The sequence below is a fragment of the Schistocerca cancellata genome, chromosome 1 (genome assembly GCF_023864275.1).
Source record: "Schistocerca cancellata isolate TAMUIC-IGC-003103 chromosome 1, iqSchCanc2.1, whole genome shotgun sequence".
In the NCBI taxonomy this organism is placed as follows: Eukaryota; Metazoa; Arthropoda; class Insecta; order Orthoptera; family Acrididae; genus Schistocerca; species Schistocerca cancellata.
This window is the reverse complement of record NC_064626.1, coordinates 574847841-575136198: the sequence shown is the minus strand read 5'-3', so window position 1 is coordinate 575136198 and position 288358 is coordinate 574847841. Positions and strand designations below refer to the sequence as shown.

General features: G+C 40.2%; 1 protein-coding gene and 1 pseudogene across 2 annotated transcripts; one reads left to right on the top strand and one right to left on the bottom strand.

Annotated features, from left to right (window-relative positions):
* Positions 1 to 89301: 89301 nt before the first annotated feature.
* LOC126181890 (serine/threonine-protein kinase 10) lies at positions 89302 to 264694 on the top strand. Of its 2 annotated transcripts, none has more exons than XM_049924808.1 (24): positions 89302 to 89474; positions 92223 to 92644; positions 125782 to 125946; positions 135353 to 135551; positions 135717 to 135847; positions 141854 to 142072; positions 144640 to 144744; positions 184966 to 185050; positions 185381 to 185568; positions 187298 to 187817; positions 194171 to 194686; positions 196023 to 196207; positions 196387 to 196532; positions 201227 to 201365; positions 203226 to 203401; positions 203493 to 203589; positions 206026 to 206181; positions 206499 to 206642; positions 208472 to 208591; positions 217790 to 217903; positions 223076 to 223291; positions 226658 to 226793; positions 252398 to 252501; positions 262977 to 264694. In XM_049924808.1, exons 2-24 carry the CDS (start codon positions 92483 to 92485, stop codon positions 263115 to 263117), a joined length of 4164 nt encoding a protein of 1387 aa, XP_049780765.1. In that variant the 5' UTR covers positions 89302 to 89474; positions 92223 to 92482; the 3' UTR covers positions 263118 to 264694. The 2 variants fall into 2 exon arrangements, with proteins under 2 accessions (XP_049780765.1, XP_049780764.1); XM_049924807.1 differs by lacking the exon at positions 262977 to 264694 and adding an exon at positions 256702 to 257115.
* LOC126181916 (protein GVQW3-like) lies at positions 126831 to 127917 on the bottom strand (annotated as a pseudogene).
* Positions 264695 to 288358: the final 23664 nt, after the last annotated feature.

The following is a 288358-nucleotide window of genomic DNA, read 5'->3' as shown; positions in this document are numbered from 1 at the left end:
AAGAAAGGTCCATAAACTTTCCGCAGGGATATTTCTCGGGGCTAAGCGTGAAAGACTCTAGCTCATTCAACATGTTTTTCAGTCACTCATTGTCATTCAATATTCTTCCTGTTGTGCACAGATATACAAACAAAACTGTTTGAGTTGCTCTTTCATTTGCTATATTATTTACAATTTAAAGTTGAACATAATAAATGCTACAATGCCTTAAAACTGGTATGTTCATTTTGAAACACCCTGTATAGCCCAATAAGAGAGGTGCGTACATCAGTATACGCATCACCATGGACAAATTCACATGCATGTTTAGCTCTGAACCTGAGAGAATGGGTGTACATAGACAGAACATTCGCTTGCACATGTATGCTAAAATTCAGGCTATCATGCATGAAGTTGGAGGTATGTGCAAAGAGCTAGAGATGTATTATCATACAGAATATAACTTCTGTTGACCTGGAACAAAGCTTCAAAAACGCTTTACACAAGATAAGGTAGCTAGTCTGCTCAAAGAAGCATGTATGGTACACGACACTGCATACACTGCAAACAAATATCTCCCAAGTTATCACATTACAGGTAGAATTTTAGCTGATAGGGCTAAGGCTATACACAGAAGGAAGGATATTGGAATAGATCAATGCATTGCAGCATTTGCAGTTGATAAAACCATCAGTGGAAAAATTAAGTTGGGTTTAGGAGTGATGAATTTCGTGTGAGTTATGAAGGCTGCACGTTGTGCACTAAACAAGAAGAATAAGGGTGCAAAGCAGAGGTGTTTGAAGAACTGTATACTGACAGCAATGTATGCAGCTAAAAACACCCTGAAGCAGAATGGCGCGGAAAGAAGAAGAGGTTAAAGCACTTTGAGTTCTACCAATATCCAAACGTCTTGTGGTTTTCGTCCATTTCTCATCCCAATCCCATCCGCTTTCTTGGTGGTAGTCCCCTCACTGGTGTGCTGCATCTAAAACTCCCAAGCAACATTAGAATAAGGAAGAAGACATAATCACATGATGGAAGCCGCAGCCATCGGAAAAGTGCCATACTTGAAACCATACAGAAATTTTAAAAAAGTCTATTAGCAGTTCTACCAGATCGGCTACTCGCAAATACTGAACTTCTTAAGATTTTTAGAAAAAAAATAAACATTTCAAGATCCATGGTGTGTTCATGTGGGATACATTAACAAAGACTGAGGAAAACTGGTGATTGTGGTATTGTGAATTCAGATGTTGCTGGAGGTCTCAGCACCGACTGGGTATCATATGGTACGAAAAATGCAGACACCATCTGCTATTTAGATCCATTTGGTGACCTGCAACCGCCAGAAGAATTACAATCACACTTCACTCACAGAAGACGTGTGTTCTACATTTTCAGTGCTATCAGGTCTTTAATACAAACGTCTGCAGACATCCATGCATCAGGTTGGCCTTGACATTTACAAACACGAAGAAGCAGAATATATAAGGAAGAACTTTAAACATTCCTTCATTAGTTGAGGTTCAGATACAATGCCATACACTTTCTGCAAACTGATTTGAACATTGGTGAATGGAGTATTGCACTGAACGGGTTGGAGGCGTACAACAGCATACCAAATATCACCGAGACTAACAATAAACTGCATCTGGATATTAACGGTGAAAAAGATATTGTGGAAATAAAAGCTGGTGAGTGCAATATTGACAATTTAAATGAAGTGTTAAAACGGTCTGGAAAAGGTATTCAGCTACGTGCAATCATCAATACACTTGAATCTGAAATAAGGACTGTGAGTGCAGTGACTGACTTTAATCAGAAAGGTTCAATAGGGCGTCTACTGAGTTTCACGAAAGGACAGGTTCTGAAGAAGGATCCTAGCAAAATTCTGCAAGTCAGGTCAGACTGTGGACATACTGCCCATCAGCACAGTCTGAGTTCAGTGAAACATTGCAGTGAACTCCTCTCTCAACGACAGTCAGATTCATATTATTTATGCATATTTCCCCTCAGTTGCAATAGGTTATAAGATTGTTGAGACTCCTACCAATGCTATATCTTCCAATAACAGTTCAGACATTGTACTATTTGGAGTTGCATATTGTGGACCAGAATAATCAACTTATCGACTTTCGTGGTGAGGAAGTCACTGCACATCTAAGGCAGGATTGGCGTACGGTATAAAACCAGTGCACGCGGTTCACAGCATGTCATTTTGTTGGCGAACCGCAAAGTGATAACATGTGCGAACTACAAATTTCTTAAATCAGTTGGCTAGAAATCTCGCAGTGACGTCCTCACTCAGTATAATCAGTCCAATAGAGTATGGTGAGGAATACTTCTCACATAAACCTTATGCTTCAACCACATTTAAGAAGAATGATGAAATTCGGATTGTCATACAGCACCACGATGCACTGATGCTTCCATGCAAGAGTTTCTTGGTATATTTGGAAGGATCATTCAAGAAACCTGACAGCAGTGCTAGAGTGGCATCCTAGCTTACATGTAACACTTTAGTATACCTGTCTCAAGAGCTTTGCTATAAACTCAGTGAGTTTGAGATCAACTTTACATGCATCACCCACAGATTTGAATGGCTTAGAAAATGTGGGGTGGTTCATAGATGATCAGATTAACAGAACTGTTGAAGAGTACAAACGATTTACTGCATGCATACTTTTAAAAATACTTATGGGCTAATTTGAGGATATGAGGCATATTATGAATGCTAAACAGGAACTCATTCTGGAACTGAGTGCAATGGATAATAATGTATACATTCAAGGAGCTCAAGATGAGAATATGATCAAGCAAGATAATATGGAAAATGCCTCAGACAACGAGCGTTTGAAGTTTTTAAAAGTTCTGAATTCCAGTACATATCGATCGCTAGCAATCCACTCTTCGGAGGTTGAGTACCCAGTGCTACTGACTGCAAGCAGACAAAAATGGGCTATTAAAACCTCTTTGCAGCCAGAGATGCCTACATTCATCATACTTGCTTTTCAGACATAGAAGAGGGAATGTAGCAAATGATTCCACTGTATTCGACAACTGTAAGTTAAATAATACCAGTCTACCTGAATTCAGAATTCTACCCATATGACAATTTACACTGGCAGTGGGATGAAAATGTACACAGTCTAAAATCTGACATTTATGCGAGGTTTTGTGCTTCTTGCTATGAAAGTGCTGGAGAAGGAGGAGGAGGGTGTCTACTCATTCCACAGAAATTCAAGCAGATATCACTGATCATCGTAATAGACTTTCAAAACAGAATGGGATAATTAAGTCTGGACCCATAGATGTATGAACTGAATTTGAATCTTCAGCAAATTTCCCAGAACACACTACAGCATATGCTTTAGCTCTAAATGACTGTGTGGTAAACTACTTCCCGCCCACCAGAATTGTGCAATGAGCTGTATAAATGAACAGGTGCTGCACCACACAGAGAACATTCCACAATGGCATCTCAGGGTGTGAACATCATTGCAGACACTCAAGGTTTCTATGATGACGAGTGTAGACAGCTCATATTTAAAGACACATTTATAGCATACACAGAAGACACTGGAGTAATAGAGAATATCTCTATTACTATCACATTTCTACCATGGAATTCGCTAGGATGATCGTGGCATGCCCAATGAAGATATGGTGATGTCACTTTATTTGACCACATGGATACCATCCTCTATGTGAAGGGGAGAAGATCTTATGCATGTGTAGAATCTTCAAGTTTGATGCTGTTCAAGGCCTGTAATTCTACTGGTGTCCTATCCATCGACTCCAGAAGATGATGTGTGAAAATAGTGCTGCTGTGTCTGCTTATGAAAATGTAAAATTACTTCTGATTGGATGAGAAATAAATGAATTTTTACCTCATAATATGTGTGTGATTTCTCTTCGCCCTGTTCTTGCTTTTACAGTGTACAATTTTACCCAGATACTATGTCTGTAGTTATCTTCAAGCACAGGAGATATAATCAAACAATGGAAAATCCAGGATGGAATGTAACAGTATTGTGAAAAGGAAAGTTGCTACTCATGATACAGCAGAGATGCTGAGTCACAGATAGGCACAACAAAAGGACTATCACACATATAGCTTTCAGCCAGTAAGGCCTTTATCAAAATTACACAACAAACACAAACATACACACTCATGCAAATGCAACTCACACACACATGACTGTAGTCTCGGGCATCTGAGGCCACACTGCAAGCACCACTCCATGATTACATATCTGCAACTCAGCATCTCCTCCGTATGGTGAGTAGCAACTTTCCTTTTCACAATATTGTTACAGGAGATATAATTTTAGTTATGTTTGCTATATGTCTTTGGAAGCGGATGTAGTCACTTGCCTCCGGCTCCCATAATCTAATTCGTGCTGCACAGTAGGCATAATTCCATGCAACCATTCCATACATATATTGTTTTTCTCGATCTTAAACTTCGTCTCCTTAATAGCACTCATCTTTAGAAAAACTAAGGTCATTTATGACCCATACACCCTTTACATACACTGTGATCAAAATTATCCGGACACCCCCAAAAACATACGTTTTTCGTGTTAGGTGCATTGTGCTGTCACCTACTGCCAGGTACTCCATATTAGCGCACTCAGTAGTCATTAGACATCATGAGAGAACAGAATGGGGCCCTCGGCGTAACTCACGGACGTCGAATGTGGTCAGGTGATTGGGTGTCACTTGGGTCGTAGGCCTGTATGCGATTTTTCCACACTCTTAAACATCCATAGGTCCATTGTTTCCAATGTGATAGTGAAGTGGAAACGTGAAGGGGCACATACAGCACTAAAGCGTACATGCCAACCTCATCTGTTGACTGACAGAGACAGCCGACAGTTGAGGAGGGTCGTAATGTGTGATAGGCAGACATCTATCCAGACCATTACACAGGAATTCCAAACTGCGTCAGGGTCCACTGCAAGTACTATGACAGTTAGGCGGGAGGTAAGAAAACTTGAATTTCATGGTCGAGCAGTTGCTCATAATCCATGCATCACTCTGGTAAATGCCAAACGACGCCTCGCTTGGTGTAAGTAGCATAGACCTTGGACGATTGAACAGTGGAAAACATTGTTTGGAGTGACGAATCATAGTACACAATGCAGTGATCCGATGGCAGGCTGTGGGTGTGGCGAATGACCAGTGAGCATAATCTGTCAGTGTGTGTAGTACCAACAGTAAAATTTTGGAGGCGGTGGTGTTATGGTGTAGTAGTGTTTTTCATGGAAGGGCCTTGCACCCCTTGTTGTTTTGCATGGCACTTTCACAGCACAGGCCTACATAGGTGTTTTAAGCACCTTCTTGCTTCCCATTGTTGGAGGGCAATTCGGTGATGGCGACTGCATCTTCCAACATGATTGAGCACCTGTTCATAATGCACTGCCTGTGGCGGAGAGGTTACACAACAATACCATCCCTGTAATGGACGCCTGCACAGAGTCCTGACCTGAATCCTATAGTACAACTTTGGGATGTTTTGGAACGCCAACTTCGTGCCAGGTCTCACTGACCGACATCAATATCTCTCCTCAGTGCAGCCCTCCATGAAGAATGGGCTGCCATTCCCCAAGTAACCTTCAAGCATTTGATTGAATGTATTCCTGCGAGAGTGGAAGCTGTCATCAAGGCTAAGGGTGGGCCAACACCATATTGAATTCCAGCATTACCGATAGGGGGTGTTATGAACTTGTAAGTTATTTTTAGCCAGGTGTCCAAATACTTTTGATCAGATAGTGTATATATATACATAATCCAATAGGGGATAGGTTTTTTTTGTAAATACCTACAAAGATGTATGGTAATGAACTATTTTAGGTTTATTTAGATCAAATAAATACAATTCAGTTCTTGAGATAACAGTTCAGTTCTTGAGATTACTATATAGTTCTCGAGGTATAATTTGACTCTGTTATTCCAATGCGGAGATATTTTTAACTTACTTACTACAACAGTAACACTGCTTGAAACTGTTTTACATTTTTCTCAGTAGCACTCTATGAGAATGTTTACAGTTTTTCCAGATATATAAATCTAGGCAAAAACTAATGTGGAGATAATTGTTATTTTTACTACTACAACTAAACTCCACAGTCCCAGTAGCATGGCTTGTACAATAATTCTGATGGACTGTGCACTCTTCAAATCTCATTTCAACAGCCCCAATAGCAAAGATTTTTACAATAAAAATAATTCTGATGGACTGTGAGCTGTATAGATATATATATATACACTTAAAAACTAATCTGACTTGGATGGTTAGCAGCAGGTGAAGAACTAAAATCTGTTCTATTTACAAGACTCACATGGTGTGTAGATATATATTTACAGGGCACACATACATTACATATGAATAAATAAACATACAAATACCTTTTTCTGTTTATGATTTTTTAATAAATATAAATATATTTGTTGTTCATGCTTTTTAACTTTTTTAAAACTTTTTTCCTTTCACACATGTGATGTGAATATATATACATATTTTAATAATTTTTTTCCACACACAGTCTATGTATGTGTATATACTCATGTACATAGTGAACATAATATTTACAGCCCCCCCCCCCTCCCACACACACAACAGACAGACACAGATACAAAAGTGTGTTGTGATCTTGTATTAGGGTCTGTGTTCGAGTGTGGTCACATACACTGTAAAATTGAAGCAAATTATGGTGAAGCAATATTTCTGAAAGTGTATTTAGAAACATATTCAGTTGCATTTAGTACCTCGTGAAGCATCCCATGGTCAACAAAGGAGTATTTCCCACAAAAGCATGCAAAGTGTCTCAGGGGTGGTTTCACAAATGTGTCATGCTCTTTTTCTGGAGTCCATGTTCAAGTGTGGTGATGGCATTCCTCAGAATAAAATGTGAAACTGTTTAAATATTACTCTCTCTCTCTCTCTCTCTCTCTCTCTCTGTGCAGTTGTACATTTAATTCCTGTGACATTTTCAAGGTATGTATACGACAAATTCCACACATTGCGTAAACAACAGCTGTAATAGCTCCCGAAGCAACTCGTATTCAATGACAAAGGGTAACCATGCACCGGGAATGGGAATGAGGAAGGCAGGGGTCTTCCCAATGTGACAGGAAGTATGCGACCACACCTGTGGCTACCGCGTGGCCGTGCCGTAAGTCGGCATGTGGCCTCTCTTCCAGCAGAGCGTGCACACAAGAGCGAATGTCTTGATTTGGAAGACTGACTGGACTGTTATCGAATGATCTACAGTTACAGCACATATATTCATCATCATGAGCTGCAAAGTGTAACTTAGCCCCATCCTGCTGAATCTTCATTATTTCATGAAGCATATTTATCTTCAACAAATATAATTGCTATCCTCAGATTCATGATTACAGCTAATATACCTGATAAACTCCTTCACCAGCACAGGCATTTCATCCATTGAACACAGTAAACATTCTGCCCATCCTCCCAGTCCAGCAGCTAGACACAGACTGAGTCCTTTTCCTGCCCTTCTTCCCCACACTGCCATCTTGGATTAGATCAGGGGAGGGGAGAGGGAGAGGGCCGAGAGCACCCTCTGGTGGCGGTGTTGTGAACTAGGTCAGTTGGACTCCAGACCTCATGGTGAACACAATGGGTAGAGCTACTGCGTATCACAACTCAAATTGTTTAAATGAACAATGCATACAAAATAAGGACTTATGTCCATCCTACCCGGCAGCCCAGCGCAGACTGAGTTCTTTTGCCGCCAATTTACAGATAGGGGAGGAGAGGGGAGAGGGTTAGGCTAGTGGAGGTACCCCAATTGACCTGTTTTCCCAACAAAATTTGAACTTCCCGCCATGAAATCTCTGCGACGTTGCCACATCTATGGCCGCCATCTTGGATCCACCTTCTTGAATAAATTTAGCAACAATGCAGAATTGGGACACAGCTCTATTGCCCTACGACTACTGTTCCATTACATATTTCTACAAATTGTAACACCCTGGTATTTGTATGAATTGACTGATTACAATTGTGAACCACTGATATTTTATCACAGGGTAGCAGGTTTTTTGTTTGGGAACTGCACTATGTAGGAACGCAATGTAAGGTGCAACAGGCAGAAAACGTGCTTTGTTGGTACTGCACATCTTTCCTATTTTGATTGAGAAATTCATCCTGCTGCTTTCTTCTTCGGCATGCCTGTATAATTTGGCACAGAAACAGCTGAGTAAAAAATCCTTGCAATTCAAGCATTTATTTACACATAAAAGTCGAGTCTGGACTTTTACAAGCAACTTAAACTGGAAAGAATATGTGGCGACGTCATTTATCCACTGCGCCAAAAACAGCAGGTGAAAGCTGCAGCTGATAGATATTTATCTTTGCCGTAGTCGGCTTGGTTACGAGTTGTTTATTCTTGTTAGTTTTTGATCTGTGCTTGAAAAATAAAAATGTTTTCTCATCTCATGAAAAAGCTGTTACTTCATAAAATATAAAGGCTCCCATAGTGGTGACCCCGAAAAATCGTAGCAGAAGCATAAAGAAAATATATATACCGACGAGAATAATGAATTCAGAGACAAAAGCATGGGGCAGTGGAATCAAGATTGAAGACTACAGTCTGTTCGACCAAGGATCGCGGTCCACGCCCTTTGATTCGCCACAAAACGGAACGACAGATGTTAACGCAAAAGATGGGAGTACCTACGCGCGACACGGAAATGTTAAGCTTTCCGCGTTTTGGCCGACGCGCCCCCAGCTTTGGTTTACGCAGGCTGAATGCATATTTCGGCAGCGTGGGGTGTCTAACAACATTGATAAATTTAATATAGTGGTTTCACATCTAAATTTAGAAGTGATAGAGCAAGTAGAAGAAACCTTGTCGCAACAAAATTACTTTGTGCTAAAGGAAGCTCTCATACAGCATTATACGTTGTCACCAGATTTGCGACAACAAAAAATTTTCGCATACGAAGATTTGGGCGACAAGACTCCGTCACAAGTACTCAAAGCCTTACGTACATTAGCCGGCCCGGGACTCCTACCTGAAGAGTCTTTAGTCTAATATGGCTTCGTAAACTTCCTGCCAACATTCGTGCCGTCATTGCAGCAGAAACAGACTTACCATTGCAAGTCTTAGCAAAAAATGCGGACACAATCGCAAACACCTTAACCGAAGTTTCTGCGTGTTCCGAATTCAACTACAGCCAGGATAGTGGCCCAAGAACGTGTAGTGTGATGGAATCTGACGTCAGTGAGCCAGAAACATGCAATAATACTTCCCAACAGCAGTGCTCATCGACCGAACCCACCATACAGCAACTGGCAGTACAAGTGGCAAAACTCAACGTGCAAGTAACTTCACACCACCACCAGCTACGAAGTTGCCGTTGGAAAAGACGAAGAAATGCTATCGAACAGGATTTGACAGATCAATGGTGCTGGTACCACAGACGCTTCGGTAACACTGCCCGTCAATGTATTCAACCCTGCAGCTACCCAAACTTAAGAGGCGGGCGTTAAAGGGCGCTAACGTTCGTCAACAACAACACAGGCGCCCGAGTCATAGCGTGATTCAAAGAGGTGAAAACGACACGGTATCTGCAGGCAACCAATCACACCTATTGTTCGTGTTGGACTTCTCTCCAGGTGAGAAGTTTCTGATTGACACAGGTTGAGAAGTCAGTGTTTATCCAAGAAAGAGAGGTGATATACTCCCGACAACAACGCAACATGTGCTGACTGCGGCAAACAATTCCAGAATATCTACCTATGGTGAGAAACAGTTGGCATTACATCTGAATTCCAACTTCCATCCAAAATGGACTTTTGTGGTTGCTGATGTGCCGAGTCCTATAATTGGAGCGGACTTTTTACGGAACTACCGACTTATACCCGACCTGGTTAACCGTCGTTTGGTGACAGTTCCCACAGAAGGGATATTGCCTACTGCGTCCTCCGCGTCGGTTCAAGTGCAGTGCGATGTGCCCGCGTCTTTCCGCACGAAGATTTCCGGTTCCTCTACCGCGTCATCCGCATCGGGATATTGTGATACGATTTCGTACCCGCAACTAAGCGGGACGCACACGTGTGCGTCACGCAAGAAGACACCCGACAGTCGTAGGCAATATCACAGCACTTTTGGAGGAATCACTTTTTCGTAAACTGCTTCAAGACTTTCCAGCACTTACCGAACCCGTCAACGCAACCAGGAAATGCAGACACAATACTCAACACCACATCAGTACGACACAAGGTCAACCCGTTGCCTTCCGCCCGCGGCGTCTGCCTCCAGAGAAGCTTCTCGCGGCGCGAGCTGAGTTCGACAGACTTCTAAAAACATGTATTGTAAGTAGGTCCGATAGTTCATGGGCATCTCCAATTCACATGGTCCGTAAAAAAGACAATTCATGGAGAGTATGTGGAGACTACAGGAAGCTCAATGCCCGCACAATTCCCGACCGCTACCCAGTACCCAATGTGACTGATTTTAACAGTACGATTAGCAATGCCAAAATATTTAGTGTGATTGATTGCGCCAAAGCATTTTCACAGATTCCCATGGCTCCATCTGACATTAAAAAAACAGCAGTTATCACACCATTCGGTTTGTTTGAGTACAATTTTATGCCATTTGGCCTCAGAAACGCTGCCCAAACATGGCAAAGATTCATGCATGAGGTGCTTCGAGAATTACCATTCGTATTTTGTTATATGGACGACATTTTAGTATTCTCTGGTTCTGTATATCAGCATGTCGAACATCTGCGGCAGCTTTTCCGCCGTCTGACAGAGTATGGCGTAATTATTAACGAAACAAAGTGCACGTTTGGAAAACGCGAGGTTAAGTTCCTGGGATATTTGGTTTCAGCAGCAGGCCTGTCACCTTTGCCTGAGCGGGTTGAAGCAGTACAACAGATGCCCCTTCCCACAACTTACAAAGGACTTCGCAGATTTTTAGGCATGCTCAACTATTACACACGTCACATACCTAAATTAGCTGCCGCCCAAGAGCCACTCACAACGTTACTTGCAGGTAAAAATACAACAGGAAATCGTAAAATTCCATGGAGTCCATGACTTAAAGAAATGTGTTTCTCGGGCAACACTACTGGGACATCCAAGATTGAGCGCTCCTTTAGCGTTCATGGTTGATGCGAGCCAAACAGCAGTGGGTGCAGCGCTACAGCAAGAAGTTGATGGCAGATGGCATCCGCTCGCATTTTTCTCTAAAAACCTGACTCGACAGCAGCAAAAATGGAGTGCTATTGACCGTGAGTTGCTTGCTATTTACTTAGCCATAAAGCATTTTCGCACGTCTGTCGAAGGGAGGCACTTCGCAATTTTTACCGATCACAAGCCGTTAGTAGCTATATTTCAACGAGACACAGAGCTCAATGCACCACGTCAGTGCAGGCAAGTCGAGTACATTGCACAGTTCACAACTGACGTGCGTCACATTTCAGGAAAAGACAACCTGGACGCAGATTGCCTGTCTAGGAATTGTGCCAGTTTAAATTCAATTCGTTGGACCGAGTTAGCGTCTAAACAACGAGAAGATCCTTTCTTGCGCCGTCTAATAGATGAACAGAGAACTGCGCTGCAGCTCAGACGTGTGTCTGTCCCAAATGTTCCAGACGGAATTTGGTGTGATGTAGCAAAAGGAAAGGAGCGACCTTACATACCAGAACAATATCGTCGCGAGATTTATAGTGCACTACATAACCTATCACATCCAGGAGTACGAGCTACAGCTAAGTTAGTTTCCTCCAAAGTAGTGTGGCCTGGAATACAAAAAGATTGTCGTGCATGGGCGCGTGCATGCCTAACATGCCAGCGTAATAAAATCAGCAGACATGTCTTTGCACCTATTGCTGACTTTCCGACGCCATCTGCAAGATTTTCACATATACATGTGGACACTGTGGGCCCGCTATAATGCTCTTCAGAACAACGCTATTTGCTCACAATCATTGATCGTTTTATCAGGTGGTCAGAAGTAGTTGTAATACAAGACATTTCTGCGGAGTCGGTTGCAAAAGCACTGTTGCATTCATGGTTCTCCAGGTTTGGCGTTCCGCAAAACATAACAACAGATCGCGGAAGGCAGTTTGAAAGCCAACTTTTCAATGAACTTTTACTACTGTGCGGGTGCAACCACCTACGCACCACAAGCTATCATCCATCTAGTAATGGAATGGTGGAACGACTACACCGCATGCTCAACGCTGCATTAATGTGTAGTTCCACTTCATGGCCTGAAGCACTACCGCTGGTCCTACTCGGATTGAGAACGGCTCTTCCCCAGAATTGGTTTATGGCGAGCAATTGAGGGTTCCTGGAGAATATCGTTCCAGCATCTACACAGCCGTTCGCCCCTGAGCTATGCACGCAATTCGCCAGACAACTCAGCGTTAGAATGAGAAACATCAAACCCACTAACCCTGTCAGACATGGAGACCGGAGAGTGTTTGTACATAAAGACCTGCAAGCAAAGTCCCACGTGTGGCTTAGGGATGATGCGGTGCGCCCGCCGCTTGTTTCGCCTTACTCTGGACCATACAGGGTAATCACAAGTGGAAGCCACAGCTTCAAAATCGATAAGGATGATAAAGAAGAGACAGTCTCAATTGAGCGGCTTACACCGATGAGGGTACACTCCTTCCTCGGTCTGCAAAATCACCCTCAAACGTGGAGGCCAAAGAAACAGCAGATAGTCTCGCCGAGCCCTCGGTTTCAGAAGAGGACAACGAAGCAGCAAGTGCAGAACAGGAGCAGCCATTGCCTGCACAAGATGTTTTCACGAGAGCTGGTAGAAAAATCAAGTGCAAGTTTCCCCACATACCTGGTGCACCCGGTTTCAAAAGGAGGGGGGCTGATGTGGCGACGTCATTTATCCACTGCGCCAAAAACAGAGGGTGAAAGCTGCAGCTGATAGATGTTTATCTTTGCCGTAGTCGGCTTGGTTACGAGTTGTTTATTCTTGTCAGTTTTTGATCTGTGCTTGGAAAATAAAAATGTTTTCTCATCTCATGAAAAAGCTGTTACTTCATAAAATATAAAGGCTCCCATAAATACATAGAAAATGCTGTGGGGAAGGCAAGTCGAAGACTGCGTCTTACTGACACAACAGATAGAAGATGCAATAGGTCTACTAAAGAGACTGCCTACACTCTACTCTGTCCTCTTATGGAGAACTGCTGTGTGGTGTGGGATCCATATCAGATAGGATTAAGGGGAGCTGGAACGATGAAAATGACAGAATTAACATTTTTTGTTTTTTTTCTTTGTACAATTATTTGGAGTTTTCTGAATAAAACAAATCAAGTTTCACCCTTCTCAGTGAATTCTAAGTGTGTTTTTTATTTCTGCAAAGTTGATGCGCCGCGTAAACGATTGTAGCGACTTTGTGTGTCACCTCTGACAGCATCGCTCGCTGGCTGCAAGCAGCGTATCTTTATAATAGTGGTTTTTTTTTTTTTTCTTCAACGTTGTGTGGCTTTATCTCTGTGACAAGTGACTATTCATATCAGTAAACATAAACGCTATACCGAGTCTGTTGACTTATGGAGTTCGCTTTGTGTTGTTTAGCTGTTCAATTTTACGCATTTGACGAATTTTGCTCGTAGCTTTTTTACGTATTTGTTTTGTGGCTATCACTATGCCCCCTTTCAGCAACCGAGTGTTTAAGAAAAGGCACAATGAGTGGAAGAAGAAATCTTTTGTTGTTTCAAAGGGAGATGCCGCTCAGACTGCTTCACCGACTACTCCAAATGAATGTGACAGAACTTCTTCCAGCAAGAAACTTTGTGACAGCAAGGAAAAATTTGAAAACTATGAAAGTGACAGTAATGATGTGAATGAAATAATTAACATTCTTTGCTCTTTAATATTTTGAAACATAATGTATTATTCCAAGTTTGCAAAGAAAGAGGACTGGAATTGAAAGTAACATCACACATTGGTTTGGCATGTAAAATGTTATTAAAGTGTAACAAATGTGCCGCAGAAGTTCCATTTTCTAATTCTAACAGTATTCCTCGTAGTGGTGATAGTGGAAAGAGGGTGTATGATATAAATGTTGGGCTAGTGTATGGCTTGCGTTGCATTGGCAAGGGCAGTGCTGCAGGGACAATGTTATGTGGTATTATGAACCTTTCCAAAACCACCAACCAAGTTTGGATTTTAAAATGAATTGGTGGAATCTTCTGCTGAAGATATTGCTCAAGCAACAATGAAGAAAGCAGTTGAAGAAGCTGTGACAGATAATGGGAATTGTAGAGATTTAACTATTGCTTTAGATGGATCATGGCAACGTAGAGGTCATAAATCTCTAAATGGAGTTGTGACAGTTACCAGTGGAGACAGTTGCAAAGTAATTGATGTTGCTATTCTCTGAAAACATTGTAGATATAAGGGCAATACCAAGGATGAACATAGTGAAAGTTGTGAAGCAAGTTTTCACGGCACAAGTGGAGCGATGGAACTAGAGGGAGTGAAAGCAATTTTTTCCAGATCACGGGAGTGGTATAATGCACGATACACTAACTATCTAGGAGATGGTGATTCTAAGGGATATAAAGCTGTAGAGGAATTCAAACCTTAGGGCAGTGAAATTCACATTAAAAAACAGGAGTACATTGGACATGTGCAGAAGTGCATGGGGGCTCGCTTGTGCAAACTAAAGCAGACATCAGGATCCCAGAAGCTTAGTGATGGTAAGACCCTTGGAGGAAGAGGAAAATTGACAGATGAAGCAATTGATAGATTGCAGAGGTATTGTGGGGGTGCAATTAGGCAAAATACAAGAAGCATTGAGCATATGAGGAGAGCAGTATGGGCATTATTTTTTCATACTGCATCAACAAATGAGCACCCATAGCATGCACTGTGCCCCACAGGTGATTACTCATGATGTAAGTACCAATCAGGAAAGGAATATGCCCATAAAAACAGTTTTCCAAATGCTGTAATTGATGTAATTAAGTCCATATTCAGAGATTTATCACAGCCAAGTTTATTGGAAAAGTATTTACATGGGAAAACACAAAATCCAAATGAAAGTGTAAATAATTTAATTTGGATTAGGATTCCCAAAAGAGTGTTTGTACAGAGAAAAACATTGCATTTTGGAGTGTATGATGCAGTGACAACATACAATGAAGGAAACATTATCAAATGTGATGTGCTGAAACGATTAGGTTTCCTTTGATTTTATCCATACTGAATGAGAGGTTGTGGTTGTGAATGTCAATCTTAAAAAATATATCGGCTCATCCATTTGCTTATAGTGTAAAACACTAAGCTTGACGCGTTTCGGAAGTCAAGCTTCCATCATGGGAATAATAACAGTAAAAGAATCTGTTAAAACTCGCTAAAATGGAACATGCACCAGGCACAATAAAATTGATAGCAAAATTAAAACATTGTGGCTACGTCCCTTGTTGCAGCCGTGGCTTCCAAGGTGCATCTCCACATAGTCGTCAAAATATAAAAAACTCTAAAATGGTGTCGCCTATGGTGTTCAACATCTAACCACATGGCTGTCTCCTCTATCGTCGTAAACCGCCCGTGCGTCTTCGTTGATACCACACACCACGTAGCCAAACACGACACAAACGCGAGTGAGCTCACGCGCAAGTAAACAAGGAAGTCACAGAGATGTCTATACAAGCAGATAACGTATACATGTACCAAGGACCTCATGAAATGATGGTTTTCTGCCAATTGCTAAAAATGTATTTACTAAAAGAAACCAGTGAAATGTTTGAAAAAGTTATTTGTATCACCAGTTAGCTGTTCATTCAGTGTGTTCTGATTATCCACGCTATATATCGTAACTTCCAGCTGTTCTAGTAGATCCAGCTTTTTGCCTTTGTCCTGTCTATGTAAAATAACGAGATCCTGATCTGTTCCCAACATGGCGTGTCCCGTTTCCCAAATATGCGTGGCTACAGCTGACTTTTCGAAATTATTAGGCCAGAAAGCATCGCTAGGCTCTTTCTAACGTACTTTAAAGGACCTACCAGTTTGGCCTACATAGCTTGCCTTGCACGTGTTACACTGAATTTTATAGACCCCAGCTCTCTCATATTTATCGCTTTCCTGCTGCAAATCATTTCTTAGTTTAAACCGCAGCGTATTATTGGTCTGAAGAGCGGTATCAACTTTAAAAGGTTTGAAAATGTTAGCCACTTTTTGCGAAATATCACCGAAGTATGGTATAGTGACTCTCGTAATATTATCTGCGGTATTCTTCCTTGCATTCGCGCACTGTTTCTGTCGTATTAATTTATTGACAACGTTTTGGTGATATCCGTTAGCTCGGGCTAGTTGTTTCACGATGTTCAGCTCAGTCATTCTGTCTTCTTCATTCATAGGGACTCTAAAGGCTCTATCTATCAAAGATCTAAAAGCAGAAAGTTTCTGGCTATTAGGATGGCAGGAATTATTTTGTATCAACACATCAGTTGTGGTTGGTTTCCTAAATATTTTAAAAACATGCCTACCATTTTGTTTCCTAATACTTATGTCGAGAAATTGCAATTCACCAGAATTGCTGATCTTAGGGTTGGTGTGTATTCAGACTTGACAAGATTCTGAAAGTACCTACCAACCTAAAAGGTGATTTATAGGTAGCTAAAAATGAAAAAGTAGAATGAAAATCAAATTAGTATATTTTACTTAAAGTTTACAGACAGTAAGACAGTTATCATGTCTCATCATAATCATCCATTGTTCCGTCGTCGTCCTCCTCCTCCTCCTCCTCATCATCATCATGAATCATTGTTTCTTCGTCACCATTATCTTCAAGCATTTTCACAACAGGTTCTTCTAACATTAACAGTACCTTCTTAAGAAAGGGTTTTCCTTTTTTAATGTGCTCCCTCCTCTTGGACGCAACGATAGGATCTGAAGCTATCAGTATCCAGTGGACAATATCCCTATTGGTATGTATTCTTGAAGTTTTCCTTGCATGGAAAAGTCTTAAGCCTTTATATTCTTTCTGACTAGATTCCAAGACATCTTCTGATAAAAAGACCCACAGGCAAAGGTAGTTCCTTTATTATGTCTGCACCACGTATTAGCAGCTTGTGCACACATGCACTCATTTTGTACCACTTGTACGTTTCTAAACAGATTTTTGCTGTTTCGAGGCAATAATTTTTAAAATTACTGTAATTTACATTAAACCCACAAGACAAAACGCTTAGGATGTTTGCAAATCTTTGTATAATTTCGGGCTCTAGACCTTTTATAGTCGCAGATTTCGTGGGCTCTACAAAAAACTTTCTCGTAGTATTCCCATCATTGGAGTTACCTGCTCCTTGCATGGGCTGGTCTACCACTAATCCCATTTCACGATAGAATTTAGTGGTTTTTTCTTCTTTCTTCTTTTTATATTTTCTTTGGCTTCTTTACCTCTTGCTTGCCACTGCTTCAGTTTCAATTTATATCATATATGTAACAAGTACTCGTAACATCTAAGGTATGAGTGTAAAACAGATATCCCAAACTTAAATGAACTAGTCGTAGAATATTGTTTTTGCAAAAGTAAGTCAAAGTTGTTGAGTTCTTTTGGTGTTGCCTTGCACACATTACACGCTTATGTTGACGAAGTGTCTGTGAGCACATTACAATTTTTTCCGTCCATCATTGTACATACAGCACGATGTTTAAATGTGTAAGATTTATCCCCAACGGTCACCTCAGTAGGCTGCAAACTTGATATTTGTTCCTCAATTGCTTCGTAATGTTGTTTTACTGATGCCTTTGTCTCCTTTTCAATCTGCAGGCGAATGATGCGATTATATCTCGACGGAGAAGGACTCGGGTTTCGCCAGATAATCTGTTTACCATTCGTTGTGACCTCTGACATTTGCAATGGAACTATAGTACATAGAATTATGTTGGTATCTCCATACAGTGAGTTGTTGGCAACACATTGTTTGTAAATGGAATGTCCACCACTACCATCAAGGCCCCACTTGTAGATGACTTCAATCGCTGAGTTTGCAGTGTGATCGTGGAGTAACAGAAGTACATCCTGCTGTGCATGAGCAAGTCTGTTGATTGTGTGGTCCAAAATATCTTGAACTGCAAGTTGCACTTCGGTCTCCGTGACTGTTATACTCGGGTAACATTGCTTCTTTGTTTGTGCTATGACATTATAAGGTGGATAGATGTTCGCGCCTCGAGATTCCGCCCCTTTTTGCCAATGAATATAATCTTCTTTTCCCATGTCAGAGTCAATAATGAGCGCTAAGGCTTCTTCGGGTGAGTAAGGCTTCATAACCGAATATGATAGCTTTTCGTGAATATGTTTCATGCGTTTGTATCTGGGAGGGCTTGTGGTTAGGGCTATGTTTACTACTTGTGCAGCTGTTCTTTTTCCACTCTTCTTAAGGCTGCTTTGAGTAGCAGTACACAAAAGCTCTGGGAGTGACTCAGCAATAATTGGTTGCACTATTCTTCGTTTTGATCGTTGAGAGCTGTCTTCAAAAGATTTTGCAGGTCTTCCTCTGGGTTTTTTCACGTGTAAATCTTCGTTTGTGGTTGTAGTGCTTAGAGCTGGCAAGACCAAGTCGTTTTTTAACCATTCTGGATTGGATTTGGTAAATCTTTCCATATTCCAATTGGATTTTTTTCACTTTTGTAGCAATTTTGAGACAAACACTTTTAAAATTGACTTAATTTTACATACACTGTCTTTTGACTATTTATATTCACTAAATTTATCCAATATGTGAGTCGTTAATCGTTCTATACACTTAGACTGTGATTGTAAAAGTTCTCCTTTTTTAACACTAAAACTAGATCGATTTTCCTCATATTTAATTCCGAGTGACTTGGTCCACTCCGACTACCTGTAAAGAAAAGCGTCTGATGTCACAATGCGTTAGTTTGAGTTCCTAGAATTTACAATACTAATAGTCAACAAATGCACAAGTGTAAATATTTAGAACAGAAAACGGTACTAATTGGAACTTTTTTTGAAAGTCTAAGGAAAAATATTTTTTATAAATTGTCATTTACTATTAACAAGGGTAAAAAAAATTAATCGTAACGTTGTCTACTTAATGAACACACCCGTGGCTTCCACCTCCATGATAAATACTGAGATTTTCGCATGAGAGGATCAAAAAATTCACGTTATAATACTTTCGAGTTTCGAATGCAACTTGCCTGTCAGACTCTCACACGCCTTTATTATCAACATGACTAAGGATATTTTACGGCAGTGCGATGGACCAGTTACCTGAGGTGAAGAATACAAGGACGTTTAGACCTAATCTATGAGTGTGAAAATCGATTTTTGGCCGCCTAAAGTGGTCATTTTGCCGTGTGTGCGCCGACCTACATAGGGTGAAACAACCATCATAATAAAATAAGGGAAATTGGAGCTCACACGGAAAGATATATGTGCTCGTCTTTTCCGTGCGCTGTTCAAGTGTGGAGCAATAGAGATTTGTCACGAGGTGTAGCTGTTTTAATAATGGCATGGCAGAGTCGCAGGACCTAACTCATTTACACTGCGGTCAAAGTGGTGGTCCAAATGTGATGTGGCCTGTCTGCGCGTATGTAACACCACTACAGAATGAATGAGAATCAAGTGGCTGCTAACATGGCAGAATATAGACTAGCCGTGACGCTACTGCTGTTCTGGCCACAAAATCCAGCATTGTGGTTTCTCCAGGTAGAGAAAAAATTTTATTTATTCAGGCGTTGCTGGAGTTTCATCTAAATTTGCATTGGTGATGAACCAATTGGAGCAGCATTTTGCGGCAGAAGTGCAAGATATTATCATCGCACCACCTGAAGGAAGTGCATACAAATGGTTGAAGACAGAACTGATCTGTCATGTATCTGCATCACAAGAAAAGCACATCCGCCAGGTACTAATTCAAGAAGATATTGGAGACCAAAGATCGTCACAGTATCTGCAGCTTCTTAGAAGTAAAATTGATGCTGGTACCACACCTGATCATCTGCTGCAAACAATCTGGAGTAGTCACTTACCTCCATCTATCAAGGCGATTATAGCGATACAATTGGAAGTTTCATTAGACACCGTGGTAGAATTGGCCAACAAAGTGCTGGATGCCATCTCACCCACACCTATCATGGTATCAGCCACGCAGTGCGCGAGTACAGCCACCACATTAGTGTGAGCTGAGTACGATGCATTAGTGGCGAAGGTCGATCAACTGATTCAACAGATTAGCCAGCTGGTAGTGTCTTGCAGCATCAGCTGAGATCATAGCCAGCCAAGATCCACGAGATGATCCCGGAGCAGGGCCGTCTCCTGTTCACCTGCGCCATCACCTGACACACAGAAAGACGTGCGCTGTTACCACCAGCGTTTCAGGGAATGCGCGTAACACTGCACCAAACCGTGCATGTTCCCATATGCCAACAGCAATTCCACTTCAGCAGCAGTGTAAATGAATTAGGTCCTACGACTGTGCCATGTCCTTAGTAAAACAGCTACATGGGCTGCCAAAATGCCTGCTAGAGTGCTGGTAGCGTTGGTAGTGTAGAGATGCTGCAGACATGAGAGAGACAGTCTACCACGATGTTGTTGATCCCAGAAATGTGTTGAACGTCCGTGGTGTATTGGTCAACGTATAGCAATTGACTGTGTTGCCTCGGCGAGCAGTTCAGATTATTTTGCTAGAAGACGAATTTCAGAGGCTTGTGGTCTGTATATATTGTGAAGGCACAAGCCTCGATGTGAGGACGAAAGTATTCGACAGCCTTGTACATCGCCAGCAGTTTGCAGTCGTACGCACTCTATTTTTTTTTTTTTTTTTTTTTTTTTTTTTTTTTTTTTGCGAGGCGGTCAGCTTTTCAGAGAAGAAAGCTAGCAGCAGCCACGCCTCATCAAAGCATATTTGAAGTCTTGGAGCAGAGGTATCGGGTACGTGTCAGGTATTGTGCAGACATGCAGACATTCAGTGCTCTGTAATGCCCACAAGGCTGCCACACACCACCCTTTTTGGGGCGAGGTGTAACGGTGAATATCAGGGGCTGTCAGACAGATGCATGGTGCCCTCTTTGATCATGTTATCAAACTCGGCCTTGGCTATCTTCAAATAGTCCGGCACCAGTCGTCGAGGTCGACAGGACATCGGCGGCCCCTCAGTTGTCTTGATATAGTTCACATTGTTATGCCTGGCTTCCGTCGGTATGCCCAGTGTCTTTGTTAATGCTGGAAAGTGCTTCAATAGCGCAGCGTACTCATTGTCAATGGCGGTAATCAGCCAGGCAGATTGGGTGGATGTCTGGCGCTGGAAACACGCGGCCGTCTGGCGTACAAGTGTATTGCAATGTGTCCACAACCAATCCATGTCCACACCTGCCTGAGAACTTCCAACAGCAAGCATTCGAATCGCTTCATATTCTCAGCCACCCAGGTACAATAACTACGCTCCTTCTAGTTCTAGATCATTTCATGTGGCTGGTGGCAAAGAAGGATTGTAGATAGTGGATGAAGTATTGTCTCCAGTGCCAACACAGTGAGGTCAGCGTACACGTAAATGTTCATGGTGTCATCATCGGACCACTGCGGTCTTCGAACGGCCAATGCTACCTGCTCACCATCATCGACAGATTCACTTATTGGCTGGAAGCAGTACCAATAGATGATATTTCGGTCGAAACCTTGGCGCATGCCGCACATGCCTTTGTGTCGCATTGGATATCATGCTTTGACTGGCCGCTCCACATCACCACCAACAGAGGCAGACAATACGAGTCCAAATTGTTCACAAAACTGTCAGCACTTTGCAGCATGAACCATCTTCGAACAACCAGCTACCACCCGGCAAGCAGTGGAATGTTGTAACGATGGCGTCGCACCCTAGAAGCAGCCCTGATGTGCCATGTGACTGGGTGGACTGAGGCTTTACCAATGTCCTACTCGGACTCCAAAACACATACAGACCTGACCTGGGTGGTTCGTCAGCCGAGCTAGTAGGGAAATTGCTGAGACAACCTTGTGATTTAGTAGAAGCAGCTCTAACACACAAGAAATGGAACCTCTACGCTCGTTGGGTGTCTCAGAGAGCACATCCAGAAGATACGCCCCCCGTCTACAGCCATCCAGGCATGGCATCGGCCCACTGTTCGTGCACAAGGCACAAGGACCTCAGCTCAAGCTCTCACGTGATGCTACGTACTGACGGCATCAAACCGGCTCTCCGACCGCCCTACACCAATCCTGACCATGTTGTCAGTGGAGGAGACTGCACACTGGACACACTTCCTGGACGGGAAACGTATCACTATCACTATCGACAGAGTCAAGCCAGCCTACGTATTCCACGAGCCGCCCCCAGCGTGCAGTCAACTCTGTAGTTCCGTGCGCGCCGCCAGAGGCACTGGGTTTATTTATTCATGGATCATTTATTCCTTGTTTTTGTTACCTTTTGTATGTTAATTATTCTATGTTTTTTATCTCTCTTTCTCTAGTGTTTGTTCCTTTCATATGTGTTTGGTAACGCTAGCAATGAGGAGTTTACTGACCTCGACTAGACTAGTGCACATTACTAGAGTCGTGAGCTCTGTATTTTATCGTCGCACTCCAAAATAAAGTTCCATCGTTTAGTTTAACGTATTCTGGTGTATCTTATCAACTTGAGTACAAGAAAACTTGTGCAATTCAATGAAGCAGAGTATAATTAATATACAAAAGGTAACAACAACTAGGAATAATTGGTCTGCGCTTCGCGAGAATAAATCCAGCGCCTCTAGCAGCGCACACGGAACTACTGACGCATGCACGAAAATTTGACACTCGCGCTTTTAGAGATTTTACAACAGCAGGCATATCTTAATACAAAATAATCGTTCTAATTTCATTGTACAATTACATAATAAATAAGTTATTTTTGAGAATTTTCGGACACACAAAATTATATTTTCGTAAGTTACCGGTACGAGTGTTTTTGGATAACTTATTCCGTGGTAAACCAGCATTTGTGATTCACAGTTATGGTCAAGGATTAGATCACCCCGAATTACATTGTATATCAACGCAAATAAATGTGCATTTATGAGAGTTTTTGGAAGTTGCCATTGCCGTGTGCATAATCTAATTTGTAGTGAATAGGTGTTAGTGATTTAGTTACTGTAGAAGATATTCTAACATGTTGTGTTACATCTAGTTTTCCCTTAAAGAGGAGTATATATTATCTACACTTATCATAAATTAGCTCTTTTTCGAGTTCGCTAATAACTATAATGAAACTCAAAAAGTTTTAGGAAATTAGTAATTCTTACCACATGTTTTCCTGTTGCCTTAATAGAAATCTCGTTTTGTGTATTTGCTTCAGTCCTTATAGAGAATTAGTAGTTATTTTTAGCTCAAAAAACATAAAAAATAGTAGCAGGCTCAGTTTAAAATTATTTGTTCACTCTCCTGTAATGCATTGTACCAGCCAAAATGCAGCCACACTGTGAATGCTGTTTTCGAACACGCGATGAGTTACCCATACCCATCAGGTGAGGAAGGAAATGCTCCCAGAATAAAGCCTTCACCACTTAGCTTGAAGCAGAAGCCAGAAGAACGTGGACAGAGACTTGGCTGTCGTTCGGAAGCAGCTGGAAATCGCCCTTGGTGTGTGGCAGAGGGTACTTTTTTTTACCACTAACTGAGCCCTCCAACTCTGTTCCACATGCGAATAGCGCGTGGGAAGAATGATTGTCGGTAAGCCTTTGTACTAGCTCCCCGACTCTTCCCAGAAAGTGCTCTCTCTCGAAATCTGAGTAGTAAATCTCTCCGTGCATACTTCGGTAGATCTTCTCTCTCTCTTCTACCAATCCTACCTGTTAGGGATCCCAGACAGATGATCAATACTCAATAATCGGTCGAACAACCGCCTTATAAGCCACTTGCTTCTCGGTGAACTAAATTTCTTTACAGTTCTTCCTATGAATCTGAGTCTGGTGTCTGCTTTTCCAACTATCTGTTTTGTGTGGTTATTCCACTTAAGGACGCTATGGATAGCTACTCTAGATATTCCATGATAGGTACCGTTTCTAGCGGTTTTTCACCGTAGTGTATCAGTGCAGCAGTGAATTTGTTTTTCTATGTATGAACAGTATTACATTTGTTTACATTCATGGCAAACTGGCAGAGATGGCACCATTTATGGATTCTCTGGAGGTCATTCTGCAAATCGTCACTATCTTTTGGTGCTGCTACAACCGCATCATCTGTGAACAGCTTAAACAGCCGACACTTTCTAGCAGATTATTTACATATACTGTAAACAGTAACAGTCCTATCACACTTCCTTGGAGTACTCCAGAAATGACCTTCATATCTGTCGATTTGGTTCCGTTAAGAGCGGAGTGTTGAGTTCAATTTGGAAGGATGTCTTGAATCCAGTCGCAAATCATATTTTCAAATGATAGTCAGCTGCTGGGAATAGGTGTGTTGGAAAAGCTCGCAAGAGTCATGCACCTGTGATACCGGCACCAAAGGTACCTTGTACTATCCGCTCCTGTGGATCCTGACTCCTCTGCAGAGACTACGGAATCTGTCATTATTAGTCCACCTGACTGCGAGTGGCATTTCAGTGATAGATCTAGGCATCCTTACGGTGTTGATGGGGCCCAGGGAGGTCTTAGGGTGTTACACTAACCGCCTCATTAACAAGTTCGAGATGCTGTCTTCCGCTGAAACTGAGCTAGTGGGACTCACATCACCTGTTTTAGGGAACCCTGCTTTGTCTGGCATCAAGAGGAGGAAAACACAAAAGGGTAGGGGTCTATTAATCATCAGCAATTCAAATGTATGGCAAATAATAGTACCCCTTAGGGAAATGACAGCAAGAGACAAGAAAGGACACCAGGTGCACTCAGTGTTTACGTCTGGGGGCCTCATTCAAAATGTTGAAGAGGTTACTGTAACTTTCAGCACAGGGCAGCAGAATGTTTAAGAGCTGTGGCTCAAGTTTAAAAGAATGGGTGATGATGATGATGATGATGATGAGCGTTTGGCGTCATTGGCCGGGAGGCCCCTCGCGGGGCAGGTCCGGCCGCCTTGGCGCAGGTCTTATTACATTCGGCGCCACATTGGGCGACCTGCACGCCGGATGGGGATGAAATGATGATGAACACAACACAACACCCAGTCCCTGAGCGGAGAAAATCTCCGACCCAGCCGGGAATCGAACCCGGGCCCGGAGGACGGCAATCCGTCACGCTGACCACTCAGCTACTGGGGCGGACAAAAGAATAGTTGACCATGTGCTTGATAGATACGTAAAAAGTAGAACAGTTCATAATGTGAGGGACACCCACAGTCACTGGAAAGAAACTTCTAAATGAACAGAGACTACTGCATAATAGGTGTAAAATAAACCATAGCACTACAGATAGAGAGATGCAGAATGAAACATGTTTAGCTGTCATGAGAGCAACGCATGACGCCTCCATGACTACCATAGTAGAGTACTGTCAAGTGATCCTTCACAAAACCCAAAGGCATTCTGGTCATGCAAATGAGACAGGAACTGAAACTGAGGGTAGCAAAGCAAAAGATGAAATGCTTATCTCTGTTTCCAAATGTTTCTCATGCCACTGAGAAAATGACTAAAATCAGTATTTGTGTCAGTGGTGTTCAGAAACAGGTAAAATCTTTAAAATTGAACAAAGCTCCAAGCCCTGATGGAAAGCCTATCAGATTCTATTGGCTGAGTTAGCCCCTCCTCTAACTACAATGTATCATAGATCCCTTGAACAAAAAACCGTGCCCAGTATATGGAACAAACTGCAGGTAACACTGGTCTACAAGAAGGGTAGTAGAAGTGATCCACAAAACTACCACCCAATATCTTTGACATCAATTTGTTGTACAATCTTAGAACATATTCAGAGCTCAAATATAACAATGTACTTTGAATGACCTCCTCCATGCCAACGAGCATGGATTCTGAAGCCATCAACCGTGTGGAACTCAACTCGCACTTTACTCATATGACATACTGAAAGCCTTGGATCAAGATAGTCAGGCAGATGAAGTATTTCTTGATTTCCAAAAAGCTTTTCACTCAGTACTGCATATATGCTTGTTGTCAAAAGTTCGATCATATGGGGTATCAAGTGAAATTAGTGACTAAATTAAGGGAGGATGCAAAATGTTATCTCGGATGAATAATTGTCGCAGATGTAGAAGTAACTTCGGGAAGTGTGTTGGGACTCTTCTTGTTCATGTTGTATATTAATGATCTTGTGGGCAATATTAATAGTAACCTCAGACTTCTTGCAGGTGATGCAGTTATCTATAACTGTCTGAAAGAATCTGCATAAATATTCAGTCAGATCTTGATAGGCTTTCAAAGTGGTGCAAAGATTGGCAACTTGCTTTGAATGTTCATAAATGTAAAAATTTGCGCTTCACAAAATGAAAAAACATAGTAACTTACGCCTATAATATCAATGAGTCACAGCTGGAATTGACCAACTCATACAAATATCTGGGTTCAGCACTTTGTAAGAATATGAAATGGAATGATCATGTAGGTTCTGTTGTAGATACAGCAGATGGTAGACTTCAGTTTATTGGTAGAATCTTGGGGAAGTGCAGTCAGTCCACAAAGGAGGCTGCTTACAAATCACTCATGTGACACATTCTAGAATATTGCTAACGTGTGTAGGACCCATACCAAATAGGACTAACAGGGGATATTGAGCATATCCAGAGAAGGGCAGCATGAATGGTGACAGGTTTATTTGATCCATGGGAGAATGTCACAGAGTTACTCAAGGAATTGAACTGGCAGACTCTTGAAGATAGATGTAAACCATCCCGAGAAAATCTACTAATAAAGTTTCCAGAACCGATCTTAAATGATGACTCTAGGAAATACTACAACCTCCTGCATATCACTAACACAGGGATCATGAGCACAGGATTAAAATAACTACAACACACATTCAGGCACTCAACCAATTATTCTTCCCGCACTCCATATGTGAACGGAACGGGAAGCAAGCCTAATGGCTGGTACAATACGACATACCCTCTGCCATGCACTTCACAGTGGTTTGCAAAGTTTAAATGTAGATGTAGATATTCTGCATTTCTGAACATTTAAAGGAAGTTGCCAATCCTTGCTCCACTTTTAAATGTAACTAAATATTCGAGCAGATTGTTTCAGCTGGTACTTCATTACACACAACTGCATCATCTGCCTCCATACAGGAGGCTATTTTGTTTGAGATACATGATCACAGATATGTTCTGCAGTTCTAGAACAGATATTAGACAGTAGTTTTGTGGATCACTTCTGCTACTCTTCTTGTAGAAATGTAGATGTGTGTGATCTGTCCCATGTTTCAACTACTCGTTGGTTTTTCGATTTGGGAAGTTGGGGGAGGGGGTGTGTGGATGGGACGTTAAGGGACTAGACAGCTAGACAGCAAGGACAAAAATCCCTTGATCCAACAGTCATGCATCCAGAAGCAGAGATGTCCATTGAGAACATGATCTGACCTAGTGGAGAGACTCATAAGAGTAAAGATCAGATGGCTAAAAATGTAATGGACACCTTTTGTACAGTCAATAATAAGAGCAAGATGAAGGAAATAGGGGAGTCAGCAGGTGGTGTGCCTTGGGCTCTGTATGTGACAGGAAATGATCTACCCACAGCTATCCCATCCCTGATCCATTACAGTTGAGAGCGCCCAATATTCAATAGCATGCAACATCTAGGATGCAAAAGTGGGTGCACCAGAAAGGAGGCAAACCAAATCCAAAAGTGATTAAAACAGAGTAAAAGAGAGATGAAAGAGTGGTCAGGCCAAGGAAGTGAAGTCAGTGCTGCTCCAGATCTAGCATACAGTGTGAGAAGCCCCATCCCCAACCAACCTGCCCCTGTTCCAAAGATACATTAAAAATTTATAACTGACAATAAAAACCATTGTCATGGATAAAACTGAGAACCAATCTAACTGTTCATGAATTGTCCAACTAGAAGTCCATACTTAGTTAGCACTGAGGGTGAAAAGGAGTGCGTGTTCCACAAAGATATGAGTTACTACTGTCTGTAAGGCGCCACAACTACAATCTGGGGATAGTTTGTCATATAAAAGAAAACTGTAGGTTAACCTGGTATGTGGAGATAACATAGGACTGTGAATTCCCTCTGGGAGAAGCGGAAGCAAGAGTGACGTGCTGCAGTAATCGCCCTGATTGTGTGGAGTTAATTAGATGGGGCAGTAGCCTACCAGATGGCATTCCATTTCTGAGTGAGCAGAGATCCTATGTGCTTCCGCATATCCACACCTGGGGCCATCAAAGTGAGAGGAGAGTGAGTAAGTGCTCCACTAACTAGTTCATTCCCCAGTATACTCACATGACTTGGCACCCAGAGAAAGACAACTGAGGAGACCGCATGATGAAGGTCTGTGAGAGGGTCATTAATAGCAGAGACAAAAGGGTGACAAAAAGAGGATCGGCCAGTAGCCTGGAGACTGCTCATTGAGTCAGTACATATTAAAGATGATGGTGGGAGGCCCATGTGATAAAATGGTGGGCTCTGCTAACAGCTGTCAGCTCTACCATAAACATACTACATATTCCCAACAGCAAATGGCATTCCATACTGGCAGTAGATGTAAAAGTATATCCCATCTAGTGTGTGGTTCTAGAGCTGTCATTGTAACAGATGGTAGCATCATGGAACTCTTGAAGAACTGGGCATAACACACACTGAAATGTCATGTGGTTGACTGAGACTTTAAGACCTTGGAAGAGATAGGTCCTAATCTGTAGCATGGGCACCATCCAAGGGCGAATGTGCAAGGAAACACAGGGAGAACATTCCAGGGAGGGGAGATGGAGATCTTGGCAGAGGGAAGCAAGGTGATTTCCAATTGGTAATCCCACCAGAGTGCAGGAATCAGGAATATGACACCCTTCATATGCAAAGAGAATGGGATACATGAAATGATCACAGAATTGTTGGATGGCGGTTGCATAAGGGACCAAGAGCTGGTACTGTCAAATCTGAAGAGGGAAGATCCCCACTTTAACAAGGAGATTGTCTACGGGACTAGACCATAATTAACCAGTGGCCAGACACATGTCATGATGACAGACTAGGTCTAACAGTTTCAAAGCTAAAGGAGCCACCAAGACACAATCCCGGCAACCATAGTCCAGTTTAAATGAAACCAGGTCCCAGTAAATGTGGTTAAGAGTAGCATGATCCACACCTCCAAGATCTGTGGGCAAGGACGCAGAGAGCATTAAGCTTCCATATGTAGCTAGTCTTCTGTTGATGAATATGGGGCAGAACTGCTTTTTATCAAATAGGGGGCCCAAGAAACACACTGTGCTACAACATCCAGGTGATGGATACTTAAGTAGAGCTAGGGTCAGGATGGACTGTCGGATAATGACAGAAACGTTTGATCTGTGTTTTTGCAGGAGAGAAATGGGAACCATGGGAAAGAGCCATGTAGAGGCCCACCAGATGGCCTTGGGGTTGGGTTTCTTCAGAGGCTACAAAGTGGAAGCTATACCAAATGAAAAAATTGTCAGCATGGAACACAGAGGTTACCAGTGGCCCAACAGAGGTCACCAGGTCAGGTGATGAGGAAGAGACACTCAACACAGAGCCCTGTGGGACACCATTTTCTTTTACTCTTGGGGAGCTGAGTGAAGTGCTATCTCTAACCCAGACCACCAAGTTGGATGTAAATATAAATATAAAAACATAAAAATATAAAAATAAAAATTGGTAAGAGTCCCACAAGCCCCAGTCATGGAGAGTAAGTAAAATGTGATAAAGCCAAGCAGTGTCATATAAAATAATGCAACAAGGTGTTGGCATTTAGAAAATTCCTGTCAGACTGCTGCTTCCAACATAAACAGAAGGTCAGATGTGGATCATAGCTCTCGCAAATACAATGACAGGGGACAAAAGGCCCCAAGGTTTGAGAACTCAGCATAGTACAGTGTATGTTGGTCAGGCTAATCAGGTGCTAGCTGTAGAGAGGTTTTGGCTTAAAGACTGGGGCAGCTATGCTATCTCGTCATTGCAGGGGGAAGACACCTTGGAGCCAAATATGGTTAAAGACCATAAGTAGATATTGCCTTTACGGAATGTTCAGCTGTTGGATCATCTGACTGTGAACTGAGCCAGCACCTGGAGTTGTGTCATCTAACAAGAGTAGTATTTCCCAGTCAGGAAATGGTTCATTAAAGGATTCAACTTGGTGGGAAGTGAAACAAACAGGAAGCCCTCAACTTACCATTTCTGCAACAGAAAGGTAGCTGGATAGAAGGAGGATGCCGAGTCTGTCACAAATTGGGTTGAAAGGTGTTGTGCAAGAACTGATGAACTCATACAAAAACCATCCTGTAGGGCAAGAACAGGAACAGCTGCTGATCATTGGTGGCCTAGAGGACTATGAAACGTGGCCGACACTGGAGAGGTAGAGGTATACATCCCCATGGAGGAGACACAGCGCTCCCAGAATTCCTTTATACCGCATTTGATTAGATAGCGCTAGCCTTAGCATAAAGTCTCTTAAATGTGATAAGGTTGGTCCGCGGAGGATGTCATCTGAATGGTAGCATGGCTCATCGCTGATCCTGAATAGCTATTCCAATGTCTTTGGTTCATAACAGCAGCAGCTGATGGGGGACATGCAGGGATATCAGTTCGACCAGCATTGATGATTACATTTGAGATAACATTCACAACCTCATCAATACAGTTGGACAGAGAGTTGGTCTACATAACAGTAGAGGCATATGAGGGTAAGTCAATTAATATACAATTTAGTTATATATATTTTGGTAGTACTGTCATTTTACATTGATGCCACATGCTTTGTTTACTTGTTGTTATGTCTTTGCAATTTTCGACCTGCTGGGTTTATTTCGTTATCGCTGTCATGCTGTTAGTCATGGCTGCTCCACTGTCTATTTGCACCAAGAAGAGCATCATTCAGTGATCCGTTTCTTTGTGGTCAGAAGGTATATCAGGGGCCAAAATTCATCAAAGACTTTTGGTACAGTACGGGAAAAGTGTTTTGCCACAACATAGTGTCCACAAATGGATTGAAAATTGCAAAATGGCCGCACAAGTGCTACACATGATGAAGGAGCTGGACGACCATTTACCACCTCAAATAAATTAACCATGGAGCGTTCACATGAAATTATTCTCTTAGACAGATGATCAACTATTGACGAAGTGGCACATTGTCTGCAGATTAGTCACGGTTCTGCCTATGAAATCATCCACAACATACTTGGGTTTCATAAAGTTCGTGCAAGATGGGTTGCAAAATGACTCACACAGTTGCATAAACAAACACACTTGGACATCTGCAAAAAAAATTTGGATCACTATGGTAATGAAGGGGACATCTTCTTAGACAGGATCATTACTGGTGATGAAGCATGAGTCCATCATTACGAGCTGGAGAGTAAACAGCAGAGTATGGAATGGAAACATCCAAATTCACTGTGCAAGAAAAAGTTCAAGACCCAACCGTCTACAGGAAAACTGATGCTTAAGGTTTCTTGGGATGCACAAGATCCAGCACTGGAACATTATGGGGAAAGGGGCACAATAATAAACAGTGTACATTACAGTGACATGCTTACTGCCAGGCTAAAGCATGCAATTCGAATCAAAAGCCGAGGATTGCTGTCAAAAGGCGTTCTGTTGTTGCACGACAATGCCCATCTGCATACTGCTGCCCACACTGCTGAAATGCTCCAGGAACCCAAATTTGAAGTGCTGGATCATCCTCCATGTTGTTCTGACTCTCACTTGTTTGGTCCACTCAAACAGGCATTAAGGGGCCGTCAATTTGCCTTGGACGAAGCAGAGAAAGAAGCGGTGCATTCCTGGCTCGCAGCTCAGCCGATAACCTTCTTTTATGAGGGCATCAGGAAGCTTGTACAACGATGGACCAAGTGAATTGAAATGCAAGGAGACTATGTTGAAAAATGATGTTCTTGTAAGTTTCCTATTTGATTACAATAAAATTTTATAACGACTTTGCGGATAATAATTGACTTACCCTCATACAAAGGCTAGTTGGCTCTTTGAAGTGCCCAGCATGGTAGTCAGTCTGTCTGGCAGTGGTAAGGAAATTACAGAATCATAAGAAAGTATTCCTTGTCACAAAGGTCATCATGTAATGACCATCATTACAAAGCCACAAGATTAGGAAGAGGTAGATCAATAGCTGAAAAGATGCCATGTGTGGCACTGAAATCTGTAGGAGAACCATCATTGAGGAAGCGCAGATTATGATCTGTCAGAAGCTAGTCAATTAGAAGGATCCTACCAGATGAATGGTACTCCCCCACAGCGGTGTTGTCTGTTGATGTCCTCAAGTAGGAGACAAGCAGGTCAGAGTCATTGGATTAAGGTGGTCAGTTCAAAATAAGTAAGTACACTACCTGGATGGAAATAAACACTGCAAATGGTAATTGCTGAGTTCATTTGCACCTGCACTGCTATTGCTTCCAACGTGGTGTGAAGGGGAATCCATTTTCTGATGACATCCGTGGAAACCAATGTACAGCCTCTCCAGAAGCCCTCTCAGATCCAAAAGAAAGCAGTGTTGGAGAATGATATCAGTGTGGTGTATTTCTTGGAGAGCATAGCAAATCACAGAAGAGGGAGTAATGTGGTGCAGTTCCAGCAGTGACAGTAATACCCATTACAATTCCATTGAATGATCATGTCATTGGTGGCCAGGTTAGATATGAAAGGACTAGAATCACTGCTTGTCATTGTGGTGTCACCGCTAGACACCACACTTGCTAGGTGGTAGCTTTAAATCGGCCGCGGTCCATTAGTACATGTCGGACCCGCGTGTCGCCACTGTCAGTACTTGCATACCTAGCGCCACCATATGGCAGGTCTAGAGAGGCGGACTAGCACTCGCCCCAGTTGTACGACGACTTTGCTAGCGGCTACACTGACGAAGCCTTTCGCTCATTAGCCGAGCAGATATTTAGAATAGCCTTCAGCTAAGTCCATGGCTACGACCTAGCAAGGCGCCATTAGCCTTACAGTGATTGTAATTAACCGTATCTGGAGATAGTCTCACTTGTATCGTCAAGAGCGATGTACCCCAAGGATGAATTAAAGTTAAGTATTCAAGGAGCTGCATACTTTTCTTATTAGCATTCAATTACTTATCCTGTTCCAGAACTCACGCCAGCCGGCGTGTGTGTACGTGTGCCTTTCGGCTACCTCCGAGTGGCGTGGCTGTCTTGCTACGCCACAACAGATTGGCGACGAGTCTTAAAAAAGACTTTCGCGTTCGTATTGCTCTGTTTTAATTTGCTTGTGTCATGGCTTCGCTACAATCTCCAGATGTACTGTCCGAATTGTATCGCTTGCAGAATCAGCAGACGCAGGCGTTATTGGATGCCCTTGGACAGCTCGTCCAGGGTCAACGTGCACTGCACACCGATGCGGCCACCGCCGCTTCATCGCTACCGCAGCCACAACACGCAGTAGCACCACAGTTTCGTCCGTTTAACGCAGACGACGAGACATGGACGGAATGGTCACGCCAATTTGGATTCCATCTTGCCGCCTACAGAATTCAAGGTAATGAGCGGCAGCCGTTTTTGCTTTCATGTGTCGGTGTGTCCACCTACCGTGTGATAGTGAAATTGTTTCCCCGACGCGACGTAGCAACTCTGTCCTACGAGGAAATTTTGTCGGCTTTAGATGCCTATTTCAAAGAAACAGTCAATGTAGTTGCAAAAAGGTATACGTTCTTTCGTACAAAACGTACGGCCGGTCAGACTAATAGGGATTGGGTTGCAACTTTGCAAGGCCTTACTAGGGATTGCACTTTTCAATGTGACTGTGGACTCCCTTATTCAGATACTATGGTGCGTGATGCAATTGCACAGAACGTTTCTGATGTTCGCATAAGGGAATAGATTTTAAAACTAGTCAATCCCTCCCTTCAACAAGTGATAGACATACTGGATAGGCAAGACACACTTGACTTTGCTCAGGAATCATTTGCAACTTCGCCAGCTGTGTGTCGCATTAACCGGCCCGCCGGGCGCGCTGATAGGAACTGTAAACAGCCTTCGCGCCCGTCCGCACCACAACGTGTCCCGCGAAAGCGAGCAAATGCAGTGCTGAAATCATGCCCGCGGTGTGCAACTCGACATTCGCGTGAGAATTGCCCGTCCCGCCAAGCTATTTGCTTTTTCTGTAATAAGAAAGGACATGTTCAAAGTGTTTGCCAGAAAAAGCTTAGAGCAGACACTACCAACTATTCCAGGCCCTTTGCTTCGCGCCGGAATCGAACCAAGGACACTCGGGCTCGTGAACCTTCGCCCATGGACATTCATGTAGTTAATGCCACTCCGCCCAGTGTTCCTCTCTCTAATAGTGACTGTGTTCGTCCCACAAAAAGCGTGCGTCGACGTCGACGGCAATCCCGTCACGTCGCAAGTGATTCTGTACCAGTGTCTGTTCAAGTTGCACAAAACAGTCGCTCTTGTCGTCAGCAGGACAATAAACTCTTTGTAGATTTGGACTTTGTCGGACAAGTGATACCATTCCAGCTCGATACCGGAGCTGCAGTTTCATTGCTCAATCACGCCACGTACAAACAACTGGGCGCCCCGCCGTTGCGTGCCGCAAAAGTTCAGCTCACTAGTTATTCAGGACAGCATATCCCTGTGTTAGGACAGCGCAGCCTTCTTGCAACATACAAGGGACAAACAAAACTTGTGTCATTTTACGTTCTTCGTTCTTCTGCTGCAGTGAACTTGTTTGGTTTAGATTTATTTCAGTTGTTTAACTTGTCTATCGTAAATCAGGTCCTATCAGTGAACCAGACTGTGCCTTCCGCCAGTGTTTCTCGTCTATGTGAGGAATTTGCCGACATTTTTGCACCGGGCCTTGGTTGCGCTAAGAACTATGAAGCACATTTGGAACTCAAAGTCAACGCGCAACTGAAATTTTTCAGAGCGCGCAATGTTCCCCACGCATTGCGTGATGAGGTCGCAAGAACATTAAACGATTTAGAATCCCAAGGTGTCATTGAACGTGTGCAGGCTTCTCTCTGGGCCTCACCCTTAGTCATTTTGCAAAAACCTTCCGGACAATTGAGACTTTGCGTGGACTTCAAGGCAACAGTGAATCCACAACTAGTGACTGCTACTTTTCCTTTGCCCCGCCCGGAAGATCTTTTTGACAAACTGTGCCCGGGAAAATATTTTTCAAAGTTGGACCTAGCAGATGCGTACTTGCAAATACCGGTGGACGACGAATCCCAGCGCGTATTGGTGGTTAACACGCATCTTGGATTGTACAGATTCAAAAGACTGCCATTCGGGTGTGCATCCGCCCCTGCATTGTTTCAGCAATATTTACAAACTATTTGTGCGTCAGTCCCTACTGCAGCAAACTATCTGGACGATATAGTGATCTCCGGAAAGACAGAAGCAGAACATTTACAAAATCTCCGAACATTATTTCAGGTCTTGCGACAAAATGGTCTTCGCTTGAGGAAGGACAAATGTGTGTTTTTTGCTCGTGACTTACCATATCTGGGTCATTTAATCAATGCTCAAGGCATACATCAGAGTCCAGAGCACCTCCGTGCCATACAGGACTTGCCTTCGCCGCAGAATTTGAAGCAGCTACAGTGTGTTGGGAAAAATAAATTACTACCATAACTTTATTCCGCAGGCCTCTTCCATTTCAGCTCCGCTTCATCGCTTACGCCGTAAGGGTGTTCCGTTCGTCTGGTCGACGGAATGCGAACGCGCCTTTCGCCAATTGAAATCGGCGTTGCTTTCAAATACTTGCCTTACACCATTCGATCCCCGGAAACCCCTTTTGTTGATGGTAGATGCCTCGGATTTCGGGATCGGTGCTGTGCTTGCGCACAAAGATGGTTCGCATGATCGCCCTATAGCCTTTGCGTCCAAATTGCTCTCGTCAGCGCAAAGAAATTATTCCCAGATAGAGAAAGAAGCTTTGGCTCTCGTGTTTGGTGTTACAAAGTTTCATGATTTTTTGTATGGTCGTCACTTTACCATCATCACAGACCACAAACCTTTGACATCGCTTCTTCATCCGATCAAGCCTGTACCTCCACGTACAGCGCAGAAATTCATTCGCTGGTCTATTTTCCTCTCGCAGTTCCGCTACGATATCTTGTATCGGTCCACTGCTCAGCACGGAAACGCCGATGCGTTGTCCCGTTTGCCTGTTGCTGAGGATAAAGCATTCGATTTTTCCGAACTTGCTTGCATGTTCATTGATGCGGAAACTGATGACGTGGTCGAATCGTTTCCGATTGATTTTCAACGTGTCGCTACAGCCACAGCTGCTGACCCTGTCCTTGCTACCGTTTTGCGTTTTGTTGCTACGCAATGGCCCTTGTCACAGTCACGGATCGCGGATCCGTTGGTTCGCAGATTTTTTGCTCACAAGGAGAGACTTTGTGTACGACGTGGTGTTTTGTTGTTGCGTTCTGATAATGATCAGTCTAGGGTCGTGGTCCCACGTTCGTTACAGTCATCTGTCTTAAAGCTTCTCCACCAAGGACATTGGGGTATAGTGCGTACGAAACAACTTGCTCGTCGGCACTGTACTTGGTTCGGAATCGATGCTGCGATTACGAATATGTGCTCTTCTTGCATGGCGTGTGCCGAACAACAATCCGCACCGCCGCGGAAATTCTTTGCATGGCCAAAAGCCACTTCCCCTTGGCAACGCTTACACATAGATTTTGCTGGTCCATTCTGGAATGCTCGATGGTTGGTTGTCGTCGATTCCTTCAGTAATTTTCCTTTTGTTGTCCGGATGTCTTCCACGACGTCATCTGCCACCATCCAAGCGTTGTCTGCTATCTTTTGCGTGGAAGGTCTTCCACAGACTATTGTTTCCGACAATGGCCCACAATTCACGTCCGCAGAATTTCAGTCATTCTGCAAGGCCAATGGTATTCAACATCTGACGTCCGCGCCGTTTTCGCCTCAGTCAAACGGTGCCGCTGAACGATTGGTCCGGACTTTTAAGTCACAGATGTTGAAATTGAAAGAGTCGCATTCTCGGGGGGACGCGTTGTTGCTCTTTTTGTCTTCGTATCGCTCTCAGCCCCGCGATGGTCGCTCGCCGGCTGAGTTGCTTCACGGTCGTCCTCATCGAACCTTGATGTCTTTGCTGCATCCGCCGCATCAGGTTCCTGTGCAGCGGCAGACTCCTGCTTTTGCTCCAGGCGACGTTGTATTCTATCGCAACTATCGCGGTTCACGGCGTTGGCTCGCAGGGCGCATTCTTCGCTGCCTCGGCCGCGCGATGTATTTGGTTTTGGGGGCCTCTGGTGAGGTGCGTCGGCATCTCAATCAGCTGCGCCTCTGTCGTCGCCTGGGTTCTGCCGCTCCCCGCCTGCTTTCAGCGACGGAGCCGTCCAGTCAGCGCCCTGGGGACCCATCTACTGGCTCGCCTCATCCCCAGGTGTTACCGACGATGCCTTCCATTCTGCCCCATGGCGTCGCGCCGCCGCCGCAGCCGCCGCAGCCGCCGCCGGCGCCGCCCGCAGTGGACGCTTCGCTGCAGCCGCCAACCGCCTCCTTGGGTCACGCGCCGCCGATCGCTTCCCGTGACCGGCTGTCCTCCGCCACGGAACTCTTGCCCTCTCCGGACCCCATGGCGTCATCGCGCGTCGGATACCCCGACGCAATGGAGGTCGACCCTTCGGCCCCTCCTGTCTCTTTACGGGCGCATACGCCGCATGTTGACGTGCACCCTGGAGTAGGTTTCCAGGCGTTTCCTAGCTCCCCTCGGACCGAATGGCCGGGTGCGGGTGGCACAGCCTCGCCTGTTAGGCTCCCCACCTCATCGCACACGTCAACATGGGGCCCTCCCCACGGCGGGCGGAAGCCTTATAACACGACCGTTCGCCGATTTGCGGGGGAGGAATGTGGTGTCACCGCCAGACACCACACTTGCTAGGTGGTAACTTTAAATCGGCCGCGGTCCATTAGTACATGTCGGACCCGCGTGTCGCCACTGTCAGTACTTGCAGACCTAGCGCCACCACATGGCAGGTCTAGAGGCGGACTAGCACTCGCCCCAGTTGTACGACGACTTTGCTAGCGGCTACACTGACGAAGCCTTTCGCTCATTAGCCGAGCAGATAGTTAGAATAGCCTTCAGCTAAGTCCATGGCTACGACCTAGCAAGGCGCCATTAGCCTTACAGTGATTGTAATTAACCGTATCTGGAGATAGTCTCACTTGTATCGTCAAGAGCGATGTACCCCAAGGATGAATTAAAGTTAAGTATTCAAGGAGCTGCATACTTTTCTTATTAGCATTCAATTACTTATCCTGTTCCAGAACTCACGCCAGCCGGCGTGTGTGTACGCGTGCCTTTCGGCTACCTCCGAGTGGCGTGGCTGTCTTGCTACGCCACAACAGTCATCAGTGGGGATGGAACCACATCCACAAACATTGGCTCAGAATTCGACTGCGTGGGGAATCTGATGGCTCCGGGAGCACCGTAGTAGCCTTCTCCTGATTTTGATTCTTCTTCTTCTTCTTCTTCTTCTCCTAGATAATCTCTAGTGGGCAAGGTATGTTCAAGTGGCTATCCACAGTGAGCACAGGGGCAGAAGAAGAGTGGACAACAGCCCTGGGACCCACAGGCTGTGGCTCCTTCAGTCACTGTTTGGCATTGGGCCACTGATCTGGGGTTGCAAGGGAGAAGGGTCACAAGAGGGAGCCCTGTCACAGATATATGATAAAGAAGAATGCTTCTCCAGCTGGGTGTGGGAAGTGATAACACAGAAGAGGACAGTGGTGGGAGACCTGGTTTGGGGTAGGCTTAGTTGGGCAGAGGAGGTGTGATTGTCATAATTTTCGTGTGATTGAATGTCATATTCACAGGATGTAGGTGCTCATATTTCTTACATGCCTCCAGACACGACAGGTGATCAAGAGATTTGGTTTCCAGGAGCTTCTTTTCTTTCTTGAAAACTGGCCAAACGTGAATGCAGAGGATGATGACCCATGTAGCTCACAGACAAAGGTGAATGTTCACAATGACTATCTTCATGGGATGATTGGCCACAGTTCTACATCTACATCTACATTTATACTCCGCAAGCCACCCAACGGTGTGTGGCGGAGGGCACTTTATGTGCCACTGTCATTACCTCCCTTTCCTGTTCCACTTGCATGTGGTTCGCAAGAAGAACGACTGCCGGAAAGCCTCCGTGCGCTCTCCAATCTCTCTGATTTCACATTCGTGATCTCCTCGGGAGGTGTAAGTAGGGGGAAGCAATATATTTGATACCTCATCCAGAAACACACTCTCTCGAAACATGGACAGCAAGTTACACCACCATGCAGAGCGCCTCTCTTGCAGAGTCTGCCACTTGAGTTTGCTAAACGTCTCCGTAACGCTATCATGCTTACCAAATAACCCTGTGACAAAACGCGCCACTCTTCTATGGATCTTCTCTATCTCCTCTGTCAACCCAACCTGGTACGGATCCCACACTGAATGAGCAATACTCAAGTAAAGGCCGAATGAGTGTTTTGTAAGCCACCTCCTTTATTGATGGACTACATTTTCTAAGGACTCGCCAAGTGAATCTCAACCTGGCACCTGCCTTACCAACAATTAATTTTATATGATCATTCCACTTCAAATCATTCCACACACATACTCCCAGATATTTTACAGAAGTAACTGCTACCAGTGTTTGTTCCGCTATCATATCATCATACAATAAAGGATCCTTCTTTCTATGTATTCGCAATACATTACATTTGTCTATGTTAAGGGTCAATTGCCACTCCCTGCAGCAAGTGCCTATCTGCTGCAGATCTTCCTGCATTTCGCTACAATTTTCTAATGCTGCAACTTCTCTGTATACTATCCGCGAAAAGCCACATGGCACTTCCGACACTATCTACTAGGTCATTTATATATATATTGTGAAAAGCAATGGTCCCATAACACTCCCCTGTGGTATTCCAGAGGTTACTTTAACGTCTGTAGACATCTCTCCATTGAGAACAATATGCTGTGTTCTGTTTGCTAAAAACTCGTCAATCCAGCCACACAGCTGGTCTGATATTCCGTAGGCTCTTACTTTATCAGGCGACAGTGCAGAACTGTATCAAACGCCTTCCGGAAATCAAGGAAAATAGCATCCACCTTGGAGCCTGTATCTAATATTTTCTGGGTCTCATGAACAAATAAAGCGAGTTGGGTCTCACACGATCGCTGTTTCCAGAATACATGTTGATTCCTACAGAGTAGATTCTGGGTTTCCAGAAATGACATGATACGCGAGCAAGAAACATGTCTCAAATTCTACAACAGATCGATGTCAGAGATATGTTGTTGTTGTTGTGGTCTTCAGTCCTGAGACTGGTTTGATGCAGCTCTCCATGCTAATCTATCCTGTGCAAGCTCCTTCATCTCCCAGTACCTACTGCAACCTACATCCTTCTGAATCTGCTTAGTGTATTCATCTCTTGGTCTCCCTCTACGATTTTTACCCTCCATGCTGCCCTCCAAAGCTAAATTCTCATATTATACCATCCTGTCATCGGCGAACCTCAGTTTTTATTTCTTCTCCCTGGATTTTAATACCTACTCCAAATTTTTCTTTTGTTTCCTTTACTGCTTGCTCAATATACAGATTGAATAACATTGGGGAGAGGCTACAACCCTGTCTCACTCCCTTCCCAACCACTGCTTCCCTTTCATGCCCCTCGACTCATATAACTGCCATCTGGTTTCTGTACAAATTGTAAATAACATTTTGCTCCCTGTATTTTACCCCTGCCACCTTTAGAATTTGAAAGAGTATTCCAGTCAACATTGTCAAAAGCTTTCTCTAAGTCTACAAATGCTAGAAACATAGGCTTGCCTTTCCTTAATCTTTCTTCTAAGATAAGTCGTAAGGTCAGTATTGCCTCACGTGTTCCAGTATTTCTACGGAATCCAAACTGATCTTCCCCGAGGTCAGCTTCTACTAGTTTTTCCATTCGTCTGTAAAGAATTCGTGTTAGTATTTTGCAGCTGTGGCTTATTAAACTGATTGTTCGGTAATTTTCACATCTGTCAACACCTGCTTTCTTTGGGATTGGAATTATTATATTCTTCTTGAAGTCTGAGCATATTTCGCCTGTCTCATACATCTTGCTCACCAGATGGTAGAGTTTTGTCAGGACTGGCTCTCCCAAGGCCGTCAGTAGTTCCAATGGAATGTTGTCTACTCCGGGGGCCTTGTTTCGACTCAGGTCTTTCAGTGCTCTGTCAAACTCTTCACGCAGTATCGTATCTCCCATTTCATCTTCATCTACCTCCTCTTCCATTTCCATAATATTGTCCTCAAGTACATCGCCCTTGTATAGACCCTCTATATACTCCTTCCACCTTTCTGCTTTCCCCTCTTTGCTTAGAACTGGGTTTCCATCTGAGCTCTTGATATTCATACAAGTGGCTCTCTTTTCTCCAAAGGTCTCTTTAATTTTCCTTTAGGCTGTATCTATCTTACCCCTAGTGAGATAAGCCTCTACATCCTTACATTTGTCCTCTAGCCATGCCTGCTTAGCCATTTTTCAGTTCCTGTCGATCTCATTTTTGAGACGTTTGTATTCCTTTTTGCCTGCTTCATTTACTGCATTTTTATATTTTCTCCTTTCATCAATTAAATTCAATATTTCTTCTGTTACCCAAGGATTTCTACTAGCCCTCGTCTTTTTACCTACTTGATCCTCTGCTGCCTTCACTACTTCATCCCTCAGAGCTACCCATTCTTCTTCTACTGTATTTCTTTCCCCCATTCCTGTCAATTGTTCCCTTATGCTCTCCCTGAAACTCTGTACAACCTCTGGTTCTTTCAATTTATCCAGGTCCCATCTCCTTAAATTCCCACCTTTTTGCAGTTTCTTCAGTTTTAATCTACAGTTCATAACCAATAGATTGTGGTCAGAGTCCACATCTGCCCCTGAAAATGACTTACAATTTAAAATCTGGTTCCTAAATCTCTGTCTTACCATTATATAATCTATCTGAAACCTTCTAGTAGCTCCAGGGTTCTTCCATGTATACAACCTTCTTTCATGATTCTTGAACCAAGTATTAGTTATGATTAAGTTATGCTCTGTGCAAAATTCTACCAGGCGGCTTCCTCTTTCATTTCTTAGCCCCAATCCATATTCACCTACTACGTTTCCTTCTCTTCCTTTTCCTACTGTTGAATTCCAGTCACCCATGACTATTAAATTTTCGTCTCCCTTCACTACCTGAATAATTTCTTTTCTCATCATACATTTCATCAATTTCTTCCTAGCTAGTTGGCATATAAACTTGTACTACTGTATTAGGCATGGGCTTCATGTCTATCTTGGCCACAATAATGCGTTCACTATGCTGTTTGTAGTAGCTTACCCGCACTCCTATTTTTTTATTCATTATTAAACCGACTCCTGCATTACCCCTATTTGATTTTGCATTTATAACCCTGTTTTCACCTGACCAGAAGTCTTGTTCCTGCTGCCACCGAACTTCACTAATTCCCACTATATCTAACTTTAATCTATCCATTTCCCTTTTTAAATTTTCTAACCTACCTGCCCGATTAAGGTATCTGACATTCCACACTCCATCCGTAGAACGCCAGTTTTCTTTCTCCTGCTAACGACGTCCTCTTGAGTAGTCCCCGCCCAGAGATCCCAATGGGGGACTATTTTACCTCCGGAATAATATACCCAAGAGGATGCCACCATCATTTAATCATACAGTAAAGCTGCATGGCCTCGGGAAAAATTAAGGCCGTAGTTTCCCCTTGCTTTCAGCCGTTCGCAGTACCACCACAGCAAGCCCGTTTTGGTTAGTGTTACAAGGCCAGATCAATCAATCATCCTGCAGCTACTGAAAAGGCTGCTGCCCCTCATCAGAAACCACACGTTTGTCTGGCCTTTCAACAGATACCCCTCCGTTGTGGTTGCATCTATGGTATGGCTATCTGTATCGTTGAAGCATGCAAGCCTCCCCACCAATGGCAAGGTCCATGGTTCATGGGGGAGGGTCAGAGATATAGGCCTATAGTTTGGGGCATCTGCTCGACGACCCTTCTTGAAAACTGGGACTACCTGTGCTCTTTTCCAATCATTTGGAACCTTCTGTACCTCTAGACTTGCGGTACACGGCTATTAGAAGGGGGGCAAGTTCTTTCGCGTACTCTGTGTAGAATCGAATTGGTATCCTGTCAGGTCCAGTGGACTTTCCTCTGTTGAGTGATTTCAATTGCTTCTCTATTCCTTGGACACTTATTTCGATGTCAGCCATTTTTTTCGTTTGTGCGAGGATTTAGAGAAGGAACTGCAGTGCGGTCTTCCTCTGTGAAACAGCTTTGAAAAAGGTGTTTAGTATTACAGCTTTATGCGTGTCATCCTCTGTTTCAATGCCGTCAGCATCCCAGAGTGTCTGGATATGCTGTTTCGATCCACTTACTGATTTAATGTAAGACCAGAACTTCCTAGGATTTTCTGTCAAGTTGGTACATAGAATTTTACTTTCGAATTCACTGAATGCTTCACACATAGCCCTCCTTACGCTAACTTTGACATCGTTTAGCTTCTGTTTGTCTGAGAGGTTTTGGCTGCGTTTAAACTTGGAGTGAAGCTCTCTTTGCTTTTGGAGTAGTTTCCTAACTTTGTTGTTGAACCACGGTGGGTTTTTCGCATCCCTCACAGTTTTACTCGGCACATACCTATCTAAAACGCATTTTACGATTGGCTTGAACTTTTTCCATAAACACTCAACATTGTCAGTGTCAGAACAGAAATTTTCGTTTTGATCTGTTAGGTAGTCTGAAATCTGCCTTCTATTACTCTTGCTAAACAGATAAGCCTTCCTCCCTTTTTTTATATTCCTATTTACTTCCATATTCAGGAGGCTGCAACGGCCTTATGATCACTGATTCCCTGTTCTGCACTTACAGAGTCGAATAGTTCAGGTCTGTTTGTTATCAGTAGGTCCAAGATGTTATCTCCACGAGTCGGTTCACTGTTTAATTGCTCGAGGTAATTTGTGAATAGTGCACTCAGTATAATGTCTCTCAATACTCTGTCCCTACCACCTGTCCTAAACATCTGAGTGTCCCAGTCTATATCTGGTAAATTGTAATCTCCACCTAAGACTATAACATGCTGAGGAAATTTATGTGAAACGTATTCCAGATTTTCTCTCAGTTGTTCTGCCACTAAAGCTGCTGAGTCAGGAGGTCGGTAAAAGGAGCCAATTATTAACCTAGCTCAGTTGTTGAGTAAAACCTCCACCCATAATAATTCACAGGAAGTATCCACTTCTATTTCACTACAGGGTAAACTACTACTAACAGCGACAAACATGCCACCACCGGTTGCATGCAATCTATCCTTTCTAAACACCATCTGTGCCTTTTGTAAAAATTTTGGCGGAATTTATCTCTGGCTTCAGCCAGCTTTCCATACCTATAACGATTTCAGCTTTGGTGCTTTCTGTCAGCGCTTGAAGTTCCGGTACTTTACCAACGCAACTTCGACAGTTTACAATTACAATACCGATTGCTGCTTGGTCCCCGCATGTCCTGCCTTTGCCCCACACCCTTTGAGGCTGTTGCCCTTTCTGTACTTGCCTGAGGCTATCTAACCTAAAAAACTGCCCAGTCCACGCCACACTGCCCCTGCTACCCGTGTAGCTGACTGCTGGGTGTAGTGGACTCCTGACCTATCCAGCGGAACCCGAAACCCCACCACCCTATGGCGCAAATCGAGGAATCTGCAGCCCAAACGGTCACAGAACCATCTCAGCCTCTGATTCAGACCCTCCAGTTGCCACATTTTGGGTCTGCTCTGCAGCAGGGTGTCACATGCTCAAAGGTTAAACATCTGAAGCACTTTGTAGGCAATGGGACATACAGTTTCACATCACACCTGTACACCATTACCTTAATTTTCTCCTGGAGGACATTTCCTTCAAAGACTAAGATGAAGGCATGTGTATCCATGTGATATATCCTTGGACATCTATTACAAAGAAAGTCTATATTTCATAAAAATACAGTCTTATAAATACAATTAAGATAAATACATTAAAAATTACATGGGTTCTATTACAGTTTATCTTCACACGAAACCACTTCACACACTGAATGACCTCAGAAGGGCTGCTGTTGAAGAGTGGGACAGGCCTAAAATAGCAGTCTTATGACCTCAATGTAAACAGCATGCCAAGAAGGACCCAAGCTTGTTACAATGCATGAGATAGAGAAATGTGGTATGGAATGCAGTCCAGTGACAGATTTTGATTCTAGAAATGCACAAAGACATTGCCTTTGTTTTCATTATTGTTTTCTTTTAATATTACAGAAAAGTTACTGTTTTACAGTTTCCAAAAATGCATTCCTTTATTCCGTGCTCCCTTTTAAACAAAATCTGACATACAATTGCACATATGCAGGTAATGCATTGCCTTTTTTGAGAAATTTTGTAACTAAGATAATTAACTGAAATTGTGGTGATAAAATGTAAATTTATCTGTTTCATTATGAGAAAATGTGAACTCCCCAGTATCCCACTCTCTTGAGCATTCACTTAAACCTCTTCTTAAGGAATGCAGTTAAAACTTGTATTCATTCAAACCATGACCATGAAGAAAATTTACTTCCTTATATATGTCAGTAGCATAAAAATATGCACTGTCACTTATTCTACTATTTTAAACAATCACTTAAACTGTTTTGGCATAATGCAGGCTTTAATACTGCATGCAAGTAATTGTTGTTGTAAAATAAACCAGTGTCTGTGCAATGTGATATATAAATGTTAATATACTACTGTAATTGCATCAATTGACTTCTCCTATATTACTTGTACACTGGCTGTATAATATGTAATCAACAGGACCAAATAAATAAATAAATAAATAAATTTAAAAAAGCAGCTTTTTGCAAAGCAGCAGAGTAGCAAACAGGCAGAAGCTGCTGTTGTGGAGGCGTGCCTTGTATTTAGTGTAGCACAGTGTAAATTCCCCAGTCCCAGTGTCATATGCCAAAGGGATGAAGAATGGTTTGATATGATGGTCAACAAGCAGCAGTTGATAAAATCTATAATACCACCATGGTGTATTCTTTCCAGCCAATGAGGTAAGAACAGGTGCTCTTAATACATCACCAAAATTTGGTGTACCCTTTGAGGCATGGATGAACATGCACTACATTTTAATGGAAAATATTTTGTATCGTATAGCAAACTGAGAGGCAGCTGACAAGTTCAGCTCAGAAAAATCAATAAGTATTCTGTTGTGGGGTTCTGTATTATAATTTTTTGAAGGTATTGGAGTGAGTCAAATTATAACTGATCTGATTACATGTGTTTTATAGACAGATGTTACTAAGAGATCTTTTTTTTGGGGTCATGTATAGGGTGCCTAAGGGATGCTGCATTCTCACAGTACTATACAACAGTTCAAGCAAATAACATTAGTAGTTTTATTGCAATAAGGCAGAATGACAATATTTAACTTTGAAATAACAATAGTGTCGCAAGCGATGGGCGACATGCAACACAACTCTGAGTCCTTTGCCATGTATAATGGTCATGCAAGTTTGACACACGGTTTGTGGAGCACTAATAACTGCCATTGGAGCACTCTCTGCTAGGACATGCTAATACCATACTCTGCAAATACGGTACACTAATGTCTGGCCGAGGCCGGCAGGAGCAGTGCTTATATTCACTTTGACTGGATGCCGCTCTTATCATGGTGACGTGCTGGTCAGCGCACTATTGGCTGGCATCGTCTCACCGCCTTCTCTGGTCTTGCGTTCTTCCTCTTCATTCTGGCACTTGTGCCTACTCCAGAACAAAGTCCAATGGGAAATATACTTTGAATCACTGACTGATTACAAAGGCAGTTCCAGGTTTGTGTTATCAAGTCAACACAAGTTTTTAATCATCTCAAACCAGAGAAAGCATTGCCACATCAACTGCAACTCTTAGATCATACAAGGTGAGTCACTAACTATTGCTACCAAGAATAGCTCTGAAAGTATGATAGGAATTGAAAAGGCTGTGGGACAAAAGTTGCATGGGACGATGGGGGCCAGAATATGACGCTGGTTTTTTGTTGCTAGGAAGAGTCACTTCAGAGATATGAAGGTCAACTTTTTTTTTTTAATGGGATGCTATACTTTGGTTCTATTTTCTGATATTGGATAGCGAGATGAACCCCATGATGTGTAACAGTAAGGTCTTTGAAAGTCAACGAAGGTCACAAAGGTGGCATGAACGTCCATTTACAGAAGGTGTTCGAAGTGATGACCATTGGTATAAATGCAATGCTGCAATCTTCTTATGGATTGAGAGGTATTCCTCATCATATCGGCACTTATTGAAGCACATGCTACGACAATTCTGTCTCGCGTATCTTCAGGTGTAGTTGGAATATCTTTATAAACAGGGTCTTTCATGGATCGTCATAAGAAAAAATCCAGAGGCGCCAAGTCTGGTGAAAGCCACAACACATTTCCTCCGTGTCCAATCCAACAGTTTGGGAATTGCCTCTACAACTCATTTCTAGCCGTCAGTGAAAACTGCGGCGGACACCCATCATGTTGATACCACATTCTGTTCCTTGTTCCTAAAGGTATTTTTTTCCAATAACAGACCTAATGTTTCTTGCAGGAATGTGGTGTACTTCCTACCATTAAGATTTCCTTCAATGAAATAGGAGCCTATAATTTGGTCCTCCAGAATCCCACACCATACATTCACCAACGACGGTTTTTGGTGCCCAACTTGCCGCAGCCAACAATTCGGTCCTCTAGAATCCCACACCATACATTCACCAACCACGGTTTTTGGTGCCCAACTTGCCACAGCCAACATTGATTTTCAGTTGCCCAGTAATGCATGTTATGCAAAGCAAAATTTCGATGGTTTGTGAATGTGGCCTTGTCAGTAAATAAAATCAAATTAATAAATGTGTCATCCCTCAGAATCTGCTTCTCATTTGTGGAGAATGTCAGCAAAATTATGTGAGAGCTAGAGACTTATACACTGAAAGATATCCTCAACAGACTCACCCTACACATCATATATTTAAATATGTGTATGATAAACTGAGAACAACTGGATCTTTAACTCATCGGAAACTTATCTGGCAAAGGAAAGTTACTAACAAGAAAACGGAAATTGGTACTCTTGCCACTGTGGTTTGAGATCCTTGTGTTAGTTCATGTCAAATCGTGAGGGAATCTGGCATGAGCAAGAGTAGTATTGTTTGTTTTCTGCATCACCATAAATATCATCCTTACCATATCAATCTCCACCAAAAATTAACTGGTACGGATTGTACGCGTCACATTGAATTCTGCCAATGGGCTCAACTTCAGATGTGCAATAGCGCGCACCAAACATTCACCTTTGGGCTGCACGATCTTCTTCGCTGAGGCTACCATCACATCTGCTGTGTATCTGGACATGTTGCAACTGTATGCTGTTCCTCAGCTGCTTCAGAATCACCCTGATGTCTTGTTTCAGCCTCATTGGGGTTTGGACGTCAGTGCCTATCTCGATATGACCTTTCCTGGGCGATGGATTGGTTGTGATGGGCCAACGGTTTGGCATCCACGCTCTCCTGACATAACCCCATTAGACTTCTTTTTATGGGGTTATGTCAAGGACGAGGTCTACCAAACACATGTACCAGATCTTGAAACCCTGCGGCAACGGATAACCACAGTCGTTGAATCGATCCTTCCAGTGATGTTGGCTAATGTGTGGATGGAAATTGAATATCGCCTAGATGTGCTATGTGCTACCAAAGGTGCTCATGTGGAAGTTTACTGATGTGTGGAAAAAGCTTTAATAATTTGTAAACAATTAGACACTGGTTTCATATTTGTATCTTACTTCTAGCCTGAGTTATCAATTTATGTAATCAGGGAAAGGCTTTTCGGACACCCTGTACAGTGTCACCATTGTTTCACACAGTCACAAGGGTAACTAAGTGCTCAGCATCAGTCATTGACCTTATACAAACTGACTTGGAAAAAGAAAAGTGTGATGTTGTTGTAGGTAACTTGGGCCTTTCATACAATTCCAGTAAGCTCTTAAAATTGAAGACATCTGGGAAAAAAAAGAAAAGAAAAGTCACATATAGAAGGGCCTTCTCTAAGCAAAAAAGGGCTGAATTTACCATGCAAATGAACAATGAAATGCCAGAAGAAGCATACATGGAGACTACTACAGATAGGAAGTTTTCAAAGTTTCTATTGAAAATAAAATTCAGAAGTGTTCATAAAAGTACTATGAGCCAATAAACACAAAAGAAAAGCAACTGGGTGACCAGTGAGATAGAGAAATCCTCTATAACCCATAACACCACAGCAGCATAAAAAAAACAACCAAAATGATCTAGCATTTCAGAAATACTACCAAACATACAAAAACATATATACAAAAGATTTAGTAACAGCAAAAAGATCTCAAAATGACAAAATTATAGAAGAGGCAGAAAACAAAATAAAAGCAGCCTGGAATGTCGCCAAACAGGAGACAATAAAAAAAAAAAAGACAAAACAGGTAAACACAACCACAGGGCAATGGTACCAAAATATACGATCGCCAGAAAATTGCAAATGCAATTACATAGGCTTTCCCGGTGTAATAGGTCGTGAAAGTCTCTTCGTGTTTGGTGCTGGATCCTAAAATCAACTTGACTCGATATTTCGGTGATCCAACTGGTCGCCATCTTCAGGAAAATTCTGCTTCTGCTGATGACTCCCGCTGAGAACTGATGCCAGGTTGCAAATTGACGTCCTATATAGGCCACCGTTCAGTACATGGCACATGTGCCGCCCATCACGGTTTCTGCCTTCCTAGACAGGGAGGTGGCGCCGCCCTTAGTGAAACACTGCTGGCAATGATATATCGCAGTCAAGGCCCCACCGAAGAACATTCAGTTTTGATGCGAGACAATACAGGATTCCACGTCTTGCTAAGAGGAAACCCATTGTCTCTGTTGATTAAATTGTCAGCCAACCTAATTTCAATCGCCTCTTGCAAATTGCAAATGTTGCTAAATAAATATTTCAGCAACATAGCTACCAAGCTACAACTCAAACTTGGCAAAATACAGCTGGTACAAATGCTGAACGATGTTCCAAACACAGTGATGCTGTGACCCACCACCTCAGAAGAAATAAGCAATTTTGATCAGAACCTAAAAAATAAAATCTCAGCACATACAGGAGGAAGTGCCTTTTGTGCTTGCTGAAGGACTGTACAAACAGTACCAAGGATCCTTTAGCACACATCATAAACGAATCATTCACCACAGGTTGTTTCCCAGAAGCACTAAAGAATGCAAAGGTCCTGCCCCAACATAAGGAAGGAGATCCCAAAAATACAGAAAATTACAGGACATTCTCTTTATTGTCATCATCCTCAAATGTAATGAAAATTAAACTTATGGGGTACCTAACAAAGTAAAATCTTCTGTGTAAAGAACAGTTTGAGTTCAGGCCTGATAAAAGTACACAATCAGCTATAGCTCATTTTACAAATGGTGTTCTGTAAGCACTAGATAAAGGAGATCACATAATGAGTAACTTCCTTGACTTCAGCAAATCCTTCAATGCCACAGACCACACAATTCTGTTAAATAAACTGGAAGCTCTAGGTGTAATAGGATTAGCAAGTAAGTGGTTTCAATCATACCTAAAGAATAGAGTGCAACGGGTAGAGATCTCTCAAATAAACTCCAACCATACTATAAAACACCTTCCTGAAAGAATACATTAATATTGCAGCCCCAAGGAATCATGCTTCTTCTTGATATATATCAATGATTTTCCCCAGTGTGTCACCACAGTGAAACAATATTGTTTGCTGATGACAAACATTCTAATCAGTGAAGAATCACCAAGGACAAAGCTGAAGAAACAATCATGCATGTATCCAGATAAGTAGGCAACAACAATTTACTTTAAATGTAAAAAAGACCAACAGTTTTAGTTTCCACATATGCAGATAACCTGAAAATAACTTGTTAAAAGTGAAAGATGAACTCATAGAATGTGTATCACAAACAAAATTTCTAGGGATGTATGTTGACACAGGACTAAAATGGACTGAGCATGTTACTGCCCTTGGGAAATGAATAGCTTCAGCATATTTTGCGCTTAGAATAATAAATTCTGTGCATAGTGGTTCATGCACCAGAACAACATACACTCCTGGAAATGGAAAAAAGAACACATTGACACCGGTGTGTCAGACCCACCATACTTGCTCCGGACACTGCGAGAGGGCTGTACAAGCAATGATCACACGCACGGCACAGCGGACACACCAGGAACCGCGGTGTTGGCCGTCGAATGGCGCTAGCTGTGCAGCATTTGTGCACCGCCGCCGTCAGTGTCAGCCAGTTTGCCGTGGCATACGGAGCTCCATCGCAGTCTTTAACACTGGTAGCATGCCGTGACAGCGTGGACGTGAACCGTATGTGCAGTTGACGGACTTTGAGCGAGGGCGTATAGTGGGCATGCGGGAGGCCGGGTGGACGTACCACCGAATTGCTCAACACGTGGGGCGTGAGGTCTCCACAGTACATCTATGTTGTCGCCAGTGGTTGGCGGAAGGTGCACGTGCCCGTCGACCTGGGACCGGACCGCAGCGACGCACGGATGCATGCCAAGACCATAGGATCCTACGCAGTGCCGTAGGGGACCGCACCGCCACTTCCCAGCAAATTAGGGACACTGTTGCTCCTGGGGTATCGGCGAGGACCATTCGCAACCGTCTCCATGAAGCTGGGCTACGGTCCCGCACACTGTTAGGCCGTCTTCCGCTCACGCCCCAACATCGTGCAGCCCGCCTCCAGTGGTGTCGCGACAGGCATGAATGGAGGGACGAATGGAGACGTGTCGTCTTCAGCGATGAGAGTCGCTTCTGCCTTGGTGCCAATGATGGTCGTATGCATGTTTGGCACCGTGCAGGTGAGCGCCATAATCAGGACTGCATACGACCAAAGCACACAGGGCCAACACCCGGCATCATGGTGTGGGGAGCGATCTCCTACACTGGCCGTACACCACTGGTGATCGTCGAGGGGACACTGAATAGTGCACGGTACATCCAAACCGTCATCGAACCCATCGTTCTACCATTCCTAGACCGGCAAGGGAACTTGCTGTTCCAACAGGACAATGCACATCCGCATGTATCCCGTGCCACCCAACGTGCTCTAGAAGGTGTAAGTCAACTACCCTGGCCAGCAAGATCTCCGGATCTGTCCCCCATTGAGCATGTTTGGGACTGGATGAAGCGTCGTCTCACGTGGTCTGCACGTCCAGCACGAACGCTGGTCCAACTGAGGCGCCAGGTGGAAATGGCATGGCAAGCCGTTCCACAGGACTACATCCAGCATCTCTCCGATCGTCTCCATGGGAGAATAGCAGCCTGCATTGCTGCGAAAGGTGGATATACACTGTACTAGTGCCGACATTGTGCATGCTCTGTTGCCTGTGTCTATGTGCCTGTGGTTCTGTCAGTGTGACCATGTGATGTATCTGACCCCAGGAATGTGTCAATAAAGTTTCCCCTTCCTGGGACAATGAATTCACGGTGTTCTTATTTCAATTTCCAGGAGTGTATTTAGTCTACATTCTTTCTGTAAGGTGTTATGGGATAATGTTATGGGAGAGACAAATGAGCAGAACAGACAAACAATCTTTAAGGTACAAAAAAGGACTGTATGAATTATGACAAAGAGTTGCAAGAGAACCCACTGCACTGAGTTGTTTAAATTTATGGGAATCTTGCTGCCCCATGTGAGTACATATTGCAAACAGTGATCCACATTAAAAAAGACCCCAATGAACATGTCTCTACATGAACATGGAGCCAGATCCAGCTCCCACACACATCTCAATGGAACAAAGAAAACAAAAATCCAAAACAGTGTGCTATATAATGGAATTAAACTATACAATAAACTACCACAAGAGATCAAAGACAACAGTGAAATACATGCCATCACAAATATCCTGAAAAATTATGATATGTTTATTTATTAGATGTTCAGCATGTTTACCAAGTAAATGGCTTTATTAAATACATCTTACAAATTTCATATAAGTGAAGTTGTTACTAATTTTTACATTATACATTATGCAAACATATACATACATATTTTTAGTAGTTAGTAATTTGTACATTTTACTCACATCATCATTTTACATATACTTAAATACATATAAACACATAAACTTCTTACTAATCAGACAATTTCAGCAATAATAATTGTACAGTTTACATTCAAGAATTAATTATACAGTTTTACACATTTAGTTAATGATAGTTGCATTATTTCATTGTTTATACACTCCTGGAAATTGAAATAAGAACACCGTGAATTCATTGTCCCAGGAAGGGGAAATTTTATTGACACATTCCTGGGGTCAGATACATCACATGATCACACTGACAGAACCACAGGCACATAGACACAGGCAACAGAGCATGCACAATGTTGGCACTAGTACAGTGCCAAACATGCTCAATGGGGGACAGATCCGGAGATCTTGCTGGCCAGGGTAGTTGACTTACACCTTCTAGAGCACGTTGGGTGGCACGGGATACATGCGGACGTGCATTGTCCTGTTGGAACAGCAAGTTCCCTTGCCGGTCTAGGAATTGTAGAACGATGGGTTCGATGACGGTTTGGATGTACCGTGCACTATTCAGTGTCCCCTCGATGATCACAAGTGGTGTACGGCCAGTGTAGGAGATTGCTCCCCACACCATGATGCCGGGTGTTGGCCCTGTGTGCCTCGGTCGTATGCAGTCCTGATTGTGGCGCTCACCTGCACGGCGCCAAACACGCATACGACCATCATTGGCACCAAGGCAGAAGCGACTCTCATCGCTGAAGACGACACGTCTCCATTCGTCCCTCCATTCACGCCTGTCGCGACACCACTGGAGGCGGGCTGCACGATGTTGGGGCGTGAGCGGAAGACGGCCTAACGGTGTGCAGGACCGTAGCCCAGCTTCATGGAGACGGTTGCGAATGGTCCTCGCCGATACCCCAGGAGCAACAGTGTCCCTAATTTACTGGGAAGTGGCGGTGCGGTCCCCTATGGCACTGCGTAGGATCCTACGGTCTTGGCGTGCATCCGTGCGTCGCTGCGGTCCGGTCCCAGGTCGACGGGCACGTGCACCTTCCGCCGACCACTGGCGACAACATTGATGTACTGTGGAGACCTCACGCCCCACGTGTTGAGCAATTCGGCGGTACGTCCACCCGGCCTCCCGCATGCCCACTATACGCCCTCGCTCAAAGTCCGTCAACTGCACATACGGTTCACGTCCACGCTGTCACGGCATGCTACCAGTGTTAAAGACTGCGATGGAGCTCCGTATGCCACGGCAAACTGGCTGACACTGACAGCGGCGGTGCACAAATGCTGCGCAGCTAGAGCCATTCGACGGCCAACACCACGGTTCCTGGTGTGTCCGCTGTGCCGTGCGTGTGATCATTGCTTGTATAGCCCTCTCGCAGTGTCCGGAGCAAGTATGGTGGGTCTGACACACCGGTGTCAATGTGTTCTTTTTTCCATTTCCAGGACTGTACATTCCTTTCAAATTACTTCCAAGATATTCTTCAATTGAGTAATATGCTTAGAAAAGTTTTTTATACTGTAAAGGCCTACCTAAAATGATGTTTACAATTATGCTAATAATTTATCACAGCAATTAAGAGGCATTCTACAATATGTTCAATAGAACAGTGAAATACAATGTCTAAATGGGTAACTCAGTAAAGCAGGTAATGTATGTATTTTATTTTTTATTTATTTATTTATCCATCCATAGACAACAAATATTGTATGGATGTTGTCCAAAAGTACATGTCAATTTATCGGAAACAATTTATGGAAAAGGAACAGACAAAATTTCACATTAAATAGTGCAAAGAATAATACATACAAAATTGTACAAGAAAATGCACAAGGAATAATACTTTGTCTTATCAGGAGCTGACGATGACGATGGAGGTAATCATCAAAAGCTGGAGATTTTATCCAGAACTGAAGTGGCAAGAATACCGAGAATGTTTTACATATAAGTGCCGATGAGAAAAACTTCATTCCCAGGAAGCCCCTATATTCACCAAAGATTTTACCACACTCAACAGCTGTCCGTAAGGTATACAAAATTAATAGAAACTTTATGGGATGAAAGATAGAGTTTTCAGTTTTGCCTTAAATAAATATTATCAGAATTATTTATTGGTCTAAATAGTCATTTACCAAGTAAAAACATTGTTCAAGTAGAAATTCTTTAAATTCTACTTTAAATCTGTTCTCATCTTCTCACTTTATAATGTTGGCTGGCAGTATGTTTAATAGTTTTGTACTAATATGGCTCACATGCCTTTGTGTGTGTGTTCTTTTTGCTCACTGAGTATGGAGTACTGCACTATTTCAGATATTGTAATTATGCAAGCCAGCATTTGTCTGAAAATCTACAAGATGGGTCCTAACATATAACACACATTTGTGTATATATGTAACAAAGATATTGTTAGAACTTCAAGCTTGCTGAATAAGGGTTTGCATTGTGTTTGTGGATGACTGTTTGTTATTATTCAGATAGCCCTCTTCTGTAACAGAAAGATTTGTTTTAGACAGCAAATAGTGGAACCCCAAAATGTTATTCCGTATGTTGCAAGAGACTGAAAAATAGCCAAAATATGCCATCCTGGCACTCTCTGCAGTACACACATTTGCAGTAATTCTAAGAGCAAAACAGGCTTGGTTAAGTTTCTGCACAAGTTTCATTACATGGTCATTAAAATTAAGATTTTCATATACATGAATCCCCAGCAATTTTGTTGATTCCACTCTGTCTATGGCCTTGTCACTCAACAACAGATCAAGATTTACGTTTTGACATATTTTTGCAAACTGCATATAATTTGTTTTATTTGCATTTAATGTCAACAGGTTTGCATTGAACCAAGTGTGGACATTCTTTATTACTTGATCAGTAGTTGTTTGCAGCATTTGCTTTGGTGCACCTATTAACACACTAATGTCATCTGCAAATAGTGTGGCCTTTGCTGCTAAATCTGAGGTGTTAAAGTCATTTATGTAGACAAGGAACAATAAGGGACATAGAATACTGCCTTGCACCACGCCTATTTCCACTTTTTTTGCACCTGATACTAAATTTATTTTGTGGTTGGAATGATCTGTCATCAGTCACACAATCTGTGTTCTGTTATGTAGGTATGATTCAAACCAGTTTTTCCCTGTCCCATGAATACCTAATGCTTCCAGTTTTTCTAAAAGAATGCCATAATTGACAGTGTCAAATGCTTTGGAGGGGTCTAAATTTATTCCTACTACACAATAGTCTTTTCCTAGACTTTTGATTCTTTGTTCAGTGTAGCACATTAGTGCTGTTCTGTATTTTTACCTGGCTGGAAACCATGCTGATTTCTATTTAGTAACTTTATTTATGTGCATAATTGTGTACTTTTATGTATCTTTGTGTCTGTATTTTATGTATTTATATGCTGACAGCATCCATACAGTTTGCATTGTCTAGGGATGGATTAATAAATAAATAACTAAACAAGCTTTTGTATGGCCTATCAACTTAATAAGATATCTGCTAAGTCAGTGCACCTCTGACATTTTTATTCTATCTCACCAACAATTTGAACATGTTCATATAGACATAGCCACCCTTTTACCACCATATGAAGGCACATCTACTATTTAACTGCCATCAACCAGTTCCCCCATTGGAGTTTTCCCTGTGATTGATGTCACCACTCAGACAGTTGCAAACATGGTTTTTCATGGGTGGACTGCTTGCTTTGGTGTGCCTCTGTGTGTCACCACCGTCAAAGGCAGGCAACTTGAGCCTGTTCAAATCATTCACTGTTTTGTTAGGCATGAAGCATATTTGAACTGCAGCTTATCACCCAGCAGCAAACAGCTTAGTTGGACATTTGCACCACCAATTAAGATTGTTTCTGAGATGCCATGAATTGCCACATCGGACAGAAACTCTTCTAATTGTGCTACTGGGCCTCTGTGCTACCATCAAGAAAGGTGTTAACACCACAGCTGTAGAACTGGTCTATGGTCAACTAGTTCAAATACACAGTGAATTCTTCAGCGATATGCCTAATAACCTTACTATGGCGTCAGACTTTGTTCAAAAGTTATGTTTGCACATTCGCCAATTATGTCCATTTGTATCAAGAGAGTGCATACTTGTTGCCATTTCATTTTTGCTAACATGTATGCCAGGTTTTATACTTGTAACCAGGGTTTTTCTTAAGTATGATACTGTGTGCAAGCCTCTGCAGTCACCATTTACAGTTTTTAGTCAAGATCAGAAGACATTCACAGTTGATGTTAATGGTACCTCAACTATTGCCATCAATCGCCTTAAAGCTGCTTTCTGTGCCTCTTATACTGGTACCTGCAAACTCAATAAGCCACAGGGGATACTGCACAAAATGTCTCATGGAGCTATGACAGACTTGCCGGAATCACCTAACCCTCTGCCATTTGTCACACAATCTGTGCTTACCATGTCCGTTTTAATAGAAAATACTATTAAGAGTGTGGGAGGGAATGCGAAATAGTGATAACGATGCTATGTTATTTTGAGCAGGAACATGTATCACTGAATACTGGTTATTCTTTGATTTTAGTTTTCTTCAATGACTTTTATATATGTTCTATTCTTGTATGTATGGTATAAACATTGTTAATAAAGTATTCATACTAAAATGCAACACATTCATCCACTGTTATAATTTATGTTTATGAAACAATAACTGTTAAAGCATCTAGCTGTGTTGTGTAACTGCCTAAGGCCAATAACAAATAAATAACAACAACAACAACAGTAAAAAAAATAATGGATGGCTTTGAGTTCCTACGGTGCAAAGTTATAGTGGATGAAAACATAAAAATAGTGTTGCTTTGAAACTTGTCTGCTTTGATTCTTGATCCACATCAATAACATCCCAAGAACACTTCCAGACTAGAACTGTAATGTTTCTTTGTGATAGAAGTACCTTAACAAAGAGCCCCTGCTCAACTATAAAGGCCACAGTCAAGACAAACTCAAGCAGATTACAACTGTATCATGGCAGACAATTCAAGCCTTAAACCTTACAAAGCTGATATATTATGCACATTCAAACAAATAAAAATGAATTACATATAGAAGAGGCAGACACCAGCTTGCATTATCTAAATGATACTGCTTCTTCCACCTCTGTTTTTCTCATCTGTTGTCTTACACATTAAAAATGTAGTTATTCTGGAAAGTGAGTGGTTACATTAATGCAAAAAATAAACCTCTTCAAAGATCTATAAACTTCTACATTATTTGTCAATACATAGAAGCCTTTTAGTACCTCACAGGATACTTATCTAATGAGTCAGCTATGTGAGTGATGGAACAGAGTGACTGTGCTATGATCAATCCAAAGTCCATTTAGGGCTATGTTATCTAGAGCAAGCAAAATTTCCAAACACTTCATGAGCCTACACACTACCAAAAACAAAATCTGTATTCATCATAAGCCTGAGAAAAACAATATCATCTAAACCAACAGAAATCTAGGTAAACAGCATGGTTGATGCAGGAAGACTATATTATGCTCCATGACTAAAGGGTCCATAAAGAGTGAACTGATTGAGGTCTGCTGAGATGCCCATGTTTTTGTGCGTGTAGCATGCCATATAAACTGCAGACTAAAGTCATCTAAAAGTGGGAGCCTATAGAACAGGTACACGCCAGCTTGATTGCCTCTCTTCACCAATACAATCTATAAAGGTCATATAATAATCACACTTATAATGTAAATGTTGTGTGACTAGGGCCTCCCATTCTGTAGACCGTTCACCAGGTGCAAGTCTTTCAATTTGATGCCGCTTCAGTGACTTGCACGTCAATGGGGATGAAATGATGATGATTAGGACAACACAACACCCAGTCCCTGAGTGGAGAAAATCTCCGACCCAGCCGGGAATCGAACCCAGGTCCTTAGGATTGACATTCTGTCGTGCTGACCACGCAGCTACTGGGGGCGGACATTCTTATAATAATCACTGACTAATAGAGGTGTGAAAGGTTCCATTTCCCTGTCACCAACCACTGAGGATACCAATTACTTCTACCCCTTACAGGCCCTACAGGTTGGTAATACTCAGGATGTCGCTTGGACCAGTGACACAGAACATACCACAGATGACATCATCTCTGTCTGGGCTCAGGCATCGTGGGATATAATACACTAACAGAGATATCAGACATATTTTTGTGAGGCAACATGGGCAGTTTTGGGAAGCTCTTGGTATGGTAGTGTGCTATGCCTTGCCTTTGATGACAATTGTCCATGACTGCTCACAAGTAGCAGGACTGATGTGACTTGCACTGGTTCACTGCACTCATCCATTCATCATGTTCTACAGATCATACTTGCTGTATCAGTAGAGAGGTTGCCAGTAAATACAAGCAGACAACTACAAAAATGTTACACATTAATACGTTTATTTACACTAGGAACACTTAATAATTGAGTTATTCATAACTCTGAATGCTGTAGGTTCTCCTGTGATGCTGAGATATATACAAGCAGAGTAATGATCTTGACAGCAACAAAATATTCTTGAAAGCTGATTCACATATATAAGCCTCTGAATATCAATAATACTTAGAAGCTTCATGTTATTTTAATGTAATGTTCCTCATTGCAATCTTCCACACTGATGTTCATAAATCTATAGATGCACACAGCTTAGGGATGAGTTCTGAATTATGGCTGCTTAAAAGGATGTGCTGGCCAATCAGTCTCTCAAGCAGTGAGGTCATGTGGATTTATGTCCACTGGTGGTGTGTAAGTGTGGTACCTCTCATTGGAGACAGTGAGTGATGGAAGGGTGGCATAAGTGATTGTGTCCTAGTGGGAGATTTAAAAAGCACCATCTCTCATGTAATTGTGAGCAGCACACCAGGTGCAGTTGATGGGATGCTGTCGATACTGTAACACTAACAAGCAGAATACTCAGGGGTGTGGAATAAGTCAAGGTATACATTATGAAAGTCAAGCAACTTGTAGAAACTTAATCTGTACAATGTCTTAACAATACACTGCCACTATATTTCTGAATGCTGTTTGTGCTTATGCAAGCTAAATTTAACTTAGTAAAAAATTTCTGCTTCCCTTGTTATATTAAACAATTGTTATTTATCTTTTATTGGTAGACCACAAACTATTGTCAAGCTTTACATTGGTCACTGCTTCTTGCCACGCAGCTGTCAGGAATTTTCAGTCCTTGAACCTTCTTAACCAAATAATTTGTAGGAGTGACTAATGAAGCATGGTTCTCATTTCCTTTGGAATTAGTAAGAAGTTTCAATTTCTTTATCTTTTTGAATACTTCTTTATCAAAGCATATAACTTTGAAACAAATTTCTGTTATCAGCAACAAAAACTATTAAGATGTAAATAAACTGATGAGTGATCATGAGTTAAGTCCCATAGTGCACAGAGCCATGTGATCATAAGTATTTCAACATCCTTAAAAAGCCCTCTGAAAGATATGCAGTTATCCACTTTACATGATATCCTTATTACTCACTTCTCCTGAATAAATAATTTATTTACTTTAGCTGCACTGTTCCAGAAGATAATTCCATTGAGTGAAAAAATGCAAAATAGGCCCAGGACTGTTGCTTTAGGCCTGCACAATTAAAACTACTTCTACAAGCAAAACATGCAAAACTTAGTGTCTTGATTAGTTGTAACATATCGTTTCATGGTTGCCCATTTGCCCATGTATGCTAGACCTGTATGTTACCATAGTCACTTCAGCCAGTTTCTAGATTCAGGGGAAAGTGGGTTTATGCGCAGCCTGAAATGATGGGCCAGTGTTCCCCTAATCCTTCTAAATGGCTGACAGTCTCAGCTGACTAGGCTGATTTTGAGGATGATTATGTTCCTCATTATGTCTGGTGTTTTCCATCACTTGTAGCAAGCATTCTGAAAGTTCCTGACAGGAAACGGCACTTTGCAGCTCTATTAGCTGGAGAAGGAAATGACCAAAGAAAATGCCTATATTCTGCCCCAGATTTTGGTTGGCTGAAGGAACAGAAACTTAAAATTGAGTGGTCGAGCTATCTGAGGTGTTCGAGTCAGTGTTTCTCTGAAACAAAGATGCTGATTCAAGAGTATTATTGATTTCAGTGTTCAGAAATTTGGAATCTATGATCATCCTGTGAGGAAAGTAGAAAGAACTGGCAAGGGATGTTCCCCTGCATTCGTGTGAAGTGCTCACCATTTTTACAGTTTTGTTAGGAGAATGTTGCCTTTTAGCAACTGAGCACATGCCCAGTAGCCAGACTCCTCAAACTACATTGTGAAGCCAAGTGGCTAGTTGGGCAATTGGTATTTTTTTACATGAAAAAATTTTCAGAGAAGCCAATAAATTATACCCATTTCTGTGGAAATTTGAATGTGATGTTTTTGTCACTCTTCCCCTCTTGGCTTTGAACTGTATTCAGTTTTTGCTATTGTGCAGATCAATAAAAGTTACTATGAACAACTTGTAGGTTGTGTCTGAATTGTTGGCAGTGTATAAGGAAGTGTCAAATAACAACAAAACACATGGGAAAAGGTAATTACACTGCCTATTATTTCAAAATTAATTGTCAATACATTTATCCCACTGTGACATAAGATAGTCAGTGCCTTCATGGATATATGTTAGTGGTTGCCCATGGAACAATTATTGTATCCAAGCATGCACCTCTTCATCCAAAGCAAATCAACACCCACAAATATCTTTCTTGAAAGCTTGAAAAATATGGAAATCGCTTGGGAAGAGATTGGGACTGATTGGAGGATGTGCAAGGATTTCCCAGAAAAAGTTTTGCAGTTTGCTTGAAACAGCCTTGGCAACCATTTTCTTTGACTGTAATGGCCCCCTGCTCATTGACTTTTTGGAATATGGCACCACAGTTAACACACAGCAGTATGTGGACACTGCAAAAATTGAAGCACACCACCAGGTCCAAACACCCAGGAAAACTGATGGATGGCATCATTCTGTTGCAGGATAATGCCCTTCCACATGTTGCCAGGTTTTTTTAGCTACAGTGAAGAACTTTCACATTCTACATAGAGTCCCGATCCCTTCCACCAAGTGAGGTGGCAGAGTGGTTAGTGCACTGGATTCACATTCAGAAGGACAATGGTTCAAACCCATGTCTGGCCACCCAGATTTAGGTTTTCCTAAAACACTCCAGCAAATGCTGGGATGGTTCCTTTAAAAGGGCATGGCTAATTTTCTTCCCCATACTTGACCCAATCCATGCTTGTGCTGTCTCTAATGACCTCAATGTCAGTGGTACCTTAACCCAATCTTTCTTCCTTCCAATATTGTCCAATGTGATTTCCATATTTCTGGAACCCTGAAGAAAGGCGTTCATGGCAGTCCAATTGTTTCAGATGAAGAGGTGCACGCCTGGGTACAATCATGGTTTCATAGATAACTGCAAACATTTTTCATGAAGATTTTGACCATCTTCCTTCCAGTAGGATAAATGTATTAACAGTTATGGCAATTAATTTTGAAATAATAAACAGTTTAATTACTTTTTTTCCATCTGTCTTGTTTTCATTTGTCTGCCCCTTATATGTATCGCAGCCCAGTGCTCACATTCTAGAATTTCTATGAAAGTATTGGATTGCTACAAGACTTTTAATTATTGATTTGACGAGGGGGGGGGGGAGAAGTTTAACACTATCTTGTGGGTCAAAGCAAGGCTTGCAACCCTTATATGTGACTGAGTTTACAATGCAGTAGGCAGAGAATTTATCTGAGTGCGTAAATAAATGTTGTCAGTTAAATCTGTGGAGCAGTATACCATTTAATTTGTTTCACATGTCCCAGGCTGCTAAAAGTTCTTGTCTTCTGGCCACATCTGCTAGTGGGATATGGTGTGATGCTATGGAAGCTCTGGGGACAAACTAGAAGTCATCTTTCAAAGTTTGTGAGTGCAATTCATTATCCAGCTAGACCCCAAGAAATTTTTAATGGATTGTTCATTTATAATTTAAGAAGGCCTCCTTTGCTTGTTTGCAATTACGTATGAGATTTTGTGAGATCAAGACAAACTTTTATCTGTCAACTGTTTGTAGACCTTCTCAGCTACCATAGAAGTTATGTATGTTAAGTTAGAACTTGGGCCGTTGATTATCTAGCTTACATCATAATCAAATATCGTGATTCTTTAACCACCCATTAAAGACCCTGGAATGTCATTTACATTGGGTACCAGCAAGAGTGGACCCAGTACTGATCTTTATCAAACATAATGTGCTATGTTCTCATATTCTACAGTTATTTTCATTTCTATTAGTCTGTCAATGTGGAATTGTGACTTCTATTATGGAGAAAATGCTCCATCTATGAAAGAGGAGTTTCATTAATGGCACAACACTGTAGTAGAATTTTGTGGTCCACACAATCAAAGGTTTTAGTGTGGATTTCTCCAGACAAAATCTTTCAGAAAAAGTAGTCAGTATCCTATTGTGTCACTTTCTATAAAAATGTTTGAAAAGCTTTAAGAAGTGAGATGGATCTGTAACTGCGGATGGTTTGCTTACCTCCAGTTTTATACATGGGTGGTACTACAACATGTTTAAGTCTGTCTTACCCTGAGTCATCTCAACTGTTGCTGCAGTGATGGTGGATAACACGACAGGGAATCATGTGGCATGGCCAGGGTCAACATACATGGGCTCACTGTCTCTAAATTGTTGCATTGGTATATGGTGGCTGCAAGGATGGAAGTTGTTGCTGCACAACAGTCGAGGCAGAGGCTTTGGCTGGTGGCTCACTTGAGGTCTGTATCAGCAGTACAGTGAGGAATCATGCTGTTGCCACAGTCATAGGTGATTACAATGATTTATCAGCTAATTCTAATCAACAGCTACCTAATATGTCTGATGCTCTCCATTGGCCAAACACAGAATCATGTGTGTATCAAGTCCCCAACATGCAAGCCATTTGATAACACAGGTGCCATGGAATGCTCACTGACTCAGGCACAGGTAACTGAGGGGAGTATGATGCTTGCATTTGTATGCAGCTCCACAGGACCATGACTGTGGGGAGGGGGCCAATATGTTGCAATGAAGATTGCTGGAACTGGAACTTAGGTGGAGATTTCAATTTACCAGATATAGACTGGGACACTCAGATGTTTAGGATGGGTGGTAGGGACAGAGCATCGAGTGACATTATATTGAGTGCACTATCCGAAAATTACCTCAAGCAATTAAACAGAGAACCGACTCGTGGAGATAACATCTTGGACCCACTGATAACAAACAAACCCGAACTTTTCGACTCTGTATGTGCAGAACAGGGAATCAGTGATCATAAGGCCGTTGCAGCATCCCTGAATATGGAATTTAATAGGAATATAAAAAAAGGGAGGAAGGTTTATCTGTTTAGCAAGAGTAATAGAAGGCAGATTTCAGACTACCTAACAGATCAAAACGAAAATTTCTGTTCCGACACTGACAATGTTGAGTGTTTATGGAAAAAGTTCAAGGCAATCGTAAAATGCGTTTTAGACAGGTATGTGCCGAGTAAAACTGTGAGGAATGGGAAAAACCCACCATGGTACAACAACAAAGTTAGGAAACTACTGCGAAAGCAAGGAGAGCTTCACTCCAAGTTTAAACGCAGCCAAAACCTCTCAGACAAACAAAAGCTAAAGGATGTCAAAGTTAGCGTAAGGAGGGCTATGCGTGAAGCGTTCAGTGAATTCGAAAGTAAAATTCTATGTACCGATTTGACAGAAGATCCTAGGAAGTTCTGGTCTTACGTTAAATCAGTAAGTGGCTCGAAACAGCATATCCAGACACTCCAGGACGATGAAGGCATTGAAGCAGAGGATGATACGCGTAAAGCTGAAATACTAAACACCTTTTTCCAAAGCTGTTTCACAGAGGAAGACCGCACTGCAGTTCCTTCCCTAAATCCTCGCACAAACAAAAAATTGGCTGACATCAAAATAAGTGTCCAAGGAATAGAAAAGAACTGGAATCACTCAACAGAGGAAAGTCCACTGGACCTGACGGGATACCAATTCGATTCTACACAGAGTATGCGAAAGAACTTGCCCCCCTTCTAACAGCCGTGTACCGCAAGTCTCTAGAGGAACGGAAGGTTCCAAATGATTGGAAAAGAGCACAGGTAGTCCCAGTCTTCAAGAAGGGTCATCGAGCAGATGCGCAAAACTATAGACCTATATCTCTGATGTCGATCTGTTGTAGAATTTTAGAACATGTTTTTTGCTCGAGTATCATGTCGTTTTTGGAAACCCAGAATCTAGTATGTAGGAATCAACATGGATTCCGGAAACAGCGATCATGTGAGACCCAACTCACTTTATTTGTTCATGAGACCCAGAAAATATTAGATACATGCTCCCAGGTAGATGCTATTTTTCTTGACTTCCGGAGGGCGTTCGATACAGTTCCGCACTGGCACCTGATAAACAAAGTAAGAGCCTACGGAATATCAGACCAGCTGTGTGGCTGGATTGAAGAGTTTGTAGCAAACAGAACACAGCATGTTGTTATCAACAGAGAGACGTCTACAGACGTTAAAGTAACCTCTGGCGTGCCACAGGGGAGTGTTATGGGACCATTGCTTTTCACAATATATATAAATGACCTAGTAGATAGTGTCGGAAGTGCCATGCGGCTTTTCGCAGATGATGCTGTAGTATACGGAGAAGTTGCAGCATTAGAAAATTGTAGCGAAATGCAGGAAGATCTGCAGCGGATAGGCACTTGGTGCAGGGAGTGGCAACTGAGCCTTAATATAGACAAATGTAATGTATTGCGAATACATAGAAAGAAGGATCCTTTATTGTATGATTATATGACAGCGGAACAAACACTGGTAGCAGTTACTTCTAGAAATATCTGGGAGTATGCATGCGGAACGATTTGAAGTGGAAAGAACATATAAAATTAATTGTTGGTAAGGCAGGTACCAGGTTGAGATTCATTGGGAGAGTCCATCAACAAAGGAGGTGGCTTACAAAACACTTGTTCGACCTATGCTTGAGTATTGCTCATCAGTGTGGGATCCGTACCAGATCGGGTTGATGGAGGAGATAGAGAAGATCCAAAGAAGAGCGGTTCATTTCATCACAGGGTTATTTGGTAACCGTGATAGCATTACGGAGATGTTTAACAAACTCAAGTGGCAGACTCTGCTAGAGAGGCGCTCTGCATCGCGGTGTAGCTTGCTTGCCAGGTTTCGAGAGGGTGCGTTTCTGGATGAGGTATCGAATATATTGCTTCCCCCTACTTATACCTTCCGAGGATATCACAAATGTAAAATTAGAGAGATTAGAGCTCGCACGGAGGCTTTCAGACAGTCATTCTTCCCGCGAACCATACGCAACTGGAACAGGAAAGGGAGGTAATGACAGTGGCACGTAAAGTGCCCTCTGCCACACACCGTTGGGTGGCTTGCGGAGTATAAATGTAGATGTAGATGTTTTTGGGTGTCATCAAGAGCAATGACTAGGGAAGAGAAAGCTCAGGAGGGGGTCATACCTTCACCTTCCACTGTTATCTCAGCTCCCTCAGGTTTCACCTTCTTTCCCTAAATTGCATCCATTCTGTAGTTCTAACCAGTTGCTCCACATTAGAACTGACACATATCATCTAAGTCTGAAACCAGTTCGAGGACTGAGACAGTTGTACTTTCCCTCCACAGGGTTGACAGCTCACATTCACACCAGATACAATTAAAGGCCCCACGTATTTGATGTCATTAATCCATGGATGGATGTTGTACCATTTGATAGTAGATTCTATAACGTCTCTATTCTATCATGAGGAAGGGCAAAAGTCCTGAGGTTTTCTCATTCAGTGAAAGGGGCAGTGTATGGTTCCAGATGATGTGGAAGACAGGTTGTTGTCCTTCATCTTCCTTTTGTGAAAACGGAAGGCAGAGGGGTAGTTGGAGATAGATGCTTGAGCAAAATCTGCAGCAAAATGTTGTGCAGTAACAGTAGCATCAGTACAAACAATGCCTTCTAATAAGATACCAGGAAAATTGGTTGCTAGCTGGTGGGTTTAGATAAAACACAACTTGGTCCAAATCTGTGAAGAAGACGCTCGAGTCCCTATGGTAACAACATTTTTTTCCCATCATGCATTTTCTAGTGTTTTATGGGGTAGCTTGACCAGGCACAGAATCTTTTGATGGTGAAAAAGTTTTCCACTGGTGAATGATGCCTATGTCATTGGTGTATCTGTCTACAATCTTTGATGGCAGTTTCCCATGTCCATCAAAGGACTGGTTTCCAATGAGGAGTTCCCAAGGAAATGGAAACTGTTTATTCTGGTATTTTTAGTATTTAAGTAGTTGTATACTGTGGTATGTCAATGGCACTTCCTTATTGGACAGCTTCAGATATTGGGGCAATGTTGAAAGCAGGCCAGTCAGCTTTGTGGATGGCCCACCCTGGGAAGCACTTGGTTTGGTAACAGTGTGCAAGGGACACGACAATTGAGAAATGATCACTCTCATAGAAACTGTTGCGTACTCTTGATCAGATTGAGGGCAGGAAGCTGGAAATACATATCAAGAGTTCTGTGGCCGAATAGATATCTCGCACTACACTAAAATGAGTGTGGGTTCCATTGTTCAATAAACACAGGTGAAGATCTGTGATCCTCTGTTCAATTGGATTATCTTAGTTAAATGTTCTAACACCATTCTCCAATGAGTTATGGCCAGGCAATGAAATTACCCCTTAGCAGAACAGTTGAAAGTAGTGGATGGATCAGGTACAATACATCTCGATATTTCAGCTTGCTCTCTCCGTCTCTCTTCTCTCTGGATGTAGGTGGACGTTACAGAAAGTAAAATGCTTAGCTGTCCACTTGAGAACAGTTGCAACCTCTAATTTTGTATCAAGTGTTACCTGATCACTAAAATTGTTTGCAATAACCAATGCACAGATACTGTCTGATACTTGTACAAATCTAATTCCATTTTTTACATGTGGATAGTAGTTATTTAGGGTAGGGGTATATGTTTTGTTGGACCAAATTTCCTGAAGACCTGTACATACCTCTGGATGAAACAATAGCATGTGTCTGAGTTCCACTAGATGATGAAAATAACCATCACAGTTTTACTGGATGATTGCTGTAGGTGTACCCAGACGTGGTGAGAAGGAATTGAGATGATGAGTTATGTCTCAACCTCTGTCACACCACCTACTGACTATGAACATGCATACTTTCACCACCAGTTGTGGGTGGATCGAGAATTGTTGGATCCACCTTTATCGTCTTATTTCTATCCTTATTTCGATTATGGAGTATCACCTCGGGTTGGGGGGTACCAAAGGGTGTATCTGCAAGAAAAGATAGTGTGAGTCAAATGAAAACCTCAAATTTGTAATAACAAATCAAAATTTCATGCCATTATCCTTTAAGTTGGTAAGCAAGCTACAAACAGCGTGCAGAATGGCCTGCAGGTGGCAGCATAGTGCAGATGCACACATACCGTAGCAGTATCAGTATAAAGATTGCCGCCCAACTTGCGACTTGCACCAGGGAAGAACAGCATTCTGTTATTCGGTTTTTGCATAGTGAATGTGTGAAACCTATTGAAATTCATCGATGAATAAATGTTCAGTATGGTGATGCATGTTTGTCACAGCAGCGAGTCTATGAATGGAGTAGGAAGTTCCCAAATGGTGTGAATTCAGTGGAAGATGCTCCTTGTCCAGGTCAGGCACCATAGAACATAGCAGCAGTTGAAGCCATAGTGAAGGAAAACCACCGAGTGACACTGAATGACATTGCAGCATGTTTACAGATTAGACATGGGTCAGCACACCACATTGTGCATGATGTGCACCAATTTCACAAAGTGTCTGCAAGGTGAGTGACACAGCAGCTGACTCCTGAAATGAGAGAACGACGTGTTGATGCTTGTGAAGAACTTCTTCAGCTCTTTGAACGAGAAGGTGATGGCTTCCTTGCATGAATTGTTACTGGGTCGAAACCTGGGTTCACTTCCACCAACCAGAAACGAAGAGAGCGAGCAAGGAATGGTGCCATTCCTCAACACCAAAACCAAAGAAGTTTCGAACAGAACCATCAGCAGGAAAGGTTATGCTGACTCTCTTTTGGAAAAAAAAAAAAGGCATCATTTTGGAGCATTAAATGCCTAGAGGGACCACTGTCACCAGTGAATCATACACAGATCTCCTAAAAAATCATCTGCAGCCTGCAATCAAATCAAAGCGAGATGGATTGCTCTCAGCATGTGTCCTTTTGCAACATGACAATGCAAGGCCCCACACTGCCCGTACAACAGTTGCAACAATCACAGACCTGCATTCCTCATCCACCATACTCACCAGACCTTGACCCATGTGATTTCCATATGTTTGGACCACTCAAAGATGCAATGGGAGGAAAGAAGTTCCATTCTGATGAAGAGGTACGCCACATGCATGAGTGGTTGTGTGGACTACCAAAAGAATTTTTTTATAAAGGAATTTATGCACTTTGTAATCGCTGGAGGACTGGCATTGAATGTGGGGGAGGTTATGTTGAAAAGTGAAACAGCTTTGTACCACTTCTGCATAATAAATAATACTTTAAAAAAATAGTTAAGGTTTTCATTTGACTCACCCTCGTACATTCAGATGGCCAACAAGGCCCAAAATTAAGGGAGACATTGGCATCTTGCTATAGATGGAGGGTTTAGTCACCATGTTCATAAGTTTGTAGTCATTTGAACTGGATGTAGACATTTATATTCTTTTTTGCTTCAAAATATGAGAGACAATCAAAGGTTTTCGTCATTAAAATGGGCAATTCAAAATTTGTGAGGAACATTGCTCTATACAGTTGACTTATATTGGCTTGGTCACAAGTCTCTGCAGTCACCATAAATTGGGTCCTCTGTGCAGAAAGAAATCATTCACAAAATGCAAACATTTAAAACTCCAAATGGGGGAGGGGATTAGTAAGGGGGGGTGGGGGAGCAGAGAGAACAACTACATGTTGCAGTGGTATACTATTACTCCTACCTTTTCAACTGGAAGTCCCCTTTCAAAGCCAAAACAAAAGTAACAATATCCAGTCTGTTATCTTTTTGCTTCCATTGGCTATGGTGGATGAAGGGGACACCCCACTGCTCCAGGTTTAGTTGTAGTTCTTAGACTGCAATGTCAGAATTTGATGGAAAATTACACCCTGGACCATGTTAAGGACCTTGTGCAGAGTAATGGTGATGGGAATGTCATTAAGCTTGTCACATAAGAGCAATGCATATGACTCAGTAGGGTTCATTGTTTTAATCAGTACAGCGCTACTTTACATTTTCTGATTTATGTTACTTCCTTAAATTTTTCCTCAACATAACAAAAAAAAAAAAAATTTTGCGATCAAAAAGGACTCACTATCAGTTCAGATACAAATTAGATACTGAGGGTAGTATTTCACCCTGTTTCCTTTGAATCCAATTTCCTCCCGTGGTGCAATAAGGGAAGAGAAAGCCCTGGAGGGGGTCAAACCTTCACCTTCCACTGTCAGCCCAACTCCCTCAGGTTTCACCTTTTTTTCCCTATACTATCTACATTCTGTCCTTTTTTTAATTTTTCCCAAATTTTTTTCAAGTATTTTCCTGCATATTTTGAAAGTATTGTACACATTTTAAGTATTTTTATCCTCCACTATGGATCCTTACTCCTTCAATCTGCAACAATACAAAAACATTTCCCTATCCGTAGCACAAACACAGTCCCACATACTGCTTCTGTGTTGTTGGCTAGCTCATAGAATTTCCCCACCCCCAACTGGCCTGGTCAACAAATTACCTATCTCTGGCTGCAAACCTCTCCTTCCAAAATGACACCCATCTGTTCAAATTCCACCACTCCACAGCCCTCCCCAACCCAGTCCTGCAAAACCATGTAAATCAGGACCAAATATACTTGCAATACAGCCTCTCCATCTATAAAATTATCCTGCTCTGGAATCCCAAATTCCTGCATCCCATCTCTCATACTGAAACCTATGACCTCCAGAAACTAGATCAGTATGCGCAATGCCATCTCTAAAATTTCTCCAACCTGTTCACCTCCTACCACCACCTTGGACTACCACTATTCACCACCTCTACTAGATCCTCCAAGCTTTCATATATCCCCTCAAACCTGACAAATCCTGCCTATCAGACCTACTACATTTAGCAAAACCTCAGAAACTCCCTCTCCCCCACCATACAGAATCCATACCTAATCAGATGTGAAACAAAATCATGAACCTTTCGTCCCAGAGCCTTAGTGCTACAGAAATATCAATCCTTTCCAAAGGCCTTACCATTTGCTGCACTCCAAAATTCAATCATGCTGGACTTGTTAAAGACCTTCTCTCTGTCTCCTAGACCCTACAGTGGAAACACTTTTTTGCCACCAAACCTACCAATCAGACTCAAGTAAAGACCCATGTTGAAACCTGCTTGACTCAGTTCACTCCTCCATCCAACCATGATGCACCCCCACTACCTTCAAATCACCTCTTGTTAACATTCCAGAATTTCTTCACCTCAAACCTTGCCACATCATCATTCCGCAAATCCCTCAACATGGAAACCAACTTTGCAACTGCAGAAAGAACCACAATCCATCTCCTAAAAACTGATCATAACCTCAAAATCCTACCTGCTGACAAAGGCTCCTTGGATTTCATGGCAGAGGGACTCTGCTACCTGTCAGATTCATCCATCTACAAACCCTGCCATATTGATCCCATTCCAGGAATCCAACAGGATCTACAGTCCCTCTTCAAATCCTTTGGCCCATCCCAGAACCTCTCCTCTGAGTGTCTCTCTCTTCTCACCCATACAGCTCCCCTCACTCCGACCTTCTACATGCTTGCTAAAGTCCATAAAACCAAACACCCAGGATGCCCCATTGAGACCAGTTACTGTTGGCTGGATGGTACACTGAGAACATTTTCTGACCTTGTAGTGGTTCCACCTGCTTTTTATTTCTTCGTTTGTTGTCCTCGGTGTCGATGTACTGCGTTGCTACACTGGCTGAAAATTGGGGTTTGTAATTTGGACACTGACTATGGTAAATAATGTAACCGACAGGTGGACAGTTGTGTTTCACAATACTTTAATTTCACTTTTCACAACCCCCCTAATAAAACACAGTTATATGGCCAGTGCACTACTGTTATAACTTTTGATAAGCCTCATTAATAGATAGCAGACAATCCTCCACATACTACTACAATAGTTTACTGTTGAACATCTACGAGCAGTAAAAGCCTAACCACGAAGTTTACAGTTCTTGAAGAATAATCATGTACGTATGGAGCAGACACTGTCAGTGTTTTAACACATGGCCTAATTGTTTAACACTTATTCCACAGTTAATTCAAAGCATTGTTGTCGTTCTAACAAACACAGGTTCCTCATCTGAAACTCAGCCGTGGCCTGACTGTCTCTTGACCAAAAATTGGGCCCTTATATTTCATTACAATAATAGGTACTGAAACTACACATTGTTTTAAGTTAAATTTTCAGAAATTACAATTACAACTTAACTCATTCAATTAACTGAATGCATCTAAAGATTGATTCTTTTTAACAGTTTCTTCTATTACAAGGGTTAAGCCGAATTATTTGTTTAAATCATGAAATTAACAAATATAGTTATTCAAACAATACTTTGGACAAAACTGTTAATTACAGTAGAGTGTCGATTATCCGAAGTAATTGGGGGACATGGGTGTTTGGAAAACTGGTTTGTTCGGATAATCAAACTGTACATGATTATTTGCCAAAACGAAGTACTGAACAGTAAATTTATTCATAAAAACAGGCATCTCTTTTAGTATTACAAAGTAACATACAAAGGCAACTTTAGTATGAATATATAGTATGTGGCACAGTTTATTAAACAAAAATATATACATATTACATATGCATTTTGCATGAACAATACACGCAGTATACAAAATTAACATTTTAAAAAATCCTTTATTTTGGGCTGTCTAAGCAAGCCTACACGCTTACGAGCAGCTAAGTCACGTACTTTTTTCATTACGGATATCTGGAACTGGTCACTTTCATCTTGGGCTTCAAACCATCGCAAGGCAGTATCTAAACAAGTGAATGCCTCAGAAACTGTTGGTATACTTTCATCTTAACTTTCTGGAGCACTGATTGATGAGATGTTGGCGGCGTCATCTTTATCAGTGACGACGTTTACAATCTCGCTGTCCTGCATGGTTTGGTGTCCTGGATCTGCATCATCGATATTCATCCATTCATGAACGTCTTCTTCATCACCTTTGTGGCAATCTATTTCTTGGTTTGGGAGTGAGGGGGATGATGGACGGTAGGTGGGAGAGTAACAGGTGTGAGAGAGTACACAGTTCGGTTAAGCGGCCGTTCGGTTAAGTGGCCGTTCGGTTGACCGACGTTCGAATAATTGACGCTCTACTGTACTTTGGAATTAAGGGCTGGCTTTGCTAACATGTTTTCAAATAGAGCCAAATAGATACTTCAAAAATGCTAGTATTTCATCTTCCAAATGTTTATAATTATATAGAACTTGTATTTGTTTATATGTCAACAATAGAATTCAATTTACAAAACAATTACTGATTTTTTCCCTATAACAAAAGATACTAACTAGGAATAGTCTAAATAAATTAGAAAATCAATTACATACCTAAAACTAAGCACAAAACTAGATCTGGTGTTATATTCTTTAAAACTGAGGGACAACTTTTCTCTTTTATGAAAATATAGATTATATTCGCGTATGTTAATGATAATTAGTTCAAAAATGAAAAAACTAATTTAAGTAGGCAGATGGCAAAACAAGCGGGGAATTAAAAATATCCCAGCTAGCTTTGTCACAGTCTAGTTTGGTGATTCATAACATTAAGAATGAGAAAGCTAAAAACGTAATAGGCATCTTTTGTACCATCACTAATAAAAGCAAGATGAAGGAAATAGGGAAGTCAGCAGGTGAGCATCAATGGGGTGGCTCTGCATGCAATAGGAAACACCTCACTCATAGCTGTCTCACTCCTGATCCATTACAATCAACAGATCCACTATTCATCTGCATAACCTAGAACAGAAAATCAAGTGTGGCAGAAGAGAGGCAAATAGAATCTAAAAGCAATAAAAACAGAGTAAAAGTAGGATGAAATAGTAGCCCGGTCAAGGAGGTAGGGTCAGGGAATCACCAGACCTAGCACACAGCAGGAAATGCCCCACGCCCAAATACCATGCCCCTGCTACAGAGGGAGATTAAAACCTTGTAACTGAGAATAAAAACCACTTTCACAGAAGAAACTGAGAACCAGGTCACCCATCCTTGAATCATCCACCAAGATTAGATGCAAAGAGTGTAGAAGCCCATACATAGCATGGAGGGTAAAAGGAGGAGCATTCCACCAAAATATGAGCTGCTGCTCACATACCACAAACCACAATGTTAGGGGGTGATTCATTACATAAAATAAAACTATGGGGTAACTTGGTACAAACAATGTGGAGATAATATAGGACTGTGGATTCCTTCTGGGAGAAGTGGAAGGAAGAGTGTCATGCTGCAGTAGTCTCCCAAACATTGTGGAGTTTATTAGATGGGGCAGTAGCCCACCAGATGTCGTTTCATTTCTGAGCAAACAGAGATCTCATGTGCAATCCAAATCTGAACGGGGAGTGAGTAAGTGCTGCTCCAATCAAACATCCAGTCAGTTCATTCCTCAGGACACCCACATGATTTAGGATCCACAGCATGACAAAGGTCATTGAGAAGCTTATGAATAGCATCAGTCAATAGACTGGAAATTACTCATCGAGTCCCACATATTAAAACATAGTCAAGGGACACCCATTTAATAAAGTGGAGGGCTCTGCAAATGGCTGTCAGCTCTGTTAGAAACACTACATGTTCCCAACAGCGAATGACATTCTGTACTGGCAGGAGATTTAAAAGTGTATCCCATCTGATCCACAGTTTTAGAGCCATCAATGTAAAAGATGGTAGCACCCTGAAACTCTTGAAGTACTGGATGTAACAGACACCAAAAGTAATGCAGGTGACTGAGATTTTAGAAGACAATGGTCCTAAACCATGGCCTGGGCACCATCCTACGGGAAGTGAATGAGAAAACACAAGGAACACAGTACAGGTAGGGGGGATGGAGACCTTGGCAGAGGGACGTGAGATGCATTCCAACTGGTAATCTCACATGAAAGCAAAGAGAATGGGATATGTACGACAATCAGGGAACTGGCAAATGACATTGCACAGGAGACCAACAGCTCTACCATCAAATCTGAAGGGGGAAGATCCCCACTTTGCAAGAAGACTTTCTACAGTACTAGTCTGAATGCAAAGAGAATGGGATGTATAGGATGATCAGGGAATTGGCAAATCATGTTGCATAGGAGACCAAGAGCTCTACCGTTGAATCTGAGGGGGAAGATCCCCGCTTTGCAAAAAGACTTTCTACGATACTATAATTCAATTCTTTTATCTTGGCAGTTCGCGCATGTCCGCCCAGATGCGGAAGATTGCTGTGTTGCCAGTTACACGTGCCAAGCAAACTTACATTTAGGGAGGAGTGCGCAGTTTATGAAGTAAAGCCACCACAGCCGCATTAACCCTTTCGCTGCTACAGAGACGTGCTTCCCGCATTCCACGCTGTGCGCGATTTTGTCATCACTGCACTGCTCGCCTGTGCAGACACATGGTGTTCCAACTGCTTTGACACACTTATCATTCAATTTCACAAAAACTATTTGGCCCAAAAATTTGATTTTTACACATCTTCTTGACTGATACCTTCCCCCCAAAAATGACTTAATTTTGTTTCGATGTTCAACACAGTTATTGTGCAGCATTAAATATAGTAAACCACTGCATGAAATTTTGAAGAGTTTGCAGAGGTAAAAGTCCATAGTGTATACTTTCTGTATGGTTGATTTCAGTTGCCACTAGAAATTTCAAAAAATTACATTCAAACGAATAAAATTCATGAAGTAAGACACTTTGATATTGTTTTTAAAGAAAGAAAATATTAAGCACCAAACAAGGTTTGAACTCAGAACCTTTCACTTAGCAGCCAAACACTTTTAACATTACGCTCACGTGGCTCGTCATTCAATGGACTTCCTGGAGGACTTTAAACTAGGACGCAAAATACCAACAAACACTGTTGGTATGACAATAAATTACTCACGTTTCGCCGAAGTACAATAGGAAATAAACACTTTCCACTGTTCTTTATTGCGAAAAAGCGGTTAGTGAGAATGATACAAACACCTTTCCTTGCTATCGCCTCAATTAGGAGGCTTATTGCTTGTTTGGTTTAATTAATTAATAGAATGTGAAGCAATTTGTATAAAGAATGCTTTTTCCAAACTTTCTATAAAAGAAATTCTGCTATCAAGACATTGCTTTCGTTCAGTTACTTTATTTATGATTGAATGTTTCTAAAACTGAAGACACTTGTCCGTGCTCTGTACTGCAGTCAAGCTCTGGCAACGTCATTCTCTGTTCATTGGCTGACTGTGTTTTGTGACGTCAGATGCGCAGAACGAACCTAAACTCGGCCGCCGTCATAAATGACGCGCACTTTAGTCTGAAAGGCATCAGGGGCCAGATGCACGCCACAACAGTGGACTGGGTCCCTCAGTTTTAAGGCTGAGGGTGCCACCGAACCAAAAACCTGGCAACCATAGTCCAGTCACGACAAAACCAGAGTCTGATGAGAGTAGTGTGACCCACACCACAAAATGTGTGGGCAAGGAAGCAGAGAGCGTTGAGCTTTCGTATGCAGCTAGTCTTCAGATGACGAAAATGGGGCAGCCAGGTCAGCTTTTTATCAGAAAGGAGGCCCAAGAAATGGGACTGTGCTACAACTTCCAGGTGCTGAGTAGAGTTCTGGGTCAGGACCGTGGCATGATGACTGAAATGCATTAGGCCTACCTGCTTTTTTCTAGGAGACATTGGAAACCATGGGAAAGAGCCCATGCAGAGGCCCGCTGGACAGCACTTTGGAGCTGGCGTTCAACAGAGGCTACAAAATGGGCAGCTGTACCAAACACAAAAATCATCAGCATACAACACAGCGGTGATCAGTAGCCAAACAGAGGTCACTAGCACATTGATGGTGATGAGGAAGAGAGTGACACTCAACACACATCCCTGTGGGATGTAGTTCTCTCGGGCCCATAGGCAGCTGAGTGAAGTGCCAGTCTAACTCATAACAACCAGTGGAATAAAAACTAACAAAAAAGCAGTAGGCAGCCTCAAAAGACCCAGTCATGGGGACTAAGTAAAATGAGATGATTCCAAACGGTGTTGTATGCCTTATGCAGTTCAAAATTGAATGTCATAAGGTGTTGGCATTACCTGTCAGATTGCTGCTTCCAACTGAAGCAGATGGTTGGCTGTGGACCACCTCTCCTGTGAACCACACTGATATGGGGACAAAAGGCATGGAGATTGTAAAACCCAGAATAGTCTGTGGGCAACCATCCTTTCAAGCAGCTTATAGAGTATGTTAGTCAGACCAATCAGCTGGTAACTGCCGATAGTATTTCTGTTCTTGCCTGGCTTAAGGATTGGGATAACTATGCTATTTCACTGTTGCAAGGGGAAGGCACCTTGGAGCCAAATACAGTTGAAGACCCTGAGGAGGTACTGCCTTTGGGGAACATTCAGGTTTTGGATCATTTGATTGTGAATTGAATCAGGGCCTGAGGCTGTGTTGATGTCTTCAACCTGTTGCTTCTGCAGCAGAAATGGTAGAATGGGTAGGAAGAACATGCTTATGCTGTCACAAAGTAGGTAACAAGGTGATAGTTGGTGGCCCATAAGGTAATGGACCTTGATGTACACCTGAGATGAAGAGGCATACCAGGTATGTCCCTATGGAGGAGACAGTACTCCCAACATTCCTTCTTACTGTGTTTGATTAAATAGTGAGCCTCTGCTAGGATGTTGTTTTAATCATTGCAGGGCTCGTCAATTATGCTGAATAGCTACTGCAATTGTCTTTGGACCACCACGGCACCAGCCGATGATGGGATGTAGGGGTGGGGCAGGGGGCCTTTAGAAAGGAGGATAAAAGTTCCAGCAGTGTGGATGATCATGTCTGAGACAACTTGCATAACCTCATCAATACGATCTGACAGAAAGGTGGCAAATGTAACAGCAGAGGCATACAAAGGCCAGTTGGCTCTGTGAAGCACCCAATGTGGCAGTCTGCCTGTGTGGCAGTGACAAGGAAATGACAGTATCACTGGAAAGTGGTCACTGTCACAAAATTTGTCATGCAGTAACTAATGTTGCAAAGCCACAAGATTAGGGAGAGAGACCATTAGATTGATAGCTCAAAATGTGGCACTGAATTGGGTAAGAGTACCATCATTGAGGAGGCACAGTTTAGGGTCTGTGACAAACTGATCAATTAGAAGCACCCTACAAGACAAAGTGTTACTCCCTCACAGGGGGTGGTGTGTGTTGATGTCCTCAAGTAGGAGAAAAGGGGGAGGGGGGGGGGGAGTTGTTAGAGTAAGGTGGTCAATTTAAAATATGTAACTTATCTGCCTGGATGTAAGTAGAAATAGCAAATGGTGATTGCTGAGGTCATTTGTACCTGCACCACTATTGTTTCCAATCTGGTATGAAGCGGAAACCATTCACTGACAACATCTGTGCAAACCAACACACACACCCCTCCAGATGCATTCTCCAAACCAGCTTAGTTCTGAATGAATGCATTATAACCACAGAGCATTGTAAGATGGTCATCAGTGAAGTGTGTTCATTGGAGGGCAATGCAAACTGCAGAAGAAGAGGAAATAAAGAGTTGTAGTTCCAGCAGGTGACAGAAGTACCCATTACAATTCCAGTGAACGTGAATGTTTCAAGTGCAAAATCTCTGTGGAAGATGATTCCTTAGACCATGTTCTAGTTTTTGTGTGGGGCAATGGTCACAGTGATGTTATCTAGACAATCACATGCCTGGAGAACTGTAGATTGAGCAACAGAGGAAGTTTTAATTACTAACAAACCAATTGGCATTTTTCCCAGAGACTTCACTTCCCCAAATTTATCTCCAACATGTTCAACAAAAAATAATTATTTTCTGCAACAAGAAGTATCTCCATCAGTCTGATGATAAACCAAGTATCGAGTGAAGTCTTTTACACCCACACATCTGGCTTGTCCCTCTTCCCATAGTGTAACCAGGGAAGGAATTGTCATGGGATTGTATCTACCTGTATTATAATAATCTCTCCCATTTCAAGATATTGCTGTAGCCTTGCGGCCACCAGCAGGAGAAAGTTTAATTCACTTCATGTCCAAATCTTCCGCCATGGTATCACCCACACTGAATGGCGGCTCTCTCCACGGATGCCACCCAGCCACAGCAATGGTTATCTGGCCAGTAAACTGTTACGCAGAGGCCCTGCACCCCAGTCATGATGAGCGCATATTCCCTGGCTTGTGTGGGGTTTCCAGCTCAAGCATCAACATTGTGATTCCTGAATGGTCAGGGTGCTACCATCGTGCAGGTACTTGAAAACCTCCCTACAATGGAATAGCCACTGTGCTGGTCTTTGAATAGTACTTTCAGAAGAAAGAAAGGATACAAAGAGGTAATGGCCCAAAAAGTGGAATATATGATGCACTGGTGACTTTCCCTGCACAATCCACACTTGTGTAAAATTTGGAAAAGGAGTAGTAAGTCAAACCCAACAACGGAACCATATAATTAAGAATAAAAAGTTGTACAATGCTGGGAGGGAAGAAAATGCGTGTCCAAAATCACAAACCAGATCCAAGCACATTGGGCACCAAGATGGTCATCCAATTTAAGGGCAGAGAGGAAGAAAGAATAGTAGAAGAATGGACTTGCAGCACGGAAAGGGAAGTAATGCTCCAAGGGCAGGGCATGGACATACTCAGAAAGAGATGTGAGCCTGAGAGAATCTCTGTTTTTGTGGACCAACACCTTCAGCATGTTACCCATAGCCTACCCTCCTACATAAAAGACACCAACCATTTCCATCACTGACTCTCCACAATTATTGTTTCTTTACTACACAGCACCCTGCTTGTCACTACTGGTGCCACCTTCCTCTACACTAATATCCCCAGTGCCCATTCTTTCGCAATGCCTGACTGACTCCAAACCTACAACCTCCTTCCTGGTTGCAGTTACCAACTACATCCTCTCCAACAATGATTTCTCCTTTGAAGGCATCACCTACAAACAAATCCGTGGTACAGCAATGGGCACCCACATGGCCCCATCTTACACCAACCTATTCATGGGCCATCTAGAGGAATCCTTCCTAACCACCCAGAAACCCAAACCCCTCACCTGGTACAGATTCATTGACGACACCTTTGTGGTCTGAACCAAGGGTGAGAGCACACAATCCACATTCCTCCAGGATCTCAACACATTCTCCCCTATTCTCTTTACCTGATCCTCCTTGATGTTGACCTCCACCTCAGTCCCATCAATTCCGTACCAAGAAGTCCCTTCCAGCCTAGACATTCATAGTTGGCACATTTATAATGATGAACAGTCCCTCCCAAAATATATCAAGGGCCTCACTGAGGCTTTCACAGAATGTAATTACCCTCTCAACCTTGTAGAGGTACAGATCTCCCATGCCTTCTCTCTCCAGTCATCTACCATCTGCTACATATCTACCATACGGCCACAAAGGTGCACCGTCTTTGTGACTCAGTACCACCCAGGAATGGAGTAACTGAATCATATTTTCTGCCAGTGTTTTGACTACCTTTTGTTGTGGCCTGAAATGAAGAATGTCCTCCCCACTAACCTTCCCACCCCTCCCACTGTGCTATTATGCCACCCACTGAACCTAGGTAATATTCTTGGTCATCCCTACTCCACCCCTGCTCCCATCTCCTTGTCTCATGACTCATAACCCTTCGGTAGACCTAGAGGCAAGACTTGCAACATTCGCCCTCCCACCACCACTGACTCCAGTCCGGTCACAGGCATCTCCTGTGTCATCAAAGGCAGGGCTACCTGTGAAAAGCAGTTGTGTGATCTACAGACTAAAATGCAACCACTGTCCTGCTTTCTGTGTAGGACTAGCAAGCTGTCTGTTCACACGAATGGGCAATGAAAAACTGTGATCAGGAGACAACTAAACCATCCAGTTACTGAACATGCTGCTCTCCCCCTCACCACCACCACCAGACCATCTGACTGTAACTAGCAAACCTACCCTGATCCCACCACATCCTGCATGCTCCCCCAAGAAGCATTACACCTTCCCCCACCCCTATTTTGCTATCCCTCGCCCTCTCTATCCCAGCTTCCTCCTTCCGCCACCACCCATACCAAACTGCTTCTCCCACGAAGTGCAGTTGCAGTCCACCATCTAGCCACATCTGCCAGAGATAGTGGTCATGTGTGTGTGTGTGTGTGTGTGTGTGTGTGTGAGTTGTGCTTGTGTGTGGATTTTCTACTTCAGAAGAAGGCCTTTTGGCTGAAAGCTTAATGTATAGCAGTCTTTTCATTGTGCATGTCTGCGATTTGACATCCCCTCTATATGGTGAGTAGCAATCTATCCTTTTCATAATAATGTCACAGAACTAAAATCAATTAATACATACAAACCTCTAGCCATCTCTTGGTGTCTGCATGCCATTCCATTATCACAATGTCCCGCCATATATCTTGGAGATTTTAACCATCACCATACTCAATAGAAGTATGATGAAAATGGCGAAGTTGTTATAAATTGAACAGAAGACAACAACTTATATGTGGTGTTTGGTGCAAAGGATAAAGGAACTTTTGTATCAGTGGCATGGAGACAGTAGTATAATCCTGATCTATGCTTTACAACAACTACTGAGGATAAACTGCATCTTGAAAGTTCCAGGTTTATATTACAAGACTTCCCAACAGCCAACACTGTCCAATTTTGATTGAAATTGGGACAAGTACCCCACTCATATATCCTTTTCAAGACTTAGATAAGAATTCATAAAAGCTAAGTAGAATATATGAGCTAACAATGTGAATAAATGTCTTGGATGGATTTCCCCAAAAGCAAATAAATATGAGATGCTTGTTAGAGGTATAGTAACTGCAGAAAATAAGACAATCCCTGTAATCAAGTCACTATAAGATGATCCATGGCACCTGACAGTGCTGTTACCAGCTTTCAACTACAGTGTGCAATAAGCTCCAGGTGAAAGCAACAGCCATTTATAGAGCTCCAGCAACACTGAGACATTGCCATAGACACAGTTACAAAACTGTGTTACGTGATTGGTTGAAGTAAGTGCACAAGCAACCACATCCAGCCCTCTGCAATTGTCAGGTATCTTCTTACACCAACTTGACTATAGGGGCTATCACAAGCAATATATTCCAAGCTGGAATTGAACTAATGAGCAACAGTATGACGAATTTCTAAAAAGTGGTGACCTATAAATAGCGGATAACCTACTTTATAACACTGATACACAGTCAGACTTATTAGGTGGATAGACACTGTTGAGCCATCCAATTTCCAAACATCAAGAAGAGATGCATCGTCATTATTTAGGAAGTTGGGTGGAAAAAAATAAAAGTAAGGACGACACTCATATATCAACTAATAGGCCTGTGTCACATGTACTGTCTACATCCAGAATACCAAGGGATAAAGCTCCTACAAGACACATCAGATGTAAAACTTCTATTGCTCAAAAAGAATGCTGCTGAACAAACTGCAGTTCTCCAGAACTTTCTCCGTATCTGAAATTTCTGTTGAAAACTTTAAACCCTAGAAATGTACTGGCAAGGATGGACTCCATCTCGAATTTCTTCTGCATGCTGTGAACTATGCAAAAGAAAATGGGTAGTGGTTTTCTTCTCTGACATTATGATGTCTGGTTCAATCCTACAAAAGATGAAGCAATCAATCATAGAAATTAACTCAAAATTGGTGATTCATCAGACTATCCAAAGAACTATTGCCCAGACATTCCATTTTCAAATTTCATGAAAAAATTCTATACAGTCAGACAAGTTGAGTGATCTTTCAGAACCTTCCTTTTGAGCAAGCTGGATTCATACTCGGACAGAGCTGCAGTGTTCAAATCTTATCGTTAATAACAACAATATAGGGAAAGAGAGATTGCTACTTACCGTAAAGAAGACATGTCAGGTTGCAGACAGGCAGAAGTAAAAGACACTTATATAGAGCTTTCGGCCACAGCTTTCCTCAGCAAAAGAGAAAGACACACCATTCATACACACAAGCAAGCACACTTCATGCACACACGACTGCTAACTCCGGCAGCTCGAGCTACCATGGTTAGCAGTCATGTGTGCATGAGGAGTGCCTGCTTGCATGTACAAATGGAATGTGCTTCTCCTTTGCTGAAAGTTTTAAGTAAGTCCTTTTAATTGTACCTGTCTGCAACTCAATGTCTTCTTTACCGACATTGTTGATATTTCTCCCTAGAGTTTCTTTTGTAGGCAACGAAACTAACAACATGAAACTTCCTGGCAAATTAAAACTGTATGCCAGACAAGACTCAAACTCAGGATCAGTTGCCTTTCATGGGTAAATGCTCTAGAGCACTTGCCCGCAAAAGGCAAAGGTCCCGAGTTCAAGTCTCGGTGTGGCACACAGTTTTAATCTTCCAGGAAGTTTTGTATCAGCGCACACTGTGCTGCAGAGAGAAAATTTCATTCTGGAAATATCCCCCAGGCTGTGGCTAAGCCACATCTCCGCAACATCCTTCCTTCCAGGAGTGCTAGTTCTGCAAGGTTTGCAGGAGAGCTTCTGTGAAGTTTGGAAGGTAGGAGATGAGCTACTCGGAAAATTAAAGCTGTGAGGTTGGATCATGAGTGGTGCTTGGGTAGCTCAGTCAGTAGAGCACTTGCCCATGAGAGGTAAAGGTCCTGAGTTTGAGTCTCGGTCCGGCACGCAATTTTAATCTGCCAGGAAGTTTTGTATCAGCGCACGCTCCACGGCAGAGTGAAAATTTCATTCTAATTGACAACATGTTAGCTGGAAAGACATTTCCTGTAACTACAGGAAAAGACCCTAACTGTCAAACAGTGTTGAATAATGACTTACTGCAACAGAGTCTAGAAAGTTTGGCTACGCAGATGACTGGTCAACAGCTACACAACACAAAACTTTCAAAACAATTGAAAAAATCCTAACTAATGATCTACAGACCCAAAATCATTATTGGTATAAATGGAGGTTACAACCTAACTCAAACATAACGGAAGTTGCACATGTTCTACAGTCCGATAGATTGGCACACAGAGTTCATTTTGAGGTAGACAAACTTCACCGTAACATGCATCTAAAATACATTGGGATCATGTTAGACAGGATACTTCTTTTAAGGAGTAATGGACACAAACATCTGCTAAGCTCTAAAGCAGAAATTACATCATTCATATTCCCCGGGGCACTTGTAGGGAACAACACCAAGCACTCTTTGAGTGCTGGCACTTGGATTGGTACACTCAACAGCCACACGCAGTGTCAACAAGTCAATATGATTTATTCCCACACACAGGTTTACTTGAGTCACATTCCACCTCCTGATATCAGATGGAAGAGTACGCTACTATGTGAATACCAGAAGATTGCTGATAACCCCAATCTTCCAATACTGAATGATGCATTCACTGTGGAGCAAAAAATGTGACAAAACTGTATAAAAGATGACTTTGTCTTTCAACTGGTACAAGGTTAAATTAAATTGTTTTATTTAATTTGTGATGATTACTTTGACTCACAACCAACTCGTTTAAGAGGCATTGCCATTCTTGTGTTCCTGTTGAGATGTAATAATATTCTTATGTCTATGTATTTTCTGAGTTTCTTGTCTGGTAATATGTTGTTATTATAATTCATGTAGTTTCTTTTGTATTGGACTTTTAGTGATTTTATGTAGTATGTTTTGACAGTTGCTTGACAGTTTTTGCTCCAGTGCTGTTTATGTCCTGTACCTATTGTCATTTTTACTTTATTATGTTTGAGAGCTCTGTTGAAGTGCTTATATGAAGTAGTTCAGTAATCTTTGAATAAGTATAGCTGCTCTTGTGTTACAAAAGCTCTTAAGTATGTCATACAATGACACTAAAATTTGAAAAACATACAGAGTGTATGACATACACTTTATTTTGTATTTAATTTTATGTGGATATCCTTGTCCTGTTTTAGGGGCTTATAATTGGACTGTTTTAAATCATGAAAGTAATGATGGTAAATAGCACCTTGACAAGATAAGTGTCATTAGTGGTGGAATGCAAATTGAACAAGAGCAGGGAAGGAATTTTTCTGTGATCATTTCAAAGAACCAATCCTAGCATTTGCTTTGACAAATTTCAAGAAACCATTGAAACATTAAATCTAGATGACTGCACGAGGATTTGAAACTCACACACTTGCTGAATGCTAGCCCAGAATGCAAGCAACTGTGGACAATTTTAAGTTAGCTCAAGGGTTTTCAAACTGCATTGTCTCTCATAGGGGCATTGTGTTATTGTTATGGCAACAATGTAAGTTGCAGTCTAGCATTGTGGAAGGAAAAGTTCAATAATAAAGACTTACATTACACATTTCTTTCTCTTCACATGGTTTTACACTGAAGCGCCAAAGAAACTGGTATAGGCGTGCGTATTCAAATACAGATATATGCAAACAGGCAGAACACGGCGCTGCGCTCGGCAACGCATATATAAGACGACAAGTGTATGGCACAATTGTTAGATCAGTTACTGCTGCTACAGTAGCAGGTTATCAAGATTTAAGTGAGTTTGAACTAGGTGTTATTGTCAGCACACGAGATGGCACATAGTATCTCCAAGGCAGCGATGAAGTGGGGATTTTCTTCTATGACCATTTCACAAGTGTACCGTATATACCAGAAATCTGGTTACACATCAAATCTCCAACATAGCTGTGGCTGGAAAAAGATCCTGCAAGAATGAGACAAATGACAACTGAAGAGAATCATTCAATGTGACAGAAGTGCAACCCTTCCACAAATTGCTGTAGATTTCAATGCTGGGTTATCAATAAGTGTCAGTGTGTGAACCATTCAACGAAAGATCATCGATATCGGCTTTTGGAGCCGAAGGCCCATTCGTGTACCCTTGATGACAGCACGACACAAAGCTTTATGCCTCGCCTGGGCGCGTCTAAACCGACATTGGACTGTTGATGACTGGAACATGTTGCCTGGTCAGACGAGTCTCATTTCAAACTGTATAAAGCGGATGGGCATGTATGGGTATGGAGACAACTTCGTAAATACATGGACCCTGCGTGTCAGTGAGTGACTGTTCAAGCTGGTGGAGGCTCTGTAGTGCTGTGGGCTGGACGCAGTTGGAACAATATGGGACTCCTGATATGTCTAGATATGACTTTGACAGGTGACATGTGCGTAAGCATCCTATCTGATCACCTGCATCCATTCATACTCGTTGTGCATTCTGACAGACTTGGAAAATTCCAGAAGGACAATGTGACACACCACACGTCCAGAATTACTCCAGGAACACACTTCTGAGTTTAAACAATTATGCTGGCCACCAAACTCCCCAGGAACTTTATGGAGTATATGTGGGATGCCTTGCATCGTGCTGTTTGTAAGAGATTACCACCAACTCATACCCTTAGGGATTTACAGACAGCCCTGCAGGTTTCATGGTGTCAGTTCTCTCCAGCACTATTTCAGATATTAGTAGAGTCCACACCATGTCATGCTGTGGCACTTCTGCATGCTCACGGAGGCCCTATACTTTATTAGGCAGGTGTATCAATTTCTTTGGCTCTTCTGTGTAGAAGACAATGACTTAGTTCAGTGAAGAATTAAAATGTGTGTTTGTAGACCGTTTAAATGAACTCAATGATTACTTTCTGATGTGTTTTCCAGGAGATTATGTTCAACACAAACGGATCATAGATCCTTTCAGTACCTAACTTACATCCACACTTACCACTGAAGAACAACAGTAATTCATTGATATTTCTTTGGACTCTACACTGAAATCAAAGTTCATTTCATCATTACTGCTTGAGTTTCGGAACTTAATGAAGTAGGAGCTCCTCAGGTAGGTAGCAAAGCCTTAGAAGTTTTGATACATTTTAAAACCACCAACTTATATGAGATAGGTTTTTCAGCATTGGCAGTCAACATGAAATATAGATCTTAAATGAATGTGGAGAAAGAGACTAAAGTCACAATTTCCAGTCTTGTGCCAAGATTTGAAATGATAATAATGGCGATGATGATGATGAAGCAAGTTCATCCCTCCCATTGATTTCACTGCAAGAATAATAAGTAATAACATAAAAGGTTCATTAAAATGTGTTATGCCTCACTTCCAGAAGAAATTATTATCACTATTAATTTTCTTCGAAACATAAGTTTATTTAACTCATGTTTCCACGGGATGTCATGTGTGAAAGGAGCTACAGGTCGTTCTATTCAGGTAAAAGCAGCTGTTGGCCCAAAAATTTTGAAAACCATGGTGTCAGCTGATATAACTGAATTAACTGCAAACCTTGTCTTTGTAGCATCATATCAAATACTTCTTCTGGTTTTTGTCATGTAGAGACGTGTTGATTATCAGCTTCAAGTTACAGCAGTGTACTTTGATTCAGTTTCGTACCCTTTAACACAGCACGGGATAGCTACCCAAGTAACTGCATATGGTAATGTAGTTATACTACTGTGATTTTCTGTTATATTTTATAATACGTGGCATTTGTTGCAATTCATTTAATGATGATATAGTTTCAGTAAGTTTGATTATTACTACTTCTTAAGTGATACCTACAGGTACACTTTGAACTGTCTCTTGGGTGTACGTATCAATGAAGTGTTGAAGATATCAGTTGTGTAACACTGTGAATTTTTTCGAGATGTAGCTATTTAGATCCTGTTCTCATTATTCAAGCGATTTGTTGGTTGCCTGAAAGGCACTCAAGTCAGGTAATGCAATTTCATGACTAAAAAATTTAAAAAAAACATAAATACACCTCTTTTGCCAATATGAGTGATGAATAGATGCATCAGGCCTTTAATTTATGTTCCTGAGAACTCACAAAAACTATACTACATAGGCCTAATACATACGAAGTCTTACACAATATGTGTCAAATTAAAATCTGCGTGCCATCCTTAACACTTATTTGTAACGTGTGTATAAGACTTAACATATTTGAATGATACAGTCTACCAAGCCATCTTCTTGGTTTCCTAGTTTTTTTTGTTAAGTTAGACGACGCTTAAAATCATCAAACAATATACTGATCCAACTACGCTTGTTTTCAAATTGAATACAAAAGTTACGTTCATTTCAATGTTCAATGTGTGTCATCGTTTCAAAACCTAAAATCCTTCGACGCTATGCAACGTAAACTTCTAGTCACGATTCCCGTATATATACATATGAGAGCAGTACTGAGACAACACTTTTAACGCCCCACCGCGAAAAAATGGTCCATGTTTTCAACTATTTCCGCCAATACATTATCTCACAACATATCTCCGCGCAAATAAATCAAAGGAAACGACAGCAAGTGATCTAAACTCCGATTAGAGCTTTACTGAAGCGCAGGAATGTCAGTTTGCCTGTAATAAAATATTTTTTCGTGACAACACAGCTTAGGACAGTTTCTCAAACTATTACTAAAACAAATACGAAAAAATCTGTCGTATTGCACACTCCAATTTCTGATATATTTTTTTTTTTGTATCAGGGGTTTCATACATAAGTACAATTAGAATTGACAGTGTGTGCTAGTTCTATTCGCAAAACACTATCGCGCAACTAGCTCACTGATAACACAAAGGAAATAATCCCAAAATACTAAAATTCTTTTGATTCACGCATAAAAATTAAGACAACTATAATTAAACGAAGGATGAGCTGCGGTGTATCTCCTTAAAATCAGTCACCGTACATCCATAATCTACCATCACAGTTTAAATCCATGATCATCTCTCGTAGTTTCGCCATTTGGTAGTACCGCCGCTTTCTTTGGTGACGTCATTTCCAGGCGTGGTGAAGATGGCTGTGCTATTTCCTCTTTGACTTTTCGTGAGAGATTAAATATATTTGCCGAGATATGGTGCTATCGTAGGTTTATTCAGTTGATATGGCTGATAAAATCTGTGTACATATGCCTGTCAATATGTTTTTCTATGTGACGCTTCACAACACAACTTTACATGAAAGTGAGTAACATGAAAACATAATTAAGGTGAAGGAGCGACGTATGAATAAACATTTGAAAGCAGTGTGTCAGTTTATGCTCCCACGTAAAAAAACATAATCTACCTGCTTTACAGATTTTGCAGTAGTCTAAAAGTATTTTGTTAAATTACGCTATGTTGGAGGCCATTTAGTGCTTACTTCATTATCTATTCAATGCAGATTCCACCATCAGCGTTTAAAGTCAAGAGAGATTCCATGTCTTAAAGAATATAAAAATCTTCTTTAGTTCATTGGGCCTGGCACCCATCTAGCAGTAAAGTGAGATGAAAATTAGATTGACAGTGCGCAATGCCGTACAAGACATGCTCACCATTACGTTTATGTTGCAGTACAGAAGGTGTTTGCATATTTTTTTATCATGGGCTTCTAAATTTATTTTTGTTATGAACGCGATAAATAGTGCAGTCACGTATCAAGTACAGAAAGTACTGCACACGCCCACGCAGTATTAGGGCTGTGGGTACTCATGATTTTTCAAGGGCATTTCATATTAGGGACCAGGCCAATGTTTATTTTCGTTTAGCAAGTGGTTTGCAGTCCCTACTTCTCCACTAGGCTAGTCAGTGTGTCGAAAAAGAAAAGCTCATTTGAAAACTGAATGCAGTTAGTACAGTACATGAAATATGTACAAAGCTACTATAAGATTTTAATTTTGCAATGTCAGCAATGAAGTTTCATCATTCAAAAAATCTTTCAAGTAATATTATGCAAGTTACCTATATATTATTCTTAAGGTATATATGATAATGCCCATTGTAATGCTGAAATAGATTATTGAATTAATTGTATAAGAATTTTTCTTAATAGGCCACCCTAATGCATTACTGGTGCAGATTTAAAAGAATTTGGCAGTGTTCTGATGACGATAGCACATTGAAGATCTAATAAGAATTGTGTAACCAATTATAGAAAAGAAAAAAAATTAAAAGAAACTCGGGAAGATGGCAGTAAACCACAGGATGAATCCACGAATAATCAGTTATTTTACCTACTTAAGTGAGAAGTGCGAGACTTTTCATTGCCTACAAAGTCATGGTCAACTTATGAATAAATAAATAAATAAATACGTGAAGGATGTACGTAGAGGTACATAGTGGTGCCCCCTTTCATTTTTCATAGTACAATATGTGCACATAATATGAAACAAAAAGCTCATATGAGATTTATACAATATGAATATAAACATCAGGCTACCATAACTGTTAAATTCAAACTTGTTGTTTTTGCTGACTTGCAACCAGGTTGTCACCTTCTGTGGAAACATGACATCATATACCACAACTTATCTTCATCAGGGATAAAGCCAGCAAGTGGTAGCCTACTCCAAACTTCAGTTGACACTGGCAAACATCCTTTCTGGAAATTGAGTTTTGTGACATTGTGTCTGTGATCCATTACTGTAGGCTCCTGACCTTCGTTGATGCCAGTGCCCAATAAACCCACCAGCAGTATTTAGTGGCTACCTATAGAATTTGTAAAGAAGTATTGGACCTAGTCTTCTATTGTTTCTTACTGTTTATAAAACAATGTCATAAGATTTGAGGAACTAGGGAACACACAACATTCTATCTTCCATTTAGTCTCAAATGCAATTAGAGATCTGGAACCTGGGTAAATTGGATGTAGAGATCAGTAGTTCACTGCTAAAGACACCTAAATTTTCATTTATACAAGTAGGCCTATCCCAGAAATATGTAAATAGGGATCGAGGTTACAGTAGTGGTTTGGTATGGTCATAAAACAACATAAAAAATTAGGGTTGTGATGAAAAAAGTTTTTTTCCACTTCAAAATTCCTTAAAATGCTGTAAATTGACGTAAAAGTCTTAGCAGTGTTTACCATCATCCAAATTAAAATGTGGCATGCAGTCCCTTTGTGTGTGTGTGTGTGTGTGTGTGTGTGTGTGTGTGTGTGTGTGTGTGTGTGTGTGTGTGTTTTAAACACTGGTTTATGGATTATTTTATGCAGACCTTAAATATTGACTGACTGACAAATTTGAAAATTTATGTTGCACTGTCATATTGGTTAATAATCAAAGTTTTTATAAAGTTGGTATTTTAATATCCTGAATTTCCTGGAACCAGCAAATAGCTTTCCAAATAAACAACCCACTTTTCAGAAACAAGTCTACGAGATAAATATGTGATTCAACCCTACTGCATGTGTAATATAATTTTACAGTGTATACTATGTGAGAATTTTGGAGTAATCTAAACTGCAGTGTTAAAACAATTAATGTATATTGCTAATCATTTTTTAAGCCATTCAGTCATCATTATAGATTTTTTTAGTGAAAAAAAAAGCTGTAATCTCTCGGCTACCACACTATCATTTATCAGTTCATCTTGGTATTTTTATAAGCATTTAAATATTTTATAATAAATTAGTTCCCATCTGTGTTTCCATTTCATGATTTAAATTGTGTATTTGTAAGAACTGGAAGCACCAGAAAAATTGGAAGTTTTCTAGTAAGATCAATAACATGAGTTTTCTCCATCAATTGTCAACAGATCGTTATTAGCCGTTTCTGGATGACATCATATTAGAGTGAACAGAGCTTTTGTATGTTATACAACAAGTAAACACATTTTTTTATATAGTTTGTATGGGTTTGTCGTGAATGGAGTTATATCCTCTAGGGAAGCCATGAAAATGTTGCTGAAGTCTGTCAAGTGCCCGCTCACATTCTCTCTCCTTTCTGTTTGCAGGAGGATGAAACCACCGTGTACATGAATGCAAGAATGGTAGTGATGTGATCAAACAAAAAACTGATTTATTCCTATAAAACAATAAAAACTCATGTAGAGTGAAACAAATGGAGAAAATTCCATTTTTTTGTAGTCTGTGGATAGTTACTAAATCTTTTTTCTTTTATGTGCATACATCTGTGGCGTTTGATCGTGGTGTGTCTTGGACTAGTGTAATTTGGTGCTGCTGAAAATAGTGTGACTTCTAAGACCCTATCACAATGTCGTTTCTAAGTAACTTGAAAAAAGTTCTCCACCTGGGAGGTGGAAATGAGGCAAAGAAGAAGAAAGTATTTAACAACATAAGAATGGATTGCAATCCAGAAGACTTTTGGGAAATGGTTGGAGAGTTGGGAGATGGTGCTTTTGGCAAAGTATATAAGGTCAGTACTCACTTTAACCATGTAATAAGTTTGTTCCATGTTTGTTAGATGTAATTAATTTATTACCGTTACTTCTAAGTTATTGCTACACTTTATTTGTATCTACTTTGTTAATGTGTCACCTTAAAAATTCCTTTGACCAACAGTATTTCCCCTTTGGAAATGCTGTGTACACCTGAGGTGGCCATGGTAGTCTAGTGAGCAGAGCACTAGACTTCAGCTCTGGAGATCCCAGGTTCAGTTCTAGATAGGGGTGGGGATTTGTTCTTGTTCCAGTTTCTGTAGAACGGCCACAACCCGCTATCAGATGAATATCAGAGTTCTTTTTCGGGAGTTAGCTGGGGTGATGGACCTACCACCCTCCCCGTCCTCCTGCCAAGGCAAAGAATGGCTGCACTCTGCATGCAGCCAGGCCAGTAGCCATACATGGGCGTGTGTCGTGAAATTTACTTTTTTTTATGTGTTTTCAAATAACCCCGATGTTAGATCACCTTCCTAGATGGTAAAAAGTTAATGTACATCTGTGATGTAGGCTTTTAGGGCTAGTATCATCAACATTCACAGTTCAATATGGGTTCTGCACTAATTTCTGTATTGTGCACATTTATTCTCACTTGTTATAAAAGAAAGCTTGATGGAAATGGAATGAGTTAGCACCTGATTAGAAGTACAGTTGTTTTGTATAGTACGCAGCTACCCATTAAAATTGCAAGACATGAAGACCACGTGTAACAAACTTCAAATTTCCATGAGCTGTACTACGTGCTTGGATTTGTAAATGACTAGAATTTCATTATAACCATACACAATAGATAGGTGTAACATCATCTACATTCTGTAGATAAGGAAACATTATACAACAGGTCTCTTATTAAGAAACAACATTTGAATGATGTTTGTTTGTGGGAAGATTGTGTTATGGCTCATGTGTGAAAGAGAAACATCTGCCATGGTAGAGACGGCATAAGAAGATTCCTGACGGCTCGCAATGCTATCACCAGCTTTTAAATGCGAAACACTAATGGATGCAGGTGTAAACAGTAGCTGCCTACAGACTGAGGTGTTGCTGTAGAGACAATTTTCAGAATTGTGTCACATACTGGTGCAGGTTGGTCCACGAAGCTGCCGCACCCAGCCCACTGCGACTGTTAGGGATCAACTTTTGCCGACTTAACTGTAGCCCATGTCTCTATTAGACAGTGGCATGATTGTGGCCGATTGAGATTGTGATGTATCTTTCAGCAGTATTTCCACTCCTATTGATTGGGATTCAACGAGTTATGTGAATATGAAATTGCTGAGTTTACGAGAGGTCATACTCAACACTGGACAGGATCTCAATGCCCCTAGTACTAGCACCTGAGAGAATGGTCAGATCATTTGTTTGGACATGCAGAATCATACTGTCATGTCATTTTCCCCCTGATTTAGGAAATAAGCGTGTTTGCTGTAAGTTGAAGATCCACACGAACAGTGCAATGATGTTTGGAGCACAATTGTCAGCACTTCAAGCACTGTAATGTATTCCATTGGCACTGCTGCAGAGGCACACTGACAGTGGTGCACTCAGGTATGACACTAGGCTCAACCACATCTTCTTTACGAACGAGTCCCAGTTCGGCGTATAGCCTCACTGTGTGTGTGTGTGTGTGTGTGTGTGTGTGTGTGTGTGTGTGTGTAAGCTCTGATGAGAATGAACATTGTCAGAATGCATTTATTGTCATAAGGGCTGAGCTCCTGGTGTGATGGTATAGGTACCATTGGATATGCAACAAACCTGTGGTTCGCATGGCTGATAATTTAGACAGCAGGCGTTGCATTTTTGATGCCTTAAGGCTGATGGCTGTGCCTGCCTTTAAGATCTTCTTGGTGTTCTCTTTCAGCAAAACTGCTTTTGTCCATACTGTCCTGACCCACCTTAGTGTGGAAGGATGTTTGTTGCCATAGCCAACATATTCTCCACATCTTTTGTCCATTAAAAACATCTGCCTATTCTTTTGATTTACTCTTTTAATGCTTCAGTGGGGTGCAGGGTGGCATTGTAATGAATATTTAAAAAAATGTAAATGAAGAAAAATTATTCATTAAAGAACTACCAAAGGAGGCAGTGCGGCTGTTAGGACACTGACATATTCAGAAGGATGGAATTGCTCTGTGCAGCCATCCTGATTTGGGTTGTCCTTGGTTTTCCTGGATGCTACAGCCGACCATCTGTCCTGTTCACATAGGCTACACGTCCTACCATCTTAAAGCCCTTACTTGTGCTGCGTGTTATATTTTGGTCCATTGATTGCCACCACAAACACTATACCACTGTAAGATGATCTTTGGAAAAATAAGTAAGCCACTAGCATTAAAATAGAACAAAATTTAAGAGTAAGAGAATTTCTGTTACGTATTTTGTGGAGCTGTGTTGGTGCTCCACACAGTGAAGTGTCATAAGAAAGCAAAGGGTGTTTTAAGAGATGGTTCTTAGTAGCCGATGAAAGAATAACAGACAGATAATGCTTTATGCCAATACCAATATCTCATGTGCTAATTACAGTATGTACAGTCCCAAAGTGATTAAGCTTCAGGATATGCAAAATATTTGAAAGCAGAGCTGTCAGCAACATGTGACACCCTTAGGTCTATTAAACAGACTCACCTTGTTGGTTGGAATTTAAATTAATTGCTCTTTGGATTAATATAAAGTTTCACCACACTGATGTTTTACTCTGCAGATAAGACTGTGGTGCATGTATTCTGACCACCCATTATTGTTTGATACCACTCTTTCAAATATTATTAAACCCTGATGTCTCAACATAACAAATACTTCTGGTTTTGCTTTTCCAACAAATAACTATAAGCAATGAACAAACTTCAAACACTACCAAAAGCTTCTAGTTTTGATGACGCAGCTCTCCTTCCTAGTCTATCTTTCGTGAACCTCTTCATCTCAGCATAACTACTGCAACCTACATTCACTTTAACTTGCTTACTGTATTCAAGTGTTGGTCTCCCTCTACAAGTTTCATCTGTCAATCATTCTTCATTGCCAAATTGTGTACTGCTTAGTGCCTAAACCCACTCACACTCACTCACTCACTCACTGGTCATACCGGACTCAAGAGGTCCATTACCGCAGCAACATATTTTTGCCATCTGTCCCTGTCTTGGGCTGTTTCCTTCCATTCACCTCCAATACCTAGGCTCCTCAAATCAGCCTTCACATTGTCCTCCCATCTACGCCTCAGTCTCCACACAGGATGTTTTCCCTCTAAGTGCCTTACCAGTACTCTGTGCGCTGCCCTGCCCTCATCCATTCGAGCTACCGAGCTACGTGACCCACCCATTGCAGCCTACGTGATTTAATAATACTGATTATGTCAGGGCTTGAATAGAGTTTGTGAACCTCTTCGTTATGCAGTTTTCACCACTCTCCGCTAATGTCATCCCTTTTTGCTCCGAAAATTTTCCTCAAAATTTTGTTTTCAAATACTCAAAACGGCTTTTCATTTTGCACAGTGAGAGACCAAGTCTCACACCCATATAGCATAACTGGTAGAATAATAGTTTTGTATATTCTAATCTTTAAATTCCTAGACAATATCTGTGATGGAAGTAATCTATTCAGTAAGAAGTAGCATGTGTTTCCTGCCCGTAATCTCTTCTTCATCTCAGATTCAATCTCATTTCTCGAAGTGATGTCCACGCCTAGATACTTAAATGTGTTCACTTTTTCAAACAGCATGTCTCCAACTCTTAACATTTCCTGATCTACTGTTATTGGCATTCTAGTAGTAGCCAGGTATTTAGTTTTGTCTTCACTTATCCTTAGACCTACATCTTCACTAGCCTTGATTAACTCATTTGCATTTGCTGTTACATATTCTTTCTTATTGCTAATGATGTTTACATCATCTGCATACCCTAATATCTTAATATTTCCATTTAACTCCATACCCTCTGAATTATCTGCTGCCATTCGTACAATATATTCTAGGACTAAATTAAAAAGTAGCGGAGACAGGACATCTCCCTGCTTAAGTCCATTCTTTATTACAAATTCTTCTGACTCAAATTTCCCCATGTGTACTCTACCTTTTGTGTTTTTCAAACTCGCTTCTATAAGTCTAACATACTTCTTTGGTATTCCAAGTTCCAAAAGAATTTGTACAATTTTGATTGCAATACTGAATCATATGCTTTTGTAAAATCTATGAAAATTTGACGCAGGGTGAATATTTGGTCTATAGTTGATCTGTTCCTCCGAAAGCCAGCTTGGTAATCCCCCACAATTTCATCTGCATATGGTGTAAGCCTGCTTAGCAGAATATTCGAGAAAATTTTGGAACATACTGGTAATAGCGATATCCCTCTATAATTACTACAATCCATTTTGTCGCCCTACTTAAAAATTGGGATCAGAATCGACTCTTGCCACTCTTCAGGTATCATCTCTGAGTTCCATACTTTAGTTATCACTTTGTGAACTACTTCCACCAATTTCTGTCCCCCATTTTAACTAATTCTGCAGTTATGCAATCTGATCCTGATGCTTTATGGTTTTTCAATTTGTTGATTGCATCTCTTACTTCCTTTAACATTGGCTCAGGTATCTGGGGTTCTGCTGTATGTATTTCGTACGCCTGCTCATTTCCTGCTTCCTGGTGTACATTTAATAGATGCTCAAAATACGCCCTCCAGTTACTTAATATAGCATTGGGATCTGTCAGTATTTCCCCGGCATACCCTCGAAGTGCATTTGTCCTAGCTTTGAACCCCTTCCTATACCCATTTATGTCTAGGTAAAGTTCCCTAATGTTTTTTGGTTTACTGCCTAAGCCTAAGCCAAATTAGAAAATTTTAATTATGTGCCCCACCTGTCTAATTGTCCATTCTTCTTTAGTATCACATTTCAGAAGCTACTAATTTATTTGTCTGTGGTACATGTTGTTCACTTCCACAAAGCAACACTAAGGGCAGTATTTTCAGAAAAAAATCTTACTAACATGTAATTTATATTCCTATTTTTCAGACACTCTGCTGTCATTATTTGCACATCTGTGTTTCATATCACAGTTTGGTTTTGCCACCAACAATTATGTTGCTGACCAAGTAACAAACTCCTCTATTACTTCTAGTGTGTAATTTCCTAGTAGCAAAGCCCTTGGCATCACCTGATTTAATTTAGCTTGTTAGATATTATTGTTGAGACATTTTTAAGTAAATATGTACTGCCACTAATACACTGAAATGAAATACACACACACACACACACACACACACACACACACACACACACACACACACACACACAAAGCAGATTAGATAATAAGAGTTCGGAAATCTTTAAGTGAGTATAAATGTCTTTCATTTAACAATTGCTAATTAGTTTTTAAAAATATTTCCACAGAGATGCTCTAGAAAAATTAAAAACCTGTTAAAGAAATGTCTGCCAACTGTGATCAGATAGTTTTTTCTTTTTTTTATTCTACATCTACTCCCAGGGTGTTAACTTTTAGTTGCCAGATCACTCCCTATCCCTTAGTCAATAGAAGTTAGTAGACGTCGGAAGCCTTGTTTCTTTGGCTGCAGCCAGTGTAAGGTAGCTGACCACATCGTATGAAGTAGCCATTGTCATCTGCTTTGTTATTGTTTTGCACTTCACTGTTGGGTCATTCCACAGCAGAGGGACCAATATTAAAAAGTGTCCCCACTCGACCATCTCCAAATCTAATGAAATTTGGTGTGAAGGTCTTTGATGGTTATATACCAAATTTCAGACCATTATTTTCAGTGGTTGAGTTCTTACGGGATTTTAAAGAGCGGCTTCTCACCTCCACCTGATGTACGAAGGTGCAAATGTGCCAACTTTGCTAGGCTTTTTTAAAAGTTCTAGCAAACATTTGGTCATTTGTTTCAATATACATAGACAATTTTTTATGCTGAATCACACCATGGCAAAAATTAGGGATTTAGCCATACCTAAATATAGATACAAGCCTCTAAAGTGACTAAAAAATTCGTCATGCTATTCTTAGAGCCACAGTTTGAACGACCACTGCTACTTTTTTGTATGAGCCAATCATGCGAAAACTTCAGATGGCTATTCCTACCTATGATGTCTATATATTAATCAAATTTAATTAGTACTGGATGCCCAGATGAAAAGATCTACAAAGTTGGCCAAAATTTTCTACTTGCAAATTTTACAGTATTATTGGGGAGCAATATCTCAACTGTGTCTTATTCAATCTTTTTTTTTTTTTTTTTTTTTTTTCTTGCCACAGCTGGATAGAGCAACCTTTAAGCTTTCAGAGCTATATTGTTTAATTTCTGAATTTTGCATATTGATGAGTAAAAATACCTATCAAAAGAAGGGAACTTGGATTACTGATAAATACAAAAATTAATACAATTTGAAGTTGTAAATCAAAAAATGTGTAATTGCAGTGTCTTTTAATAGTATAAGATTTTCCTGTGGTTTAGAGAAAGTAACTATGCTAATAAGTGTTTTTACATTATTTTACAGTGTAGACTATAAATCTAATAAAACCTCAGAAAGTGCCCTGAAGATTATAAAATCTAGATCATCATAATGGAATGCTTTGTTGCTTTAGAAGGTTGTAACCCTACAATGCATTGTCACTCGGTTTCCATTGGTATTTTAAAGCAGCAATAGTTTTTTTTAAGGCTGTATCATCACAGCAATGATATACATTGCTGAATCACCACTTTCAGTTGCTGCTTTCATTATTGGCAGTTTTCACACTTTCAGTCTTTTGTGTGGTGTAATCTTTGAAGTTGCACTGTACAATCTTAGTGTTGAGTACTAAGTGTTACAGTAATCAGTAATTATTACTTTAGCTGAAGGTAAGCAGTAAAACAATATGTTTTGATAGCCTAATTTGTATATTTTATATAAAAACAACACTGAAAATTGTCTGAAGTCATCACCATTCTATCATGACAAGAGGGAACTACAACCAGTTAAGGAAATGTCACCAATTGACAAGGAGCTTCTTCATTGTAGGTGTAGGCTTGGTTTTACCGAAGACGCCCAAATTTGTTCATACCAGAATGCCTCGTTGATGACAAAATTTCAATTCCTGCAGAATTTCTGCAACCCATTTGGTACAGAAAAACATATAGTCTAACCAAGAAGGCTTGAACACCAATAAACACTGCAATGTCTGATAGGTTGAAATTACTGACTAACGAAGTTTTTAAACCATGTCCTAAAATTTGTACCAAATCTAGACATGAAATACCCAAAAATAACTGTCCCGCCAGGATACGCAAGAATCACCATCCACTGGGAAGACATGGGTATTGTTGATGCTTGTTTTACTGCTAACACTTCATTATTATCACTTGGAGAATCACTACTAAAGCTTCAACGGATTAGCGAAAGGGATTCAGTAGGGTACATAAAGTGCAAATGTCTAAAAGCCCAATGCAGCATTACTAAGGTAATTGCCACAGCTGCTGGTGTGAGCCAAGTAGTTATTGCTCAGATACAAATGGAAGAGTGCCATAAATGTAAAGGTATGGGCATCTTAATTGCACAACTTAAAATTAAACCTCAGACTTCAAGAAATAGCAGCAAAGTTCAAATTTTGACCCAGGCCCCAAATAGCTGCACTATTGAAAAAAATGGCAAAATAATTTGCTGTTTCAACTAAGATGGTGAAGAAGGCTAGGAAACTAAAGATAGAAGATGGAACTTTGGCAACACCTGCAAACCGAAAAGGGGAAAAAGCTCGTTGATGAAATAAAACAAAATGTCCTCACTTTCTTTGGAGATTGAGTTTTCTTGTTTATGCCCAGGCAAAATGGATTGTATTGCAGTAAGAATAAATGGGGAAAGATTCAAAAGGAGAAATTCGTGCTCATTTGTAACCTTAAAGAAATGTTCATTGCTTATTGTAAGCAATATGGAAATGAACTAAGCTTCTCAAAATTTTGTGAGCTCAGGCCGAAATGGTGTGTACAGCTGGTGCTTCTGGATCACATTCAGTATATGTATGTGCAATTCATCAAAATGTCAAATTAAAGTTGGCTTCAGCAACATCCATTCAAGATGACTACAAGGATTTGATGGAAAAAAAAAAGAAAAAAAACTATGCAGTTTGGAATCAAAAAAATTGTATGCTCCAATATTGTGTGGAATGTCCAGGAAAAGTGCGACTGGAGGCTTTTCTTGAAAACTCTTTTAAAGACTATGACCCTGAAGAAACAATGGAATACAAGCAATGGGTCCATGCTGGCAGATACACATTGGAGACATGCCAGAGAACTGTTGAAGATTTCATGGAGGCATTGATTTTGAAAATTACCGGTTTAAGAAGCCATCACTTTGTGTCGGAACACCAATGTTTATATCTTAAGCAACTAAAAAGAAATCTTGCAGAAAATGAATTATATATATTGGTAGATTTTACTGAGAATTATTAATTTGTTGTTCAGAATACTGTGCAAGGATTCCATTGGGAGAATAGTCAGGCTACAATTCATCTGTCTGATGTCTTATATCGATGGCAAAGACTGTCAGAGTATTAGCATTCGTATGGTCAGCGATTGTTCTATTACAATACCATTGCTGTCCATGCCTTTCAAATAAAGTTGATAGCATATCTAAAGATAAGGACTGAAAACATTAAGAACATTTACTACTTTAGTGATAATTCAGCTGCTCAATATAAGAATTTCAAGAATTTCATTAATTTATGCCAGCACGAAAAGGATTTTGCTATCACTGCCAAATGGAATTTTTTTTTGGAAGAAGCCAGGGTAAATTGCCTTGTGATGGCATTGAGGGAACAGCAAAAATACTTGCAGCCTGTGCTAGTCTACATAGGGCCTTAAATAACCAAATATTGACTCCATATGATATGTTCAAATTCTGTGGTGGTAGTATTCCAGGCATAAAGCATTTTTATTAACCAAAAGAAGAAATTGAAAAAATATGTGTGTGTGTGTGTGTGTGTTGGGGTTTATGGGCGCTCAACATCGAGGTCATCAGCGCCCTGACACACATTAAAAGGAACGAATGTGGAGAGACCTAAAATTGAAAAAATAGTACCTGGAACAAGAGAAAATCAATTAATTGTAATCAGTTCAATGTAAGCAGAATTTCCAATGGTGCTACAGCATTCACAGTTAACACCTTCGAAGCAGATGAAGAAATTCCAGCAGTCTCAATTCCAAATTTACAACCAGGACAGTATGTTACTTGTATGTATGGCAATTTTTGGTGGATTGGAAACGTGTGAAGTTTTACCTGAACAACAAGAAATCCTCATCAGCTTTATGCACCCACATGGTCATGCTCATTCCTTCCACTGACTGACTGCTAAAGATACTTTCTGGATTCCTGAGCAACATATTTTCATGACGTTAGAAGCCCCATCAACATCACCACCAGGAAGACAGTACAGTTATCCACAATCTGTCATTGACGAAATTGTAGAAGTGCTTAACCAAAAATGAAACTGGCTCTTTAGTATTTTTGTTCTGCAAATTTGCTGTGTTTTGTACTACACTTGTTATTATTATGTCATGTGTCAAATTAATGTTTGAAACTGACTTAGACACTCGAATAAAAATAATTAATTATGGAACTTAATGAGTAAAATATTTACTAACAAAGAGATAGAGGGGCTGGCCAGTACTTACCTCATCTCAGTACAGCCGATCGATACACATAAAACAGAACCGAAAATTTACGTTCCTAGCTTTCGGAACAAATGTTCCTTCATCGGGGAGGAGAGAGGGGAAAGAAAGGGAAGAAGGGAAAGGAGATTCAGTTACTCACAACCCAGGCTATGAAGCAACAGGGAAAGGAAAATAGGGAGGGTAGCAAGGATGGAGGCATGGTTGTCAGAGGGAAGCCAAAGATATTCTACTGTAAGTACTGTGCCAGCTTCAAACCAAAGAGGATGCATACAGAAGTAAAGAGATATATAGTATAAAGATAAACACAACTATGTAGGATGAAAAGATGTGTGAATGGCTAAAGAGGAAAGGGAAAGAGGAGAAGACTGAAGAGTAAATGGGAGTGAGGTTGTTTAACGTAGGTTCAGTCCAGGGGGATGGCGGGATTAAAGGGTGTGTTGGAGTGCAAGTTCCCATCTCCGCAGTTCAGAGGGACTGGTGTTGGGTGGGAGAAGCCAAATGGCACATACGGTGTAGCAGATTCCTAGGTCCCTAGAATTATGCTGGAGGGCATGCTCCGCTACTGGGTATTGGGCATCTCCTAGGCGGACAGTTCGTCTGTGTCCGTTCATGCTCTCAGCCAGTTTAGTTGTTGTCATGCCGATGTAAAAGGCTGTGCAGTGCAGGCATGACAAATTACTCCGCCAGGGATATGACTTTCTCAAGTCAACCCCTGAAATGAGATCATCCCTTGACAAAATTCTCCCCACACCACCCAGAGTTGCCTTACGTCACCCCCCTAACCTCCATAACATCCTTGTTAAACCCTACAATATTCCCAGACTACCTTCTCTACCCAGCGGTTCCTACCCCTGTAACCGACCCCGCTGCAAAACCTGCCCCATGCATCCCCCCACAACCACCTACTCCAGCCCCGCTACTGGTAAAACATACACAATTCAAGGCAGGGCCACTTGTGAAACTACATGTCATTTATCAACTGACATGCCTGCACTGCACAGCCTTTTACATCGGCATGACAACAACTAAACTGGCTGAGCGCATGAACGGACACAGACGAACTGTCCGTCTAGGAGATGCCCAATACCCAGTAACGGAGCATGCCCTCCAGCATAATTCTAGGGACCTAGGAACCTGCTACAACATATGTGCCATTTGGCTTCTCCCACCCAACACCAGTCCCTCTGAACTGCGGAGATGGGAACTTGCACTCCAACACACCCTTTAATCCCGCCATCCCCCTGGACTGAACCTACGTTAAACAACCTCACTCCCATTTACTCTTCAGTCGTCTCCTCTTTCCCTTTCCTCTTTAGTCATTCACGCATCTTTTCATCCTACATAGTTGTGTTTATCTTTATACTATATACTCTTTACTTCTGTATGCATCCTCTTTGGTTTGAAGCTGGCACAGTACTTACAATAGAATATCTTTGGCTTCTCTCTGACAACCATGCCTCCATCCTTGCTACCCTCCCTATTTTCCTTTCCCTGTTGCTTCATAACCTGGGTTGTGAGTAACTGAATCTCCTTTCCCTTCTTCCCTTTCTTTCCCCTCTCTCCTCCCCGATGAAGGAACATTTGTTCTGAAAGCTAGGAACGTAAATTTTCGGTTCTGTTTTATGTGTATCGATCGACTGTACTGAGATGAGGTAAGTACTGGCCAGCCCCTCTATCTCTTTGTTAGTATTTGTTTCACATCTTTATATGAGATTTTCCATTAATCATTGAGTAAAATATTTGACTTTTCAATCTTCTCGAAGTGCTAAGATAATAACTTTTGAAATGTATTCTTACTCATCAAATTGAAAGATCCAGAAATTAAACAACATTTCTTTGAAAGCTTAAAGCATGCCTTTTCCAGCTGTAGCAAGAAAAAGAGGATTGAAGAAGACACAGTTGAGATATTGCTCCCCAAAAATACCCTAAAATTTGCAATTAGAAAATTTTGGTCAACTTTGCAAACGCATATCTTTCAATCTGGGCATCCAATGTTAATTAAATCTGGTCAATATATAGACAACATAGATATGAATAACCCTCTGAAGTTTTGGTGTGATTGGTTCATATGAAAAGTAGCAGTGGTCGGTCAAACCATGGCTCTCAGAATAGCACAACGAATTTTTTAGCCACTTTAGAGGCTTGTATCTATATTTAGGTAAGGCTAAATCCCTCATTTTTTCATGGCCTGATTTGGCATAAAAACTCGTGTGTGTATTGAAGCAAATGACCAAATGTTTGCTAGAACTTCTAAAAATGCCTAGCAAAGTTGACACATTTGCACCATCATATGTGATGCGGAGGTGAATAGCCTCTCTTTATAATCCCCTAAGAATTCAACCACTGAAGATACTGAACTGATACTTGGTATGTGGCCACCGAAGACCCTGTACGACCTCTACACCAAATTTCATTAGATTTGGAGATGGTCGAGTGGGGACCCCTGGTCCCCTTGACGTGGAATGACGCTTTTCTGATGTCTTTATTGTGCAGTATGTTGCCAAAATGAGTGATGAGGCAGTTGCTGCAGTTAGGATCTTCATTAACTACGTAAATTCATTACATTATTTCAGTTTACATTTAAAGCAATTTTTACTTTCATATGTGACCTGTGCTTTCGCGGATGTGCAGTTAGTGGAGCCTACATTGCAGGAGGAAGATGTGCCTTGTTCATCCCAGTGGTTCCTCACCCTTCATTGGTCTAGGGGGGGGGGGGGCAGGTTTTCTTCCTCCACTCCCTGCTCCCCTCCTCAGAACTCTACCATTTAAAAGTTAACACTATGTATATTTATACTTCACAAACCATCAGATGGTGTATGGGGAGGTGTACTTTGTGTCCACTGTGACTTCGCCCATTTTTCTAGTTCCCATTTTTCTAGTTGCGAATGGTGCATGGGAAGAAATTTTGTTGGTAAGCCTAGACTGAGCTCAGTTATCTTTATTTTTTTCCTCATTGTTGTTTCATGAGGTTTATGTAGGGTGACACAGTATATTGGTTGACTTTTGTTGGAATGTACATTCTTGGAATTTTAACAGTAAACTTCAATGCTGTAATAAACGTCACCTGTTTTCTAGTTGGATGAGCATCCCCGGGTAATGTTTGCACTTGCTAAATGAACTATGATGCAGCATGCTGCCATTCTTTGATCTTCTCTACTTCCTCTATCAGTCCTATCAGTAAGGGTCACAAATAGCAGCTTTCTGAGTTTATAGGCCCCCAACAAGAAATGTTATGAACTTCGTTAAGCAGTTAGAGGGGGTATTAATAAGAGTAGAAGTAACTAGGGAGTGATAGATTTTAATATCAATTTCATCTTGGATAATTCTGATCAAGGACACCTAGAGTTAAATATGTCCTGCTTTTGACTGACCCCCCACAGTAACAGTCCCAGCAGGTACAGAATGACAATTGCAATAGTAATTGATAATTTATTTCTGCATCCATCTGCATTTCATGAAAAATTTCTCAGCCTCATAATAAACGTTTTATCTGACCATGATGGTCAAATGGCAGCTATAAAGGTTCCCATTAGAGTGCAAGTAGAGGTGTTGCATTGCACACCATGTACAGTCTGTGACCTGATTGCTTGTGTGTGCCAACTTTACCTTACAAATAATTTGAAGTCACTGTTCTTAAAGTTAATTGCATGAATGAGCCTGCGATTTAGTGCCACTAAACTGTGCCGTGTGACGTCTTCTTTGCAGTTGGGGTGTGTACTGAAAGAGAGCCCAGTTCTATTTAAGCTACTGAAATGACGTAATCAGGTTTGCGATAATTCTTCTGTATTACAACAGCAACATTTCCTTTGTAAAATTACTTTTTCAATTGTAGGTTAAGCAAATTGCTCATAACGTGTTGCTCACAATAGATTGTAACATGTATATATAGCGCTTTGACATCAGAGACCGAATGACAGTTCTCAAGTCTTCATTTGTTTTGGTGTCGATATTTGTGCCCATGGCTTGTTCTCTGTGCCATCAAGCTGTTATGCCAAAGCATTAGCAGGCCTTCGTAGCAGTTGGAGACACACATATTGTCATAGCTTGTCGGTGTCCTGAGCTGATGGCTTTCAACCCCAATCTGCACATATGTTAAGCCAAAGTGCATACATTGGAACGTCCCATACTTAAAACTACACTATGTGATCGAAAGTATCCGGACACCTGGCTGAAAATGACTTAAAAGTTCGTGGCGCCCTCCATTGGTAATTCTGGAATTCAATAAGGTGTTGGCCCACCCTTAGCCTTGATGACAGCTTCCACTCTCGCAGGCATACGTTACGTCAGGTGCTGGAAGGTTTCTTGGGGAATGTCAGCCCATTCTTCTCGGAGTGCTGCACTGAGGAGAGGTATCGATGTCGGTCGGTGAGGCCTGGCACGAAGTCGGCTTTCCAAAACATCCCAAAGGTGTTCTATAGGATTCAGGTTAGGACTCTGTGCAGGCCAGTCCATTACAGGGATGTTGTTGTAGCGTAACCACTCTGCCACAGGCCGTGCTTTGTGAACAGGTGCTTGATCGTGGTGAAAGATGCAGTTGCCATCCCTGAATTGCTCTTCAACAGTGGGAAGCAAGAAGGTGCTTAAAACATCAATGTAAGCCTGTGCTGTGAAAGTGCCAAGCAAAACAACAAGAGATGCAGGCTCCCTCCATGAAAAACACGATCACAGTATAACACCATCACCTCCGAATTTTACTGTTGGCACTACACACGCTGGCAGATGATGTTAACCAGGCATTCGCCATACCCACACCCTGCCATCGGATCGCCACATTGTGTACCATGATTCGTGACTCCACACAATGTTTTTCCAGTATCCAGTCGGCCAATGTTTACACTCCTTACACCAAGCGAAGCGTCGTTTGACATTTAACGGCGTTACGTGTGTCTTATGAGCAGCTACTCGACCGTGAAATCAAAGTTTTCTCACCTCCTGCCTAACTGTCATAATACTTGCTGTGGATTCTGATGCAGTTTGGAATTCCTGTGTGATGGTCTGAATAGATGTCTGCCTATTACACATTACGGCCCTCTTCAACTGTCGGCCGTCTCTGTCAGTCAACAGATGAGGTCGGCCTGTATGCTTTTGTGCTGTACATGTCCGTTCATGTTTCCACTTCACTGTCACATAAGAAAAGGTGGACCTAGGGATGTTTAGGAGTGTGGAAATCTCATGTACAGACGTATGATACAAGTGACACCCAATCACCTGACCATGTTTTAAGTATGTGTGTTACGCAGAGTGCCCCGTCCTGCTCTCTCTCGATGTCTAATGACTACTGAGGTCGCTGATATAGAGTACCTGGCAGTAGGTAGCAGCACAAAGCACCTGATATGAAAAACATATGTTTTTGGGGGTGTCCAGATACTTTTAATCAGATAGTGTACTTAAACATCGTTTTGGGTTTCCATGAGCATGTTTTATTGACTTAATAGAATAAAAGTGGAACATGGTATTCCATTGAAGTGTATGTTACATTGCACTTTGTCATGTTTAATTAAGAAAGGAAAAGGAAAATTTCACAGTATTGTAAATGCTGACTTGGTTACACTCAGTTCAGAGAGAAGTTACGTAGTGGAAAATGGGAAGAAGTTTAAAAAGAATGTATAGAAGACAAGAAATTTAATTCTTTCCCAAAAATTTTCTAAAATCAATATTAGACTTTTCTCTCAAAACTGGTCAATGACATTTACAGGTTTTTTCCCCCTTACTTCTAAAAAATTGTTGATTAACATGTGGCATCAAAATAACTTTTGCAAGGAAGGGAGAGATGTAAAGTAGAGCTTTATTTAATGCCTGTGACTAATAAGGACTTAACAACATAGGGAAAAAAAAGATCACTACTCACTGTGAAGAAGATAAGTTGCAGGCAGACACAATTAAGACACTCACATATAGCTTTCGGCCACAACCTTCATCAGCAAAAGAGAAGCACACACCATTCATACACACAAGCAAGCACGCCTCATGCACATGACTGCCATCTCCAGCAGCTTGGGCTGCTGCTGGAGTTGGTGGTCGTGTGTGCATGAGGTATGCTTGCTTGTGTGTAAGAATGGAGTGTGTTTTTCCTTTGCTGATGAAGGCTGTGGCTGAAAGCTTTATGTAAGTGTATTTTAATTGTGCCTGTCTGCAGCTTAACTTATCTTCTTTACAGCAAGTAGCAATTTGTCTTTTTCCTACATTGTTGATATTCCTGCCTGGAGTTTCCATTGTTTAAATAGGACTTAAAGTGCACTACGTGTAATACTGCAGAATTGTTTATCATATCATCAAAGGGGCAAAACCATGTACATACAGTGCACAAAGAATTCAAACTTCCAGTAACAAGGTAAGGGCAGTTTAAAGCATTATTAGTCATGAAACAAATAAACTGGCAAAACAAATTATATTGAACTCTCAGTGAAAGTAACGGCAAGGTAGATGATGTGAAACTCAAAGCATTGGCCACTAAATTGATATTTCTGCCAAACTACTAAAATCTTGTGTGCTACCCTTAAGTTCCCTTTGTAACAAATCACTGTCTTGAGAAGTATTTCCTGCAAGGCTGAAGTAAGCACTAGTAACACCTATGCACAGAAGTGATGATAAGTGACTAACCTCTAATTATAGACCAATCGCCCATCTTCTTGTGTTCTCAAAAAACTTTTAGGAGAATAGCTTACAATAAATTACTGTACCATCTTTTTGAGAGTAACCATTTGACAGAAGCTTTGTCTCGCTTCCGTAAAGGCTTCTGCACTGAGAATGTAATATATATAATTTCTTAAACTCATTTTTTGTAGAATTAAACACCAAAAATTATCCTGTTGGCATTGGCCTCTGAAGAGATCATAAAACTCTCCTTCGAAAACTAAAATGATATGGCATTAAAGGTCTTCCCCTTTCCTGGAGAGAGTCCTCTGTTAACAACAGATAACAGAGGATCACATTAGCAGGTGATACAACAGCAATCAGATTAAATTCAAAGTGGGTAAACATTAACTATGGTATGGTGCAAGGTTCAGTGCTTGACTTGCTCCCGTTCTTGGTATATATAAATGATTTACTGGGGACATTGGAGGAGTTTTGAAAATTTTTGCTAATGACACAAGTATATTGATAAAGGATCCAAACACATCTATGCCAGACACAACCAGGAGAATAATTTAACAAGCTTACAACTGCCTTATAGCCAACAGCTTAATCCTTAATCTTGTGGAAGTTCATATTATTGAGATCCAAACAAATAAAAATGACATAGAGGCACTAGAAGTAGAGATCAATGAGCATACCCAGTATGAGGCCCCATGTGATGTCCACTGACATTCAGACAGATAATAAACTGAGGTGGCACCAAAAAGCCCAGTTCTGTCTGCTTTTGCACTCAGGAATCTCTTTCACTGTTGTGACCTGGAGACATGATGGCTAGTATACTTTGCATACTTTCAGTCCATTCTATCCTGTAGCACAATCTTTTGGTGCAAGCCAGCTAATTTGAAAAACGTATTTATTCTACAGAAGTGTGCAATAAGACTATTATGTGAAGTTGTCAACTGACTATCTTGCAGAAGTGTCTTCAAGGACTTTGGGACTCTTAAACATACATGGCTATACAAGTACTCCCCAATGGTATGTGTTCTTAATAACAAGAGCGAATTTCTTGTAAAATCAGCAATTCACAACCACATTGCTGGAAGTAGAAATAACTTCCATATAGACTATGCATTCTGTTCTAGACTTCAGAATGAGGTTCTGTATTCTGATGCAGAAGTCTGTAACAATTTACCAGTGGGTATAAGGCAGGAAATTGAAAATCTCCATCTAAATTAAAACAAAGTAAAAGAAAGATATTTAAAAGAATACTTCATTAACTGCTCCTCTTACAATTTTTCAGGCTATTTGTTCCCAAAAGTATAAATTCTGCCAAACTCTAATATTTGTATTAGATAAAGCCTCATTTTGTCAGATTATATACAGTGCATAGAGATTAGTGTAAAATTACATAAATGCTTAGTTTGAAGTATTAGATAATAACAGCATCTGAGTAGTGTTGGAATAGAATCAGTGGGTTTTTCCAAAAATAGTTATTTTTGTGCCAACCTACATATAGAAAATAATCTGGAAGTAATTACCATATTTGTCAGTTTTAATAGATTAGTACTTGTATTAATTTTTGATAGTATACCTCCCTGAAGTATACAGCAGTGGTTGCTTCTGCCTGGGAATGTGTAGTCAAGACTTGGTCCACATCCCTAAAGGCTCCCCTTTTTTACGGGTTTTACAGAACAGTCATGTAAGTGAATGAATGAACTGTGTATCTAGTATCGGTCAAACAATGATTGCGTAAGCTGCCTACTCCATGAGTGGGACTGTGCGCCTCCTGAGGATAGTTATGATGAATCTTAGTCTTTCCTACAGTTAGTTACATGTGGCTGTTCCACTTGAAATTGATCCATACACTTACTTCCATATATTTAAATAGTATGCCTGCTTCAATTGATCATTCAGCAATCATGTAATCATACAATAACAGCTCTTTACACCTACTTATGTGAGGGTGAAATGCCAATCCCTGCGTCAAATGTTATTCACAATTCCTCCGTTCATTATTTTTATTTTTACTTCCTTTACAAACAGTTCTTTGTAGAACATACATGGAGCACACTTTAGTAAATTATGTTGTTGTTGTTGTGGTCTTCAGTCCTGAGACTGGTTTGATGCAGCTCTCCATGCTACTCTATCCTGTGCAAGCTTCTTCATCTCCCAGTACCTACTGCAGCTTACATCCTTCTGAATCTGCTTAGTGTATTCATCTCTTGGTCTCCCTCTACGATTTTTATCCTCCACGCTGCCCTCCAATACTAAATTGGTGATCCCTCGATGTCTCAGGACATGTCCTACCAACCGATCCCTTCTTCTAGTCAAGTTGTGCCACAAGCTCCTCTTCTCCCCAATTCTATTCAATACCTCCTCATTAGTTATGTGATCTACCCATCTAATCTTCAGCAGTCTTCTGTAGCACCACATTTCGAAAGCTTCTATTCTCTTTTTGTCTAAACTATTTATCGTCCATGTTTCACTTCCATACATGGCTACACTCCATACAAATACTTTCAGAAACGACTTCCTCACATTTAAATCTATACTCGATGTTAACAAATTTTTCTTCTTCAGAAACGCTTTCCTTGCCATTGCCAGTTTACATTTTATATCCTCTCTACTTCGACCATCTTCAGTTATTTTGCTCCCTAAATGGCAAAACTCCTTTACTACTTCAAGTGTCTCATTTCCTAATCTAATACCCTCAGCATCACCCGACTTAATTCGACTATATTCCATTATCCTCGTTTTGCTTTTGTTGATGTTCATCTTATACCCTCCTTTCAAGACACTGTCCATTCCGTTCAACTGCTCTTCCAAGTCCTTTACTGTCTCTGACAGAATTACAATGTCATTGGCGAACCTCAAAGTTTTTATTTCTTCTCCATGGATTTTAATATCTGCTCTGAACTTTTCTTTTGTTCCTGTATTGCTTGCTCAATATACAGATTGAATAACATCGGGTATAGGCTACAACCCTGTCTCACTCCTTTCCCAACCACTGCTTCCCTTTCATACCCCTCGACTCTAATAACTGCCATCTGGTTTCTGTACAAATTGTAAATAGCCTTTCGCTCCCTGTATTTTACTCCTGCCACCTTCAGAATTTGAAAGAGAGTATTCCAGTCAACATTGTTAAAAGCTTTCTCTTAGTATACAAATGCTAGGAATGTAGGTTTGCCTTTCCTTAATCTAGCTTCTAAGATAAGTCGTAGGGTCAGTATTGCCTCACGTGTTCCAATATTTCTATAGAATCCAAACTGATCTTCCCCGAGGTCGGCTTCTATCAGTTTTTCCATTCGTCTGTAAAGAATTCACGTTAGTATTTAGCATCCGTGACTTATTAAACTGATAGTTCGGTAATTTTCACATCTGTCAACACCTGCTTTCTTTGGGATTAGAATTATTATATTCTTCTTGAAGTCTGAGGGTATTTCGTCTGTCTCATACATCTTGCTCACCAGATGGTAGAGTTTTGTCAGGACTGGCTCTCCCAAGGCTGTCAGTAGTTCTAATGGAATGTTGTCTACTCCGGGGGTGTTGTTTCTACTTAGGTCCTTCAGTGCTCTGTCAAACTCTTCACGCAGTATCATATCTCCCATTTCATCTTCATCAACATCCTCTTCCATTTCCATAATATTGTCCTCGAGTACATCGCCCTTGTGTAGATCCTCTATATACTCCTTCCACCTTTCTGCTTTCCCTTCTTTGCTTAGAACTGGGTTTTCATCAAAGCTCTTGATATGCATGCAAGTGGTTCTCCTTTCTCCAAAGGTCTCTTTAATTTACCTGTAGGCAGTATCTATCTTACCCCTAGTGAGATAAACCTCTACATCCTTACATTGTTTATTTTCCACAAAGGGAATTAACACTACATGGAATAAAAGTATCTGCACATAATCTACATAAATCTCTGCATTTTTCTACACTGCTTGAGGGGAAATTGATCTGTAGTCATCATGTATGGCAGCTGTAACACTCTTTCTAGAAAGGCAACTTCCTTCACCTTGAGTTTTGCTTGCATTTCATTTTGCAGATAGACTATACCTCCCCAGCATTTCATGTTCAGTTCTCTTATGTGAATAGACAAAATAACTTCACTGAGGTTGCGTTTATATAATGGAGTTATTTTCAGTTTATTAAATAAGTACTTGCACTTGTTAAGTGAATTTTTATGTAAAATCCGTTCCTATAAACAATGACTGAGAAATCTGTAATTTGTAGGTGTGATCGTGAGAAAGTGATTGGATTGGTAAATGTGGCACTTTGCTGTTGTCTGTTGTTGACAGTGTATTGTAAAGCTGTGTAACCATATTGTAGTCACTTGCTGCTGCATTAATGAATGACTAAAGAGTTACTGAACTTCTCTCACCGTTAATTGTGTTATTGATAGACTGCATAAATCTCTTCCATTCAGGAACTGCTGACACTTTTAGAGCGGGCTACACTGAGTGGAACCACTTACCACCATTCACAGTATGCCACCCAAGACTGTTGCGAATATATCTTATGGAACGGGTCTAATGTGTTCAAGTCTAGAACAGCAATGTACTGTAATGCATTGCTTGGCTTATTTTGAAATATCTGAAGTTCCAAAACACCTAGGTGACCTACTTCTGTTGCAGAGGGAGACAGTTTGTCTCTGGGCATCTTCAGATGTTGGGAGAGGCTAGGTTGGGGTGATGGATTTGAGAGTTGTCATGTTGTGAAAAGTGTTCCATCTAGTGATAGTGGAGACAATGAAAGCTACTTTGCCGAACACATAGTAACAGCATGTTACCCTTGGGAAAGGCTCTTCAGTATAGTAGACAGCTGACATATCCAGCTGATAAGCGTTTTTGCAAAACAACTCTCTTAACAACTTATTTAGTGAACTGAAAATATCTCTACTGTATAAACGCGAACTCGGTGAAGTTATTTTGTCTACTCACATAAAAGAACTGGGCAGAAAATGCTGGGAGCTATAGTTTGTCTGCAAAGTCAAGAGGGAGCAGTCTGCAAAATTAAAAGTGAGCAGTGCTCATAGCCAGGGAAGTTTCCTTTCTGGGAGGAATGCTGTAGCTGCTGTACAGGATGACTAAGAATCTATTTCCCCTCTAGCAGTGTAGAATGGAGTAGAGATTTACATATATTCTGTACATATGCATTTCTTGCACTGTATCGTTAGTAACTCATAGCTATATTCTACACATTATTAATGCACTTTGTGGAAATAAGCACCCCCTTTGCATGGCTGCACACTGGATCGTCAGTGTTTCATAAGGTGCTCTGCAGAGGGTCAATATGCTTCTTGTGACGTAGTGGGGTAGATAGAGTGAGGAATCACCCGCTCACTCTTTAGTTTGCAAATCTGTGAAGGAAGGGATTTGATTGACAACAATAGGATGACCTACTTCCTTTGTGCTTCTCTCCATCACTTGTAACCCCTCCTACCTTTTGGACTAGTCCCATAGGCAATCTGCTTGCCGAAGTGGGAACTTCCCCCTTCAGATTCGATGGTAATAACTCTGGATCTCCTATGCAATCACCACTTGACAATTCTCTGATCATCCATCATATCCCATTCTCTGTTACACAGGAGGGGTGTTGTCATCCTGATACCCTTCTTTGGGTGGGACTACCAGTTGGAATGTGCCTCACTTCCCTCTTCTGAGATCTCCATTTCCCCTCCCTGGATTTTTATCCCCATTTTATCTTGTGGACTCAACCTTGGATGGTGCCCAGGTCACGTATTAAAACCACTCTCTTCCAAAGTCCTGAAGCCTCAGCTACCCCCATGACCTTTCAGCATTTGTTATGTCTAGTTCTTCAAGAATTCCAGGGTGCTACTATCTTCTACACTAACTGCTCTAAAACTGTATATGGGATGGGATATGCTTTTGCATCTCCTGCTGGTATGCAAAACCGTTTACTGCCGGAACATATGGATTGTTTATGGCAGGGCTGACGGCCGTTGGCAGAGATCTCCATGTTATTACATGGGCCTCCGGTGACATGTTTTGACATGGACTGATTCAATGAGCAGCCTCCAGATTGTTGATCGATGCTACCGTATTCTTTCCACCTTTTGGGCTCCTTTGTTCATGGCCTTCTCACTGACATTTGTCGCACTGTGTGCTCAGTTGGTGTTCTGTGGATCAGAAGTCATGCAGGTATATTGGGGAATGAACTGGCCGACTGTTTGGGTAGAGGAGCACTTACTAGCTCCCCATTCGCTTTGCTGACTCCAGGTGCAGATTTGTAGGTGCACAAGAGACATCTGCTCGCACGGAAATGGAACAGTATCCGGTGGGCTACTGCCCGATTTAATAAACTCTGCACAACAAAGGAGACCACTGCAGCATGGCACTTGTCCTTCCACTTTTCCGGAAGGAATCCACAGTCCTGTGTCATCTCCGCATTGGTCATACCAGGTTAACCCATGGTCTTCTTTTGTGTAGTGAGTCACACCCACATTGTGGTTTTGGAACCTTGCAGGCCATAGCTTATATCATGGTGGAACGCACCCTCTTTTTGGCCTAGATTCAAAGTATGGACTTCCTCAAAAGACTCACAGATGGTTGAACCAGTTCTCAGTTTTTTCCATGAAAGTGAGTGTTATTCTCAGTTATGAAGTTTTAATCTACCTCCAGAGCAGGGCCAAGGTGGTTGGGTATGGGGCACATCTCACTGTATGCTAGGTCTGGGGGATGCCCAGCCCTACTTTCATGACCAGGCTACTCTTTCATCCCTCTTTTACTCTGTTTTAATTGCTTCTAGATTTGGTTTGCTACCTTTCTGCCACATCCAGTTTTCTGTTCTGGGTGTTGCACTTTGTTGAACAATATTACATATAAGATGTAATGAATCAGAGGTGGGACAGCTGTGAATGAGAAGTTTCCTTTCACATGCAGAGCCCCGGAGATGCCCAGCTGCTGCTTCCGTATTTCCTTCTTCTTGCTTTTATTGTTTACGCTATAAAAGATATCCAATACATTCTCACATTTACCGTTGTGAATCTCCCAACTAGACCAGAAAATGTTCTCAGTGGATGTGTCTACTTCTGGATGCACTACCCTTGGAGCGGGGGACTGATGACATTATTTGGTCTTTCCCCCCTTCCCCATGACTGACCAACCAACCAACCAACCCCTTCCACCATGCTAAGACCACAGAGAATAGTTAATCCCTTAATATGGCTCTACTGCTGTTGGGCGTGGTACACACATTTAATATGAAGTGAATAGGAATCTTTTCTTTAGGAAATTTAATGTAATTTAATTTTGTACTGGGAAACATTTTCATTAGAAGCTGCAGTTTCTGAGTTATTCAAGAAAAATGTAAATAAATGACCCCCCACTCCCCAACACTTACAACCGACCAGTGGAGATTTTTAGTATGTTGTTTATGACACTCCCTCCTACCACTGCACAAAGATTTGTGACTACACAATTTTTCCCCCTATTCTAGCTTCCCAGCTCCCATCCCTCCCCCTCCCCTTCATTGACTGTGCTACATTCTCCCTCTGTAGTCTTGGTTGTGGTGATAGACCAATCTATAATGTAGCTGAAGGTCTAAATTTTGTTGGAAGGCTGCGTGTTCATCTAGCCAACCAATGTGAATTAAAGATTGTGGTAACAGATTGCTCTTCAGTGTGTAGTCACACAATATTTGTCATACATCTCACGGTAAAAACCAAAATTGCATCCTAAAATATGTTATAGACGTATGTATTGCGACTGTTTTTGCCCTTGGGTTATGATGTACTTAGACAGGATGGAGAAAAATTGTGTCACAAAATTTTAACTGTGGATAGCTGATGCCATTAGGAACCAAAATTACTAATGTTTTGTAGGTCGGCAACACACAATTTTTAAACCACGGAAACTTGGCACTGTGTGCTCAGATTGGCTGCGGGATTGTCCTGTTGCCACATGCTCTGAACAATGCATGACCGTGAATGCTTTGCCTGTCTGAGATTGTGATGTATCCACATGCAGTGGTAGCACACCAGCCGTTCACTCTGGGGGCCTGGGGGTGAATCCGGGGTCCCGACACATCCATTGTAGTTTCAAGATAAGACGTACTGGGAACAAACCTGTCAGTAACTGTTAGTTTGCATACAGAAAGTCTTTTACAAATTGTGTTGGTCCTGAAAAGGGCCTCTTTTGTAGCTAAGACATTGTTTACTTAAAGCAGGTGCTCGGACTGGCGACCCTCTGATGTTTCACAAGCTTGGTAACGTCTAACGGTGTTTTGCCGAACTCTTTGAAAGATTCCTGACATTGCCCTGATATGATTGGCGGCGTGTTGAATGTGATCCATTAATTCCTCTTCATTTCTAGGTGGTTCGCGCCTGGGTAGGTAAACTAGAACCTTAAAGTATCCCCACAGGAAAAAGTCTGGTGGCATGAGGTCTGGTGGCATGAGGTCTGGTGGCATGAGGTCTGGTGGCATGAGGTCTGGTGGCATGAGGTCTGGTGGCATGAGGTCTGGTGGCATGAGGTCTGGTGGCATGAGGTCTGGTGGCATGAGGTCTGGTGATCGTAGGGGCCGTGTCCTATGAGCACGTCTGCCAATTACCCGGCCATCGAAGAGTTCATTTAAATATGTGCACACAGCATGACTGCTGTGCCCAGGGGAACTTCTTCCAGCAGGCTGGGTTGAGTTTCTTGCAAAAAGTGAAGGTAATTTGCCCCATTAAGTCAAGGAGGTAGGTGGACCGGCCCAGTCAGATGGTCACCCACAATGCCTGCCCAAGTGTTGAGCGAAAATTGTTGCTGGTGACCGTGGACATACATGACTTGAGGATTTTCCGTTGCCCAGTAATGAACATTTAGAGTGTTGCAAAGGCCAGCCTGATGGAAGGTGCTAGGTACCATTCCTTAAACAACTGTTGAACTTCAAGCGTTGTATATCCTCTCTAATTTTGCCATCATCAATCATTTTGTTCTCCAAAGAGCGGAATTCATCTACTACTTTACAGATAGTCCTTAAACAAAAACCATATCTCGTTCTTCAACGAATACTGTGCCGCCATGCTTACTGTGTGACTAAATCACAGTTGACGTTTGTGTGCTCCGAAGTGAAGCTTAAGTGTGAACACCTCTGACCTGTGGTGGAGACAAACAGCAAGACCTATGTGACACGTGTACGTATCACGTTAGGGCAGTGATGGGGCAAGGGATATTTGTATGTGTGAACTGACAACCGTAGCACTGCCCGTCAACCAACGAATAGCACCAGGGCAATCCCATGGCCAATCGGAACACGTGGCGCTAATTTTCCATAGTTTAAAAATGGTGCATTGTCGACCTACACAACATTAGTAATTTTGGTTCGTACTAGTGTCAGCTGTCCAGGGTTAAAATTTTGTGACAGTTTTTCTCCACCCTGTATATATGAAGTGTGAGGGGGAGGGGGGGGGGGGGGTGTAAACTATGTAAGTCTTGAAAACCTCTCACATACTGTCTTCAGCTAGCTCACCAATTTTCCATTTTCTCTTATTACTATATCACAGTATCTTGCATATCCTCTCTTCCCCCAATTCCTTATTTACTGTATTCCATGATGTTTCAGTAACATTATTTGTAATGGCTGGCTTTAGCAAGATCAGTTTCGGTTTTAAAGAAGTGTAACAACACCCGAGCTAATACTGACCCTAAGATTTATCCTAGAGGATAAGTTAAAGAAGAGCAAACATGCGTTTATGGCATTTGTAGAGTTATAGGAAGCTTTTTGCAGTGTTATTCACAGCTTGTACAGATACAAAACTGCTGTTATAAATAGTCGAGTGGCATGAAAGGGAACCAGTAATTGAGAAGGGGGTGTTACATAATTGTAACCTATTCCTGATGTTATTCAATCTGTACACTGAGCAAGCTGTAAAGGAAACCAAGGAGAAATTTGGAAACAAAATTAAAATTCAAGGAAAATACATAAACACTTTGAGACTTGCTGATAACATTGTAATTGTCAAATATTGCAATAGACTTTGAAGAGCATTGAACAGAATGGATAGCGTCTTGAAAACCGAGCGAGGTGGCGCAGTGGTTAGACACTGGACTCGCATTCGGGAGGACGACGGTTCAATCCCGCGTCCGGCCATCCTGATTTAGGTTTTCCGCGATTTCCCTAAATCGCTCCAGGCAAATGCCGGGATGGTTCCTTTCAAAGGGCACGGCCGACTTCCTTCCCCATCCTTCCCTAATCCGATGAGACCGATGACCTCACTGTCTGGTCTCCTTCCCCGAAACAACCAACCATAGCGTCTTGAAAAGGGATTACAAGATGACCGTCAACAATAGTAAAACATACATAATTGAAATATAGCCAAATTAAATCATGTGATGCTTAGGGGATTAGGTTAGGAAATGAGGCGCTAAAAGTAGTAGATGAGTTTTGCTCTTTGGAGAACAAAATGACTGATGATGGCCAAATTAGAGAGGATATACAACACAGACTTTCAGTTGCAAGAAAAGTATTTCATGTTGACTCTACCAAGACAATTGTAATACAGTCAAAAACGTTCATGATCTGATGTAAAAACAAATTTATTATGTACAGTCAAACATTACATGTGCAGAATGTACAAAAATTTTCTAAACTAGTCACCAATAGAAGTTTTATGGGCCACTCTTGACTTAGTAAGAAAAATGCTAAAGAAGTTAAAAGTGTTATAAAGTCTCTTCTGAAGATACTCGTCTGGAGTGGAGTCTTGGACAGAAGTAAAAAAGGGTGACACAGGTTAGACAATTGAAGAATAGAAGCTTTTGAAATTTGGTTCTACTGAAGAATGTTGAACATTATATGGGTTGAATGAGTACCTTATGAAGAGCTACTGAACTGAAGTGGAGGAACAATGAAATTTAAGTATTAAAACTAATGTCAGTGAAGGTATGTTTCTGTTCTCTACGTTTTCCAGCCACAAAATCCAGCTTTGCGGATAGTTAATTGTTTGATATATTAATGGTTATTTTAACTTTTAAACCCTTAAAATATGTGAATTTTCTGTCTTGTGTCTGCAGGACTTTTTAGATGTTTGAACAGTGACACAGAAGACAGTTAGTTTCCATACTTTTACATTAATCTAAAAATAACATGCTCCTTGCAAGATGCAGTGCATGATATTGGATGATCAATGTAACATTAATGCTGTGTAATTTTACAGTCTTGCATGGCTAGATAATTTTAATTTTTTTGTCAGCCACTCATATTCATTATTAAAATGATTAATATTTTATTTCCAGTATTAACTTATGTCAAACAGATCCCAAAAGATTTTAATTAAATTTTTGGTTGGTTCTAGAATTTTTTAAAAGTATTGTATGGGGATTGTTAAATGTATGTGGAGAAAAATGCTGCGTTGCACTATAGTTTGGTTTTGACTTAAAACTGTCCCCTCCACCCCACCTTCTCCTTAACCGGTTCCATAGATGCTACATGAAGGCAGCAAGGGCATACGATACCAAGTAAGATAATTTTTACTAAAGGCTTCATTACCTTATTTTATACATTCAAATATTTGGAATTTATATGCACCACAGATGTTCTTTTACTTCTTATTGGCATTTACACATTTTTGCCATGTTTCTATTAGGTCGCTTTTTGTCTGCGTCTGTTTGCTACAGATTTTGCAATTGATTTTAAACTAGCTTTCCGATGAGGTAGAGACTTCAAATTTTAAAAATGGCTCCGAAATGAATGGAGATGAAAAATGTTGGTAACACATGACATTTAGGCTTTCCTGCATGACTGAGGTAGTGTGAGTAGTATTAGAATGCATCTCATCATTATAGGTGTGGTCGGAATGACTAAGCAGAGAGGGGAGGAGGAGATAGGCTTTTCCGTAAGTTTAATAAACACAGCATATACACGTAACAGAGACTTCAGTCATCAATAATATATTCTCATTCACTATTTGCAACAGTCTGCCAATGCTGGGGTAACTTTCCCGTTCCGAAACTGTAGAAATCACGTGGTTTTGAGGTGAAGAACTTGTCAAGCCATGTTCGGAGTGCATTTTCACCAAGAAAGAATGTCCCTTGAGGGTTGTTCGATATAAAGTGAAGAAGGTGAAAATCTAAGAGCATAAGGCCAGGTGAATAAGGTGGATGCAGAATAACTTTCCAAACCAACTCTGGTAGTGTTTTTTGTCAATCTAGCAGAATGCTGGCAGATTTTAGTGTGAAGTAGGATCACTTCGCGGAGTTTTCCTGGTTGTTGTTCTTGAATTGTGTCTGCAAGGGGTCTCAGTTGTTCACAGTAAACATCAGAAGTGATGGTCACACCCTGGGGGAAGCAATTCATAATACACCACACCATCAGTTCCACCAGAATCATTGCATTATCTTTTGTGGATCTGCTTATGTCTTTTTACGGGAAGTTGGTGCTTTGTTTAGGCTCAACCTTTGCTTGCTTTCCTTACATTAGCATAAAGACACCATTTCTTGTCACCAGTAATGATACATAGTAGGAATGGTTAACCTTGTTCACGAGCCAGTTGATAACAAACAAGCAGAGATGAACTTGTTGCTACATGTATATTTTTTGTGATTTTGGCTTAGAGCATGCAGTACCCATACACCAGATTTTTTAATTTTCCCCATTGCAGGAAAATGTTGCACAGCGGTGGAATGATCACAGTTCATCACATTTTCCCATTCTTGAGTACACGGATACAATCATTGTGAATTCATCAAACCCTGAAGATCTTCATGAACATGAATAGTAACAATTCTCCAAAAAATCAGAAAACCATTTTCTTGGTGTGCTCTGTGCAGTGGCATTATTCCCATATGTGGCACAAATGTTTCAGGCTGCCTCCAATACTGTCACACCTCTGTTGAACTTGTAACAGAAGAATATGTGGGAAATGTTCCAATTTCTCAGTATTCCATTTTTCTAGCATCCACAGCTCTGCTCACTGTCTCCAAATGACATTATGTGAAGTCAAGTAGCAACAGTGAACTACAATAAAAAATTATAGTCGACACAGAAACCCATAGCAACCAGAATACCAATATACAAAACAAAAATGCGACAACTTATGCTCCAAGCCAATATTTCCTGCATTTTATCTGACATGTGAGGGAACATGTGAACCACACTTACTGTAACCACTAGATTGGTTGTGATAGTGCAATTAACAAGCCACCAAGATCATAAGACCTTACACCATTAGATATTTGTTTATTGGGTCGGATGAAGTCTGTGGCATACAAGTGCAAGGTGACTATGTGAGAAAAACTGCCAAGTCGCATCATGGATAGTACTGCCCTCCTTAGGAAATGAGCAGAGACACTCAGACAAGACAACCTAACATGTTTTCCAAGCAGTGCACAAATGCACTGAAGTTGATGGTGGTTATTCGAACATTTATTGTTAACTGTACAGCAGCTGTAATGTGATTTGTAAGATAATGCTTAGAGGGGAATGTGTTAAAAATATGTATTTTTCAGTTGAGACTTTTGTAATGTCTATTGACTGTTGTACATGTGTAAACCTAACATTGCATTGAATAATACAGAAAATAAGTAGCAGTGTACGATAAACATGTTCTACTTTGGAAACCATTTGGAATAGAGTATAACTCCATACAAAGTAGTTTGCTTCCAACGATCGTTCCTGTATTACCCCTGACTATCATTCATTCCCCCAGGACATCATATATTTTAACCTGTTGATTAGTATTGTATTACCTGGACAAATTCTGTATCATTGAGAGATGATCCTTGGATGATTAAAGATAAATAAAAATAAAATAAAAAGAGTGCCATCCATTATGAACACTATAGTGGTTAAATAATCTCAGAATACTTAAAATAACAAAAATTAACGCTGAATGTTCTTCAGGCACCCTGCACCGTAAGCGCTCGCTACAGAGGGGCATGACAGAATGATGCTATTGGCTTGCCACTATGTATCACCCCACACCTCTTTATGTGCACACCTCTATAGTGATCTGGTACTGATTTTATACCTTTCCTGTTTCTTCCAGTCGCACAATATCCATAAGTATCATCTAGCAACAGAACTTTTCCCTCAACTTTTTTATCCAATAGTTTTGCAATATTTTCAAAGTCTCTGGCATTTTCTGTACATCTGCTGCCTCTTTGCACTGCTCTCCACTTTACTCCCCAACAACTGAAGAAACATGCTTTGTCCTGAAAATATTTATGTTATTTCTACTTTATTTTTAACCAACCATCTTCCCCCCACCCTGTGATCTCCCTCCCTCCCCAAATTGCATGGCATTGAGCTCGTTTCTCTTGAAAATTTGGAGGCAGTGTTATTACTCAGAAATGACAAAATAAACTAACTTAAATTCTTTGTTAAGAAGGCAGTTAAAATTCTTGTAATGTGATTATGCACATTCCTAGACCCTCCCCATTTGTTAATTAAAATGTTAATAAATTTAGCTGTCATTGCTTCATAGAAAAATTTCATATTTCCAGATGAAAAACATGATATTGTGAATATTCCTGTGCCATTTATTAATTTCAGGATCGCCCCAAGTTCTTTAAAGCAGGGAATTTCAAACACGTCGGGGAAATCAGGAAATTTGGAAAAAAATGCTGAAAACATCTAGGTTTTATCTCGTAGATGAAGTGGTTTGTTTACCGAGATGTCACGCATCGCTGCTGGCTTGGCACAGCTTAGTAGGTGCGTCACTTCCCTGTTCCCTCATTCCTACTGCTTCTCCCCTTCCTGCTACTCCCCTCAGCTTGCAGTCAGTGCTGCCACCACTTCTTGCAGCTAACCTATCAGTTGCCAACAAGAGGAAGGAAGGCATGAAGAGTGGTGTGTTTGGATCTGATTCTCAGATACTGTAGATGCAGTGGCCAGAGACAGCAGTTATGTGTACATGAGTTGTGTCTCAGTGATTGTGTGAATGTGTACATGCTCTCATTTTATGACAAAGGCTATGGCCGAAAATTTAGTTGAGGGAGTGGGAATGTCTTGTCTACGTGCCTACCAGCAGCTCGGCGATCATCTTTACAATGAGTTGCTACCTATCCTCATTATTACTGATTCTCAGAGTATTTGCACAAGTTATCTGTTGCATGGATTGATCACCGCAGCCTCATTTCATCAACATGCTGTTTGTGACTCGTGAATCTACACGTGTGGATTTCCGCAATGGGCAAAAACTGCAGGCCATTTCTGCAGGTATCTCTAAAGGGTCAGGCCTGCCAATCTGAAGCCCATCATTTCCCACTAATGTGCAAGCCCTGCCAGTCTGATCTAGTCTCACTGATCTGTCCACAGACTGGGTCTGCCTGTATGTGGTGTAATGTGGCGGATTTTCATGGTTTATCCGTAGATCCAGGACTGCGGTGCTCTTCGACAGCCAGAGACCGTGGGCAATGGATTTCAAGTATTGCAACTGTCACACCACACACATTGTACAGTGCTGTATTTTATTGAGATTTTACTTATTGTAGTACATTTTGGCACTTTGAAAGTATGAACAGTAAGAAGAAGAAAATTGTGGCAGTCACTGGCAGTTTGTACCCTATGCACCCATATATTTCTCGAAAGAAAAATCACACAATACCTGTAGAATAATAGACATGACACTGTGGGTAATAACCAGCAATAACGAACTTAGTAGAACCAACATTTTATTGGCGGTCACCCATAGTGTTAGTGTACACAACTCTTCCCTGCCTTATACACTTCTTTCAAGAGGCCTACTTTTTTCTGAGGTTATTTCTGAAAACATTTAAGGTATTGTAGACCTGTCTTGCGACTCCAAGGAAATGCTTATTTTGGTCACCAAATTTGTTTCGTCATATTGAAATAAAATAACAGAGTGGTCTTAATGAAACACATGCACCATTTGGCTTGCTTTCTCCATCTAAACACAGTTCATTACAAAATATGTTGATGTTAATACTTAAGTTTTTTGCTCACACTTGAGAAAGTCCTTAAATATTTGTGAGACCTCAAAATTTATCAGGGAAAAATGGTAAAACTTGTCTGGAAATCAGGGAATTTCACTTGGAGAAACTTCAGGTAACCCTGAATTTGCTCACTGGCTCTCAGTTTGTGAGGCATTATCTTATGAAGACTGACTGTTATCACCAAAGGTTAAACATTACCATAGAGAAAACACACATTGCTTCTTGATTTTGTCATGTATTTCTTATGTCAAGAGATTGGCACTGCTTGTAGAAAGTAATATCATCTAAAATTTCTTTTTTGAGCATATTGTGTAAATACACGAGAGTGGCAGAATTTTTTGTTAATCTTGTAAACCGTACATGTCTAACTTCTCATTGTCTCTGAAAAGTAGTATTTGTAATCTTAAAGTAGTGCAAAATCATTCAACATAGTTTTCTTTGCTTGTAATATGAACTATTATTTCCTTCCCTGAACTTGGAAAATGCCAATGACTTTGTTCAAAGAAAGAAAAATGTTGGAATCAGCATCATGGTGGCTTTTTTGGAGTGACACTGTAGGTCTTTTGTGTACATTATAAAAAAAATTACCAAAATTTGAATTGGTTAAGATGAGGGTTGTGAAGGTAGTGTTTAAAAGATTTTAAATTGCTATTTTCTTATAAAGTGTAAATAAAATATTTGTAGTTATTGGTCCATCTAATCATTCTTATATAAGTTGTCTCTGTTTTTTCTAAATTGCTTCAGGTGACTATATTGAGAAGGAAAGTTGTTACTCACCATATAGCGGAGATGATGAGTCGCAGATAGGCACAACAAAAACGACTCTCACAATTATAGTTTTTGGCCGTTAAGGCCTTCGCCAACAATAGACAGACATAAGCGCGCACGCACACGCGTGCGCCCACACACACACACACACACACACACACACACACACACACACACACACACCTGCACAGACTGTAAAGTTATGAATGAATTGTTTGAATATTTTGTTTCCAGGCTCACTCACAAGAAAAAAATATCTTTGCTGCTGCTAAAATGTGTGCTCTTGAAGGAGAAGATGATCTGTCGGATTTTATGATTGAAATAGACATTCTATCAGAGTGCAAACACCCTAATATTGTTGATCTGCATGAAGCATTTTTCTATGAAGGAAAGCTGTGGGTGAGTTTTTCACTTAAGTACTTCTTTTTCAGTGACAACCTGTAAGTAATTATGGTATGTATGTATTTTATAATAGTGTTCTTCATATTAGGAAACAGTTTGTGGTAAGAGACAAAAAATATGTTTTGGTTAGGTATGCTTCTATGTATTTATTTAACTGAAATTACCTGTTACTTATGAAACTAAATGAGTAATATCATATGATTCTTGCCATTGATGCAAAACATTTTTTATGCTCTCTCTCTCTCTCTCTCTCTCTCTCTCTCTCTCTCTCTCTCTCTCTCTCTCTCTCTCTCTCACACACACACACACACACACACACACACACACACACACACACAAGGTACAGTACCAATTTTCAATTTCAGTGTGAAATCTAATTGGGCAGCCATATATTGATTACTTTTAGATTGTACACTTAGAATATTATCAGAAACTGCCAGAAGTTGCTTTGGTGTTTTTATCTCATACCTGCAGTGTAAAGAAAATCAGAATTATGCTTAAAATTTTGTATCTGAGCAACCCACTTACAACTCAGTTGTTGCTTTTTGTACTCTCTTTCTCTTTGCTGTTAGGCTTTATGTGTGAGGATTTCATTCATTCAAACGACATTGGAGAATGGTACAGAAAGTTGTTTCTACCATAGTGTACCTCCAGAAAGCTCAATTGAAATATACGAGGTGCTATTGGAAAGTTTTAAGAATGGACTTGTAATTGTACAGTGGTGGTACTTACATGCTACTGTGATGCGTCTCCTTCAAAATAGTCCCCTTCTGACTGAACACGCACCGACTCCAATGGTGTTTCCAGTTTTGGAAACATTCCTGGAAATTTTTTTGCTGCAGTGTGTTAAGGACGCTCTCTGTATTTGCATGGATGCCTTCAATCGAGTCAAATTGCTTCCCTTTCAGTGAAAATTTCAGTTTAGGAAACAGGTAGAAGTCCACAGGGGCCAAATCAAGGGAATATGGCAGTTGTGGAAGCACAGGAATTTGAATTTGGTCAAAAATTCAATGATGGAGAAGGCACAACCAGCTGGAGCATTGTCATGGTGTAGCACTCAACTCCTGTCTTTCCACAATGCAGGCCTTTTCTTCCACACCTTTTCGTGCAAACGCTCAAGGAAACATTTGTAGTATTCCTGGTTAATTGTCTGTCCTCCAGGGGTAAATTAATGATGCGGAATACCAGTAGAATCGAAAAAAGTCATCAACATTGTCTTCACCTTCGATTGACTTTGCCGTGCTTTTTTCGGTCCTGGTGAATTTGGAGTCTTCCACTGTGAAAACTGCACTTTGGATTCAGGATCGTATCCATATACCCATGATTCGTCACCTGTTATTACCCTATTTAACAAATATGGGTCATTTTTAGTCTGATTAATCAGTTCTTGTCACACTTCAAGTCGGTATTGTCTCTGGTCACTTGACAACGCTTTTGGAATGAATTTTGCAGACACTCGATGCGTTTTCAGATCTTCAGTTAAAATTGACTGAACTGCATAGAAACTTAAATTAATTTCATCAGCTATCTCCCTAATTTTAAGTCTACGATCAGAGCGCACTAAGTCGCGAACTTTCACCACATTTTTGTTCATTTTTGAGGTGGAAGGACGGTCGGAATGTGGTTCATCTTCAGATGATTCGCGACCGTTTTTAAATCTATTGAACCAGACAAAAACATTTGACTGACTCATACAATTATCTCCAAAAGCCGTTTTTAATAGTTCATAAGTCTCAGAAGCCGATTTCCCGGTTTTAAAACAAAATTTTACACAAACTCGTTGCTCCGTTTTTACGTTCATTTTCACACAAACTGAATCCAGCAGCAAGCCCTAACAGACTCTCACTCAACCAGCTGCCACAAACAATTGAATAAAGGAAATGCAGTTTCCTGTCAGAGGCTGTTCAAGGAAAAGGCAATGACTCATTCCCCACCCTGCCTGTACCTGCCCGCCAAACCAGTAAGCAATAGAGGATCCATTCTTAAAACTTCTAGAAATTTTGACTTAAAGCAGATTATTAAGACTAGTGGGATATGTTTGCCTCTACCACATACAGAGTTTTTCGTAGTTCCCTGTACAAGTTCCTTACACATGTAAAGGTGCTGGGTAGATATTCGTTTGAATAAAACCAATGTCCAGTAGCTTACTATTTCCTGCTAGTTAGATACATATGTAAAAAAAATTACTCTTCTGCATCTACTCCCCAGAAGAACAATAGTAATTTACTGTTACTCTGGTTATTATTGCATTTGTTGCCTACTTGCTAATGTATTAAAGCTTTCTTGCTATCATTTGCCTTGACAATCCCAGGTGCAGTTTTGTGAGTGTGTGTAATGCGGTTTTGTGAGTACAATAAGACCTGTTCTCACTTGGAGATGGAGCATTATGTGGGCTTCTCCCTCTGTAACAAACTCCACACTACCCAGGAACCTATGGCAGCTTGAGACTCCTCCTTCCTTTCCTGCCCAAAAGAATCCACCATCCTACGTTTTCTCCAAATCGGTCATACCAGCTTAACCCTTGTTGTGGTTGTTGAGCCTTACAGACAGTAGCTCACGTCCTAGTGAAAAGCCCCTGCCTTCTGTCTTTCCACACCAAGCTTGGTCTTCCAGTTTCTTTACCACATTTTACTTTTTTAAGGAGTAGCACTCTGATGAAAACATCCTTGGTGTACTACCTGATGACGAAAGAGTAGTTGAACAGATTTTTATGCTTCTTCTGAGAGTGTATGCTTAATTCCCATCTTTAACACTTTACCTATAATGAATCAGGTATAGGACAGTGGTGAGAGGAATGTCCCCTGTTGCGTGCTGAGTCCCAATGGACACTCAGCTGTGCCCATACACCTACTGACCCGATTGTTTCTCATGCATTATTTTTACTATTATTAGTCCAACTGCTATTCATTACATTTTTAGCCTTCTAACTTTTGCTATTACAGTATTTATTCTGTTACTTTCTCAGCCCTTCATGGGGTTGTTGGGAGTGGGGGATCAGATGTATGTGAAGTTTCTCTTGACACAGGTGAGCCTTGGAGGGCCCTCATCCACTCTGACCTTCATTCCGACCCAGCCCATGTACTTACAGTTCTTTCTTTTTTTCCTCAACTTTGATGTCAATATTGTTTTCAGTTCCTTGATTTTTACCACTCTTTCAAACTGCCATTATTCCATCAAATTTTTGGCCGACATCACTAACTCCAAGTGAAGTAACTCTTGAATGAGGGACAGATGACCTCACTGTTTAGTCCACTATCCCCCCTCTCACTACCCCCTCCCTCTCACTACCCCCTCCCTCTCACTACCCCCTCCCTCTCACTACCCCCTCCCTCTCACTACCCCCTCCCTCTCACTACCCCCTCCCTCTCACTACCCCCTCCCTCTCACTACCCCCTCCCTCTCACTACCCCCTCCCTCTCACTACCCCCTCCCTCTCACCACCCCCTCCCTCTCACCACCCCCTCCCTCTCACCACCCCCTCCCTCTCACCACCCCCTCCCTCTCACCACCCCCTCCCTCTCACCACCCCCTCCCTCTCACCACCCCCTCCCTCTCACCACCCCCTCCCTCTCACCACCCCCTCCCTCTCACCACCCCCTCCCTCTCACCACCCCTTCCCTCTCACCACCCCCTCCCTCTCACCACCCCCTCCCTCTCACCACCCCCTGCCTCTCACTACCCCCTGCCTCTCACTACCCCCTCCCTCTCTCTCCCCAGTTCCCTTGAAAGGGCACGGCCAACTTCCTTCCATAATCTGATGGGATTGATGACCTCGCTGCTTGGTTCCCTCCCCCCCCCCCCCCCCCCCCCAAATCAACCAACTGCCACCCCCCCCTCAAAGCCACCAACATTGGTAAATATGTATTGGATGAATACATTCCCCTAATTTATATGCAGTGTGTTTTATCATATGAGAATTTTGTCTACTTAACAAATTTATCTCTACTTCCCTTTATAGTTTGATTTCCACAACTTTGTTCTGGAAGTTCTGTTCCTCTAACCTTCTGAATTGGATAGTACATTTGATGTCATGTACAGAAATAATATTACAGGAATGAAAAACAGAATTAATAATCAAATTGTTATGTTAAGTGAATCAGGAAATGGAAAATTAGTCCATGTACTGTACATGACTTAGCACCATTTAAATGCAGAAATAGAAATGTGGAGGTTATAAATTAGCAGCTTTCTATTCCACAAGCAACATGGAGGAGGAGGAAGAAGTTCCTTCTATGAGAAACAAATCACAAATTCAGTACTGCATACACAAGTAGTTTTTGCACAGAAAAGCATGTAGAAGGATGGGCATTTGAAGTTTTAAATATTTAACAGTACAATCGTAATTATAGATCCTCACTGTGAAATTTCCAGATTTTGTTTAGAAAACATTGATAACAGTAGTGTGTCACCTGTCATACTGCTTAACAGTACAGTCATAACTATTAAACTTCATAGATCTGGCATGTATTAATTCCATGGAAATCTCTTGATTGCTAAAAACGTTATTTGTAATGTGTTTCAATTTATCGTCATCAGATAATGTAACATCAGGAATGGAAGTAAGTACTAAGTACAAGACCCTACAATATGCTTAGGTAAGCTCATACTAGTGAACAACTCAAGAAAAACATACTCTCATGCACAGTTGCCACTAGGCATATTTGGAAAAAATGTTACTTGGAGACATCACACGCTATGCTTTTCATTGATAATATGACTGGGAGGGGGGGGGGGGAAGTAATATGGTAGGACTATCTGCATTTTTTTGTGTATTATAAAAGCTAAAGATAACCACTCACTGCTAATAGTTGAGACACTGAGTTATTGACAGATACATAAATAAGATTGAAAACATTATGAGCCTCCAGAATGATTTTTTCGCTGTACAGCAGTGTGTACACTGATATGAAACTTCCTGGCAGATTAAAACTGAGTGCCAGACCAAGACTGAAACTCAGGACCTTTGACTTGCTTTCCTGCAAGTTTTGCAGAACGTCTGTGAAGTGTGGAAAGTAGGAGATGAGGTATTGGTGAAGGTAAAGCTGTGAGGCCGGCTCGAAAATCGTGCTTGGGTAGCTCAGTCGGTCGAGCAGTCGCCCATGAAAAGCAAAGGTCCTGAGTTAGTCAGTCTGGCTCACATTTTTAATTTGTCAGGAAGTTTAATTATTGAGCTTTCTGACAGTGCCCCTTTTCTGAGCTAACTAGTATAAAAAACACACACATATGCATGGCTATATTGTCCAAGCTATTGCATATCCTGGAGGGCTCTCAAGGAATGAGATGACCAAATGATCTATGACAGCAGACATGTGGCAAGCTTTTTTAACAATTTCTTTGTACATGTAGCAGAAACTGTGTAGTAAGCTCAGTATAAAAAGCATTTTGGTATATGCTACTGTCAGTATCAAAAGCATACTATGAATTTCGAGTCCACTCCAACTTCTACACGGAAGATTGTGAAAATAAGTCACACTCTTAAAAACAAAGTTTCTTATGGAGTTTATAATAATAAAAAATGTTCTTCTGTTGCAGCAGTCATACTCGGATGTATGAGAGAGTTTTCCAGACAGACTAAAGTGCACCATTGCTAGATAGCACTTCAGGAATGGCATCAGTTTCTCTTAGACCCACAGCTTACAAATTTGTGAATTTTCATCCAAGTTTATTTTCTATACATAGTATTTCAACTAAGCCCCTAGTTGTCTGCATCAGGTGTCGGTCAGTGTTTGGACTCCTACCACACTGTGACTAGGACATTTGAGGCATAGCCCTAGCAGCTGTGTCATAAAACAGAGCCCTTCAAAAAACTTCTTACTTAGCCTAGGTTGTTATCTAACGAGGGGGAGGGGGCAGTGGTGAGAGAGATCAGTTTTTGAAAAAAGATTAGGGTAAAGAAACTGTAAAGTGTTCACATTTTTAAATAAATAATTGTGGAGAAGGGAAATGTTAGACACAAGAACGTAGCATTTTACTCTGTACACCACAATGTTCATTAATATGTGAACCTGTGTCTCATTGAAATAAAAAAAATTAAAAATGAAGTTTGCTGTTATCAAACAGATAACTGTTGTTTTCATAGAGAATCAGTGATCACTTATTCATAATAAGTTTTCTTTGTGTAGGTTTCTAACGATATAATGTAAAAGTACTGCCACTGCTGAAACTTTACCATTTGGTGATCAACTATTGCCAGAATAATTCTCTCTTCAACATAAAATTATTTTATTATATAGGTAAAAAATCTACTCACCTAGTGGCGGCAGAACACTGACATAAAAGACTGTTGTGATTGGCAAGCTTTTGGAACCAGTGGCTCCTTCTTCAGGCAGAAGGGTTGAAAGGGAAGGAAGAAGGGTGAAGGAAAAGGACTAGAGAGGTCTAGGAAAAGGGGTAGATTTTGGGAAAGTCGCCTGGAACTGTGGGTCAGGAAAGATTTACCGTTCTGGATGACTTTCCCAAAATCTGCCCCTTTTCCTAGACCTCTCTAGTCTTTCTCCTTCACCATTCTTCCTTCCCCTTCAACCCTTCTGCCTGAAGGAGGAGTCACTCTATCCAATTAAATAATTTTATCAATAATTGATTGTTCTCTCCAACATAAGTTGTTATGTAAATGCTTGGAACGATTTTTTCAGAAAGGCTGTAATATACAAAAAGAAAGAGCATTAACCAGATCTTCTCATCCAGTGACCAACAATAAAACAACATCAGCAACAAAATGTAACATTTTTTATAATAATTAAAACACAGTAAGACCAACAATAACTTCTTCCACTTCAGATTCTGCTGACAAGCTGTGGAAGAGAAGCAATCATTGGCATTCAGGGTGCATAACTTTTGTAGTTGTCCCCTAATTACAGACATTTAAATGTAATTCATAATGGAGAGAAAAGACAAAAGGTAGATTCAGAGGTGTCATTAAAATATACTCCAAATATCTGCATTTGCATCTCTTAATGAATAAATTTCAGAACTGATTCCACTCAATTTTCTGTCTGACACAGGTGACATACTTTCTTTATTTTGATAGGATGCAAGTCATCTGCAAAAAGCCTTACAAATACCATTAGGAAGCAGAATTCAATGTAAACTACTTACAGTCTTCTTCATGAAGATGACCTCTGTATCTAAGGGTCCATGTTGTGTATGAGGCCTGTTCAAAAAATTCCAGAACAATCATAATTTTGCACCAACGGTGAGTTGGAGTGAAACGCTGTTGGCATCCCTGCACACATGTGTGTTAATGTGTAACTGCCGGAAGTTTCATTGTTGTATGTATCTTAGTTATTGTTCAGTGCTGTATTGAGTAGAACATTGTGTTGCACAGTTTGTGAATTTCGAGATGGCACAGTTAGAGAAACAATGCATCTGCATTAAATTTTGTATGAAACTCAAGAAAAGCTATACATGACACACTAAGTGGTGCAGGAAGCCTACGGTGATGAGTAATTAAGCTGTACTCAGTATTACGAATTGTTCATATGGTATAAAAATGACTGGGCGGAAGTTTAAGACAGCTCTCATTGAGGACGCCCTTCGATGTCTACCAACAATGCTCATGTCAGGAACGTCAACAAAATTGTGCGTACTACACGAAGACTGACTGTCTGAGGGATTGCTGAAGAATGTATCATTTCCATTGGATCATATCATGAAATCCTAACACAACATCGTGGAACACATTGTGTTGCTGCAAAGTTCGCCCCAGTCAAAATCAGACAGTCCTTCACCTCGCAATCTGTGAAGAGCTTTTGGATCGCACAAATGAGAACAAGATGTTCCTTACGGAAATCATAACTGATGGTTAGGTGTGGGTCTGTGGCTATGATGTTGAAACATTGAAAGGACAATGATTTGCAACGATAGACAAAATAAAAGAAAATTTGCAGGCTATGTTTCGTGCGATCCAGCAAGAGGCATATAAAGACTGTTTCCAGAAGTGAAAATGGCATTGGGAGCAGTTTATAAATTGTGGAAGAGAGTATTTCGAAGAAGACCAAGCACAATAAGTGAAAGATAACTGTAGAAAAATTTTGTGGAGAAAGTTCCAGAATTTTTTTGAGCAGACCTTGTATACCACAAATAATACAAAATTGTAATTTACATAGACTTTAGGTGTAGGTATACTGTGGAAGATGAAATACTGTATAAAGCTGTGTTTTTTTATTTGATGTGTTGTTATTTGTCAAACCTAAGAACCGGTGCAATTAAATGTGATTGTAGCATGGAATGTAGAACCACTCATATTTGTTGACCAAACCCCCTGTTATTGTGGCGGCTAATAAATGCTGTGCACCAGTCTCAGCACTGGCAGATATATTCATTTTCACATAATCCATAATGATTCTTCAGTGACCTGATAGTATAGAGATACTGTCTTGCCTTTTGTTGGGCAGTGTGCTGGAGCTATTTACACTTCTGTTTTTGTCCCCCCCCTCCATTGAGTACTATGCTGTCCACGTAGTGTGTCTGGTGTGTAGCATCCCACAAGATGAAATTATCCTTCAAATGCTGTGACTAGTGTGTTGTTTGACTTGAGTCATATTTGATAGATCCCACATTTGATTGAAAGAAGTTTAAAAGGTAGACCATCACATGTCACATCGGAATATTTTCCTCATTGAAGAGTGACAAAATTACTGTGAAATCTGCCAGTAATTACCAAATTCATACCACACTATGTAAAGCAACAATGACTGTTAATGATGGGCACACAGAATATTAGAGGACTGCAATTATGTATGCTTTATCCAGTTTTCATTTCCTCTGGTGCAAAAATTGTCACCTGTGTTGTCATTTGTCAAATATTGCAAGTATATTCCTGTATATTCTTTTGCCTCCAAATGTATATCCTTCTAAGCATAAAATACGAATGAGTGGAAAGCTGTCTTCATGTGATTTCATCCCATTATCATCTTAGCTATTGTAGGTGTGGAATGTTCTGGTAGCTCATCTTATATTCCATAATGGGAATAGTAATTTCATTTGGTTCTGTAGCTCATTGAATGATTGTCAGACATCCATCTTGGGAGTTGTTCTTCAGTTTTTTTAATGAGCCGTAATCACCATGTAGTTCTATCATACTGCTATGTCCCATTATGATGGTTTCTTCTATTTTTCATATGAATTTGAGCCACGATTCCAATTTGTAAACTTCTGTTTTACAGAAGTCCAAACTTTTTATTAATTTTACTGGTTAGGGGCTAATTTTGCTGTATGTCATCTACTCCCTCCCTCCCTCCCTCGTCTCTGTGTGTGTGTGTGTGTGTGTGTGTGTGTGTGTGTGTGTGTGTGTGTGTGCGTGCGTGCGTGCGTGCGTGTGTGTGTGAAAAGATTAATTCAACTATACTTTGTTTTGTAATCAGCCTCAAGAACTAAATTCTGTTGGATCTTTTCTTTATCACAGATGCTTATTGAATATTGTGATGGTGGCGCACTAGATTCAATTATGGTGGAATTAGAGAAACCACTTACAGAACCACAAATAGCTTATGTGTGCCAGCAAATGTGCAAAGGCCTAGACTTTCTGCATGAATCAAAGGTTATTCATCGTGATCTCAAAGCTGGAAATGTTCTGCTAACAATGGCTGGTGGTGTGAAACTAGGTATGTGCTCATTGTATATGACCTTCTGTAACATAACTGATAATGTCATCAAAAGTATACTATCCAGTCAAAGCTTTTATTAAGAACCAGATTCATTTATTCACATTATATTTAATTGTTGTTGTTGCTACAGTATTATATGTAACCCAGTAATTGTTTTTGCAGCGGATTTCGGAGTATCTGCAAAAAATAAATATACATTACAGAAGCACGATACTTTTATTGGAACTCCATATTGGATGGCCCCTGAAGTTGTACTGTGCGAAACGTTTAGAGACAACCCCTATGATTTTAAGGTGAGTTCAGTGTCTGTAATCTTATCAGTCACATCATTGTTCGTCGTATTTAAAAGTAACATCTCATTACTGGAATTGTGCTCTGGGCCCCTATTTTCTGAACTGTGAATGGTGATTGTACTCTTGATTTCCACCATTTCTGCCATCTCTCTCTCTCTCTCTCTCTCTCTCTCTCTCTCTCTCTCTCTCTCTCTCTCTCTCTCTCCCCCTCCCCCTCTCCCTCTCCCTCTCCCTCTCTCTCTCTCCCTCCCTCCCTCCCCCTCTCCCCACTCCCCCCCCCCCCCCCACACACACACACACACACACACACACACACACACACACACACCAGGGGGTCTTACGAACTGCCCTCTTTGGCTTTCTTCTGAGTGAAGGTCCATGGCTTGACATCAATGACGTAAAGTAATACACTGCAAAAAAAAACTTTGTAGAGTCCTGGCCTCTGTTAAGCAAATATTTGTAATTGCAGAGTTGCTAGTTCAATTCTTGTTAGTAGCAACTTTATTTTATTTTTACTGTCATTTGATTTCTGTATTTGCTATGAAATGGAAATGTTAGTTAATGGATATGTGAAGTGACCAGATAAGAACTCGCTATGCAAGCAAAAGATCCCAGGTAAAGAAAAAACGAACACTTTGTTGATAATAACATAAGACACTTCAAATTAAGCCAGAAGGGCTGCAATTTATAAAGTCACAATAACACAGACTACTTGGGTCAGTCAGAAAATTGTCAAATTTTTTAGATAGCTGTATGGTGGATTGATGCATTTGTGGGGCCAGGATTGATCCTGCAGCTGGATTTCCAGCATAGTGCTGCTGAGAATGTTGATGATGCACACTAGTGCCCAGAGGTGCTTGTGCCCCAAAAAGAAAACATTGTCCACACTTCATTGTGAATCTTACAGGAATAATGGCATGGCCTCTGAGAGGGTCATGGGCCACAGTTTTCAGAGCAGAAAGATGAAAGTGCTGAGGGCACCCATGTACACTCTCTTCTTTACTCGCCCGATTCTGTGAGTAGAACAATATTATGCCAAAAGGAGTGTGAGAGCATCAACAACACTGTGGGTAATAAGTAAGTTCACCATTTGAAATTTGAAAGTCATAACAAAGCATTCTGCTCTACCGTTGGATGCTAGACGAAAAGGGGCCATTTGCACAAATTAAATGTTGTTTGAGTTACAAAATTGGTGGAATGCCAGGGACGTAAACTGTGGGCCATTGTCAGCCACAACAGTTTCTGGGAGGACTTTAATAGCAAAGATCCTTGCTTATGTTTGAATGGTTATGGTCATCATTGCTGAATGCATGGGAGAAACGTAAGGGAATTTGCTCGCTGAATTGACTAGTATGATCCAATGAGATGCCAGGAACGGACCTGAAAAGTAAAGAAAGAGCCTGGACCATGGTTTCACTGCTCGAGACTATTGGAAGTATTTGTGTGCTGGAGCTGTATAATTGTGCTGGCACTTTGGCAGGTTGTGATTATATGTTCAGTATCTTTTTCGATACTACTACAGAACATGCCCTCTCAGGCCATCTGATTGGTAATTACTGTACCCCAATGGCCTTGGCATAGCAAGATTAAAATATGGTACTGCTTGACTTTCAGGAGGTGACTCTTGCCTTTACATTTTCATTGTGGAGGACAAGAAACCCATTAAGCAATGACACTTCATGGTGGCAATGCCAGTAGGCAAGCACTTCTGGGTTTCACAAGAGTGTTTTATCTGCTGGCCAACCATGTTGCCCATACAGCATGATGTCGTGGACGGCGACATTTTCTGGCATCAGTTTGGTGATCATTTTGGCATTGATAGGGAATCTTGGAATGTTTGTTTTGATTCACAGTCCATACGGAAGCAAATCTCTAGAATGTTGTCGAAGTCTGGCTCTTGCTCCACTGCAAGTCGAGAGAGTGTGGCCGTATTTGGATTTTGAGTCATGGATCAATACTAAAAATTGTTAAGTGTATTCTGATAGCACATGGCCCAGTGCTAGAGTTGTCTAGCTGTTTGGTACGTATGCCCACGGTTGCATTGAATGAGGGTAGCAGTGGTTTATGATCTGTAAGAACAAAAAAATTAGATTCCTTGCACATAATTGAGTTACTTTTTCCAAGTGAATAAAATGGCCAATGCCTTCTTTTTGATGTGGCTATGTTTGCACTGTGCAGGCATCAATGTTTTTTTTGTGAAAGCATTAGGGCGCTCTCCACCATTTACTTTGCAGGAGAGGACCAACTCGAGGCTGTAACTGATGCATAAGCTGCCATAATTAGTAATTTGGTTGTGTCATAATTATTTGTGACCAAAGTCGGGACTCCCTCACTGTGCAACTATTGAAGTTCCGCTTATAGTTTTTCCCATAAGGCAGAAAGGCATGTTTTGTACTTCACAAAATTTGGGCACTGTTGATGACTTCAATGTGATATGTACCTCATGACTGCTACACAAGTAGATTTTCTGGAAAATATTGGGTCATGCTTTCCCAAGAGGTCCTTGTGATGTGCACTGGGAAGGAGTGGTTGAATTTGCTTGGTAGAACCATGAACCTGTAAACCGAGTGAATTAAAAAGCTCTAAACCTAAAATGTTAGTAGCCCCCTTGATGGCTACAACTAATTTGCAATCCATCAGGGAATATTCCTGATTTTTTAACGTAGAGCAAATCTGTCCCAGCACATCAATGTTATCATTACTGTAGCTCTTCAGTTGCTTTACAAAAGATTGTAGTGTCAGTGAGCCTAGCTCCCTATAAGTGGTCAAGTTAATTGTAGCCATAAAGGATCCTGAATCGATTTGGGGTTGGAGTCCACTGAGACCACTGTTGCAGAGTGTAGCTCATGGAGGACTGCTGGTGGCTCATTGGCAAAGGCATTCAGGATAGTGTGTTGGTTGCACTAAATGGCGTCATTCAGGTGACATCCTAAATAGAGGCATAGTGGAATGATATGGCTTGAACTAATTGCCCAGTTGTGCCCACATAATGTCGCAGGCACAAGTAGGGCCACAATAATCGCACCTCCTAATGATGAAGTGTATGTCGCCTATTGATGAAGCAGGCACCCCTACCCCAGGTTGTAGTGGCAGCTGCCAGAATTTCTCATGACAACAAACTGTTCTTGTTGTCGACTTTTGGAACTATTTGCTTTGACTTGCCAAGGCACCTACTAGGCCACACTTCAGCCACCCATTTCACTGGTCTGTTCTGTTGCTGGACTACAAGTCCTTACTTAGCAATATTGAATCATAAATCTTTTTGCTTTTAAATAGTAATTGCAGGAAAATACAAATATTCACAATTAATTAAAATGCAATACAGAAAAAAGAAATGAATAGAAAATAAAACACCTTTTTATTTCTAGATATTGAACAGCATATCATTTAACAAAATGGTGCTTCACATTTTTGCCTCAAATTTTAATTTAATTTCATGAGATGAATATTTAAAGGTAGACAGATTTTATTTTTATTGAAAATTATGATTCCATACTCGTTATTAACATTTTCATTTTATAATTAATGAATTATTCATGTAAAAAAAAAAAAAAAACACATTGCTACTAGTGAGAACAGAGCTTGAATCTTTGCTATTAAGACCTAAATGCTATGCTCTTGGCTCCCAGTGACTCTATTGGTATGCTCAAAATATTTTGTAGTTAACAGGCCTTAAAAGTTTTCACATTCTGGACATGCATTCAAATCATACTAGTAGGAAGCACATCTAAAAGGACCAGTCTGGAAGGCCCCTTGTTAGTTTAGTATTTCAGAACACAACAGTTTTGTGGAATTCATTCCACTAATTTAGAATGTGTGTGCTATGTACTTTCTAAAGAATAGACTATTATATATTAACTTATTTGCTTTACCAGACATTCACAAGGATGCATTAACACTGCTGAGAAATCAAAATTTCGATCTTGGATGGCTAATTGAAGTGCATTTGCCATTACAAAATTTTATAGCATATAAAAGAAAATGTGTGAAATCTCTCAAGTAAAAGGAGCCACTTCAAATATTGAAGTGGGGAAACACTTAAAACAATAATTGGATATGTTTTCCTTTCTTTTAATTCCTTTGTATCATTAGTTTTGTCATTATATATTGTTCAATTATATGTTATAAAAACAGTCACTTTTATAAAACTTTTTAAAACTGTAATGCTGTTCCTACATGCCATATGCATCTGACTTAGTCAGACAAATTTATTTTGTTAGTAACAGGAGGCAGTAACAACCTGGGGTCTGAGTGACCACTCACTTTATCCCAACCTTCAGACGTATTTCTAAGGAAAGAACAAACAAGTCAGACAATGAAAAATCCAGGACGGAATGTAATAATATTATGAAAAGAATAGTTGCTTCTCACCACATAGCGTAGATGCTGAGTTGCAGATAGGCACACAATAAGACTATTGTGTAGAAAATAGATCACACACACACACACACACACACACACACACACACACGCTCGGCAACTGGGTGTCCAGCTGTTTCCTTGCCACAGTTTGTCGGTGGCCATTCATACAGACAAACAGCTTGTTGGTTGTCATACCCACATATAATGCAGCACAGTGGTTGTAGCTTAACTTGTAAATCCCATAACTGGTTTCACAGATAGCTCAGCCTTTGATGGGATAGATGATGTTTGTGACTGAACTGGAGTAGATGGTGGTGGGAGGATGTATGGGACAGATCTTGCGTCTAGATCTATTACAGGGATATGAGCCATGAGGTAAAGGGTTGGGAGCAGGGGTTGTGTAGGGATGGACGAGGACATTGTGTAAGCGGAATACAACTGTAGGAGGGGTGGGTAGGACAGTGGGTGGGACATTTCTCATTTCAGGGCATGACAAGAGGTAGCTGAAATCCTGGTGGAGAATGTAATTCAGTTGCTCCAGGTCAGGGTGGTTCTGAGTCACGAGGGGAATTCCCCTCTTTGGCCGGACAGTGTGACTTTGGAAGGTGGTGAGAGACTGGAAAGATAAGGCACGGGAAATCTGTTTTTATATTAGTTTGGAAGGGCAATTACAGTCTGTGAAGGCCTCATTGAGACTCTCGATATGTTTTGAGAGTGACTGCTCGTCACTGCAAATGTGACGGCCACGGATTGCTAGGCTGTATGGAAGGAACTTCTTGGTATGTAGCTGTTGAAGTGGAGTTGTTGCTGGTAGTTGGTAGGTTTGATATGGACAGAGGTACTGATGTAGCCATCTTTGAGATGGAGATGAACATTGAGGAATGTGACTTGTTGGGTTGAGTAGGCCCAGGTGAAGCAAATGGGGGAGATGTCAAGGGAGTCCTACTGTCAGATAATCCTTGCAGTTCAAAACAACAGTCAGCAGGTAGGATTATAAGGTCAGGGTCAATTTTTAGGTGGTGGATTGCAATTCTTTCTGCAGATGTAAGGTTAGTTTCCATGGTGAGGGATTTGGGAAATGATGATGAGGCAAGGTTCAAGGTTAAGAAATTTTGCAAATTTAACAGGGAGTGATTAGGGGACAGTGGGGGTGAATCACAGTTGGATGTGGGAGTGAACTGAGTCATGCAGGATTCAACATTGGTCTTTGGTTGAGTCTGATTGGTAGGGTTGGTGGCAGAAAAGTATTTTCAGTATAGGGACCAGGAGAAGGAGAGAAGGTCTTTAAGAACCCCTGCATGATTGAATTTGGGAGTGGGTCAAAAGGTGAGGCCTTTGGAAAGGACTGATACTTCTGTGGGACTAAGACTTTTGGAGGAAATGTTTATGACTGTGTTCTGTGTCTGTTTCGGTTCTGGGTTCTGTGTGGTGGTGGGAGGGAATGTTAACAGTTCCAACAGATAGGACATTGTTTTTACCTTTAATTTATCTCACCTGGTGAAGGTAAGTATACTGGCCATTCATTGTCTCATAATTTTATAGTATTGTAATGTAGTCTTGGCAGTCAGATGATATTAGTCAGGACAGTCAGATGATATTCCCACAGTGTATTTCATTTTATATTCTTGCTTCATTCTTTTGCAGGTGGATATTTGGTCACTTGGAATAACATTAATTGAATTTGCACAAATGGAACCACCAAATCATGAGATGTCACCAATGAGAGTGTTACTGAAAATTCAAAAGTCCGACCCTCCAAAGTTAGACCAACCTTCCAAGTGGTCAAAGGACTTTAATGAATTTATTGCAAGGTGTCTTATTAAGGATCCTACTCAGAGGCCAACAGCTGGTGACCTTATAAAGGTACAACTCATCCTTTCTATTACTTCCTTTTAATCTTTTCTTCTTCCTTCTATTCCAGCTCCTCCTCCTCTTTTCAGACCACAGCATCACTAGATAGTGGTATCACATTACACGCAAGTGAAATTTGTGTAGTGGTCATATGTGCTCACGTCCCCGCCCCAATCCCCACCCACGAGTGCGCGCACTTGGGCCCATTATTTTCTTCTTCTCAAGGTTTAGGCTGTGCGTGTGTGTGCATTATTTTCTTCTTCTCAAGGTTTAGGCTGTGCGTGTGTGTGCATTATTTTCTTCTTCTCAAGGTTTAGGTCAAGCCTGGCATTTTCCAGTTTCACTATTTTGTCTCCAGTCTGCCCTGCTGATCTTCTCCCTGAAGGTTGTTCGTATAAGGCTTGCTTTGGGAACATTTTCTGACATTCGCAGAACTTGTTCCTTTACATCTTTGTGCTCTGTGTAGTTATATCTGTAATACAGGTGTAAGTCAATTATTATCCGCAATTTAGTTATATTTTTGTGTAGCTTGGTAGTACTGTCATTTTACCTTGATGATGCATGCTTTTTTATTTGTTGTTATGTATTTGCAATTTTCAAGCTGCTAGGTTAGTTTCATTATTGCTGCCATGCTGTTAATCATTGCTGCTCTGCTGTCTATTTGCACCAAAGAGCAGCAACGTTCAGTGATCCGTTTTTTGTGATCAGAAGGCGTATCAGGGGCCAAAATTCATCAAAGACTTTCAGTACAGTATGGGAACAGTGTTTTGTCACAAAGAGTGTCTACGAATGGATTGAAAAATTCCGAAATGATCACATACGTGTTATGCACATGAAGGAGCCGGACAACCATTTACCACCACAAATGAAGAAACCATTGAGCTTTCACATGAAATGATTCTCTTAGACTGACGATTAACTATTGATGAAGTGGAACATTATCTGCAAATTAGTCATGGTTCTGCCTACGAAATCATCCGCAACAGACTTGGGTTTCATAAAGTTTGTGCAAGATGCGTCCCAAAACACTCACACAGTTGTATAAACAAACACGCTTGGACATCTGCGAAAAACATTTGGATCGCTGTGGTAATGAAGTTGACAACTTCTTAGACAGGGTCATTACTGGTGACAAAACACGGGTCCATCATTACGAGCTGGAGAGTAAACAGCAGAATATGGAATGGAAACGTCCAAATTTGCCATGCAAGAAAAAGTTCAAGACCCTACAGTCCACAGGAAAACTGAAGCTTACGGTTTTTTGCGACGCACAAGGTCCAGTACTGGAACATTATGGGGAAAGGAGCACAACAATAAACAGTGTATGTTACAGCGAGATGCTACTGCCGGGCTATAGTCTGCAATTCGAAGCAAACGCCGAGGATTCTTGTCAAAAGGTGTTGTGTTGTTACACGACAATGCGCGTATGCATACTGTTGGCCCACACTGCTGAAACGCTCCAGAAACTCAAATTTGAAGTACTGGGTTGCCCTCCATATAGTCCTGACCTTGCCCCTTCTGGTTATCACGTGTTTGGTCCACTCAAACTCGCATTAAGGTGCCGTCGATTTGCCTCGTACGAAGCAATGAAAAAAGCGGTGCATTCCTGGCTCATAGCTCATCCAAGAACCTTCCTTTATGAGGGCATCAGGAAGCTTGTACAACAATGGACCAGATGCGTTGAAACGCAAGTAGATTATGTCGAAAAATGATGTTCTTGTAAGTTTCCTCTTTGATTACAATACAATTTTATAATTGCTTTGCGGATAAAAATTGACTTACCCTCGTATATCTCATGTCTAATTCTTTCCTTGTATATTTGTTTCCTTACTTTGATCCAACCATTATGTTTATGAACCCCACTGTTGTTTTCACGTACTGAATATGTTTAGACAACAAACATAGCAAGGGATTAAATGTATTTTGAAGATGATGGTAGTACACATAACTGCTGTAAATATGTTTACAAAATACTTCATGATATATGATGCACACTATCCTTTCTCAACATTTCTATTCAATGAATATGGAATGTGTAAGTGTAGATTTGCCCCAGAATCATATTCCGTGTGATGTTACTAATTAAATATGCCAATAAAACTAACTTTCTGATTACCAGAATTAACGCTAACACGCAGAGCAAAAGAGCTGAACTTTTGATGTATTATACGGGATTTACATGTGCAGCACAGAAATTTTTAACATAATTTTTACATATTGCCCTTTCACATCAAAATCATGCTCTGCCTTGTACAACACTGTATGAAATATGGTTTTATAAAAGTGAAGTGGTGATCCATTGATAAAGAAGCCATCATTTATTTTACTGATTGCTTCACTGCCCTTATGATTGTGCAACGCTGAAGGACTTAATTGTGATGCTTGCATCATAAGCAAAAATAATTGTTTCTATGTGAACATTGTGAGATGTCAAGTCATTTATATAAATAAGGAATAATAATTCATATATTTAAAATTACATCCCATGCTGCCATTCAGACCCAACCATTTTCTCTAATTATGCAGTGTAAACATACCTTGATTTCAGCTCTATGAATTGACGATATTTCTTTCATTAGCATCCCTTCATCAACTGCACTCTGGACTCAAAGCCTATACGTGATCTGTTGCTGGAGTATAAAGCAGAAGTTGTTGAAGAAGAAGTTATGGATGAAGAACCAGAGGTAAGTGTAGACTAAATTATTCCACAAAATATTTCCCTGGTATCACCTAGGTAGACAAAAATTGTATACATGACACACTGTGCTTTTGTGCTGTAGCAGTTGGTGTTTCTACCATGCTGGACAGCTACATTTAATCCTTCACTCAGCAGCTTCTTTTAATCCTTCTCTCGTCTGCAATGGTCTCCTGCAATAGGAAAGAGATACGAGGATTCTTTTCTTTAGTTTGAGAATGTTCTTCTGTTTTGTGTCCTCGGCACATAGAATTTAGCACCTGACCCATATGTTAATAAGCATCATATCACAGTAAACATAAAAGCAGCAATAATTAAGCCTGAAGATACAGAAGTGGTCCTCTATTTATATATAAATGTGTGAGCAGTAACTGAGGGGAAAAATAAACTTTGTTCCAGAAGAAGTGAACTACAGTTCTCTAGTAAATTTCGAAGGTTCTCTCATAAGGAGGGAGAAAATACTTCAGATAAACATAATTTTACACAGTGAATAGCCAAACAGTGCTCAGGAATCTGCTAGGTTACTGACCTGGATTTTCTGCCCTTGGTAGGTGCTTTTTTGGCATCCCTCTTCCTGCATTTATTTGTTTTATTGACCAGTTTGTTAAAGGATGGTCAAAGCAATGTAGAAGTTAGCTTCAAATCTTTTTACTTTATTGACACCATAAATATTAAGATGATCTTCTTGTATTTATAGATTTATATAGTTCACACATCACAGGCCAGGACCTAAACTCCACTGCAATTGATTTGGCAGTATGGCAACTTACTTACAGCACACTTCCATTGTCGAATTCTGATGAACTAACAACATTGAAATTGATTTTAGTTACTTAGTCATGGCACATATCATATCTTAGTACAAAATACTCAATAAATGATGTTTACTGTTTGCTAGCTAACTGCAGAGTGATTCACAACATAATTGTACAGTTTGTCTGGTAGTGACCTAAAGATGGTATCAAGTTGGCTATGGACACTACACTGAATGAATTTTCACCTTGCATCAGGGTATGCACTGAGTTGAGACCCCCTGACAGATTAAAACTGAGTGCTGGACTGGGACTCAAACCGGAGACCTTTGGAATATCCTTTCTTCCAGGAGTACAAGTCTTGAAATGTGGGCAGGAGAACTTCTGTAAGATTGGAAGGTAGGATAAAGGTTACTGGTGTGGAAGTAAAGCTGTGAGGATGGGTCGTAAGCTGTGCTGGATAGCTCAGTCAGTGTAACACTTGCCTGCAAGAGGCAAAGATCCCAAGTTAGAGTCCCAGTCTGAAACAGTTCTAATCTGCTAGGAAGTTTCAGACTCTGTACTTGTTAACACTAAACTGACTACATGATGATGATGATGATGATGATGATGATGATGATGATGATGATGATGATGATATGAGTGACTACTGTAGACTGCGTAGATCATCTGTACAACTCCTTACTGACATCCGTAAGACTAAAAATCAGAATTTGTTGTTATAATAGAAGGAAACATTCCACGAAGGAAAAATATATCTAAAAACAAAGTAGATGTGACTTACCAAATGAAAGTGCTGGCAGGTCGACAGACACACATACGAACACAAACATACACACAAAATTCAAGCTTTCGCAACAAACTGTTGCCTCATCAGGAAAGAGGGAAGGAGAGGGAAAGACGAAAGGATGTGGGTTTTAAGGGAGAGGGTAAGGAGTCATTCCAGTCCCGGGAGCGGAAAGACTTACCTTAGGGGGAAAAAAGGACGGGTATACACTCGCACACACACACATATCCATCCACACATATACAGACACAAGCAGACATATTTAAAGACAAAGAGTTTGGGCAGAGATGTCAGTCGAGGCAGAAGTGCTGAGGCAAAGACGTTGTTGAATGACAGGTGAGGTATGAGTGGCGGCAACTTGAAATTAGCGGAGATTGAGGCCTGGTGGATAACGGGATGAGAGGATATATTGAAGAGCAAGTTCCCATCTCCGGAGTTCGGATAGGTTGGTGTTAGTAGGAAGTATCCAGATAACCCGGACGGTGTAACACTGCGCCAAGATGTGCTGGTCGTGCACCAAGGCATGTTTAGCCACAGGGTGATCCTCATTACCAACAAACACTGTCAGCAACAAACTGTCCATTCGCATGAATGGACACAGGCAGACAGTGTTTGTTGGTAATGAGGATCACCCTGTGGCTAAACATGCCTTGGTGCACGACCAGCACATCTTGGCGCAGTGTTACACCGTCCGGGTTATCTGGATACTTCCTACTAACACCAACCTATCCGAACTCCGGAGATGGGAACTTGCTCTTCAATATATCCTCTCATCCCGTTATCCACCAGGCCTCAATCTCCGCTAATTTCAAGTTGCCGCCACTCATACCTCACCTGTCATTCAACAATGTCTTTGCCTCAGCACTTCTGCCTCGACTGACATCTCTGCCCAAACTCTTTGTCTTTAAATATGTCTGCTTGTGTCTGTATATGTGTGGATGGATATGTGTGTGTGTGCGAGTGTATACCCGTCCTTTTTTCCCCCTAAGGTAAGTCTTTCCGCTCCCGGGACTGGAATGACTCCTTACCCTCTCCCTTAAAACCCACATCCTTTCGTCTTTCCCTCTCCTTCCCTCTTTCCTGATGAGGCAACAGTTTGTTGCGAAAGCTTGAATTTTGTGTGTATGTTTGTGTTCGTATGTGTGTCTGTCGACCTGCCAGCACTTTCATTTGGTAAGTCACATCTACTTTGTTTTTAGATATAGAATTTGTTGTTATATTTTTAATAGTACCACAGAAGGAAGCAAAGTAAGAGGACATAAAATCATAGTACACCAAACAACACATTCATTTAACTGTAAACTGTTTGTTCAAACAAAAGAGGAAAAATTATAGGAACTATCTTGTGAATATAATTTCTATGTGTGCTGAATTTCACAAAGCCCACCAAAAGTTGCTAAAAAATTAGACTTTCAAAATTGAATAATTGGAAAACAAACCTTTCATAGTGAAAGTACACAATTTGTGGAATAAGAAAAATTTGAGCTGCAAAACTATGATACTCTTTTTGGAAATAATCATTTCTTAAGACTCAAATGTTCTGGAACACTAGAACTTTGGTTACAAATAATTTTTGAAGTAGAACATGTGTGAAGAAAGTAAGCTCTTTGCAGAGAAAAGGAGAATGATTTTCATATGAGTTTATGTCAATTTATAAACATACAACTATTTCTTCACAAAAAAAAATTCAATTCCACATTTTTTTTTTCATAAAACTAGATCAAATAAAGAAAAAAATATTGTAAGGGGCGTTAAAAAAGAAACGAGCCGGAGGCCTAATTACAGAAACCAGTGCCTGTATGTTAGAAGTGTTGACCCTGGCTGTTGAGACACTTGCCCCACTGTGACACAAGGCAGTGAATATAAAATTCCTGGGTCTGCGCTGTTAACCAGTTCCGCGCGTACAGCTGGACTCGTCGTCTGAGGTGAATAATTTGACCCTCAGAGCCTTTTTAATGGGACCAAAAATATCGTAATCACAGGGACAACAGTGAATGCCCAGTGTTACTCACAAACCTCGACCACACTTCGCCAACCAATAAAATCAAAACATCCAGGCAATCACACTCGTGGGGTCATTCTGCTCCATGGCAATGCAAAGCCTTCTACAGCCAACACAGTCGCGGCACTCCTGCAGAAATTCAAATGGGAGGTTCTCGGCCATCCTCCATACAGTCCGGACCTCTCTCCCAGTGATTACACAGTGGGACAAGTATCTCAACAGACAGGGTTAATACTTCTAACGTACAGGTACTGGTTTCTGTAATTATGCCTCCAGCTCGTTTCTTTTTGAACGCCTCTTATATATTGATATCCAGAGTGCAACAAGAACAAGTGGAACAGTTCCATCTTATACCATTACAAACAGGTAACAAGGAAGGGGAAAAAATTCATCACTTATCAAAGAAAACTGTGACAGAGTTAACATTGACTTGTGTACTACTTTCTTTGAAACATCGTTACGACATGTGATTGTAACAAAAGTGTGCAGCATTGTATCACTGCGCAACATATTCTCAGCAGTTGTTCAGTCCACCAAGCTGGAAGAAAGTCAATCAGCATCACATCTGGTGTTGGAACTGACAGCGTAACAGGATCACATCCATCATTGTCTAATCTGGCAAAGTTGTTATTCATCATACTATAATAAACATATCAGAAGGTGGTGTTGGGTAATTTTTCTATATAAAACTTCAGTAGAAAATTTCTCAGTAAAAATCTGAGAGGCTCCTCATGCTGTAACCTTGACATTTATTTTGGTAGTGCCTGTTGTGAGTGATCATGGGAAGTTATAAAAGCAAGACAACTGATTTATGTAGCCAATAATGTAACGATATGCTTTTGTACCGATCATGAGAGAAATCATAATTATTCAACATAACAACCACTTTAACATACCATGTCCCAGCATGCGGTAAGACTAAATTTTTGGATAAAAAGCATTTCATTTACAAGGGTAAAAACATACACACAAATAAATGAAGTAACTTAAAGCTTTAATTTCCTGCTTTTGTCTCATGTTGACATTTCAGTTACTAATACATTTATAGCAGTTTTGCACTTCTTAAATTTAAATAGTTACTAGTGAATTTATTTGAAACACAGAATTTTGGTTGCCAGGACCTACTCATATAAAGTAATTTGTGAAATCTATGGAATTTTGTTACTACCCAGAAACACTTATGAATTGCTTGCATTGTGGAGCACTACACTTCCGCTTTTGCCGCAATCTGTTATTGATACATAGAGCTTTTTCAGAAATTTTATATTCAAATTTTGGTTGTAAGTAAACAAATAAATAAATAAATGTAAAACCCCCAAGACAAAAATCTGTCATTTCTAATATACTGCAGGGTTTTGGACACTAGTAAAGTGAAATAATGGATAATGAAACTGTGAGCTTCCAAGCTAACATAGACCTTTAGCTACACTGCAGATTAGATTCTCACCACAACCTATATTTAGTATTCACATTCATTGGCTTCACCAACTCTCAACCAACTGTGACCTCTTTAGCTAACCTAGACCTCATGCTACACTACAGTTTAGTCTGCTTCTGAGATGTAATCTTTAATAATATTTCTGTGCAGATAGTACAAAACTGTTACATATGTTAATAACAGAATTACCTGTGTGCAGCAAAAGGGGAAACTGAGTGAATGTGCATTGGCACAGTTTACAGTGATGAAGAATGTGGTGGTAAACTTTGTTAAGTATGAATTTCCTTAAAGTGTCTTCCTAAAATTGAACTGATTCATTTTGTGCTGTGTAGGGTACGGTGGCACAATTTTGTCATTTCAGACAAATGCTATTGTAACTGCAAACATATTGAGGAAAGAAATAATTTAAATGACGGTACTTTCTTGGATGTTTGATGAATGTGTAACACAAATATTAAACCATTACAAGTGTTGGTTTAAACACAAGAAGAAGTTACAGAATTGAGTAAAACTGTTTGAAAATGTACCACACTAGGTACAATTGTGTGATCACTTCTTGGTACAATTCTGATCATTGACATCTTCCACATAAAAAGCAGTTTTTTCCTTTGGCACCAACGCAAACTTTGTGGTGTCAAACATTACATTAGTGACAGCAAAGATTTCTCTTGTTGCAGAGGTTTTCCAGGTTTTCATCGGAAGTGAGTCGAACTGATGTCTGTGGTTTCCTTTTCCGAGACAATATTTTTTTCTCTAGAATTGGCAGAATGTCATTGACAGCATCATACTGAGAAATGGTACAGGATGGTGGTGTTATGGATTTGCCATGCTCTTCAGTTACATCCTTCAAAGATATGCATTCTTCGCCCAGAATGCTACTAGTAGCTTGATCGGTAGGTGCTGAAAGAGCACGAGCCTTGGTTAACAGTGAATGTGTACCTTTACAACTAGCTATTCGGGGAGGGGGGGGGGGGGGTTGTTAAGAGGAAAACTGGACTCGTCTGGTTTATATTCCTTGCATATTTCTTCTAAATTCTGCACATATGTCCATATTTTCACTTTATTTAAGCCTTCAGATATGGCTCAAGAAAGGCGCTTGGGTTTTCGAAGGTTAAGGTTAGCATGTCTCTTGATAAATACTCTAAACCAATTGATCCCAGCAAACTTGCTTTCTAAGTTCCATGGATGTTCCAAATTATTTTTCTCGGCCAACCGAAATGCAGCTCTTCTTAACTGGAATAGCAACAGATTCAATCCTCACTGTTCTAGAAATACAGCTATCTGGACCATACCATCCTCCATTTCAGAATTGCGTGTCGTTGGGTGACCAGTTCTGCTTTCTATAATCGCAGCTAATCTGGCGTACATTTTCTTTTTTATTTGTATGTTACCATGCAGAGTGCTGAAAGGAGTGTTGTATAATTCTGATGCAGCTCAAAGGCTCAAATCTCCATCCATTACACACTTTATTGCCTCATATAATGCAGTTGGACTCCATTTATTGTAGGTTTTCTTTTCTGGTCTTTTTGGGGCATCTAAGAGAAAAAATAAGGCTTTAAAAATTAAAGAGAGAAAATATGTTTAAATGTACAGAACTTATTTGTAGTAATTGAGTATAATATGTGTACAGTAACCAGTCTTGATGGACTAAACTAAAGAACTGCATTGATTGAAATTGCACTAGGGTATCAAAATTGTACTTTTTTTCTGATCTAAAATGTACAGTTGGTGAGAGTGAAATCACAAGTAAATAGTACTGAACTGTACCAAGAAATGGCAGCGCATGTCACACAGTCTTTCTGTATAGATTCCTCAGAACACGTGGGAGTGGAAAAAAAAGTCTGTAACCTCCCTAATATAGAATTTACAAGTGCACGGAAACTATACTCCTTTCATCATAAGAATAAACCTCATGTAAACAGTACACTGTGTATTCTCCTGCATTTTCTGGATGAGGATATGTTTTACACTGTGCATTATGCGTTCATCGACTCCGTGATGATACCAACAGCTTTACTGGAACATTTAACTTGGACAGCATTGGCCAGGCAAATGATCAAACTAACATGCAGTGATGGGAACAGTTGCAATAAAGACATAAAAAGGGATGAGCAGAGAACAGTGTAGCTTTGAATATCATTTAATTTTTAAACAGAAGTAAGTTATATATGGCAAAAGCAATATGCTTCTTAGGCGACCTGACAGAAACGTAACATGTCCTCGGTCTTAGCTAACATAGCATTGCGATTAAAAACAAGAGTGATGAAAATTTCTGACATTAACCATAGTAATTTTTCTGCATAAGCTATGGACGGCGTAAAAGCGCACTGCTGCTTTCCCGTGTAGTTAACTATTGAAGCCGCTGAAGGTATTGCAGTCAGTCATCTGGTTATCTCTGAACTCATTCCATATTGGACTCCAAGGAACATGTTTCAGTACTGCTACAGTGATAACAAAGTCATTAGCAACAGAATTCCAAGCCACCAAAAAGTCCACATTTCCTCCACCTCTTTCATGATGTGCTGTTCTGTATTTTACCATCATTCGGCAGTGACGTGTCACAAAGCTTTGTGAATTAGTTCCAGTATGTTTGGCAGCTTGAATGTCTTGTTACTTCTCACGAAAAATTCCTTAACTTTGGTCTAGATTAGTTCTAGTGGGTTCAGATAGCAGTGGTACGGTGACAACTGTAAAAATGCAGTGTTTGTACACTGTGCGCGACGCTGTGAAAATTATTGTTTTCATGTTTCTACGAGGCTTATCACTCTAGCTCATGTGAGGCCATATCTGTCCTACAAACCAGTGGACATATTCATATAAAGAGTATTTGATTTTTCATGTTCCTCCAAAACAAATTGATTGTGTAACGTTTCCTTAACTTCAGCAATCTTTAACAGCTTTTATAAAATATCAATGTTTAATCATTTATATTTGCAGTGAAAACCAAAATTTTGCGTACGATGTGTAATTATAAACTAGAAGACATGCATTTTTCTGGGAAATGATTGTTAAGTATGAGTTAATTAACATATATTGGATTAATTTCATGTTTAAATGGTCTAAGTATTCAAACCGAAAAAATTATATACCACAAAGAGATTCAAACTGCCACTACAAAGGATACATAATTATCATCCTATGACCTACTGATTGTGCCCCGCATATGATTTTGAATTTGATCTCCTAGTTATTACATGTGTTTCTCAATAAAACATCAGAGCTGACTTTTCTGTGTAAGCTTGTGAAAAACAGTAAGAACAACTTGTTTCTTGCCATTAACGGTGATCTGTGCGCGTATTTCACTAAGAAGCAGAAAGCAGTGTCATCCATTTTCACAGTATGTATTAACAGCGAGACAATCGGAGCACAAGTAGCATTTACGGAGACTGTGACTGTGACTGTACATGGCTTTTTAAATAAAAATTACGTAGCTAAAGTATGATTAAGAAAAACATTGATGACTGTTAATTCACAACGTCTCAAAGTTTCATTTACAATGACATTGTAATAAGACATCTAATACATAAGTTTGACCTACTTCTAAGAGCGGAACAACACCAGTGTATAAGAGTTATGGCTGCTGACCAATCATAATGTTGTGTTTGTTTACATCAGGTTTATTCTTATGAGGAATGAAGTATAGTCAGTTTATAAGAGTGCATCAAACATAAGTAACTTCACTTACCTCTCAACAAGGAAAAAAGTTATCTCTCTGTATCACGAACAGGTGTATTCAGGGAAAAGACAGGGAGGAGCTGCAGAAATCTTCCTAACTGCAACGCCGCACAAAGGCAAGTGTTACCAACACTACGAAACAGAAAAATGGTGTGGAACCTTATGTTGATCTGAATTTTACCTATATTGATATTGTACCACCTTACCCTTTCCAAAATCAGTCAGTGAGGAAGTGAATAGAAAATTGAGATTACATTTTAAACTCGTAATCCTGACATATGTAGTACACCTCCATGTACTCGTCTTATGCTAAAATGTATTTTTTGTTAATGCATTGGCACATTCTACATTATCTTTGTGGAATTAAATTCTGGTTGGCTTTTTCTTTTCCCTCTCCATATATAACACTGTCATTGCACATTTTCATCTATCCATTTATGTTTTCTTCTAACATCTCCTTGTGGATGACTCTTTTTAACGCTTTAATTTCTCTCTGTTTTGTTGACAGTACAATATTTGTGGCATATGAAATTTTAGCTACTTGTTTCAAACTAGAAAGAATTTATCATATTGTAGCAGTATACAGATAAAGTACTTATTATGGGAAGCGAACACCATACAGCAAAAGTTCTTAGAACATTGTTATAAATGTAGCCAAGAGACAGTAATAGATTGAATTTTTTATAGTTAGAGACAGGAAATTTTCATAAAAATGATAATGCAAGATTGTTGGTTTTTAAACAAACAGGAAATCAGTAGTTTTTATGAAATACTGTGAAATTTGTGAGAACAGTTTACCAATATTCGAAACTAATATTTGCTGATGGTTGAAATTACATTTTACCTTCCCCCTCCCGCAGCTTTGGTACGTGTATAATCCATGAGCGTTCATGTCCTGTGTAAGCAGTTATGATGTGACACCAAAAATAGCATAAAAAAAAGTGATTGGGGGGAAAAAAGAGGAAAGAAAAAGCTTGGCAAAGAACTCCTAATTTGGCAAAAGAAGTGTTGAATCTCTCAAAAAATTCCTCCGAATTTGGCAAAAGAAGTGTTGAATCTGACCAAAAAATACGAGCAAATTGACAATATGACACTGAATTTGACAAAAATAACACAATCTGGCATAAAAAGTAAGACCAAATCTTGCAAAAAGTGACACCAAATTTGGCCATAAAATAAAATGAGTTTTTCCTGTCCCTAGTTGGAGTTTCTGAGGAATTACTAAATAGTAATAAAATCAGCCAAATTAATTACATCCAGAGAGCTTACATGCCAAATAACTTGAGCAAATAATTACAGAAAATGCCTCACTAGGGGACAAATAAATGAAATAGGTGTTTCTACCAGAGGATGAAGACATTCTAGTTTTCAAGATGATTCCAAACAAATTTTTGTTGTTCAGTGACAGAACCCCATGGTGTGCTCGCATTTACTGTTTTACGAGCTCAAGAATCATTATTTTAAAAAACTGATTGTCCAGTTACATGTATCAAAGCAAAGCAGAAAGAAACAGATAATAGTTTTTACTGTAGATGGAGGGAGAAAAAGTAAAATTGGGCATTTTCTTATTTGGACGTAGGGTCATTGTGCTCAGTTAGAAATTGGTACATATGTTGTTGTGGTCTTCAGTCCAGAGGCTGGTTTGATGCAGCTCTCCATGTTACTCTATCCTGTGCAAGGTTTTTCATCTCCCAGTACCTACTGCAATGTACATCCTTCTGAATCTGCTTAATGTATTCATCTCTTGTTCTCCTTCTACGGTTTTTACCCTCCATGCTGCCCTCCAATACTAAATTGATCATCCCTTGATGCCTCAAAACGTGTCCTACCAACCAATCCTCTCTTCTAGACAAGTTTTACCACAAATTCTTCTTCTCCCCAATTCTGTTCAGTACCTCCTCATTAGTTAGGTGATCTACCCATCTAATCTTCAGCATTCTTCTGTAGTACCACATTTTGAAAGCTTCTATTCTCTTCTTGTCTAAACTATTTATCGTCCGCATTTCACTTCCACACATGGCTACACTCCATAGAAATACTTTCAGAAAAGACTTCCTGACATTTAAATCTATAATTGATGTTAACAAACTTCTCTTCTTCAGAAAAGCTTTCCTTGCCACAGCCAGTCTACATTTTATATTCTCTCTACTTCAACTATCATCAATTATTTTACTCCCAAAATAGCAAAACTCACCTACTGCTTTAAGTATATCATTTCCTAACCTAATTCCCCCAGTGTCATCTGATAGTAATTCGACGACTTTCCATTATCCTCATTTTGCTTATGTTGATGTTCATCTTATATCACCCTTTCAAGACACTGTCCTTTCCGTTCAACTGCTCTTCCAGGACGTTTTCTGTCTCTGTCAGAATTACAATGTCATCGGAAAACCTCAAAGTTTTTATTTCCATGGATTTAAATTCTTACTCCAAATTTTTCTTTTCTTACCTTTACTGCTTGCTCAATATTTTTATAGGTTACAACTCTGTCTCACTCTCTTCCCAACCATTGCTTCCCTTTCATGTCCCTCAACTCTTATAACTTCCATCTGATTTCTGTACAAATTGTAAATAGTCTTTGACTGCCTGTATTTTACCCCTGCCACCTTCAGAATTTGAAAGAGATTATTCCAGTCAACATTGTCAAAAGCTTTCTCTAAGTCTACAAATGCTAGAAACATAGGTTTGCCTTTCCTTAATCTAACTTCTAAGATAAGTCGTAGGGTTAGTATTTCGTCATGTGTTCCAGTATTTCTACGGAATCCAAACCGATCTTCCCTGAAGTCGGCTTCTACCAGTTTTTCCATTCGTCTGTAAAGAATTTGTGTTAATGTCTTACAGCCGTGGCGTATTAAACTGATTGTTCAGTAATTTGCCCGCCTGTCAACACCTGCTTTCTTTGGGATTGGAATTATTATATTTTTCTTGAAGGCTCATCCAGTACATAATGACGTCCAAACAGTATAACTTTATTGATTTTTTTTTTAAATCTGTAGATGGGTTCTTGATAATATGTGTGATAACATTTAAGTGAAATGTAATGATCATCATTCCTATTGTTCATCTGATACAAGTTCACTGACATTGTTGCACCATTCACTTTATTGGAGACATTACATAATAAAAGAACAGATTTTTGTTACCGGAAATAACTTGTATGCCAGAAAACATTGAAACATACATTTAAATTAAAAAAAAATAAAAAATAAACCATTTTAATGCCAGTGTGTGTCCAAATACTAAACAATTCAACTTACCTACTAAGAAACTCAAGAGACCAATTTTTACTGCACATAACTTTGTTATGTTGTGTGTATAGGCATATATTGTCTCCAGTCTAATTAAAGTGCTGATGCTTTTGTCTGAATCAAATGTTCTTCTGAACTTACATCTATTTTTCTTGGTCATGTAATATGGAGCAGTAACACAATTGTTTTTTACTGCTGAAGGAATTCATCTTGTAATTTTACTAAATCAGACATTTGGAAAATAAGGTACTGGTCCAAATAGTCTCCATTAGCTGTTTTCAAAACTTTAGGTTGTGTGGCCTGCACCGAAGTTGAGGAGCAAGTGTTAAAGGACACCAACAGACCTCACCAGTACAAGAGAGAGAGCCTGTGTTGCTTTTCAAGAAGCAAGTATGTTGTTACTGCTGCCCACTCATGTTGTTAAACTTCATTATCAGTCATTGTAGTCCCTTGTTGTCCTATGTTGACTTCTGTTCATTTACTTCCAGTAACATATTGTGTGATGTGAGTGGGGGCAATGAAAACACTGCAGTGTAACTTGGGAAGCCAAGTATTCCATTTCAGTGGATAGTTGTTACAAACCACTGGGAAATAGTCCTCTATAAAATAATAGAAGCAGTTGGTCAATAGTTTGTTGTTATGATTACTCCTAAAGCTATGTATATAATTTTCCAGTCTCTTCAAAAAGACTAGATTTTTGGTTTGATTCTGTCTGTGACACACACACACACACACACACACACACACACACACACACACACACCGGGGGGGGGGGGGGGGGGGGGGGGACATATAATGAATAGTTGAAGGAGCTACATATTATTTACGTAACACAGTTACCTTAGTAAATGTTCAGTGTGTATTGCTTCAAACCAATTATTTTTAGATTTTTCCCCACATTGTTTTCCTCAGAAATCTTTAGCCATAATATCACATTTATAAAAAAATTTAAATTAAATGTTCAGATTTTAATGTGTACTTGGTTTATGTATTATGATGTGGTATGCATGCTTGTTCAGTGTTAGTGAATGTTAATATTGGTCATTGCTCTTTACAATCATTGCTGTCTGTGCTAATTATTAGTATAAGTGAGGTCAAAGATAAAAAGTAATAAAATGCCCAATAACTTGAAAAAACAGCAATATTCTGGTGAAACTGATGGAATTCTTATTCATCCAACAGCAACACAGTAGACAACAGTGACTCTTGAGCTTCCAGAATACAAATTCTCTCTGTTCCTCCGCCCTTACCCTCCCCTTGAATCCACGAGTATAAAACAGAATTGCGCACCAATTCTCTCTTCCTCCTCCCTTACCCTCCCCTTGAATACATGAGTATGAAACAGAATTGCATGTAGGAGTGACTGATACTGCAAAATGATAAATCTTGTGGACGCAAATGTTAGAGAAGGGAGAACTCGGCACTGTTGTTACATGTAATAAATAACCTTCCATTTTCTCACCTCATTATACCAACTTTGTACTTTCTCTTTTTGTCCTGTTTCCTTTTTAAATTCTTGCAAATTATCTCCATTTCTAAATAGTTAGTTGGTGCAGTATATGGGCTACAGTTTTGGAGGAGTGCAGTTCAAATCCCCATCTGGTCATCTTGTTTTAATTTTTTTCACTGATTTGCTCCACTACTTCAAATAAGTGACACAATAATTTCTCCAACAGCTTTATCATTTCTCCATGTTCGCCTCTGGTAGCTGAGTGGTCAGTGTGGTAGAATGTCAATTCTAAGGGCCCAGGTTCAATTCCTGGCTGGGCCAGAGATTTTTCTCTGCTCGGGGACTGGGTGTTATGTTGTCTTAATCATCATCATTTCATCCTCATAGACGCCCAACTTGCCAAAGTGGTGTCAAATCAAAAGACTTGCACCCGGCGAACGGTCTACCCGATATGGATTTATCCATATGTGACCAGTCAAATTTAATGTCCTGTCACAAATGGTGAAATGTAAAACTGTAATTGCCCCTCCCCCCCCCCCCCCTCCATTTCCAAAATTATTACTGTGTGTGTGTGTGTGTGTGTGTGTGTAGAGAGAGAGAGGGGAGGGGTTAATGTGAAGGTTTGTTCATGATGACAGTGCTTGCTTCATTTGATTTTTGCACTCTACTGCGTCAAATCTTTAAACACACTGTGAAAACCATCTCTTGCATGATCAATTAGAACATGGTTTCTTAATGACAGTACTGCTCACTCGTGCAGCCCATATATCAAAATAACTGACATCACACTAACAAGCACTGACTGGAATGAACTGCAGTATTCTCTGTAATCATGCATATCATTTTATCATTGCTTTACACTGTAGAGGCATATGGTTTTTGGAAGATACTACTGAACACTCAGTTTTTGAATGTGAAGCAGTCTCACAGGAAACATTTCGAAGACAGCATAAGACATACCCTTATATGTCAGATGTTCTTAGGTTTTTAGTTCATCTGTAGAGGTGTCTTATATGTTTGTTTTAGATTAGCGTATGTCAAAATGAATTAAGTAATCTGTAGTGTAAAGGATTTGAAATAGCCTCATGAAAACCATTGAGAGATTATTTTGAAGAAAGTGTGTAATAACCACAAAATGTGCTTTTCCTGAGTTTATTGATTGCTGTTGCATAGAGTTTCTTTCAAAAGTGCTATCTTTGGTTGATTCTTTCTACATTTGGTAGAAGTAATGTTCAAATCATACACCAATGTACAGAAATTGATACAGATTAAACTAATAGTTTATTTAGTATTTGACACTAGAAGAGAGGTTTCGTGGAAATCTTGTGCATTACATGTAGCTGGAGAAAAATTTGTATTCATATATGTTCAGACTACCAGTAGAATTTTATAGAATAAAACAGTTCGAAGTCATATAGGAACTAATCCGAGGGTATTTGCACCACACACTCAGAATATGTGATGGTTAATTACAGTGATGTTTGCTTTTTCTTACAATAACATAATACATATTTGCCTTTTTTCAGAAATATAAGACTGTATTAACAGATTGCTATCAAAATGGTATCTCCATATGAACCACAAAAATTTTAATGTGTGAATGTTGGATATTTTTTATTTTTTTCTTTCCTGTTTAGTCAGGAAGTACAAAAAAAAATTTTTTTTTTCATTGAAAACTTTTGTAAACATAACACTCTGTCAGAATAAAATTAGAATATGCTTTTAGGTATTAGTCAGTTTTCTTGCATTCTTGATACATGCTGCAGCCTTGTACATAGCTCATTGTGATTTTTGCACTGCCAGTTACTATAGTTTATGTGAACAAGGTATTGTGGTAAAACCCGTTACTGTTCCCATTGTTACTTCCTTATCACCCTTTCTCTTATATCTGCATAAAAAAGACACATAGAAGAAAGCAGATTTCTCAGGCTAAATTCAAAATCTGTATCACCAAATCAATTGACTAAATGTTGCAGAGCTTTCGTTTAGCTCTTTCTTGCTTCCTTTTTTATTTATTTATTTATTTAATTATTTATTTTTTCTTCATAAATAGCCTTTGATATATCTTTCATTTTATAGATTTAAATTTTCTTTACTGTCCAAGAAAATATCAGAAATTGATGGAAGGGATCAAATTTATTCTGACTGCGAAATGTTTTACAAGTGTATTTTCATATTCAGAACAGAAGTTATATTTTTAGTGTTCTGTCTTATTGATTTACTAAAGTCCTGCATAGCACACTGTTAGTAGATTCTTCTGTTCTGTTTAATACACCATAGATAGTACAAAAATTGAAGTTTGTATTGAGATTTCCGATTGTTACCATTCGTGGACTTCAAGATAAATTGGATTATCTTTCCCATTTTCTTTTCCATTTTAAATCCACACTAATTCTTCATTCTTGTGCCCTCTTAACTAACCTTCCTACCATTATATTTGTGAAAACATGTGGAGAAAAAATGGTGTAACTGTTGTAAATTAATTTCATGCTTGCATTATGTCTAGCGGGGTAGGAAACAGAAAAAGCACAGGGAACAGTACCAGCGAATTGGTAAGTTTCTTCTCTGGAAGGTATTTCTTTGTTCAGTGTGTAGCTGCTGATGCTCAGCATGGCATTTAGTTATGCCCTTTTATGCCTAAGAATTTATAGGATTGTTTATATCACAATTGCATTTGCATCGGTCACAAATTTTTGTAGGGTTACTTGTATTGTCCCTTCCATAGCTAAGGAAGAAATTTCAGTTTCAGTTTTTAAAAACTTATTGTATTATGTCGTTATGCTGATTTAAGTTTTTTAGTGCACGTGACTGCCTACACTGCACAATTTTTATCTTTAGTGTTACTATTACCTGTTGCCTAGACGTTCTTAATTCAACAATAAATGTTAAATTTTGTAAAAAGAGCATGATGTAGATATGTAACAGTTAAAGTAATGAAACATTTGTGTCATGATTTAACTGTCAAAGAACAAAAAACCAAGGCTATAATAATAATAAGGATAAAATTAGGGAACAGGCATACTCTAAAGCAATGGGCTTGAGAATGCTTCACACACCAGGAAGATGAAGTGCCAGTCAGTCAGGTTGGTAGCTATCTTGAAGACCATAGTTTGTTGACACGGAGATGGCCATAATTGTTTTTATAATTAATATTCCACATTGTTTTTATCTGTATCCATAGATTTTATTCAAGGTAAAGTTTTTGTTCTGTAAAGGCTCACCTATTAGACTGTTGCTATGTGTCGGTGACCTATGACATATGAAAGAACCTGCACTCAATATACTATTGCTTTTTGATAACTAATTTGTGGCCACAATTACTACTGAACCACTTATAGAAATTCGACACAATATTCCCACTTGGGATACAATTAGTTGTGTATCAGATTTTCCATGTGCAGTGAAAAACTCAGATCATTTTCCTTAAATGTCTGAAGGCTAATTGACAATTAAATTCTTCTGATCTGCACTATTCTTCACTGGATGACATTTCGAGTAAACATTTCTTAGCTCAGTAATGCTGTAGTTATGTACTTTTTCCTTCCGTGAACTACACTGGCATTAGGCATGCCCAAGTAATATTATAAATTAGATAGTAGATTGAAAGAGGAAAAAACTACATCACTGTGATATAACAGTCACAGGTGTGTAACGTATTGTTCATTGGAATCAGTCGTGTCATGGACTGCTCCACCAGAGATGTGCAGCTCCTTACTATCTCTGTATCTCTGACTTTCTTTGAACCTATCTCCACAGTTGCTAAGAATTTTTTTTAATGATACCTTCTCAATTGCAACTTTCAGTTTTGGTTCTTTTTCTATACTAAGATATAATTTCAGCTGTAGACGTTTTCAAATACCTAAGTACTTTTGTTGACTGTTAAGTCATCAAACAGTGATCAAAAATATTGTCATAATGGTATTTTGCACATTACTTATATAAATCATACCTTTTGCATGGTACCTCGTGAGTGAAGATATGATATGTATAATTAAAACTGTACAGCTAACACCAGTAGTATGGCAGCATGTGATGAGGTTAAAATCATATATATTATTAAATCATACAGTTTTACACTCATTGTACTGACTATGATAGAATGACAGTTTCAGTGAACAGTGTTTGGCAGGTTATTTTTCATAAGTGCTAAAAATCAAAGATGTTGTGTTGTGCATATGGCATAAGGCAGCTGGACACACACAACTGCATAAAAAAAGAATTAGTTAACATAGATACACCACAGTAACTTTTGTAGACATTTTCAAAAAATAGTGGTAAAGAATTAATAAAGGATAGAGGAAGTCTAATTGCACAAACAGGACACTGTAGCACTAATGTTGCTCATCCTGACTTAAACTGGGAGTGGCTTGAGTCTAAACTTGAGATTCTCTTTATGTGTTATATTTTTTCGCATATTGCTGTCCTATTTTACGTACCTTCTCTTCTGTCCCTCTCACATCTCTCTCATTCCTCCCATTTATTTTTCTCTTCCTTCAGCATGTAACTACATTTTGATGCTATGTTTTTTAATGCGTGTAATCTCATTAGAGTACTGTGCCAAGGCAGAGATGTGATATAACGGAAAATCAGTTTTATATGAAATCTTGCTTCATTATGGACTTCAAAAATTCGAATTTCAGTAATCATAACTTCTCAGGGTTTTTTTAATGAAAATTGGTAATATTCTTTCCTTATCACCCAGTACATTAAATGAAAAATGCATTTGATACTAGCCCCCTTCTATTCTTGTTTAATCAATTTCTAGAAGCATAAATATGTGCTGGAAACATTTACCTCAGTTAGCTATTAGATACCTATGTTATGCTTGATGAGGGGTGACAATATGTCTCTCAGTATAAGAAAACATTTTTGTAATAAGGTTATAGAAGGTGCATATAACACACAGCACTTGATTACAACTTATGACTTTAATTTAGTGGAAAGGAGTAATCCCAATACACAATGATACACATGTGCTCACAAAAAAACCATATGCAATGTTATATCTGTTGAAATAAAGCTATCCCCATTCTTCTTTGCATTGCTTCATTCTTGTTTCAATCATTATTGAATAAAATTCAATGCCTTATTCAGAGAGACTGCCCAAATTTTGTTTTCAAAGAACTTAATATTCCTCCTCGAAGATGAAACATTTTGGCTATTTCGTCTCAAAATTTGCAGCTGTAGTTGATGTCTGTTCTCTTAGTTTGAGAAACTGCTCCAGAACAATGAGAAAGAGTAAAGTTGCGGACAGAAATATATTAAAAGTTCAGCTTATTATAAATTTTTAATAAATGTTTACATTGTACAGTTGTTGTTTTTGTAAGACATCAGTAGCTTTAAATAATGATCTGTGTACAGACATTTCATTTTTATTTCTGCTAATCACAGTTCCCTCATTCATTTTTAACGAAGTGCATGCTTTATTGTATTTATGTAAAATCATCCATATTTATTGCTAGTGTTCTCTGTGATCATTTTATTATTATTTTGTGACCCCCATTTGTTGTTAACAATAGAGTACATGTAAGCTTTTCCTAGCTTACCAAAGTCTGAATAACTCATGGGAAAGCAGCTGGATTACTTCTTAAAGAAACTACTGATGTTTCGATATGCAACCCCCACCATCAGTTCCAAGACATAACCGCAGTCTAACCTGTAGATGCTCTGCAGAATCTTAAAAATGACAGGGTTATCCGTTAAAATATCGGTAGTTTTTGATGAATTTACATATACACATTGCTGTGGGTTATTCAGGCACTCCCACAAAAACATTCATCTTCTTTTCTTCGTATTTGAGTCTATTTTTAACTACTTGTTTGTGTATTTCAGTATCTAAATGATTAAAAAATAAACATGCATCCTTTGTTATGATTTGTATGTATGTAATTAGGGGATATTACGGGATGAAATATTATCACTGACGAGGAAAAAAATGTCTCATCATTATCTCTGCCTGATGTTACATTGTTGTTAATGAAGAGAGCTAGGTTTAGCAAAGATGATTGACTGTTCTCACAGTTTGGCAGTCTCCATTTAACCTTACAGAACAGACACACTCAGCGTGTTCTCATTTCATAGTCTTGTATTTTTATATATGTGTCTATAATATATATATAATATATATGCATGTGTAATAGCAAGTATGCATGTGTGTAATTGCTCATTCATGCATGGCTACATGTTGATGGAAAGAAGGTAACTGAACGGAAACACAGACATTTTTTTCTTACTTCAGTTTATTTTGTATGTCTTGGTCTGAGTAGTGCAGAGGAGGAAAGCAGTTCAGTAACATAAAACAATTAAAAAATGGACACACTATTTCAGCCTGAACACCTGTGAAACCTAGTTTCATCATGAAATAAGGTGGTAAATAAATAATATATATTATTTTTTTACGTGAGGTTTTCACTTTGTCCTTGTTTGAATAATGAGAACTGTGCATATGAAATCTCTTTTATTTGATCATAATGCGGTATAATGGTTTGACCTTAATCTGATATGCCACTTGAAGAGGCTTGTATAATATTTCATATAAACTTCCCTCCCCCCACCTCCTGAACCAAATTTTGTACCGCTTTTGTAGATGATGTCGACAGCAATTTACAGTTGTTTTCTTCTAAACATTCTTTTGAACCACCTTAAGTTAAACTGTTCACTGACATGAAAACCATATAGTTTTTATTATATATTTCAGCCACAGGACACACAAATGGCATCATTATCAGTGCTGATTTCTAAATCTCGTGCTCACGCGAGTGCCTTGCCTAACATGATCAGTTTTACTTCCAAGGATTACTATGTACATATCCAGATCATATGATGATGACTTGAGAAGCAGCTGAAACCAGTAATGATACCATTTACGTGACCTGAGGATGAAACATACAGGATGTTCATAAAGTTGCTGTGCAATTATATATTGGAAATTATGTCCGTGGGTGGCTATACAAATCCAAACTTGCTAAATTTTATTGGAGAACACTTCCTGCAGATTTGATTGTGGTATGCTTCTAACGTATGCAGTTATTTCAGTTTTTAAGTCACAAAGTGAGGGAGGGCAATTGCAATACACTACAGGTTCTGATGCTCCCCAAAGAAAAAAGTGATGGGGGGGATGTCCGGTGAGCAAGGGGCTCAAACAGTTTTTGGTATTACGTGTTCCCCAAAAAACTCTCCCAGAAGATGCATAGTGTTCTTAGCGATCTGTGCAGTAGTGCCATCTTATTGAAACAATGAGTCGTTGATTTTGTCTTTCTTTAGCTGGTTAGTGGAATGGTGGATCACTAAACAATAATGTTCACTGTTCGTGGATGATTCAGAAAAATAAGGGTCCCATAATGTGCTGTCTGGATATTGTTCCTTACACTCCAGTTTTCTTCTCAGGCATTGGCATTTAAAGCACAGCACTAGGACCCTCTGTTTTGTGTGTTAACATGATCGATGAGGTGGAACGAGGTCTTGCCTGTATAGAAGGCGACATCAAGAATATCAGTGGTATTTCTCTCAATAAAATACGTAAACTGCTTGCAGTAACAAATTCGGCTTTCATGATGTGCATCTTTCGATTCTTTCACTATTGTCACTTTATGTGGGAACAATTTCAGTGTTTGCCTAACCGATTTATGCACGGCTGCAGGCCCAATATTTTTTTACTTGTTGCAACTTGTTGCTCAGTGATTTTGCTGGCATATGCTGCATAAAGTAAAAAATATCCAACTGCTTTTCATGAAGTTAAGTCGACAAACTGCATTGTGATGAGAGGTACAGCTGTTTCTGGAAATTTTTCGGCAAATGCCTTCTGCACTAAATCTGTGTATTTATGGCATTGTCAAAACATGTTCAACAAAAAACCATACTTTCCTCAACTGAAAACACCCTGATTTAAAACAAATTAAACATCTAAATAATACACATTGAATTTGATAGTTTTGATCACCTGAACCAAATAGTAAAATGTTATGCAACAGTGGCTCGAATTAAAAAACAATTACATATCTGTGAAAAAATGTTCTGCTATCTTGTGCTCTACCAGCTTTGTTTCGAACATGATCTCCATCCGTAGTCCAGTGCACAGTGACTTTCCAAATACATTTTATAACAAAAGGATTACAAGACAATCCTGATGTTTTCCTAAGCCAGTATGCTTAGTCTGTGTTTAAACATATAAATTATCTCATGAATTTGCTGACACAGATGTCATCTTCCGTTTAGTGGCTCTGGTGTGAAATAAAATCTGAAATTTTGATGGTAAATTTAAGAAGTTAGAAAAGATAGGTATACTGGTAGATCAGAGCATGGCTGAGAAACCAATGAACACATATTTATCAATATTATATTATTTTGATAACAATTAATAGAACCCTTCCGATACAAAATTTGAAGATTGTGGTAACAAATGTAGAGGCCACTATTGCTAATTTGACTTGGACCATTCACATGTAGACATTGAGATAATGAATTTTTCAACCATGCCGTATGACATTACTCTGTATTTGTTTATATAACTTTACAGCTAGAGTTTTCAGAAAATAAACATTTAATGTTATTTCCGCTTTGTGTAGGATCTCAACTCACATTTGGGTAGTCTTCTGTAGATTCCATTGTATAGGAAGACTTTAAGTGATATAAAACCTTATGTAGTTGATAACTTTGCTGCACTTGTTCCATCCATTTATTGCACACCCTTGTCATTCTGTGATTCCATACATGGAAATTCCAAACAGATTGGTGTTTTAACCATTTTATGGGATAGGTAATTTTCTGGCTTAATCTATGTTCCTGACACAAGTTAACAGTGTTAGTAACATAACTAATGAATGACGTTCTCACTTGGTCTGCACATTGCTTAGGGAATTTAAGCACACTAGGTAAAGACAATTCGGGAACAAGCAGCCAACTAATAAACACTACCATATAATTTGATTTGCACAGAGATGTTCACATTTTAGCAATTGTTCATGAAGTGCACTCTGATGTCAATACTTCACATAAATAATGTAAACACTTGTATATAAAAATATCTATGAAAACTGATAGCGATGGTACAGGAAATCTACATTAATAAATTCATGTCATGTGGTAGAGCAAGAATTTGTACATGAATTCTGGGGGACCCATGCAATTTCACTTGAAGGAAGAATGATCCTGAAACAATTTTGATATGAGTAAGGTATCAGTTCATAACATTGATGAACTAGCTTTCCTGTAAGTATGAACATTTAATCCTATTTATACTGCTTCTACAACATCTGTCATGGAACATCTTCCATTTTTCTCACCATATTATACATGACATGATGTTCAGTTCATCTTTTTGGCTGTTATTCCAGTAAGTATTAGTAAGTAACTGTTAGTCTTAAAAAAATGGAAAATCCAGGATGAATAATGACAATATTATGGAAAATTTCCCCCCCCCCCCCCTCCCTGCCCCCATGAACCATGGATCATGGATACATTGCTCCTCACTTTTATGATGGGGACGTTGAGTTGCAGACACACACAACAAAAAGACAGCTATACATTTGAGCTTTTCCCAAAACACCTTCTTATAAAGTACACACACACACACACACACACACACACACACACATACACACCACATTCACACAAGCATAACTAACACACACGATGACTGTCTCGGGCCACTGAGGCCAGGCTGCATATAGCATCCATGCTTGATGTGAAAGCAATCTGTAGGTGGTGGGGGTAATGATGAGGGGGAGGGGCACATGGAGGAATAGCAGGTTAGGTGTGAGGAAAGGTTTAGTGCTGCTTATGTGCGCATGCAAGGACATGCCTCGAGACAGGGCACAGTTGCTGGGTGCAGTCAGGTATGTATGTAGTGGGGGGAGGGGGGGGAGGAAGTGGAAAAGTAGGAAAGAGGAGGAGGGGAAAGAAAACGAGTGGGCTTGTTGGTAGAATAGAAGGCCATGAAGTGCTGGAGTGGGAGCAGGAAGGGGTTAAGTAAGTGAAGGAAAGGGACTAGCAAAGGTTAACGAGTGTTTCGGGAATGTAGGATATGTTGCAGAACAGAACAGGTTATGTTACTGATGAACTTAGTGTCACAATATGTAACGAAATTGCTGCACTGTTGGATACATTTTACTCCTTATGTTAAAAGGAAACTCGACTGTTGGCAAACTGATTGATCGTAAAAAATTATTGAAACTTTCACAGGGAAAAGTTGCATTCAGGACATAAAAGAATCGAGAGAGAAAATAATGAAAATAAAATTCTTGTTTAATACGTACTCTGTGTGGTAGGGAAGAGAAAATGAATTTGGATAACAATACATAATAGTTAGCCACTTTCAGAGATGACCCATTCTTACTCTTACTAGAATTATTATCTTACTAGAATCATTATCACATAGTACTTCCTTAATTCTTCTATTCATTGGAATTGCAATTGATGCTGGTTTTCAACTTTTATTGACGCTATGATTTGACCTTTAGAGAATTACCTTGGTTTCTAAAAAGTGTGAATGAATTTGCGATATCGTGTTCTTTGTTAGCCCAGTTGTGACTATGACATTAAGGCATATATAGTCTTATTTTTTATGTTGGTATTTGTTTAATTTTTGGTCTTACTAGCATTACTCTCTGTAACGCATGCTGAGAATTGTCTGTCTGTGTGCCTCTATGATCTAGTAAAAAATTTATTACACGGATCATAAGCCACAATGCATGGAGATACCACTTTGTATGTACAGTAAAAAATATGTTTGCTTTTCTGAACTTTCCATCATCTTCATGTTAAGTAATAGTACATAGTGGAAGCAATAAACTCATCATATAGTTGAGGCACTGAGCAGTCAGCAAATACATTAACAGGACTGAAAACATTGCTAAGCTTTCAGCTGATGCCCTACAGCTTAACAATATTTTCTGTCTTGTTTATTTGCCTGTCAGTCACTTAGTGCCTCAGTTATATAGTGAGCCCTCTCACCATTTGTGTTCCACCCAGAACTTTCCAGTAATTTATTATAGAACAATAAAGTAAAGCATATGTGTGGTGGATGTTATAAAAATAACAAAGTTCTTCCTTGTTATTTGTAAGGCCTCTTGTACCAAATGATATTCATTTCTATGTGGTGCATTGATGTGTATGACAATTATATAAGAAATACCATTCCTGACCTCCATTGTACCCCATGTGTTCCATATATTTTCTAATAAATTAGAAGCTGTTGCAGAGGAGATCATTAAAGCCAAAGGACTGCAAGTTGAGAGAATTGTAACATTTCTATTTTAGTTTAATATTAGCTGGAATGTTATGTTAAATCCCTGGGTAATGTCACACCAATTCGAGAGTTTGTTATCTGGATTTTGCAAAAGCCCTTTCAGGAGAGGAAGGTATTACTTTCATATTTGTCAATGCGTGATATTCAAATCCCAGCAGTGGCTGTAAAATGTTAAAAATGCACAGAGGTTGCCCATGAGGTAGTTACATACTTTTTGTTCCTTAAAACTGGATGCAATTTTTGATCATCATTCCGACCAGATTAGTCGGTTGGTTGATTTAAATTCTGATCTGCACTTATATACTTTATCCTTTCAGTTTATCTCAGATTAATCAAAAGGCACTGCAAGTGGAACTTTTACTTTTGGCACTGATTGACATGTGTAAAAACTGTACTGTTGGACTGTGAAGTACTGTTTCCTGCTTCACTTTTTGATTAGTGGCTGCATTGTTAGATAGTTAAGTCACTTGGGCTAGAAGATACTTTTAGTTAGTGAGACAGTATTACATTTTTTTAATGTATAAGAGTGTTGTGTAAGAGTGATTAAAATGTTCTAGAGAGCCATTGTCACTGTAAAAAATATTTATTAATGACAAGATAAATACAGTGTTTATCTGTCTTTACACAATGAACAAACGGCATGGAACTGACTGACCAATAAGCATGTACGCTCATTGTTGAGAGACCTCTCGACACTCAATACTGTGGGTATAAATGTTCCACATTCCAACATGCTTCCTTACATTTATATCACAGTTGAATTACATTCAGTATTGCTTGAAATTTTACAAATTTATTCTTGCTCAAAGATTTGGTAAAAATGTCTACTGCATTGTTTTCTGAATCTACATTACAAACTCCATTGATATAACATCGTTCACAGAATGGTAATGTATTTCATTATATTTTTATTTTTAGGGGAGTTCCCATATATAGCAATATTGACTTGCCCCTCAGTTGTCTTCATATACTTTAACAGACATTCAGACTTTGCATCAAAATATCCAGAATTAACTTAACCTCGGTGACAGCATCTGACAATGCTACATAATCATCAAAAGTCCTTAGATTTCCATACTGTCATTCTCACAAGCAATAACAAAATGGAAATTTCTGGATGAAGCAATACATAAAGTAAGGGAAAGGCAACCACTCACCTGTAGAAGATTGATGCATGGAGCACAGGTACATGTAACAGAAAACAGCACTCTCTCTCTCTCTCTCTCTCTCTCTCTCTCTCTCTCTCTCTCTCTCTCTCTCTCACACACACACACACACACACACACACACACACACCTCTGTGGTCACGGCAACACTGTTTATTGAAAGCAGTTGCCTAAGCTGATGAAGGTGGGAAGAGGTTAGGGAAAGACACAACAAGGGGTAGCAGGATAGAGGCAGTTTTTTTACAGATGACTCCATGGCTGCACAACAAGACAAAAAGAATATAGAGGATACAGCAAAAATAGGTGTAGGAAGATGAAGATGAGAATAAAACTGAGGGGGGGGGGGGGGGGGAGGATGGATAAGTAAAGATTAAAGAGGTGGGAGGAGAGGGAGAGTGGGGGGTTAGTGCCAGCACAGGGGATGGGGGTTGGAAAGGAAGAGTGTTGGGAGAAGACAGGGCACAGTGTGGATGGAGAAGGAGTGGTGTGGACAGAAAAGAGAAGCAAAAAGGTAAGGTGAGGCGGTGGGATGAGGTCAATGTAGGATATGCTGGAGAGAAATCTCTAATGATCTTTTCCTCACTGCCTCACCTTACCTTTTCCCATCTCTCTTCTGTCCACACCACTCCTCCACCCCCGCTCACTCGCACACACTCTCTCTCTCCTCTTTCTTCATCTTCACCTTTCTCTCCTTTCCCCCTTCAGTTTTCCCCAATCTCCCTCTTCCTACACATCTTTTTGCTGTATTCTCTGTACTCTTTCTGTCTTGTTGTGCGGCTGCGGAGTTATCTGCCCAAAGACCTGCCTCATTCCTTCTACCCCTCCTTACGTCCTTCTCTGCATGGCCGTGTGTGTGTGTGTGTGTGTGTGTGTGTGTGTGTGTGCGCTTTTTCTAGAAAAAGAGGTAGCACTCGAAAGCTGGAGTGAACAATGCAGTTTTCTATTACATGTTTCTGTGCTCAACCCATCAATCTGCTATAGGTGAGTGGTTGCCTTTCCCTTATTTTATGTATATCTCCAAACCTACCAAACACAATCATCTGCCCAATCTGCATCTGCAAAACAATCTAAGGGATTAATATTTTCAGTCCTTCCACATGTTAACTGCAAACATTTGTTTAGTTGTAATACGTCAGTACTCATTGCATAGTGAGTATCATTGAAATAATTTTGAAATCGATTCAAATAGTTCAAACTGAAACTTATATCAGAGCTTATAAATAACAGAGCACCTATCAAGCTCCTGCACTAAATATCCTGACCTCCATTGGTGTACTGTATGCTTTGAATGTTAAATCTGATAGTTTATATGTAGAGTTTCAATATAGCTTTCCTTACTGAGATTCAGTACATTGTTTGCATAATTATTGTTAAAATTTTTCTGGAAGATAATTCTTTAGTTCATCTCAGTCCTTCATTTAAAATGACTTGGACAAAAGATTCTTGATTTTTGTTGTATTTTCCCTTTACTTTTATCACAAATTATCAATTCATCAACAAACTTAATTATATAAATCATATAATCATATTAATTTCTTTTAAAGCATATACTTTTTTTAAAACTCTTTTTAACACTCATACAATGGTCGAAGACTTCCTCTCAAACCATGTAATGCCTTAAATAACTTACAAACCCTGACTGTTTAATCCTTATATTCCAGAGGTTGCCTCACATAAATATTCTGAGAAAACTTTACAGTTTAGAAATGCAGTCTGTACATCTATTTCATCTACAATTTAGCCCTTTTGACAGCAATATGGCAATAGAAATTTCAATGATTGCATCATAGCAACAGGTGAATAAATATCATCCACAATTTCTTTTACTTTCTCCGTTGTTCTGGTACCGGTACAAAAGTTTGTGATCCATACAACTTGAAATGTGTAACATAAGCCTTCTCTGTAAACACTATCTCATAAGGAGATTTCCTCTCAGTAGTATTAGCCAAAAGTTGGACGCGCGTTTAAAATAATTCCATCTGCCTTACTAGTTGATAAACAGCTGAATTTAAATATTCCATCCCCTTGTCACATCTCAATTTTTTTAATAATTTTATCAGTTAAATTTTCAATTTTCTTAACATATTCTACAAAACAATCATAAATTTCATTTTTAGATTTGATAGCACAGACTCTAGTTAACATCACGATAACCATCAATAAAAGCGAAAAGTATCTTTCCCTATGCAAATTATGAGTTGCGCATGCCTGATGCAAATCAGTATGAATAATCTGTTTCTTTTGCTTTGCTTCTGTTGTTTTCAAAAGACAGTTCGTGCATTTTATTTTGAATACAAATTTTATACTTCATAAATTCTGATTCCAAATTTGCTGTAAATCCAACTGCAAACAGATGTTTATGTAACACATTTAATCATTACAATTTACAGTCCAACTATGTGATGCCTTTTCTTCTGTACTAACATACTATCTTTACTACCGAGACTATTTACAGTAATCACTTCCATAAAATACAACTTGGCATTTTGTACAGCTTATCTTCTTTCCAACCAATCACAAGTAAGTTATTGTAATTTTCAAAAGCTATTGAGCTATTGCCTAAAAATAGATTTTTTTAGCATAGATAATTGAATCTCTTTCCATATCTTTGTCATAAAACACATATTCGTTTCATTTGGAGTCATGTCATCATAAACTGGAAAATAACTAATCATATTTCATATTTTTTTTAACTTGCAAAACTTTACCATCTGCAATTTTTACATTTACAGGTCCATTTAAAGTTAAGCATTCAGAAAAATAGTTTTCATTATTAAAAACATGATTGGTGCAATCATTCTCCAATAGCCAATCAGTCTGTACATTATTACCTGAGTCAACATTATTACATGCCATCATTAGTTATACCTCTGTTACGAAACTGCTAATACCATTTTCGTTCTGTTATATCCTCGGCACCCTCGATGATGACTGCTTCTTGAATCGTACTGCTCTCATCAAGTATGTGACCAGTTGATATCATTGCTATGCTGCTACGTTTTTAGGGTTTCCAACTGCCTGACCATCTCCTCAAAAATGTCCGTTGTGTATCTATGAATCTCTGCTTGTTCCTGACTGATCACAGTCCCTCTTAAAATGACCTGATTTGCCACATCCGTGACATAAATGCTCCTGGTAGCTCATATTGATTTTCTTTTCACTGTGAAGTACGCTAAATTTTTTTCACCTCCACTTTCATCCTTATCTTTTAAATCCATCATTTGAATTATACTTTTAATGTATTCGACTTCTGATCTTCTTCTTTCAGAATCCTGATTGAGTCCCCAGTATATCTCTGAGATTCAGGCAAGGATTTGTTGTTTCAAAAGTACTGAAGTATGTTTCTGTGTCACTGTAGTCTTTTAACCTGGGTTTATCCAAATTGTTTGTGCCCACAATTTTCGGAGCTGTTGATTCTTTGGAGTATAATAATTCTTTGAACATTTTCACTATCTCAAATGCAGTTTCCTTAAAACTCATAAAATCCAGTTTCTTGTTCAAAATTGCTCTATAGTTTGTCGTGGTCAGGTTCTTTTCATCCCAAGTGCCTGCCTTGTCCATCCTTGTTTTTGTTCTTGAAGCCACTGTGCAGCATTTCATTATTTTCATTTACATTTCTAATCCCCATATCAGTTTCCCATAGTCTTCTCCATCAAACACCAGTATCTTAATGTCAGAGATGTCCAGTTTCACACAGCACTTTTTCGAATAACAATTTTCTTTTTAGTTCACAACCAACCAATACTTTAAAAAAAAATCTTTTTACTTAAAAAATGCAAACTGCTACCATATTAAGAATATTTATTAATGGCAAGATAAATACAGTGCATAACTATCTTACACAGTGAACACATGGAGCTGACTGATTTTAATGTAGTACATTTACACTTATTGTTGAGAGCCATCTTGATACTATCAATATAAATTTACCACATTCCAACAGATTCATCACCATTAATTCACTCCAGGTCACAGGTACAAGTATTTATATCCTTGCCCTCTTAAGTACTGCCAGGCTCCTCCTGTGCTTCGATGCATATTGTAGCTCGTGTGAAATTGTTGTTAGTTTTTTAATTTGTGGGCTAAGATTTCTGGGGAAGACGTAAACTGTTCTTTATTTTTCTGTGTAAATAATTGTTTGCTTTTGTTACTTACACTATGTCAATTATTTTCCATATAATATTTGAAGATGAAAACTCGTAAATAATGTTTGAATTTCAGTCTTTAGCAATCTGAATATATGAGTGTAACATATTTATTTATTTATTTATTCATTCATTCAGTTTCATTTTTTGTCTCAGAATAGAGTGTGAAGGATATTTATTATTATGTAGGAATTCGCACATTTTTGGTATTATCAATAAATGTATATAGATTGGGCCAGCTAGAGAGGGACTTAATTCACAATATCTTGTAGAACCCATTTAATAAAAAGAAGACCTAGTAGCAAAAAAATAGTGTTTATTCTATTTGAACAGTTAAACTTTTCAGAGAGGTCACATAGATGACGACGTTCTGCCTCACTTGGAATGTTAAGGGAGAACATGCTTCCTGCATTTAAGGAACCACCCAATTAATAGTGGATTTCAAGTGACTGGTGAACCTTATAACTTCAGTGGGGTATGCTAGTGCAAAGCCTTGGATTACCACAATAATTTTTTGATCAATCTTCCATGTTGTACGTGGTGACTCAGTTTCATTTCACGTAAATTTTGTGGGTATGTTTAAACTAATGTAACACATGGTGTTGTTTACAGAGGGAGTAAAAATTTGAATTGGAAATTGGTTTGATTATAACTCGTGCATTCAGTATGGCTTAATACTGTGTTTACACACGTTGCAGTTTGTTAATTATGAAATGTCTTCTCATTACAAATAAGAGATGTCAACCATGTGTTAATTAGAATTTTCGAATAGTAATATATAAAATATGAATCAACCAGTAACATACTTGTTGAATGTCGATGTGGATTCAAGTAAACTGTCTCTTGTTCTCCTGGAGTGGTTTATGACATCTGTCGTGAAGCTGTATTACAAATGTCTCATGAATCAGTACTGAGAATATTATGCCACCAGTTGTCAAATGTGTGGTATTTGTAGCACTGTAGGGCTAACAGGAAGAAACTTTGAACTAAGACTTAAAGAACATAATAATATAGAAAATGGCTCATTGGTGGTGACGAAGCACCTCAAGAGGGAGTAGCATTCATTGAGTGACATCACAGACAGTACGAGAGTATTGCACTTTGAGGATAAAGGTTGGTGGTTGTCAGATTTTGCAGAGGCGGCGAGTCTTTTGCACTTTAAGAAATGAATGCATCAGTGCATTAAATGAGAAGACAGAAGTGTCTGAGGGCCATTTCTGAGCCCACTTTAGTGATGTCCTTGAGAAGTAGCCATCAATTTATTCAAGTTAATGGCATTAGGTTTTATGTTTTCTGTTGGACTTCCTATACGGCTGCCCACATTACACGTAGTATTGGATTTTAGAATTTACCAGGACTTGGCATATAGTGTTTATAGATCTTTGGGGGCTGGCGTGCAGGAAGGTACTAGCTTCAGTAAGTGAAAGCAGTGAAGCGGTTGCCTTTAGTCAGAGCTTTGCCTTGAGAGTATAACACACCAGCATGAGTTGTTCTAAGGAGAGTTTTTTATTTGATAATGCATGTTTGCTTCCAGATTTTTACTTTTTGTTAATGGCATACAAGCTTTAAGGAAGGTTGTACTACAGGATGAAATAAATATTTTTATATGGTCGTCAGTACATGTAGTATTATGATTTATTGATTGGTTTTCCTTGTTTTATAGCATTTGAGAAAGGGATAACATAGTCCTGAAACATATTGTGGTAAAAAAATTGCACGTTTGACAACTGGTGGCATAACATTCTCAGTGCCAACAGTTTAGTTCACATTTTGAATAGATTTTACCATTCATTTTGCATCAGTTGTCATTGTGTATGTAATAAAAGAAAGGAAAATTGACATTGATAGTTAGTGTGGAACATGCCTTTATTTACAGTCCAATACACAAGGTTTCTCTCCACAATATAAGTGAGCTCACTTGTTTGCACGCAGTCGAAGTTGTCAATTACTGATGGTATATAATCAGGCAGGCAGTTTGTCACGTGACTAACAGTTAGAGAGCTTGTATTCAGTGAGATACAAAACAAAATCCAGTTTTGTGAACAAAACTGTTTTGCATTTTCTTGCTGAATTTATATCTTACTGAGAAGAGAGATACAAAATGTAGCTCATCTTAATATATACAGTGATATCTTCCATACTCATTGCTTTATGTACAGTGACAGGAAGAAACAACACTGTAAAATAACTAATGTAGAGTGATAAAATTTCAGGAATACATTTGTCTAGGTAACATATTTCATTGATTTAACATTGCAAGATCACAGGTTAATGTAAAGTGTGAGATAAGACATTGCAAATGTGAAATGCTGGTACATTAATAACCAGTGTAACTGCCAGAATGTTGAATGCAATCATACAGATGCCGGATGCTAGTTTGTGTAATGGAGAGCTGTGCCTGTTTCACTTGATCGATCAGTGTAGGGGCAATGAATGCTGTTTGTGTATGACACTGGAATTGTTGTCCAGTGATGTCCCATATGTGACCAGTTGGAGACAGATCTGGCGACTGAACAGGCCAAGACAACACGTAGGCACTCTGTAGAGCATGGTGATTTACAACACCAGTATGTGGGTGAGCATTACCGTGTTGGAAAACATCCCCTGGAAATCTGTTCATGAATCTCAGTACAACAGGTCAAATCACCAGACTTACGTACAAATTTGCAGTCACGGTGAGTGGGATTACCACAAGAGTACTCCTGCCGTCCTACAAAATTTGCACCCCAGACCATAACTCCAGTGTGTCTAGTACACAGACAGGTTGGTTTCAGGCCCGCATCTGGCCTCCTAAACAACAAACAGCCATCACTGGCACCAAGACAGAACCAGCTTTTATCATAAAACACAACAGACCTCCACCTTGCCCTCCAACGAGCTCTCGCTTGACACCACTGAAATCGCAAATGGCAGTGGTTTGGAGTAAGTGGAGTGCATGCTACAGGACATCTGGCCCTGAGCTATCCTTGAAGTAACTGATTTGTAACAGTTTGTTGTGTCATTGTGGTGCTAACTTGTGCTCAAAACGCTGCTGCAAATTTAGTACAATGCGTCAGAGCCATAAGCCGAACATGGTGGTTTTCTCTCTTGGTAGTGCCAAGTGGTCGTCCAGAGCCTAGTCTTCCTATGATTGTACATTCTCGTGACCACCTCCACCAACAGTCATGTTACTGTGGCTACTTTCCTGCCAGGCTTTTCTACAGTATCGCAGTAAAAACATCTAGCTTCTTGTAGTCCTATTACATGACCTTGTTCAAACTCACTGAGGTGTTGATAAAGGAATTCTTGTCTAACATAACTGACCAATTCCACTCTCAAAAGCTACTAATGCTCATGACTGTTACAGCATGTATTTATAGCAAACCTGATCTGCATCCTCATAGTGGCACTACTAGTGCCTCTCTTATGCAACTGGCTTGAAATTTGAATAAATACATCTGTCAGATCCCAAATTTCATTTACGTTGTCCAACTCCTCCTTGGTGTTGTGATATTTTTTTTCTGTCAATGTAGATATAGCTCATTAATTATTTGTTAGTCGAAACCCGAGCTATTGTAGCCAGTTACAATTTGTTTTTGTTCCCACTGTACAATTTGAAGAGTTAAACCTCCGTCATTGGGTGGATTTATCTCATTTAATAAGGCACATATGTATTTTATATGCAACTGCTGGGTAACCTGCAGCATTGTCTGTTAGCAGGGAAAGAAGGCGCCTCTATTTTAGTACAAGGCTCAATGTAATGTGGAGGATTTTGAGCTTTTTTGTTTCAAACATTGTTCTGTTTCTGTCTCCTGCTACCAGACAGTGGCGCATGTTACCCAAAAATCATACACAAAAATTGCATATGTGCCTTATTAACCCTTTAAGGCCTCAGTTTTTATTCTCTAACTTCGACAATTCTCATTTCTTTTTACGTTGCCATAGTAGGTTGGAAATTGATTTAGTAGAAAGAAAACCAGAGAAATACGGTTTTTGGGCCTTTATTTAATTTTTTCAAAAAGGGCTTGAGAGTCCCGTCAAGTTATAATGTTATAGTCATTGACAATGATACTTCACAAGAAGTGGTATAGGTAAAAAAAAAAATTTGCCCTAATTCACACGCAAAAACATTGGGAACACTTTCAGTGAGGTCTTGATTCTGATGGGTGAATCTAAAGGCATGTCCTACACGGCAAAGTCTATGTTGATGATTCAGTAGTCTTGGCCCATAGACGAAAGTTATATTCAGGGATGTGACAGGAATGATCTATTGAAGCAAAAAGTCTTGTAAACGTGTGCTAGAGCTGTGAGCACTACTTCATCTTCAGTATTGTGAAACAAATCTCTTGCTTTCCTTTTTTAGAGAGGAAAAGATATGGATCATAATAAGAAAAAAAGTCTAGTAAACATGGGTTGTAAAGCGCATATGTTAAGAGCTATGAGTACTTATGCAGTAGAAGAGATGTGTTTCATGGAAGGAAAATGAACATGTGCTCATAGCTCTTAAAGTGTGCACTTTAGACTCTTGTGTTTATTGGACTTCCTATTCTAGTTTTGGTCCACACTACCACCTCTCAAAATATAGAAAGCAAGGAGTTTGCTGTAGAAGAGATAAAGCAGAGCTCACAGCTCTTGAAGTTATGCGTTTTAAGAGACCATGTTTTCTAGAATTTTTTGCTTCAATTAATTTTTACAGTAGAAGAAGAATGGGCAGCTTTGAAGAATGAAATAGTGAAGGCAGCAGAGGATCAAGTAGGTAAAAAGAACTCCTTGGGTAACAGAAGAAATATTAAATTTAATTGATGAAAGGAGAAAATACAAAAATGCAGTAAGTGAAGCAGGCAATAAGGAACACTAAAAAACTAACAACATTAATAAACTAAAACTGACGTTTCCGCCAAATTGAAATGTCGTTCCTCAGGTCACGACTGGTTTTGCATGGGGATAGGTGCTTCTATGTATTACAGACTATCAGTGTCTGACATCACTGCTGTAAAACTTTTAATTGGCCCTCTAATATGATTGACTAGTCATGACGTAGGGGAAGATGGAAGGAAAGAGGCTATTCATGGATGCCCATGTCGTCAACAATTGGTAGCTGTCCACCAATCAGCATTCGGCTCCTGGTCGGAAAGTTTTCCTCCCGGTGTGCGCGGAAGTGGACTGACAGTTGCTCTTCAAGTATTTGTGCAGGTACGTCCGTGTCCCATGACGTAAAAGGCTTCAGTGAACGGTTAGGCAACGCCCTCCGCCGACGAGGTTTCAAACCGATTTTTTGAAGCAGTCACTGGATCCACGAAATGGTAGGTTCCACCAAGGATGTAGTCAACAATCTTAACACTGCAGGTGTTTACGAACTACTGTGTGTGTGTGTGTGTGTGTGTGTGTGTGTGTGTGTGTAGCTGCCTACATAGGAGAAACAGGGAGACCTGTCGGATTACGAGTAGCAGAACACGAACGCTATGTACGATTACAACAACATAATAAATTGGCAATAGCGGAACACCACCGTGACTGTGGACAGCCTATCAGGTTCCAGGAAGTCCGAGTACTGGCTAAAGAATTGTGGATGCGAGAACACAAAATACGGGAGGCGATCGAAATTATTAAGCAGCCTGACAACATCAGCAGAGAAGATGGCTACAAACTCCCGGCATCCTGTCTGCCGGCCATCCCAGTCCAATGGGCCGTGAGCGGTCGCAGGGCAGAAGCTGCACGGGACTCAGACGTATCTGCACAAACACTTGTAGAGCAACTGTCAGTCCACTTCCGCACACACCAGGAGGAAAACTTGCAGACCAGAAGCCGAACGCTGATTGGCGGATAGCTGCCAATCGTTGACGACATGGACATCCATGAATAGCCTCTTTCCTTCCATCTTCCCTTACGTCATGACTAGCCAATCATATTAGAGGGCCAATTAAAAGTTTTACAACAGTGATGTCAAACATCTATAGTCTGTAATAAATAGAAGCACCTATCCCCTTGCAAAACCAGTCGTGCCCTGAGGAAGGCTGTTGCAATTCGGTCAGTATTAGTTTATTATTGTTGTTAGTTTTTTAGCAATGACACGGCATAATACCCACAAGAATTTCAGTCACTATGACACTGGCCACGGAAGCATACATTCTTACTCCAATGCAGACTTTCTTCCATGGGACGTGACTTGTAAACCACACTGTATATAGTAAAAATAAGACTTTCCACGTGTCCCATGACTAGCAATAAAATATAGCCATGATCGTAAAGATTTTGAGTTCAAATTTCCTTTGAAAGTGAAAATCCCTTATTTCATTCTGAGAAGAGTTGGGAGATATTTCTTGTTGTCTCTGGTTACTTCAAATATAATTTCTTCATCTTCTGGAGGAAAGTAGTATTCTGTTGATGGTGTTATTTCTTCTTTGTTTGGTGTATAAATTGTTGAGTTAGAATTCTTCAAGAACATATTTTATTGCAAAATCACTTCTTTCATCATTTGGTGTAACAGTGTCAGATCGAAAATCCTCCAGAGTAACTCCTGTATCTCCTTATCTTTCAACATTCTTGCCATGTCCTGTCATGCAAAAACATGAAGCTATAGTCCTGAGGGGATTTAAAAGTACCAATTTTTTTATACAAAGGTTTTCTAAAAATCTTAAATATCTTTTGCTTCTAACATAAGTCGACTTACCAAGAAATAGAGGAAAAAAAATTTGAAGACAAGATTATCACAGTAAGCACAGGATGACCCACATCTTACTGCATGAAACTAAATAGTGTGAGCACTGTGTGCAGTGAGATAAAAAACTGCCCTGTATACACGTCTAACACTCTGTGGAAGTTCAGCAGTGTGTTAACAGCATTCCAAACAAAGAATAAATAGGGCACTGCAGTCCATGTCCTAATGATCTGACGTTCTGCCATTACAGTTTACATATTGTCTTTCAAATAGTTGTGATAAAATTCACAGAATGTTTCTTTGTGTCAAAAATGCATCTTGTACCATTTCACCACATACGCAGATCACCACATACATGGGTACTGTGGATACTGCCTGTGCAGTAAGTTATCTACGCTGCTATACAGACCATTTAATTTTTAAAAAAATCATTTCCATCCTATTAACAGATGTTTCATATCAGTTAAGAACAAAAAAGTGATATGTTGTGCTTACACAGAACAAATTGAAGACAACATTGTACATTATTAACAATAAAATGAAAACATGACAAGCCACAATGTAGTAGAGGCCAATAAACACAGAATCAAATTTCCTCATGACATAGTTGTTCTCTAATAAATGAAGATACAATCCAAAAGATGTTCATTGTAAATATTTGTGCCGTGTTAGGGGCAGTTTGCTGTGCACCTTCTGTGGAAGCAATGAGATTTGTGTAAATCATAACTGTTATGAAGGGATGTAATTGAGAGTGGTGTACAGTCATTATCTGTGGAATTCTTCATAGAGTGAGGAATGTGCAAAAGAGTTTGTTCCTGAAATTATAAAAGAAGTTTAATCATGCAGTGGAAGATAATTATTGCTCATAAAGACTACGGCAACCAGAAAAAATTGTTTTGGAGAGCTTTGTGACAAAGCAAGCTGAGATATTTTTCTTCTCCTCTTCATTTTCCATCTGCCTACTTAATTTTTTTTTAAGAACTAATTACCATTAACATACATGAGTATAATCTGTATTTTTATAAAAGAAAGGTTGGCCCTCGTTTTTAAAGAATATAACACCAGATCTAATTTTGTGCTTAGTTTCATGTATGTAATTGATTTTCTAATGTATTTTGACTATTACTAGTTAGTATCTTTCATTATAGGGTGAAATCAGGAATTTTTTCATAACTTAAATTCTATTGTTGATGTATAAACAAATATAAATTCTGTACTAATTATAAACATTTGGAAAACGAAACACGAGCATTTTAAGTATTTATTTGGCCCTATTCGAAAACATGTTAGCAAAGTCAGCCCTTAATTAATTCCAAAGTAATTAACAGGTTTATCAAAAGTATTGTTTGCGTATCTATATTTGTTAATTTAATGATTGTGTAAGTTCAGTACCTATTATTGTGAGGATATATAAGGGCCCAATTTTTGGACACGAGACAGTCAGTCCACTGCTGAGTTTCAGATGAGGAACCTGTGTTGGTTAGAACAACAATATTGCCTCAACTTAACAGTGAAATAAATGTTACACAATTAGGCCGTGTGTTAAAGCAATGACAGTGTCCGTACGAATGTTCTCAAAAGTATGTTGTAGCAGGTGGCGACTATTTTAAAGGGCAATAAAGAACACTTGTTTGTATCTTTCATTTTGTTTGTTGTCTGGTAGCATTCACTGAACTTTTTAGACACACCACATAGGTGATTCTGCATGCATCCGAAAGGACTGGTCAATTTCACCATCTTCATGATGTTTGGAGCCAGTTTGCCTCTGAAACCCACTGATTTGATTGTTTCTTAGTCTCTGCAGTGTAGTAGTGTAGCCATGTTTCATCCACAGTTATGTACTGGCACTGAAACCTAGCAGGGTTTTGATGGAAAAGTGCCAAAACAGCATCAGAATTGGCCACACAGTTGAGTTTATTCTCCACTAGGAGCAAACAGAGCACCCAAATTGCTGAGATTTTTTTTGTACACCCTCTTTCTCTTGCAAAATTGAAAACTGTATCTTGCACTATGACTTTGTCCTCAACTATTTTGCTCACTTTGATCCATCGATCACTTAAGACCATATCTCGGATTTTGTTAATTACTTGGGGATGCTCACTTTCACTGGTCGTCCTGAACACTGTTCATCTTTTGTGCATGTACAGCCACAATTAATCTCATTTAACCAATTGTAAAAAGTTGCAGACACAGATGTAGATGTGCCCTGAACTTGATTCAAATCATCTTTGGTCTCTCTTCAGTGTTTTCTTTTTAAATAGATAATGTTTCTCTTTTTTTAAGCAGAGGTATTTAATCACACTTGAAACTTGCATTTTTCCATGTTGTGAAATAAACATGAGCTTGTTGCTTCAATCGACTGGGACAATGAAACCATGTGATGGATACTGTGGCAACTTTACCTGCCCTCTAGCAACCGAAGACACTTACTGCCGGCAAAACATTTTGCTACTATGAGTGCCATCTCTTGGATTTTGTAAGAATTTATTGACTGACCTCATAAATTATTTTCTGTCACAGTTTCAAATACATTTCAGTGACAGAATACATCCATTTTCAAGTCATGGCACCTGAAAGTACAAATATGTTCCCTATTAAAACTTCATACAGGTAAAAAGTTACATAGAAAATGTTTATCATGTAATACGCATGAATAGACTTCATTGTATAATGCAATTATTATGAAAGTAGTACATAAAATTTTAACAATCATGAGTACATTGTGTGACACAATTTAACATTTCCTTGTAAATAGGTAGGATGTCTGAACAAGGATGTGGGTCATATGTATGTAGGCACCCATGTGGAAGTGTTGCTGTGCTTAGAGATTTATGCCTCAGACTTTAGTAATGCTTCTTTACAAGTTATTGCACCATGCTTCTCATCATACTTTTAAATTGCTGTTAGTTGTTTGGACCACAGTGTTGGCTACTGGATTAATCTCCATCAGGACAGGTCATAAATGCACACATCGATTCATTACACTGTAGCAGTTGATTCAGAAATACAGGCATTATTTGAATCCCCAAGCCCATTCTCACTAGAAGTAAGTAGTTTTTGGTAGTGGTGCAGTTTGAAGTGTGGTCCACCAAACTGTGAAAATTTTCCACTCTTAAAACATGATCAATTGTTATATGTGATGTGTTCTGTACACGGATAATCTTGCGGTGTTAAGCCCTAGATTTAGAAATTGTGGTCTCAACATACTGTGGGCATGTGAAACACATTGTTGGCCATATGCAACTAAAATAAGGCTGCGAGTTCATAATCTTTCAGTGCTGTAGTCGGTTAAGAAAAAATTGTGTCTGCTGCTTTGGTTTCCTTCTTTATAGGTGCATCTTAATTATGCTTGTCACTGGCCTCACTTCAAGAATAATGGATTCTAGTGTTCGAGAACAAGTTTGGCCAGTATTGGCTAGCTATGCTGTGTGTTGACACTGATTATAAATAAAAAAGTAGTAAACAGTATTAATTTTGTAAATGTTGTATTAATTTTAAGATGATGTCTTGATTAGGTATTGTGGATAGACTAGATTATTATTTCTTAATTGATAGGTATTTGATATGACATTGTTTAAAAATATTGACAGAAATATTACTAGCCATTTACAAATGAAAGTTAAGTTCACTTATAGTGCAACTACAAACTTCATTTATTGTTGCAGGAGCGGCCCATCTCCCTGCCGCCAATGGGCCTGGAAACAAACGAAGATGATTCTTCCTCCCACAAGAGTGACACTGATGTAAAAAGTAAGTACTGCATTACAAACCCATGAGTTAAGCAAGAAAAGTAGGTAATTTATCAGTATGAAGCAATAGCACAAACCTCTATTGTTACTGATTAATGCTGTGTAATATTGGTGTTACAATGTAAAGACTGATATTCTAATAACTTTTGATGAACTAAACATTCATAATTACTTCCTCTGTTTTTACTTGCTGTTCACACATTTTTGTTTTGAGAATATGCCAGCACTGTCAGAGCCCAGCTGTTATTTGATTGAAACTTAATGTAAGTGTGAAAATGGGATGGTGGTTGTGAGAAACGGAAAAATCTGATGAAGTGTGTTCTTGTTACAGTGCTGCCTGACGTTGTGACTCCTGAGGACAGAGAGACTGTAACAATTCCTGAAGACAAAGACACGGCTGTGATATCTGAGAACAAAGAGACAGAAGGGCCAAAGAGAGAATTTGAGAAGGAAAATGATGAAAATGAACGAAAGAAGTTTAAAAAGGAAGAGGAAAGAGACATCCCTGATAAAAAGCCTGTAAGCATTACATGATATACAAGATATATTCAAATTGGTTTGTGGAAGATATTGAAACAGGCCAGATTGTTACCCAGTTGTCAAAAACACACACATTTGTCATCCTACAGGCACTCACACTGAAAACCTTTCCACGATGATTGCTCATTGATGGACAGTGTATCACGGAGCATGTATGTTGCATTCATGCTCTTGCACTCACTGTAATGCTACTTTGCAGCAGTCTATTGAATATTATGATTTGAACTAGTAGCAGTGACCTAAGATATTCTACTATTTTCTAATTCCATATAGTGAGCTGTGTGGACACCATCTTGTTTGTGCTTTTTTTTGTGTTGGAGGGGGTTTATGAAGAACGTGTTACCATACCCGAAGATATCAAAAGTGGAGCTAATCCCCCATACTGGTGGTTATCAGTGTAACATCAAGAAAATGGCAGCAGTTGGTCCAGTCACTGGGGAGTGATATTTCATGGCCATGTTTGATTTTGGAGTGCTGCAATAGGCTCTGATCCCATTTCTATTTGACTACAGTGTCCTCCAAGCAGAATCAAGTGTTTGTTTTCCCATGAGAATAATCTCTCTCCAAAGGCAGTTTAAAATTGAAAGACGATAGCTTTGTCAGTAAAATGTAGTGAAAGTCTATGCCACCTTCCTGTTTCATACAAACACAGGAAAGCACTAACCTATAGTTACTCTTAACACACAGAAATTCAGTATGAGGTGAGAAGCTCTTTATTATTGGCTACTCATTGACAACATCAAATGACTGCAGGACCATAATCAACATTAAGGTTAAAGTATGAATATTGTTCTAGTCCTGGAATTGATTGCAGTCTTACTTTTTAGGTTGAATCTGAACACCACCAACAAAATTTCAAAGGTTTTTCAAGGGGAATTTTCTGAATACATTGATATACGAGGTTCTTGCCATGGTCTCTGGTGGCCTATTATAGAGTAATTGCATTTCCTTTGATTTGTCACACCCATTTATCTTTGTATCTGTATTACACCAAAAATATTGCACAACAGTGCAAATGTTGACAGTGTACATTTTGTGTCTTGTTTGGAAACAAACTTGTTCCATTCATTCATGGTGCTTGCTAAAGGGAACAATAATGCGTACTTTCCTCCCCACCCTCAAACTTGGTACTGCTTGGTTCTGTCTCAAGGTTAGTACAGTAGCATGGATTGGTTTATTGATCAAGAGTTATTTGATACTCACATCTTGTATGGTTTTACTGAATACAATAGCAGAGAGGCATGATGGCACTATGCCGAGCTGTTCCCGTAGAGACAGCAACATCACATCTGAGGGTTGTTGCACTGCTGTCTCTCTCTCTCTCTCTCTCTCTCTTTCTCTCTCTCTCTCTCTCTCTCTCTCTCTCTCTCTCTCTCTGTGTGTGTGTGTGTGTGTGTGTGTGTGTGTGTGTGTGTGTGTGTGTGTGTGTGTGTGCGCGTGCTTGTGCTTGTGCTTGTGCTTGTGCTTGTGCTTGTATGCATGAATGTGTTTTCTATTGTTCTGAAGACTTCTTCTAAAGTTAGCAGTGTTGTCACTTTTGCTTCTATTCCTATCAGTGCGTCAGCTGAATAGTGAGTTGTTACCTTTACTCCTATCATTTATGTTGCACCAAGGACTTTTCATATCTGTATTTATATCATAAACTTTATTTATGTTAAGCTAGTTTAGCCATATAATCTACCAGTGATGTGTAAACGGTGTGTTTTAGGTGCCCAAGAGACAAAGTAGTGAAGGCAGCGAACGGAGGGCATCGCATGATAAAGGTCCTGCCCCAAGACCACCTGTTACAACAGCTCAGCAAGCCAAAACAAAAAATGAGCCTCCACCTCCTCCACCAATGCCTCCAATGTCTCTCATCAGTGGTGTGACACAGGATGAATCAGAGGATGCCGACGACGTTCTGCCAGTAACACCTAGTGCTAAAGATTCTTCTGAAGTTCTCTCCCCATCTGAGCCAGAAGTCCCAGAACAGCTACACAAGGAGTTACTGCCTCAGTCAGATATTCCAGTGCCAAATGACAAAAGTGATTTGGCCCCAACCCCAGTCCGTCCTACTGTTAACAGGGATTCCACTAGGGAAGAAACTATAGATCATTCTAGTGATGTCAGTGTCAAAGACAAAGTTGAAGAAAACATAGCCCAAGTGAGGGCTGTGCAGGATGACAACTTGGAAAAAGAAAAACGTAGATCCTCACGAAGTTCTTTAGGAGATATTGTTATACTTTCAGGTGAGTCTGAGTTTGTAATAATTCAGTCAGCCAGTAAAAGATGTTGGTTTGTTGCAAATTAAAACAGCCATGCCACAGAATTCAAGCTCTCACTTTCTTTCCCCATGAGAGCTTTTGGTACAAACTACTTACTTACGAGGATTGTCGATAAAGTAAGGTCTCCAACAAGCTCCCACCGGGACAGAGTGAGCTAGCGTAAATCTGACAACAGTGCCATTTTCCTTGCTTCCCACACCACTATTCTTGCCAGTCCCCATCTCTTTGTGAAGTCATTCTTGGCATAGTAGCCATTAACAATGGAAGGGAAAATAGACACTCTCGCCAAATGTTAATTGCATTCTGTGATTAGATTTCTGTGGATTAAGGGGTCTGTCCGTATTGAAATCCATCATCGCCAGTTGACCAATGTGTATCAAGAAAAGTCTATGGATATAAAAATGTGCATAAATGGTGTAGGCAGTTCGCAGACAGCCGAACAAATGTGCGACAAGGCCGGTCACAGGCATCCATCAGTTTCTGACGATACAGTGACACAAGTCAAAGTAGTTTTGCTTGCAGATCGGTGTGTGACTATGCAAGAGATTGCTGAACTGATTGAGGACATCTCTGAGACTACTGTGGACAAGATTTTGATGCACTTTTGAAGTATTGCAAGGTGTTCACCAGGCAGGTGCCACAGATGCTCACTGATGAACACAAAAAGAAGCGCATCAAAAGTGCTTGAAAGTTTCTGTGCCATTATCGGGAAGAGGGTGAGGAATTTCTGGATTCAGTTGTAACCAGGGACGCGACTTGGGTCCAATACTTTACACCAGAGACTAAGGAACAATCAAAAAATGACAGCAACCAGTTCTCGAAATGTCAAGAAGTTCAAGCAATCGCCATCAGTGGGGAAGGTGATGGCTTCGGTATTCTGGGATAGGGAAGTACTACAGTCAGTGCAGCAAGGGGCTGCAAGACACTAACGAAGCTACACCAGGATATATAGAACAAAAGGAGGGGTCGGTTGACAAAGGCAGTTTGTTTGCACCATGACAATAGCCACCCTCACATCACCAGCAAGACAACAGATCTAATTGCCAAATTCATGTGGGAAATCATTGACAAACCTAAGTACAGCCCAGATTGGCTCCCAGTGACTACTGTTTTTTTCCCCAGCTTGAAACAACACTGGGGGGGGGGGGGGGGGGGGGGGCGGGGCGGCATCTCAAAAAATGCATTTATCATGATGGGGAGTATGTTGAAAAATAGCTAAAAGTCCAAGCTTTCTGAATCTGTAATTGGTTTTGCAATAAAATGATGTTTACTACGTGAAAAAGAACTGGAGACCTTAATTTACAAACAGCCTTCGTATATTTCATTTATTTGCTGCCATTTACCTTTAGCCTACCATCTGCTGGATAAGACAAATCATCTTTTCAAAATATTAATTATACATCATGTATGCTTTTGTTAATATGACAATTTTTGGACAAATAATATCACTAAAACTAGCCTAGAATGAGATTTGTGGTTACTTGAATATTATTAATTGCTGAAGATTCAGTGTGTCAGCTTATGAAAGGTTGCATAAATCCTCTTCTCCATATCCTGTATGTGAACATCCTTAGGTAAGATACTACTAGAGCTATGGGAGTGGGCCACCTGCACTATATCTTGAGTTGCACGTGCTCAACACCTTAGTTGCCTGTTTGTATTTGATACAGCGTGATTGATAACTGAATGATGTAAAGAATCTTTCTCTTTTCTTTACATTGCCATTTTTGCAAATAGTAGTTCATGAAACAGTTAAAAGTTGATATGGAAACAAATATTTGCAGTTTGTACTGTGTAATAGGTTTGTAAGCTGAGTTAAAGGCTGGTGTAGAGTAGTCACATGGTGCTTCAGGATTGAGTAAGAGATTTGAAGAGTGCAAAAAAATTCGTTAGAGGATTTTTATGTATGTGCTTCACCACAGGAAAGAACTAGCTGTCTTGCCAGTGGTTACAGGCCTGATTTATGTATTTGAAACTCCCAGGAGTTTGTGGTGGTGTTTTTTTACTGGTAAAAATTTGGAGCATTGCTTAAAGTTGGGTTTGTGATTAACTATGTTTCACAGTGTACAATTTACTTTCAGTATGGTCTTCATATTTGTATAGAACATTGAAATATGCAGTATAAAGCAATTTTTCACTTGAGCATGGGACACACATTGTAGCACTTCAGTAATTAGCCCTGTCCAGTATATTTTGGATTTTTTAAATTGAAGCTTTAACTAGAGATGAGAGAGAGTTATGTGAGTATATTGTAATAGTGTAGAAAATTATGTGATTATATTGTAATAGTATATTGAAGTTCTATTTGCGTTCTCCTTAATGTAAACTCTGTTTACTCATATTCAAATCATGCATTTGATGAGAGACGTCCTTAAGGACTCTATTAGGAGCCCAAAACAAGTACATGCTCTTTATGGTAAATTCTTTGTTGGCTTGGCTTGACTTGAAATGCATGTAAATCATAATTATTTAAGTTTTGACAATAACTTAATAGTGTTCATAGTGTTTAAAAAAATCCTGCACGTACATACAGAAGGGTCCAGAAAAAATGTAGGTACTTGTTGATAGTTAATATCTTTGGAACAAAATGACACATATTGTTGCAATTTTGTGCAGTAGCGTGGTCCATTGCTTTCTCAACAGATCATGGCGCGCGTTTCCAATAGATGACAGCGCAGCAATGAATGAAGTAGGATTGTTGTTTGAGCAGCACAAAGCCACATTGAAGTGGTACTAGAAATGCAAAAACTTGATGTTGTACAATGGCGTAATGTGTACACAACACGGCCATGATTGCAAAACAATTTTAAGGTATTTGGGATAAATTTGAAGCCGACAGTACTGTTCAAGATGTGCATAAGGAAAGGCCTGGCCAACCAAAAGCATCAAGTCCATCTTCCAGGGCTGCTGTGTTGCAACATTTTACTAGTTCACCTCAAAAATCTGTGAAGCAGGCTGAACGTGAAAGCGGCTCAGCTGATCAAGCACATGACAAATTCTGAAGATTGCTAAGTGGAAAATGTACATTCTGTGATCGCTGAATGCTGTGAATGAGAATGACGCTGATCGAAGGATGGAGTAATGTGACTGGTTTGAAGGCCTGCTTAGCGAAGATGAATGGTTTGCAAGGGTGGTTATCTGATCTGATTAGGTGCATTCCAAACTGAATGGTACTGTAAACTGCTACAACCGCATGTACTGGGCTCCTGAAAATCCTCACGTTCACGTCGACAAACTTGTTAATCTACCAGGTGTTAAATGTGTGGTGTGTTCTGTCATTGCATGGTTTGATTGTCCCTTTCTTCTTTGAAGGTACCATAATGGGCGTATCTTCATATGCCGCAAATATCAATTTTACTTGCCATCCGAGAGGTGTTTGTAAATGAAAGATTTTACCTACAACAAGATGGTACTCCATCTCTCTTCCACAGAGTTGTTGGAGCCTACTTGGATGTAAATCTACCTGGATGATGAATAGGTCAAAGAGGAGCTGTTGATTACCCACCACAGTCTCCAGCCTTTACACCTCCTGGCTTCTATCTATGGGGGTCCTTGGAAAGTGAAGTTTAGCTACCCTGAACAAACTGAGAAACCATTGAGGTGTCCTGTGCGGCTATCCCTCCGGCAACAGTAGACAGCTATAGGTCGCTCAACAGTTCAACGGCATCGACATTGTTTGACTTCTAATGAGGGGGGTCATTTTGAACACGCAAAATAACCTTCCCCCGAGCAAGAATTGTAATGGTATGTCACTTTGTTCTGTTATTATTGACTATCAAAGTATGGATGCCTCTGTTCATTTTCCCTTTGCAATAAATTTACCATTAGCAAATCATAAGAAGGTGTGTGGCAAAACATATTGAAGTTTCTTCCTATTCTGTTTGTGGATGAGTCAGGTAAGTTGTGAAGTGGATTTTCACAAGATATAAAATATTCTTCAAAAGCGTGCCAGTTGAGATTTTTCAGTCTCCACTGACATCCGTAAGGAAGTAAAGTCCATTTATCACTAAATGTTGATTATATTTCCATACACACTGGGTTATTAAAACATTTATTCTATATAGTTCTCAGGGAAAGTTTTGTAGGACTATAACAAGAACTTTTGTCTTTCCTGCTATTTATGGAATTGTACACTACTGGCCATTAAATTTGCTACACCAAGGAGAAATGCAGATGATTAACGGATATTCATTGGAGAAATATATTATACTAGAACTGACATGTGATTACATTTTCACTCAATTTTGGTGCCTAGATCCTGAGAAATAAGTACCCAGAACAACCACCTCTACCCGTATTAACAGCCTTGATATGCCTGGGCATTGAGTCAAAGAGAGCTTGGATGGCATGTATAGGTACAGCTGCCCATGCAGCTTCAACACACCACTGTTCATCAAGAATAGTGACTGGCGTATTGTGACGAGCCAGTTGCTCGGCCAGCATTGACCAGATGTTTTCAATTGGTGAGAGGTTTGGAGAATGTACTGGCGAGGGCAGCAGTCAAACATTTTCTGTATCCAGAAAGGCCCGTACAGGACCTGCAACATGCGGTCGTGCATTATCCTGCTGAAATGTAGGGTTTCGCAGGGATCGAATGAAGGGTAGAGCCATGGGTAGTAACACATTTGATTCATCCGAAAAAATGACGTTTTGCCATTCGTGCACCCACTCCATCACAGGCGCTCCTGTCTGTGATGCAGCGTCAAGGGTAACCATGGCCACGGTCTCCGAGCTGATAGTCCATGCTGCTGCAAACGTCGTCAAACTGTTCATGAAGATCCTTGTTGTCTTGCAAACATCCCCATCTGTTGACTCAGGGATTGAGATGTGGCTGCACGATCCGTTACAGCCATGCGGATAAGATGCCTGTCATCTGACTGCTAGTGATACGTGGCAGTTCGGATCCAGCACGCAATCCATATTATCCTCCTGAACTCACCGATTCCTTATTCTGCTAACAGTCATTGGATCTCGACCAACGCGAGCAGCAGTGTTGTGATACGATAAACCGCAATTGCGATAGGCTACAACCCGACCTTTATCAAAGTGGGAAATGTGATGGTACGCATTTCTCCTCCTTACACGAGGCATCACATCAACGTTTCAACAGGCAACGCCGGTCAACTGCTGTTTGTGTATGAGAAATTGGTTGGAAATTTTCCTCATGTCAGCACGTTGTAGGTGTCGCCACCGGCACCAACCTTGTGTGAATGCTCTGAAAAGCTAATCATTTGCACATCACAGCATCTTCTTCCTATCGGTTAAATTTCGCGTCTGAAGCACATCATGTTCTTGGTGTAGCAGTTGTAATGGCCAGTAATGTACTGTTTCCATATTATTGCCTCATTTAAAACCACCTCTGGATTGCAGCAGCAACAGATTAAGAGCAGATAGCTACAGGATTAGTCCCATACCAACATATGTGATAACTGATGAGCGTCATTTTCAAGCTGGTGCAAGCATTGTATGTCACAGTGCTGAGCACAGAAAAGTGGTGGTCCCCACAATTTGTTTTTAGTTCCAACGTTCTTATGATTGTCAAACACTTACATATGGTTCTTACTGTAAGGTTAAAAGTAATAGTAAGAAGTAGATCAGTGCACCACAAAATTTTCAGAGTATTTTTATAATGATAGTTTAGGTACTGGGGTTGCCATTGTCAGGTAATTTGTAAGCAGTTAGCTACAAGGATTTTGTGTTGCTAGTAGTATTAACATAATGTAAATGGATAAATAAAAAATCTACTCACCAATCAGCAGCAGGGGAACACACACACACACACACACACACACACACACACACACACACACACACACACACAAGGATTTTATGTTTACAAGCTTCCAGAACTAGTGGCTCCTTCGGCAGAAGAGTTGAAGGGGAAGGAAAAGGACTGGAGAGGTTTAGGGAAAGGGGTACAGTTAAGAAAATTCACTTTACTCAGACTTGTTCCAAGCTATCAGTAACCTAGAAGCAGACCACTCTGCCATCATCCTCCATGCAGAATTTCTCTGAAAATGTGATAAAATAGCAACCTGTCATTTTACATCATTCTGTAATCTCACTACTTAATCTGTTGCTATGAGCTCTCCAGTCCTATTGTGATTGTTAATTACATTAAATGTGACAGTGTTTGGTCATATCCTGACATAATAACAGTCTGTTGGGAGAAATGAATATACTGTTGTACCATCAGCTGATTTGATAATTTGTAGTCGATAATTGTTGTTTGGATATTTTACTTCGTCTCTCTTCTTTTGAATAGCACAACATTATTTTACTACTTACCTTGTATATTTAGGTACTTTTTTTTTCAGGGCCCAGCACTGTTGTTGAGCCATCCAGCCAACCAGAAGTTAAGCTAAACAAATCAACAGTGACTATAACAACAGACATGCGTGAAGATATGAGTACAGCCTCAGGAAATGTTACACAAGTCACTGTTGTTACCACCCATCCCCCTGTGTTGTTACCTCCTTTGGAAGGCCCTTACATACCATATGCAGGCAGGACAACAGATGATGGGGAGGTTGTAATAGTGTCTAATGAAACAAACAAGACTCTCATAAATGAATCCTCAACAGATGAAGATCTTTACCATTCGTTAGATTCTTTAGAGACAGGCTCAGAGAATTTGCCCATTAGTATTGTCACAGAGAAACCAGTACGTCTTGATGAAAGTGAAGTGCTAATAGTGAGCCCAACAAGTCATGTCGGTGGTGTAGATGAAGGAGATAATTTAGGTGATACAAGCCATGTTTCAGTAGTAACAGTGGGGGATGATGAACAAGTTCATGATTCTACATTGCAAATGGAGAATAGAAACATTTCAGGTGAGTACAGAAAGACAGTCATTTCATCATTTACAGTTTTATGTGTAAGAGGCAGCATGTTTTTTAAATGATCATTCTGATCTTAGTTTGAACTGTCTGTAACTTTTGAGGTTGTTCTTGTTCATGAAAATCACACCACTTAAAAGTTTGTTTCCTCTCAACTTTGATTAATATTGTGACATTAGAGTAATTTTTGCATTGACTTTTAATAAAACCTCGGCATTTCTTGTATCTAATTTTTATATATGATTTGTTATTTTGTGTTAATTTACTGTTGGAGTAATGTATTAAAGTAAAGAAGTGCTCAAAAAATCCAGTATACTGTTAATGTTGAAACAAACAACTATATACTAATAAATCTGCCTCCAAACAACAATGACAAGTAAGAATAGACCCAAATCGTTATACTATATCACCCCTGCAATGGAGAAGAACCATATAAGATGCTTTAATGGCGCTAATAAGTTCTTCTACTGCTGTCTGATGACAAATGTTAAAATAAGATTGGTCTTCTTCAGGCCACATTGATACTTCATATAAGGCTGGAATTCTTTGGAAGTTAAGCACTGAAGGCAAACTCTCAAGACAGTTGAAGAAAATCTTTGCAATATGTTATGAATTTTCCCAATTTCTTTTCATGTGCTGTGGAAGATATTAACAATGGCTTTTGACCGTGGGACTGAGTAGGATATCTCACATCATCCAATTAATTAATAGGCTTGTTCTGTACATCATATGTTTACATATCTGATCAAATGTCAGGGTGATGTTCAGAACAGTAGGCAGCAAATTTCTGTTTTCCATGCTTCTTTTAAAGTAGGAAACACTGCGGCAATAAATATATGAACTGTGGACTGGCTGTGTTATAAGTGGTACTGACAGTGTGATGATACTTCTGATAGTGAGTGTAGTGGGAATGGTAGTAGCTACGAGAGGCAAAACAGTTTTTAGTCAGGCTTATTGGATAGTGTTGTAATTAACATATGAACAAATGCTTAAACATTGATATGATGTAAGACATTTTTCTATTAAAAAACAAGGAAAAATTAAGTAAATTACACAGTGCAATACACGATGCTACATCTCAGTTGTACGGTGAGCTACTTGACTTGAGCATTTTTTATACTGTAATTTTTTTAGATAGAGGTGCTGTTTTTTTTGTCAGGTGTTGTATAGAATTTTGTAAAGGGCTGATGAATAATCTATACCATTTATGAAGCTGAATTTTGGATGTGGCCTGAATTGACACTTCATTATACTAGCATTGAACAAGATATACTTTGAAAGCATACCTCAAATTTCACAAGCTATGTTGATGGCTTTGTAATTCTCACAGGTCAAGATAAAGATATAGGCCACACATCAATTCTAGTCAAAGGTACTACTGTAGAGTCAACAGATGTTGACAAAATTGGAGACAGTGCCTCAAGGAGTGCAAAAGTTAATGGAGAAGTTCTGAAAGAAAGAAGCACCAGTGAAGAAGTCCTCATTGTTGTTAATAATTCAACCAACATACAAAAGGTATAATTTTCTTTCTTGTTATCTAACTGAACTGTATTGTGAAATTAGGAATATTAAGAATATGGTTTAAGTTGCCTACTTTGTTATTCGCTGGCACATTATTGTCTTTTCACTATTTTTGTAGAGTGTTTGTCCTTAGGTTTGCAGTTAAAACTGTAACAAAATGTTCTTTACCTTAGGTAATAAAGGAAAAGAAAGTCCCTGCTTCACTTAATGATGTAGACGACAGCTTCCATTCAGTTTCTAGATCACATTCTGATACTAGCTCAACCCAAAGCAGTGAGCCAGTAACACCACTTTCCAGCACAGGAAAGCTTATTGACAGGTAAGTTTACACATCAGTGAATTTATCAATAAATTTGAAAATGTGAGGTTTGTAACAATTGCCTGCATTGTATAGTGGGTGGCATTATTACTCTGTTATAACAGATAATTTATCTCTCAATGATTTAATAAACACAGATCTTCAGAATAGGAGTTCCTATGGCGAAGTGATGAATGACCATCCGAGCTACACAAATGTGGGATTCACAAGAGCACTATACTACAGAAATTCTAATGCTTCTGCATCCAGCAATGAGCAATCATAGAAAAATGTCCTTCCTTCTTTTTAAATCATATGACAGACTGTATGAGGATCACCCTCAAAAATTATGTTGCAAAGTCAATAGTAAAAGATAAATGAAGAGAAAGTGTGAATGTTAAGGACTGCCAAGGAAGCACGTGACACATTACCAACTCCTAAAATGTAAAGAGCTGCTTTTAGTAGTACAGCGCATATAACAATAATAATAAAAGGTGTGTGCACAAGTTGCAAAAATCACCCAAAGACTTTTATTTATGAACAGTTAACTCTTGTGGAACACAGTTTCAAACATGGTAAAGATAGTATATGTTCTGGAGACAACACATTCAACTGGAAGGGAAACTAGAGATCGAAAAATATCACATATTGTTGTACAAATGGTGTGAAACATGAACACCACTACTAAGAAACAACGCAAGAAGCAGATCTTCAGTGACAGAGGGCTAGTGGATAGCACAAATAGAGTGTCACCAAATATGACAATTTGCAAAATGAATTTTGAACTCTGCAGTGGATTGTGCACTGTGTTTAAACTTCCTGAAGAACTGAAATATCTAAGAACTGAAATACCTGTTGTACCCGGACTCGACCACAGAACACTGCCTTTCATGGGCAGTGCTCTTAGTGAATGAGCTGAACTAGCATAAACCACAACCTCCCGTCACAACTTCACTTTTGCTAGAATCTCTCTCCTGCTTCCAAAACTTCACAGATGTTGTCTTGCCTAAATTTTGGGCTCCTCAAAGCATAGGAACTGTTTCTGGAATTAATCTTTCACTCTGCAGGAGAATGTGAAGTGGAAACAGTCCCTTTGACTAGGGCTAAGTGATTTCTCCACAGAATGCTTTCTTCCATAGTGTGTTAGTCATGTGGCAAGGGTTTGGGAGTAGGATAGCAAATGAATGTGGAAGGTGAAATGCAAGATTGTCCTGTGCACACATCCAGCACATCATACCCCAGTCCCATCATAAGCATATTCTTTGCTATCCAAGGGAGGACCACCTGTGAAACCAGCCATATCATAAACCAACTCTGCTGTAACTTTGGCTCAGCCTTCTGTGTGAGTACAATCACCAACAATTTGTCCACCTTTATGAATGACTACTGCGACTGTGGTGGGTAAGAGCAGTGTTGAGCACAAACTGGCAGAACATGCACTGAACACAACATGTTCGACGTAAATGCCTGCATCGCAGCCTGACTCACCTAGATCCCCCCACCAATACTATCTTCTCTGAACTTTGGATATGGGGGTTGTCCCTACAACTCAGCCTTCAAACTCAGTCGTCCTAGCTTCAATTCCACTGTCTCCTGTCCCACACCCACCTCCTGTATCCATTCTCTCCAAATTACTTTGGGCTGCTCTCATGCCCTCCTATTGCCCCCCTAGTGCCATGTTCCTATACTGAGCAGTTGCTGTGTCTCCCTCCCAGTCATCAGCCACCATTGCCTCCAACCCCCCTTCTCCTCCTCCCCTCATTTCTCACCTCATTGTTTACATGCCCTGCCCATTATGACCCTTCGCACAGTATGTGCTGTTCTGTCACTACCATATAGCTGGCTGTGACAGACAGCCTTGCATGTCTTTGTCGGTGTGCTTGAATTCTGTAGTCAGCTGTGAAGCAGGACACAGTGTGAAAACTCAATAATATTATCAGTCTTGTTTACATGCATATTGATGACACACACACACACACCACACACACACACACACACACACACACACACACACACACACACACACAGTATGACAACAAGTCTGAAGCACCTACAAGGGGAGGTGTCACGTTGCACTCCATCTGGTCTGGTTGCATGGACTACGAGGTGCATTAAAGTTCTAAGGCCTCCGATTTTTTTTCTCCGGACTGGAAAGAGATAGAAACATGCGCATTGTTTTAAAATGAGGCCGCGTTCATTGTCAATACGTCCCAGAGATGGCAGCACCGTACGGCAGATGGAATTTTACCGCCAGCGGCGAGAATGAGAACTGTTTTAAATACTTAAAATGGCGACGTTTTCCTTACTTGAACAGCATGCAATCATTCGTTTTCTCAATTTGCGTTGTGTGAAACCAATTGAAATTCATCGACAGTTGAAGGAGACATATGGTGATGGAGTTATGGATGTGTCGAAAGTGCGTTCGTGGGTGCGACAGTTTAATGAAGGCAGAACATCGTGTGACAACAAACCGAAACAACCTCGGGCTCGCACAAGCCGGTCTGACGACATGATCAAGAAAGTGCAGAGAATTGTTTTGGGGGATCGCCGAATGACTGTTGAACAGATCGCCTCCAGAGTTGGCATTTCTGTGGGTTCTGTGCACACAATCCTGCATGATGACCTGAAAATGCGAAAGTGTCATCCAGGTGGGTGCCACGAATGCTGTCGGATGACCACATGGCTGCCCGTGTGGCATGTTGCCAAGCAATGTTGACGCGCAACAACAGCATGAATGGGACTTTCTTTTCATCGGTTGTGACAATGGATGAGACATGGTTGCCATTTTTCAATCCAGAAACAAAGTGCCAGTCAGCTCAATGGAAGCACACAGATTCACCGCCACCAAAAAAATTTCGGGTAACCGCCAGTGCTGAAAAAATGATGGTATCCATGTTCTGGGACAGCGAAGGCATAATCCTTACCCATTGTGTTCCAAAGGGCGCTACGGTAACAGGTGCATCCCACGAAAATGTTTTGAAGAACAAATTCCTTCCTGCACTGCAAGAAAAACATCCGGGAAGGGCTGTGCGTGTGCTGTTTCACCAAGACAACGCACCCGCACATCGAGCTAACGTTACGCAACAGTTTCTTCGTGATAACAACTTTGAAGTGATTCCTCATGCTCCCTACTCACCTGACCTGGCTCCTAGTGACTTTTGGCTTTTTCCAACAATGAAAGACACTCTCCATGGCCGCACATTCACCAGCCGTGCTGCTATTCCCTCAGCGATTTTCCAGTGGTCAAAACAGACTCCTAAAGAAGCCTTCGCCACTGCCATGGAATCATGGCGTCAGCGTTGTGAAAAATGTGTACATCTGCAAGGCGATTACGTCGAGAAGTAACGCCAGTTTCATCGATTTCGGGTGAGTAGTTAATTAGAAAAGAAATCGGAGGCCTTAGAACTTGAATGCACCGCGTAGTTCAGTTGGAAGGGTGTCACAAAACCACTGTATCCTCTCCTTAGGCACTCTGGCCCACAACTGTTGTAACTGGTCTGTGGTATCTCAGATACTTTCACTGTGATGGAATTTATGTCCAAGCTGGTCTTATCCGTGATCTATCAGGGACAGTGCTCGGAATCTTGCTGGTCACAAGAGTACTTCAACATTATGCAAACAGTTCACAGAGACATGTGCCTTGAGTGGAAAAAAGCCTGTCCTGTTGAAAAACGGCATCATGATACTGTTGCATGAGAGGTAACACATGAAGACACTGGATGATAGTGACATGCTATTGTGCCACCAGAGACCCCCCGATCACTATCAGCTGTAACCTGAAATCACATCCAATGGCTCCCTGCGCAAAGGAGTAACACTGCTGGCCTTCTCCAAAACATTATAAGAATGAGACCTCTCCCCAGGTCTCTGCAGTAATCACTGACAGTGGTCATCCAGAGCAGAGCAGGACCACAATTCATCGCTGTACACAGCATGATGCCATTCACCAGCAGTTCATGCTTCCTGGTCATGGCACAATTCCAAACGCAGCTATTTGTATTGGGATGGTTACGGCAGCCTATGCATTGGATGGTAATTCTCTAGTCTGGCTGCTGGTGTCCAACCAATGGTGCAGGATGATGCGCAGTGTTCAGAGAGTCCATTACTTGTTCTCAATGGCAGGTGCAGATGAAGATGTGAAGGAGTTATAATGTGCATGGTGTGCAATATGATGATCCTCCCTTGTGATGGTTATACATGGCCGACCAGAACATTGATGGCGAGTATACCTGCCTTCACGTTCCTGTGCAGTCGAACATTAGATCTCTGTCACTTCCGAATGCTCCACAAATCTGTATGTTGTACAATTCGACCAGCCAACCAAATGAAGACCACAATGGGGCCCATTCCAAATTCTGTCAGGTGCTGTTAATGGTGTCTCACACAAGTGTTCAGCTTCTGTGTCCTCCACAATGGCCACTTAACATCTGAAGATGTTCACACCCCTTATGTAACTTACCAGGCCTGGTAACAACACTAAACACTAACAACACTAATGCACCATGGTGGGCATTATTTTTGTCACAAAAAATTGCGACTAAATCATTTACACGTCCACTGAAGTTACATCGACATGCGACCATGTCTTCTGGACGCTTAATTTTTTTTTTTTTTTTTTTGTCTGCTGTGTACATAATATAATACATTCTTTCTTTTAAAAATAAAGAAGAGGGAGGTGGCCAAAGCCATCATTTTCAGTAAGATTTTTGTTCCAGGTCGGATGCTGACAGTGTAACAACTACTGCAAGCCAGGACAGCCACGGTAGTAACAAGGAAAACCAGCCAAACCGTGATTCCACAAACTTGGATGACTTGGAGGAAGTAGTACTGAGGCGGAAGCCAGATTATATGAGGGTTAGTAATTTTAAGAATCTAAATTCTATCACGGATCTTTTCAGTATCACGGATCTTTTCAGTCTACCCAATATTAGATTTGTGTGCTGCCAGTAAATTACATGAGGTGATTCATAAAAGAAAGCCACAGTAGACAGCTTTTCTCATCCTTGTGTAACTAAATGATAGTTCAGTGTCTGATTACCTCAATGTCAACCATAAATAGCCCATACCTTTAATGTGATAAAATGATTGTGTGGGCTGCACTGGGAGTTGAGTAACTCTTGGTAGATACTCTCAGGTTAGAAAGGCAGCAGAGAAGCCAGAGTGACTGTGTGTAATATTGTTGGCCAGTTCATGCTTTTAGGTATAATGAAGTTTTATCTTTCTGAGGGAGAAAACACTGAAACATATTAGTAATATGGCGTGGTAGCACCTTTAAAATTTAGTACCAGCGTTAGATAAGACACTCTCCAATAATCTTAAATTGTACTTAACTATATTTTGGTGAAAAGTGGACATATCGTGAATTAAAAATTACCTGAACATAAAAATTCACTAGTGTTGTAAAAAGAACAAATGATTAATTCTAATTTTCTAGCCTTTAATGGTGCTTTTGCTATATTTTCAGAAAGTCCAGTGAATGTGACAATGCAGATCAATCTCTTTTAGGTGGTTTCTGTAGCAATGTTCAAAAGCTGGTTGATAATCTTTGGTCATCATATAGAATAAGTGACGACAGATTAACTACACTGACTTTGTTACCTCTGTTAATGCATCCAGTGAAAATAAATGTGTGGAATTTGGTAACAGGCAGTAACTTTCACATTACTCCAGACAAACTTTTTAAAACATCACTATTACACCTGCTGTCACCATTAAAGAAGTATCCACTGAGAAGCTGTGCTGTGCATGGCTTTCTTCTGCTGTGGTCAGAATAAAAAAAAATCCATTTCTTGTTATTTTAATTGCTGGAATTAAAACACGAGTGATGAACGTATATACAAAAACCCTAGTTAGCTCCAAGAAATAGGTGAATTGTAATAAGACAAAAGTAAACTTTCATGCATTGTGTTGTGAGAACTTTCCTAATCTGAAATTCTTAATCTGAATGGCAATATCGAGATCAGAAATAAGTCTTTTCTGTGCATTTATGACTTCATGCTGCCTAAAATGACAAATGTGTATATTGAAACTTCAGTTAAGCTGTGATGATTCATTTACAAACTTTTTCTCCACCCAAGTTCATTTCAATTTAGTGTTCCATCTATATCTTGACAGTGTAACTTATCTCACATTGTTTGCCATCATTATGTAGTATGGAAAGGATGATACTGTAATTTCTATTATAGAGTGCTGAAGTGAAATTTATCATCATCCTTTTGAGTTCTTCTAACAACATTGTATTTATCAGTGACGTTGTACGATATTAGAAATCTTTTGTTCGTGTGGGAAAAAATTGCATAATTGTGAGGAGGAGGAACTGCTGAAGCCCCCCCCCGCCCCTCTCTCTCTCTCTCTCTCTCTCTCTCTCCCTCCCTCCCTCCCTCCCTCCCTCCCCACCTCCCCCTCCCCCTCTCCCTGCCCCCCTCCTCTTTCATCCCTTTCCTAAACTGATACATTTCAACCTTTATTATCTTTACCTTTGCTTTTATCTTTAAATAGGTACATTTAGTTTTTTTAAAGAACTGAAGATGAGATGTGTTGTCCTGGTTGTTTTTAACTCCCTTCACCATTTTCGTAGTTAACAGGTGAGCACTACTACAGTATCTCAGAGACGTTACACTTTAAATTTTGATTTTGCCTGTAAAAAAACATTAGTACTGTTTGCTCAAGTGTTTTGATACAGAGCATTCAATTATGTTGTACATATAATTCCAGGAAATGAACCGGGCAAATCGAACAAAAGAAGATATCCAAATAATGAATTTGCGAAAGAAAACTAGAAAAAGAACACGCAAATTTGAGATTGATGGAGTTGTTGTGACAACAACAACTAGTAAAGTTATATATGGTGATGAAGAAAATGGAAGGGTTTATGATGATCACATTTTCAGGTTTGTTTTCTACTAGTGGCATGATAGTAGTACACTAACATGAATCTGTGTAATGTTTGTGTATTAATATTATTGTTTTGTTTCTCTAAAGGAAGCAAGAATTGCGTGAACTGAAGATGTTGCAAAAACAGGAACAGAAACAGTTTCAAGATCTGTCCTTCAAGGCACAATTTGCTAGGGAACAGCAGGTTGGTATTTGACTTTGTCTTACTATTTGATGTATCAGAAGGAAAAATCAGTTCAGAAATCTTTAAAATCATAAGGAATGGCTGACCAGTACTTACCTTCAAGAGATGAAATTCCTACTAGTACCAGCACAATAACTAGCTTTTGACACTATTATGGTCAAAAAAGGAATAGGTTTGAAAGGAGGGGCACACTGCTTGCAGTCAAGTTGAGAGGGACTCAACTTTTGCAAGGAAGAGAATATAGAATGTTAATTTGTGAGACGCATCTGCCTGGTGTTATTAAGATAATTGTTGATGATCATTTTATCCTGTCATCCTCACAATAATTGGTATCTTCTCAGTCTGGTCTCTAAGGAAATTTGAACTCCATGAATGTTGTCATAACTGGGCATTCGTATTTATGTTAGGTTTTCTGTAGTACAATATACCCATTATGTGATGCATTTGTTGTCAGTATGCTGAAGTCAGAAAACTCAAGACTAGGTGTGCCTTCCCACATGCAGAATAATTTGAAAGTTACAGTAAATATGGAAACGTCCAGAATTTTGTCTCATGCTTCAATTACCAGAAGTCTTTTGCAGAATTACAGCTGGTTGTTGTTCTCCTCCCCCCTCTTCATCTCTCCCCCCCCCCCCCCTTTCTTCTCCTCATATTATGTTTCTTATCTCCTAGTGACAGAATTGCATATAAAATCACTGAGAAATGAAAGATATTAAATTATTATTATTATTATTATTTTGTGTGGCTCAGTAGCCTGGCGCAAGCAATTCAAATTCACATCACTTCGGCAACCTGCATGGCCATGGTAATCATATTTGGGAAAGGACACCGACAGTTTAATGTGGAATCTGAACCACATTTTTTCTTGGTGAATCTTCACATAATTGAAAGGTGAAGGTGTGTTTAAAGGCAGACTGAAATATTCTGTGGTCCAACCAGGATTTGATCCCATTACCTTTCAGTTTCCAGACATGCGCTTTACCACTAGATCCCCAAGCCTGACAGCCATTAAATGTTTGATTATAACTGCCACATGTTTTTTATTGTAACTGTTAGGTAAGTAGCTGGTTTGATTTTTAGATCCAACAGAAAAGTAAAATTTGGGGCAGTGAATAACACAGTGCTGCAGTCAGATAGTACCAACTCTAATAGTGCAGTGGTGCAATGAAGCAGACAGTGACTTTTGTAAGCACAGAAACTTAATTCTGGAAACTGATGTTTCTATATTGTGTTCATGTCCTTTGTGCCCCATTTTTGTTGACAGTTATCTGATGTTTGGATTGATATGAAGATTTATTTCCAAATCCCATTACTTACAACTTTCATGATACCTTCTGCATCATTGATCCAAAAGATAACCTGAGAGATTAGTACATCTCGACGATATAAATGTAGTAGTCGAGCTGTCTGCCATCTGCTCCAGATAATCGACCAAAGAAACAAAAATTAGTACTGGCTCATTCATGTAATCATCCCATTATATGGGTAAAGATGAGCTACCAACATATTCCAGCTGTAAGATGACCATCAGAGATTAAGGAATAATGGAGAAACTGAAATGATTGAGTACTGGGAAGACTATGTACTTACATTTTACATGAAACATACTTTAAACATTATGACATCCCAGTGACAAGCAGCTGTAGAAATTATGATTTCAGTGAGCAGCTCAAGGCCCATATTACAGTGTGAAATAGCTTTGTCAAAGATGTTTAATGAAAGATGTCATATAAAGTCTCTGACAGTGTGCTGCATTGGTTGTATGACATCTCTTATGAAAGTTGGAGTGTGGTGGTAGCTTTCATAAAAGACTTATCAAATATCTTTGACAGTGTAATACAGGCCCAAGTGGCTGAAGAAGGGAAAGAGCCCACACTTAAAACTCTGTTGATTCCTCATAACGCTGTCATGTTTTCTGATACTCCTCCATCAGAAGAATCCAACCTCCCTTTTTATTTGACGGCAGTGTTCTACATCCAAAACAAAACTGCCACAATCTATGTTCAGTAGGGTTTACTTTATGTGATACTTCTGGCTTTTCTGGGAGTTATTTAGGATATATGTATGTCAGGTTTGATGTCAAGAGAGATTGTGTGTGCACCATGATATTTCATTGAGGCAGCTGCCAAGTATCTTAAGGTGATTGATGTCAGTTCCTAGACACTAGCAGCATGTCAGGCAGTTGCTTTAATAAAATATTGCAAGATTTACACAGTGTGTTCCAATGGCAGAGATGAGAACTGTATATTCATATTTGTTTAATAAGTAACTGATACCTTTTGAACACAAGACCTGAAAAATGCTTCACATATAAAAGTTGTGAAGATGGGAAACCTCTAAAGTAATTGTAGCTGTACATACTGTTGATAGGAAGAGGTGACAGATTTGGCAGCAGTGGCTGTAGAATCACTCTGTGACTTATACATTCCGTTACAGGATAAACGCTTTGAACAAGAACGGCTGACACTTGTTCGGAACTATGAAGCTGACTATGAAGCATTGGTGAGAGCACAGAAACAGCAAGTAGAAAGAGCAGAAGCACAGCAGGAGGCAGATCTTCGAATTGCTTCAAAGAAGATTCGTGCTGAGCAGGTTAATAGCTGTAATATTAATTACTCATATTCTTCTACCACTTTGAGGGAAAGTTGTTGTAAGATACTAACAAGAGGACCTAATAGAAGTATGTGTATTATTGCCAAAGTGTTTATCTTCTTCCATCTGTCTTTAGAATGATCATACAAAACTTAATTTGCAAGCTTTTGTTTATTGTTAAAAGAAAAACCTGGAACTTTTCATGAGTTACTTTACATACTATTCCTTTTTGTCTCTTTCCATGTTATTCTTTTTTTTTTTTTTTTAATCAGTATGTGAAATGGAGGAACATGATTATTTAAAAATGTTGCTTTCAGGAGAGGGATCTGAAACAGTTTAGGGAGGGACTGAAACAAGAGCTGAGACTGTTGAAACAAGAAGTAGACTTGATGCCTAAGGAACAACGTAAGAATGCATTCCGTGTTAAAAAAGAACGCCTTGAAGCAGAACAGGAAGAAAAGGTTAGCAATACATTGCATTTAGTATACTACCTTTTTTTACTGTTAATCCTTTCTCACATTCCCTCATAACATATTTATCTGTCATCACTATACTTTTGAATACTTTAAAGTATTTAAATGTCTAGTTACTGATTTTTCACCAGACGTTTCATCTGATAATAATATACATATGTAGTGTGGGTGATTTACCTCTATATATCAAGTTCTCTGCTGCAAAGAGCAATAACATTTCAAACACTTTATTGTAATGCCCACTTTTATACACTTATTGTGTTGTCCTCAAAATGATTAATATAGTCTTTCATTCATAGTCTTATCCAAAATTTCTGAGAAAGTAATGTATTCAAGAGTAGCTTCACATATCTGTAAAAATGAAGTACTAACACAATGTCAGTTTGGTTTCCAGAAAGGTTTTTCAACAGAAAATGCCATATATGCTTTCACCAATGAAATTTTGAATGATCTGAATAACCGAACACCACCCATTGGGATTTTTTGTGATCTCTCAAAGGCTTTTGATTGTGTAAATCATGAAATTCTGCTAGACAAGCTCAAGTACTGAGGCATGAGTGGGACAGTGCACAAATGGTTTAATTTGTACCTAACTGGAAGAGCACAGAAAGTTGAAATAAGCAGTTCTCATAATATGCAAAGATCAGCACATTCCTCAAACTGGGGAACTATCAAGAATGGGTTTCCACAAGGGTCGGTCTTTGGTCCTTTGTTGTTCATTAATATATATTAATGACTTGCCATTCTATATTCATGAAGAGTCAAAGTTAGTTCTCTTTGCTGATGATACAAGTATAGTAATCACACCTGACAAACAAGAATTAACTGATGAAATTGTCAATAATGTCTTTCAGAAAATTACTATGTGGTTCCTTGTAAACGGACTCTCACTGAATTTTGATAAGACACAGTACATACAGTTCCGTACAGTAAATGGTATGACGCCATTAATAAATATAGACCTTAATCAGAAACATATAGCAAAGGTAGAATATTCAAAATTTTTAGGTGTGTCTATTGATGAGAGATTAAATTGGAAGAAACACATTGATAATCTGCTGAAACGTTTGAGTTCAGCTACTTATGCAATAAGGGTCATTGCAAATTTTGGTGATAAACATCTTAGTAAATTAGCTTACTACGCCTATTTTCACTCATTGCTTGCATATGGCATCATATTTTGGGGTAATTCATCACTGAGGAATAAAGTATTTATTGCACAAAAGCGTGTAATCAGAATAATAGCTGGAGTCCACCCAAGATCATCCTGCAGACATTTATTTAAGGATCTAGGGATATTCACAGTAACTTCTCAGTAATATACTCTCTTATGAAATTTGTTATTAACAACCAAACCTAATTCAAAAGTAATAGCAGTGTGCATAACTACAATACTAGGAGAAAAGATGATCTTCCCTATTCAAGATTAAATCTAACTTTGGCACCGAAAGGGGTGAACTATACTGCCACTGAAGTCTTTGGTCACTTACCAAATAGTATCAAAAGTCTGACAGATAACCAATAAGTATTTAAGAAGAAATTAAAAGAATTTCTGAATGACAACTCCTTCTACTCCATAGAGGAATTTTTAGATATAAATTAAGAAAAAAAGGAGGAAAAAAAATTTTTAAAAAAAGTTTTTATATTGACTTAATTATGTCATGTATTGGAAAATTTGACTCGTTCCACATCATTACGAAATATCGTATTCATGATCCATGGAACTAGTATTAATCTAATCTAATTCATTACAATTATGTTTATTTTATCTAGATTTTATATCAGGTTTGTTTATGCAAGCAATTTCTGTGCCACAGGAGAAATTGTTCCTTGAAAAACTGAATGAAAATCATGAGTCGTCATTGAGAAGACTGAGTGAAACACACAGGGAAAAGATAGCATTAATGGAAAGACAGTTCCTGCAGCAGAAGCAACAGGTAATTATAGTTTTAGTTGAATGCTGTACCTAAAAGTAAATACTTACATCCTGCAAACAATGTGGTACAGCGTTCACAATCTTTTCTATCCCCATATATATTGACTAAATAGTTAAGTGTAATTATGTGATATCCAAGTTTCTTGTGGCATATGCAGTATTCAAATAATATACTGGAATGCAGTCAGGTGACATTGTCGATAACTGTCAATATTTCGACAGGAGGACGCCCTGCCATTTTCAAGGGCCATTGGCTGCAAGTAGGTGCTGTGCAAGGGAGTTTATAGATCTCTCTCTCTCTCTCTCTCTCTCTCTCTCTCTCTCTCTCTCTCTCACACACACACACACACACACACACACACACACACACACACACACACACACACACCACTATAAACACTAGCGCCAACTAAAGATAACAGATGTCACAGTGAAATTAATAATCAGCAGGTGATGTGGCATAATCTCTGGCCCTCTGTCTTTTGACAAGGAATAGAACAGGATTCCATGCAGAATTTAAACAGAAACTACTATCTCTGTGTTGTTGTTGTGGTCTTCAGTCCTGATACTGGTTTGATGCAGCTCTCCATGCTACTCTATCCTGTGCAAGGTTCTTCATCCCCCAGTACCTACTGCAACCTACATCCTTCTGAATCTGTTTAGTGTATTCATCTCTTGGTTTCCCTCTATGATTTTTACCCTCCATGCTGCCCTCCAATACTAAATTGGTAATCCCTTGATGCCTTAGAACATGTCCTACCAACTGACCCCTTCTTCTAGTCAAGTTGTGCCACAAACTCCTCCCCAATTCTATTCAGTACCTCATCATTAGTTATATGATCTACCCATCTAATCTTCAGCATTCTTCTGTAGCACCACATTTCGAAAGCTTCTATTCTCTTCTTGTCCAAACTAGTTATCGTCCATGTTTCACTTCCATACATGGCAACGCTCCAAACAAATACTTTCAGAAACAACTTCCTGACACTTAAATCAATACTCGATGTTAACAAATTTCTCTTCTTCAGAAACGCTTTCCTTGCCATTGCCAGTCTACATTTTATATCCACTCTACTTCGACCATCATCAGTTATTTTGCTCCCCAAATAGCAAAACTCCTCTACTACTTCAAGTGTCTCATTTCCTAATCTAATACCCTCAGCATCACCCGACTTAATTCGACTATATTCCATTATCCTCGTTTTGCTTTTGTTGATGTTCATCTTATATCCTCCTTTCAAGACACTGTTTTTTTTTCTTTTGTTTCCTTTACTGCTTGCTCAATATACAGATTGAATAACATTGGGGATAGGCTACAACCCTGTCTCAAACCCTTCCCAACCACTGCTTCCCTTTCGTGCCCCTCGACTCTTATAACTGCTACCTGGTTTCTGTACAAATTGTAAACAGCCTTTCGCTCCCTGTATTTTACCCCTGCCACCTTTAAAATTTGAAAGAGAGTATTCCAGTCAACATTGTCAAAAGCTTTCTCTTAGTCTACAAATGCTAGAAACATAGGTTTGCCTTTCCTTAATCTAGCTTCTAAGATAAGTCGTAGGGTCAGTATTGCCTCATGTGTTCCAGTATTTCTACGGAATCCAAACTGATCATCCCCGATGTTGGCTTCTACCACTTTCCCATTCGTCTGTAAAGAATTCGCGTTAGTATTTTGCATCCGTGACTTACTAAACTGATTGTTCGGTAATTTTCACATCTGTCAGCACCTGCTTTCTTTGGGATCGGAATTATTATATTCTTCTTGAAATCTGAGGGTATTTTGGCTGTCTCATACATCTTGCTCACCAGATGGTAGAGTTTTGTCAGGACTGGCTCTCCCAAGGCCGTCAGTAGTTCTAATGGAATGTTGTCTACTCCCGGCGCCTTGTTTCGACTCGGGTCTTTCAGTGCTCTGTCAAACTCTTCACGCAGTATCGTATCTCCCATTCCATCTTCATCTACTACATCCTCTTCCATTTCCATAATATTGTCCGCAGGTACATCGCCCTTTTATAGGCCCTCTATATACTCCCTCCACCTTTCTGCTTTCCCTTCTTTGCTTAGAACTGGGTTTCCATCTGAGCTCTTGATATTCATACAAGTGGTTCTCTGTTCTCCAAACGTCTCTTTAATTTTCCTGTAGGCAGTATCTACACTCCTGGAAATTGAAATAAGAACACCATGAATTCATTGTCCCAGGAAGGGGAAACTTTATTGACACATTCCTGTGGTCAGATACATCACATGATCACACTGACAGAACCACAGGCACATAGACACAGGCAACAGAGCATGCACAATGTCGGCACTAGTACAGTGTATATCCACCTTTTGCAGCAATGCAGGCTGCTATTCTTCCATGGAGACGATCATAGAGATGCTGGATGTAGTCCTGTGGAACGGCTTGCCATGCCATTTCCACCTGGCACCTCAGTTGGACCAGCGTTCGTGCTGGACTTGCAGACCGCGTGAGACGACGTTTCATCCAGTCCCAAACATGCTCAATGGGGGACAGATCCGGAGATCTTGCTGGCCAGGGTAGTTGACTTACACCTTCTAGAGCACGTTGGGTGGCATGGGATACATGCGGACGTGCATTGTCCTGTTGGAACAGCAAGTTCCCTTGCCGGTCTAGGAATGGTAGAACGATGGGTTCGATGACGGTTTGGATGTACCGTGCACTATTCAGTGTCCCCTCGACGATCACCAGTGGTGTACGGCCAGTGTAGGAGATCGCTCCCCACACCATGATGCCCGGTGTTGGCCCTGTGTGCCTCGGTCGTATGCAGTCCTGATTGTGGTGCTCACCTGCACGGCGCCAAACACGCATACGACCATCATTGGCACCAAGGCAGAAGCGACTCTCATCGCTGAAGACGACACGTCTCCATTCGTCCCTCCATTCACGCCTGTCGCAACACCACTGGAGGCGGGCTGCACGATGTTGGGGCGTGAGCGGAAGACGGCCTAACGGTGTGCGGGACCGTAGCCCAGCTTCATGGAGACGGTTGCGAATGGTCCTCGCCGATACCCCAGGAGCAACAGTGTCCCTAATTTGCTGGGAAGTGGCGGTGCGGTCCCCTACGGCACTGCGTAGGATCCTACGGTCTTGGCGTGCATCCGTGCGTTGCTGCGGTCCGGTCCCAGGTCGACGGGCACGTGCACCTTCCGCCGACCACTGGCGACAACATCGATGTACTGTGGAGACCTCACGCCCCACGTGTTGAGCAATTCGGCGGTACGTCCACCCGGCCTCCCGCATGCCCACTATACGCCCTCGCTCAAAGTCCGTCAACTGCACCTACGGTTCACGTCCACGCTGTCGCGGCGTGCTGCCAGTGTTAAAGACTTCGTTGGAGCTCCGTATGCCACGGCAAACTGGCTGACACTGACGGCGGCGGTGCACAAATGCTGCGCAGGCCATTCGACGGCCAACACCGCGGTTCCTGGTGTGTCTGCTGTGCCGTGCGTGTGATCATTGCTTGTACAGCCCTCTCGCAGTGTCCGGAGCAAGTATGGTGGGTCTGACACACCGGTGTCAATGTGTATCTTACCCCTAGTGAGATAACCCTCTGCATCCTTAAATTTGTCCTCTAGCCATCCCTGCTTAGCCGTTTTGCACTTCCTGTCGATCTTGTTTTTGAGACGTTTGTATTCCTTTTTGCCTGCTTCATTTACTGCATTTTTATATTTTCTCCTTCGATCAGCTAAATTCAGTATTTCTTCTGTTACCCAAGGATTTCTACTAGCCCTAGTCTTTTTACCTACTAGGTCCTCTGCTGCCTTCACTACTACATCTCTCAAAGCTACCCAGTCTTCTTCCGCTGTATTTCTTTCCCCCTTTCCTGTCGATTGTTCCCTTATGCTCTCCCTGAAACTCTACAACCTCTGGTTCTTTCAGTTTATCCAGGTCCCATCTCCTTAAATTCCCACCTTTTTGCAGTTTCTTCAGTTTTAATCTACCGATCATAACCAATATATTGTGATCAGAGTCCACATCTGCCCCTGGAAATGTCTTACAATTTAAAACCTGGTTCCTAAATCTCTGTCTTACCATTATGTAATCTATCTGAAACCTGTCAGTATCTCCAGGCTTCTTCGGTGTATACAACCTTCTTTTATGATTCTTAAACCAAGTGTTAGCTATGATTAAGTTGTGCTCTGTGCAAAATTCTATCAGGCGGCTTCCTTCATTTCTTAGTCCCAATCCTTATTCACCTACTACGTTTCCTTCTCTCCCTTTTCCTACTGTTGAATTCCAGTCACCCATGACTATTAAATTTTCGTCTCCCTTCACTATCTGAATAATTTCTTTTATTTCATCATACATTTCTTCAATTACTTCGTCATCTGCACAGCTAGTTGGCATATAAACTTGTACTACTGTAGTAGGCGTGGGCTTCATGTCTATCTTGGCCACAATAATGCGTTCATTATGCTGTTTGTAGTAGCTTACCCGCATTCCTATTTTTTTATTCATTATTAAACCGACTCCTGCATTACCCCTATTTGATTTTGTATTTATAACCCTGTATTCACCTGGCCAGAAGTCTTGTTCCTGCTGCCACCGAACTTCACTAATTCCCACTATATCTGACTTTAATCTTTCCATTTCCCTTTTTAAATTTTCTAACCTACCTGCCCGATTAAGGTATCTGACATTCCCCGCTCCGATCCGTAGAACGCCAGTTTTCTTTCTCCTGCTAATGACGTCCTCTTGAGTAGTCCCCGCCCGGAGATCTGAATGGGGGACTATTTTACCTCCGGAATATTTTACCCAAAAGGGCGCCATCATCATTCAATCATACAGTAAAGCTGCATGCCCTCGGGAAAAATTACGGCCGTAGTTTCTCCTTGCTTTCAGCCGTTCGCAGTACCAGCACAGCAAGGCTGTTTTGGTTAGTGTTACAAGGCCAGATCAGTCAATCATCCAGACTGTTGCCCCTGCAACTACTGAAAAGGCTGCTGCCCCTCTTCAGGAACCACATGTTTGTCTGGCTTCTCAACAGATACCCCTCCGTTGTGGTTGCACCTACGGTACGGCTATCTGTATCGCTGAGGCACACAAGCCTCCCCACCAACGGCAAGGTCCATGGTTCTTGGTGGAGGAGGGGGGGGGGGGGGGGGGATCTCTGTGTATAAGTTTTCATTTAAACAGGTTCCTTGGTAATAATATCCCAATAACTGGAATTGCTTGCCATAATCTTCATGTTGTTATATTCCATAGGATGACCAGTGCCAAGACAATGTTCTGCAATGGTGAATTTGCTTGGCTGTTGCAAATGTGTGTACCACTTATGCCCAGTACACCAGTCCTCCACAGTCCTGATAGTCTGAAAAATGTATAATGTACCAGAAGAGCAAGGAATACGGTAGGTACTTGCCTTACACAAGCTAAGATTATCCTTTGCACAACCTAAAAGAACTCTAACCTTAGACAATGATTGAAAAACACACTTCACATTATATTTCCACAAAATACAACCAATCCTGTCCAAAATGCTCCCCTGCGTAAGGCCAAAAGTCCATAGACTTCGGTGCCACCTTGATATTGTCTGCACTCAACCTGTGTGATATTGTCTGCACTCAACCTGTGCGCATTTGGTCAATAGCACAACACACATCTGATATCTCTGTCACTATAACCCTTTTGACAAAAGGTGACTTCAAGATAACTCAGCTGACAAACTCCCAGGGTCAGAGAAGACATGGACCATGTGAACCAGGGTATGAAGTACATCTTCATGTTGACCCAGATGGTGACAACTAACAGCTTGCAGGTATAAGTCACTGGGAGTAGGTTTCAGGTACAAGGTTCATACAAACAGCATACTCCAGTGTACCATCCACCTTCCTCCTGACCAACACATCAAGGAAGGTAATGCAGCCATCCTTTATCACTTCCATTGTCAAATATATATTTGGGTGGATTGAATTCAAGTGTTCTAAAAGTCTTTCAAATTCTCACTGCTTTGAGGCCAAACAAAAAACATATCATCTAAACATCTGAAAGATACACAGGCTTCAAAGCCACAGACTCAGAGGCACATTCCTCAAAATTTTCCATAAATAGATAATAGTAGTTGACAGTGAGCATCCCGTCGCAATTCCATTTGTCTGCTCATAGTACTGGTCATTGAATAAACAATGACCAGCACTCTGAGCAGACAGATGGAGTTGTGATGGGAAGCCTGTTGTCACCTATGATTGCCAATTTTTTTATGGGAGATTTTGAGGAAGCACCTTGGAGTTGGCTGCGTTGAAACCTGCATGGTGGTTTTTGTTTATTTTTTGCAAGAATTTGAAAGACTCTTTAGAGCACCTAAATTCAATCCACCTGAATATTTGTTTCACAATGGAGATGGAAAAGGATGTCTGTATTCCCTTCCTTGGTGTGATGGTCAGGAGGAAGGTGAGGCAGATGGTACGTAAGGACATGCCGTTTATAGGAAGCGTACTCCCAGTGACTTGTACATGCATAGTTGTCATCATCTGACTCAAAGTGAAAAGGTACTTTGTACTTTTATTCACAGGGCACGCGTCATCTCGGACCCTGTAGTTCATCAGCTGAGCCAGCCCATCTTGAAGTCACCTTTTGTCAGAATGGTTATAGTGAAAGACAGATCAGGTGCATGTTGCACTAACAACCAACTGTGCACCGGGTGAGTGACGATAATACCGAGGTGGCACCAAATTCTCTGGCCTTTTTGCCATATGCAGGAAGCATTTTGAACATGGTTGGTCATATTTTGCAAAAATATGGTGTGGAGTGTGTTTCTCAATCACCATAGGGTCCTTTTAGGTTCTGTAACGGATGATCTTGGTTTGCTTAAGGCTGGCGGCTATCGTATTCCTTGCACTTGTGGCATGTCAGATTATCAGGACTGTGGAAGACTGGTGTACTGAGCTTGAACGTGACTCTCATGGTGATTTGGAGATCAATATGATTTTTTAAAAATCGGAATCCCAATATTTCATTTAAAATTTGAAAAAAGTAGCAAATTTTATGTGTAAAATGGTACATTATTTAAAGTCATGGCAAGGTTCAATGAAGGTCAAATAAGCAAATATGTTTTTAGTTCTAGTAGGGATTAACTCAGAAAAGAGGAAGAATACCATAAAATGCAATGTTAGATACAAATTGCAAGGGACATTGCGAGGAATGAGAGGTGTGGGGACTCGTTGTGTGACTTGTAAATCAATGATCTACATTTTTATTAAGCTGTTTTTCTTGCAAATGACAAAATAATGTTTACACATTGCAATGTAATTATTTTCACTAATAAGTACATTAACTGAAACTTAAAATTCAAATCTATCTTCACTCCTTTAAAAACTGAGTCACAAATAGAGGTTCTCGTGAAACAAGACTCAGCCTTCGAATGACCTTCTGTAATTAACTTTAAGATTATGGTAATTGGCAGTCAAAAGTGACTCGTGTTGCCCCTTCCAATTTGTATCTAACATTGTATTTTCTGTATGCCTCCTGTATTCGGAGTTAATCCCTAGTAGTACTGAAAACATATTTGCTCATTTGACCTCTGTTGGGGCTTGCCATGTATAATGTATCATTTTGCACGTAAAATTTGCCATGCTTTCCAAATCATAAATCAAGTATTAGGATTTCCATTTTAAAAAATCACTATAACATCCAAATAATCATGAGAGTCACGTTCAAGGTCACGGCCATCTATAGCAATGCATGACTTTCTTCGCCACCTACAACTTTTACCTCATATGAAACGTCCCCTTAGAACATTTATTCATGACTGTGCTTAAACTGACACACAATATTTTTCAGCGCAACGCAATCTGACTTTCAGAAATCCCTACAAAGGAATGGCCCTGACTAACATTAACCTATACCTTTCACAAATCACTTACCTCACAAAAATCTTCATTACTCGAACTACTGCAATGCAGCAAGCGCCATTACTGCCAGCTAAATAAAAGATTCAAACTACGGAAGTCACTAACTACTGATAGGGATAGTTAGCAAATGAAAGATTTTAATAGAGAACAAACACTGTATTTACCTTAATAATCATAATATATATAGCAGTTCAATTTCAAAACTCCGCCATCTCTCTCCCCACATCCACCACTGCTGGCGGCTCACCTCCAACTGCGCAACGCTATGCGCTGTTCACATCCAGCTGCCGCTGCCCAACACTACAATGGCAGACAACAATGCAAACTAGCCACAGACTGCACACAGCACAGCCAGTGATTTTCATATAGAGCGCTACGTAACGTTGCCAATAAGAAAACATAAACAGCCTACTTACATAAAGAAAACATAAACAGCCTACTTACATAGCCCCCATGCTCCCCACAAAAAATTTTACAAATTGTTTTGGCCAGTGGCCAATAATGATTTGATAAAATTTTTCATAATTGCAATAACAAAGATTTCAAATGCACACACTTATTAATACAATGGTGGTCAAAAGCTAAAATTTTCAACATTTTGCTATGTTCATCTCTATCTTGAATTACTCCCCATTATGCGTTAAAATGGTCCACCCTGTGTATGAAAAAAATACAGGAAGTATGAGAGATGTTAGATCTAGCAGACTCATGCTGATGCCTGCCCTTGCCCTCGTTTGAACAATGAATAATGCTGTCTTCTCCAAACATGTTTTGCGACTTAATTACTAGTATGCTTGCAAGCATGAAGGCTATGAGAGAAGAAAGAGTGAGTCAATCCCTGTTAGTTAATGCAATACAAGATGGACATCTGAGGAAAGTAAACTATAATTTTGTGTCCTTGGTGTTAAAATGTGTTTGGCTGCATAAATATTTATCACATTGTAATTAACAAAATGACAGCATTCAAATGCATGTGACTGGCTAAAGGTATTTGGAATGTTAGAACTGAACTAAAGGTTGCTGTGTGGCTAGGGAGAGACAAATGTTACTCCGCAAATCATAACAGTCAAGTTAACACACAACTGTTCACTTGCATCCTATTAACATTGAAAATATGAAATTCCCAATAAAACTGTTTCCAGGTTCTGATAACATGACAGAGGTAAAGAAAGAAAAATGGGGTGAAAATGGTGACTATTATTAAATTTTCTATCTTCTTTCTTCGGTATGCAGACATCAAGTTTTATAATCCTAGGTTATGTATTTATTCTCAGTATATTTAAAATAGCTTGTGTATCTCATGCTGTAAGTGTGTGAAAATTCTTTCCAGTTAATGCGTGCTCGTGAATCAGCACTTTGGGACATGGAAGAGAGACAAATACTTGAGAAACAGCAGCTTGCCAAACGACAACTTAAGGATGTTTTCTTCTTACAGAGGCATCAGGTATGACCACACATATATCAAGAGTTTAAAAATATGGTGTATCAAAAAGAATCATCTGATTTAATAAAATCATAACTAATATGTTATTTGAGATATGTGCATGAACAACATACTGTTTGAAGGAGCAAAGTCTCAAGTTTTACAGGGTCCCCGCTGTGCGCCCTCTTCAGTTCTAGTAAAAATGGTGTTGGGACAACAGAAAGTGTTTTGTGTTCTATGTTTTATGCAGTACTGGTCAGTAACAACTGTTCAGCTGGACTTTCATACTAGGTATGGTGTGGATCTTCATACAGCACAGAGCATTAGATGATGGCATGAACAATTCCGGGAAACAGGTTGTTTGTGTAAAGGCAAATCACTGGGCCGTCCTTGAGTATCCGACACAAGCATCAAACGTATCCACCACAGTTTCACAAGGAGTCTGCAGAAATCCATTTGCCTTGCAGCTCAACATGCCCCCGATGTCTGTCAGGTGTGTGTTGCATTGACGTTTACACATGAAACCATACAAAATTCAGCTACTGCAAGCTCTCCGTGAATGTGACAAACAACATGTGGAGTTCTGTAATTTCAGTTTTGGCAAGATGGAGGATGACAGTTTTCTTCCACGCTTAGTATTTAGTGACGAGGCAACATCCCATTTAAATGGAAAGGTGAACTGTCATAATAAGAGATATGGGGTATGGAGCAACCACACAAAGTTGTACAACATGAGAGGGACTCTCCAAAATTTAATGTGTTTTGTGCAGTTTCATGGGGAAAGGTTTATAGTCCCTTTTTCTTTGCTGAGAATATTGTTACAGGAAGCACATATCTCAATACGCTTGAGAGCTTTCTTTTCCCACAGTTGGAGACTGATTCGAACTACTTCATTTACCAACAAGATAGGGCACTGCCACAGTGGCATCTGGAAGTGCGGGAATTTTTATATCAAAGGATTACTGAACAATGGATCAGTTGCAAAGCGGACCAAATGATTCAGCCTTACATTATTGGCCTCCAAGGTCTCCGGACCTGATAAATGTGATTATTTCTTGCGGAAGTTTATAGAAGACTGCCTTTATGTGACTCCATTACCAGCAACAATGAATGAACTGAGATATAGCATAACAGCTTCGGTGAAAGCTTTTACTCAAGACAAGTTCACTGGACTGTGTTACTCAAAACAAGCTCGCTGGACAGTGGGAACAATTTGAATACCACATTGACATATGCTGCACATCTCAAGGGGGGTCATTTTAAACACCTGTGGAAAGGTATGAAAAAACTTTTTTGAGTTTTCCCATTCATCAAAAAACAAAATTAATTGTATATGTTTATTAGTTTCAGAAATATAGACGCCAAATCGGATGATTCTTTTTGATACACTACATATCTGCCAGTTTAGCTAAGGACCAAATTGTGCACACTCTGTACAAATGTTCACTTCATGCTTTTGTCTTGTATTAGTGACAAGAAGGGCTACCGTCATCCTAAATTTCATGTTATAAAATTGATAGAAGGGAACAATTTCTGAGGTCACCACATCCACATCAAAATAACGTGTTCCAAACACAAAATGTTTATACATTTCTCCCTCTCAACTTTATGCTGTTTCATACTGCCCAGAAAATCCATTTACATGGATTGTAGTAGCTAGATTACCTTCTAAAAGTTTTCTTTCAGTTAGAAAATTAGTAGAAATTAATACAGAATCAATACTTTTTTGTATCCATTATTAGTATCTCAACTTGTACAGCTGCGGATCATCAACAGTACCTGCTCTTTTAGTCATGCTTGTAAATAGTATCACAAGTGTTTGATGTTCTCCTCAATTCGTTTCTCTCCCATGTTAATCTCTCCATGCTTCCCATTACTATAATCTCTTCAAAACTGCTTTAGGATTGACACTTTGGCAGGAGCCACCTGGTGGTGCAAAACTGACTTGCCATGTCCTGCACAGAACACAGACATGATAACACATTTAATTTTTACTCACTCAGACTTGGAAACTGTTGGATGTATAAAGATGGAACTAGCATCAGTGTCTCCTGGAAGGGCTGCACTATGTTTTCATGGTATTTTTATTCATAATAACAAATGAAAAGTTTATGAAAATGTATTTCTCGACAGAGTCACTGAATTTTCGACATGGAGAAACTGTTTTTGGTATTTAATTTGTGTGTTCTCATAATTGTAGGAACGCCAAATATTGTGTCACATTATTACAAAAAAATAAAATAGTAGTAGTCTTCTGGATTATATACCCATATCATTGACATGAATTTGTAGAAGGTTTTTGGAAAATATTCTGTGTTCCATTCTTATGAAATACCTTGAAGAAACAATATGTTCACACAAACCAGTGTGGGTTCAGAAAATATTCTTGTGAAACACAACTGGCTCTTTATTCACACAAATAAATGAGTACTGCTGACAGGGATTTTCAAGTTGATTCCATATTTCTAGATTTCCAAAAGGCTTTTGATACCATTCCCCACAAGCAGCTCCTAATCAAATTACATCCATATGACTTATCATTTCAGTTGTGTGACTGGATACATGATTTCCTGCCAGAAAAGACACAGTAATTGAAGGGAAGTCATATGGTGAAACTGCAGTGAGAACTGGGGTTCTCCTTGGAAGTTTATAGACCCTCTGCGGAACTTAATGTACATCAACAATTTAGGAGACAATTGGACCAGTTCTCTTAAGCCTAGTTTACACTAGAGCAACTGGAAGCAAACACAGGAGAATGAGCGTTTGCAGAGAGTTTCAGTGTTCACTACCCTTCACTTGTATCTGTGAACAAACATCTACACTAGAAGCAATGAAAGAGAATGAGAGATAATGAACACAGCCTATGAAAGCTGTATTATTGTTTTTTGACTCACAGGACATAACAATATATAGTTAGGGCCACAGTGCAATTTTAGTATTCAGAGAGGATTTTTCTTCATACAAGCACACTGTTTCTGATGAAGTAAGCAAAATCGCATAGGGAAGGTAGTAGTTAGATGTCTGAATTTTGTACATATGTGTGAAAAGCTTGGAGGTAGTACAAATGAAATTCAGCTGAAGTTCCACTTTTCCTTAGTATTATCACCAAACTTTGCACATACACTACTGGCCATTAAAATTGCTACACAACAAAGATGACGTGCTACTGACTCGAAATTTAACTGACAGGAAGAAGATGCTGTGATATGCAAATAATTAGTTTTTCAGAGCATTCACACAAGGTTGGCGCCAGCAGCGACACCTACAACGTGCTGACATGAGGAAGGTTTCCAACCGATTTCTCGTACATAAACAGCAGTTGACCAGCGTTGCCTGGTGAATCATTGTAGTGATGCCCTCGTGTAAGGAGAAGAAATGCACCATTACGTTTCCGACTTTGATAAAGGTCAGATTGTAGCCTGTTGCGATTGCGGTTTATTGTATCGCAACATTGCTGCTCGCGTTGGTCGAGATCCAATTACTGTTAGCAGAATATGGAATTGGTGGGTTCAGGAGGATAATACGTAATGCTGTGCTGGATCACAACAGTCTCGTATCACTAGCAGTCGAGATGACAGTCATCCTATCCGCATAGCTGTAACGGATTGTGCAGCCATGTCTCGATCCCTGAGTCAACAGATGGAGACGTTTGTAAGACAACAACCATCCGCACAAACAGTTTGACGACATTTGCAGCAGCATGGACTCTCAGCTCGGAGACCATTGCTGCGGTTACCCTTGACGCTGCATCACAGACAGGAGCGCCTGCGATGGTGTACTCAATGATGAACCTGGGTGCACAAATGGCAAAACGTCATTTTTTCGAATGAATCCAGATTCTGTTTACAGCATCATGATGGTCGCATCCGTGTTCGGCGACATCGCGGTGAACGCACATTGGAAGCGTGTATTCGTCATCGCCATACTGGCGTATCACCCGGCGTGATGGTATGGGGTGCCATTGGTTACACGTCTCAATCACCTCTTGTTCGCACTGATGGCACTTTGAACAGTGGATGTTACATTTCAGATGTGTCACGACTCATGGCTCTACCCTTCATTCAATCCCTGCGAAACCCTACATTTCAGCAGGATAATGCACGACTGCATGTTGCAGGTCCTGTACGGGCCTTTCTGGATACAGAAAATGTTCGACTGCTGCCCTGGCCAGCACATTCTCCAGATCTCTCACCAATTGAAAATGTCTTGTCAATGGTGGCCGAGCAACTGGCTCATCACAATACGCCAGTCACTACTCTTGATGAACTGTGGTATCGTGTTGAAGCTGCATGGGCAACTGTACCTGTACACGCCATCCAAGCTCTGTTTCACATAACGCCCAGGCATATCAAGGCCATTATTATGGCCAGAGGTGGTTGTTCTGGCTACTGATTTCTCAGGATCTATGCACCCAAATTGTGTGAAAATGTCATCACATGTCAGTTCTAGTATAATATATTTGTCCAATTTATCATCTGCATTTGTTCTTGGTGTAGCAATTTTAATGGCCAGTAATGTATGTTTGTTGATGCTTTTTTGCTGGCTTCTTTTTACAAAAGTAAAACACTAATTGCCAATGACTAACATAACCTAAGGAAAGGCTACACGCTGGTTATTAACAACTGGAGACATTTATATTAGTGATTGTTTCGTCTCGGATGGTTTCTGATATCTGTAGTGACATGCAAGTATAGTGCAGTAAAATAATGAAATGTGAAATATATGTTTGACATGTTGCACCGGCTACTTGATAAAATATGTTGCGTAGTTTGTTAGAGAGCAGATAACATGATCTCAGGCAAATCATCTCCATTTATAATCAAAAATCTCAAACAAAAACTGGGTTCACATGGGTGGAACCAAGTTTCAGAGTGTTTGCAGATGGTGATGTCATTTACCACCTAATAGTTATGATAAGATCAAAACTAATTGCAGTCTTTTATAAAACAAGATATCTGCATAGTGATTAGCTTTGTTGGCTGATGAGTTGTGGGTCAACAGTTCAAACCCGGTAGCAAGCAATTACCTGTCACTTAGTGTTTATCATTTCTCATTTCTGAAAGATTTTTGAAATATGTTTGTAAGGCTTTGTATGTTGTGGAATATCCAATGTTTATGTAAATACTAGCATTCTGTTTTTGGATTTGGTCTTTAGTGTGGTTACAATTTACAATGTGACAATTTTTTTTGTAGATGCTGATTCGACATGAAAAAGAATTGGAACAAATAAAGCGTATGAATCAGAGGAAAGAAGAAGAACTATTAAAACGTCAAGCCATTGAGAAACGTGCATTACCAAAACGCATTCGTGCAGAGATGAAAGCCAGGGAAATGATGTTCCGTGAATCAATGCGCATTAGTATGACTATTCAGCCCAGCCCTGAAGATGAGAGAGAGAAGCTTAAGAAGGTAAGTGCAAGCTTTCAGTGCTTACTTCTAAAGTTTATATAAATCAATGCTGTTAAATCTGGTTGTGAGGGTTACGTGTTTTATACAGATATTGTGACATTGGTATGCTTATTATTTAAGAATTTGACTTGTGTTATGTTTCTAAATATGTTTGTTTGGTTGATTATTTTCCCGTGTTGCATTTTTAATGTTGGTTAAAGTATCAGTTGCCCAGTATAAGATAAAGTATTCATATTTAACACTGAAGGTAATGAAGCTATGCAGGTATGTACAGAAATGTAATTTATTTTAATGTAAAAAAATCAGTAACTATAATTACAGTAAGGTTTCTCCCAGAGTAGTTACATTAAGGTGGACTATATGGGTGAGAAATTAATTTAGGAATGCCATGGGAAATGGAAAGCTGAGTACTGAGAACAGTGAGTAATTGACTGCTGTTACTCCAGCACTCAAAGATAATTTGACAGCCCTACTACAGAAAGAGACTCCACAGAAAGAGTTAATTGTGCATTATAAGAATAATGAAAGTATGAACAGATTTGTCTTCTTGAAAGAAATGAGTTTCATGCATCATTATTAATTTCCAGCCGGCCGGAGTGGCCGTGCGGTTCTAGGTGCTACAGTCTGGAGCCGAGCGACCGCTACGGTCGCAGGTTCGAATCCTGCCTCGGGCGTGCATGTGTGTGATGTCCTTAGGTTAGTTAGGTTTAATTAGTTCTAAGTTCTAGGTGACTGATGACCTCAGAAGTTAAGTCGCATAATGCTCAGAGCCATTTGAACCATATTAATTTCCATTTTATTTTTATTTTGTGTTCTAAGACATTTTGACTGTTTAGCCATTCTCAAGAAAACGTTTAACCCATTATCTCCATATGTTTTGGGTTACAGTTATTGGAATGATCTGTTTCCCATAAAGCTTGAGGCTGTAAGTGATTTTTTTTTTAATGTGAGATGTATGTCAGCCGTCATCATGTTTTTCTGAAGGTTGGGTATTATATTTAAGGTTTGTCCAAACATCAATATCCAGCAGTATGCAGACTAATTCTGTTGTTCATGTATACTGTTTAAAAGTGTTTGCTTCACATTGGTAGACCAGTTTCCTCTTAAGCTTGTCAACACAGGGGATCTTTTTGCCTATAGGAAAATAATATGCAAAATAAGATACAATTATTTCTACCAAAGCGATTTAAAAGTAATACAATAAACATTTTTGTTCGTTATACAGGGTTATTCTAAATGATGGACCCATTTTCAAAACTTCGTATTTATTCCAAGTACAAATCCAAAATGAACAAGCTTTGTACCAGTGAAAAGAGGAAGTTTCAAAGTTTTTTTTTTTCATACTGTGTGATATAAATTTAATGATTTGTAATTAACTAGTTAATTAGTTAAATTAATAATCAGAAATGTGATAAATGTTAAATGTGGCCACCATTGGCTGCACAGCAAACATCGATGCGGTAGCCAAACTTGTCCTGCACATGCAAAAGCATATCTGCTGTTACTGAGTGCATGGCAGCAGTGATCTGGTTGCGCAGATCATTCATAGAGATTGGTAGAGGTGGGAGTAAACAGCTTCCTTCACATAACCCCATAAGAAATAGTCGCAGGGTGTGAGATCAGGAGATCAAGGTGGCCAAAAGTGCAGAGCCAGGTCCTCAAGTCCCCTGTGACAGATCCAGTGCTCAGGAAGGAAGTCATTGAAAAAGCCTGTTACATCAAGGTGCCAGTGAGGCGGAGCTCCATCCTGTTGGAAAATGAACTCCTGGGAATCTTCCATAACTTGAGGAATCGGCCATTGTTCCATCATGTCGGGGTATATGATTCCCGTTAGAGTTCTTTCCGCGAAGAAAGCTGGTCTATAAATCCTTGTACAGTATACAGCACAGATTGATCTTCGGTGAGTCTCTTTCATGTTGCAATGGTGAATGTGGATTTTCAAAACCCCATATGCAAACATTGTGTCTGTAGACTTTTCCACTAAGGTGGAATGTCACTTCATCACTGAAAATTGCACGCTATAAAAATGCATCCCTTTCTGTGCAGCGACCATGGAATATAAAATTATAAAGAATGTAGCAACCAGTCGCGGAAACATAATTTATTTATCTTGTTGCAAATCGATTTCGACTGATATGTCTTCATCAGTGCATTTTTCTATCCGATACATGGCATAAGTAGGAGTACTGTCCTTGGCAGATTTCTATCATGATAGAAATCTGCCAAGGACAGTACATGATGAAATATCAGTCGAAATCGATTTGCAACAAGATAAATAAATTATGTTTCTGCAGCTGGTTGCTACATTCTTTTATAATTTTAACGTTTCTCTGTGTCATTGGGGGTGAGAGCCTGCACAAGTTGTAATCGGTAGGCCTTGTACAGCAAACGCCGTCTCAGAACTTTTCATTTAGTTGGTTGGGGTGTTCAAAGTTCTCAGTTGGCTCTGTTGGTAGATTGACTGGGACTGCCCACAAAACTTTCTTGAATCCGTCAGACATGGTGCTCTGACACACGCAGTTGGCCTGTGCTTTTTCCTTTGCACACACTCCAGTCTGTTTAAATTGCTTAAACCAACAGCTAATGCTTTTGCAAGTTGGCATTTGAGTACTGAATTTGGTACGAAATGCCCGCTGCACTCACTTTTTGCGAACTCAAGAATGCAGAAAACCTTATGTTCCACAGTCGCCATCTCACTCACAGCTGACTGTGAAATGTAATGACCGTCCTATTGCCGCACGAACTCCACCAGCTGCTTCTGAAACCATCACCGCCTGCCCACCACCACCCGCCAAAAACTTTGAAACTTCTTCTTTTAATTGGTATTGAGCTTGTTCATTTTGGATTTGTGCTTGAATACATATGCATTTCTGAAAATGGGTCCATTATTTAGAATAACCCTGTATGTTATGTTTTAAAAATTGTTTTCAATATGTTAAATGTGAATGTGTATATGCAAACTGTAATCTAATCTGCCCTTGTTCACAGTTCCAAATTGTGTGGGGTAAAAACCATTGTTTTGACAGGCCAGAACAGTGTTTGACAAAAATCTATTTGTGGGCAGGATCAAGTTTATATTTATATATCACCCTATTAAATTTCCAGCATTCCTATAAAACACAAGTAAATGTTTGATTTAATCAGTGCCTCCACAATAAGAATAGAGAGTTAATCCACAAGCATAATCTACTAATGATGAGTATGACAGCTCCAGTTGCAATTGATACTCTCTCTCTCTCTCTCTCTCTCTCTCTCTCTCTCTCTCTCTCTCTCTCTCTCTCTCTCCCCCCCCCCTCTCCCCCCCCCCCCTCCATTTAAGTTAAGTTACAAAGTATTCCTCTTACAATTATACTAATCTTTCTGCAGTTCCAAGAAGATGAAAAAAAAAGATATCGTGCTGAACAGCAGAGAGCTGAGATTAAACATCAGCGACAGTTGGAAGAGCTCCGTGCTACATCTGAAGCAACAATTCGTGAGCTGGAACAACTGCAAAATGAAAAACGTTAGTATCTGTTTTGCATGATTGTTTGATGTAAAAATAATAGTTGATGCCTCTAGAAAACTATTTATTTTATGAAGTAACAAGACCATAATGAAACTTTAGTAGTATTTTCACATAGCAAGAACAATAACATAATTCCAAGTAACGTCATCTACGTGCACGATTTTGATATTTGTGTAAACCCAACATAACGTTGATGCTAGAGACATATCGTACCATTGCAAGAATTTTTTTCATCATGTTCTTTGTAAAATGTAAAAATGTGCATTGGATACCGTATTTACTCGAATCTAAGCCGCACTTTTTTTCCGGTTTTTGTAATCCAAAAAACCGCCTGCGGCTTAGAATCGAGTGCAAAGCAAGCGGAAGTTCTGAAAAATGTTGGTGGGTGCCGCCACAGCTTACTTCTGCCGTCGAATATATGTAGCGCCACACAGGCATGCTTTGTAGGCACAAAGATAAATACTGGCGCCAAAACCTCTGCGTCAGGAAATAAATTTTAATAAAAAGGTGGAAGACAAGCTTTTTTCTCCACCCCGAGTTTCGACCACTGCATTTTCATACAATATCCAACGAAGTAAATACAAATTCCGTATTGTTCATCTTCGAATGTAGCAGCATTTCAATGTACTACGAAAATCCGACTGTCAAGACTGTTTGGGATGTTTGTCAATATGGCCAACTCTACGTTCTGAAATTTTTTCCTATCTGTGAGACGAGTTGGTTGCTAATAGGAACTTTTACAAATTGAGAATCACATGCAGTATTCTCGTCACCATAAGAATAATACGAATATAAACATTTTGCCATGTATTGTTTCATGTTGGCTGCTATCTCATTTAAGTCCTGTCTGCCTAATAAATTACGAAACTAGAGTGAGACAACAGCAAATGCGGAGGAATATACATATCATGTCATGTTTATATTCGTGTTATTCTTATGCTTAATAGTGATACAGTCAGAAATGAAGCACAGCAATTGACTAGATTTTTAAATCTACGATGACTCTAATTTCTGTGTAGAATGTAATGTAGTAAAGAGGCGCCTGCAAAGATTTTCAAACGGAGAAAAATTTTCGCTAAACTCTCGTTCAGAACATCTTCTGTCATACGCAGTCCATTATTTGGTTCTTGTTGATCATTATCAAAGAAAGCAGCAGTGTAAGTAACAACAAACAGCAGTTTCTTGCCATTGTTTCGCTAATGAGACGATTCCTCTCTTTTTTTTTTTATTGTAAGTGGCGGTAGCACGCACAAAAGCAAGCCATGCCGCGAGCGGTGACAGGCCATAAACACGCACTATCAGAATGCGACAAACAATGCATGACACAGTACAGTAATGCATTTTCAGCTTAGAGTGATGTAAACACCTATAACAAAGAAAACTGCACTTAACAGATCGAAAAAAAATAAGCAATCAATTCAAACAAGACGAGGCACGCGGAAAAGGAAGGGTACCCGTATAAATACGGACGGAGCGCCTGACGCATAGCAATGGCTACCTGGTAAAGCTTAACTGCTAAGCTTACGACTCGAACCAAACTACTGTACCTGTATCGTCATTCATTCGACCTAAATTGTGTCTCATATTACAGTGGACTAACTTTGTTTCGATTTGGAGATGCGGCCTATATATTCTCTCTCCCCTTGAATTTCGAGTCTCAAATTTCAGGTGCGGCTTAGATTCGGGAAAATTTATTTCCTTGATTTCGAGTCTCATTTTTCAGGTGCGGCTTAGATTCGAGTAAATACGGTATACAGACCTGAAAAGTATTATAACAGTTCATATGAAGTATGGACCATTGTTTGGATGACTAATGTGTTCAGAAACTATATTTTTGGTAACAGTTTGAAAGAAGAGCAGAATTGGGCAGAAAAGGCATTTAAAGCAGAAAAGCTTTTATATTAATGAGATTCTATATTGTGAAGTGTGCTTACAGTGCAATATGTTGAAGGACAAGACTAATTTTGATCAGCCTACAGGATTTGTTTGGCTGAAAGGAGTAAACAGGCTAATAAATGTCCAGCACATTCAACGCTTGCCTCTTCACACGTGGTACTTGGTTGTGAACAAGCATAATTTGAGTTAGTTTTAAATAATATTGCAAAACACATGCATGTGGCAGAAATAGATTCTTGCACTATTTAAAAGGGAAAAGTAAGTACAGTGGCATCTCGTTAGCACATTTTTGAAGGGACAAAGATTGAAAGCAGGAAAATGTATTACCAAAATATACATACTTTGGTAACAATTTGATTTTTTTCATCATTGAAAATGCAGAATTAAGGGTACCATATTTGTCAGTTTGGGGTAATATGTTATCTCTGTACACCATACTTTCTCACATGCTGTCGCTATAAATTATAATTCGAAGTGTGCATTTCAAGAACGCATTTGGGATATGACACCCAGAAACTCTCAGAATTGTGTGTTAGTATGCAAGAAGCAAATATTTGTTGAACACAGTGATACTGGCTAGTCCAATATGCCAGGCAAGTACATTTCTTCCATCAGCCAGTAGGAATGCAGGAAAATCATGTGATGTGAGACATAGCATCCAAAATACAAACCGGGTAGGTTTTTATATTCATTCATGAAACACTACTCGTTCAGCGCCTCTCTGTTAGTGAATTACTGCTAGTAATTGAATAGGGTAGGGGTTGTCATTTCAGCAAGCTAACTGGTATATCATACACCTTAGCTGAACTACACTATAATACAATAAGATATAGTAGGTAGTCATGTCTCCACAGAGATTGGAGAAGCATAGAAATAGTTGGCTGTTTCATTTGGCTTAATTGTAATATTGTATTGTCCATTTTAGTTAGTATGTTTATCATTTCTTCATAGACTTAAAAACTCAAAACATAACGCTTAACTGTGCCCAGTGCTTCAATAGCTTTTGATATTGTAGGAACTGGCAAAGGTTCTGGGTCATCCTCGTCTTCGCTTTCTTCTTGTTTCTCTGCCATCTGTTCCCAGAAGGCTTCAGCAATAGTTGTGGGCTGACAGACAGCAATGCCTTTGTCACATTCAGTATATGTTTTGAAACTAAGGTGTTTTCTTCTTGCACCATTATTTGCTGCCATTGCCCAGTTGCAATTCCTTTGTTTTCTTGTGTGATGCTATCTGTAAGTATTTAATGAAAGCCAACCTTCTTTGAATTAACTTGAGGGAAGCCAATTCTCTACAAGAATCTTCACACATTTTTATAATGCCTTGGTCAAGTAGCTGAAGGTGGATTGTACAGTTTGCAAGGAACAAAAATTACATTTATATTACATAGATATGACTTATCTTGGAGGGGAGGGAGGTGGGGTTGCTACTTACTGTTTGGTAAACAGTATGATTTTCCTGTTTCTAACAACCTAGCCTTGAATCCCAGATGCACAAGAATTGTTTGAACATAGTTGTTGCTACCCAAGTCTTCATATTAGGCATATTTTTACAAGGATATGTCCACACTTTTTGTGAATGTTTCGCCTTTCCAGTTGTTAGTGGCACTACCTTTTCTGTTTCACCTTCATTACAACATAATAAGGCAGTTAGCCTCTCTTTGCTAAATTTACTGCTGTGGGATTTCTCCTCTAAACTCAAGAGTTTTTCAGCCGTAAGGTGGAGAAAAAATAAGCTGCTTTCATCTCCAATTAAAAAAAGAAAAAAAAAAAAAACATTGGGCCTGCATCTTTCTATGATTGATGAAATAGTATTTTTCTGTGACTGAATGGTGTTAATGTTTACACTTCCAGCCTCACTTTGAACATATTTATACAGTAAATGATGATGTTTCTTGAACCTTTTGCTCCAACCATTGGCTGCTTTTGAAATCTGAGAGTCCCATCTTTCGTGCTGTATATGTTGCTTTAGCGCAAATCACAGTACCATTAATTGAAATCTTCAAAGTATGAGCTGGTTTTATATGCTTCAGTAGTATGTTTTCCAGTTGTGGAAACTAACTGTCGCACGCTCAGTTTCTTTTGCCATTTCCTCCTTCCAAACGTGCTGCTTTAATTATTTTTCATTTGCTCACTGTTGCATTTAATGCTGATGGAGGAATGTTCAATTCTCGTGTAATATTAAACAGGCTTCATGTGTGAATTTTTGGCCACTTTTCTTCATGTGTTAACTGTCTCACTGTCTTTTTCTCCAAGATGTATCAGTAAACCCATTTGACATCAAAATAAATAAACAAACATGGACAGAGAGTCAGTTAAATGCTAAACACACAGGACATCAGAGACTGAGTTACACTCTGGTAAATATTCGATTTATTGTTTGGCTCAATTTCTTCCCTGCTTCCAATCTGTACTTGATGGTAGAAGTCGGAAAGTTTTGGCACTGAACAGCACTGTTTACTTGCATATTTCCTCATCCCATGGCCGTAATCGTCCTCCTACCAGAACTCTTGGTGGCAAAAGTCATGAGCCAAACATCACCTATCCTCCAAATTGAAACGTGCTAAACAGTGGGCAAGAATATATAAATGAGTCATTTTAACATATGCTTAATGCAATTAGGACCGGGACTTCCAAAACTGGATGCACTTTGCAGGAAAATGCAGTAATGAGGGAGGCACTAATGAGATTCCACTTTACATTATGGGAATATAAGTTTATTTTATAATACTCAATTCATATTGACAATATAATTAGAACAAGAAACACATGAAAATTGTGAAAAAAGATTTACATGCACTCTCTCTCTCTCTCTCTCTCTCTCTATATATATATATATATATATATATATATATATATATATATATATATATATACACTTAAAAACAAAGATGATGTGACTTACCAAATGAAAGTGCTGGCAGGTCGACAGACACACAAACGAACACAAACATACACACAAAATTCAAGCTTTCGCAACAAAATGTTGCCTCATCAGGAAAGAGGGAAGGAGAGGGAAAGACGAAAGGATGTGGGTTTTAAGGGAGAGCGTAAGGAGTCATTCCAGTCCCGGGAGCGGAAAGACTTACCTTAGGGGGAAAAAAGGACGGGTATACACTCGCACACACACACATATCCATCCACACATATACAGACACAAGCAGACATATTTTTCCCCCTAAGGTAAGTCTTTCCGCTCCCGGGACTGGAATGACTCCTTACCCTCTCCCTTAAAACCCACATCCTTTCGTCTTTCCCTCTCCTTCCCTCTTTCCTGATGAGGCAACAGTTTGTTGCGAAAGCTTGAATTTTGTGTGTATGTGTGTGTTCGTTTGTGTGTCTGTCGACCTGCCAGCACTTTCATTTGGTAAGTCACATCATCTTTGTTTTTAAGTATATTTTTCCTTCGTGGAATGTTTCCTTCTATTATAACCATATATATATATATTCCTTCGTGGAATGTTTCCTTCTATTATAACCATATATATATATATATATATATATATATATATATATAGAAGGAAACATTCCACGAAGGAAAAATATACCTAAAAACAAAGATGATGTGACCCACCAAACGAAAGCGCTGGCAGGTCGACAGACACACAAACGAACACAAACATACACACAAAATTCAAGCCCTCGCAACAAACTGCCGCCCCATCAGGAAAGAGGGAAGGAGAGGGAAAGACGAAAGGACGTGGGCTCCAAGGGAGAGGGCAAGGAGTCACCCCAGTCCCGGGAGCGGAAAGACCCACCCTAGGGGGGAAAAAAGGACGGGTATACACTCGCGCGCACACACACACACATCCATCCACACACACACAGACACAAGCAGACATATTTAAATATGTCTGCTTGTGTCTGTGTGTGTGTGGATAAAATATGTCTGCTTGTGTCTGTGTGTGTGTGGATGGATGTGTGTGTGTGTGTGTGTGTGTGTGTGTGTGTGCGCGCGAGTGTATACCCGTCCTTTTTTCCCCCTAGGGTGGGTCTTTCCGCTTCCGGGACTGGGGTGACTCCTTGCCCTCTCCCTTGGAGCCCACGTCCTTTCGTCTTTCCCTCTCCTTCCCTCTTTCCTGATGGGGCGGCAGTTTGTTGCGAGGGCTTGAATTTTGTGTGTATGTTTGTGTTCGTTTGTGTGTCTGTCGACCTGCCAGCGCTTTCGTTTGGTGGGTCACATCATCTTTGTTTTTATATATATATATATATATATATATATATATATATATATATATATATATATATATGGTTATAATAGAAGGAAACATTCCACGAAGGAAAAATATACTTAAAAACAAAGATGATGTGACTTACCAAATGAAAGTGCTGGCAGGTCGACAGACACACAAACGAACACAAACATACACACAAAATTCAAGCTTTCGCAACCAACGGTTGCCTCGTCAGGAAAGAGGGAAGGAGAAGGAAAGACAAAAGGATGTGGGTTTTAAGGGAGAGGGTAAGGAGTCATTCCAGTCCCGGGAGTGGAAAGACTTACCTTAGGGGGAAAAAAGGACGGGTATACACTCGCACACACACACATATCCATCCAAACATATACAGACACAAGCAGACATATTTAAAGACAAAGAGTTTGGGCAGAGATGTCAGTCGAGGCAGAAGTGCAGAGGCAAAGATGTTGAATGACAGGTGAGGTATGAGTGGCGGCAACTTGAAATTAGCGGAGATTGAGGCCTGGTGGATAACGGGAAGAGAGGATATATTGAAGAGCAAGTTCCCATCTCCGGAGTTCGGATAGGTTGGTGTTAGTAGGAAGTATCCAGATAACCCGGACAGTGTAACACTGCGCCAAGATGTGCTGGTCGTGCACCAAGGCATGTTTAGCCACAGGGTGATCCTCATTACCAACAAACACTGTCTGCCTGTGTCCATTCATGCGAATGGACAGTTTGTTGCTGGTCATTCCCACATAGAATGCATCACAGTGTAGGCAGGTCAGTTGGTAGATCACGTGGGTGCTTTCACACGTGGCTCTGCCTTTGATTGTGTACACCTTCCGGGTTACAGGACTGGAGTAGGTGGTGGTGGGAGGGTGCATGGGACAGGTTTTACACCGGAGGCGGTTACAAGGGTAGGAGCCAGAGGGTAGGGAAGGTGGTTTGGGGATTTCATAGGGATGAACTAAGAGGTTACGAAGGTTAGGTGGACGGCGGAAAGACACTCTTGGTGGAGTGGGGAGGATTTCATGAAGGATGGATCTCATTTCAGGGCAGGATTTGAGGAAGTCGTATCCCTGCTGGAGAGCCACATTCAGAATCTGATCCAGTCCCGGAAAGTATCCTGTCACAAGTGGGGCACTTTTGTGGTTCTTCTGTGGGAGGTTCTGGGTTTGAGAGGATGAGGAAGTGGCTCTGGTTATTTGCTTCTGTACCAGGTCGGGAGGGTAGTTGCGGGATGCGAAAGCTGTTGTCAGGTTGTTGGTGTAATGCTTCAGGGATTCCGGACTGGAGCAGATTCGTTTGCCACGAAGACCTAGGCTGTAGGGAAGGGACCGTTTGATGTGGAATGGGTGGCAGCTGTCGTAATGGAGGTACTGTTGCTTGTTGGTGGGTTTGATGTGGACGGATGTGTGAAGCTGGCCATTGGACAGGTGAAGGTCAACATCAAGGAAAGTGGCATGGGATTTGGAGTAGGACCAGGTGAATCTGATGGAACCAAAGGAGTTGAGGTTGGAGAGGAAATTCTGGAGTTCTTCTTCACTGTGAGTCCAGATCATGAAGATGTCATCAATAAATCTGTACCAAACTTTGGGTTGGCAGGCCTGGGTAACCAAGAAGGCTTCCTCTAAGCGACCCATGAATAGGTTGGCGTACGAGGGGGCCATCCTGGTACCCATGGCTGTTCCCTTTAATTGTTGGTATGTCTGGTTTTCAAAAGTGAAGAAGTTGTGGGTCAGGATGAAGCTGGCTAAGGTAATGAGGAAAGAGGTTTTAGGTAGGGTGGCAGGTGATCGGCGTGAAAGGAAGTGCTCCATCGCAGCGAGGCCCTGGACGTGCGGGATATTTGTGTATAAGGAAGTGGCATCAATGGTTACAAGGATGGTTTCTGGGGGTAACGGATTGGGTAAGGATTCCAGGCGTTCGAGAAAGTGGTTGGTGTCTTTGATGAAGGATGGGAGACTGCATGTAATGGGTTGAAGGTGTTGATCTACGTAGGCAGAGATACGTTCTGTGGGGGCTTGGTAACCAGCTACAATGGGGCGGCCGGGATGATTGGGTTTGTGAATTTTAGGAAGAAGGTAGAAGGTAGGGGTGCGGGGTATCGGTGGGGTCAGGAGGTTGATGGAGTCAGGTGAAAGGTTTTGTAGGGGGCCTAAGGTTCTGAGGATTCCTTGAAGCTCTGCCTGGACATCAGGAATGGGATTACCTTGGCAAACTTTGTATGTGGTGTTGTCTGAAAGCTGACGCAGTCCCTCAGCCACATACTCCCGACGATCAAGTACCACGGTCGTGGAACCCTTGTCCGCCGGAAGAATGACGATGGACCGGTCAGCCTTCAGATCACGGATAGCCTGGGCTTCAGCAGTGGTGATGTTGGGAGTAGGATTAAGGTTTTTTAAGAAGGATTGAGAGGCAAGGCTGGAAGTCAGAAATTCCTGGAAGGTTTGGAGAGGGTGATTTTGAGGAAGAGGAGGTGGGTCCCGCTGTGACGGAGGACGGAACTGTTCCAGGCAGGGTTCAATTTGGATAGTGTCTTGGGGAGTTGGATCATTAGGGGTAGGATTAGGATCATTTTTCTTCGTGGCAAAGTGATACTTCCAGCAGAGAGTACGAGTGTAGGACAGTAAATCTTTGACGAGGGCTGTTTGGTTGAATCTGGGAGTGGGGCTGAAGGTGAGGCCTTTGGATAGGACAGAGGTTTCGGATTGGGAGAGAGGTTTGGAGGAAAGGTTAACTACTGAATTAGGGTGTTGTGGTGCCAGATCGTGTTGATCGGAATTTTGAGGTTTTGGAGGGAGTGGAGCTGGAAGTGGGAGATTGAGTAGATGGGAGAGACTGGGTTTGTGTGCAATGAGAGGTGGTTGAGGTTTGCTGGAAAGGTTGTGAAGGGTGAGTGAGTTGCCTTTCCGGAGGTGGGAAACCAGGAGATTGGATAGTTTTTTGAGGTGAAGGGTGGCATGCTGTTCTAATTGGCGGTTGGCCTGTAGGAGGATGCTCTGAATAGCCGGTGAGGATGTGGGAGAGGAAAGATTGAGGACTTTTATTAAGGATAGGAGTTGACGGGTGTGTTCATTGGCTGAGTTGATGTGTAGGTGAAGGATTAGGTGGGTGAGAGCAATGGATTGTTCAGTTTGGAACTGGTATAGGGACTGATGGAAAGAAGGGTTGCAGCCAGAGATGGGAACTTTAAGTGTGAGGCCTTTGGGGGTAATGCCAAATGTCAGACAAGCCTGAGAAAATAAAATATGTGAGCGTAATCTGGCTAGGGTGAAGGCATGTTTGCGGAGGGAATGTAAATAAAACTTAATGGGGTCGTTGTGGGGGTGTTGTGAGGGTGACATGGTATTGAAGGTGGAAAGTTTAACATGAGGTTGAAATGAAAAAGAAAGATAGAAATATATGGGGAGAGAGAAAGGTGAACTAGAAAGCAATTGGAGATCTGGTATGAAAAAAGGCGAAAAAGTGTTGGTTAAGTTGATCCTGTGGTGAACTTGGGTTGGTAGACAGCGATGTGGAAAAAGGTTGGGTGGTTGTGTTGCCGCTAAATCACGTCAAAGGACGGAGAAATTCGGGAAAATTTCGAGAAAATTTCGAAAAAACGTATTAAAGGAGTGGTGTTGTGGTGAAAGATTACGAAAATGGGGCTAACAATTGTAGAAATAATGACGTTAAAACCTGTGGGGAGCGGCTAAAATGATCAGTGATGTGCGAAAAACGGAAGTGGAAATAAACTTAAAGTTATTAGAACTAGCCAGAATGGTTGTTAAATACGTGAAAGCAGCTGTTATTGAACTGGAAACGGTGGATTTAGTAGCAGCGGTAGTGTTGAAAGCGGAAAATAAAATTTTTTTGTTATGATTGGGAAATTAAAGGGAACAGCCATGGGTACCAGGATGGCCCCCTCGTACGCCAACCTATTCATGGGTCGCTTAGAGGAAGCCTTCTTGGTTACCCAGGCCTGCCAACCCAAAGTTTGGTACAGATTTATTGATGACATCTTCATGATCTGGACTCACAGTGAAGAAGAACTCCAGAATTTCCTCTCCAACCTCAACTCCTTTGGTTCCATCAGATTCACCTGGTCCTACTCCAAATCCCATGCCACTTTCCTTGATGTTGACCTTCACCTGTCCAATGGCCAGCTTCACACATCCGTCCACATCAAACCCACCAACAAGCAACAGTACCTCCATTACGACAGCTGCCACCCATTCCACATCAAACGGTCCCTTCCCTACAGCCTAGGTCTTCGTGGCAAACGAATCTGCTCCAGTCCGGAATCCCTGAAGCATTACACCAACAACCTGACAACAGCTTTCGCATCCCGCAACTACCCTCCCGACCTGGTACAGAAGCAAATAACCAGAGCCACTTCCTCATCCTCTCAAACCCAGAACCTCCCACAGAAGAACCACAAAAGTGCCCCACTTGTGACAGGATACTTTCCGGGACTGGATCAGATTCTGAATGTGGCTCTCCAGCAGGGATACGACTTCCTCAAATCCTGCCCTGAAATGAGATCCATCCTTCATGAAATCCTCCCCACTCCACCAAGAGTGTCTTTCCGCCGTCCACCTAACCTTCGTAACCTCTTAGTTCATCCCTATGAAATCCCCAAACCACCTTCCCTACCCTCTGGCTCCTACCCTTGTAACCGCCTCCGGTGTAAAACCTGTCCCATGCACCCTCCCACCACCACCTACTCCAGTCCTGTAACCCGGAAGGTGTACACAATCAAAGGCAGAGCCACGTGTGAAAGCACCCACGTGATCTACCAACTGACCTGCCTACACTGTGATGCATTCTATGTGGGAATGACCAGCAACAAACTGTCCATTCGCATGAATGGACACAGGCAGACAGTGTTTGTTGGTAATGAGGATCACCCTGTGGCTAAACATGCCTTGGTGCACGACCAGCACATCTTGGCGCAGTGTTACACTGTCCGGGTTATCTGGATACTTCCTACTAACACCAACCTATCCGAACTCCGGAGATGGGAACTTGCTCTTCAATATATCCTCTCTTCCCGTTATCCACCAGGCCTCAATCTCCGCTAATTTCAAGTTGCCGCCACTCATACCTCACCTGTCATTCAACATCTTTGCCTCTGCACTTCTGCCTCGACTGACATCTCTGCCCAAACTCTTTGTCTTTAAATATGTCTGCTTGTGTCTGTATATGTTTGGATGGATATGTGTGTGTGTGCGAGTGTATACCCGTCCTTTTTTCCCCCTAAGGTAAGTCTTTCCACTCCCGGGACTGGAATGACTCCTTACCCTCTCCCTTAAAACCCACATCCTTTTGTCTTTCCTTCTCCTTCCCTCTTTCCTGACGAGGCAACCGTTGGTTGCGAAAGCTTGAATTTTGTGTGTATGTTTGTGTTCGTTTGTGTGTCTGTCGACCTGCCAGCACTTTCATTTGGTAAGTCACATCATCTTTGTTTTTAAGTATATTTTTCCTTCGTGGAATGTTTCCTTCTATTATAACCATATCATTAATTTGAACCCAACAATTACGTTTGTTATTGTCGCCTTTGCATTTCGAAATCTTTCCTGTCGTCTTATTTCTCTTTTTTCTCTTTATTTTCTCTTTCTATTTTTACCAGTAGTTTCACTTTGTATTCACCTTCCCCTTTTACCGTAATCTACTATACAATTTTATCCCGCCTATATATGCTCAACAATACGTAACCCACTTCCCAATCATAACAAAAAAATTTTATTTTCCGCTTTCAACACTACCGCTGCTACTAAATCCACCGTTTCCAGTTCAATAACAGCTGCTTTCACGTATTTAACAACCATTCTGGCTAGTTCTAATAACTTTAAGTTTATTTCCACTTCCGTTTTTCGCACATCACTGATCATTTTAGCCGCTCCCCACAGGTTTTAACGTCATTATTTCTACAATTGTTAGCCCCATTTTCGTAATCTTTCACCACAACACCACTCCTTTAATACGTTTTTTCGAAATTTTCTCGAAATTTTCCCGAATTTCTCCGTCCTTTGACGTGATTTAGCGGCAACACAACCACCCAACCTTTTTCCACATCGCTGTCTACCAACCCAAGTTCACCACAGGATCAACTTAACCAACACTTTTTCGCCTTTTTTCATACCAGATCTCCAATTGCTTTCTAGTTCACCTTTCTCTCTCCCCATATATTTCTATCTTTCTTTTTCATTTCAACCTCATGTTAAACTTTCCACCTTCAATACCATGTCACCCTCACAACACCCCCACAACGACCCCATTAAGTTTTATTTACATTCCCTCCGCAAACATGCCTTCACCCTAGCCAGATTACGCTCACATATTTTATTTTCTCAGGCTTGTCTGACATTTGGCATTACCCCCAAAGGCCTCACACTTAAAGTTCCCATCTCTGGCTGCAACCCTTCTTTCCATCAGTCCCTATACCAGTTCCAAACTGAACAATCCATTGCTCTCACCCACCTAATCCTTCACCTACACATCAACTCAGCCAATGAACACACCCGTCAACTCCTATCCTTAATAAAAGTCCTCAATCTTTCCTCTCCCACATCCTCACCGGCTATTCAGAGCATCCTCCTACAGGCCAACCGCCAATTAGAACAGCATGCCACCCTTCACCTCAAAAAACTATCCAATCTCCTGGTTTCCCACCTCCGGAAAGGCAACTCACTCACCCTTCACAACCTTTCCAGCAAACCTCAACCACCTCTCATTGCACACAAACCCAGTCTCTCCCATCTACTCAATCTCCCACTTCCAGCTCCACTCCCTCCAAAACCTCAAAATTCCGATCAACACGATCTGGCACCACAACACCCTAATTCAGTAGTTAACCTTTCCTCCAAACCTCTCTCCCAATCCGAAACCTCTGTCCTATCCAAAGGCCTCACCTTCAGCCCCACTCCCAGATTCAACCAAACAGCCCTCGTCAAAGATTTACTGTCCTACACTCGTACTCTCTGCTGGAAGTATCACTTTGCCACGAAGAAAAATGATCCTAATCCTACCCCTAATGATCCAACTCCCCAAGACACTATCCAAATTGAACCCTGCCTGGAACAGTTCCGTCCTCCGTCACAGCGGGACCCACCTCCTCTTCCTCAAAATCACCCTCTCCAAACCTTCCAGGAATTTCTGACTTCCAGCCTTGCCTCTCAATCCTTCTTAAAAAACCTTAATCCTACTCCCAACATCACCACTGCTGAAGCCCAGGCTATCCGTGATCTGAAGGCTGACCGGTCCATCGTCATTCTTCCGGCGGACAAGGGTTCCACGACCGTGGTACTTGATCGTCGGGAGTATGTGGCTGAGGGACTGCGTCAGCTTTCAGACAACACCACATACAAAGTTTGCCAAGGTAATCCCATTCCTGATGTCCAGGCAGAGCTTCAAGGAATCCTCAGAACCTTAGGCCCCCTACAAAACCTTTCACCTGACTCCATCAACCTCCTGACCCCACCGATACCCCGCACCCCTACCTTCTACCTTCTTCCTAAAATTCACAAACCCAATCATCCCGGCCGCCCCATTGTAGCTGGTTACCAAGCCCCCACAGAACGTATCTCTGCCTACGTAGATCAACACCTTCAACCCATTACATGCAGTCTCCCATCCTTCATCAAAGACACCAACCACTTTCTCGAACGCCTGGAATCCTTACCCAATCCGTTACCCCCAGAAACCATCCTTGTAACCATTGATGCCACTTCCTTATACACAAATATCCCGCACGTCCAGGGCCTCGCTGCGATGGAGCACTTCCTTTCACGCCGATCACCTGCCACCCTACCTAAAACCTCTTTCCTCATTACCTTAGCCAGCTTCATCCTGACCCACAACTTCTTCACTTTTGAAAACCAGACATACCAACAATTAAAGGGAACAGCCATGGGTACCAGGATGGCCCCCTCGTACGCCAACCTATTCATGGGTCGCTTAGAGGAAGCCTTCTTGGTTACCCAGGCCTGCCAACCCAAAGTTTGGTACAGATTTATTGATGACATCTTCATGATCTGGACTCACAGTGAAGAAGAACTCCAGAATTTCCTCTCCAACCTCAACTCCTTTGGTTCCATCAGATTCACCTGGTCCTACTCCAAATCCCATGCCACTTTCCTTGATGTTGACCTTCACCTGTCCAATGGCCAGCTTCACACATCCGTCCACATCAAACCCACCAACAAGCAACAGTACCTCCATTACGACAGCTGCCACCCATTCCACATCAAACGGTCCCTTCCCTACAGCCTAGGTCTTCGTGGCAAACGAATCTGCTCCAGTCCGGAATCCCTGAAGCATTACACCAACAACCTGACAACAGCTTTCGCATCCCGCAACTACCCTCCCGACCTGGTACAGAAGCAAATAACCAGAGCCACTTCCTCATCCTCTCAAACCCAGAACCTCCCACAGAAGAACCACAAAAGTGCCCCACTTGTGACAGGATACTTTCCGGGACTGGATCAGATTCTGAATGTGGCTCTCCAGCAGGGATACGACTTCCTCAAATCCTGCCCTGAAATGAGATCCATCCTTCATGAAATCCTCCCCACTCCACCAAGAGTGTCTTTCCGCCGTCCACCTAACCTTCGTAACCTCTTAGTTCATCCCTATGAAATCCCCAAACCACCTTCCCTACCCTCTGGCTCCTACCCTTGTAACCGCCTCCGGTGTAAAACCTGTCCCATGCACCCTCCCACCACCACCTACTCCAGTCCTGTAACCCGGAAGGTGTACACAATCAAAGGCAGAGCCACGTGTGAAAGCACCCACGTGATCTACCAACTGACCTGCCTACACTGTGATGCATTCTATGTGGGAATGACCAGCAACAAACTGTCCATTCGCATGAATGGACACAGGCAGACAGTGTTTGTTGGTAATGAGGATCACCCTGTGGCTAAACATGCCTTGGTGCACGACCAGCACATCTTGGCGCAGTGTTACACTGTCCGGGTTATCTGGATACTTCCTACTAACACCAACCTATCCGAACTCCGGAGATGGGAACTTGCTCTTCAATATATCCTCTCTTCCCGTTATCCACCAGGCCTCAATCTCCGCTAATTTCAAGTTGCCGCCACTCATACCTCACCTGTCATTCAACATCTTTGCCTCTGCACTTCTGCCTCGACTGACATCTCTGCCCAAACTCTTTGTCTTTAAATATGTCTGCTTGTGTCTGTATATGTTTGGATGGATATGTGTGTGTGTGCGAGTGTATACCCGTCCTTTTTTCCCCCTAAGGTAAGTCTTTCCACTCCCGGGACTGGAATGACTCCTTACCCTCTCCCTTAAAACCCACATCCTTTTGTCTTTCCTTCTCCTTCCCTCTTTCCTGACGAGGCAACCGTTGGTTGCGAAAGCTTGAATTTTGTGTGTATGTTTGTGTTCGTTTGTGTGTCTGTCGACCTGCCAGCACTTTCATTTGGTAAGTCACATCATCTTTGTTTTTAAGTATATATATATATATATCCCCCCATGAACCATGGACCTTGCCGCTGGTGGGGAGGCTTGCGTTCCTCAGCGATACAGATGGCCGTACCGTAGGTGCAACCACAACGGAGGGGTATCTGTTGAGAGGCCAGACAAACATGTGGTTCCTGAAGAGGGGCAGCAGCCTTTTCAGTAGTTGCAGGGGCAACAGTCTGGATGATTGACTGATCTGGCCTTGTAACATTAACCAAAACGGCCTTGCTGTGCTGGTACTGCGAACGGCTGAAAGCAAGGGGAAACTACAGCCGTAATTTTTCCCGAGGACATGCAGCTCTACTGTATGATTAAATGATGATGGCGTCCTCTTGGGTAAAATATTCCGGAGGTAAAATAGTCCCCCATTCGGATCTCCGGGCGGGGACTACTCAGGAGGACGTCGTTATCAGGAGAAAGAAAACTGGCGTTCTACGGATCGGAGCGTGGAATGTCAGATCCCTTAATCGGGCAGGTAGGTTAGAAAATTTAAAAAGGGAAATGGATAGGTTAAAGTTAGATATAGTGGGAATTAGTGAAGTTCGGTGGCAGGAGGAACAGGACTTTTGGTCAGGTGATTACAGGGTTATAAATACAAAATCAAATAGGGGTAATGCAGGAGTAGGTTTAATAATGAATAAAAAAATAGGAGTGCGGGTTAGCTACTACAAACAGCATAGTGAACGCATTATTGTGGCCAAGATAGACACAAAGCCCATGCCTACTACAGTAGTACAAGTTTATATGCCAACTACCTCTGCAGATGATGAAGAAATAGATGAAATGTATGACGAGATAAAAGAAATTATTCAGGTAGTGAAAGGAGACGAAAATTTAATAGTCATGGGTGACTGGAATTCGTCAGTAGGAAAAGGGAGAGAAGGAAACATAGTAGGTGAATATGGATTGGGGGGAAGGAATGAAAGAGGAAGCCGCCTTGTAGAATTTTGCACAGAGCATAACTTAATCATAGCCAACACTTGGTTCAAGAATCATAAAAGAAGGTTGTATACCTGGAAGAATCCTGGAGATACTAGTAGGTATCAGATAGATTATATAATGGTAAGACAGAGATTTAGGAACCAGGTTTTAAATTGTAAGACATTTCCTGGGGCAGATGTGGATTCTGACCACAATCTACTGGTTATGAACTGCAGATTGAAACTGAAGAAACTGCAAAAAGGTGGGAATTTAAGGAGATGGGACCTGGATAAACTGAAAGAACCAGAGGTTGTAGAGAGTTTCAGGGAGAGCATAAGGGAACAATTGACAGGAATGGGGGAAAGAAATACAGTAGAAGAAGAATGGGTAGCTCTGAGGGATGAAGTAGTGAAGGCAGCAGAGGATCAAGTAGGTAAAAAGACGAGGGCTAATAGAAATCCTTGGGTAACAGAAGAAATATTGAATTTAATTGATGAAAGGAGAAAATACAAAAATGCAGTAAATGAAGCAGGCAAAAAGGAATACAGACGTCTCAAAAATGAGATCGACAGGAAGTGCAAAATGGCTAAGCAGGGATGGCTAGAGGACAAATGTAAGAATGTAGAGGCTTGTCTCACTAGGGGTAAGATAGATACTGCCTACAGGAAAATTAAAGAGACCTTTGGAGAGAAGAGAACCACTTGTATGAATATCAAGAGCTCAGATGGCAACCCAGTTCTAAGCAAAGAAGGGAAGGCAGAAAGGTGGAAGGAGTATATAGAGGGTTTATACAAGGGCGATGTACTTGAGAACAATATTATGGAAATGGAAGAGGATGTAGATGAAGACGAAATGGGAGATAAGATACTGCGTGAAGAGTTTGACAGAGCACTGAAAGACCTGAGTCGAAACAAGGCCCCGGGAGTAGACAACATTCCATATGAACTACTGATGGCCTCGGGAGAGCCAGTCATGACAAAACTCTACCATCTGGTGAGCACGATGTATGAGACAGGCGAAATACCCTCAGACTTCAAGAAGAATATAATAATTCCAATCCCAAAGAAAGCAGGTGTTGACAGATGTGAAAATTACCGAACTATCAGTTTAATAAGTCACAGCTGCAAAATACTAACGCGAATTCTTTACAGACGAATGGAAAAACTGGTAGAAGCCGACCTCGGGGAAGATCAGTTTGGATTCCGTAGAAATGTTGGAACACGTGAGGCAATACTGACCTTACGACTTATCTTAGAAGAAAGATTAAGAAAAGGCAAACCTACGTTTCTAGCATTTGTAGACTTAGAGAAAGCTTTTGACAATGTTAACTGGAATACTCTCTTTCAAATTCTGAAGGTGGCAGGGGTAAAATACAGGGAGCGAAAGGCTATTTACAGTTTGTACAGAAACCAGACGGCAGTTATAAGAGTCGAGGGGCATGAAAGGGAAGCAGTGGTTGGGAAGGGAGTAAGACAGGGTTGTAGCCTCTCCCCGATGTTATTCAATCTGTATATTGAGCAAGCAGTAAAGGAAACAAAAGAAAAATTCGGAGTAGGTATTAAAATTCATGGAGAAGAAGTAAAAACTTTGAGGTTCGCCGATGACATTGTAATTCTGTCAGAGACAGCAAAGGACTTGGAAGAGCAGTTGAACGGAATGGACAGTGTCTTGAAAGGAGGATATAAGATGAACATCAACAAAAGCAAAACGAGGATAATGGAATGTAGTCAAATTAAGTCGGGTGATGCTGAGGGAATTAGATTAGGAAATGAGACACTTAAAGTAGTAAAGGAGTTTTGCTATTTAGGGAGTAAAATAACCGATGATGGTCGAAGTAGAGAGGATATAAAATGTAGACTGGCAATGGCAAGGAAAGCGTTTCTGAAGAAGAGGAATTTGTTAACATCGAGTATAGATTTAAGTGTCAGGAAGTCGTTTCTGAAAGTATTTGTATGGAGTGTAGCCATGTATGGAAGTGAAACATGGACGATAACTAGTTTGGACAAGAAGAGAATAGAAGCTTTCGAAATGTGGTGCTATAGAAGAATGCTGAAGATAAGGTGGGTAGATCACGTAACTAATGAGGAGGTATTGAATAGGATTGGGGAGAAGAGAAGTTTGTGGCACAACTTGACTAGAAGAAGGGATCGGTTGGTAGGACATGTTTTGAGGCACCAAGGGATCACAAATTTAGCATTGGAGGGCAGTGTGGAGGGTAAAAATCGTAGAGGGAGACCAAGAGATGAATACACTAAGCAGATTCAGAAGGATGTAGGTTGCAGTAGATACTGGGAGATGAAGAAGCTTGCACAGGATAGAGTAGCATGGAGAGCTGCATCAAACCAGTCTCAGGACTGAAGACCACAACAACAACATATATATATATATATATTGTTTTTTTGTGTGTTTGTTTGTGTGTCTATCGACCTGCCAGCGCTTTTGTTTGGTAAGTCTCATCATCTTTCTTTTATATATATATATATATATATATATATATATATATATATATATATATATATATATGCTTTGCCTAAAGGCAATGAGTAACTCTTTGCCTTTACAAATGTCTGCTTGTGTCTGTGTATATGCGGATGGATATGTGTGTGTGTGTGTGTGTGTGTGTGTGTGTGTGTGTGTGTGTCTGTGTGTGTGTGTGTGTGTGTGCGCGCGCGCGGGCGAGTGTATACCTGTCCTTTTTTTCCCCCTAAGGTAAGTCTTTCCACTCCCGGGATTGGAATGACTCCTTACCCTCTCCCTTAAAACCCACATCCTTTCGTCTTTCCCTCTCCTTCCCTCTTTCCTGACGAAGCAACCGTTGGTTGCGAAAGCTAGAATTTTGTGTGTAGATAGATAGATAGATTTACTTTCATTCCAATTGATCCGTAGTGAGGAGGTCCTCCTGGATGTGGAACATGTCAGAAAAACAACAATACATGGACAAATATTTACAACTAAAACAAATAAGCTAATGTACCATTCCACAGGTCCCAAGTGGAATGATCGTCATTTTTTAATGAACACTAAGAGTCATTTTACAAATACTAATGCACTGAATTTAAAATAAAAAAGTTTTTTATTTATTTATAAGGTAATAAACATGTAATACAACTACTGTAATACTTATTTACAATGAACACATTACTGCACTGAAATGGTGCAGAAGTTAGATTATACTCACACACACACACACACACACACACACACACACACATTTTCAGTGAACACATTACTGCACTGAAATTGTGCAGAAGTTATGTTGTACTTATATACAAATCAGTTGGTTTTACTAAGAAATTCATCGATGGAGTAGAAGGAGTTGGCCACCAATAAATCCTTTAGGCTTCTCTTAAACTGAATTTCATTGGTTGTTAAGCTTTTTATGGCTGCTGGCAAGTTATTGAAAATGTGTGTTCCTGAATAATGCACACCTTTTTGTGCAAGACTAAGTGACTTTAAATCGTTGTGAAGATTATTCTTATTTCTAGTATTGATTCCATGAATTGAGCTGTTGGTTTGAAAAAATGATATATTTTTAATGACAAATTTCATTAAGGAATAAATATATTGGGAAGCTGTGTATGTTTGTGTGTCTATCGACCTGCCATCCGCACATATATATATATATATCTGTGTGTGTGTGTGTGTGTGTGTGTGTGTGTGTGTGTGTGTGTGTGTGTGTGTGACACAATTATTTTTCTGGCTGCATTCACAAAAATGGTACAGGAATGGTTGAAAATAAGTATAATGAAACTTCGATTTTACATTCTCCCATTTTACGTTTCTTGCATTTTACACCATAAATTCTTAACCCTTGTGAAAAACCCATAAGATCAATGCTAAAAATTCCCCGGTATTACATTTCTTCCTAGTAAGGTTTACCATGATTGGAAGTTCATACTTAGACATCGTCCTGTTTCCTTCCTATTTGAAATTTGATGTGACTAAATGAGTTATAAGTGGCAAAAAAGACAGATGGTTCGCATCACGGGTGGTGGCGGAGTTAAGGGAATATTTTAGGCTGTTGTGGATAGGGGAGGCGTGAGAGAGGAAATGCTGACGTAATCCATGATCAGTGTTGCCAACACAGCTTGCAGCGTTTAGCTCCACCACACAATTATGATACAGCTACTGCTACATTGTAGCAGTAATGGGAAAACGAGACAGTTGACGTGAAGTGTTCTGGAATGAGCAAATTCTTGACAAAGGGGCCCAGCCACTAGCTTTTCTTGTGCCACTTGTAACACAGTCTCACCTTTGTGCTTGTATATCTGATATCAGTTGTCAACTTTTAAATTCAAACACAAGTCTCAAGAATATGCTTAGTCATAATTGAGGAAATGTCGCCCATTTCCGGCTAGTGAACTCTTATTGGCTGGCAACTTGTTAAGTCACCCAATAGCCGGGCAGCCACCACACCACACCACACCAACACACTGGATGTGTGGAGACAGGGAGTGGCCCTTCAGTGATGGGAGTGCAAGTGGGGGTGAAAGCATTTTGTGAAGTGCCGAAAATATACTTTTCATGCAGATGATGTGCTGTGACAGAGTTGTCACATGGAAATAGAACAAGGATTTTGTGATAGCACATTTTAAGGACCTTTGTGTTCAAATCTGACACAATACAGTTGCAACACACTACTCCCGTACATACTTTGCACCACTCTCACACTACACACTGTAGGTCATAAAGATTGGCAGCAGTGATAGAGGGCATGAAGTGAAAATAGCACCTGAGCTTTCTTTCAAATTTATATTTTACGCAGTGTACAGAAATTCAGTGAGGTAACTTCTAATAAGCTTGTAACACCAACTGGGGAAATAAACTCATTTTTTCATGTCTCTGTTTCTATCATCAAGCCTAAAATAACACTTTAATGGTGGTGAGCATATGAAGTGCGGCTGGTAAGAAAAGCATTAAACAATAACAGCAATGGTGATGAAGTTTGTCATTAAGCAGATATGCTTATGGCTTGAACACTTAAGCCACTGTGATATTTTTGTTTAATTCAACATGTTCATCAATTTTTGCTATTTTCTGGGTGAGCACAAAGGATAATCTCTCAAAAATGCTTCTTTTGAACATACAATTTGTGGTTATACCATGTAGCAAAATAGCTCGGTTACCTTGTACTCAGATACCAGTTTCAATTTTTTCATGAGTTTTTACTTGCTGTTACACATTGTGATTTTTTAAGAACTGATGAAATTCATTACCACGAGTTATTGTATAAACATTGTATTGTACATTTAATTTCATACACTTAGGGAGATATTGTGCAAAGTATTGTAGAGGATTGCGATTTTTAATCATATATGCAATTACATCTATTTTTGCTAGTATTTTGGGGAGTTCTAACATTTTCCCCAATTCTGCATTTTCCTCAGTTTTGCATTTTTTAAGTCTGGACCGCATGAAAACATAAAACATGGAGTTTCACTGTACATGTAACTGAGAGTATCTTATGTAATTCAGATGTAATTAGTTTTGGTATGGTAATCCTGGAAGCACTGGAAATGCATAGGTCAGTGGATAATATGGCTCAAAATCAATCATGAACCAGCAATTTATTCACAAGTACTCTGCAAAAATGACAGTGTTGCTTAATAATAACTGACTTTTAGCAATATGAGGCTGCACATATGCAAAATAATGTTGTAAAATCAGTAACTTTCATGTAACTTAACTACAAACTATTTATGCCATACAGAGTTCATTTTCAAATTTTCTTTGTTGCAGTAGTGTTACCAGCTTATGAATCATTTCACTTTTGGTGAGTCAGATCATGCAGACATCAAAGAAATGAATAAAATACTAACTTGACAGAAAATCCTAAGAAGTTTCAAAACCATCTGTCCAGACACTCAATGATGATAATGGCACTGAAACTGAGAAAAAACAGTGAAGGCCAAAATACTAAGCATCTTTCGCCAAAACTGTTACACAGAGGAAGTGTGCACTGTAGTTCCTCCTTTAAATCTTCACAAGAGTGACAGAATGACAGATATAAAAATAAATGACCAAAGGATACAAAAACAACTGAAATCATTCAACAGAAGAAAGCCGACTGTGCCTGACAGGATACCAATTCGATTCTACAGAGAACATGTGAAAGGACTTACCTCTCTTCTAGCAGCAGTGTGCCATTGGTCTCGAGAGGAGTGACACTTTCCTAATGATTGGAAAACAGCACAGTCATTTCTGTTTTCAAGAAGGGTCATCAGACAGATGCACTAAACTACAGGCCTATATTTCTGACATCAGCGTATTCCAGAATTTTGGAATTGTTTTATGCTTGCATATTATGACATTTTTGGAGACCAGAAACCACCTCTGCATAAACAAACTGGGTTCCAAAAACAATGGCTGTATGAAACCCTGCTTGCTCTGTTCATCCACGAGACCCAGAAAGTAGTAGATACGGGTGCCTAGGTAGATACTGTGTTTCTTGATTTTCGGAAGTCGTGTGATAGTTACCCACTGATCCCTAATGAACAAAGTACAAATGTAGGGAACATCAGACCATCTGTGAATTTGATTGAAGAGTTTATAGCAAACAGAACATAGTATATCATTATGAACGGAGAGAGATCTTCAAGTGTAAAGGTGGCTTCAGGTGTGTTCCAGGGAAGTGTTACACGACAATTACTTTTCACAATATACAAGTATATAATTGATGTAGTAGATAATGCTGGAAGTTTTACGAGACTTTTTATGGATGATGCTGTTGTATACAGAGAAGTAGCATTACCAGAAAATTGTAGCAAAATGCAGAAAGACCTGCAGAGAATCGACACTTGGTGCAGGGAGTGGCACCTGACCCTCAACATAACAGATGTAACATAGACAGAAAGATCCTTTATTACATCATTACACAATTGCAGAACAATCACTGGAAGCAGTTACTTCCATAAAATATATAGTATTACACTTACAGAATTATTTGAAGTGGAATGACCGCATAAAATTAATCGTAAGACAGATGCCATACTGAGATTCACAGGAAGAATCCTCAGGAAATGTACATCAACAAAGGAAGTGGGTTACAAAATACTTGTTTGATCACTGTTTGAATATTGCTCAAAACAGTAGGGGATACTTATCAGATAGGGCTTATAGAGGAAATGGAGAAAGATCCAATGGAGAGCAGCATGTTTCATTATAGGTTCATGTAGTAAGCACAAAAATAACAAAGAGATACCCAGCCAACCCCAGTGGAAGACACTGCAAGAGAGATGTAATGGGCTGTCGTAAGGTCTACTGTTAAAAGTTCTAAGAGTGTACGTTCCCAGAAGAGTCAGCCAATCTGTTGCTTCCACTTACATACATGTCACAGAAAGATGATCAACATAAAATTAGAGAGATTCAACTCCTCACTGAAGCTTACCAGCAACTTGAACAGGAAAAGTGTGAAAGGACACTGGTTCACAAAGGACCCTCCATCACACACTGTAAGATGGCTTACGAAGTATAGATGTAGATAATTGAACTCCCATTGGCATCTGAAAACTGAAAGGCTACACCTGGTTTTTGCTGGAATATTGGCAGCAGTTGTGACAGCAACTAACATTGACAAATTTCACTCAGCTTTCTTAGAGAATAATCAAACTCTCCTTGTACACAACCAAGTAACTGCAGATGCTGACTGGTGTTGTGTAACATTGCGTGAACAGAGGATGGATGTTTAGACTGCATTCAGGTGTCCAGTAGACATTTGCCTAAATAGGAGACAGGTGTTGTTGGGAACACCAGGACAAGCATGGTGTTAAAAGTGTTAGGACACTGCTGTCACAATGATATAGTGATAGTGAAATGAAGTATGCTATCCATAAATGAGCTTTAAATGTCAACACGTAATGCAAAGAGATCTGCCCTTGCGGCAGTAAAGGGGCGGACAGGCATCTTTTTCAGACAGTGTACATTAACTTCTTTCAGCCGACTGGACACTTTGCGGTAGGAGAGGAGAAGTCATATTTTAGGCCTTTTGAGAGACTGGATCATTCCTCCAGAGAATTATTGCACTACTTGGATAGTAGCACTGGCAGTGATAGAGGATATTTCTCATAGCTATAGACCAAGATATCTTGACACAGCCACATGCCTATTAGAGTTGTTATGAGGATATTAATGGTAGACTGCAAGGCCTCCTCTGCACAGATGTGAGCCGTGTGTATGCCTGGAGGGTCCACATGGGCTATAGCGATTAGAATACTTGTCACAGGGTTACAGGGAAGCATGTCATTGCTGGACTCACATTCACAATATGGCATTTTGACTATATCTCCTGTGCTTCTTCTGGAGGCAGAACTGGAGGGTAGAATGACATACCACAGCTTCAGTGTCTAGGCACTGCCTGAACTCAAGAGATAGTCATTTGCATATATGGCATAAACAAGGAGAGTAATAGCTTGAATGTGTGTGTTCACAACACAAAATTGAACTCCTGAAATTATAGCCAAGGGCCTGTGGCTATGAATTTTGCTCATTAAACTGTTTTGGGTGTAGTGTTCTAGTGCACTTGTTAACTCAACATAAAATACACTTATTACATAAATGCAATTATTCATTTGTACTTCATGTTTGGTAACAATGGCACCAGTGCAAAAGTGACCAGTCACATTGTACTGATTGCTAAGTTAATTGCCTTGTTACGTAATTGAACCACTATACCCAACTGGGATCTTCACCTTTAAGAAGATTACACCAGTTATGAAGTTCACTTAAAAAGCAGTAATCAGTGCATGATCAAACCACATTAATCTCTGCTTTCTCAACCAAGCAAATGCTGAAATTATTCATTGTACATGGCCATGGTGAAGTCCATGTCAGAAATCAGTCAGTGCTTCTGCTTTGTACACACACACACACTCACACACACACACACACACACACACACACACACACACACACACAAACTCACTTTATTTTGTGTGTATGTGTGTGTTATTTGTAAGAACATAATTATGTAAACTTAGCGTAAGCCGCCACCTCTTTCGAACATTAGTACCACATATTGCTGTTAATTACTATTTCAGTCAGTTATTTATGAAATCAGTGGGTGAAACCAATATTCAAATAAATGAATGAATGTCTTTATGTCATATTAATCTAGATGTTAATATTTTTCTGTGAACAGGTAAAATGTTGATGGAGCATGAGACAATGAAATTGAAAGAACAGGAAGAAGGTCATAGTCGTGAACTGAAAGAATGGAAAGGTCAACTGCAACCACGAAAGAGGGTAATTAAAATTTTGTCCTGTGGCATCTCTTGTATATTATTCTTATCTTTGTTTATAGATAGCTATTTCTGCTGGTTTTTGCAGATACTGATCATTGCACAGGTATGATTTATTTTAGTATGCTCTTCTTGGCTTGCAAGAAGGTACTCCATTGTTGTGATAATTGAAAAGTGGAGGAGGACGAGGTACTACTGAATTCCTTTTGACACTTTCCACCTGATGCACACAACAGGCATACACACATTACACACAGAGGCAATACAGTTCTCATAACAATGCAGAGTGATGCATATGTTAAGTTTCTGTGCACAAGCCACCAAGTGTACATGCTCAAGTCTTTCTGTTTCAGACAGGAATATGTGTATAACATTCATGATCATAATATCCATAATTCTGTTTGTTGTTTACTTGCTCTCCTCCTGCTGATTGGTTGTCAGGCTACATTTTCCAGTTTGTATTTTAATTTACCATTGTGTTAGCACTGTGGTTGGCTGATCCAGTAGAAAACCTGTGAAGTTAGAAAGCAGTTGCCATTAATTTTCTTGTTTGTGGTAGATAAGTTCCACAGGCAGCACAAACCACTGTTGACATAATTATCAAAAATTGCTCAGAAATAAGTATAAATAAGTTGGAACAAAATAAAAAACCTTGTTTCATATTTCTGACAAGTAAAGCTGTCATCAACTAGGTAACTGGTTTGAACACTTCAGTGCTTTACTAAGCATGGTCCTATTGGCAGTGACTTCTAAATTGACTTAGCTAGGTAGTTATAGGGGATGTATAGTTTAACATGGACTTAATCTCTGAATCGAGGTACAACTTGGTCATTTTCTTATTAACTAGCACCATCAGAGGTGAAGGAAATTGTAAGTGACAGAGAAAGTGACTAACCAGGGATCGACCCCGAGACCTTCGGATCCCTAGTCTGGCACTTTACTGCGAGCCACCAAGTCATGTTTATGGCATGTATACAGTGAATACTTTTCACAGAAGACACATGTTTATAAAGGGAGAGGGGAGTAGGAGTATTTGTAATTTAGTTTTGTGGGTGGTATCATTTTCACTACTCTGCACAAAAAATTTAATTATGCCATCTCGTAGCAATCGCACAGCTATTTTGTTACTGTTAGGTGCAAAACTCAAGCAGATGCAACAACCATAATGTCTGTACAGTCCTTATAACTGAAGTTACAGCTCTGAAGTGCATTGCATAGTAATTAGAAAATGTAAGTGTTGTGATTGGAGATGGAGTATTGTTAGTAAAATACATTCATAACCTAGAAGTTACATTTAAGTGCAGCCCACGACTTGTTGCCTATTAATAACATAAACTGACGAGCAATTACCCGCTTCTTCTACAACTCAACTGCTGTACGTGTTGGAAACCAAATTATATTTGGCCATTGTTTGACGTGATGCAAACAAAATGCCAGCTCTCCTATTTTACTACATCAATAATATGTACAATCTGATCCATCAGCTAATGCAGATACTGATTTCTCCTTTACAGTACTAAATATTATCTGCAGAGTGTATTTTAATACTTTGAATCGTGCTATAATGCTTTTAGATTGGGTACTAACATGAACAATGAACCACTTCTTCCCAACACAATATTTTCTGAAAGTGTTATTTTACCCATTTGGAAACTATGCTGTTTTACACTAAAATGTGTACCTCTATCAAACTTGCAATAAAAAACAGGTTTTATAGAGAATATGAAAACTGGGTTTCAAGCCATAGTGGTTTTTTAATATGTTCAAAAATTGTAGGTGCTCTTAGAAACTCTCTAACATTGGGGAAGAAAAAATGGTGCATAACACTAAGAAACAAAATTGCATCAAAGATGTACTTCGTCGCACATAGCACAAATAAAATTTCATTAAAACAACTATGAAAATTAGTAGTTTTGGTGAAATAACATGAAATCGGCAGTTTTTATAAGATTGTGAAATTTTTATTTTTGCAATATAAAAATTTTATAAATCTGAGGACAGCAGTTTACTAGTGTGTGTAGCTGATAGTTACTGAACGTTAAAAATGTCTTTTGACTTCTAATCTTCTCAAGGCTAATGTTTGTGTATAATCTTAAACTGTCAACTAATTTCCCATATAACAAACTTCAGTATGATGACAAAAATAGCAACAAAATTACCAAAAAAAAGTATGGAATTTGGCAGAAAACTACAAACTTTGACAAAAAAAACATTGAATTTGACAAAATAAACAACACCAAATTTTGCAAAATAACCTAAACCGAATATCACACACGAGTGACTAATATGTGACACTAGGTACACATATTCTATTCAATGCATGTCCAAAAAATTTGCTGGTTTCATTTTTCATTTAGTTTAACTGAGCTTGTCCCAACCACGAATGATTTGTGTGCAGTATAAAACGCTAACCTCCTATTTCTGAGTGCAGTACATCATAGGTACCCCTGGATGCCGAAATTGAGATTAGGCATAGTTACTATATTGGTGTTAATATTTGTAACCATACTTTATGTAACTGATGGTTTGGTGACGCTGACGTTTGTTAATTCCTTCATTCTTTGGTATTGAGAGTACTGCATTTTTGTTGAAGTTGGAGAGTGTTTCGTGTGTCTCATATGATCATACACTCATATACACTAACGCTTGGTGTGAGTCCAAGCAGCGAGTTCACGTAACAGAACAACTCACCTGAAGATGATTACTGAATTGGGTGTTGACGTATTGTTGAAGATGATTACTGAATTGGGTGTTGACGTATTGTCCATAAAATGGAAATAAGAACGTTGCTGAACACCCAAAGCACCCCATTAATCAGTGACAATGAGAAAACCTGAGTGATCACTACCTCGCATTGTCAGCTGAGAAAAAAATATCCACTGATATCATCAAATTATAGCTAAAAACTTGCAGTTGCTGCAAGATGCTCATGTAGTTAATGAAACATAGGAATTTCACTACAACCTGGAAACTAAATGCCATCTAATGCACTGGAAAGCGGCAGCTTTGTCATTGTCGTTGGCAGACACTGAACCATAACATTGCTTCGAACTGTGGAAGAGACACATACAACAGTCTATTGACAGAGGAGGCGAAAATGTTGGAGATAAATGTTTAATTTTATGAGTTTTGTAATAAAACACATTATTCAAACATGATCATTATGTAAATGATGATCTTTGTATTCTGTGTTATTTGCTTGTACAATATAACAGTACACTTAACAGAATGTTATATTCTGAACAAAAAATATTGTTACATAACTGTAGCTTCGGCTTTTTTAATGTTGAGAAACCTAACATTTTTCCTTCAGTCATTTATTCACATTTTCACTCATCTTTCCATATTTGTAAGATCTACAGGAGCTTATTGACATAGTGTATGTTTCCGCCCTAAGAAGACAATATTTTATAGACAGACAGAACTTAGAAAGAGAAGAAAAAATTTTAAACTTTTAACTGTAGTGACAATTTCATATTACTCAATATGTTAACTTGTAAATGGTTCAGTGAACTGCTAGACAACCTGTCGCAGTGTTTCTCCAGTTGGACTTCAGAATCTAGGTTAATTCGTAATGAGATAATATATAGTCAGTAAACAAGCAACAAAAGAGAGAAAAATGTACCAAAAACAGTATCAATACAAATATCAAAGAATTGGTTTCCTTATTAAAGGGAGTCTTCTTACGTCTTATCAGCAAGTGTATTATTCCTGTTGTCACATTGAAATAACATATCCAAATGGCAACTGAGTTCTAAATCTGGAGATAGATATTGCCCTTCCTTTAATGTTTCTTGTATAAATTGTTAATAATTGACCAAAGCATGCCCTGGTGATCAGTTGCTGAAAGCATGTTTACATGTATATTTATTCTAAGTTTTCCTTATTCACATAAACTAAAATTCATAAATATTATTAAGCTCTGTATTCTGTCTTACATATATTGACTGCCTTGTTGACCTGTACTAGAGGGATCTCTTGCTAGACAACTATTGTACTAGTACTAATTTTTTAATGTATCAGTTGCTCTGTCTAAATACAAAATAACTTATGTAAAATGATTGTAGAGTGTTAGTAAGTAGTAAATGTAGGTATGTTCCATAGTTTACAACATCCTGTCCAGACATAAACTTGCATGAACTTTCTTTCTTCTCAGTGGTGAGATTACCAACTGAAGTTTTGTGTTTGTACTTGCATGTTATAGAAACTGGAGCAAGAATTTGCTAATGCGATGGCCGAGCATGAGCTGAAGTACGGTGCAACCAGCAACACAACCACCCTCTTATCACCTATTTCCTTACCAACCTTTGACCAAAAAGATCCTGTGTCTGCACCATCATCCCCTTTTTTGCTTCCACGTTTGTTCCCAATGCTTAGTAGATCATCATCAGCATCTCTACGATCTTTAAGTGCTAGCACCCCACAGCTTCACAAAATATAGTTCAGTAACATATCTCAAATTATACCCAAATTACGCTTTTTATCATGTAATGTGTGTTAATGCTTCTCATATGTAGGTGTAATTCCCTTCTTGTTTGTGTCTTCTATCCTTTGCTTTTTAAACTACCTTGTATGTGCATGTTGTTTGTGTGTGTTGGTGGGAGGGGGGGGGGGGGGGCGTTGCTATGTGCTTTATTGTGCTTAAAATTCAATTTTCACCCCATTGTATTCTGCAGTTTGTATTTTTTTTTTTTTTTTTCAGTTTCATAGTTTGTGAGTGTTTATTTGACATAGTGATGTCAAATAATTATTCATCAGTTTTCACTTCCTCTGTATATATATGTCATAGTCAAGAGCATGTAATTAGTCTGCTACTGTAGACAAGAAGACCTGTTGAAATATGCTTTCTCCAATATTTTTGCTGTTGGCATAGTCAGCTTCCATAGAACATGTAATATTGTAGGTGCCATATTTGTGATGAAATATATATTTTTAGAACATTTTAAGTCCTTGTTATGGCTAAGACATTTTTTGTGCCAGTTACTTTCTTCCTATTAACCTGTTTATCTTTCAATAATTTGTCTCACATTTATTTTGCTTTATTGAGTGATAAATTAAAGACATGTAAGAAGTTTATCAATGTTACTTCTGGATTTTTACAGCTGTCAAGCACCATAGCTGGTGCTGAAGTGTAAGCTCTGTTGGTACATTTTTAAATTTCATCACTTACCTCATTCAGACTTGCCAAACATTATTGCATTGCTGCCAAAGATTTTAATCTATTTGATACTGTAAATATTCTGGAGCAAGTTAGTATCATCTAGCTTATTTGGTCGTAGTTTGTGTTAGTCTGCATTGAATTATTTGTTTCTAATTTGAACTATGAACGAAGTTTATTTTGGGGAAACGAATGTTAAAGATTTCTGATGATTCAATTATCCAATACTGTTCAATTCTTAAGTTTTTCATGAGCTCTCCAGTGGTATAATGGAATCACTATTAATTTTTTTTTAGTAGGCATTTACAAAACATTTTGTAAAATTTGTGTAACACTGATCAGAACACACCTTGATGATTAAAAGGTAAGAGATGGCTATTCATTAGGAAACCTTGTGCTCGCTCTGATTTCTGTGTGTTATCCAACACAGCTTTGGGGTGTTCAGCATCTCTTTGCAATGGAGTAAAAGAATCAGACATTTTGCTGATCACACTGATTCCCTTGGTAATTAACTAATCAGAATAATTATATTTGTTATTCCTTAACACCTGTGTAAAATTGTTGTATTGCAACTAATGTGGTCATAGGAAGATTCACTGCCTAACCATATGTATTCTTTGAGCCTTTCTTGTCATTATTTTGAGCATTTTAATCAATTAATGGTGTGTAAACATTCACATAAAAGGCTGAAGGGTGTATTTTCTTTAATCTGTTGGTGTTGGTTGAATTAACCTCATCTTCCATTTATTCTCATTATACATCCCTATTCATTTTCCCTTATCTACCTGCTGTCCACTCTCCTGAAAAAGAGATTAAATGGAGAAAATTGTTCTTACCAGGTACGTGGAAGAATACTGGAAAGAAACTAACAGGTATTAAAGCTTTGCCAATATGAGGTCTGTTAAGAAAAGGAATGATGTTCCTCTTGTTACTAAGGATTTATTTGTCACAGACTATCAGTGTACAACTTTTTTTCAACCTTGAAATGTGTCTTCATGAACTGATGTGTAGCCTTATGGTGTTAGCCTTCAAGGTATGGCCAATTTCAATTCACACATCTTCAGTGGTTCCTTCTACATACTGCTTTTAGTGAAGCATCAAAGAGCTCCACATTCGACCCTTCCAGCTTTACACAAGACATTATCAGACTGTTTGTCCTCTGCCACTGCATTGGTCAGTTTTGATGAAACTTGTCACTGTGGATGGCTGAAAAACAATTACGTAATGTAATGACTGACAAATTCCTTAGTATTGCCAGTATCTCATTTATTTTTTTTCAATGTGGATAATAATGTGTGGTGCTTAGTATGACCACTCCCAACACAGGAAATGAGTAGTGTTGAAGTTAATAACAGTAGGTGACAAGTTTTGACCGGCTGACGCTGCAGTCAGTAGAGCATAACTGGCTAGTATGGTTGGCAGAGTGTTACTATCCGAGTTATGACCTTTCAGAATAACTCAATGATCAACAAAAGTCATGTCAGGACCTTATCAGAATTTCTGATGTTCAAGGATGAAAGATAACACTTTCTCATTTGTACAATACTATTAATTATAGTCCACAGTTCGCCTACAGGGTGTATACGACCTGGGACAACCGGGAGTTCCGGGAAAAACCTGGGAATTTTTGTCATCCAGGAATTTTTTTGAATTCCGGGTATTTTTCATTGTTTTAGTTTTCAGTTAAATTTTTGTGATTTTGACTGGTAAGGACCAATACTCTAACAAAGGATATTACTGTATCCCGCAAATGCAGAATAATGCTGCAGCAACAAAACATGACAGAAAAAAAAAAAACAAAAAAGGAAATACGCCATATACAACAATAAAATACAGTGCTCATACAAGCGTCTGCCAAAAGCAAATTGTGTCAAAGGCTTTAGGAAGACTACAATGCTTCCTAACAACAAATTGCCTCCAATGAGCGTGACGTGGCAGCTTTTTATATTAGATTTGTTTGAGCAGTTGCGGGCAGGCTCATGCGCGTGCGCAGTTGGGTCGTGTATGACTACTACCTTCTCCCACTTCTGGCTACAGAGGTGTGGCTGGGTGCCATTATCTAGTATTGCCGCCGTTCGGAAATATCGTAGATCTGGGGCTGATGCACAGAGCAGTCTGAGTTGAGGTGGGTAGTCTCCACATGACCCGTGTTTACGTTTAGTGATTTTGCTGTTTCCTCTTCATTTATTGCTCTCACATTAAATGAAAACAAAACGGATTTCTGTGGTCGGGAGCTATCAAATGAATTAAAATACGTTCGCATAATTACAGAAGGCTAAAATATGTTATTAGTTTCAGGATTTAATTCCACCTTTCTGACAGTCAAGCATTAATCGCCTTGCAGAACCATGAAGTTATTTTCGTCGGTTTGCTAAAGAGATTAGGCTTTTATTAATCTTTTGCTCCGAGGTAGTCAATTTATTTGAAACGAAGTGTTTAATTTCACACTGTTGGTTTGTTTCAACTGTGCATTTCAAGTGTATGTTTTCCATCTTCTAGCTCATGTGGCATTACGCCATAATAAAGAACAAAACATGAGATAATACCGTACTGGTACTCAAGAAAATGTGCATCCGATTCTGTTTATACGAATGTGCACTTCAAGCCGAATTATGCATTTTTGTATGGTTCACGAAATTCCGATGCTCTTGAAGTATCCTCTGATGTCTTGTTTCTTTTATTACATAATGCAAGATCTTTTAATGTTCTACACGTACAAACATGCACGGGCTTTCTGCGTCATCATAGCTGCGTAAGCGCAGTGATGCCTGTTACCTGGTGCTCTCTGGCAACTGCTGAAACGAACCTATTTCTAACAGGTCGGGAAGACATTGCTAATGATGGTTTGAAAAGCGATACTTTCAAAGTAAATTTCCTTTTACGCAAGATAAACTGTGTGCAAGAATGTACGATGAATTTATTAAATCACAGAGCATTTGATTCATTTTAAAAATCAACGAGCATCTAGAAGAATTTCGAGCCCAAAAGGTCAGACATTTACGTTGTTATTAAAAATTTTACTGACACGTTTGTGTGATGTATATTAAAGTGTAACACCCGCAAAAAAGATCAACATTATATGTGAAAACTTTGTTTTTCTTGTAGCAGCACTATGTACATTAATTTAAACCATTAACTTTTTGTATTTGTGTGTTTTTGTGTGTTTGCACTTCTTAAGAATGATCTTGCTATTGGCTGACTGCATCATGTGTACTATGCTGTCATCAGCTGGCGAGATCACGTGACATGAGCTATGACTGGCTTACAAATTGCGTCACAATCTCGATTTCTATGCTTCGTAAAGTAACATGCATTGTTTAGTGGATTTCGAATTTATACCTCTGTAACACGAAAATAAGCAGCGTACATGCTGCTGCACATTAAAGATCTTTCGAAGACGTGTCGCCCCCTCCCCGAGTTTAGTTTTCTAAAGTGCTCAGAAATTCTACGTCGGTGTATAAAACCATAAACATTCAAAGGATTGATAAGTTTTACAATGCCGAGGAAAAGTATACTGTCACTTATCACGGAAAAACAGCATTTTCACCCGGGAGAAAGTGTATTTTCAACAAGGAAATCCGGGAATTTTATTTCCTTGTCCATGTATACACCCTGGCCTAATATAGGAGATGCAGAGAATAAAACCAAAGTTCAAATTTTAGCTAAGTAACTATTGTTTAACATCTGAAATGATTCTGATGATTTATTTAAGTGAGAGTTTTGCAGAGTAATATTAAATAAGAGATATACTGACGAGAAAAATATCACAATACCAAAAAGGAGTTGTACGACAAAATGAAAGTTGGTGGACATGTTTTTACAACTAAAGATGATGTCTGTTCAGATTTCATGCTGGTCACCCAAGAGTGACACTATAAGGATGTAAATCAGGTTTGCTTTAAATACACTCTGTAATGGTCATGGGTATTAGTTACCTATGAGATTGAATGTAGTGAATTAGTGTTAGTCAAGAGCGCCTTTAAAGTGACAAAGATGCCATTATCAACACGGCTCCAAGTTTGAATGTGGTCACGTAATAGAGCGATGAGAAGCTGAATGTTCCTTCTGTGATATTGCAGAAAAAACTTGGTGGGAATGGAGCCACTGTACATGATTGCTGGCAGTGGTGGTTACGAGAATGTATGGTCGCAAGATGACTGGACTTTGGAAGGTCACATGGCACTATCGAGAGGGAAGACCATTGCAATTGGTGTATGGCTCTATCACATCATAATGCAGCTGCAGCAGCAATTCAAGCAGCAGTTGGCTCCAATGTGACATAACAAGCTGTTACAAATCTGTTACTTCAAAGACAGCTCTGAGACAGACTCCTTGTAATGTGAATTTCACTGACGCCAAATCGCTGCCGTTTGCGACTTCAGTGCTCATTGGAGGGCAGGGTGGAGGTCTGTTGTGTGTTCTGATGAAAGCTGATTATGTCTCAGTGCCAATGGTGAGCATGTGTTGGCAAGGAGGAAGCCATTTGAGAGCCTACAACCTACTTGTCTGCATGCTAGGCACACTGGACCTACAGCTGTGGTTATGGTCTGGGGTGCAATTTTTTATAGCAGCAGGAGTACTCTTGTTATCCCATGTACCCTGACTGCAAAACTGTACACCAGTCTGGTGATGCAGCCTGTTGTGCTGCCATTCATGAACAGCATTCCATGGGGTGTTTTCCGTCAAGTTAACATTCGCCCACATACCACTGTTTTACCCCAACATGCTCTACAGTGTCTCGACATGTTGTCTTGGCCTGCTGAGTCACCAGATCTGTCTCCAATTGAGCAGATATGGAACATCAGCAGATGACAACTCCAGTGTCATCCACAAGCAGCGTTAACCATAAGTATCCTGACAGACAAAGTGCAAAAGGCGTGGAACTCCACCCCCACAAAACGGCATCTGGCACCTGTGCAACATAAAACATGTACGTTTGGGTGCTTGCATCAACATTCTGGAAGTTACACAGGCTATTAATGTATCAGCATTTCATATTTGCAATGGCTTATATCGTGCTTACATTAACCTTGGTTTTGTGATGTTAATCACTTAAATATGTTACCTAGACAAATATATTCCCAAAATTTCATTACTCTACATTAATTTTTTGGTGTTGCCATTTTTTCCGTCAGTGTGTATATGAAACTACTGATAATGTGTACACCATTTTAGGGGTTTCCAATTCACTCAATATTTATTGTGATACAAGTTGTGCTTTATTTGAGACTATACAGGCTTTATAAATGGGACAGATACCCTCAATCCTATTTATGCTGAAAATATTAGCCATGTTCACAGTGTGTGTTGATTGCTTTCAGCGACTGGAGGAACAATTTGCACAGCAGCTTGAAGAACAGTGCCAGCTGTATGGACCTGCCATTTCTCTGCCAAATGATCTTCCAGATCTTTCAAATATTGGTTCAACGCGAAGCAGTCTTTCATCTGTTTCAGAAGGCTGATATGTAAATTGAATTGCAGTGAAAGTGAAGACAAGTTTCCATGTCCGTGTATGTATACTTTGTAAATTAGTGGAACTAATAACTTTCTAAATGGGTAAGCAATAGTCCATGCTAATCTTCATGTTGATACAGAAAAAGGCGTTCACCTTTCCTGAGAAGTCTTATTTCTAGCACAAACTTACCACACGGAGACAGCAAAATGAAAGTTTTGCTGCATGGTGTCTTGTGTACAAAAATGTGAAGCCAATTCAAACCACTTACATTGTACATAGTGTGTGTGTGTGTGTGTGTGTGTGTGTGTGTGTGTGTGTGTGTGTGTTTCCACACTTGTTTGCGTGAACACTGGTATATGTGAATGCATTTACAAGAAATCTATGTAGAAATTGTATTGATTACACAGCCTAACAGATGAAAAGACGTGTTTAATTTCATTCTGTTAGCTTTGAAATCAAATTGTTAACCTCATTGTGGACACTGAAAGTGCATTGCAACTGAAGAGTTCTTAATTAGTGTAGGCATTAATATGTGAATAGCAAAGAGCTGGTTTTTCTGAGCGCAGATGTGATTGCACTTAAATCATGAAGTACTTTTATACACTTCATTGACAGTCCTCAAAAAGCCAGTTGTGTAGTTTATAAAGTGAACAGCTTTTTTATTATTAAAAGAAGATATACTGAAATGCTGTTGTACAGGTATTTATATTGTGTGCTAATACATGTGTAATGTATTCCTGATTGAAACTGTTGTATATGTTTTTTGTTACAAAGATCTATATTTACTTCATTGTTATAACTTGTATCTCACTTGTCTAATGTGTGTATATGAATATTGAAGAGACTGTTGCAAAGTGAAATTGTAAAAATAGATTATTGCATGCATATGCATTATTTGTAAATAAAAGAAAAGACAAGGAAATATTTTATAGTTTTAAATTAATTTTTAAGGAAGTGGAGTTGGTTTGTACTGAAAGGAAATGTGTTAATACAGCTGGAGAAGTATTCCTTAAGACATTGCTCAGAACTGGAATAGTTAAATTGGAATGCTTAATAGTTCTGTATCTTATTATTATTGAGATGAACTATTTTTGCACTGTATGTTAAAAACTAATATGTAAGTACAAGGTCAGTATTGTTAGTGTGCAATTTGATTCTGTTGACTGAAAGCTACAGTGGAGTGTATGAAACGGTTCGGCATTGTAAGTAATCATACTTTTTTTTCCATTCATTATTTACAAGAAAGCAGGAACTTGGATATATCATAATGTAGTCTCCCTTCCCATCTTTTCTCTCAAGTAACATCACTATTCTGTTGATAACAAGTAACTTCAGAATTTTGTTTATGAAGAAAGTTTATTCAACATGTTATATTGCAAATGAGATACATCCAGTTTTAGTTATAATTTTTTGGCATTAAAAAGCTTTAATGGCATATTTTGTGTTGAAAAGGAATATTTTACTCTCACCTCTGCGCAATAAGCTAGGTGTACAAATTATGCCAATAACAAATTATTTGTTATTGTGTTACATGCAGAGAACACATTGTGTAACACAGTACATAAATAAAATATTCTACAGGAATGTTTTTTATTCTCTTAAACCTATTGAAAAATTTTCCCTGATAATATCTTGACATATTCAGGAACTTTTTGCTGAAAATAAATTACTTCCTTTCTTGGGGATAAATTAAAAATTTCTTTTCCCTAATAATAAATGAAAAGCACCAGTTTGCTTTTGTTCTACAACATTATTTTTATTGCTAACCGGTTTTCGGATTACAAGGCCATCTTCAGACATTTACAGACTTTTCCCTACTTTATTTGTAGATAAATTGCAAGATATTACTAAACATTTTTGTGACTGAAACTAGGCACAGGGTTTAATGCACTAATTTGTATTCAGGAGGAATAAGATGTCTATGGTCAAGGATCACAAGCTGCTAGTTTTCCTTGTTGCAGAGCATTAGGGGCTACAATCAGAGCAGTAGTGCCGAACATATCGAACAATGGTCCACATTTTACATTGGGTGAATTCCATTCCTTTGTCAGAGGGTCTGACCACTGCTCCTTTTATCCTGTATCAAACTATAAAGTGGAAGGTATGGCCTAAAATTTCAGGGCTCAAATTAACAAAATTGTGATGAGGAAGCCCTGACATGCTTTCTCACTTCTTACGGAGCAGCTTGTGCACACACCTACTGCCCAACCAAGATGCACATTTACCCCACCCATCTTTATCTACTACACCTGGAAAGCCCACAGTTCTCACAACCTCTCTCATACTAATGTACGGGTAGACTATAGTTTCAGTCATAACAATGGCAGTTTAATTTAGGCTTGTTCTGCGCACCTACATCACACATTCTCCAACAGCCAAGGAGCGTTTGGAAGGTGAGTGCTCTGCTACGATTAAATGTGAGTTATACTTAGTGAATTTTTATTCTTATTGTAGTGAGTTATCATTCCTGATGATAGTGGTAAGTGACAAATTTAATAGAAGTGGAAAACATAATTTGCAGAATACACTCTTTCTTAAAGCGAAAAGCAAGCGCATGGACGTATCTCTACTGTCGCTTGGAACCAATGACAATGCAAAGCCTGTCCATATCTCAACCTGCGCAGACCACTGTAGTTCGTGAATCAGGCTTTAGTCTGTGCTTGCGTATACAGTCATACATTGGGGTTGAAAGTAGGGGGCCATCAAGTATCAGAGTAACTGCTGGACAAGAGCATCTCTGCTGTGACCACTAAACAATATTATATACTCGACAGCACCTCGTCGGAGCCCAAGTAACCATCCAAGACTACCATTTTTGTCAGTTATACCTCCCACTTGGCCCAGGTGCAAACTAACTACCACCTGCCTCGTCAGAGCCCAAGTAACCATCCAAGACTACCATTTTTGTCAGTTATACCTCCCACTTGGCCCAGGTGCAAACTAACTACCACCTGCCTCGTCAGAGCCCAAGTAACCACCCAAGACTACCATTTTTGTCAGTTATACCTCCCACTTGGCCCAGGTGCAAACTAACTACCACCTGCCAGATTTACATGTGTTACATGCTAACATACCTTTGCATCTGATCTCTCCCCCTCCCCCAGTGAGGCATGGATATGTGACCTCTGCCTGCCCCAATAAGCCTACCGGGCTGTAACCACAAACAGTGGACAATTGGGGAAGGGGCTTCTACAGATCAAACCACTGCCCTTATATCCCAGCAGTATGGAGGCCAACAAGAAGAGTGGTGGTGACGTTATTTGTATGGCACATAATTTCACTTTAAACTGCCACAACTCCTGGTATAATGTCAAACATGTCACATGGGGATTGCCATGGCTCTCTACAGGAAACAAAGCCTCAGCTCTGCAGGTGGATCAGCAGTTCATACCTTATTACTGAAGCTCCTATACACCAATTCTGGAATAAAACTGTTCCCTCACTTTTTGAACAAGTCCTTTGATTGGATAGCTATGTGTTTGTGTTACTGTTTAAGATGATTTTGACTTTATTCATTGGTACTGATTTGAGAGCACATTAATTTCAGTCATAACATTCACTCACTCGGCCACTGATATATAGTTTCAGTCTTGGATTGTGTCAGTCATCTGCATAGTTTCTGTCTGGCTGTGTCACAGAAAAGCCTCCCCATTCTCAATATTACAGGTAGATTGGTGTAATATTTTACTTTGTTACTGCCTTCTGTGAAATTTGAGCACGACTGACAACAGAGTTAAGGCAGTATGGAATACAGTGAAGCAAGAGATGGGACAACCAACCACAGAAGAGGATAACGTTAGTATTGAATTGAATGGAAGGGTTATAAATGTGTTTAATAAAAATTTCTTACACATAGTAAAAAGCATAGGGACCAACAGTTTAACAGAAAGATCACAGCAATATGTTGAAGAAGTAACTCTCATAAAATTACATCATGTGAATGTACTGGCTACTTCTACATCTGAAATTAAGAGGGTCATACATTCTCACAAGCTTTCTGGTTTGATGGTGTTTCCAATAGAGTATTAAAGATTTGTTCCCATATAATAAGTCTGGTATTGTCCGAAATATGTAATGCATCACTAACTCAAGGCATTTTTCCAGAGAGACTAAAATATGCCATTGTTAAACCCCTCTTCAAGAAAGGTGATAAGAGAGACGTCTGTAACTACTGACCTATTTCACTGCTGACATCAGTTTCCAAAATTTTTAAGAAGGTGATGTGTTCTATAATAGTATCTCACCTTGGCAACAATAATATCCTCAGCAAATCAGTTTGGGTTTCAGAAAGGTTGCTCTACCGAGAATGCCATTTACATGTTCATACACCAGATATTACGAGCATTAAATAACAAAATAGTGCTGGTAGGCATTTTCTGTGACCTATCCAAGGCATTTGATTGTGTGAATCACAGTATACTCCTAGATAAATTGAAGTTTTATGGGATTGATGGTATATCCAAGCAATGGATCATGTCATATCTAACCAAAAGAATGCAGAAAGCTGTACTTGGTAGTAATTCAATCAACAGAATCCAGGGACATAATTCTGACGGGAGAAATCATGTATGGGGTCCCCTAAGGCTCAAACTTAGGTCCACTACTGTTTTTCATATATGTAAATGATCTACCATCTAATGTACAAGCAGAATTAGTTCTTTTTGCATATGCCATCTGTATTGTAATCACTCCCAGTGTACATACAGAAATGGTGAAGAGAGTTCTCAAAAGTATCGTCGACTGGTTTTCTGCAAATGGTCTTGCCATGAATTTCATAAAGACACATCATATTCAGTTCTGCACCAGTGATAAGTGTAACACACAGTGATGAAATAATACAGAGAGTGGAAACTTCAAAATTATTGGGTGTCCATATTGATGAGAATTTAAATTGGAAAAAACACATTTTGAAACTTCATCAGTTACGGAGCTAGTTGGCATATAAACTTGTACTACTGTGTTAGGCATGGGCTTCGTATCTATCTTGGCCACAATAATGCATTCACTATGCTGTTTGTAGTAGCTTACCCACATTCCTACTTTTTTATTCATTGATTTTGTATTTATGATCCTGTATTCACCTGACCAGAAGTCTTGTTCATCCTGCCACCAAACTTCACTAATTCCCACTATATCTAACTTTAACCTATCCATTCCCCTTTTTAAATTTTCTAACCTACCTGCCCGATTAAGGAATCTGACATTCCACGCTCCGACCCGTAGAACACCAGTTTTCTTTCTACTGATAGCAATGTCCTCCTGAGTAGTTCCCACCCGGAGATCCAAATGGGGGACTATTTTACCTCTGGAATATTTTACCCAAGAGGACGCCATCATCATTTAACCATACAGTAAAGGTGCATGCCCTTGGGAAAAATTACGACTGTAGTTTCCCCTTGCTTTCAGCCGTTTGCAGTACCACCACAGCAAGGCCGTTTTGGTTAGTGTTACAAGGCCAGATCAGTCAATCATCCTGCAACTACTGAAAAAGGCTGCTGCCCCTCTTCAGGAACCACATGTTTGTCTGGCCTCTCAACAGATACCCCTTCGTTGTGGTTGCACCTACGGTGTGGCTATCTGTATCGCTGAGGCACACAAGCCTCCCCACCAACGGCAAGGTCCATGGTTCATGGGGGGGGGGGGGCAGTTGTCAGTATATTCTGTAAATAGATGTCTACGCAAAATACGCCCACTTACTGATTTGTCTTCACCAAAATTTGCAATGATTCTAAGTGCAAATGTGGCTAAACTAAGTTATTTTAGAAGTCCCAAAACAAGCATTTTCCAGTTTAAATTCTTATCTGTATGGACACCTAAGAATTTCAAGTTTCACTCTATTATTTGCTCACCATGTGTTATGCTTATCATTGGTGTAGTACCCCTAGATGTGTAGAACTGAATGTGTTGTGTCTTTTTAAAACTGAAGGTGAGACCATTCACAGAAAACTGTTCAACGATACTTTCAAGAACATTGGTTACCATTTCTTGTATTTCTGTATGTATGTGTAAACTGACTACAATACTAGTATTGTCTGCAAAAAAGAACTATATCTGCTTGTTGCATCCTGTTCTGTTTTAAAGTCACTGTCAGCACTCTGCACTGGCTGCCACTCCACAAGACCATGACTCAGAATGTTCACCACTGCTACCTTCCTGCTTAATGTGTGTGCATTCCCATGCTTCTTCACTGGCTTATGTACTACTTCATAGTCAAATTCACTAAATTTCAGGGCCTATCACGTCAGCCTGCGAGACGGGTCCGTCAGTCTCAATAATCAGTTAAGCAGCAAGGTTGGTCACTAACTAAAATGTTTTTCTATAAACATGACATATAAAATATGTGACACCAAAGGTGAGACTCGACATCTCTTTCACTGTTGTTGAATAGTTGTTCTATGTCACACGCATCTCTCTTGATGTGTAGGCTATAAGATGCTCTTCACTGTTAATCTCCTGGCTTAAAACATCCCAAAGCATGATCAGATGTGTCACATGAAAGGACACACTCCTTCTGGAACTCTGGAAATACTAGAACCAGGCTGGATGTCAGAAATCTCTTTAATTCTTCAGGTGCACCCTAACAGTCCTTTGTTCATATGAATTTGACACATTTCCTTAGCAGCTATGTGAGTAGTCATGCTATGTCAGTAAACTGTTCCACGAATTTTCTCTAGTAATTTTAGATCCTCATAAAAAGATTGCAGTTCTTTAATTGTCTTAGGTACTGGGAATTCCTGTACAGCTTGTACTAGCCTCAGGTGTGTCCTTACTCCACCTTACTAATTACATGGCCTGTGAATTCTACCTCTTCTAATACAAATTGGCACTTCTATATGCTCAACATCAGACATGCAGCTCTCAATCTCTTAATCACTTCCATCAGACGTCAATGCTGCTCAATGTCCTTATAGAATAAGAAGATGTAATCTATCTAAACTGGACCCTGACATAGTTTCAGTCTCTCAACACACTTTCTAATAACCTCTGAAACTTTGCAGGTTCGTTTTTCAGTCCAGACAGCATTCTCTTGAACTGATAGAGTTCCCACGGTTTCAAAAACGCTGTCTTTGGCCGATCATAGGGAACAACCTCAAATTGATGGTAACTATTCCTCAAATCCATGGCTGAAAAGTACCAACATCGTCCCAAATTATCAATAGTCTTGCTGTTCAGGTGACGATAATCACAGCAGAACCTGTATTGCCTAGAATGATCTGTAGGCTTTTTTGGTGCAACCACAATTCCAGCACCCCTTGGACTACTACTCTTCTATTATCCTGTCAGCAAATTGCTTGTCTTATTAAATCTACCATAATCAGTTGCAAACACCTAGGAATATCATATGATTTCCTACACACTGGTGTTTTTTCCTACACACTGGTATTTTATTCCCTGTTGGCATTCACTGTGAGTCACGGGCATTGCTGGCAAGAGACTCCACAGAACAAATAAATCCTTAAATTTGAACAACAATTCATCCAACCTCTCTCTCTCTCTCTCTCTCTCTCTCTCTCTCTCTCTCTCTCCCTCTCCCTCTCTCCCTCCCCCCCTCTTCCATTTTATGCTCCACTTTCCTATGTAATGCAGTCTTAATGATGGATGATGGCTGCTTGTGGTTCACACTGCCTGTGCACCACTCATCCTCATCCGGCATGTCCAGAACTCACTGTCAGCATCCCCTTCCTTAACTTCCCTTCCTCAGTGCCGAAATCATCTGTATTTTTCTGTACACCTCTCCTAACATTTCTCTCTTCTACCCATACAATACTTCTCTTAAAAAAAAAAACCTTGCTGGATCCAGTGTATCGTTCTCTTCCAGAGGTTCTGCAACACATAACTTACCTACAGGCAGCTCTGGCTCCACATTCACTAAAACCAACTTCCCTATGCCAACTGGCACACAGTCATGCAAATCAAGCCTTATTGCAATTGTATGGAGTTCTACTGGTTTGTCCAATGTGCTAGACACATCTTGCAAGAGTTCTTCCTCTAGCTGGAATGTCACTCCACTAAGTTCTGTTGTACATTGCCAAAGGTCAGTTTTAGCACAATGTTCAAATGGCTCTAAGCACTATGGGACTTAACATCTGCACAATGTTTATCAAAATGTTTAACCACAGGGTCATGCTGTAGCCCTTGCTTACATACTGTACTACCTCTACACGCCGCTTAAATGGAACAGCCCCTCTATGCAAAGCTACATCTATCAACCCCAATGACCTTACCTCATTATTCCCGACCTTACGTAACCTATAGCACGGCAGGTTCCATTGCTAAGTCTTTACTGGTGACTGAACCATGTGCTCCTGTTTCCAGCAAAACCCTATACTCTTTACTTCTTACAACACATACAGGGTGTCCCACTAAAACCTCCCTGATTTCGAGAACCCAGGAGAGAAGGCCACAGTAGATACGACAATGAAAAATGAACCACATTGTAGAGCATCTCAATGAATTTATATTCACGCGTCAGAATTGCCAAGTATCGTTACCAGAGTGCAGCATGGTCGCATGAAGTGAAAATGGTGACTCGACAGCAGCTTGCACAAGCAATATTGTGGTTTGCAGAAACAAAATTGCCAATTACTGTGCAAAAAAATTATTGTCGTGTGTATGAACGTGACACACCTGATATGAAAACAGTCTCATCTGAGAGTGAACATCTTTCGAGGAACTTTGCATCCATATCAATACACTGCAGCATATCCGCAACAAATTGTTGTCGATGTGGTTTGTCGTTTGGTGTCAGATGTTGCAGAATTTGCACTCTGTAAGCACACATACGAAAATGCTGGTGAACTACACAATGCAATGTTGATCGAGGTACATCAAGTTGCGTAGATGCTTGACGAATTGACATACGTGGGCTTCTGAGAAACATTTGTCTGATGTCCTCCACTGTATCTTCTGAAACACTATAATGTGCACTGCCAGCATGTTTCAGAACACTTGCTGTTGCCAGAAACTTCCTACACCATTCCTTAATTGTTTTGACATCAGGTGGATCACATTCATACACACGATGATAATTTTTTTGCACAGTAATTGGCGATTTTGTTTCTGCAAATCACACTACTGCATGCGCACAGTGCCGTGGAGTCACCATTTTCACTTTATGCGACCATGCTGCACACTGGCAATGATACTTGGCACTTCTGATGTGGGAATATAAATTCTTTGAGATGCTCTACAATGTGGTGCATTTTTCACTGTCGTATCTACTGTGGTTTTTCTCTCCTGGGTCCTTGAAATCAGGGAGATTTGAGTGGGACACCCTGTATTACCGCACAGTCCACCTCTGTGTGCATATTCGTTGCATATAATTTTAGCTGGAATGCTTTTAAGTGGACGTTGTGTTCCCCCTTCTGTTAAATAGCTGCTTACCACCTCCTCATCCACCCGTGTTGATTACCAAAATTCTGCTGCTGATATCTTCCATTCCGTCTGTTTCCCTGTGGCTGGTGACACTGCCTCTGCAAGTGCCCTTTCTGTCCACTCCCGCAACACTTAATGTTTGCAGAAAATATCTCACATCTACCTCATACCCCCACTGATATGTCAATGTCTTTGCATTCCATTGCTAATTGCCTCTTCACAACAATGTTTAACTGCTCCCTTAAATACCTTGCACTACTCTGTTGTATCTTAGCATCAGCCCCTTCTCCAACTGTTCAAAGCTTGTTGCATTCTTTAATGCTTCCATACATCTCAAGTACATTGTCCCTTCTCCTACTAGTCATAATTTTGCATCGTGTAACAATTGACTATCAGTCCAACCACCCATCTTCGCTGACATCTGAAGGTTCTTTATGAATGACTGCATATCCTCATATGATTATCCAGAAAAGGGGACAATCAATCCTGTGGCTTGTAGATCCACCTCAATCTGAGGTACCTAAAGGATTGCCAGTTGTTCATCCCTAGCTGTCAACTGTTCATGTAGCTGCACAATATCCACTGTCAGCTGTGCTATCTTTTCTACCAATATCCGTACTGCTTCCAGCCCTGGCACACCTTCTGTCTCTGACTATCATTGCACTTAATTTACTCTTCATTAACACACAATAATACAAAAAAATTACAACTTCAAGGGATCATCACAAGTTTGTACTTATCTCACATAACGAGCCATCTAGACTCTACATTACCTTGCAACATCATCATATCCATGACATGTGTGACAGGCTAGAAGCATTGATTCTGTGCACAGCACTAAAAATTTGGTCGTGTTAATGTCTGTAGATTCATTAATTATAATGACATATATGCTGTCACTGAAATATTGCCGCAGATTTTCCACAATATATCGCCTTATTACATGTTTTATAGGTGCACTACATTTTGTCCTACATATGTATTTTAAGTTTTCTGGCAATATTACTGTCTGTGAATTTACTCTTGTACAAATGAGTTAAGTGATGACATGCCATGATCGGGCAATGGGTGGAAACAAATAATGCAAGGGAACCCTCAGCTTGATTCACTTCTGAATACTCTTTCACGGTTTTGAAAGGTACTTTTGTTTGTTGACAATGGTTTTTTTACGTCACTGTGGCTTATTGCGACAGAACCTGCTAACAAAATATTACGGCAAAATGTACAATATGCTCTGTGTCATCGCCTTGAATTCCTTCTAGCCAGTCTGCAAATTTACAATCACGTAGCGATTCTGCATGAAATTTCTGAATATAATGTCCCTCTGCTTTACATATGTTTAGCACTAAAACAACAGCATGTGATTTACGAAATGCCACATTACCACCGGCACTACAGACAAGCACTGTGCATGCAATTGCAGATCTATTATTACTAGAGCACATAACAAAACGGGTGCAGAACAATAGGGTCACAAAACAACACGAAAACGAAGAGAAAATACCGTGTGGTATTATAAATGTTTAGGTGAAATAAATTTAAGAGCTACTAGACGTTAACAAATTAGATAGTGCTGTTTGTTGTATGTAGAATGGATCAAGAGATTTTAAAAAATGATTTTACCATGAACCACCCAAATCTTTTTAAAATCCACCATAATTCACACCAGCCAATAACTTCAACATCTGCACCATAGACAGGTTACTCAAAACCACCAAATTTAGTGGGAAAAATCATTAACATCGCAATACTGATCCAAAGTCAAGTCCACAGCCACCCACACCACATCGAGCGAAATATCAACGAACTCCACCCAATAAAAAGTCACAATCTCGACTAATCGTGTACGAATTTCTCTACGTACATACAAAATAATCAGAAAGGTGTACATGCTGAACGTTGAGTCGACAATGATAAGTCACCGACATTGTTTCCAGGTAATACAGGTTCAAATCTGACACATACAAACAAAGCACTCCTTGACTACAATTAAAAACCACTTAAACAGGCATTCTATCGTGTCTTATTCGACAAACCATACGACAATGCCCTACGTGTACAGCAGCGCAGCGCGCGCACTCGCAAATCGCACACTCGTATCGGGCGGGCGGGTGACGTGGCAGTGGTGTGTGTGTATGTAGCAGCGATCCGAATGGGTGGCTCGCGATTTAAAAACTAGTCACATAAGACCATTCTTAGAGAAATGTAAAATTTGAAAATATACTACACCTCCTTAAAATGAATTACGTAACAAGTGATGGAAATTGTACTGTAGGTAGTACAGTACTAATACAGTAGGATAACATAAAGTTTAATTTGAGATTTGCCATCGGTGGACCCAGATGCTTTTTGTTTGGGGGTGGGGGGTCTTAGGCTCTTAGACCCCTTCCACCTGAATCCGCTACTGTTGCAGTGTATGAGCTCAAATAGCCATGAGCAAAGGTTATGAAATGCGTTTTTACCTCTGTGAACTGCTTAAAGTTTCGTGGAATGTTTTACTTATCTTGATGCAACGCAGTAAGTATGATGGATAGCGAAAGGAAATTCAAATGGCTCTGAGCACTATGGGACTTAACATATGAGGTCATCAGTCCCCTAGAACTTGGAACTACTTTCACACACATCCACGGCCGAGCGGTTCTAGGCGCTTGAGTCTGAAACCGCTACGGTCGCAGGTTCGAATCCTGCCTCTGGTATGGATGTGTGTGATGTCCTTAGGTTAGTTAGGTTTCAGTAGTTCTAAGTCTAGGGGACTGATGACCTCAGATGTTAAGTCGTATAGTGCTCAGAGCCATGTGAACACATCCATGCCCGAGGCAGGATTCGAACCTGCGACCGTAATGGTCGCACGGTTCCAAACTGAAGCGCCTAGAACCGCTCGGTCACAACGGCCGGCAAAGAAATTCAGTTCTTTATCGAATGATTATATCAGACTGTACGACGTGCAAAAATCAAATATTTTCGCTTAATAGTTTTCGAAAATCGGTTAAGTATTTCATATCGGCCGGAACGCTGCCTCTCAGTATAGGCCCCAACAACTGGCGAGCTGTGTAGCTGGAACATAAAGCAGCTTCTGCGCGAAATGCAAAGAGCTCTTCTGTAGCGGCGGAAGGATTAATGCTTTGTATCTTGTTTCCTTTTCCTTCAGAAGCGATTAATCGTGCAATTTTTTCATCATGAATTCTTACTTTATCGTAACTGTGATGTAGTGAGTTTTACTGTCGTTTGATTTCTTGCGCTAAAAGTACGCGATAATCTTTGTGAGTACCTTGTGGTGCATGTTCTATAACAACGCAGACACACTGCACATTTTGAGGTCCGTGTATGAGTCATGGAGAACTTAACTCTGATGGAAAGTGATATTTAAGTATTGAATTAGTTTTAAATCAGCAAAACTGTCAATTTTTGAAGCTGCCCAGGGGTGAAGGAAGTTATTAGTAACGTTGTTAGCAAACGTCTGCAGGGGTGCTTAACTGCTGTTACATAGATTTAGCACAGAGGAACTATATTCGCTTCATAACTATTCCCCTGACGTGTGGGTCCCATGTGATGAACAAAACAAATTCATGTCGTTGACGGTCGAGTCGAAGTTCTTCACAGACGTTTGTGAAGTGAAGAAGTCTGGTGTTCACAAAGCAGACGCCTGTGACCAAGAACACAGTTTACTGAGTCGAGCTTGTGAGAAGACTCAATGTGTAAAGGTTTCCTTCAGATTTTGTCAAAGAATTTCTTCTAGCAATTTGCAGCTCTATTAAATAAAACGGAAAATAAGACCCAAGAGTGCAACTGTCTGCACTGCGATAAGAACTGAGAACTTGCATCACAATACATATGTGGAACCACTGAGCTAACGATCCACTGCTGGGAGCCTCTTAACACAACGTTAAAGATAAGAACAGTTCTTACTTATGTGAAATATGGCATTCCATGTGTCCAAAAATTAAATTTTCGGTGCTTGTGTCTCATCTTACGAAAGGACTGTATAGCATAACTCATCAGAGTAGAAAGAGAATGCCAAGCGAATTTAGCGGAAAAGTTCAGGTCCAGATGGAAAGTAAGCACACTGTTACAGGGTTTGCCAAATATTTGTAACCATATTGCCAAACCTTAACCCACGTTCCATTGCGCTCAGTGAGAATGCACATTTCCCCCACCACCACGCCGTGTTGTCAGAGAGAGAAGAGGGGTTAAAAGCGAACGCGCCGTGTTTAAGTGGCAATGCAATCGTACTGCATACGTCTTGGTTTCATATTTCTCAACAACACAGATCACAAACGTTCATCATCACTGAATAATTTTTGGCACGCTGAAGACATACAATTTTTACGTGGTACAAATTATCGGCATACAGACCAACGGAGACAATTTTACATACTTTCGCAGTCAGGTTCCCACATAATATTGACTTACTTTGTTTCATAATCGAAAAAAATGCCTGTAACACTTATATTCTGGCCGAAATATTTTATCAGATTTGCTAATTCATTGTGGAAGCTTTCCCTGAGCTAAACAATGTATACAACTTGGACAATTTTAACATAAAAGGACTTGTCTTTAAAAGGGAAATTACATTGCAGATCAATTCGTTACACACGCATATGCTCAGGGGCCCTTTCAACTGAAACGGTCGGTCTCGAAAACAGTTCGAAAACGTATGTAAGACTGACAGTGTCCTCAGAATCGTTTAGAAAACCATCTTTGTAATTCTTTCAAAGCTACAATGGATTCTTCTAACCTCACATTTCCTTTACGCCTATTTGGTTAGGGACATGGACTGTGTTTTTTGTCAGAATTCATGCCTTCTTCAGTAAGATTTTCTTTTTAAATGCCTCCGCATCAAATCAAGAATAAGTCGTTTCTTACCTTGCATTATCTTGTTGTGGGTGGTGTGCAGTCAAGTCCACTAAAAATGCCACGTGTGCATTCCATTCTGGATGTTCTAATTTTCGTTACTGCTCTCTTTTTCCTTGATAAATTCAACGTTAGCGAGCGTTAAATAAACAAAATAGTGGTAGGCATCCCCTCTTGACTTAAGCTACGTAATTCGCAGTAATACATATAGCAGGTGACCAGATTTACGAAATCAAAATATGGGACCCAAATTAGAAGTTGAAATGAATTGATACTTCGGGGAAACTTTTATTAATACTATATCTATACTGTAGATTTGTGCTAAACTATTTGGTTTGTGCTACAAGTACATACAGTAGAACATCGTACCAATATCTTGTAATTTACATGAAAAAAGGTATCAAAATAACTTGCATTACTAATCGAGTAAGTATTTTATTGTTTAATTGTCGTGGTATGCAAACTCAAGATATCACTTTGATATAGTGATGTCTTTAACTAGTGAGGAAAATGATATTATTTACATAAGTTACTTATTTTTCATTCTCAGCTGGCCTGGAAGTTTCGCCGTGGGTAGTTTCTGGAAAAAACTTTTTTTGTTATATTTTGCTGAAGAATATATGTTATTAAGGAGATTGACATTTTCAAACGGAGTTTTATGAAAATCAACACATGAAGTATCCTGAAAATGAATCTTTATAACGGCTATGACAAAAAATCTCTTAATCAAAAAATCCACGGGTGTGCTGCCGGTCTATAGTGTCCAACGGGCACAATATTTCGATGCCGTGAACACCAGAGGCACACTCGACTGATGTATCCGAGCAAGTCGGCGGTCGCTGAACATTGTTTGTCGGATAATCACGCCATGGAGTATGACCGCACGAGGATTCTGGTACAGACGTCGAGATACTGGGACAGCGTTGTTAGAGAGGCCATCGAAATTCGCACCAATGACGACCTCATAAACCGTGACTGTGGCTATAATCTTAGCAAGGCTTGGGAACCAGCGATTGGGTTAATCAAGAGTAAATCGAGCAAACGAATAGTTGTGACGACCACGGCGGACAGAGCCATCACACCGACGTCATCTCAGACGCAGTCGCAATCTGTTCCACCGCGCGACCGTGGCGCGGGGCGCGGACGGCGAAGGGAGCGCGCCGCGGGCGGAGGGTATTTAAATCGGCCGCCGCCGCGACCGAACCCAGTTCCCTCTGAGCAGCCATAGCGTACGGATCTCCGTGCCGGCACGTTCACAGGAGCTCAGTCCGTCAGTTCACCTGATGATGGCGACATGTATGATCGCCGAAATATTGTGCCCGTTGGACACTATAGACCGGCAGCACACCCGTGAATATTTTGATTATCAAATACGCCGGGAGAAACTCAAGAATCACAAAAAATCTGTTATTTCCATCATAAATCATACGTGATCCAGAACACTCTTTCTACATTAGCTTTAGTGCAAGGTTGAGCTAGCACAAGGTCAGTAACGAGCTGCAGATTCTTGCAGCGGCTATCTTGACATGTAAGGAATTTGATGATGATACGAGGATTAGTCAATTATTATCCGCAATTTAGTTATATTTTTGTTTATTTTGGTAGTACTGTCGTTTTAGGTTGATGACGTATGCTTTATTTATTTGTTGTTATATCTTTGCAATTTTCAATCTGCTAGGTTAGTTTAGTTATCGGTGCCACGCTGTTAATCATGGCTGCTTCGCAGTCTATTTGCACCAAAGAAGAGCAACGTTCAGTGATCCGTTTTTTGTGGCCCGAAGGCGTATCAGGGGCCGAAATTTATCGAAGACTAAGGTACAGTACGGGAATAGTGTTTTACCACAACGCAGTGTCTAAGAATGGATTGAAAAATTCAGAAATGGTCGCACAAGTGTTACTCACGATGAAGGAGCCGGATGACCGTTTACCGCTACAAATGAAGAAACCATTGATCATTCATGCGAAACGATTCTCTTAGACAGATGATTAACTATTGACGAAGTGGCACATCGCCTACAAATTAGTGACCGTTCTGCCTACGAAATCATCCACAACAGACTTGGGTTTCATAAAGTTTGTGCAAGATAGGTCCCAAAACAACTCTCACAGTTGCATAAACAAGCACACTTGGACATCTGCAAAAAAACATTTGGATCGCCATGGAAACGAAGGGGAAAGCTTCTTAGACAGGATCATTACTGGTGACGAAACATGGATCCATCATTACGTGCCGGAGAGTAAACGGCAGAGTATGGAATGGAAACATTCAAATTCGCCGTGCAAAAAAAGTTCAAGACCAAACGGTCCGCAGGAAAATTGATGCTTACGGATTTTTGGGACGCACAAGGTCCAGTACTGGAACATTATGGGGAAAGGGGCACAACAATAAACGGTGTACGTTACAGTGAGATGCTTACTGCCAGGCTAAAGCCTGCAATTCGAAGCAAACACCGAGGATTGCTGTCAAAAGGTATGTTGCACGACAATGCCCGTCCGCATACTGCTGTCCACACTGGTGAAACGCTCCAGAAACTCAAATTTGAAGTGCTGGATCATCCTCCATATAGTACCGATCTTGCCCCTTCTGAATATCACTTGTTTGGTTCACTCAAACAGGCATGAAGGGGCCGTTGATTTGCCTCGGACGAAGCAGTGAAAGAAGCGGTGCGTTCCTGGGTCGCAGCTCAATCGAGGACCTTCTTTTATGAGGGCATCAGGAAGCTTGTACAACGATGGACCAAGTGTGTTGAAACGCAAGGAGACTATGTCGAAAAATTATGTTCTTGTGAGTTTCCTTTTTGATTACAATAAAATGTTATAACTACTTTGCGGATAATAATTGACTTACCCTCGTAGATCTCGTTCAATTTGATTTAATCGAAGAATGTATTTTCGTTATTCTTTGGGTATGACCACTTTTACTCTTCATTTGGTTATGCCACACGTTACTTCAAAGCCCGCTATTTCAAAATACACGGGACGATAAATTAAAAACGAGACAATATGCGTCCCGTACGTTATTCTGTCGGGACAACGGGACACTTGAGCTGAATAAGGGACGATACCGTAAAATACTGGACGTCTGGTCCAGAATCTTCTTCCGCTTCCATCGGAAACTGTTGCAACAGACAGTGGAATAATGCGTGCAACTCAGAGAATCAGCTCAATTTCTTCGCTTGCTCAATGCTCGCAAATTTAGCAGAAAGTGCTTCTTGATGTACAGAGCAATGAAACGTGTCCGTCGATCATTGTAACTGTTTGCTGTATGGTTGACAAATAGTTGTTTTATTTTATTCTGCACGGTAGTGTATTATCGTTTCATAGCAGATTTGCAGTACACTTCGATTACGCAACTGCGTAGTGATACTGAGAATTTCCCTCTCTTCTGTCCTTCGCGTTCATTTGTAAAGGTTTCTGGCGATAGGCTGCTAGACTACCTCGTTTTGTGCAACCTGCCCCTGGACCTGTGAATGTCCGTCATTCCACGAACATATAGCGAGTGGCACCCAGCGCTGAAATCACGGTTCTGCCGAATCGAAGAGAGTCGTGCTGGCCGAAAAATGGCGCACCACAATTTATTTATTTCGTTAACAGTACAGAGTCTTGAAACATAAGGTGAGTCGGATGCTTCTGAATCTAACAGCAAAGACTTCTCATTGTTTCAGTCATATTGGTATACAATTGTTAATGCTTTTTTAAACAATATAAAGAACTATATATATATATATGATTTCTCTAAGATTACAGAGAATTGAATGCTTAACAATTGTTAAAATGATTCCATATAATTTGTTACAACCTAGTTGATGAGATTATAATTTATATAATAGAAATGTCAAAGCAAAATTTTTAAAAAATGTAATACAATGAGTGTGGTGAAAATGATTTACAGTATGTAGAGGGAAGTGATATGCTGTATTTGGATGTGTAATATAGTCTAAGTAGCATGTTGGTTGATAATGGCCTGTTTCTACCTATTTCAGATGAGAAGGTCTCGGTACAACCTCGAGCTATTCTCATCTGAAATGGTGTGTGCTAATGTACACAGATTATACAGATTAAATACTGATTGTGCACTTCATACAAGGAATACATGTATTTTAACTGTACACGAGAAATACACTTATGTTTGTAATTTGTTAGTAGAAATAGAATATACACTCCTGGAAATTGAAATAAGAACACCGTGAATTCATTGTCCCAGGAAGGGGAAACTTTATTGACACATTCCTGGGGTCAGATACATCACATGATCACACTGACAGAACCACAGGCACATTGACACAGGCAACAGAGCATGCACAATGTCGGCACTAGTACAGTGTATATCCACCTTTCGCAGCAATGCAGGCTACTATTCTCCCATGGAGACGATCGTAGAGATGCTGGATGTAGTCCTGTGGAACGGCTTGCCATGCCATTTCCACCTGGCGCCTCAGTTGGACCAGCGTTCGTGCTGGACGTGCAGACCGCGTGAGACGACGCTTCATCCAGTCCCAAACATGCTCAATGGGGGACAGATCCGGAGATCTTGCTGGCCAGGGTAGTTGACTTACACCTTCTAGAGCACGTTGGGTGGCACGGGATACATGCGGACGTGCATTGTCCTGTTGGAACAGCAAGTTCCCTTGCCGGTCTAGGAATGGTAGAACGATGGGTTCGATGACGGTTTGGATGTACCGTGCACTATTCAGTGTCCCCTCGACGATCACCAGTGGTGTACGGCCAGTGTAGGAGATCGCTCCCCACACCATGATGCCGGGTGTTGGCCCTGTGTGCCTCGGTCGTATGCAGTCCTGATTGTGGCGCTCACCTGCACGGCGCCAAACACGCATACGACCATCATTGGCACCAAGGCAGAAGCGACTCTCATCGCTGAAGACGACACGTCTCCATTCGTCCCTCCATTCACGCCTGTCGCGACACCACTGGAGGCGGGCTGCACGATGTTGGGGCGTGAGCGGAAGACGGCTTAACGGTGTGCGGGACCGTAGCCCAGCTTCATGGAGACGGTTGCGAATGGTCCTCGCCGATACCCCAGGAGCAACAGTGTCCCTAATTTGCTGGGAAGTGGCGGTGCGGTCCCCTACGGCACTGCGTAGGATCCTACGGTCTTGGCGTGCATCCGTGCGTCGCTGCGGTCCGGTCCCAGGTCGACGGGCACGTGCACCTTCCGCCGACCACTGGCGACAACATCGATGTACTGTGGAGAACTCACGCCCCACATGTTGAGCAATTCGGCGGTACGTCCACCCGGCCTCCCGCATGCCCACTATACGCCCTCGCTCAAAGTCCGTCAACTGCACATACGGTTCACGTCCACGCTGTCGCGGCATGCTACCAGTGTTAAAGACTGCGATGGAGCTCCGTATGCCACGGCAAACTGGCTGACACTGACGGCGGCGGTGCACAAATGCTGCGCAGCTAGCGCCATTCGACGGCCAACACCGCGGTTCCTGGTGTGTCCGCTGTGCCGTGCGTGTGATCATTGCTTGTACAGCCCTCTCGCAGTGTCCGGAGCAAGTATGGTGGGTCTGACACACCGGTGTCAATGTGTTCTTTTTTCCATTTCCAGGAGTGTAGTTCATTGCTACTTGAATGCATTATTCCTTAAATAACTTAATACATTACCGATGTATAAAATTCATTGATTGTAGCTTTGAATAGAGAAGAGAATATACTTCTGTCTGCACACAATAAGACGAGCAATACGTTACTGCTTGTGTGCAATATACTTTAAACACTATGCAGTATGTCATTGGGGAGGAGGAGCCTCAAAATAAAAGTTCTTCGAGCCCTCTTTTCCCAAGCGACATTACCTTATTACTACAGTCTCAATATGTGGTGCGGGTGTTTATTTGTTTTGATTGTTGTGTTGTTTGTTACTGTTCTGGCATGCAGTGTCATGCATTGTTGGTTTGGTCCCTCACATGTTGATCCCTTCTGAGTCATGTTTACTTAGTGTTCCTTCCTCGGTTTCGGAATCTGTGGTCGTGTTTGTTGTGTGTTGTTGTTGTGTGTTGTGTTGTTTGTGCTTGTCTACGCCTCCTTCCACATGGGTTTTGGCGCTTGTATTCTTCGTGCAGAGTGTTCGATACAGTATAGCAATGCTAGTTGAAATATCATGCTGTACCGAGTACTTCACGGAAGGAATGAACACATCTGCAACAGGCTGAGCCTTGGCCAACATAGTTTGATACGCCGTGGCCAGCCCTGTTATACGGCATTTGCGAAGTGAGGCGCGAGCGTGTTTGGTTTCTATGCAGCTTTATCTCCTGATACTTTCCAACATAGCCTTTCAAGCTATCTGTATTTAAGGCATTCAGTTAGATTTAATGTATAATTCCTCATTTTTGAAGCTTTCTGGTGTGGAAGGGGGCTGTTATCGCAGTTATACCGTTTCAAAGCAGAGATAGAAAAGCTAGTGATATTAGTTTCCACCCATGCAGCATGCGGCTTGTGAAATATTGAAGTATATCGTTTTCCATCATGATTATAATTTTCCAAAAATACAAAGGAATAAAACACCCTCTTTGATAGTTTGCAATGGAAAAGGTAACTGGAAATCAACCTTCCCTGACACGTCACAGAACAGTAAGATTTCAAACAATGGATACTAGAATACACGGTAGACTTGGCCACTGTTTCTATGTTTCGATACAGTGTATCGATACATGCAACTGTTTCAGTGTTTCGGAACGGCTGTGGTTCACTGTTTCGAAACAGTGGTGTTTCATTCCGCCCTTGTCTCGGATTCGATCTCGAGCGAGACACAGAAACTGTATCGTTGTTTCAAAATAAGGCTGTTTCAGTCCACCTGTGCTTGGAACAGACTAATTGTATCGAAACAGTGATGTTTCATTCCGCTCTGTGTCGGACGAGATTCGGGCTCGGCACAGGTACTGAAACACAACATACCACTTCATGAAACACTTTCAAAGAGTGTCGAAATCTTTTTGACAGGCAATAGCATGAAGCTTAAGATATCCGAAAATAAATCTTCGTTTTTAGCTGACTGTCCTATTCCGAAATGGCGTAACATCTGCTTTATAAACACTAACCAAACAATAAAACAACGCATACTATTCACATTCAAATTAATAAGTATGTGAAAATCATTCAAATAAATTACACTTTTTTTATAACACACGCTTCTCTGTTCATGTACAGTAATCATATTAAGAAACGCAAGTAAGCCTACTACATTTTGAATAAAAAAAAAGACGTAGAGTGACAGTTATTAGACATATACATAAATTTGATGTAGGTATAATTGCAATAAATCTGTCTGACATATCACTTATAGTGTAATGGTGAACGGGAAGTGCTGGGGAGCATGGTGAATTTATAATAACGGTTCGAAACACCTTGAAAGACAAAATTTTTTCTGTTGTATACCTATTATCCACAATGATTCCCTTTGTGTGCATGGAAATTAGCAGGATGGGTATATTACCCATACTAACGGAATGTGGGAATCCCAGTAGAATATCCGTAGTTTCTGCAGTTTGCTCCCACCTCCAGTTCCGTTCGTGGTGGTTCTTCTGTCTTCAGCTATGGCTGTCCTCAGCCAATTGAAAAGTATGAAAGTCACACGACACGAAAGCAGTGCATTTGCTGCAGGAAATACGAAACTGCCAATACGCCTAAGTGATAGTTTCATACTTTCTGCGATATGATTAGCGCTCTCGCACCTAATTTGTGTTTATATGGACATACTTATACGGTAGACGTTCAAGATGATAAAATGTGTAGGTTTATTAGATTACAAAACACAAACTGTTTCACTGTTTCGAAACAGCGTATCGAAACATTACATTGTACTGTTTCATTTGTTTCGAAACGGTTAAGTGTTTCAGTTTGCCCATCTCTAATACACGGTAAGGACCACGAGGTGCATGCGCAGTAGCGAACCTCGCCGCTGCTCGTTGTTTACGGCAGTGTAAATTTTCATTAGTAACTGGCAATTGAGTACAGAGTTTCGCTATAATTATCAGTGTACTGAGGGATTTTTAGAGTAATTTTTAAGTGAAAAATAATGGTTTGCAGCACAATCACCAGTATGCTAACCACAGCAGCCATGTAAGTAAGTTAAGTTTCATATCTTAAAAACTCAGACGAAACTAAAACAGATAAGTGCTTGTAAATGTGCAGATTCGTACTCAGTTGAAAACGCTCGTGTCTGCGCAATATGGCTTACTGATTCGTATTATGAAAGGGATTTGAAAAGTGAACCGTTGAATAATCCTCGAAATTCAAGCTGAGTACTCTTGCTGTTCCCTACCAACCTCCGACTCTGATTTATGGCGTGGTAATGAGCCTAATAATGAGGGAAGTATTTCGACCCAAAAACGAAGCCACCATAAAAAAATATAAGATATTTTACAGGTAAATATACTACCAACTAATGAAGAAATTACTGATAGACAAAACGTTTAGCACGAAAACAAACACTGCTGTGAACGCGAGCGACATTCTATCGCATAGCACATGAGAGAATAAATAATTTGTTACTTTTAAGTGCTAAAAAATAGGTGGAAACTGGAGATACGACTGAAGAACCGTCAACTTCTGAGAAGCAAGACACATTATCTACAGGGAAGTGAATGCGACAACAAGGAAGTTTCAGAGGTGGGAGAATTTTTTGAGAATTGAACCGAATGCGAAGAGGAAAATGTTCCAGATATGGAGGAAAATGTTGCAATCTTAGACATGATTGTAGGATATTTTACTTATAGAGTTAAACGCACACAATCCCAGTTAGCACATTTCTATGGTAAACGAACTGATCACGAAGTTTCAGGAATTCGCTCTGAAAACGTAAAGATAATTCCAACAGTTCCACGGCAATTCCATTGATCATAACCAGGAATGGAGGACTTTGGTGTGATACGATCTTTCATCAGAAAGAAAGCCACCAACAAGACAGAAAAAGTGCAAAGGCACTAAGCGAACTGAGAGTGGACAAAGACAAAAACTGAAAAAAATAAATGAGCTGTAACATAACTTTCCAGAATAGAAAACCTGTTAATACAATTAAAAGAGTTTAAAATGACTTGTAGGAAGTTTTTCCGTACTACAGGTCTATGTGGGCTTCTTCCCCAGAAAAAAACTGTGTGCTCCAAGATTTTGAAAGAGGTTGACGTTCTTCAGGGACCGTACACTACCATAGAAAAAATTGTTTAACTAATAAAAAGCTTCATAATAATAACAATAACAATGCCCCCTACCGTGTATTTTAGTCTCAAACACTTGGCACCTCGATCGACTGTGCAGACTTGTGCCACATACAAACAGAACTTCATGACTACTAGGGAGAAAACGCAGACGTATGTTGGTGGGAATGGAAGCAAGAAGAAACGCAGTTAACTAATACTTCAGTGCCACACAGTAATCAATTCATTTGATGATTCAGAAAAGAAGAAACTGAAAACTATGTTCATTAACACAGAAAAATTCTGCGCCTTCGTATATGTTTTTCAGCTTCCATGTAATGCATACTAAATAGCTTTTTCATTGCTTTCGTAATGTTCTCTTTTTGTTTGGTCCCTAAATGACGAAACGAATCCAAATCCATGTCATTGGTGGTCCCTTCGAATCTTTCCAGCAGCTTTTTCGTTTGTTGTTGGTTGGTAGCAGTAAAGCAAAAAGGATTGGATCAAAGTAGCCAGAAGGCTTACGAAATGTATCCGACATCGAGTGCCATGCACTTCATTACCCAGAATGTCCATATTATTCTGCGTAGTTTTGTAATCAGAGCAAGACGAAACCCAAATTTATCCATTTGCATAGCTCATTCGAATAGCAGCAGAACAAAATTATCAAACATAACTTTCCATTTAAAGTTGTAACACTATGACCAGCAGGTGAGCCAGTGGTAAATTATGGTGGCAAACTGCAGCAGTGGCACAGTCCATACTACATAGTCGTTTGTTGAGTGATATACTGTGATAGGAATTTATCAGTTGTCGCATTGTTAAATCAGCAGAAATTGTTGCAGAGTTCTGCCTGCCCCACCGGCCTCCAGTTGCCGTCTTTACTAATTGGACTATTCGTATTTTCCTGGAAATGATGCCAATGTAAATGTCTGTATTCTGTGTGGTGACTACTGTATTTGAGGCTTTTCAGGAAGGCAGAGAACCATTCGCCTCTAAACTTACAAGCATCTGCATTAAAGGATAACAGAGAATGGACGGGGTGATCGATTGAGGTGGAGCTGTAACGAGGTACCATTTAATGGTAAACTGATTATGCATTCTATAGAGGGAGAAGTTGCTGCAGGTCAATTTTCCCACTGTTCTGTCAGGATGCATCAGTCGCATGACAAAGCCTGCGTTCTACGCATATACAGCCACGTGTTCTGTATGTGGTTTAATGCACTGTCTACTTGCGATCGTTAATGATAAACCTGTCGGTCATCAGAGGACTTCCATCTCATGTGTGATGAATCGTGACACATTCCTCTAAACGAAACTATGATTTATGCGATGTACTCCATCCCCCTGTCGCATCTTGGGTGTAAAATCAAGACTTCAGCTTCATAACTAAGTTAGCGATAGGTGCTTGTGAGGCACTGCAATCTCAATGTATACATTTACCTGACAGATGTGCTGTTTACAGAGTTAGTGGCAGAATGACTTGTAATTTTCATATGTCTGACGCTGCTGGTATGTGTTTATCTGTTTCCTTGTAAGAGGTATTCCTCGTTAATAACTATCATTTTATATAGGTCTGAGGCAGACATAGTATAATTTATGAACCGTGATCGGATGTGAACGTGGATGCTATACATCTCCTGAAAGCTATATTGTGCTGACGTTTTAAAGCAGTAGTTTTTTCGTTTTACAGTTCGATAACATAGTTTATCGTAAAGAACCCAGGAAGAAGGGTGTATGTCTTGCACTTGAAATATATTTCTTACATTGGAATATTAACAGCGCCACATTCCATATAACTAAAAGGTCGGAAACTCAAGCGATCTAACATTATAGCCTGTTTTAAGTGTGGAACGTTGTAGCCTTA

Bases quoted from the DNA above. Each gene is read 5' to 3' on its own strand.
- LOC126181890 (XM_049924807.1), top strand. From the start codon at position 92,483: ATGTCGTTTCTAAGTAACTTGAAAAAAGTTCTCCACCTGGGAGGTGGA. The intron at 135,848-141,853 runs GTGAGTTCAGTG...ATTCTTTTGCAG, and splicing joins ACAACCCCTATGATTTTAAG to GTGGATATTTGGTCACTTGG. The intron at 208,592-217,789 runs GTAATTATAGTT...AATTCTTTCCAG, and splicing joins TCCTGCAGCAGAAGCAACAG to TTAATGCGTGCTCGTGAATC.